The sequence below is a fragment of the Polistes dominula genome, unplaced genomic scaffold (assembly GCF_049000335.1).
Source record: "Polistes dominula isolate Pdom_NZ unplaced genomic scaffold, Pdom_raw_medaka contig_16, whole genome shotgun sequence".
Lineage (NCBI taxonomy): Eukaryota > Metazoa > Arthropoda > Insecta > Hymenoptera > Vespidae > Polistes > Polistes dominula.
The window spans coordinates 4,556-271,717 of NW_028301040.1; the positions used below are offsets into that span (position 1 = coordinate 4,556).

The window sequence follows — 267,162 nt, forward strand, 5'->3', positions numbered from 1 at the left end:
GCAACCCTGACGCAACCCTGACGCAACCCTGACGCAACCCTGACGCAACCCTGACGCAACCCTGACGCAACCCTGACGCAACCCTGACGCAACCCTGACGCAACCCTGACGCAACCCTGACGCAACCCTGACGCAACCCTGACGCAACCCTGACGCAACCCTGACGCAACCCTGACGCAACCCTGACGCAACCCTGACGCAACCCTGACGCAACCCTGACGCAACCCTGACGCAACCCTGACGCAACCCTGACGCAACCCTGACGCAACCCTGACGCAACCCTGACGCAACCCTGACGCAACCCTGACGCAACCCTGACGCAACCCTGACGCAACCCTGACGCAACCCTGACGCAACCCTGACGCAACCCTGACGCAACCCTGACGCAACCCTGACGCAACCCTGACGCAACCCTGACGCAACCCTGACGCAACCCTGACGCAACCCTGACGCAACCCTGACGCAACCCTGACGCAACCCTGACGCAACCCTGACGCAACCCTGACGCAACCCTGACGCAACCCTGACGCAACCCTGACGCAACCCTGACGCAACCCTGACGCAACCCTGACGCAACCCTGACGCAACCCTGACGCAACCCTGACGCAACCCTGACGCAACCCTGACGCAACCCTGACGCAACCCTGACGCAACCCTGACGCAACCCTGACGCAACCCTGACGCAACCCTGACGCAACCCTGACGCAACCCTGACGCAACCCTGACGCAACCCTGACGCAACCCTGACGCAACCCTGACGCAACCCTGACGCAACCCTGACGCAACCCTGACGCAACCCTGACGCAACCCTGACGCAACCCTGACGCAACCCTGACGCAACCCTGACGCAACCCTGACGCAACCCTGACGCAACCCTGACGCAACCCTGACGCAACCCTGACGCAACCCTGACGCAACCCTGACGCAACCCTGACGCAACCCTGACGCAACCCTGACGCAACCCTGACGCAACCCTGACGCAACCCTGACGCAACCCTGACGCAACCCTGACGCAACCCTGACGCAACCCTGACGCAACCCTGACGCAACCCTGACGCAACCCTGACGCAACCCTGACGCAACCCTGACGCAACCCTGACAAAACCTAAAAAAACATATACACAAACTTTTAAAATACCAAAAAAAACATACACACAAACTTTTAAAATACCCAAAAAAACATATACACAAACTTTTAAAATACCCAAAAAACATATACACAAACTCTTAAAAAACCACAAAAAAACATATACACAAACTCTTAAAAAACCCAAAAAAACATATACACAAACTCTTAAAAACCCACATAAAAACATATACACAAACTTTTAAAATACCCAAAAAAACATATACACAAACTCTGAAAAACCCCAAAAAACATATACACAAACTTTTAAAATACCCAAAAAAACATATACACAAACTTTTAAAATACCCAAAAAAACATATACACAAACTTTTAAAATACCCAAAAAAACATATACACAAACTTTTAAAATACCCAAAAAAACATATACACAAACTTTTAAAATACCCAAAAAAACATATACACAAACTCTTAAAATACCAAAAAAAACATATACACAAACTCTGAAAAAACCCAAAAAAACATTTACACAAACTTTTAAAATACCCAAAAAAACATATACACAAACTTTTAAAATACCCAAAAAAACATATACACAAACTTTTAAAATACCCAAAAAAACATATACACAAACTCTGATAAACCCAAAAAAACATATACACAAACTCTGAAAAAACCCAAAAAAACATATACACAAACTCTTAAAATACCCAAAAAAACATATACACAAACTCTTAAAAAACCCAAAAAAACATATACACAAACTTTTAAAAAACCCAAAAAAACATATACACAAACTTTTTAAATACCCAAAAAAACATATACACAAACTTTTAAAATACCCAAAAAAACATATACACAAACTCTGAAAAAACCCAAAAAAACATATACACAAACTCTTAAAATACCCAAAAAAACATATACACAAACTCTTAAAAAACCCAAAAAAACATATACACAAACTCTTAAAAACCTACAAAAAAACATATACACAAATTCTAACTACACCCAAAAAAAAACATAAACACACAAACTCCTAATAAACCCAATAAAAAAAAAAAATAAATAAATAAATTGATACACACATACTGACTTAACACTCGCGCGCGTGAATATTAAAACGCACACACACATAATGAACGGACCCTCGCGCGTGACCTTGACCTACATAATGAATGAAACTCGCGCGCGACCTTGCCCTAGATGTCCTTGACCTTCGATGACCTTGACCTGTAAAATCGGCTACAGGCACGGCCTCACGATTGATTGCCACCCCATTAACTAGAGACCAGGCCCCCTCTAATACTAGAAGACCCCCAATTTTCTTATTCTAATTCTTTACTACTACTACTACTATTATTTCATGCTTCTACTATTTCATACTTATACTACTACTACTATTTCATACTTCTACTACTACTACTACTACTATTTCAAGCTACTACTACATGCAACTACTACTACTACTACTCCTCATCCCTTTTTCCAAAGGCTGTCATTCTCAGGAGCAAGCTGAATACAACGCTCAGGCCTAAGCGTGTATTGCAACCTGCTCCTGAGCGCAGCCACAGGAGTACTCTGCTTCTGCAGAGTCGGGGTCGCACCCCGATGCGTTGAAATCCACGCGCTTTGCACCTCCCTTTATACTAAATCGGCAAGCCCAACGCTACCGAGTTCAAGACGCCATCTCGTAATTATATATGCAAATGAACTGTACAGCTGACATACATCAAGTTGTAATGGCTTCTCCCTCTTGTCAATCTCGCATGACATCCATTACTTTACTTTAAAATAACATTGCCTTTTATTTTTTTTTATTCTATGTTATTATATACACAAGTGCAAATATTCTTGTTGTTGTTGTTTAAAATCTTTTATAAACTAATGTGCAGTGGTCGTCTATTTATTGTAATATAGTCAAATCTATTATGTGCAATGATTTATTTCTTCTTAAAGTAACATAACCACCACATGTGCCAATTTTATTATTCTAACGTGATATAGCCTCTTAAAAAAATTAATAATTTTCATTATACGTTATTACACATATATGTCTACAAGTAAAGTGGTATTTTTCTTATGCTAACATATCCATACTTAGTGAAATGATTTGTGCTATTTTAATTACATATAACCTCTCTCTCAAGTGCAATGGTTTTCTATTTAACTTTTTACATAACCTTTAGTGCAATGCTTATTAAATTAACACGTTCCGTTCATTATATGTACAACTCACGTGGTTATTACATAATTATTTAATATGCTAAAAGGTTTGTGTTTATAATAAATTCAATTCTCTATTAAAATGTTCATGCATTAAAAAAAATTCCTTATACGACAAAAAACACATAAATTTGTTTCATAATTAAATTTTACAATAATTAATAATGACATATAATGTTTGATTTCATTAAAGGAAAATTTCAATGGCTTGGATGATAGGATAGGTTATAAAAAAGAAATAAAATTTGACACAAAACGTGGTAATCCAAAGTAACCTCAAGTGTGCAATGGTATACTTTGTAAGTCGACAAGTAACCTTCTTTAAAGTGCAATGGTATACTTTTCCTGTCGACCTGTCCACCTGTACAGTGCAATAATATTCTTTTTTCATTTACATAATAATAGTAAGTACAATGATATTCTTCTTAAGTTAACATAATACTAATAATAATAAGTACAATGGTTTTCTTTTGTAGATCACAAACACAAATCCAATGGCTTTCTTCTTAAGCAGATATCTAACACCAAGTTAAATGAATTTCTTCTTAAGGAAATATCAAACGTCAAGTCCAATGGTTTTTTTTTCTTCACAAGATATCAAACATCAAGTCCAATGGGTTTCTTCTTAAAGTGAATTGGTGATCACTGCAAAAAAAGAGAAGAGAATAAGAAAAGAATTATTATAAATAAAAACAATATTATTCACTTAATTATGATTGCATCACTGTAAGAAATTTTGTTAATTAAATACTTTACACTTTACTACACAATACTTTACACAAAAGTACAATGTGACAGCAGGTAGCCATCTTGAATTTGTCCTAGAGATGTGTTTTCTTTCGTCGTCTAGATGGCGATACATATTCTCTCTACCAGTCGGTAACTAAAGTAAAAATTTATGTAAACTTATACAAACATTAATTATATTATATAAATTCACGTTTTATATGACAAAAATAAATGTATTTTAAACAATATTATAATACTTACTTCTTTAAACAACATCCTATTTCCATTATAAAATACATGATGGTATTTCTACAAAAAATCACAAATGAATTCATACAAATATATACATTTTTATGCTCTTAGTCTATTCCCAATAAAATAAGTGTACATTAATAAATTTAGTACATATAGTAAGAACTGCAAACATTAGAATGTAATTAACCATTTCCTCTCTTAATTTGTGATAACTAGGAAACATTTTTTCTATCTAATATTCTTTTCATAAAATATTACTACTCTATATATGGTTTGCTTTTAATGCAAGTATAAACAGTGACATAACCACAACTGCAATGATTTTCTATTTCAGTTAACATAACTTCAAATTCAATGCTATTCTAAACTTTCTATTTCAAAAATATTTCATTAATATGCTAAAATGTATATATGTTAATAATAAATTCAATTGTCTAATAAAATATTTCTATTAAAATATTCATGCATTATAAATAAAAAAAAAAATACCTTATACGACCAAAAAAAAAATATAAGTTTCTTAACTTGTAACATTTACAATAATTAATACTTACATGTAATGGTTGATTTTATTAAAGGAAAATTAAATGGCTTGGATGATAGGATAGGTGATAAAAAAGAAATAAAATTTGACACAAAACGTGGTAATCCAAAGTAACCTAAAGTGTGCAATGGTATACTTTGTAAGTCGACAAGTAACCTTTAAAGTGCAATGGTATACTTTTCCTGTCGACCTGTCCACCTGTAGAGAGTGCAATAATATTCTTTTTACATTTACATAATAATAGTAAGTACAATGATATTCCTTTTAACTTAACATAATAATAATAATAATAATAATAATAATAATAAGTACAATGGTTTTCTTTTTTAGATCACAAACACAAATCCAATGGTTTTCTTCTTAAGCATTGATATCTTACATCAAGTCCAATGGTTTTTTTTTCTTCACAAGATATCACACATCAAGTCCAATGGTTTTTTTTCTTCACAAGACATCACACATCAAGTCCAATGGTTTTTTTTTCTTCACAAGATATCACACATCAAGTCCAATGGTTTTCTTCTTAAGCTGAATTGCCGAGCACTAATCACTAAAAAAAGAATAGAATATGAACTGAATTATTATTGTAAATAAAAACAATATTATTCACTTAATTAAAGCATCACTATTGAATTTTTGTTAATCAAATACTTAACTTTACTGCACGTGGCAGTATACAATGGCAGGTGGCCATCTTGATTGTGTCCAAGCGCGATGTATTTTCTTTCGTCTAGATGAAGAAACATTTTGTACTTGTCGGTAAGTGAATTAAATATTTCCATCATTTGATGATAACAGCATAATCTTACCAGTCGGTTCAATGAAGTAATAGCTAGTACCGCTGCTAGATGGCGATAAATATTCTCTTTACCAGTCGGTAATAAAAGACTAATTTCCTAATATACATTTTTATTAATTGATTAAAAAGTTAATAAAATTCCAATCATTTATACCATATGATAACAAAATAAATGTATTTGAATAGTTTTATAATATTTACCTCTTTACATATTTTTGTCTACATTAGTTTTTAACAATATCAGCTGCATATTCTTTTTCCATAATAATAATGAAATGAAATTCCCTGCAAAAGAAGATATTTATTAATAAATACATCAATTTTTCTTATCAGCCAATGGAAAAAAAGTAATATCTTCTATTACCGTGTGTACATAAAACTTGATAAAAAATTTTGACATGAATTGAATGTCGGAAATATAATAATGTATTTGCCACTTGTGTTATCCATATATCTTGTGATGATAACTAAGATATACATTTCTTCTCGTATTCTTTTGATAAAATATTACACTATATACATATATTATTTTCTCGCAGTGCAAGTATGATAAGAACACAGAGTGCATTAAACTGGAATTGCGTGCAGCAGAATTAAAGTGATGGTTAAAAAATCCCTCATGACTGTATGGGATATTTGGTTATGGATGGAGTCATAGGATTGCGTGGAAAGTTGAAGTGATGGTTTAAAAAACCCTCATGATCGTGTGGAGTCTCTCCTTTTGAATGGTGTCATTGCTGTGCGTGGAGAGTTGGTGTGATGGAATTGCATGTAAAGTTATTTTGCTAAGAAAAGGAACAGAAATGTTTAGATAATGCATAAAGTTAAAAGACAAAATAATCCACACATATATTTTAATAATTAGTAAAATTTCGTATAACAAAATACATATAGATGTACCTTAGTAGTAACTAGTATTTGTTAAAATAAATTGATATAATGAGAACATCCTGAATTCATCTATATATACTCGGATTTAATAAAGAAAATTATTTTCCTTTGGTTATGACGTAATACTATTGTACCACACACACCAATACATCCCATTTGTAACTATTTTCATCCAGAATTGGCAATCATTAATCACTAAAAAGAGAAGAGAATATGAAAAGAATTATTCTAAATACAAAATATTATTCTTTTGATTATGATTGCATCACTATTGCATTTCTTTAATTAAATATTTAATAGTGCACGTGGTAGTACACGACACGGCAGCCATCTTGATTTTTTCCTCAGCAATGTGTTGCCCGCGAAAATTCAAATAATAAGAAATGTTTTTTTATCATTAATCCGTAACCACAAAATTAATTATAATAATAATAATAATACTTTTATTATCTGAAACAATATTTATTTTGCAAGTGTGTTTATGTAATCTTTTAAAAATAATTCATAAATATGTCACTTTTTTTGTTTTTCAGTTAATAAAAGTCGATTACTGTAACATGAATTACTACTACTACATATAATTGTACATGCATCGAAATATTTTGTAATATAATAATTAATTTTCCATGAAATTATACTCTTATGGTCACGCAAGAGAATTGAAATATGTATGTGTATATATAGAGTATATATTAATGATGATGCTGCTGATGATGATAATGATGTAACATAAAAGACACAGTCGAGGCAAATTCCTTTCTGATTTTACATTTTCTTTGATCCAATTAATCACCCCGTTCATTTATATAAAATTATATGTCGATACAGTCGACGATAATAAGTCGCAGCACAACAGTTTATACAAGAAATCCTTTTTTGTGTATGTGCATGTGTATTATTGTGGGGTGCAAAATAGACATATAAGTGTTTAATATAATAATGTTAGTTGCAGTATTGTTGGATTCTTCTTATCAATCTTGATAATAATGAGTAGGCATTTCTAGTCAAATTATTTACCTATCCTGTTAAATGAATCAGTTTATCAATCAGTTTGATATAGGTTTGTTTTTTACAAATGCAAGATTGCAATGCTTACCTTTTGACAAATTCTTCTCTTGATTATTCTTTGTTAGTGCACCTACATTCTATTTACCATGTATTATAGAATAAAACTCTTGTTCGGATGACATAATCAATACAAATCTTCTAATCGTTAGCCGTAAGAAAATGAAATATATATCCATTGATCCAATGGTGTAATGGACACCTCTCCTTTTGAGTATAACGTTCTTGGATTGGAATTTAAAATATAGATCTGCATGCTGATCTGATCTAAAAATATTTTAAAAAGTTGTTTATATATGTACCAAAATAAGTTTGTACAGGGAGAAAATGTTTAGATAATGCATAAAGTTAAAAGACAAAATAATCCATATATTTTAATAATTAGTAGGATTTCGTATAACAAAATATATACTTTACTTACTAGTATTTGTTATAATAAAATTCATAAAAAGAACGTCTGGAATTCATCTATATTCTTGGATTTAATAAAGAAAATTATTTTTCTTAGGTTATGACGTAACACTGTCCCACAGCAATACATCCAATTTAACTATTTTCATCCAGAATTGGCGATCACTAAAGAAAGAATTTGAAACGAATTATTATAAATAAAAAATATTCCTCGCTTGATTATTGCATCACTCTAAGGATTTTTTTAATTAAATACTTTACATTGCACATAGCCGGTATTTACGGTATTCAAAGTACATTGACAGGTAGCCATCTTGATTTTATCCTAGTGATGTTTTGTCTTTTGTCTAGATGGCGAAACATATTCTACTAGTCGGTAAGACATAGTAACATTTACTTCCGCTAGATGGCAGCATCATTTTACTAGTCGGAACATTGAAGTAATATCTAGTACCGATAGATGGCGATACACATTTTACCAGTCGGTAATAAAATATAGATTACCCCACATTATGTTTATATTAATTGATTAAAAAAATAAATGCAACCTAAATCAATTTTTATATGTTAAATGTAAGTGTATTTTAATAGTATTATAATATTTACCTCTTCTTTTAAGAAATTTATTATATTTGCCTCTAAACAAATTATTGTCTAGATTATTTGTAGTCAGAGCAGGAATTCTTAGCAAAGAAGATATTAATTTATATAAATACATAAATTTTTCTTGGCAGTCGATGAAAAATAATATTTTCCATTATCGTTTAGAAAACCTGGTAAAAAAAAATTTTGTACAAGAACAGAGTTTCATAATATAATGTATTAGCCATTTGTTTTTCTAATTTGTGATAACTAGGATGCATTCCTTCTGCTAATCTTCTGATAGAATATAACTGCATATGATTTCTTCCCAATGTAAGTATAATAAGAATAGTGCATTCAAAAATCTTTCATAGTTGCAGTGTTGTTGGATTCTTCTTATCAATCTTGATAGTAATAAGTAGACACTTTCAGTTTACCTCCCCTGTTGTATGATCAATTATCAACTCCTACCCTACGAACTTTTCAGAAATACCCTACCCTACGAATAGGTATGTTATATTGTTGTATGTTCATAGTGACATCCATGAACAGACAATGTCTATGTTCAGGAGAGATCTTGGAATCGATTTAATGCAAGACTCTTTTTGATGTGTGTATTACAGTTGCACACATGCGTAGTGTTCGGAAAGTCATATAAACTGCATTGAATAAAGGAATTCTGACAGATGACAACGTGTCAGTCTGAAGGTGAATCTCGAAGAGGACACTACTCCGATCTTATAATTCAAGCTTTTAGACATCAATAATTATTCTCATCGATTAATTAACAATAATTTATGCATTTTAATACACTTATTATACAATACAGGACAATTTAACCCTCACTGTGTAGGAGCGATAAAATAATTACATTAGAATAAAAATAATGTTAAAATTAGAACGATATAAGCTTAAATTCTCTTCATTAGAAATATTATAATCATTCCACACATGCTCAACATTCGGAAAGTTATCTAAACAACATTCAATAAACGAATTTGCATAGAGGACAACGTGCCAGTCAGAAGGTGAATCTCGAAAAGGAAAATACAAAGATTAATAATTCCGAGCTTTTCGACAATGATAGACACTCCCTTTGATTAATTAACAATTATTCTTATATTCTAATAAGTTTTTTTTACAATACAGGACAAGTTAACCCTGGAAGTCAGCACTGCGTAAGAGCGATAAAATATGCAACATTAGAATGAAAAAAATGGTAAAATTAGAACGATATAAGCTTAAATTCTCTTTATTAGAAATATTATAACCGTTGCACACATGTGCAGGATTCATTCCTATAACCATATAAACAACATTGAATAAAAGAATTTTATATAGGGAACAATGTGTCAATCTGAAGGTAAATCTCGAAGAGGAAGGTACTTGCAATAAAATAAGTTAATACAATATTTAAAATAATGGAATGACTAATAAAGTGAGCAGCAAATAATATAATAGAAATAATATATATATAAGGTAAAAAACATTAAAATGTAAGAATAAACAATAAATAAGATATTAGAATTATTTTGATTTTGAAAATTAGAAAGGTTATTGTGAAATAATAAGAAATATTATTATCATGGTAGAGTGTAATAAAAGAAACAGGCAACTCGGCAAAATATTTAGTTGACGTTAGGCGTTCCTCAATGGCACACGTTCACTCGCGTAACATGATCGGGTTGGTAAACTTTTCCTTTTTCGTTCTGCACATAATAAAAGAAAGTGATTAGATTATCCTTTTTTACAAATACTATCGCGACAAAGTGCACGTAACATAAATGTCTTATTTTCTATTCTCTCTTATTTAAAAACATTTAGTGTTCATTCGTTTATCTGTAGTTAGCGGTAATGTTGGAAAATTTTTGAAAAATCCTCATTTGTAAAATGATCCAATGAATTTTTGTATATTTCGAAGGATATCATAAACGAGATCGTAGTTTAATAGTAACCTTGGTTTGATTTTCATGCTTGTCATCATAATACGAGTTACTCGAGCGAGCTATATCTTTATCGTGATTAACATTCTACATTTAGAATTTGATTATTATCTATATTCTTTATCTTGAACATTGTCCGATAACGCATTCGTATACACATTTCGCAAAACATAATACTGGTTTGAAGAGAAGATATTAAGGATTACTAAAATACTATAATATCTTACTCTGACATTTCAGTGTCAGATATTTCGTTCTCCAATTCTACTTAACTACAAATAATTATATTGTAATTAAGCATTTACGTCTAGTTTTCAAAAATAAGACAATGATCGTACATTAATTAACTAATAATATGTAATATCATTTTTAAAAAGGAAAATCGAATTTTTATGATTTAAAATAGAAGTTGAAAAATGATCTGTAAATATCTTATTTAAACATGTGAATTCTATGGATCAACAATAAGAGAAACAAAAAAAATAAATCTATCCAACGTTTAAACAAGGCTTTTTGTAATCATTTGTTATCTTTTGTTTTTGAAACGTCGGATATTTGACAAGATGTAACATAACACGTTTTTAATAAAAATGAAAGAGAACAAGAAAAAGAATAAAAAAAGAAAACAAGAAAAAAAGAAAAAAAAGAAAAAAAAGAAAAAAAGAAAAAATAAATTCTCGTCAATTTATTCGAATCGTTGATTAATTTATCGAACTTTGTAGGAATATAACAGTATCCAATCTGCGGATAAGTATGCAGTAAAGCAAATCGAATGAAATCTATAGGAGTTACGTAATTCTTGTGATTGGCATAGTAAACTCTTTCGAGTATGTGTGCGATCACACTTACGTATCATTCATTTTCTACCGATAGATGCGCATAGCATATTGAATTTAATTAGTAACGCTTTCAAATAGTAACTAGTATAAACGCGCCAAATATGTGGCGCATATGTGAATAGTTATTATATAATTCGTAAGTATTTGATTTCCGAAAAGTAACTCTCAAGAAATGATATTTATATTTATACTAATGATAAAAGAAGCTTCATTAAACTATAATAGCTAAAAATCAAAATAATATTTAACCGCAGATGTATCTGTAATGTATTTGTTATGTATTTGTAATTGAAGGTTTTTTCATCACGATTTCACTTTCAATGGCTTTGATATGCCATTGTTATACGTTATAATTAAACATCTGCAATGATTTTTTTCTATACGTTAATTTTATCTAATCAATCTATTGTCAAAATGTAGTCAAAATATTAATGACAATTTAAACTCTAAAAATGTTTCTTTTTCTCTTTTGCTATTTTTCAAGATAAGTCTGAATAAAGTCTTACTAGAAAGTCGAAGAAAAATATAATTTCATTTAAAAAGGACAGTATTCTGATTAAAGCAAAAAATATCATAAAATATTACAAAACTTAAGTTATTACACAGCACAGTTTTATACATTATAATAATAAGTATTATTCTAATATTATTAATGCATTAACGCACATTATTTAATATGTCGCACAGAGCGAAGAAGAAACTCCTACTGTTCGGTGTATGTGTCCTGTTAATCATATCTGTAATATTAGCCGTCATTATAGTATTTATTATTCAACAAGGAGGATGCGACATCAAATTCAATAGTTTTTCGGAACTCGGACAGTACAGGCAGGTAAATATCACTTAATGTTCGTTTTTCAATCGAGCAAAATATTTATTGATAGTAATAAGTGAAACGAAGATGCAAATTTCAATGTAACTGATAATAACAACGTCACTGAAAAGAGAATGGATCTTATTGCATGTCATCACGATAATCGATAATTAAAAATCGCACAAATAGGCAGCGGTATCAACAAATGGACAAGAATGTGCTCGAATAGGCGTCGGTATACTAGAGAAAAATGGAAGTGCCGTTGATGCTGCTATAGCTACTCTTCTTTGTGAAGGTGTAGCTTCATTGCATAGGTACATTTTATCAAGTTTCTTAGTTTTTTTTTCTGTCTTTTTATTTTTATTTTTATTTTTATTTTTATTTAGACATTAACATAAGCACTTTCTTATTTATATAATGAAAAGCATCACATTTTCTTATCAATTTTAAGTATGGGACTGGGTGGTGGTTTTCTGATGACAATATGGGATGCAAAAAATGGAAGGGCCGACTACTTGGATGCAAGAGAAACGGCTCCAGCCAAAGCTACAGAAAAGATGTTTAATGGAGATCCTAATTTGTCAATGTATGGTATGTACATATGTAGTATCATCTATAATCATTCTTCATTATTTTCCTTTGTTCTTTATTTTTCTTCTTCATTTTTTTCTTCACTGATATCGAATATGTACATTCGATTTATCGACATATTTATAAGATGAATTTTTATCCTCGACACAAGTATTTGTTTAAATCTCGAAGAAATTCAAACTATTTTTCTTGTTCTATTAAAAATCAAAATCCGTTATTTTATCTTAAAGAAAAAAATACCCTTTCCCATTTGTCAAAATTTATTAATCAATTATTCATTGTTAAAGGACAATCTCTTGCTTACACATAATCGATGTTTCTACAGGTGGTTTAGCGGTGGCTGTACCAGGTGAATTACGAGGATACTGGGAAGCCCATCAAAAATATGGCAAATTAAAATGGCCAGAATTATTTAAACCAACGATCGAACTATGTTTGATAGGCTCTGTTATCAATGATTATCTTCATGCCTATCTCATCAATAAAGAATCTAAAATAAAAGCAGAAAGTACATTGGCCGAGATCCTTATCGATCCAACTACTGGACGACCGTGGAAGGTAAACGTTTTATCCTAACTGATATGCACAACTAGTCACTTTATTCAAATACCATTCAAATGAATTTGGTTTCTTTTCAGGTAGGTGAAAGAATAAAGAGACCAAAATTGGCTGAGACGTTAAGACTAATAGCAAAGAATGGACCAGACGCGTTTTATAACAGCACTTTGACCGATCAAATGGTTGCTGAAATTCAATCTTTCAATGGCATCATTACCAAAGAAGATTTTCTAACTTATAGGTTCGTGCATATGAGAATAATTTCGATTAATATCAATTAATCACCATGATACTTGAAAAAAATACTCAACATATATATATATATATATTTTCTATTTTTTTCTTTTTTTCTTTTTTTTCTTTTTTTCTAATTAATCACTATTTTTACATTATTATTTTATTGAGGATTTATCAATACCGTAAAGAAATATAATCTATCAAAATAAGCAGCTAAATATTGCTCCTTTCATGACAATGAAATCATCAATTCAAAGTCCTTTTCTTCTAATTCTAAATTATTTCTCAAGTTAATGTTTCATTACAGTGTCAAATGGAGAAAACCAATCGAAATAAATATCGATAATTTAACAGTGTACACAGCACCTCCGCCCGGCTCCGGAGTGATACTTGCATTCATTATCAACGTTCTTCAAGGTATCGTACCAACAGATAATCAGAACGTCATGTGGCATCGTATAGTTGAAGCCTTCAAATGGGCTTACGCAAGAAGAACGGAGTTAGGTGACCCTGAATTTGTCGATATTGGTGAGCTACTAAGAAATTGTACAAGTTAATTTATTGACAGAATAATGGAACGTTAAATTTGTCTGAGATAAGATAGCATGACAACGATTTCTCACTTTGCTCGCTATATCAAAATGTTTGAAGGATTTATAACAATTTTTATCGACTAACAAATAGATATACATCAATTAAATCTATCAATTAAACTAATTTTTTGTAGTAAATTTAAATCCTTTTACAACAATTATAGTTTCTTCGTGTCGATTAAAGTATAACATCATATTAATATCATTCGACGTTTTCATCTTTCCCAGAAGAATTACGAGATTAATCGTTTCTTTCTAGAAAAGTTAATTGAACATAACGTAATCGTATGACTCGTTAAAATCGAGCAAACGAAAGAATTAACGAGAGAATTAACGAGAGAATTAACGAGAAAATAGACTTATCATCCTTAAAGAGTTTACACTGTACATTTATGAACAAACTTATTTATCATTTTTGTAGTTAGTTTGTTAACAAATCTTACGTCAAGCGATTATGCGAAAGCAATAAGAAATGAAATAAAAGATTACGAAACAAGTAACGATCCGAAACACTATGGTGCCGTTACGGCAACCACTACGGATTCTGGAACTGCCCACGTCTCTGTGTTAGCACCCGATGGTTCTGCGGTATCGGTTACTTCTACAATCAACCAAGTGTAAGTCTGTTAATCGATTTTAATCGATGTAATCATAAGATTTTAAATCGGTTCAAGAAGTAATAAATAATAACTCTATTCGATTTCTTTTCTCATATTATTATTATTATTATTATTATTATTATTATTATTATTATTATAGTTTCGGAGCAATGATTCGGTCGAAATCTACTGGTATAATATTCAACGACGAAATGGATGACTTTAGTTCACCTGATATAACCAACGGGTTTGGAGTTCCGCCATCACCAGCTAATTTTATTAAACCAGGCAAAAGGCCTTTAAGTTCTATGAGTCCGACGATAGTGGTAAATGTCCCTTCAAATCTTATCTTATCTCATTTAATTAAGTTAATCTCCGTTAATTATGTTAACATTAAGTTATATCGATACGTTCAATGCAAGTATTCGATAACCGTTTTCGAGAACCGTTTTCGACATTTGTAGGCAACGCTGACTTTTTTACATTTATGATTGCAAAAAGCATATAATAGTAGACGCATTCATCAATAGTGCTTATAAGTAGTAATATCAGGTTGCGTCAGAGTTGCGCGCGTGTTATGGTACTTATATTGCAAAAGTGAACGGAAAATTCGTAGAAAGAAACTTCAAGAGTTATCAGTAAAATAGTAGTAATACAGACACGATGAAATATATTCAATTCTAAGAATCATTATATTCAACGATGTAATTGCGTTGCATTCACAATGATTATGGGTTTAACTAAATATTACATATGGCTCTTTACATACTCGTTTTCAGTAATTGATCAAAATTTTCCGACAGTAGAAAATTCTCATTTTCTAGTCAAATGAGATGTATGACGATGTATATAGATAATCAAATCAGACATATATTCATATATGCCATTATTGATTATAGGTAGATAAAAACAAAGTAGCACGATTGGTGATCGGTGCCGCGGGCGGTACTAAAATTACGACTGCTGTTGCTTCCAATATAATATTAAATCTTTGGGCTGGATACAATATAAAGGAAGCGATCGATGCTTATAGAATTCATCATCAGGTAATGATATTAACTGATTATTATCAAATTACTACTGTTATTTATTGATTTTTCCATTTTTTTAATAAACACATCAAAAAAAAGTTTTGCATCACCTCGGTTCCAAGAGTTCCGGAACCGCTTTACATACAAACGAATTACGAAATAGAGATCAAGCAAACAATATTTCAGCTCTTTGTATTGCTCATGAAAACCACACATTGCATGTTGTATCATGTTGGTAGTGACATCTGCCTACATGACTAAACCTTTTGTACGGGTTTAGGCTTAGGGACATCTTAGTGGCACCTATGAACAGTCAAAGGGACTGTGTCAATGTCTCTCTATGTTCAAGAGATCTTGGAACCGAGGTGATGCAAAACGTTTTTTTTAATGTCTGTAGAACGAACATTATAAAAGATAGATTTTCATATTAAAAAACATAAGATAAAAAATACTAATAGCAGCATAATTACTAATAGTGCTTTTTTTTACATAGTTATTACCGATGACAGTTCAAACAGAAAAAGGATACTGTCCTGATATAATACAATATTTACGTGATATTAAACATAATGTAACGACATTTACGGGTATAGGAAGTGCCATTACAGCAGTAGTAAATGATACAAATGGTATAACAGCGAATTCAGATTATCGAAGACAAGGAAGTGTGGCTGGATTTTAATCTTTTTCCTTCCATTTTCGTATTATTCCCATAATTTTTGTGCAAAATTTCAAATGAATAATGCACGATTCGTATTTTTTTTTTTTTTTTTTTTTTATTAAAAACTATATACCTTGATAGTGTGACAAGATTAAAACAAATCGAATATCAAATAGATCAAAATTTATAAAACGTATTCCTGTACTAAACGCCTTCATAATTCTATTCATAAGAATAAAAACAAACTATGTGCTCAGTATTTTAATTTAGTACGTTAAATAATATTCTATGGTATTCATTAGTTGATTAACAGCTTATGTAAATTAAGAGGAAAGAAAAAATCAAGTAAATTCTATATAATAATACTTATACTGCGAATTTACACTATAAACTGTGATTTTATTCATTTCTATTATTATGTAATAAAAAAAGAAATCAGCAAATATGATTTTCAAATTTTGGATTTCTAATTGTTATTTATTTTAATTAATTAATACTAATTACTATCACTACTTTCAGAAAGTTTCGCTTCTTGTACCATTTTTCGAACATTACGTTTGATCTTTTTAGTTTTATCTAGTCCAGATTTAGATTTTCTAAATACTTCTATTGCGTGCATTTTCCTTTTCAAAGAATTTGCTTTGTCTTTTTCCCTCTGTGGTATATATTCCTTGATATTTTTGTCATTATCATTAGTAGATGTATTATACATCAACTTTTTACTTATATCCTTTGATTCAATAAGATCTATACTATCGCTTTTCTGTCTTTTATTTAGTGTTTTAGGTACTCGCTTGTTTACACGTTTTCCCATCTTTTCATTCGTATCAGTTTCATTTGTATTCAACTCTACATTATTACCATTTAAACTATTAACAGCTTTTTTAATTCTCTTACTTAAATTCATTTCAATGGACTTTGGTATTGCTTTTAATTTAAAATATGATTCTATCGTTTGTTGTTGTTTAGATTCCTCCATTCTTTTTATAACTGGCTTTATTATCTCATTAAATTTATCCTTAGTCCATCCAAATTTATGGCTCGTGTAATCCGACAATAATATCAAATTAGGTCGACCCCATGTAAACTTTTCTTTAGATTCGTCTACCGCAGGGAACATATATGCTTGTACAACAGCTTGACTTGGAAAACCTATTTTAATCATATTTCATTAAATATAATAGACTTTCAATGAAAAATAATTACGCCTAGGTATTATGTTTCCAACTTACCTTTTTCAATTTGTATATTTTTCAACTTGTTACGTAAGGATTTTTTGCTACAATCTATAGCTTTATCCCTTTGTATCCATAAACAAAAATTGATTAAACCATGTAACAAATTATCTCCTTGCGTGGGAAATGCGGCTAATATTTCAAGTGCTGTTACAGGACCAATACCAGGTATACCTGTAGTATAATCGCTTCCAACCAAAAGAGCCAATTGTATTAATTGATGACGAGTCAGTTCTAAGAAAAAATAATTTTATATGTGTGTGTGTGTGTGTATCAATACGTGCCAATACTATCACGTTTGTATGATATTACAAAATTAATATTCTAAGGTATAAATTTGTATTTCTTACTAAAATGATGTTGTATATCGCAAGATTGAAATTGTAATACTGTTTTGTTGTTATTGAAGAAGTTTTTATAAACGCATTGACCTCCAAAAAGCCAAATATCGGAGTCATCTGTGATCGTCCCATCGGTAAGATTAATCTGTTCTAAATAAGCACATTGAGCTTCTGCCTCCATTGGTGCAACAACGTAAGGTATACCGAATAAACGTAAAAGCTCCTATAATATTACATAATATTACATAATATTACATAATATTCTGTCTCACTCAATGAACCTCAATGAGAATTATAATAGACCATAAAAAATAATAGAACAAATTTTACCTGAGCCTCAATCCTAATTTGATCGGATATGTCTGTAGCTTGCCTCTCCAATTTACCCATAGTTTCCGTTAATTGAATTTGTTCATGCTCTAGATTTGCCTACATTTAGAAAATCTACCTAAGCACGAGTGTGAATATGAAACAGGATAATTACAATATATTTCTGCATTAAAACATAACTCTGTTTTAATTGACCATACCTTTAACTCTAAAAGTTCAGTCTCGTTCCTAGGCAAGATGTTTTCCTGTTTTCCTTTCGTCGTATCCTCCGATAATTTACCTTCATCACTAACAATTTTTGATTCTGCATCTATGAGAGTATTGTTATTTTGAATTTTTTTACTTTCTTCTTCATTCACAATACTTGATTGGATACTCATATGAACACGTTCTTTGTTTTTATCACTGTCAATGCTGTTTTTATCTAATGAAATTTCGTTAAAACTACAACTTTTCGATATTAATGTTCCTGAAAGTTCACTTTTGTCCTCATTCTTCGTCTTATTTTTATTTAAATCTTCAGAAACTATCTTTGAAACAGTGTGTTCTATCGATGAAGAGGTAACAGCAGATTCAGTAAAATGTGAAAATATATCTCGACTTGGCTCTTTAAATACATCAGCAAATATATCATCTTCTTCAATTTTGTCATCAGATTTAAATGTTATTTCAATATCATGTTTTTTAGTAATCTCTTTTGAATAAAGTACTGGAACATCTGGTATTTCGATAAATTCATCAGAATCTGAATCTGTCGTATGTGTATCTAACTGACGCATATTTCTTATAGGGACAGGTTGTTTCTGACACTCGACTCTCTCCTCGCATGAAATGATTTCATCATTATCTTTTATAAACTGCAAATCGCTACTACTATGCTCAATGCTTTCTGTCGTAACATTCGAAGTAGATTTCTCTGAAACTGAGTACAAAGATATATTCTTCTCCACAATTTCTTTGACATCTAATATATTGTCTTCAGTAATTTTATCTTCTTTCATTTGTTGATGTTTCATTACATTATTTGTAGTTGAATCTAATGCAGATAATGATTTGGTACTTCCACTTGAATGAGTATCAGTTATTTTTGTTTTACTCTCTTTTCTATTTTGTTCCATAAGCTGAATAATTTGTTCTTGCGTCAAACCGCTATGCTCTAACATATATGCTAAAGCAGGATTAATGTTATTTTTGCTCAAATATTTATTAGGAAACGGTAAAGATTCATTTTTTTCACTTTCTGATTCCCAATCGCTACCAAATTCATATTCATTTATATTATCAATAATAGGTACAGAATTGCTATAACTTGTTAAATTACTGTCACTATCTCCATCGCTTAGTTGAAATTTATTTAAGCTATTTTGAGTTATTGTAATACCACTGGGGCCTGCAACAGGTTCAACTTCCTCATTTATGCTCTCTTCTAAGACATCTTCCTTACTTGTTTTATCCTCAGTAGAAGTATTACGAATTAATTTATCTTTATCTAAAAAATAATCCAAAATAATCCAAAATAATTAATAATAATAGACTTATTTAATATTTCTTTAAAAAGATACTTATATATATATATATTAAGAAAATAGAGAAATTTAGAAATACGTTATTTATTAGTTAACTCAACTTACCGCTAATATAAATGACTCTAGACGTACTGTCCGATGCAATGCGGTACGCATTATCTCTATTAGTCTGAACACCCTGTTCGGTTAATAATTTTTCCAATTCCTCTAAAGTTAAAGTTTTACCTCCCATTTCTTTTTCAGCAGTTTCTAACGATTCTTGTACAAATCTACGTTTTAATAAGCGTTTCATTTGAAAAGTAGAAAATTTATTAGTTTCCTGAAATAAAAATAATGTCATAATATGAATTTACAAATTCCAAATGAACTCGAATTTTGTAAAACATGATAAAATAAAATAAAATAAAATAAAATAAAATAAAATAAAATAAAATATATATACTTCAGGCATTTCATGTAAACGTCCCCATGAACTCTGTTTTCTAGTCTCCTTAAGATCTGTAAGAATGTCATAACGCACATCAGCAGGCAGTGATTTAAACTCCGCAGTAGACAAATCTACACTGTGAATATTGCCCATCCATTTAGTTTGCTTTCTTGGACTTAATTGCATAGATGAATCTGAGTCATCACTACTTATATACTCCTTTCCATCCATATTAGTTAATTCTGGTAGTTTGAAAACATCATTTACAGATGATTTACTATAAATATGTTTTATTGTTGATATTTCAGAAGATTCAATATTTTCATCTACATTTTTCTTATTTAATGCACTTTTCACAACTGTATGCTTTATCAAGTTATTTATCAAATCTGCCCTCATCTTCTGTGCCTTACTCGTAGCAATAGATTTCTGCTTCCTGCGTGCAGCCTACAAACACAAAAGAATGAGGAGACTCTTTTCTCACTACCTGGTTCTCACGCTGTGCTAATTATCTACAGGTAATATTATAATCAAGATAGATGAACAACTTTACTACAATACGCTTCTCTTGCTACATTCTATGTTATTTCAATCTTTGCGAAAAAAAGAAAAGAAAGAGCTAATTTATTACATAAAAATATATTAATAAAATATTGATTGGCACACTGCTTTACGCTACTACTTACAATTGTAGATTTTTTAAGCATAGGGACACCCCCATCAAAGACAAATACCGGTTTGATTTTATAGTACAATAGTTTACAAATCCTATTAAATAATCCGATTAGATGGGCATTAGGTTTAGGATTACCATGACGATCTTGATATCCTTGCAACACCTGATGAATCCATATAGAGACATCTAAAAAATGGCATTAAATTTGCCATTGAAATATTACGATTACGTAATATAAAGTAATTAAGAGAGTAATGTTCAAAATATAAATATAAAAATTAATCGTTACCCACCGATAGCTAAAACTTTTCCTTCTAATGTTTCCAAAGGAACTGCTTTTCCAGTAGCTTCAATTAATCGCCATAGGCCAAGTACTCCCATGATATCAGAATACAATTTCTACTTTGTTTAGTATATATTAAATATGGAAAATTCGTAAGAAAAGATTAAAAATAATATGAATACTTTGACAATGTACTTTCTGCCATCAGCATTATCATGTCGTATCTTTATCCATAGTCTAACTTATTCTAAAAAGTTGTACTTACATTATCGTTTCCTATGAAATATTCCAATAAATGCTAAAAAATTATCATTTGTTACGATATATAATACATATATAAATATTTCTTAATTTTTATTATTTAACGATAATTAATATTAGAATGTAAAATGATTATCGTATAGACAGACTGATGTGACGAGCAGCTGATAAAAGAAAACAATACAACTAGCGCACCCTGTTAGCGATACAGGTTAAACAGCTAACAGCTTTATACAATACAATACTAATTATAAATCCATATATGACTATTGCTATATTATTCGTTATATTTTGGTTTGAAATCCTCTTTCTTCAATAAATTTATTAATATTTAGTATAAATTAATAATCCTTTTACGAGTAGTTTTTCTTTTATATAGATATTATTATTATTATTAATCTTATTTCGTATTAATAACATTATGAAAAATAGACAAAATAATGATAAAGTTATGTAAATATATTGATAAATGAAATGTATACATTTCAAGATATAATATACATGTTCATAAGTGTATGAATGTATTTGTGTATATAAAAGAGTGTAAAAGAGTTTTCCTTTTTTAACACGTTCTTTTCTCACGCTTCAGTTTTACTAGCAGCGGTTAGATGAGCGAAAAAATGGAGAGATGATCTTTCTCTTGGAACAATATTCTATTCCACAATTTGCCATCTCATATATTTATCTTACGACTAGGGCATATTATAAGAATATAAAAACACTATTCCTAATTGCATAAATATTTATTTACTAATAAAACTTATCTTATTATGTATATAGTCTAAAGTTAAGTAAGACGTATCAAACTTATTTGGATTTTCTTGATTTTTACTTTGATTTTTACATTTTTAATTGTAAAAACAATAGGAAATTATTTTTTATATCATAATGAGTACTTTGAAAGACAAGAAATTCGAAAAATTACATGAGAAGAGTACTACATTCAAAAAGAGATTGCATACGTGAGTAAAACGATAATTAAAAGAATTGTAGGAGATTAGGTCATTTAAATGACAACAACAAAAAAAAAAAATAAAAGGAAAAGAACATCCATATAATTGATATCCACTATGCTGTAAAAATATAATTGTTTTTTTCTTTTTTACTTTTCATTCGCTTACTATTACAATCTAAAATAACGTCAATTTTTTAAAAGACCGTTGTTTGAAAATAAAACAACGATCATTATTATTAATGTCATTCATATATTTTATATTTATTTGAGTATCGATAAAGAAGCGATCAGGCAACCAACCGTAGTACTATTATAAGCATTAACTTTGAGCGTTCACGCACACGTTCTATATTACGCAGCAAGTCATGGATGCGGCGACGACGACGACGACGACGACGACGACGAATGCACGCAACGTGCAACAACGCGTGCACTAACACACACATACATACATGCGGGCAGAGTATGAAACTCTTTTTCTCTCTCTCTCTCTCTCTCTCTCTCTCTCTCGGCGCAACGGTTTATATACATCGTATCGTCATCATCGCAAAAGTGGAGTGAGGTAGAGGCCACCCACTCTTTCCCACAGCAGGTTTTTCCCACGCCCCCTAGGGTAACCCCAACATCCTTTTGCGGGAGCAATTCCACGGTCGGTCGGGGAGAGAGGGGAATAGTTCGTTTCAGGTGGGGAGCAAAAAGAGGTATTGGAGGCGCTTGGATCGGACGGGCCATTGTACAATAGTAAAACAATAGAAACTACAATCCAGTGATGTAACTCTGTTGTTTCGAATAATTGCAATATTTTTTTCAACAGTTTAGTCTTGATTTTTCTTTAAAAAAAAAAAAACTCGAATTTGTATGAGAAAGAGCTTTCCATCAATATTTCAATTTAAAAGAATGAACAAAAGCTAATTATTAACTATAGGAAATATTGTTCTGATAAATAAGAAAAAACGTAAAGAAAGATAAAGTCGAAAAGTGATATTTTAGATAGCGAGGAATGACTTATTTAAAGGTACAAAACAAAATTCAAAGCAACTCGTTTACTAAAAAGAGCACCCTTTAGACTGCATTATTTAGAATACGGCCCTGCTGCAGCCACTTACGCGGCGGTAATAACTCTACGTTGTCGCGCCGAACTTAGTTACTCGATGAGTGTCGGTAGGAGCGAGCGTTTCACGCGTTCCAAATAACTAGATGCACTTTTTCACTTGCTCATCTCTAAGTTTTTGAAAGAACGCGATAAACGTTATTTATTTCTCTCGCATTGATATATTTTGTATTTATTTTTTTTATTTTTTTTGTTTTTTTTTTTATGTAAGTGTATATTTATGTACATCTTGTTTGTTCACTAAACGCGATTGGTTCTTTATACTATTAATATCATTCCAAGGAAAGAGGAAAAATCAGGTGATCATATGCTGCATTGCGTACTTTGAAAGGACATTTAAATTGGCGCGCGAATTCGCCCGGCGAATGTTTTTCGTTTACTTCGGTTGGTAGGACTGTTCGGAAAATTCGGAAAGTGAACAGGTGTTTTTTGAATGGATTAGCGTGAGAGAGAGGCGAAGAGAGAGAAAGCAAAAGAGTAGACGAAAAGGATGCGTAAAGTTTCGGTGAATGGTGAACGATCGGCGGCGAATTGAAAGAAATTTACAAATGATTGAGGCCCAAGAATATATAAATGAACAAAAATTCACATTGGGTTTACCAATAAAAATGAGGTGAGTCCTAGGAATGTAACCTCAGTTTTGTGAGCAGTGTATTCCAATAAGAAAAAGGTAAATAAACAAATGTGATACTTTCATAGGTTACAATGTAAAACCCATATGATGTTAATAAGAGAGTAAAAATATAAGGTATTTATATAAATTATGAAAAAAATGTTTAGTATTTTTTGTTCATTTTAAATTGTTACCAATAAAAAATATTGTTTCGATTTAGATAGAGAGAGAGAGAGAGTCGCTTAATTGTCTTATTTATCTATCGAGGCGGTCAGTTCGTCAGTATGTCGGTATTTGTTGTTATTACGCTCTTGTATTTCTAATTTTTTCACTCATAAGGTTCAATCATGTTACATTTTCATAACACACACGTTCTTTTTTCTCTTACTGTTTTACCTTAATTGCCTGCGTTCGTAACGTTACGATGAATTGCGCGATTTAATTGGGAGTGATTCTCTTTGAGAAATTTATATAATAACGAGCATAGAAAATCTCGTCAAAGAATAGAAGAAACTATATCTTAAGTTTTCATTTCGAAATCTTTATTCAAGAAATATTCTGTGATAGAAATAATTATGCTTTGTAATATCCGTTTAATGACGCGCAAATATGATTGCATCTATAGATGTAATGATTTTGTAATTTATTTACATCTCATGAAATATTTAAACTTATTTCTAGTTAAACTATATATATATATATATATGTATAATTCGTTTTAGTATATAAATTATGCAATAGAAAACTCGAAGATATCCTGTCAAAGTCAACCAAAGTTTTTTGCAAGTAATGCTATATAGATATGCGTTGCAATCATTTGTATAGATGTACATTGAAATTACTAAAACATTACATATTACTTTATTATTAATCTCGTTAAAATATTAGTTTTGTAGTTTTTTTTTTTTTTTTAATGTTTTGCTATAAAAGTATAAGAAATATAATCCTTTGTTATTCTAAAGAAGGAAAAAAATATGAGATATCATAAAAGTGGATAATATAATATATTGTAAAATGAACAGTTGTGATAAAGGTGTTAGATGAAAAATTTGGAAAATTTGAACAAATGTAATTTATTATTGAAATATATTTAATGAATTGTTGATGTAACAGTGAATGGTTAGTATGACCATCAGAATGAATCCATTAATTGGTAAAAGAAAAATGATCTCAGCTTGGTTCCCATGGCACGCATACATTTGCGCTTCTTCCTGTATTAAGGCAAGCAATTCTCAGTTGTTAGTTTAAAAACAAGATGTTGTAGGTTAATTACCGCTTGTGTTAGAAAAAATAAAAAAAAGCAACAATATTTCTCACGATAAAGCTTTAAAGTAAAGGAAAGTATACTTAGAAATTTAATGAAAAGAATTGATGAAAATTCATCAATAACACACTACTATTATAACACTTATTATAAAGATTAATTTGATGAAAACTTGAATTGTTTGTTGATGAATTATTCAATTATTGTTGTTGTTGTTGTTGTTATTGTTGTTCTTTTTCACAGGTAAGATCGTAGAAATGAAGAGGAGGATATAACTAGCCAGAGAAGTAAAGTATTGCAGAAAGATAATTTGGAAGGGATAAAATTAAAATTGAAATATGCCACACCAATTTGGATTGCCCACGATGGCTCATGGGATGCAGTCTCCTCCGTCGCCGACTTCAGTCATGTCGGTCTATCCTCGCTATGGCTCAGCAGGCTTGTATAGATCCGATCAACAAGAGCAGAGACTTACACGCGAAGCAATGGAACGTTATCTACGCGATCGAAGTGACATGGTGATTGTAATTCTGCATGCTAAGGTAGCACAAAAATCCTACGGTAATGAAAAGCGATTTTTCTGTCCTCCACCGTGTATTTATTTATTTGGTGATGGTTGGAGAATGCGTCAAGAACAGATGCTTCGTGAAGGTGAAAGTGAACAATCCGCACAGCTTTGCGCTTTCATTGGAATTGGCAATTCCGAACAAGATATGCAGCAACTTGATCTCAATAATGGAAAACAATATTGTGCAGCGAAAACGTTATATATTTCAGATTCTGACAAAAGGAAACATTTTATGCTCTCTGTTAAAATGTTTTATGGAAGTGGACACGACATTGGTGTATTTCATAGTAAAAGAATAAAAGTCATATCTAAACCTTCAAAGAAAAAGCAATCGTTAAAAAAATGCTGATTTATGTATTGCAAGTGGTACAAGGGTAGCACTTTTTAACCGTTTAAGATCACAAACTGTTAGCACCCGCTATCTCCATGTAGAAAATGGTAATTTCCATGCAAGTTCTACACAGTGGGGTGCATTTACGATTCACTTGTTGGATGATAATGAAAGCGAATCAGAAGAATTTCAAGTGCGTGACGGATACGTCCATTATGGTAGCACTGTTAAGTTAGTATGTTCAGTCACAGGAATGGCATTACCGCGTTTAGTAATCCGCAAGGTCGACAAGCAAATGGCCAGTCTCGAAGCAGATGATCCTGTATCGCAGCTGCATAAATGCGCCTTCTATATGAAAGATACCGATCATATGTATCTTTGTCTTTCTCAGGAACGTATAATACAATTTCAAGCAACGCCATGTCCTAAAGAAGCAAATAAGGAAATGATAAATGACGGTGCTTGTTGGACGATAATTAGTACAGATAAAGCGGAATATCAATTTTTTGAAGGTATGGGACCAGTGAGATCGCCCGTAACGCCGGTACCGCTTGTCCATAGTCTTCACTTAAATGGCGGCGGAGATGTTGCCATGCTTGAATTAACTGGTGACAATTTTACTCCTAATCTTCAAGTATGGTTTGGAGATGTAGAGGCAGAGACAATGTATAGATGTCAAGAAAGTATGTTATGTGTTGTACCTGATATATCACTCTTTAGAGGAGAATGGTTGTGGGTACGTCAGCCTACGCAAGTTCCAGTTTCTTTAGTACGAAACGATGGAATCATTTATGCAACTGGTCTAACATTTACTTATACTCCGGAACCTGGTCCACGTCCGCATTGCCCACCAGCAGATGAAATAATGAGGGCCCCACGTGCCATGCACAATCAAGCTAGTATGTCATCAGCGATAGCTGATGTACCATGGAATACACATCAACCTCCACAATCAGGTCTCTGATGTTCTCTAGATAATTATAATATTAACCAAAGTCTAAAATATAGTGATACAAATGATGATATTATTTCATTTGCATCCATTGACAATATCATTGCAACCATTGACAATAGCATTTATGTCAAGAAAATGTTAGCCATGGAAGTCAATCAAATATCTGCACGATATTTAGACAGTATAAAAATAACGTAACACTTTGTAAACACCTTGTAAAAGGTGTTCAAAATATATGTACAATGACGTGCATTATTTACATACTACTAATATATGGACATACAATATGTTGATACAAATTTACAGAGATAATAATTTATAGCAATCTTAGACTCTTAGCGTAAGAGTTGACATGATAAAAATGTGAATAATTAAATGTGAATTATGCAATAAAAAGACACGTTAACGGGTTTTAAGAGAAAGACATATGATTCAAAGCTCATAGGATAATATATATATATATTACTCAAATATAACAACAGCATAACAGGATAACAGCATAACAGCATAATTGTATATTAATATGTATATTAATATGTATATGCAATGTAACTAGTATAATTGCATATCAATAGGGAAGGAATGGTTGTGCATTTAACAGTGAATTCATTCACTTTTACTAAATCTTTAATAACTATTGTTATATTAAAAGAATATAGTTATACATAAATATTTTAGGTGCAATGTGTCTGGAAATGAGCATAAATCAATATTTTGCACATTTATAGATTCATATAAGACCGAGATCACACACACGCGCGCACACACACACACATACACACACAGAAATTTTATTATTTATTAAGTCATCCATTAAATCATGAAGCTTTGAATGAATATGAGTACGCGTGTTTGGTGCGTGTAAATCAATCTTGGCTCCATAAAGATTAAGAGACAATGTAGTTTATCTCTACTACCATGACACCTAAACAACCTTTTTCTTGGTAGATATATTTTGGTTGATATATCGATTTATTCTAATAATTGTACATTTTTAATGAAGATGTAAGTTGCTTCGATCTAAATGTTTTGATGACTTTAATGTCATCATTTCTAAACTGATACTATATGTATATTTGTATGTATTATTGATCATTTGATAGATCTTCTTCTGCAAGATGCATTGTATTTCAAAACATAGCTGCTTATCATATGTATATTGTGGAAAGAATAATTTTTTTCTACAAAAATATGGCTTCTATAATAGACGAAAGACAAAACTCTATTACCATTATTGACTATAATTAGGAATTTCTTTAATAATATATATTTTCTAAAGAAAAAGAGAACAAGCATTAGATTGAAAAGCTATACATATGAGTTTCTATGTCGCTATGTGTTGTAGAATAAATTGACATAATTGACATAATTGACATTATACCATTTTTACTTTATGTTCCAAAATGTTTCCTATTCCTAAATACTACGATGAAAATAAATACAGCGTTTAAGAAAAACAAATAGTCAACGACTATTACAATATATAGTACAGTAATATGCATAAAGACAAATTCTATTATATTTGAAAATAGTATAATCTGTACATAATAGAAATTTCTACGTTATAATTACAAAAATGTTGTTGAGTGTATTTTAATAAATAAGTCATATGTATATAATATAATTGAGCGTATAAAAATAGGTATTTATAATAATATTTATAATTATTAAAAATTATTGGGACTATTGATGGAGGTGTTAATTCATCTTCGTACCTGTAAATATATTATACTATTTTATCTTTTATATACATGAATTATCTACGGAATAAAGCATACGTACGTATGTTTTTAAACAAGTTTTTAAAATTAATAAACATTCAAAAACTAGTACTTAAGAAAATTTCATTAATCAATTAAACTTCATTCGTTTTAATTTAAGATTCAGTTGAAATAAATCTGGTTCATTAGGTTCATGTCAGGGTTGTTTTTTTCTTTTTCTTTTTCTTTTTTTCCTTTTAACCAAGTATATTTGAACGTAGTCGTCTCAAGGAGGAAATGAGATAGCATCATCTTAAGAATGTCTTCCTGAAAAGATCTATTGTGAAAGGAAAACATGTATATGTTCCATGGGAACTTACCCACGATTAACACTTGTATCGCATAATTGAAGAATACTATTGTCTTTATTATTCACAATATATAAATGTGGATTAATAGTAATTATATTCTTTAATATCATTGGACGGATACAAGTATACAAGTTTATGTAGTTTCTGATTTTCCTTTTTCGTTCTGTCTTTTTTTCTTTCTTTTTTGTTATAATTTACGAATCTCTATATCGTTAAATAAACACTTAAAAAAATTCTTTCGTAATATTTTCATATTCACAACTTACGTACAACAATATTTATTACCTTATTGTTGTTTTCAACAATTTTATGTACTATTTAAATAATAAGAAAAATGTCATTTATATCGAAATCGAATAGTATATGCTTCAGCACAAAGTTCTTTGATTATATATCTATATATATAAAGCAGATTTTAATATTTTACAAAATTCTATAAAGTCTTATTCATAAATAAATCATATACAATGCTTTTTAAGATCATTCTTTTCTATAGATATACTTTTATTCCCTTTGTATTATCAATTGTACCGTAAATTGTAAATTGAACGGTAAGAGTGAAACAAATAAATCTGGCTTTTATACTTATTTCTAATATAAAACGAATAAACTAAATAAGAGTAATTTTCTTGTATTTAAACAATATAGTGTTGACAAATTTAATACTGTAATTATAATTTAATTAGAGAAATATAAAACTTTATAATATTTATTTAAAAAGAAACAAAAAATAAATAAAAAGATGCCACATAAAAGCATAATAATGAATGTGTTCTTTGCATGATAAATAATACCACTAGAACACTATTGTATAGTAAATATAAACAGTCATAAACAACAATATTTCGATACGGTCAAATTGAGTTTGCCCTAAAATTACTTACATTTTGTTTTAAACTATAAATTTCTAATGGAAAGTGTATAGTTATTCTTCCTCTTCTCTCTCTCTCTCTCTCTCTCTCTATCTATCTACCTATCTATCTACCTATCTATCTGTCCATCTCTCTTTCTTTCTCTATTGTTATTTTCTATTACTTATATTTAAAAAATAGAAAAATGTACGAATTATTTGTTAATCGCTTTGGAGGGAACACGACACGTATACAGCTATAAATCTATTTCATTCTTATTGTACGTTGCTTATTCATATTTGTGAGCATTAATGAAATATATGACGTTAACAGATCATCCATTTTATAACCAAGTGAAGTTTCACACAAGAGTTTCGAGCCTCTTACCAAGTTTCCTATTGTCATATGAAAATAAGTATTACCAGATGACCAATTAGAGATTCTAGTAAAAGGATGTGTTATTAAGATATCCTAAAAAAGAAGTTATTTGACGTTAATTAATATGAATTTATTTTGACAGTATATTAAATATGTAATATGAACAATCTATATATTAAATTACCTTTGTTTGAGGATGTATTACGCTTACTCCATGTTTATTAATTGCAATTAAAAGTAATTCTGGATAATTTGGTTCTGTAGTTTGTTTAACTTCAAAGAATGCAGATCCAAACGTTGGCCACCGATAAACTATTTTCAAAAATGTTATTTTGCCATCCTCTGGACTCATTCCTAATAAATAATAAATGATTACATTTATTAGAATGATACTATGATAAAGACATTTTACTCGTATAAGAAAATTATACGAATTTTTGTATTTTTATTACTTACCAGCATCCTGATTATATGCAGCTATTATAGATCTTTTCCAGTCATTAGAATTTTGTATCTTTACCAAATCGCTTGGTATAAGTTCTCTTAACATTTGTCTATTTAAAATAAGTATAAAACAAATAACTGATTTATTAAATTTAATAAAATCAACAACTCATATAGACATGAGTTTAATCAAAAACTTACGGAATCGCCTGAAGTTCTTGTTTACTTTCTCCAAAACGTACTCTATATACCAATGCTGCTAATCTTGAAGCTTCTTCTTTAGTACATTTATGGTATCCTACAAATGTTCAAATAAACGTGATAATTACTATATCAAAATACTGATACTATATTAAAACATTTGAAGATATACCTCTGAGTAACTTTGGAAGTTCTTGATGAAAGTGGAATATAAGATCCGCATTTCTGTCTTTCCCAGGAACTGTATTTGTCCATAGTTTTTTCATAAAGAATACTTGATACGTGAACTGGGGTGAAGCTACAGCAGAACAGGCAGCAGATATGGACACGGATATGTATATGTATATGCATATGGATATATGAGTGTATAGTTTAACATTTAATTAAACTTAATTTAAGAGCAGCTTACCATCCCGCGATGGTCTAGCTTTTTTGATCCAGTCTGTTAAGTGGCGCACAAAATCGAAAAAGAAATCACCTTCTGGTACTGAAATGACCTTATCTGCGATTTTGACAAATAAACTAAAACCTTCTGCAGAACGTAAATTAAGTCTTTGTGCAATATTTTGACAAAAATCTTTTGCTCTTGTAGATGAATCAACCTCAAACGCCTATGCACAAGAGAAAGAAATATATGAAGAGAAATATTTGACAAATAGGTAGGTAGTAAAGTATGTTTACCTCGTCAGTATCATCTGGAAAATATACTTTATGAAATATTTGCGTTGTCTTATGTTGAATAGCTTCTACTTCCACTTGATGAGGAGCATATTTTCGTTGACCGTTACGTAAAGTTTTTTGAAGCCTTTGTAAAGAATCTTGAGATATAGGATGCCGTCTTGTGCGCAAAAATAATGTTAATTCCTGCAATTAACAATACATAGCTATGAATGAGATGCAAAGAATTAAAATAAATATGATACTACACTCGTATATCATATATTAATCGTACTTTAAGAAGACTTTGACTACAAGTAAAAAGTCCAGTAGCGAGCCACATCAACTCCCATCCCCGTTCTTCGCTAAGTCTATTACAATTGTCGGTTAATTGCTTCATTATTTGACAATAAATTTCGTCTCTTAATATTTCATTCTTTAAAGGACCATCAAAAATAAGATCAGTATATTCATTGCCTATTCGAGGTCTTTTGGTAGGCAAATCACCCATATATTTTAAAATAGCATTAAAGGCAAAACACGCTTCTTCTGCAAGTTCTTCCTTAGATATTAATTTTTTTAAAAGCGGTTGCTTTATCGGTTCTCTCGAGTGATGCCATAATTCATCTGAATGACCTCTCCTTGCGGTTGTCAAAGTTAAAGCTTTTGACATTGTTCTTTTAGGCGGAATTCTAAAACAAATCAATGGTATTATATATAAAATATGAATATTTTAATTATTTATTTATTAATATGCGAGATTCATTTTTTGCGACAAAATGTATATTATACCGAAAGTGGTCAATAGCATATTCCATAAGAGTATGAGGTTTGTCTCGAGATTCAACTCCATTTATTTGTTGAGGATACAATTTACGGCCATTTTCAGTACTACTTTCCATGCTAAACAATGCCTATATAAAAAGAAATATTTTTATATTTAAATAGTATGTGGGTGGGTGTGTGTGTGTGTGTGTGTGTGAGAGAGAGAGAGAGAGATATGATAAATTTGTACCAATATATCATTCGGGGGCTTAGTAAGAGACGGTAAAACGTAAACTGTCTCTGCAGGGAAATCTCCTTCTCGCCAGTTCTTTCGCAAATTCCGACACACCAAGTCGAATTAAGAACACTTTCGCCAGTATTGTCATCTTCCAAAATAATAAGATCTCCTTTTTGAAAATTTAAAAAGGAGGATCCTTCGCCAGGTGCTTTGTAATCTTGTACTGCTATAACATGTTTACTACGTTTTTTCAAACCTTCTAAAAAGTATACAACCAAATCACGAATATCTTCTGCGTTAGGGCTCTGAAATGTAAATTCTTCTCCTCGCACCGTCGACAAACTGAATGTCTGTGTAAACATCTTGTTCGTTCTAAAAAAAAAAAAAAAAAAAAAAACAAAAAAACAAAAAAAAACCATTTCATAAATATATAATAGTTTATGTTACGTACATCTACTATGTAGTACATACTTTTGACTAGACACGGTGGTAATTTCAGGGAAGGACAATTCCAGAAGCACTTGTTCCTGATCATCAACAACATAAACTCCGGTCCAATTGACAGCTATAATAACGTCATTCTTAGGTAAATTTGGACCAGAATTTCTATAAGCTTCATAGAAGCGAGAGAAAAGTAAAGGCCATTTGAACTTTGCATAGCCTACTATATCCTCCTTAACGCGTAAAACAGGTACATTTTCTTTTAAATAATAACTCTGTAAATATGAAAAATATTATCTTTTCTAATGTAATTTTCTTTTCGTTTTATATGTTGTATAATAAAATTGATATTTAACATTGTTATTAAACCTTTTTATACGCCTGCAGAACAAGATGTCCCCATCTATCAATGGCCTTGTCAACACTAGCTAAACAATAATCCGGTATGTAATTAGGTAATAAGGTATATAATCTTTCTGTATTCATGTCCGTATGATACTCTATATAATATTGTTGAGCCGCGATCATTGCCAAATCTTCTTCTTTGTCGCACCGATATTCACCGAATTTGACACCTCTGACTACTTGCTGATATATCAGATTAGTCGCTACTTGATCTTCCGTTGGTTCGTGCCAGGGAGCAAAGATTTCTTTCCGGAAAAACAATCTCCAGGGCGCATTTCGTTCCTGTGCACCTTGTTCTTTAGCGTATTGCTCGCATTGAGAAATGGCATCCATAACATGATCATTGCCGCTACCCAATGACGAAACTTTATCGAATAGCGCGATATAAAGGGAAAATCCAAATTGATCCCTTAATGAAATTTTATCAGATAATTGATTACATAATTCTCTAGCTGTGGTTGCTGAATCAGCGTAAAGAGTCTTGGTATTTCCGTCCATGAATGTGATGGGTAACATAATTGGTCTTTTCGATTTTGTTGCCTGGAGTTCCAACCAACTTGAAGGCTGATTTCGAGTACCATTATTGAATGTTCTCTTTAGACGTTCTTCGCAGTACGGAGCATAGCCTGGTGGCCCTTCTCTTATAAATGCACGCAGATAGTTGACAAATTTTTCAGACGGAGCGAAACAACCGACGCAAAGAGACAGTAAAATCCAGCCACGAGCGTGCGATGATTTAGAAGGATTATTCGTTAATTGTTTGCAAATTTGACAATAAATTTCATCTCTTAATTCTGCTCGGAGTATTCCATGGCCAATAATAAAATGTAATTTTTCCAAATTTGAAGTTGGTCTTGCTTCTAACCAAGATTGATAACTATCCGCCGTGTATTCATCTTCTTGCAGTCTCCTTCTAACATCCTCTCCTAATTTATTCTTCTTTTTTAAGGTCAACGATACTAATTTACGTCTAATAGATCGTGGTTTTTGCTTTAAGAATGATTCCTAGCAAATAATAAATAAAAATTGCATTACATTACATTAGCAATGTATTTTTTAGCTAATGAAACAAATCAAAAATAGTCTAAAAGTAATATATAATTCAGACATACTGGATCCATGCCCATCATCTGTGCTTCTTGGAATTCTTTACTTCTAATGAAATTACGTCCGAGTGTTGCAGTTACTTTCGACATGACAGATGTTGTGTCTCTGTCCATCGTATGAAAACGTGGCTCCGGAAGATCACCGGTAAAACGAAGTATGGTGATCCATAAAGCTTGGGCAGCCTACAGAAAAATAACATTAAATCTATAAACATTTCTTCTAGTGCATAAACGAATGTTATGTTTGTAAATATTTGTCTAATTTGTTTAACTTACCAGTTGGTCTCCTTGCGTATGCAGAGGCAGTAAAGGATGTTTCAATGGCTTCTTAGAGTACTGGTGCGTGATATTACCCTGAAAATACGTAGCTGCAAACTTTTGAAATTTAAATTCGGATAAATCTTCCTCATCTTCCGAAGCAGTTTGAACCGGACTAATAATTTCTTGCTGATCAGCTTTAGGAGCTGGAAGATCCTGAAAAAGAAAAAATAAGATGTGCATTTGGATGTGCGAGTTTAAATAAAACATAATTTATACAATCAGGCATACAATAGTACAAATAAATAACTACTAACATTGAAAACGGAAGTTTCTCTGGCTGGCGTCGGTGCTTCGCTACTTGAATCGGGTAAGAAATCAAACATCGCTTCAACTAATTTACTATCGTCAACTGGCTCGTCTTGTTTCTTCGCCGCATCGTTAATCAAATTTTTCTTAATCTCCATCCTGCGTCTATCTTCAAGTTCCATTTCTATCTCTTTTCGTTCCAATTCTTGCATTCGTTCCTACAAGATTAATTATTAAACATATCAAATAAACTATTATCTAATATAATAGAATTTCATAATATTGCATATATATATATATATTGTATTTAATGGACGCACTCGATAATTTTGTTCAGCGATTTCTTTAGCTCTTTTGTTTCCTTGATCTTTCAATTCGCGTTCTTCTTTCTTCCGCAACCTCAATGCTTCAATGTGCAATCTATATTCGTATTTAATTTTTTTGTACCTTCTTTGTGCTATCAATCTTCTCACGTGCGCTTGAATCTTAACAATTGCCCATAATTTTTTACGGTACATTTTACGTACTAAATGACCTCTGGCACGCGCTTGAAGAGCTACTATATGTCCACGCAAATGTCGAAATCTATGGGAAAGTACTCGTGATCTTATGAGAGCTTGTAATCTCATATAGCCACTTTTCATAGATTTGTAACGGTGCCGTTGAGCGTAGCCTCTCCAATACTTTTGTATTATCATTGCAGCAGCTCGCATACGTATAAATCTTCTTCTATAAACCCATCCACGTATATTTCGTTGCAATATCAAAATTTTTCGCGTCAAGACACGATCGCGTTCTTGCTCCAAAAATAAATCGTGTGCATCCTTTAAAAATACTTTAGTGTGTCCTAATTGATAATCTGATCTTCCTAGAACTACATGGCAAATTTTTGAAGTAGCAGCTCGACAATCGACCTATTATAAAAACGCTTTTAGTCTCAATTCTTATAAATATATATATATATAAATGAAATGTGTATTAACAATATGATAATATTTTGAGTTATATACTTTATGCGCAGGTGGTACACCCGATATAAGGAATCTATATCTCTCAACGAATTCATGAAAGGAATGCCTGATTGGATATCCAGCTCTACGTATTCTAATTGTTTCCATCATTCCAGAGTATCTTAATTGTCGGCAACACAATCCTCTATCGAACATCTAACAATAAGATCATTTTCAATGATTCAAACAATGATTTTCAAGTTATAATAAATAGAATATTATTTTGATCAGATGCCGCCGCCGCTGCCGGGACGTACCATAGGTTTTTTATATTCGTTAGGTTTAATACATCTTATGAAAAAAGGCTGACAGCTGCATAAAGTTTTCATAAGGGAATCTAATGACTTTTTGAACTGAGTCGACAACGTTGGCGCCCTTTTTCTAGTTTCCGAACCCATGCCAATGTCCTCGATGAAGCACGTTTGTAAAAATTTATTTGAAGATATATGAATGAGTTGTAACAAATCAGCGCTAAACGTGTCTCTATTCTTTTCGAGAAAACTTCTAGTGTCGTAGAAAACAACACCTGCGAAATGGTTCAGTCCAAATGAAGTATTGATATCCGATTTTGGTTTCAAGTAATTTCTGTGTGTCCCATGAGTCTTATGAATCTTTGCTAACATCGTTTGGTCCGTTCCCTAAAAACACGTGTGTGTGTGTTTTAAGTATTATAATTATTAAGTGATTTACAATTAATTAAAACAAGTAAAAGGTAAAAAATACGTACTTTAGGAAACTTTGATTCTTCATCGATAAGTGCCATAATATTTAATTGTTTAATAGCTATTAAATCTAATGCATCTTGATTGTCGACGAATTCTATATGCTGCCAATTAATACCTTCGTGATTATATTCTTCTTGTTCCAGCTTAAAGATATGTTGTACGAAAAATTGTTGAAGGTTTTCATTCGCATAATTAATGCAAAATTGCTCAAAGCTATTGTGATTAAAATTTTCAAAACCAAATATATCAAGAACACCAATGGCACTGCGCGAAGTATTTTTCGGTCTGTAAATAGCTTCGTTTATTTTTTTCACAATATGTATAAACAATCGCCCATATATTCCTTTAACGAAAGCGTCTCTAATATCGACCGATTGTTCCCTTGACAACGTGGAAACCTATTTAATTAAATATATATATATATTATTAATGATGTAAACAAATTGAATCTTATTTCATTGTGGCTACCGTAAAACTTACTACAGTCTCGCCGTGAGCAAATATTGTTTTTCGTGTAAGAGCATCTATCAATGATTGTACTGGAACACCCAACAAATGTGCTACTCTCTGAACATTCGTCTGTTCTGGTATTTCGGTTGCGTCTAAATTATCTACAAGTCAATTAGAAAATGATAACTACTGGCGAAACAGAGAGAAAGAGATAACATTTTCTGAAATATTAAATTCATACCTACGACGGTAGCTCTGTATTTAATGTTTCCCATATGTAACAAAGCTGCGAGGAGCTTTAGAACCTCCCATATTTCTGAATCAGTAAACAATAATACTTTCATAGCTGATCTTATATCAGCAAATTCGGCAGCATCGTCTCTCCCCTCGCACGTTATACTCCCTCCCTAAATAATAATATTATATTTAATAAATATAATCAATCAACTTACTCTTGAAGATTTACTAATAAAAGCGCAAAAGAATTGTGTGTTACTGTGTTACACACTGTGTAACAACACTGTGTGTTACTTACTCCCGTTAGATACCTGTACGACGAGGCATCTTCAAGTTCTAGCTTTTGTTTTTCTTCCTTTGACAGTCCAGCCAGCATACAATAAAAAACATGATAATTCCTTTCGTCTAAGCTTTGAGACACGATGCGGGATTTTTCCAAAAGATATTGTTCTATCTTGGCACCTTCTATCACACCATGCTCGTTAAAATGAATATCTATATATTTACCGAAACGAGAGGAGTTATCGTTTCTCACAGTTTTCGCATTACCAAAAGCTAAAATAGAATATTATTAGTATAAAATAGATTATTTTGGATGTACCTTTTATAATCTAATCTAATAATATTTATATACCTCCTACCTTCTAATATCGGATTTGCTTCTAAGATCTGTTGTTCTATCCAAGAGTGCTTGCCACTGATTGCCGCTAAATATTGTAAAATTAATTTCGTACTCTCAGTCTTTCCTGCCCCGCTTTCGCCACTGTAAAACAATATTAATGTCAATACGTTACGGCGTCTTAACGTTACGGCGCCACACGTTAGTCACACGCAAAGAGATACCTAATTACTATACATTGATCTTGACCGTATCTGTTCATGTGTGCATAACTATTATCACCGATAGCAAATATGTGAGGCGGAAGTTCTCCAATTTTGCGATCCTTGTAGAGCTTTATTTGTTCCGCGGTGTAAATAGGCAATATCTGATATGGATTTACGGCAACCAATATGGAGCCGGTGTAAGTCTGTAACAAGTTTCAAAGTTTTATCAGTTTCATATTTGTTTTGTCCTCATTTAGTTTTAGACAATTAACAAGTCGAACGATTTATTAACGTACTATGAAGGAATGTATAAAATACCAATTACTAACATAAATGAGATTCTCATTGTAACGTATCAGCAAATTTCTCAAAATGCCAGCTTCATGGAGGTCTCCTAAACTGATCATATCTTCGACACCTTGCACTGACGTGGCGTGCATAGCCTTTATTCGTCTCTCCGGAGTCAGCCATTGTTCCTGTCGAAAATAAAGGTGAAAAATACAAAAGAGTTTCTTCAACAAAAGAACCTGTGAGAAGAAGAATATATAAAAGAATAATTCTAACTCTGTGTTCACACCTTATTATCGTCGTCCTTAACTTGGATCCGTCTACCTTCTGCCGAAATCACCCGTGCTCCAATCGCAACGTCAAATTCTCTTCCCGATATCGGTTCGATCCATATGTAATCTCCCTGAAAATCAACACATCAATATACAAAAATGAACAAAGAACAATAAATTCGCTTGTTAATTTGCAAATGCCTACGCGTCCACGCCACTCATCCATTTTTTTGTCTTCTTTATAAACCTGTTTACTTGAATTAATAGTAAATATTAATTACTAAATACTAAAACTAATTCACACATGATAATGACAAGGGTGTAGAGGAAATTACGCTTATATGTTATAACGTTGAATGCAGCTATTAACTACCTTATAGCTAGAGGTAGGTAGTAGTTGTTGCTGCTGCTTCTAATTCGAAGAATTATCAATTGTGAATTATTATCATTGTTCTTGTCTTGCTAAAGAAAAAAAATAACGATAAACTCTTTATCGCTAAAGCTTTTGGTCTTTATCAAAAAGTGATCAAACACAAAGAGAGGAGAGAAAAGGGCGAAGGAAGAAGCATCATATGATAACAAGTTTGATTTAACACGATTTTTGTATCGAGCGAGTTAAGAGTTAAAGAGTTTCAACAGTTATTTATTGAAAACAAATAGAGAAAAAACATAAGATACAAATTGGAAGGTACGAATTAAAGGCACGAATCAAAGGCACGAATCAAAGGCACGTCCGGCAGACGACTCCTCGTACCGTTAGACGACAGCTAGCTAGACAGACAGCTAGATCGTTCGTGCGAACGATTCCGAGGTGGTGTTGTACAGGGCATTAGCGCGGTAGTAAAGGACCGTTAACTATGCCTAATTAACCAATCGCGCTTTTCTATAGGTATCTTTCTATATGTTTTTCAAAAAGATACAGATATTTTCTTACTTCTCCTGTTCAAAACTTTGTTTTATTTTTGTTTATATTATCTTCTCGTTTCGACGATTCATCGATTTATCATTAAGAATGGTAAACTTAAATAATAAAACAAAAGGAAGATCTTACCCGCGTAACGATGACCATCTCTTAAGTCGTGGTTGTCGGCACTCCACCTAAAGCAAGACAAATATTATCATTTCTATTTCTTTTGAATATCTATATATGCGTTATGAAGAAACTGAGTCAAACCGCGGAGTCAAACCGCGAAGCAAAAGCATCGGAAACGTAAATATAGGTTCTGTGATAAACTATAGCGACCGTCTACATTTTACTTCAAGGATCATACTAAGGATGATAATTTGATTGCGATTACGATCGTTTATTTTTCTTCTTTTTCTTCTTTTTCTTCTTTTTCTTCTTTATTTCTGTTATCTTATAACACCGAGTTGAATAAATTGTCTCATTGTCAAAAAAAAGATTGCATTAATAATCATCGAGTAAACGTGTGTGATTGGATTGACTAGTTTGGGATGTACCAAAAATGTTATAAATATGTATAACACATATGCATGTGCGTAGAGGAAAATTAAAGCTAAGAAAAGTCATTCTTGCATACGTCGACGATCTCTGCTTGATCACCGTTACACAGTGGAAGCAGCATAAACCTGTTTGTAAAAGTGGGTTAGAGTAGTTCGTGCTGCCAAGCCATACGGATCCACGCCAGGATCCACTAAGAATCCTCTCGATCTGATCGATCTTTTTCTTCTCGATGGATGTAATAGATTTCAAACGAAAATTGCGGCGGCGGTGGCGGCGGCGACGCTTATCCAAGCGTAAAAATGTAATCCCAATGGAATCGCGTTCATCACTCAATGAGGAGAAATATCACGCTCGATTCGTTTCTAAAAGAATGTTTGTTCGGTGTACGACGATGAAATGTCAATTTTAGGTTTTGATAGTTCCATAACAGTGAACGAATTTCTGTCGAACGCTGTTTTGAAAACGGGACAATGGCAACATACAAAACTCATTTGAAATCAACTATTTTATTTATGCATATAAAGAGAATTATTGTTACTGTTAGTTAAAAACTACATGGTCACGCAAACGCGTAGATGAGCTTAATGAAAAATATTATTATAAGATCGAGTGTGTTTTGTTATGTATTGTTGACTATTTCGAAGGAGATAAATATAGGAGATAAATAGGTTTGTCGAATCTTTGAATCGACATGTGCGTATTTTAATTCAATCTCTCGATTTGTCAAAAGTAGGTTAAGCGGCGACAACAGCAATCTGTGTTTACATGCCGAGCTCGAATATCCCCGTAAGACATTCAAAGTATAGGTAGTATATGTAAGTATGTCCCGTTGTTACGTTTATACTTCGCGCCTTTCCGTAAACTTTTACTGCCGGCGGCTGCGCGCTATGCTTTCTCGTCGACTACTGTCTCTTATTGTATAGAAATAAACCATAAATACGTAAATATAAATAAAAATAATCATTCAAATGTCAATAGATATTTCTAATGTAAATATTATTAAGCACATGAATTTCGATGTCGAAATATAACAAGAAGCAATATCTTGATGGTTTCATTCATCTACGTTTCTTATACATACGTTTGTTATAATAATATATTGTATTATGCATTATGTATATTACATTATTAGCGCAAAGTGCCAGAGAGTTTCACTATGAACTTGAATTAAGGAAAGTATAGGGGAGTCGCAGTCATTGACTTTGAAAGTATCTAACGAGCGAGCGAGCGAGCGGTCAGTACCGTGTGCAGGAGACTTTAACGGGCGATCAAACAACGACGCGTAACCAAAAACATACATTACGATCTCAACTACTACGTGACTTTCCAACTATGACCTTGATCGTATTTCGAGAGTACATTTGCCTTAAATACTTATCTTTATATACACATTTATATTTGATATTGAAGAATATGTCGGTCAAGAATGCACGAGCTCAATCTCAACTTCAAAAAATGATGTCTCTTTTGTAAAAAATACATAGGTGCCATCGGATATAGCCGCCGCCATTGCAATCCGCATATACATATACTACAACAACGGGTGTCGTTGAAAATATATTTATACTAATTCTTTATACGCATGGCAATTCAAAAAGAGATAAAAAGATACGCGTACGCTAAGTGTTTGCTTCTTTCTTCATGAATCATCCCTACTTTCCTCTTCTTCTGTTGTTACTCGAATAAAACCGAGATTTCGCACTTTCCACGTAAATAGAAACTATAGATCGACGAATCGGAAGACAACAACACAAGGATCGTGCATCATCGATTAATCAGTGAGTGATGTCATGCGAACAAAAAATCAAATCAAGATGTACGTTTAAACGATTATACACGTATAAAGTACGTATCGTACACTCGTAATCGCGAACACTCTATGAGAATCGGTAATTTAAATTATTGAGTTTATTTTCGTGTAATAACTGTATTCAAAACATATGCAACATACAGAAATCCGCAATCTATTATTATGTCATATAACAGAACTTTGGGAAGTCATATGACAACAATCAAAGTTTAACAGTGAATTTCAAAGAAGACGATACGTCCAATTTATACTCCATATCAATAGTTTTTAAGCAAAAATCTAATAAGCGTATATGTATAAAGTAACTCTCGAGGTAATCGATCGCCAAATGGATTTTACAAATTTGACAACAAAAACACTGATTATCTCTCTCAATCGTATTATTACGTTTCTCTTCGAGAAGAAAGAAATATTTCATTTTTGTTATTAAGACAAATTGCTTTTATAAATAATAATCAAAACCTCGAACTCTAAAGTAACGACAAAGATTTGTTTAATTCTTTTTTGAAAAATTTCCTTTTCCTTAGGAACACGATATGTGTGACAAGAGCAAATTATTCCTTTTTCACAAAAATTAACTTCCACTTGGCGTCATAAATGTTGTTCGTCATAAATCATACAAATATGCAATAAAAAACGACAGACTGAGAGAGAGAGAGAGAGAGAGAGAGAGAGAGAGCGAGAGAGCGAGAGAGAGAGGGAGAAAGAAAAAAAGGCTTGTCATACCGCCATAGATCTTCGTTCGATAATTCTCACAAGGACGCGTTAGCACGAAAGATCTAACAATAAAAAAACGTGTACGTATGTCGGAGAATGCCAACAAAGTTCAAATTTCTTATAAAAATTTACATGAAGGATGTGCAATTTGTTGTACAAGTTTTACATTGTCGCATTCAAAATGAACGAATTTGTTCGTTCCGCATCACGAACGTGGCTATTTTTTCCCTTGTACATACGTGGCGGCGAAGTATAGGAAGAAGTGAGAGCTAATGCAAGAGTAATAACAGAGATAGTTGCTTGCTTGCTTGCTTGCTTGGATAGATAGTTAATATAAAGAAAGAAAGAAAGAAAGAGAGAGACAATATTGTCTCGCGTATTGTATTTCAGTTAAGTTAATTACCTTGCGCGAGTAACGATAAGCACGGCGAAAGCAGGTCTCTCTCTCTGCTAGAAGTCGTCGGTGCGCTCCATTAAACTGCACTGCACTGCACTTAACGTGGACCGGCGCGAAACACGCTTTTCATGTCCGAAAGAACTCGATCGGCAGAACACACCAGGTATAAACGAAAGCTTAACAAACGCGCGAAAACTACTTGTTTTCGCTTATCTTTTTTTTATACGACAGGTTACAGGTGCGTCGCGAGTAGAGTGAATAGAAAAGAAAAAAGAAACTTTAAAAGTTTCTTGGATGAAGTGTGCGCGCGAAACAGGACAAAAGAGACAAGTGTGGGAAAATAGAAAGTAAATTAATAGAAAAGTTGAAAAAGTATACGTTTTACAAATGTAAAATTGATGAATATGACGACGACGACGACGACGACGAAGAAGAAGAAGATGATCCAAAGGACGGAGACAGCCGTGGCTCGTTCCGAAGGATGGGCCACGGTGCTTCTGACCGGCACGTAAAATAACGCAACCACTCTCGGCTACCTTCGGCACGGTTCGGGCGTAGCCAGGTGGAAGGCGGATTATGGAAGAGGTGGAAAAGTAGCAACGGTATGAATCGTGTATAGAAATGATAAACTAGTCAAATCTACAACATATGTCTACGAAAGGTTAAATCGTTTGTCGCAATCTTCCTCGCGCGTCCTATCTTTTATTTCTTTCTATTTATTTTTCACTCTTTGCTGAATTTTCTAAATGCATTGTTTTTTTATCTATAAACCTTGTCTTTTTACTTCATTTTTTCATTGCGTTACGGTAACTTTCGTCCGATGGAAATGATCAATTTGGAATTTCATTCGTTATTTGTCATTGACATTTTATAGAGAACGTAATGGTTCCTTTACACATCATCCTACTTTCGCGTATTTAGGAATATTAATTCTTTATAAAAGAACGATCAAGAACGTGTCTTAATCGTATATTAATGAAAAAAAAATAAACGATATTATCATTAACGTTGAAAATATATTTTTTACTTCATTTTTAATCGGTTTATACCAATTTATATACGCGATTGGATGTATACACAGATTTGTTTCATTCTTTACAGTATTATAATATACATACTGATGCATAAAGTTGATGTCAAAATACAACGATCGCATTACCAACTATGTGTATTATTATAAAGTAACACATTCATTCAACGTAATATGAAATGCGTATTTATGTAACGAGAATACTTTTGATCTGAAAAAGTTCAGGTAGTATACATTGCTTTAGTGATAATTGTCATTTTCTTAAGCGATTAATCAAATATGTTGCCTAAGGGATGCAGCAGTTAAAAAATGTTCATCAAAGAATCATATAATAAACATAGACTTAGTTAAATTATCTTACGAATGTACATATTTGTACATATGGTACTTTTAAAAGCTTCATAGGTAATACTTAATATACAGCAATTTTTTTCTTCTAAATAACATAATTACATTAGTCAATTAATAGCATTTGTTGTTATATATATACATATAACAAAAGTAGCATTTATATATATTTATATATATATATATATATAAAAAGCACTTATAATTTTTTTAATTCTTATTACATTCTTCGTTAACATACAAAATATTGATGATATCATGTAGAGATACCATTAATGACCTCGACAAAACGATTATAATTAAATGCTTTAACGTAATTTGATTGAACTTCAAAATACAATCAATTTAGAAGAAGATTAACAACAAAGACAATAATATGTCTTCTAAAAAAAGTTGTAATAATTTGTATAATAGAATAATATACTTCTTATCGTAACCATTTATACTCAAATTTCAATATGAAAGTCAATAGTCCTTATTTTAAAATTTAGTTTAATGACCATTTTTTACTTTCAGGTACGAGACAAGCATATAGATAATTGATGAATAATCAATTAGAAGAAAAATAGTATGAAAGGTTTAATGTAATGATATAACACATACATTGAATCCTTAACATACATATAACATTACATGAATCTCTAATATTAAGATTTTTATGTCATTTTGTTGACATATATATTTTGTTATTACGATTTTTGCATAACAATTTATGACACCTAGTTTTATGGAAGCACGAGAGAGAAGACTATTGTGTCTATAAAATAGTAAGTTTTAGAAACTATCATGAGTTTTGGAAGGATGTGATGCTTATTGTTTTTTCATCTTTCATGCTGAAATAAGTGAATTTATGACTACTAAATGAAAAGACGAAGGAAGGCAGACATGGTCAGAAAAGAAGTAAAAATCATTTAAACAAGAAATTATACATTGTTGCCTAATAATCATATCGGTGAAAAGCAAAGTTTTGATAAAAAGTATTAGTTATTTAAACGAACGAACATTCATTGATTGATAAAATACTCTGCATAATTTATTTTGAAACATATTTTGCTTTTCTATATATAATAATATAACATAACAATAATTAATATAACAGCCATAGTTCATAAAATGTATATATAGAATGACTAGGAGTTATTAAAATATCATAAATCTTGTGACTTTTTAAACATTATATCTCTCTGTGTGACAAATATTCATATAAAATATCAAAAATAAGAATTTTAAAATAAACATTTTAAAATATATATATATATATATATATAGATAGATAGATAGATATAGATACAATAGAAGGATACATATGCTTTACCTCCACATAAAATATATGAAATATATTTTCTAAACCGATCAACAACAAAATACGTATGATATAGCCATATTTTACAGTTTATATATTGGTAAGGTACATTGCTGGAGGATATGTACCTTGGAAAAAGAATTTGAATTAGAAAAATATTGAAGAATTAATATTAATATTAATATTAATATTAATATTAATAGTCTCACTTTCTGTCTATATTTGTCTGCCTCTCCTCCCGCTTTTCTCTTTTCCATTTCGGTTGTGCCATGTGTACCTCGGCATCATCATATTTTACCTGAGGTATTAAAGTATTGTTTCTTGAAAATAACTTTATCATTATCCCAAAAATAGATAGATCGTTTATAATTTTAGTCTTTTCTTTTCCAATTAATTGCATCGAGTCCCTCTACTTTATATGAGAAAATATATTCACATCTATTGCTGCTTGTTTTATAAATATACAAGGAATACATGAGTATTTGGTGCAAAGAAGTATCGATGACTTGAATTTTTAAAAACTATCATTACAATTCTACTTTGTGTAATTAAGTTTGCAATATTATTTCATTATTTCCATAAAGAAAAATCTACATTACACAAAGTATATGTGGTGAAATTGTAATTAGAAATAATAACATAATCACAAAAATACGCTGTGGATAGCACATTTTTGAACATGGTTTAAAGGTGATAACAGTTTTTCCGTATCATATAATTTGATTTGTTTGGAAAAAGCATATATACTTGCAAGTTCACTGAAGCAGTGCAGAAATATCCCATATTTTAATTAAGCGGTCCTGACCGATGGTCAGTAATCTTCGACGTGGAGCATCTAAATCCATTCCAATAATACTATGTTTCGCGTCGTGAAACGATGCGAGAGATGTTTGGCTATGCAAATAAATATGTATACAATACATGTATAAGAGTTAATTGCAATGGTATACTATACTATACTATACTATAGTATAGTATAGTATACTAGATAATACCTACTTGGCAGCTTTAAGTTGAATATGGCATGGATCGCACACTCGAACTTCAAACTCAAATCCCATGGATGGGATCGGTGTCCTTTGAGAGGTGCAACGAGCGCACAGAGCACGTCCGCAATGACGACAATGATGCTGTCTTAGCCCTATTTGACGCTGATCCATCATTGCTTTTATATTCCAGAAAAATGGCCTACCGCAAGCCTATACGTGATCCAAATTCTACATGTAATCTATGATCATCGCACATAATAAATTTATATTAATCAGACAAGATTAAATAATATACGAACGTACTTGACACGTGTCAGATTCAACCCAAGGTGCAGTTTCTCTCCTATTTGCAGCCATATCCCAACAAACAATTACGGCATCTTCTCCTCCGGATATTAATATACGTTCCGTGCTCGCATAACAAAGTGCTGTTACTTTGTTGCTGAAAAATAATAGTCATTATAGGCCAAAAAAAGAATAAAAATGAAATCTTATTATATTATATAACACGCGTGTTACGATAAAACTACTTAAAATAATTCACACATTGTCCTATCTTATGTATTAGAGTTACTTTAGCTTACTGATGGCCTTGAAGTTCATATGCTGTGCCTTGACGTCCTCCGATATCCCACACTATAATACTTTGATCAAAACTCCCAGAAAACAAAAGCTGCTTCTCCGAGTCCCATGCTAAAGTATGAATACTTCCAGTATGAGCTTTCAGCATAGTAATGAATGTAACACCGTTAGCATCCAATTTTAGCATTGCTATTTGTCCAGAATAATCTCCCACAAAAGCGTGTTTAGATTGCGCATCAAATCTGAATTAGTTAAGCCGATATACCGATTATTATCAATGACAAACTGCCTTTTACTGTTTTAACTGTTTTAACTGTTTTAACTGTCTTTTACTTTAAAGAGCACAGTCTCTTTGTAAAAAGGATACTGTAGAGCGGTGTACCATGCATCCGTTTGATACGATCCTAATTTCCTTCCGGTATTGGAACAATGTAATTGAAATAACTTATCACGACCTATGCTCAATACCCATTCGCAATTAGGAGCGTATATAACTCCAGAAACTCTTGCTTGATGAGCTAAATATTCACGCATACCAGTCATACGATTATAATCTTGTTCCAAAAGAAATTCCTAAAATAATGATAATAGCGTTTTAAAATATTATTAGTTCAAAAAAAAAAAAAAAGACATTCTCCTAAATCCATTTTGGATGGTATCGCATACATTTATACTTCCATTTTCAAGTCCAACAAACAATTGGCGCGTTTCTACGGAATAATGCATAGAAGTAGCACCAACAGGCATGTACTGACAAACACTTGGCCAATATTGCCCAGAGTCTCGTTTTAGCCATACTCTAACAGTTCTGCAAAAAAGCAGAATATATTTATATATATATATATATACACCTTATCTTATAAGAAAGACATTATATATATGTATATTTGAAATAATGAAGAATATTTTGTAATGCACCGAAATGAAAACGCATTGAAAAAAAGAAAAATGAGGAAATAAGAAATAGGTGAAGGTGAAGGTGAAGGTGAAGGTGAAGAATAAAATGGTGGAAAATAATAAAATAATAGGAGCGAGAGGTAATTAAATAAAGCGTATTATAATATAGGCGAGAGGGACAGATAAGTTATCATTGTGTAAAACGTCACATACCTGTCATCGCAAACGCTAATTACCCCGTCTTCCCGCGGGATGATAATAGCCGCGTTAACATCGTCGTTACATCCTTCTAATTTTGACAAAAGTACGGGCTTGCGACTGGAACTAAACTTATCATGATTCCTTCCGGTTGTAGGTTTTATTTCTGCTGCCATTTCAAAATCAAAGTAGTAACCTTAGAAATGCGAATGTCATTTGACAGTTGCCGGACTTCGACGTTATTCACAGTTTATGAATCGTCAGAAAGTTGGCTGTTGGAGGATCAAATTCGAAAGTACGCGACAGCAGAGATTCTGTCGATAGAAAATGACATTACTTTCGTAGGATAATCGATCGGTAAAGTAAATTACATTCTAATCGACGGTACGATCGGTATTCTTTCCTAGGCGGGAAAATATAAATCGAGAAATGATATATGTATCTTAGCAGCAATAAGAAAGTAAAAAATGTGAGAAATAATATTTCTCATTAAATGACTTAATTCAATGGCTTAATTCTTCGATATCAATTGTATGTCAATGATATGCAATTCTCTCAATACTCTTCCTTTTTATTCGAGAATAAATTCTTATCTTCCACCTGTTCATACATACGTGAACTAGGTGGGATTAGTTTATCGAAGAATTGCCATCATGTGCTACGATCCAACCAGAGAATACGATTTGGCATGGCGGCAAAGAACCTGTTCTGTTTAGTTCACTTCAACTTGTTGTCACAATAAGTAGTGATTATCATGACTGGTTTTTTCACTTACGTAACTTATTCCTATCAAAGTGAATATTTTCTATGAATCGTATCAGCCAGAGTCGTGGTGGAGTCATCGTGATTAAGATTTCAAACAAAATTAACGCCAAAGTTGAATAGAAATACGTGAAAAGGAGTGTAGGATATTAGAGTTTGGCAGTTGCGATTAAACACCGGCCGAACGTAAACGAACGAAACGTAAACAATCACCATGGCAAAGTACGACAGAATTACGTAATCGTAGTATTATCTAATTATAACAGAACACGACTAATTTTAATTCAATGATAAGGTCTCTTGTCGCTCGTTTTTGACATGTCGTCATAGTATGAATGGTTTTCTTTCTCTTTCTTTCTTATTTGCTCCATGTGCGTACGTGCGTGCGTGCGTGTGTGTATCTGTTGTGTTATTATTTTTCTCTGATTATGTCTCTCTTTAAATCTTTAATATTTATTAAAGAAAATGGTGACTTTAAACTCGTGTGAGTGATACACTGATACAGTGATGTAGCGATAGCTGACACTTGGTCATGGCTTTACTAATAAATAAATATTTCTTACACACACACACACACACACACACACACGCACGCGCGCGTAGTATAATGTTATATAAAAATGAACAAGTAGACAAAAACTTGCAATACTAGTTTTCTAATGAGTTTAATCATACTAACGTTTGAATCATTTTTTATTCGCAGGGAAATGATGATAGTATTCGTTTTTGACACATCAAGATGTTGTAAAGAAGAAGATGATCCTGGAGAAGCAGTTATGTACTTTCATCCGGCATGGGTATCACCTACCCAAAGACTCGCTTTAGCAGGCCAATTAATGGGTATTAATCAATTCTTAGCAACATCATTTTCTCCACCACATTCAATTTGCTTACAAGGTGGAAAATTTGTTTTTAAAAAAGTTTGGTCAATATATTTTGGTAAGTTATTACTAACTAATTAATCTTAACTTGACTTCTCGCTCTCTTTCTCTCTCTCTCAAGTATTCTTCGAATATTATTTGTCAAGTGTCAATAATCCGTAATTATATGATTTTAGGCAGTAGGAACGGACAGAAATATACATGATTGGGTTTTAGAAAGAAGAGCAAATACCTTAGAATCAATATTGACGTTTTTTCACTGCGATCTCGTCAAAATATCCGAATCTTTCAACAATGATAGAAACAAATTTACTGAAAAGCTATATCAAATGTTTGAAACTTATTTACCAATTCTTCAATACAGTGCCAATTTATTTTCTAATATCCCTGTTATTAAACTTCCAAAGGTTATATGAATTGAATCAAATCAATTTTTATGAAACAATTTGTTTTTTTTTTTTTTTTATAATAGTCTACAAAATCTCATGTATATTATTCTCATGTGTATATTTTCAATTTACAGAGTGCCAGTAATATATTTTTGGAAGCAATACAAATTTTACAGTATTGCCAAGAGACTAATGGAATAATGGGTGGTGCTCTATTTTACAATAACAAGTAAAGGAAAGAATAAAATATTATTTTCCAATAGAAATGGTAGAAATAATAATAATAATAATAATATTCTTAATATCCTTATTCTAGGGTAGTTGCTACACAATTAAGCGCAGATTTAACTAAACAAATAGTTATCATGGATCCATATAGAATAAAGGTATAGTATCGTATATGCATTTCAACATATTTACCTTAGAATATTCTAAGGTTCTAGAGTTAATTAGAATGAACTTGAATATTTGTTCATCAGGCGCCCGCAGAGAGAGTAGATACAGAATTTCATTTGCCTGTAGGAGTTCAATTGCTACGAGTATACATAAAAGAAAAACAATATACTGAATTAATGCAGGAGGCAAATAACGAACGTTACTTCAATTCTTATTTGGATTCTATGGCACAGAAATTGTCTTCTCAGAAAAAGGTATTCTATTAAATTTCAATATTTTTATTCTAATAATATATATGTTTCTATGCGACTATATTTGTAGAGCATGCGTAAGAACAGTATGAAAGAAGCACACATGTCTGGACCAAAACGCGACATGTCACGAATTTTTACGGTACCTGAAGAAGGAGAGTTAGAACCAATGCATTGTAATAATGGTACGACCAGTATTTCTTCTCTTCCTATCACTGTGTATAGTTCACCGGTGAAGTCTAAGCAAGAATATAAAATAGAACCTAATGAATATACGACAAATCCACAAACACCAAGTGTATGTTCTACACCTCTGAAAGATGTAAATAGAGTGCTACATGGATCGGCAGTTTTAATATGCAATATGAACGATAGTGCTGATATTTCGAGAGAAAAGCAAGAAGAAAAGCAAGAAGAAAAGCAAGAAGAAAAAGAAGAAAAGCAAGAAGAAAAAGAATCGAAAGAAATAATGGAAGAAAATATGGATGACATTCCAGATGTGGTCAAAGAAGCGCTTCGTTGTAAACATTTAAATAAACTAAAGAATAATCCTTCTGCCAGAAGAAAATCATGGAGAAGCAAAGATCCGATAAAAAAAGCTTAAGCACATCCGATGTAGACATTTGTTTGGATAAAATTTCATCTGACATTCCACTTAGAACGTATACATTAGGATTACCAAATTTAAATAAAAATGTGCATGTTCATTGCGACATGGATATGTTGACTAGTAAATTATTGGCAGAAAAAAACATTTTCCATACGATAACTGATCCGTGTTATCCAGTATTTCGTTCCGATGGATTACCTGTTTCGCAAGCATTATACGAACAATACATAGCTTCGCATTACGAGGAACTTCAAGATAATAGCGTAACAATAAATGATTACATAGACAATCGTTTTCTTCATTTACCCGATTCATTAGAATCATCGAATATAGCATCTACTAATGCATGCAATGAAAATGCTAGCGGAGATTTGAAGAAAGATGAAATTACTGCAATTTGCAATGCAAAAGTTGATAACAAAAGTAAACAACAAGAATTTAATAGGAAAGGTATGAGTTTACCTTTGAAACCGCTAAATATTTTGGATAGTGATGATAAATGTAAATCCGAATCTGAATGTAATAACGAATTGAATTTTTTGCAAAAAAGAAAATTAGAAGGATTACAATTAACGCCTCTTATGTCTAAATTGACCTTACTTGCCGATGAACGAACCAGTGGTTTTTGCAGCAAAGAAACAACACCTAGCGAATTTCGTGATATATTTGGATTTTCTTCTACGACAAATCAATTACTGAAACAAAAATTAGAAGCGGTAAGTAAGAAGGAAACGGATAAAGAGAATGAAAGTAAATCTGATGAAAGTGAATGCTTCGGTGCTACTAAAGATGAAAGTAATATAGTACAAATAGAATTGTTCCTATGTGGACATCAAAATATGGTATTGGTTTTATTAATGGAAAATGGGACTGCTAACAATCCAGACTTGATACATTCTCTTGTGAGTGACTAGAGAGAATTTTATATTCTTCCTTTAATTGATTTCCGTTCGTTTATTTATTCATCATATTTCATTATTTTCATTATTTTCATTATAGTGGCAGACTTGCATAAAAACACTTGGACGACTCGAATTTCAATTACAACAATGTTTAGATCCACTTCCGTCAAACGAAAATAAAGAATTATATAGTATTTTGAGCGTCGATGCAGAATGGGATACGATTAATCGTTCTGGACTTTGGGGTGTCACAGAATTAGATATCGTATCGTGTCTTCACAATAGATTCAGACAAGCCAGTAATCTTACCGACGTTATCGTTCGGTGAGTTCAATCATTTCTCTATCGATTCCTTTAGCCTTTTTTTTGTATGGTTCAATAAGAGTCATTGTTTTACATTTACATTATTACATAGGACCGAAGATGCCGTCGTTTATGGTAATCAATGTGGACAAATAGAAGTGTTTTATCAACAAGCAGTAGCTCCAAATATATCAGGGGGCCTTCCAACGCCAGCAGATCTAATGGGAACTATATCTTTGAAAGCCAAACGTAGACTTGAAAGAGACCATGGAATTGTATTACTTTAAACTTTTGTTTTTTTACTTAATTAATGATTAATCTTTATTTATTGACGTTAAATAGAACCTCTCTCTCTCTCTCTCTCTCTCTCTCTCTCTCTCTCAAATTGATTTTATTAGACATTATGAGTAAATTCATCTGTCGAGTTATTAACATATCCGAAACCTAGCTTATTCATATAAAAATTTAACGAGTGATCTGATCTATAATAATATTATCGTTACATATTCACAACTATGTACAGACCATGATATAATATTTTGTGGAGAAAAAGAAAATGAAAGGAAACAAAGGAAAATAACAAATTAACAGTAATATATCTTGCTTAAAAAAAGTACTTCAATATTTTATTGATGAAAATAATGAAAAATATTTTCGGACATATATAAACTTTAAGTAGATATTTTTTAAATGAAATTTTTATAATTCAAAGATTTGTATATATGGGTAGTTTTAGTTTCTTTTGTTTTTTAAGTAAAATTAATTTCATACTGTTTGGATAATATCATTTTCCCCATTTTCTTACTGAGATAAAAGTTTGATATCATTAACCAGCAGTATTTGATAATTAAACTGCTATGAAACATTATTTTCTCAAGTATAACACAAATACTATAGTTTTGATACATATAAATAATGTGATTTATATCCATAATTGTTAACACATTCAGTAATATAACTGTAAAAGAGAGTTTGTCGAAAATGTAACGAAAAAGAGAAGTAAATATTAAAAGTGTCCTTATATCTCAGTTTCTACAACAACAACAACAACAACAACAACAAAATCATTTATAAGTCTATCAGCTACTTTCTTAAGCTTTTATCTTTCAAACTGAAATATGTAATGTTTACATAACAACGATAACTTAACTTACTTACTTATTTACTTATTTGTCTATGTTAATAGAACTTGTAATACCATTTGAAAAACTGAATTTAATTCACTTTTACAAGTTATTTCAGTTCAGTATGTATGATTGTATGTCATTCCATATGTATACGTAACAAACAATCGTAGGAGATATATATATTGTTTAAGTAGTCGAATAATATCACTCCAGAATTACATCTAATATTCATTCATTTGTACTCGTAATTGCAATATACTCGTAAATGCATAAAATTGCTGATATATACAGAATATTCAATAATTCAAGATATTAAATAACGGTTAATATAGGAGTATATAATAAGAATGATGAATAAGATGACTTATTCTTGCGTGCTATTACTTTAGCCACTAACGATCGTGCGTGGTTGGATCGGATCGTTATCGTTATATCGTTATATCGTTATTTTAGAGAACGTAGAACATAGAGAACATATTTTATTATTTATATGGTTAGGCATGGTTAATTTGTATAACATATTTTGTATAATTTATAATTTATGTAATAGATTAGAATAATGATACATACAAAATCTAGTATAACCATGTACTTATGTTTCTTATACATATGTTTAGTTCTTTTATTCTAATTAATGTCTATTATAAATGTATAAACATGAATGTATAAGAAAGTTTGTTCTTTTATTAGAGATGCAATGTACGTAGTACCATTAGACAATTAGATAAGAAATCTTAATTAATCGTATATCTTGATGATAGGAAAATAATTGTACTTGATTAATCGTACTTGAAAAAAAACTCAATTGTAGATATTCCGAATTAAGTTGTGATCATTTCGCTAGTACTAGTCGTTAGTACTTAAAACATGCTTTTTGTAATTTTAATCGTCGCATAGTCGTCTAGTCCTTTGAATGACTTTTTATAAAATGAAATATAGTCTTGCTTGCTAAATAATCTGCATTATATCATAGATATAACCAGACATTTATAAGTTTTTGTTCATTAATGTTTTAATTTAGTCAAGCAATTGAACAATAATAATCCCAAAAAAGGTCTATTTGATAGACTCGTTTGGCGCTAAAGATGATTCAAAATTTGGCGGGATTAATGAGAGGTGTTACGTCAGAAAAAGGCGCTGCAGTCGATTGGAAAAACTAATCTCGAAGTAGCCAATCAACGAACAGCGCAAGGCTGCGCAAAATTAATGCGCAAAGGCAAAGAGAATCGCGATCTCGCCGACTGTCAGTCAGTAATGAGTAACGAATGCTCTGTCAAAATATTTTTGAGCATCGCGGTATTTTTCGCGAGCGAACCTATCAACGTAGAATAGAATAGACATACAAGTGCGTAATTTGTAATCTTTATTTCTTGGCTTAAGACTTGTTACACGCGATAAGTATGATCAAAAGCGAGCGCTTTGACATTAGAAAAGCCGCGTAATACGAGCGCATATATCGCTATAAGAAGAATACACAGTATCCTATTCTATAATAAATTTCACCTTCCTTCTTAGAGCATTCAGAAAACAGTGAGGGGAAACAGTGAGGGAAACAGTGAGGGGGAAAAAGCGATTGTTTGCATTGTTTGCATTTTTTGCTAATTATATTAGGCGAGATCTAGAGAAAGACAGAAAGGGTAAGAGGGAAAAGATCTATAGACTCTTCCTTTTTCTTTCTGGAAATTCGTCTTTTCTCTTTCTTTACACCCCCCGCCACCGACCCCTACCGCTTACCAACAGTCGGACGTAACCTCTGCGTATTCCGTTCGCGTCCTGTTTCTACGCCGTCGTCATCGTCATCGTCATCGTCATCGTCGTCGTCGTCGTCGTCCATCAAGTTTTGTCTCCAGTAGAAAAGAAAAAGGCAAAGATCGAGCATCCGTCCATCGTAATGTCGTCGATATTAAGATCGTTTATATTCCGGTCCGTGTTCATACTCACATTCTTCTATACGTTACCGTCAATGTCATCTTTGGCGTGGTGCTAAAAATATGCAACTTTAAGGGAAGAGACAAACCACACGCGTTTACCCCACATCCTGAAAGTGTAAATCGACGTAGCACGAGCTGCGTGTGAAAGGAGAAAAGGCAAGTGGCGGTGGAGGTGTAGTGGTGGTGTAGTGGTGGTGGTGGTGGCGGTGGTGGTGGTGGAGGTGGAGGTGGAGGTGGAGGAAGAAGAGAAGAAGACGGCGCTGGAGGACACCTCGTGCGTGCTCGCTCCGAGCGGGTAACCGTCGGAGTACTAACTGTTTCCTCTTTGCAACTAGAAACTATCATCGGGGAAAAATGGCGGATCTAGAGGCGGTACTGGCAGACGTCAGCTATCTGATGGCTATGGAAAAGAGCAAGTGTACACCGGCTGCCCGCGCTAGCAAGAAGATCGTTCTGCCCGATCCTAGGTATTCCCTTCGACCCAATTTCTCTTTTCAATTTTGTCTTCCTTCGCACGATTATCTCTTCCTTGTAGCTCTCTAACACATCTTCCTTTACCCCTCCTCCTTTTACTCAGTCGCTCATTCACCTACTCTCTTGTTATCTCTCTCTCTCTCTCTCTCTCTTTATATATTACACACGTATATATATACGAGTATATATGTATATATCAATTTCTCATTCCCTCTCCCTCTCTCTCTCTCTCTCTCTCTCCCGTTTCTCGTCTATTTTTTTCTTTCTCCATGCTTGCTTACTCGCTCGCTCGCTCGCTCACTCACTCACTCATCCACCCACTCACCACCCTCTTGCTCGCAGAGACTCCTCACTGATTCAGGTTAAATAGACGAATGTAGGAACCAACAATACATGGCTAAGGTATATACCCATGGATACGTCGTGATGAGAGGAATACATTAAAAAAAGATCTTTCCATTTACGTTGTTCAATATACGTACATACGTCGATAGTTAAGACTTGAGGAATACATTTTCTTGCATCCTGTTTTTGCCATTTGCATATATCTTTAATTTTCTACTTTATTCCTCCTCGCCTATTTGAAATTTTCATTTGACTATTTATATATTGAAAAGCATTATTTGATTTTTTCCTTTATCAATCCAAGTATAACAAAGTATGAAATCAAATGTAAGAATTAGCAAGCTTAATAAATGATATTGTTATATAAGGAAAATAATGTAATAATAATAATAATAATAATAATAATAATAATAATAATAATATAATGTTTGTTTCAGCGTCAGAAGTGTAATGCACAAATATCTCGAGAAGAAGAGTGAAGTGAATTTCGACAAAATATTCAATCAAATGTTAGGTGCATATAATTATTTCATTTTCTATCTTTTCATTGACTTGATTGGATCTAAAAAAGATTTAAATTTATATAAAAAATGTTCTTCTCTCTCAGGTTATCTTTTATTCAAAGACTTCTGCGACAATGTGGCGGAGGAACCAATTCCACAACTCAGGTTTTACGAAGAGGTCTTTAGATTGCTCTACAAACAAAATGAAATTAATATTATCTGCTTGCATTTTAGCCTATCCTTGTATTCAACTTTACATTCATTTTGGTATTTATATATTTTAGATTAAAGGTTATGAAAAACTCGAATGTCCAGAAGAAAGGAGAAAAACTGCCAGAGAAATCTATGATAATTTTATCATGAAAGAATTGCTTGCGCACGCGCACGTAAATATATTTCCAATAAATACTAACTATTTATTTACAAAATATTCATTCTATATATTAATTACTCTTTACATTCCTTTTGCTTTTGCAGGAATACTCAACGGATGCTGTTGCTCACGTACACAAGTATCTTATGAAAAATGAGGTTCCCATTAATCTGTTTGAGGTATGTATATATTGCTTCCAAATTAAATATCTTATATTAAATGTGCACGAGAAAAATGATATTTCATTATTATTCGAATAACAATTAAAATAACGATCACATTATTATTATTATTATTATTATTATTATTCTAGCCTTACATAGAAGAAATTTTTAATCATTTACGTGGTGAACCATTTAAAAAGTTCTTGGAAAGGTAAGTGTTGTTGTTGTTGTTGTTGTTTAGATTTCAGATTTTATTTAAGATATTTTAATTGATCTAATTGATGCGCATTTTTAGTGATAAATACACTCGTTTTTGTCAGTGGAAAAATCTGGAATTAAACATTCAGGTATAGTTCAGGTGTTTCTGTCAAATTCTGTCATTTATATTTGTAAATCAATATTGATAAATTTGATCTTAAAAAAAAAAAAAGAAAAACAAAATGTCTATTTTTGCAGCTGACAATGAACGATTTCAGCGTACATCGAATTATAGGAAGAGGCGGATTTGGTGAAGTTTATGGTTGTCGAAAAGCAGATACTGGAAAAATGTATGCTATGAAGTGCCTCGATAAAAAGCGTATTAAAATGAAACAGGGTGAAACATTGGCACTTAACGAAAGGATAATGCTCTCTCTAGTCAGTACTGGGGTAAGAATTGCTATAGGAACATACTAAGAATGTAGTAGTGAAAGACTAAGATATAGAAAGGCTATAATTTGATGATTTTCATATCTTTTAGGTGGATTGCCCATTTATAGTATGTATGACATACGCATTTCACACACCAGATAAATTGTGTTTTATATTGGATTTAATGAATGGCGGTGATTTACATTATCATTTAAGTCAACATGGTGTATTTAACGAGCTGGAAATGAAATTCTATGCAGCCGAAGTAATTCTCGGTTTGGAGCACATGCACCGCAGATATATAGTATATCGCGATTTAAAGCCAGCAAATATTCTCTTAGACGAACACGGACATGTAAGAATATCAGATTTAGGATTAGCATGTGACTTTTCGAAAAAGAAACCTCACGCAAGCGTGTAAGTATATATATATATATGTATATTACGATATAAGAGTATTATATATGGCAATTTAATGGAGCATCTTGAAACGTAATTAATAGCAATCATCTTTCAGAGGTACACATGGATATATGGCACCGGAAGTCCTTTCGAAAGGAACACCCTATGATTCCAGTGCGGACTGGTTTTCCTTTGGATGTATGCTTTATAAACTTTTGAAAGGACATAGTCCTTTCAGACAACATAAAACTAAGGACAAACATGAGATCGATCGAATGACTCTCACTATGGTGAGATCTACACTTTCGTTCAAACTTCGAATTATTTTAAATGAAATAATGTATATTTATCATTATTTCAGAATGTTGAATTACCTGAAACATTCTCAAGAGAACTGCGATCGCTTTTAGAAGGTTTACTACAAAGGGACATCAACAACAGACTTGGATGTCGTGGAGGAGGAGCAGATGAATTAAAGGCGCATCCATTTTTCAACGGGATAGATTGGCAACAGGTTTACTTGCAAAAATATACACCACCTTTAATACCACCCCGTGGGGAAGTGAATGCTGCTGATGCTTTCGACATTGGTTCCTTCGACGAGGAAGACACTAAAGGCATTAAATTAACAGATGCTGATCAAGATCTATATAAAAATTTTCCTCTTGTTATTTCTGAAAGATGGCAAGCTGAAGTAGCCGAAACAGTTTTCGAGACGATTAATAATGAAGCAGATAAGGTATGTCGTCATTGTGTCGTCATTATGTCGTCGAATTGTTCTTTTTCCTTATATGATTTGACTAAATTGCTTGCTTGCTTGCTTGCTTACTTGCTTGCTTGCTTGCTTGCAGGTGGAAAACAAGAAGAAATCGAAACAAAAGCTACGATTTGATATCGATGATGAAAAAGGTGAACATTTCTTTGCATTTCATTGCGTTATCAATTGTTCATTTTATATTTAACAATGACATTTTAATTATTATTTCAGGCTCTGATTGTATTTTACATGGATACATCAAAAAGTTGGGAGGTCCTTTTGCTAGCGCTTGGCAAACGCGCTATGCCAAGTTATATCCGAATCGATTAGAGCTGCATCCAGAATCTGCTACGAAACCTGAACTCGTCTTCTTAGATCAGGTTGATATTTCATTACAAATAGTATTATTTATATTTGTTCTACACAATTAAATCGAATTAAACAAATGTGTTGTATGGACTTTCCAGATAGAAGAAGTGGGAGCTGACCTACAGCATGTCAAAGGAGAACAATGTATCGTTGTTCGTACAAAGGATGCCAAAATTGTACTTACAAATCCTGTAAGTGAAAATAAACTTATTCAATTGAACGGATCGTTTTTTTATCCTTTAACGTATTAACAAATATTTGTCTTTATAGGACGAGATAAGTTTAAAAGAGTGGGCACTGTCGTTAAGATCGGCACACAAATGTTCGATGGAGATGCTTGGTAATATGGCAAGAAAAGCCGGCAAGATTTATGGGACTGAACGTGACGCCGTGATTCCGGCAATGCAGCGATCAACGAATGGCAACTAGCCCATTATTACTATGTGTGCATCGACATACTCCAGTCCCACTGCCCCGCAGCAACAGCAGCAGCGACTTTTTTTATACTAAGAGTAAGAGATAATGACAAAGAAGAATAACATAAGGAAAAAGAAAACAAAAAAACAGGAGAAACTAGAACGGGCACGACGTTACCTTAGAAGAGCTCGTTGTTGGATTTTCTGAAATTTCAAAATGAGACATCTTTCCCATCTCACTTTCCAATCCCTAGCCCTATTAGCCCCCCCCCCCCAACTAATGCCCCCAACTTATGCCCTCATCTCAATTCCGATATACCGTATATATATATATACGGACGATATAAATCGCGTTCGCGTTCGCGTTCCAAAAAAAGAAGTTCCCTTGTATGGCGGTTAGCATCGCACTGTATAGAGACTCTAGAAAGTAGTGTCGTTTAATAACATACAAGGGCTGAGAGTGAGTCCATACCTAGACTTGGGCGTTCTAGTTTATTTGTTCGGATGTATAGTGCACGTCATTATATTTGTACGTTAGCTCTCTATGTGCAACGTGACGTAGCAAACTAGCGACCGAAATCATCGACACGCGCAATAGCATACGAAGATTGGTGATATGATTATGATAATGATGATAATGATGATGATGGTGATGATGATGATGATGATGATGATGATGATGATGAGGGGAGGAGAGACATATAGAAAAAGTTCACGCGATAAGGAAAACAATCACGAAATGAACTTGATAATATGTTGTATCATTATTACACCACGAAAATCGTATTCTAATTACTCCTCCGCGTTGTATTGTTCATTTACTTAATTTATTTACACAATGCAGGACGGTTTTGTATTATCTCTAAGGATAACAAAAAACAAAAAACAAAAAAACAAAAAAAAAACAAGAAAACAAGAAAAACGATTTATTATTTATTATGTTATATTGTACTAAGAAAGAAAAAGAAAAGCAGAACGAGTATGTATGTACGTAGGTGTATGTGTGGTATGTATGTGTGATGCGCGATTGTATGCTAGAATGAAGAAAAAAAAAAAAAGAAAGAATATGAGTAAAAGAGAAATCGTATATTGTTGTAACTGTGTACGCTTGGGTGGATGTAAATACACGTGCATCTATCCTAGCAATAAAAGATGCCGACGAACGTAACAATGAACTTTATTTTTATATAACTTTATTTTATGATTTTATTTTGTTGATTTTGTTCTTTCCAATATCGCTCTTGATACACAGTGTATTATCGCTTGCGAATTTCTCTCAATAGAAGAGCCAACTGAGAGTCTACGTTGATCGAATCTAATCGTCTTTCGAGCATTTCAAAGTCCAGCCTTTCTAACCACATAGGAGGATCGATTTGTTTGGATGGAAGAGGACACAACAATCTCTCTGTTACCGCGCACACACCACACCAGGTTCGAAAGTTTAACGGTTCAGAAATATTTCCTAAGAAGCTGTTAAAGTGTGCTTTTTGTTCATTGCTCAGTACCATCCCAATTGCATCTTCAAGAGCTTCTTGAATATCGTTTGAACAAATATACCGACTGCCTTGTAAGTTTTCTTCGTGGAATTTGACGAAGGCTCGATTGTATATTAATTTTCTTCCAGAACTCACAAAGACGTGCCTGCTTAAATAATCCAGTACGGTGATTCCTACAAACAAGTTTCTTACATTGTATCTATTATTTGCTTCGTATCCTAATAAAACAGAGAACGAAATAATTATGCGCAAACATACCGTACAAACTTTGGCTATCCAGTATTTCAAAACGAGCAGTTTGTCGTGAAAATACACGTGGAACGTTTTTCATCAGTGGTACGGAAGTTTGGCGCGTTCCACTCAAGGCAAAGTGAGTCTCACCTTTCACTCTCAGAGCTTCTTCGAACGCAATTTTTCTCTGATATGTTTTTTCGTAAATATTATTCGGTCATATTTTCATTTCCAAATTTTCTTTCTAATCTTTTCTCTCTCTCTCTCTCTCTCTCTCTCTATCTTCGTCATGTTTTTAAAAAATAATTTACCTTCATTGAAAATTCCGCTTCGATTTTGTCGCGATTTAATTCTCTACACAAATGTTTCAGAATTTCTGCCGGTATAAAACTGAAATGCATCATCGTCTTTTCTGTCAAGGATAGTAATACTTTTTCCGAAGATATCACCGTACAAGAACCACCAGTAAGCGGATGAATTCTATGAAAAATAGTTTCATTTTATTCTTAACACAAGTATATGAAATATTTAAAAGATATTTAAAAAGATTTCTATGCAAACTAACGAAGCTCGTCTGGACTCATCATTAGTTTGCGAGATTTGTGTTTCAAGTGGTTCGAATGGATCTCGAACTTCCGTTTGTTGTCCATAAATCGAATCTCTTCTGCACTTCCTTTTACGTAATTTTTTTCCTCGCCTTCGTACGACCGTAAGTTCATCGCCGTTGTTGTCGTTAACATCGTTAACATCGTTAACATCTACAATCTTCAAAAGACGACAAATGTTTACAAACGAAATATGAATGATAAATAATTGTATGTATATATCTATATATTGCTTTACCATTTCACAGGGTTTAGCATTTAAGGAAGATGTTTGAGCAAGTGGTGGCTGCGTTGACGAAGCTATAAATCGACGTCGAGATAATGGTTTATTGCTGACGATCGGATTTTTTCTAGGAATTGGTAAAACTTCTAAAGTCAGTGCATGCCAAGTGAGAGTATCGTTGTTCTAAAGAAAACAATAAAATAGATAATCAATTGCCTGTGCGATTGGTTGGATAAAAGCAAGATAGCTTGACGAACCAGGTGGGCTTGCGAATTGGTTCTTAGATCTAAAACCAAGGTAGTGCGTTCTCGTGGATTGTATATAATTGGTGAAGGAGCATTTTGAAGAGGACGACACGACGCTGACGCTGACGCTGAAGCTGACGCTGACGCTGCCGCTGCTTGAACGCTAGCGAGAGTAGGTGCTGGTGTGGGAGGTCGAGAATCCGTCTCAGTATATTTCCGGAATAGTTCTTCCGGAACAATTAAAGTGTCGACGTTCATTTCTTTGCCAGCCAATAATCTAGCGCGAATCATTTCCATTTCTTCTGGTAATAATAGGGCTTTACCTTCGCTCGCCTACGACAGAATGAAATAAAGAAAGAACATGGCTCTAATTAGTTGTAATATATGTATATGTTTATTATAAGATATTAGAAGATTATAAGAATATCGTTAATATCGTTAATATCGTTAATATCGTTAAAATCGAATATAAATCGATATAATTGATTTCATTTACCCATGTATCCTTCGCCCGACGCACCACCTCTTTGGCTTCATTGTCTACAGGATGATTACACAAGACGGAGCAACCATAAGAATAGGGATTAAAAAGGCCAGCGTAAGGTCGAAGGGCGAAGGGTGCAGGCTTTGTAAACGCTGAAAGTTCCACATGCTGCGTGCGAAGATTATTTTCTCATGATTATATCGATCCTTTCATCTATAAGTAGTACATCTATAATAAGTACTATCTATAAGTAAATGAAATTAGGTGGCATTATTTTGAAATAATCGATATTCAACTTTTTTAATATTTATAATATTAAAAAAAGTTGAATCGTTAAAAAAGAAAAACGATGGATGAGGAGCCATCTCTTCACTCTTGTATACTATTTTGCGGTCTTTAAGGCGTTTAATCGATAAAAAATCATTGAATATCACTATTGTGGAATTTGTTTATATTAACCAGACACATTTGTAATTAAATAGAAATAATGCAACGAAATTTGTCTTCAATGATTTTTTACCTGCGGTTTGTTTCTATAAACAGGTCGAACACGTGCAGAGATAAGGCCAGTGGCACTCGCGATTCCAGGCATTTTCTTGAACGTATGTACACTGTTGTTCTGAATACTTTGCTTTGCTTGCACTTCATTATTGTACAAATAACAGGCCAGCTTTGAAAAGATCATTCGTTGCTTAGTACCACGTTGCTATGTGAATTTGATGGGTCGATCGAGTCCATGCAAGCAAGAATAGCTTTGTATACTTTGTGTGTACTTACGTGTTACCGTGTTATACGATCGAAGCTTAATGAACCTCGAAATGTCAAGTACATATTTACATTGAAATAGCATTTAAGTATAGGATAAGTATAATACTTTCTATCAATAGTAGGCACGCTTCCGATCATTTTACATAACGTTTTATTCAATCTCACAATAATACAGTAATGTAAGCTGAACAATTACTTTATTTTTCTCTTGAGAATATTCTTATATTTTATATTAGTTGATATTAAAAGTAATCCAATGACTAATTGGATAAGAAGGTAATATAGTAAATAAATAACGCGAATGTTGTTTCAAATCTCAAATGAAGATTTTATTTGAGCCGTCTATATTCTTCATAAAACGGATCTTCCAGCTTAAAACCTTTGTATTTCTTCTTATATTTCAAACCAGTGACGATATTCGAGCTGAGCGGAAAAGCTGTCTTGCCATCAAACATCGTGTCTGTATCTGAGAGAATATTATCGATTGAGTAGCTGTTTAAACGGCGCATGGTTCATGGCTCTCTCTCTCTCTCTTTATATATATATAGTTATAGAAAACATTCTAATCGTTACTACGTATTCGAAAGAAATTTGTGTTCAAATGTTATATATACTATTGTGCAATAGTAATACAATAAATACTGTATCATTTTATCGATTAAATGTTCATCTTACCTGGATGGAAACGATGATATTCGTATTGTACGTGCAAGTTCTTTGGAAGCTGCATTCTTCGCAATGTATCTAGCGGCGTGGCAACATCCACCGCATTACGATAAAATTCTTTTAGGTCCCCTATATATATACCAATCGAGGAAAAGGGAGAGTAGAAAAGATATATACTTATATAATTGTGGAAAATGTTCGTTCACTTTTGCACCTTCTTTTGCAGCTTGTTTTGCAGCTTCTTTTGCACTCGTAGTCGAGCATTGCAAAATTCAGTGGCATATGAAAACAAAAGGTACGAGGAGCATATGTACTCACCGACCGTTTCGATGATGCAAAGCAATGAATTTGGCACAGAATGTCCAAACTCTTCTGCACAGGCTGCGAAAATTTGAAAGCGCAAAAGACCACCCTCGAGCTTCGTCGTGTCATTCGTTGAAATTTCTTGGCTCGTACAGATTTTGTCAATTCGTTCGTTTACGTCGGTAGGTGGATCGTATGGCTTTATTGATCGAAGAAATCTAAAGCAGAAAAGCAGCAGATAAGCGGCGTGTTTAGATTCACTCGTTTTTCAAAGATTGCTCAATGGAATGGATCAACGAATTCCAACTAAAATAGAAATTAATTCATTATTACATTTTTGCAATAATATCTGTAATCCAACGTTACACGTTTGTGCCCATAATTAAAATCAAGGAACTATTTCGACATATTATACATATACTATGCATACAACAATTATCTTTTATATTTTTCTACAGTAAAGCAACAATTCGTTTTTGCTTGGCACAATGAAATGTCAAAGTAAATATATTATATTGTTGTAAAGTGAAGGTGGTCCCTTTACCCTTCGTAAAAACCATCTTCTATTCTAACGATTCTCTAGATCTCGGTCTCTTTTGTTACATTGCGAGAACTTTTACAGCTTGTACAGAAGACGGCATCGAGAAAGCAATTCACCCTGCTTTCTATATACTCGAGCAAACCCTTAGGCGTTCATCCTATTTGGAGAGTGGACCGTTTTCCTTGACGACAGGATTGATTTTGCATGGGATCAATTGTATTGTTATATAAATTCGAGATTATCGTCTTATTAACTATAATTAAAGTTTTATACTTAAATCGCGTGTATTTTCTATAATATGTATGTACTCTTGTGGTAAAAGAGCTAGCTCTAAAAGCGCAGCATGCTAAAACGGTCGACGATGCGATGTGTTCCCCCGTGGGCGAGGGTAGAAGGTGGTAACGATGATGTCGCACACTCGACCAAGGGAGGATCGGTACGGAGTGAAGGGAGACGGAGGAATAGGAGATCGATGTCCACCGATAGGACGCTAGTGCCCTCAAGTGCACCCTTTTGAAATACGTTACTGAAGGATACCAGTGCTGTAACATGAGAAAAATGCGTCCATCTACCTTCCCGAGCGAATCACATTTTTTTCTTTATACATTTTAGCTAAAATGAACATCCAATTGGAATCAAATTCAAATACATCGAGCAGAGATTTCTAATCGTTTGATAAGAAACGATAGGCCGATCTATTCCCTTGTAGGTATCATCATCAAATATATTTAGATGCGAAATATTTATTCAGCCTAGTTTGCTTTACGTTTGATTAGTCAAGATTCGCATAGTGTTGCGAGCGGAATATAACAAAGCAATGAGAAAGAAGGAAAGAAAGCAGGAAAAAAAAGAAGAAAGATAGAAAGGAGAGAAGGCGATAGCGATAGAGAGAGAGAGAGAGAGAGAGAGAGAGAGAGAAAGAGAAAGGAGAACGGACGTCTTCCACATACCGCGTTGACAGGTAGACGCGAGACGATTGCTACGCTACGTTTCTCGATGTCTCGCGTATTCTGTGAGAAAAAAAGGGTCAGTGCCCCTAAGCATTTTTTTTTCGAATTTTCTAAAGATCAATTTCTTTTATTTATTCGTCATTAAGATAAAATCGATGGAAATATAACAAATAAGAGCAACTTTGAAATAATCATTAGAAAAAATAAAATGAGAATATGTATAATCGAAATGACAAAATATCTGGAAAAATCGATGAACGAGGCACCGAAAGTCGCTCGGGACAGCCCTGCAAGTCGTAGACGATCGGAACACGATTTGCGCGCTCGGATAGGCTCGGCCGCTGCGCGAAAAGTGGGAGAGGACCGAAGGAGGTGGGAGAGGAGAGCAGTATGGCCGCAGCCCGTTCTCAGGCGGTTGACCAGCTGCGCGACGTAACGTGACGAAATTACGTTTCCTTCAAAAGCGATTGACCGCTTACCCTTTCGCGGAAAGAGACTTCTTAGTAGCTTCCAACTTCGGATTCTGCTTGAAGACATTTTTGGCAGGACTACTTAGCTTGCTCGCGAACCGCGCACTGTCGCGACGCGCATTCCTTGTCTGCGATCAAAAAAAAAAAAAAAAAAGAAAGTGAACGAGAAAGAATTAACAATATAAAGAATAAACAGTATAAATAAGAAAGAGGAAGGAGGAGAGGGAGAGAAAGAGAGAGAGAGTGTGTGTGTGTGTGTGCGTGTGTGTGTGTGAGAGAGAGAGAGAGAGAGTAGAAATGATAGTGACACATCGTTGGTATTTGTGCATGGTGTTGAGAACGGTCGGATTAAAATATCTGGCCGATATAAAGTGAAAATGTCGTTGGTGAAGTGTTAAAAAATAAAACTAAACACCTTATTAGAAGTTTTTCTTACTAACCGTAGAGAACGCAAATAAAGCGGATGTACTTTTGAATGAAATCCCATAAGAGGCATGCCTGATGAGCGCCGCCATATTTTTCATCGTCGATCGTCGTCGGAGAAAGAAACTTTACGAAACGAACGTAGTAGCAACCATCAGAAATATCGGGACTGATCGTGAGGGGTCGCCTCGGGCGGCTGCGCTTGTTGTTTCCCATCGTCCGCCATTTTACGGTCGCCATTGAGAAGTGAAAACCCTACTTAAATGTTCTCGAATGATAGCGATTTCGCCGTGTAATTTTCGGGCCTGAGAGCCCTGCCGCGTCGCAAAGTGTTGCTAATGAGTGTAAGCCGTGCGATGGAGAAGCCATGACGCATCCGTCGCATCAAACCAACGGCGCCAGCCTGGAGGACTGCCACACGAATTTCTTCGCACTGGTGAGTGGTGACTCCAAATCTTTCCTTAGCCGCGCATATCCGTTCTCTCATCTGCTTACAAATTTTCCCTTATTACTTTTCATTATTTCATCCTAATCGAGGTCCTGCATCTTCCTACCCGTCATCGTATCTCCTCCTCCTTCTTCTCCTCCTCCTCTCCCCTCCTCCTCCTCCTCCTCCTCCTCCTCCTCGTCCACCCATCTTCTTGTGTCTCTGTCTCTATCTCTGTTTCTTCTATCTATCTGTCTTTCTCTACGTCGCAAAGTCGCCGTTCTCAACGACTATGGATTTATAGTCTCTTGTCCGTTATTCGATCGGTCTTTTCTACTCTAAATTGTTGGCATCGCAACTGTCTAAGGATTTCAATGGGAGAACGATTATTGGTCAGGTTCTCGGCCCTGTTTTTTCTCGAGCCCTTCTTTCCTTACAGAAAAAATGGAGATGTCTTTCAGCAATTAAATCTTTCTTGTATTAACCTATATATCAAGACAAGAATTTCCCTCTGCAGTCCTCCTCGATCGAACATCGACTTCTCTCTCCCTCCCACTCGTCTGACTGTCTGTCTGTCTGTCTGTCTGTCTGTCTGCCTCTCTCTCTCTCTTTCTCTTTCTTTCTCTCTACCTACCTACCTACCTACCTATCTACCTACCTAGCTACCTACCTAGCTACCTACATACCTACCCCTACCCACCCATTTATCTCTTTTTCTCTCGTATGTTCCATCTCGTAACGCATCGCATTATTTTCTCTGTCTCTCTCTTTTTGCTCTCCCCCTCTTCCGCAATACACACGCCCTTACACATATACAACATATATACTCTAGCTCTGTTTTTCTCCATCGACAAGAGCGTGTCCTCCGTCGGAAAGAAGTGTGGTGCACTTCTTCGATACGCACGCATGAGTGCTTCTACACTCGCGTACGACAAGTATTACAGATATGCGTGTCTTCTTCGTCATTTCTACTTGTTGTGTGCTTGTCAGAACGAGAAAGAAAGACTCTGATAGTTCGTCGTTTCTTGCGATAGGATGTCATGTCATTTTCGGTTAAGTTTCGGTTGTTGTCACGTTTATCGTCGCGGTCATTCATTATTGTATAGACAGCGATGTTTAATATTATTTTACTTTGATCTTTTAGATTTTCCATGGAAAAGTGTATAAGAGTAACTGAACTTGTTATTAAATTTCATTTGTTTACTAAAAGTAAAGTAAGAAAAGGAAGAAAGACGATCGAATGTAAAGTTGATAACGTTGGAGTAGTCGCGTTAGGATCGTCTTAGAAATAAATTAAACTGTGTCAGTTCACGTTGTTCCCTCTGTGCTTCTCGAAACCCCTACGAGTTCCTCCTTCCACTCTTTCCACGCTCTGAGCCTTTTTTCCTCCAAATTTAATAGGAAGAAGGTTCGAGAGATAGATAGAAACAATGGTGTACGCATTGCTAGTGCGCGCGCGCGCGCGCTCTCGCTCGCCAAGGTAGTTACATCGATGTTCTCCTCTTCATCCTCCTCGTCCTCCTCGTCCTCCTCCTGGTTGGTCGTCGTGCGTCGTGCGTTGTGCGTCGTGCGTCGTGCGTCGTACGTCGTGCGTCGTGCCATGCATGACACCGAGGAAAAAGGACAGATGCAACACATTTTTCTTCTATTCGCAGCATTACCAAACACTACTAGATCCAACATCTTGTTTCTTTTATTCATTGTCGTTTTCTGACCTTTTTAAGAATCCCCTTGTTGTTCATTCGATCGCTGAAGAGGAAGGCTGAGGTTAGCTCACTTGTCCTTATCCTTATTCGTTTACTTCTGTCTCTGTCTATTCGCAAAAAGCGATGAACAATTTATAGAATTGCTTCATTCGTCATTCACTCAAATTCACGCGCGGCAGCCGTGTAGTTTTTAATTCTTCTTTATATACTTGAAGAAACATTGAGTGAAATTTCCTTGATAACTAGAACGTGATTTTTTTCTGAAATTTCTAATATGATCTTAAAGTTGAGGAGGAGGAGGAGGAGGAGGAGGCTTATGTTAGTTAAATTAATATAGTAGGCGATTGGGAGTAATCGCAAACGAGTGCATCGACTTGTTCTTAGTATTTATTTACTTTGTGACTTATGAACAGCATGGAAACAATTAAATAAAATTTTCGCTCCCGGATAGATTGTTTTTTATAGGATAGCACTCTTCTTGTCCATCGTGGTGGAAGTAGGAGAATTATCATTTCCAATTAATAAGTTTCTTTTCTCCCACCCATGACTACGTTAGATATATTTTGTCATTGCAGTTTGCACGCAAAGAACGATTCACATCACTGAACGATGTGAGATGTAAGCTAATGTATTTTCATTTTTATATCACGTACTCAGGAAAAATTCCTTATTGTAAGTCAGTTTAGATGATTTTTATTCGTTTGTTTAGATACTTTAACTCTGTTGTACATTATACGAAGGATCAATAAAAAAGTCAACATAAAAGAAGTAACATAACTATTCTTTAGCGGTCGTAGACGAGATCGTGCTCTGCTTTCGACTTCTAGACTTCTCCCATGGCTTTCCCTTCTAGAAGTTCCTTAACTCCTCGATCTTTCTCTTTCTAATTGTTTGCACTCTCAACTCCAAACGCGAGGAAGAACAAACCATGATGGTATATTTAATACAGTTATAAATTTAAGATACTCGTTACAAGAGTGCCATCATACATGCACTTATTAACTTTAATGACAGATTAAAGGAGAATGTCACAGTAACAGAGCGTAATATTACAGACGACGAGTATACGTATGTATGGCTTGAAATTATACAGTAAGGTTTTATATTCGATATACAAGCGCCGCGCAAAGATAAAGGTTAACTTCCTTGGTTTGCCAATATGATGATGCCCTATATACTATTTGGTCAATGAAGATTTTTCAAAAGATTTTTCAAAAGATATTGAGTACCACTGAATCGGCGGCTTGAAGAACGGTGCGCAGGCGTATTCGTTTTACCATCGTGTAAACAAATGACCGAATGCCAAGGGAAAGCGCATGCGTGGCGCTTCCCTAGCCGCCGTTTTCGAGGTTCTCAACTTTAATCGAATGTAAAACAAAATGTAGTTTACCTTTACTACGACTCACTCAATGCTACGGATATATTAGGTAATGTTTATTGTTTCTTTCCTATGCAGTATTATTCTTCTACAATATACGTTTTCTTAGAATTATTTATGCGATAAAAACAAGATTCACATATAATATATAATAAAAGATTTAATTTGTATATAATACATTAATACTAGGACCATGAATTTAGTCTATATAGTTGATGTCGTCTAGTCCATTTATTGCTCTGAAACGTGTTTCAACTCGTCGATATATTCGGTCTTTGTGAAATCGGACATTTCTGTAAGATAGAGACAGGCAGACGGTGGGAATGGCTACGGTAGGGGAATGGGGGAGAAGAGAAAAGAGAGGTTAGCGTTCGTAGGATCGCCGTCCAGTGATCTCCGAAAGAGCCAAGGAGTGGGGAGGATAGGTAGGTTCGGTGGTGGGCGCGCTCGCAAGGATGGAACGAGAGAGGGGCACATAGGGGGTTCCCCGAGTTGAACCCACGCGGGCGGCCTTGCACGTCGCCTTGCTTGTATTGATCAGCAAAGCTTGACAGGCCCGTAACGCTGCTACGGCGGGGTACTTTTCATGTTTTCGTCAATGGACGCGGCCCAATGCTACCTAGCCTAGATGCCTAGATGCTGCTTAGCCTTTTTATCCTTCTATATCGATTAGTCTGTTATAATGGCAAATAATCGATTCATTAACAATACTTTTGATTTAAAAATTACCATTTAATTGTAGAAATGACTTTGTTTGTTTGATGGTTTGTTTATTGTAGACGGACCTCTGCGGTATAAAATGGAGGAAACTCGTGTGGGGCGAAGTTGCCGGGGGTTTCGGGGGTACACCACTGGAGGATCCGGTACTGTCGAGCTTCTCGCGTTGCCTCGCGGGTGACATTCTGTGCGTGTGGCGAAGGGTCGCCGCCACGCCGGCTGCCTCTGCTGGCGGCCCGGCAACCGCTTCTGGACCCGGCCCTGGCATCTTCGAACTGGGCATTGCGCCCTCTCCAGCTCCTCCGCCACTATCTCTGACTGCAGCCAAGGAACTCTGGATTTTTTGGTACGGCGAGGAACCCGATCTTTCTGGTCTCGTCTCGCCAGAACTTATTGCCTGCGGTGAGTGCCTGTCGTTGTTCGTCCTCTGATGCATCAATGCCAATCCTCTCCTTTTAAATAGAGAATACAGAAGTCGTCATGAAGCCAATCGACTTGTATATTTCCACACAACCAACCAGTACAGATTTTATATTACAAATCATAGCCAAGTGTTATCTTCTTTATTTCTTAGCTAATGTGAAATATTATTATGTAACAATTGGCGACACCTGCTGCTGCGATATCAAAGAAAACCCTTATGCAATATGTATGAAGTTGGTTAATTGGAAATCTATCCAGAACAAGCTTAGAATACTTTCTATCAGTGTCAAGAAACAAGGTAATTCAACGTTCGTTCCTTTTTCTTTCGATCAGTGATTCATGTTCGACAACTAGAACGAGAAATCAAACAATATTATAGAAGTAGGATTTACTTTGTTCGAAAAAGTTTTATTTATTTATTTATTTATTTATTTCCATCTAAATTGATTCGCAATTATTTCAAAGTCAGGGGTTCTTTGACAAGGTTCTTGGAAGTGTTAGTATAGAGTAGCCGAAGGCGAAAAGTCCTGTAAAGAATGATGAAAAGAATGAAATAAAACGATGAAAAAATTCAATTTAGATATGTGCAAAAGCTCTTGCGGATTAAGTGACGCGACAACTACTACCTTTCGTTGTAACCTTGCAGTAGTTGTATCGTGAGGAAGGAGAAGGTAAGGTATAGAGACACACGTTGAAAGTAAGCGGTAATATCGAGCATCATCTTGCACTCTCTCGGTATGCTCCGACTCTGGGGTCGCTGAACCATGCACTTGTCTTGTAGCTTGTTGCAGCGCAACCTATAGATCCACCGTTGCGTACCGTGCGCGCGGGATTACTCGAATCGTCAAACTGTAAACCGTTAAGCCTAAAACATTGCCCCTTCCTTTTTTCCGCGATACATATGTCGCTCGTAAATTCACGAGAACGATTGGATTGTTTGAAATTGTTCAAAATCTTAAGGTATAAGGTTTTCACAGTAGAGAGGATATAGCAGTTAAACAATTTAGAGAATCGAGTAGAATCCAATAGCTAGCGTGTGTAGTATTAACAAGTAAAGGGAGTCGAGTTTGAAACCTGTCAAGCGATTTAAGTGAAAGCGACATTTACACGTTCAAGTTAGTGCGTATAACTTTGCCATAAAAAATCAATAATATCGCCTTAACGTCCTATTAAGTAAGTATTCACATTTTTCCAAATAAATAAAGAAGCTTTAAATTCAATTCATATTTTTTATATTAGCTTTACATTCAATGATAGTAAGAATAGTATCCCTGTTCTTTGTTTTTTTTTTTTTCTCTCTCTTTATTTAAATCGTACAAAGAAATGAACTGTTTGTTATTGTTTATTACAGAAAGTGAACAAGGATCATGGGAAAGTGGTTTGTCGTACGAATGCCGGTCTCTTCTTTTTAAAGCTCTTCATAATTTGATCGAGCGGTGCTTATTGTCACGTGACTTTGTTCGATTAGGAAGGTGGTTTGTGCAACCATACGATGGCTTTGAAAAACATCGTTGTAATAGGTACATGTTTACATTTTCATTGAATATAGCATTCACTTCGTTCTTCTTTGAATATTTATTTTCCTTTCTCATTTTACAGTAGCCATTTGTCATTCTCCTTCGCATTTTTTGTGCACGGAGAAAGCACCGTATGTGCGAGCGTGGATGTCCGACAGCATCCCGCAGTACGACATCTTACTAGGGCATGTTTGCAACGCACTCAAACGTCTCAATCCGGCGTTAAGGGTAAATAATAATAATAATAATAATAATAATAATAATAATAAAAAGAAGAAGAAGAAGTAGAAGAAGAAGAGAACAAATTGTAGAATTGATAGATTTGACTTAAGATTTTCTTGTCTCAGTGATCTTGGCCCCTTATGGATTGGCGGGAACTTTAACAGGCCAAGTTGGACGAATGGATAGTCAGCTTCTGGAAGAATGGAAACATTTCTATCCGATTAATAATAATAACGCGGAAACAGGATTATCACCGCTCGTGGAAGTTCTCGTTGGTGGTGTACGCATGCGTTATCCTTCATGTTATGTATTAGTTACGGATATGGACGATATACCACCGGGTGCTCCATTATCGCCACCAAATAGTCCTATTAGTTGTGAAAATTCTTTTCCCATTGAACAAGATTTTGGAGCTGCCACGGAATTACCAGAACGTGTATGGGCAGAATGTACTTTAAGTTCGCCGGCATCCGCTTCCAAGACAGAATCTTCCACAGAACTTGGAACTTGGACATTTGTTGAACCGACGCAAAAGGCTTCCTGTACTTGCTCTAAGTAAGTCAAATTATTTTTTAACATCCAACCAAGTGATTTTTCACTTATTTTTATATGTGCACTTCCATACGTACTATAATTTATAAATGAATCCTTTATAATGACAAAAACGTCTATCAATAATATGATCAATTCGAGTTTTCTTCTAATCGTGCTCTGCGCCCTATAACAGTGCAATATATGTCAATTTCAATATATATTTATTTTCAATAAATTGGATTTCTAAAAAATATATATTACTAATAGATCGATTATTATGATAACAGGACAACTGTTTTATAAAATGTGTGTGATTTTGCATATATATATATATATACATATTTGCATTCTATATTATTCTTATAATATCTATCACAGGTGCACTGTTGTTTTAAGTATATTTAGGATTTATTTGAAGCATGACTTACACTAGTAGGTTCTGTAACGTTGACGACTATGTCAGTATTATTGTGCAATGTAACACACATATAAAGTAATATTTATCGATTATTTATCGATCAATCTATAAGATTGAAGATTGAAATGTTCTCAATTCTTTACAAATCCTTTGTAAAGAGTTCGTGTTTTTATTTCATTTGGTTTGTGTATAATAAGTATCAGTAAATTACGAGTGTATGTATACTTGATAGTGTCAACGATAGAACCATTTTTTTTTTTTGCATGTTAGTGAGTATAATTTTATAAAACGTAGATCGCGCGTGGAAATGTTTGAGTGCAGATAGTAGTTTTGAATGGCTGCTTCTGCAATGTGTGCATGTAAAATAAAGCTCTTTGAAAGGGTTTAATGCAACTTTTACCTATTCAAGTAGATTTACAATTATCAAATTATATCAAATTATGCAAGTTAGCGAAATATATATGATAGATGTTTATAAATTCATTTATATACATACCTATGAGATCGTAAGAAATGATGATTCGTATAACATAACAAGCAAGATATAGCAAATATTTGTTGAAACTTGTGATATTATGGTATTATCGATTCGGCACATATAAGGTATAACTTTTTGATACGAGTTATGCTTCAGGACCCTACGGAACCAATGAGAACATAATATATCACTAAAGGAAAAAAAAAAAAACAAGATGTTAAACACATCGGTTGCAGGTATACCAACCCCGGGGGTTGGAAGGGCCTGGTCTCCTCACAGGTTCAGAGGGAGAGAGTAGATAAAGGTGGACGGAGGGTCGTACCATTTCATCGACGCTCTACCACCCAGTGGGATGCTTGCCCCTCTGTTCCTGCTAGTGCCCCCAGGTGGGTAATTTCTGCCCCGATATCAAGAAATCTATGCTGTATCATATTATCGTGCACTACCAATAATTGCAAATGGTCGAAAAAGGCCATTAATTCATCAAAACCATTAATTCATCATCCTTCAATTCACTGCTTCCACATCAGCTCTGTCATATATTATTATACCATATATATTTATATGATATATATATACATATACATATACATATATACAAATCATACAAGTAACCGAATTTAATGCATTGTAATACAATAATTCAATTTCATACGACGATTGCTTCTCTTCAGGCATGTGTGTTAATTTTAGCACTTAAGTCATAACTAATATGCTGAAACTGGATATTATCAGTACGTCGTCATCTTTTTAACAATATAGAAGAGGAAATATTTCCTGATCAAAACTCTATCATTATTTAGACAATTCGTATATTTTTTTTCTATAAAACATTACTATGGGTGTAGAAAAGAAATCAATTAGTAAGTATACTCGTAGAAAAAACTAAAATAATTCAATAGAAACCATTTTTTCTTGTACATTTGTATGTTCATTTTATATGTGGGTTATTTTTTTATATCATTTAAAAATAAATAATAAAGTTTATATTATGAAATTGGATATTATTTGCGCTTATTTCATTGTGCACCGATACGATGAAATGCATATATTATTCCATTCGTGTTGCTTTCTGTAATAATTTCATACAATTTTTATATTATATGAATTTTGTAATCTTTTCACACTTATGTGAAGTGTATTCAATTTTTGTGTATATTTGTCAAAATGTAATATACTTGCATGATTATTGATATTATATATCATCGTAATACATGTTACTAACAAAATATAAAGTTAAGCATGAATGTTTGTCATTTTATGTTTCATATAACAGTCATTCTATATCATATACATAGTAGTAATGTATAGACAATCGATCTATTAACATATTAAATTTCAGCATGCTTTAATTCATTGTTTAGTTTATAATATCTGTGCGTATAAAGAGATATATATATATAGATAGACGTATAGATATGCTATAATAATAATATCGTTAATAATTCTAACCACATAAGCATGTAAAAATAGTTCATAAACTTATTGGGAAGGAGGAAAGGATAAATGATAAGATATATCTTTAGTATATTTATAATATTGTCTCTTGTATTTAATTAAGACGTTAGATATTGTATTCGCATTAATCGTTTGATTTATTGTTCCAATAAAATAGGTCCGTATTGAGCAGAGTAGAAGCACCGAGTACACCACCAGAAGGACCACCATCTTATTCGAGAGGTCCACCCACCGGAGGAGATTGTTTACCGGTTCCATCGGTGGGATCGCCAGGATCGCCGGCACCATCTCCACTTCCAACTCCGCATTCTGAGCCTGCATCGGTTCCACCAGCGGAACCGACTATGCCTACGCTCAGTCCACAACCACCACCCAGTCACACAAACACTGCCCCTCCTTTAACTCCGTCACAAGGTCCAAAATCGGCATCTTCTGCATGTAATAACCAGGCACATAGTCCTTTACCTGGGCAAACATTAAAACGACCAATCTTAGCCTCTAGAGAATACGAAGGTGCTCTTTTAGAAGATGAACAACCTTTGTCTTGGCTTTATGATTATTCAACGCAAGAAGCTTGGCTCAGTCATCCTGTGAAACGTTTTAAAGGTTCAACGAGCGGTCCAACTAATGTTCGAAGTAACACTCTATATCCACCGATGAATTTGCAAGCTTTACAACAACCTCAAGCACCAAAATTAGAAATTAAACAGGAACCAAACGTAACAACAGTACGTGTGCCTTCTAATTGTTCTTCTTTATCCTCTTTGATTAATTATTTATAATTACAACATTTACTATGTGTTGTTGTTGTTATTGTTGTTGTTATTGTTGTTGTTGTTGTTACACGCAGAGCGATTGTATCGGAAGAAGATCGGATCCTTACGAATTTGATGCTATGGGGGAAGAGAATAATACCAACGTCGACGGATTAAGACGGCAAAGAGACGATCCACCTAAGCCAGGATCTTTATTTACTAGCGAAGGTCTTCAAGCGTCTTATAAGGATTTAGATCAAATATTCGATAATTCTGATCCTGACACTTCGAGCGATGAGACCGTAAGTTTATTCTTCCATTATATTCGAACGTTTGTTTAAGCATAAATATAAAAACATATAGTTTCAGAACTTAAATCAGCTCCAAGTCCAAACACCACCGGGTTCCAATAAATCGGGTGGCATGCACGAAGAGACAAGGATAGACGGTACAAATAAGCACAACAATCGTGGTGTAGGAGTATTACGACCCGAAGAACTCTCCAAAATGTTTCCAACGCCACCATCTTTGGAGCACAATCCGGTCGCTTCGCCGTGCCAGTTGAGCGATCCGCTTGCAGATCAAACCGATCTCTCGGTTCCGCAACGTCCACTCAGACATCTCCCGGATATTTATCCTAATATGGGATCACCGCAAGAAGAACCAATCGACGATTGGTCATTCGTGTTCAAGCCAGCTCCCATTTGCAAGATGGTTGGTTCTTCCAAATATGCCCCACTTACAAATTTGCCTAGCCAATCCCTTCCACCTGTTACACTGCCATCGCACTGCGTGTACAGACCTTCCTGGCAGTGTAGTTCGACTTCCATCAATTCGGATAAACCTCTTCCACCGTCTAGACCCGGATCTGTTCAACAACAACAACAACAGCAGCAGCAGCAACAACAACAACAACAACAACAACAGCAGCAACAGCAACAACAACAGCAACAACAACAACAGCAACAACAACAACAACAACCTTGCCCACCGAGCCCAGCGCCATTAGGCGCTCCATACCGTACGACTACTCTTCCGGGTAGGCCGCCACCACCGCCGTATGACCAACCGAGCCCAGCTACTTCCACAACATCTTCGTATTTAAATAAGAATTTAAATAGTATTGAGGCAGACACTCCGGGCCCAACTCGTGCACCGGAATCCAATTCTCTCGTAGTGAATATACTTTTGGGTGATACGGCATTAAATATTTTCCGCGATCATAATTTCGATAGTTGCAGTCTATGCGTATGCAATGCAGGTCCAAAAGTCGTTGGTAACATAAAAGGTGCCGATGCAGGTGTTTATTTAACGAACTCTTGGGGAAATGGTAGTGCTTTGATTCAAGATGACGATCAAATCAGGTGCAGCTGTGGCTTTAGTGCTGTAGTGAATAGGCGATTAGCTCATAAAGCAGGATTGTTTTATGAAGATGAGATGGAAATAACGGGAATTGCCGAAGATCCGACGGATAAAAAGAAAGGATCGCTTGGATTGGTGGCGTGTAACGGAGGTAAATCGGTCGAAGGATTAGACGTTATACCTTCTAACGTCTTGGAATTACTTCGAGAGCAATGCTTGTTGGTACAAAGTTCTGCGAGCAGTCTTTACAGAGCGGCAAGAAATTATGCCAGTACGAAAAGTTATCCTATGCACGCGCCAACGGTAAATACTCTCGAATTTAATGATGGCAACGAAGTCTCCCTCGCAGCATTGGATCAGGGAAAGATCGATACTACGCATAGTGAAAGGACTAATCGCGTTAATGGCATACACCGTTGGGTATTTCTAAGAGCTCGAGGTCCTCAGTGTAGCGGTGATATCGTTAGAATGATGAGAGCCCTGCAGCCACTTCTGCAAGATGCGGTACAGAAAAAATGTACTACCAGAATGTGGGAAGCTCCTTATACTGTAGCTGGTCCTCTTACTTGGAGACAATTTCATCGTTTGGCTGGACGTGGTACTGACGATCGTTGCGAACCACAACCGATACCCGCGCTCGTTGTAGGATACGATAGAGATTGGCTGTCATTAGCACCTTATGCTCTTGGTTATTGGGAGAAACTATTGTTGGAACCGTACGCTGGCCCGAGGGATATCGCTTACGTTGTTGTTGCGCCGGATAGCGATTGTGTAGTCAGCAAAGTCAAATCATTTTTCCGTGAACTCTCAACCACTTACGAAGTACGTACCTATCATTTATATTATTTATCTGTTCAGTATGTTTATAGAAAATGTTTATAGAACTAGGAAAGATAATCGAATTGCATCCTAAACGAATGCACGCATCTACATACACATCTCTCTTCTATTTACTTTCTAGATCTGTCGATTTGGAAGACATACGTCCATTTCAAAATTATTACGCGACGGAATTCTTCGCGTGGGTAAATCATCGGCACAAAAGTTATCGAAGCAACCGATCGATGATTGGTTCAAGTGTCTTGGTGAAAATCGAATAGGAGAATTGTTGCGATTGTATGCTCAAGTGTGTAATCATCGGCTGGCACCTTATTTGACCCAGGTTATACAAGATCGAAGTTTATTAGATCCTGGCGATGTTCAATTACCAAATAAGCAACAACAGCAGCAACAACAACAACAACAACAGCAACAGCAAACGACTACTCCTGTTACCGATACAATGCCAGCAACGCCTGATGTCATGACAACAAAGCCAGAATCAGTTGGTACGTACTCCCGCCTGCTACTTACGATTAATGACATTTATTTGAAATATTATTTGATCTTATTGTATACAGAAAGCGAAAATCCAAGAAGCGAGACTCCCTCGAATACATCGAATCCAAATTCGAATATCGGTAATACTACACCGACTCCGCAATTGTCAAGCGGAAATTCAACAACGACAATAGGACCTGACGAGGAGGAAGTCGAATCACCAGCTGTTGTTGTTTATTTAATTGAACCATTCTCTTTGGGAGGACCTGAAGATTCAGATCGTCGACGGCTCGCTATACTGGCTCTTTTACGGGCGTATTCAACTGCTGTGAATAGCATGCCTGAAAATATTAGATCTAACATAAATGTTCAGGTAATCTTGATTGAATGATGAATGTCTTTGCTTTGAATTACTTGAAATCATTACATACAGAAGAAATAAATTGTTTAAATTGTATTAAATATTAATTTTTGATGTTAATAGTTAATATCGCTGGAAAGCATAATGGAATTAGGTCGGGCAAGAGAAAGGAGAAAGAAAGAAGATGAGATGAGAGCTTTGGCTTTGAACGTGTTTCTTCAAGGACGTCGTTTGCTCAACCATAATTCCACAGTAAAGAGTCTTACCGGTTTTGGTACCGCAGCCGCCGCAGACTTATTCCTGAAAAGTAAAGATGTAAGTACACCACTCACTCTCATATTTTTATAAGTTTCGTTTAGAAACTTAAGAGAAAAATAATGAAATAATAAGGATTTTTTACTTTACAACTCCTTGACAACTCAGGAACGGAACAAAGCACCGTACCGACTGTACGCGCCAGCTTACGTATTGGCCCCTTTAAGAGCTAAAAGCGAGGCTCCGGAATCATTTGGAATTGCTGGACCAGAAGAATGTGCTGTACTGTATTTGAGTTATTGCCTCAGCGAAGATCAATCCTGGTTGTTGGCCGTGGCAACGGACGATAGAGGGGAAATATTTGAAACTGCTACCATTAACATTGACATACCTAATAGGAAACGAAGAAAACGTGCATCTGCCAGAAGAATTGGATTACAAAAACTTATGGACTTTATTCTTGGTGTGATGTCTCAAGGTGTAAGTATTTAGGCAAGATAAACTTCCTTGGTTTATACTTGATTTATACTTGTTTTATACTTTCCTTTTCCTCGTTTAGGACATATAGGATTTTGTTTCTAGGTGCAACCGTGGAGATTAGTTGTAGGTCGTGTTGGGCGTATAGGACATGGAGAATTGAAAGGTTGGAGCTGGCTACTTTCTAGAAAAGCCCTTTTAAAAGCTTCGAAACATTTGAAAGAAATATGTGGACAATGCAGTCTTTTATATCCGTCAGCAGCACCCTGTGTACTAAGCGCATGTTTAGTATCCCTAGAACCTGATTCTACTCTCAGACTAATGGCCGACCAATTTACCCCTGATGAAAGGTTTAGCCAAGCATCAGTAAACTGCCAATTATCCACACCACAAGATGTTACATGTACTCATATCCTTGTTTTTCCTACGTCGGCTACTACTCAGGTAACTGATTAGTGTCTACTTGCTTTTACACATTTTTACCGTCAATTTGAGCTTACTGTAATTACTTACTTGCTTACTTGCTTACTTACTTACTTATTGTATTGTATTTCTAGTCATCCCAGACTGCCTTTCAAGAACAACATATAAATGGACCAGAATTAGGAGACGACGAATTATTTTCTGCTTTGAATGATGACATGCCAGAAGCCATGGAAGGCATGGGAGATTTCAATGATATTTTTAATGTATGGCCCGAAGCGGGTGCAGGTGGTGGCCAAAGTCCTAGCGGAAGTCCTCATCGTCCCGAAGGATCCCCGTTAGGAGGAGACGGCGGTGGTTCTGGTTTAGGCAATCATGATGGACCAGGCAGCCCTTTTCAATGCAGTAATGCATCCAGAGTAAGTGAATTATTCTTTCATCTTTCTTTTCTTCCACCAAATTTATTAGTGTAATTTATTTCTTATTGTTTATATTCGACGTCTTTGAAATATTGTATTTTATAGGTAGCCGTTGCTGAACAATCGGAAGAAGTTGGTACGCTTTTGCAACAGCCGCTTGCTCTTGGTTATATGGTGTCTACTGCACCAACGGGACGAATGCCACCATGGTTTTGGGCAGCTTGCCCACACCTCGAGGAAGTTTGTCCAGCTTTTTTGAAAAATGCTTTACATCTGCATAGTCCCTCGATTCAGCAAAGTACTGAGGATCTCCTTCAACAGCAAAGTGCCCTCACTGCTCATCCACTTGATTCGCAATATACCACCGATGTACTCAGGTTTATATCGACAATTTTGGATAAAGCCTGAAGGCTATATAAGCAAATATATATATATATATAGCCCCTGCATTATATTTATTAGGTATATATATATATATATATATAATTTTCATTACCTTTCATTAATTCTTAGGTACGTTTTGGAAGGATATAACGCATTGTCGTGGCTCGCAATCGATGCAAACACCAAGGATCGATTATCCTGTTTACCGGTGCACGTACAGGCGCTCATGCAGCTCTACCACGCAGCGGCAGCTCTCGTCTGACCCACACCCTCGTCCTCTCCCTTTACAGTGCAGCATGTGCACCACTTCTCTCACGCACTCCTTATTATAATGTCATTTGGGGCTTTACGAGAGCAATTGGTTCTATATGGGCAATTTCTCTCATGCATTAGAAATGTAGGATATCGTTCGAATACTGAGAACGAGTTTTCGACCAGTTGTTAATCAAACCATAATATGAACAAATAATATGGCTTTGTTACAAGAAGGAATATTTAAAGAATGATGTAAAGTGTAATGCATTATAAACAAACAGCAGGTCGTAAGAAACAGCATGACAAGTCCCTTTACAATTTTCTATTCTAGCCCACAAATGAAAAATAGATTTGTAATTTATGTTTACAAATGTGATACAAAAAAAAAAAAAAAGCAAGAAAAGAAGAAAAGAAGAAAAAAAAAAGAAAAAGAAAAAGCAAACAAATTATAAATCAATGACCATGCCGTTGAGGAAAATATTTATGCGCAAAGAAAAAAATAAGAAATAACGTATGTGTTGTTTGTAAAGGAGCGTATTAATGTGAATAAAAAGCTCTAAGGGAAATAAGAAAGAGAGGATATATAAAGAAGGATCATTTGCTGCATATGCGCCTCTCTGCTGATAGATAGTTCAATTATAAATCAGAAGAATCTCTAGAATGTTATGTACCAAGTTTTTAATTGTAAATTAAATTTTGTACAAAGTTTTTATTAGTAATAACGACGAAGTAATATAAAATGATATTACGTTGTTTTTTAATTTTATATAGATAATATAAAATGGGAGGGAGAACTTCGTTTTTATAATGCCTCGTATAAGCCCCTATAAGGCGTGAGATAAAATATGACAAATATATATTATGCTCGCGCGGTATTGGGTCGCTGTTATCATGTTTCCTAGGCCCATTAGCGCAGATTTTCGATGCTGTTTGACAAATTTTATTCGAATTAGGTGACCTCATATTATACATACATTATAGTGTAAAATATTGTTTTTAAATAATTTATGAAGTGAGATATCGCCGAGATTAGATAATTTAATGAGACGGGGATAAGTCAAAAAGAAAAAGGAATGTCTGTCTGTGTGGTTTGCGCGCACGCGTGCGTGCGTGCGTGCGTGCGTGCGTGCGTGCGTGCATGCGTGCATGCGTGTATGTATGCATGGTGATTGATGCGTGAACGAAAAAGAGAGAGAGAGAGAGAGAGAGAATGCGAGAGTCTTCTTTTGCAGCTAAAAAGACAAAGAAAGAATATGGGGCTCGTTTGAGTGGAGCCATGGTGGCCAATTGCGTCAGTCGCATAGTACAAATATGACTTGTACATAGAAACCCTACTCCCTAACTAATTGGTTAATTTACTCACGCCCACACTCACACTGTATCTATAGTATTTATTACCTGGGTAGCAATTATTGGGATTATTTTATTTTTATTATTATTATTATTATTATTATTATTATTATTCTATTATTCTATTATTATTATTATTATATTACAATATATAGTTTTATGTGTATATATCTATACACACGACACACATACACAAACACGTACATACATATGCATATACATATATATATATAAATATTAAAATATGTATAATATATGTATGTATGTATGTATGTATGTATATATTTAATATGTGTTTTAAATTTATATAGCAAGCATAGTGGAAGCGTGCCTTGTTAAATGTTCTCTAATGTTCTAAAGTTTAATTATTGTACTGATATTCATAAGTTGTGTGCGCAAGTACATGTGATAACATATCGGTGACCAAAATATTACACAATCTATGAAAAATTGTATAAAAAAAATGTTTGCAAGCTTTTTTTCATATTATCTGATGTAACATGAATGATTAATGAGCTTCTAGAAAGGTGCCTATATCATCTTGAGTGAGTTATTTTGTACACAAGGATAGCGGTATCATTAAAAACAAGGTTTTATTTCTTATGGCATGTATATTCACATAAGATATACATCATCTTTCAGTTCACACATTAGATAATAATATGACAATGTTACCATGTTATGTAACAACAATATGGTACGCTTTAAACGATCCCTAAGAGTGTACCAATTTGAATAAAATTTTGGACTGAAGGATTAGCAAATTTCTGCTATGCTTGCAATATATATACCTATCCTCATTCTTATACTATGTTCAATGTATAAACAACCAAAATGTACGTGTGTATCCTGTACATGCGATTCTTCCTGTCAATCAAAAATTATAAATCAAAAATTATAATATTTTTTTAATTTAGAGTAACCTCATTGAGTTTGGAGCCTATAATTTTATATGAATTTTATTTTCCTTTCGCCGGTACACGGTTTGTTTCGCCGAACTATTACTATACGCAAAAGTAGTAGTCGTTATTATATCGTATGGATATATTTGTACACGTTGATTGTTGATGATGCACATTGGACATAGTCCAAGGCAGCAAACATAATAAAGTTGATAGTGACGAGGTTAGCGATGAGACTAGAACGCGTGAAGCACAATAGTGTGTGCGACTAGCAAGAAATAAGGATTCTCCCAGCAATCATGGTCTATTGTGGCACTAATTTGTTTAAAATTGTGCTTTTATAGAAAAGAGTTTGTATGTTACTTTGTTGACATTACTAATTTATTAATTACTCTATAGTAGTCTAGTCTCCTAAATTGTGCTCTTACCATTAACATTTTTCTATTATAAATGTATGTTTTTTGTTTTTTTTCTTTCTGTTTATTTGGTTAATAACGCCTCATCTCTATTTTAATTCATTGTGTCTGCAGCCTTCGCTTAAACAAACGGTTACACTTGATGCAACAACACACAATCACACACACACACACACACACACATACGTATTTAACCATTTACTCAACCCTTAATAGAAACAAAATACAACAAAGTAAAATAGAAAGAGACATATTAGAATTTTATTATTTGATGAATGTAGATAAAGAGCAAGGCAGCGGCGGCGACGGCGGCGACGACGACGACGACGGCGGCGTCGGCGGCGACGGCGGCATCATTGCACCTTGTACAACTAGAAATTTTAATAGAACTACAACTTCCTAATATTCAAATTACATTCGTATAAACGTGTTAATATGACGAAGTATAATTTATCACATGTTTTTTGTATTTTATATAATGTTCTATACTATTTATTCATGCTATCAACTTGTTCAAATTGATGGTTGGAACAGACTAGCAATGCATATAGAAAAAGATATATAAATGTATATACGTATCTCTTCTTCCATACTTTCTAATTTTGACAAAGTATAGACTAGTATTCGGTCAATGTAGATGGCATCTCTGGCAAAGGATTTTCCAAGCCATGGTTAATGCCATATGGTCTTAAGTGATATATTAAATATTCAAGGACGTACATCATATTCGGCGAAACATAATGAAACGATATCGCACTATCGGAACAGCAATCGAATCCATCTTTGGTATCATAATAGATGTATTTCCAGTACCAAAAATTTTTATCCACATGATTAGGTATTAAATGATGCTCTGGCACAAATGGAAAGAACCTTCCACGGCCATGCGAGTCTCTAGTATCCATCGCGCGAACGCCAATTTTTTCTAGACACTTTCCCATTTCGACATCCTCCGCACCACCGTTATCAGCACGACACTTGGTTTTGTCGGGAAGACCTTCCGTTACAAATTTACGAAGACCTTCTTTGCTAACTACGTATCCAGCACCTCCGCTCATATATCCTTGCTTTACAAAAGGTTTGAATCTACATCCAAAATACAATGGCATACTTGGGTTGTAAGATGATAGCATGTAACGGAGATTTTCAACCACAACGTACCTGGAATTGTCGATTACATAATGCGTTTAACCAAAATATCTACATATATATATTATTCTCTCTCTCTCTCTCTCCCTCTCCCTCTCTAATATTACATATTATAAATAATATTCATCACAATTGTGATATGTAGATATAATTTATAATAGGAAATATTTTTATCGAACAGAAGTAAATGAAATTTTACTAACGTGTCATCATCAGCCTTCATGAACCAATCTACTTGATCTTTGTACTTTTCATAAGCATATTTAAATGCTTCTTTGGTTTTAGCCCACAGATTATCTCTGCCTTCTTTTACTGGTAGCACTACAGTGGGTAAACTTAAATCTGAAAATAATGACAAGATAATGACAAGATAATGACAAGATAATGACAAGATAATGATAAAATAATGAAATATTATGTAAATATATTATCATTTCGTTTGATAGCAACTCTGTTTTCTTTGTTTATTTTTTCATATATTTCATTTACTTACACTTGTTGCATAAAAATGATGAATTATTGTTACAGATATGAATTATTGTTATACAATGATACATATTGAAATAAGGAAAGAACAAAAAATATAAAGTAAGAAAAATATCACTATGCTTGAAATGCTTTCATTACGTACCTTCCGCAGAACTCATAAATAAAAGAATATTACAGCGTTTTCCCCATGTGGCTTTGACATGCCGAGCCTTACTTTGATGATTTTTTGGTCCAGTCATAATCCAACAAAGGACACGAACTTTTTTAGCCAATGCTTGTGCTACCTTATCTTCTCCTTTATGAAAATCTTCATTCTCACTGTGAAATTTGACTTCTATGTCTGGTCCAACCTAATGTAACATTCCAAATATCAATGGAAGAAAAATCATGCTTTCAACATTTTCATTTCAAAGTAATACCTCTGGCTCAAGTTCTGAATAATGATGCGGGTCTCTTATCAGAGATGAACGTCCAGGAATTCGTGTAAATATATGAGATATTTCTCCAGCAGAGGAAAAAGAAGGCATGCTGTTAAAAAGCCAATGACTGTGCCAGCTGACAGAGTTATAACAAAGCGGCGTCCACTTCGTCCACCTAAACATGCCATTTTGTCATTGTTCATTTAATACGTTACATTAATTATTCATTATTATTATTATTATTATTCAAAGATGATATATTGAACAATTCCCATGGAATATTTAAGTAGGAATTAGTAATAAATAACATTAAATAATCATAATTACCATCAAAACTTGAAAATCGTTGCTGAACCATGATATTAAATGAAACAGTTGATTTTTTATTATCTTTTATTATCTTAATCAAGAGACAAGCATTCTATTCTATATATATATATTCTGCACCGCATTTGATAATATTTATTTGTTCTTCTTGTACAGTTGATTGCTTACGTATAGAAAATCATGATATTTTGCTTGCTTACAATTGTCTGGAATATTTGGTTAGCAACATTAACGATCACTGATTATTTCAATATGAAATATTCAAATTTCTTTTGCTGCTGACGAGTTTTCAGCGAAATATAATAAGATAAGTAAAAATATTGGATATATAATAATAATGGACTTGTTCGCCTTATCTTATCTATTTATAACGAGGTAATTTTTCTACATCATTTCACGCGTTTTTCTTTGGTATTCTTCACCATGTATCTTTATCGCGTCATCATTTCTACTATTTCTATTATTGACATAGTAATATATTTTTCAATAATTCGATTCCGATTCTCCTCGCTCCATATTATCATCATAATCGACAAAATAATCAAATGTCAATGTGGGTGGGAGGGAAGTAATTAGAAAATGTGATATTTTAGAAATTAATAAATGCTCAATAAAATACAGTATAGTATGTTTCAAATGTATAATTGATCGATGATTACTTATATTATCTTTCTTTTTATTTGCACTAAATAATGTGATAGTGTCATGAATAATTCTTAGAAATAATAATGATACAACAAAAGCTAAACTAAAATGATCCGATGAAAGATACAATTGTGCCTTATTGTAGCACACCATTCCATTGCTCAACTACGTCAAGTATTATCAATATACAAATAAGAATGAAGTGTAACCTACCATATATAAACATATATAAATAATATTGTAAATGAGCATTATGTGCATTGTTAATATGTTACATACAATTCCTCTTATGCAATGTAATGTTCCTCATATGCTTGTATCTTCACATACAAACAATATAAATTATACTATTCATGCATGTTTAACTTTGCAAGGTCATGCATGGACAGCTGAATGCATTTGTAAAGAGCAAATGTAAACTAAAGAGAAATATGACTCATGGCTGATTTTGCAATATGTACCGGAAACATATTTCTATATTTCTACGTGTTCACATTTATATATTTTATTCTTGCTAATTAAATTTATCATTTTTTTTGTTTGGTTTTTTTGTTTTTTTTGTTTTTTTGTTTTTAGATGGGAACAATTAAAAAAATGTATCAAAGTAGTATAGTTATCCCTAATTATTTGAAGATTACAGGATACGCATAAATAATGTGTTGTGTGTATCAAAAATATTAAACAATGTATAGATATCATTCAAATATACATACCATATTAAAATATTGACATGTTATATTAATCAATCGGTCCATAGCGATTTAATCTCATCGATCGTTTAATATCATTCACTCAGGTACACCAATTGATTTCGTATTTATAAAAATAGACATGTTTTGGTATATTTTTAATGACAGATTAAGAGTTCACCGTAATCGTTTAAATGTTTACCTCGCAGCATGGTCCTTAATGCGACGTGACAATAATAGTGAAATTAATACTGCATTCGTATGCATTTTATGCACTTTACTGCTTCCGAGTGTTGTATACATTTTATGTTTGTATTCGTATTTAAATTGTTGTTCTATATTGACTACGTAATAAAAAATATATAATCCAGTAGTGTAAATGACTATAAGAAAATCAACAAAACAAGATAACTTTAAAATTACTCTTTGCTTGTCATCGCAGCAAGCAAGTAAGCAAGTAAGCAAGTAATCAAGCAAGCAAACATCCACCGGCAACTGTTAAATCTATATCGAACATTGACAAGAGAAATGAGCGAAACAACTAGAGAGGGCTCTCTGCTCTCATTAAAAAACTATATAACCTCTCCTTCTTCCTACGTGGCAAATATGCTGGCAAATATATTTATCTTATTTATATCATATCATTCCTTTTTAACATGACAATTTTAATAAGAGAAATATTTCAATCTTGGGCAAGTATTAGAAATTTCACATCTACTTCAAAGACATTCATAATATTCGCTTGAATATTTGACTATTTACCCGCCGAATATTCAACCAATCAGCGTTCATCGTTTATTCCTCCTTTACTTGACATTTGGCACATCATCTGTCATTGATATTGTTAATGGTTCTTTTGGACAGTCGATTCTCTCTATAAACGACAAGAGTCAATGATTAATAAACGCTAACAATAAGTGAAAATGAAACTAATGCCAAAATATTTGGATCAATTGAAAATCGTTAATTATCTTTCAAATACAGTTATACGTTAACCTTGCATTATTTCATGTGGGGCTTCCTGTGTGTGAATAAATTTTTCGATTAAATTATTTTCTCTGTACTTTTTTCTAATAGATAAATGTTTAATTTGCACCATTAGAGGTTATATATATATATATATATATGTATATAACCTAATAATTAGGTTATGTATATGTATATATATATATGTATATTTATAAATGTAAAATGTATATTTTTGGAAAAAGTTTAAGTTTATTTATACTAGTCCTAGGTGAGAATTTTAAATATTTAAATAGAATGCAAATAATAAAATGATCTGAATGATAAGAATCAATTTGTTAATATAATTATTATTGTTATTGATATTATATAGCTTCGATAATAAGTGTATTAGGACAGACCGACGAATGTGCTGTAGAAACCAAATCCGAGGATCATCTCTCTGACGAGGATGCAGATAAAATGTATATAACTAAAGATAATGATGTAAGCGATCAAGAAGTTTTGGAACCAATGACAAATATGTCATTAAAAAATAGTTCTCTACATAAAACGACTAAACTCAATTGTTTAACCGATAAAATTTATGGATCGGTGGAAGTAAGACGGCTTACCACAATTACTTATTTCTTCTAGATAAATTTAAAATCCAAAATCGTAATCGTATGTAATATTATGTAATATTATTTGTAGTTAGTCAATGCGACAAGACTTATGGAATTGCTAATCTTAGAGCCTGGACCATCAAATCGAACTAGGAATGATCAAAAATGGTAGACAACAACCAGGAACATGCGTGCTAGTTTTGTTTTATGCTAGATGGTGTGTTTTTAGTAGTCAAGCAGCACCGCACTTCAATGCATTGGCAAGATTATTTCCTCACATTAAATGCGTAGCTATAGATGCGATAAGACATCAAAGGTACTTCATTAATAGATCACAATAAGAAATCTATTTCAATCTATTACACAATATTTATCCTCTAAATTGTTGCTCTTTTTTCATTTGTAGCTTCAATGCACAATACGGCATAGTAGGAGTACCAACATTGATGCTAGTACACAATGGGAAACCCATAGCTAAGTTTAATGGCACCGTTTACAAATTGGAGTTATTCGCAAGACTTATTATGCATTTTACTGTATTTTATCCGAGTAGTTTTTTGTTGGTTACATCAGCAGACTTCAGCGGTCCAGTACCTAGTACACCTTCCAATGAAACCGATTATTGTTTAGTACTATCTTGGATTTTCATTGCTGCATGCGCTTTATATTTTACATCTAAAAGCAGATGGTGGCAACAATTCATTGAATTAGTTCAAAATACATGGCGAGAAAGTAACGCGCAGCACGAGCACGTTGATTAGCTTTCTTTTATTTTTCTATTTCTTATTTATTTCCAAGCAATATGTTGTTTATCCAACTAAGAAAGTTTGACTTAAAGTAATAGTATTGTCATATTATTTGATAAGTAATAAAAATATATGTTTATTATTCTTTAAAAGCAAATAATATATATATATATATATATCTCAATTATTTTACTTTCACTGTAATATGTTTATGATTTCCTTGAAGTAAAAAGTATACATATTTCATTTATTTGTATTCATTTCCTATGGTATGTAAAAGTTAGGTTAACGATTATTTCATCAGCCAGTTTTGTGTGTGTGTGTGTGTGTGTGTCAATTAAACGCGTTTAAATAATAATGAAAATCGCTTGTAAATGTTAAATATAACGATAATGAAAATTAATCAAAAAAAAAAAAAAAAAAAAAAAATCGAGTTTCTATTTTAACCAACATAAACTTGACTTCGACGGTTACGTATTTGATTCACGTTGTATTCATAATGGCCGACTTCGAGATTCACTTATCATTTCCCTAACTTCATGATTGTTGTGTACGGCATTTGTTTGCGCTGAAGTTCGTCTCTAATGGTTTTGTTATTATCGCTAATGCCGGTTGAAAGTAGTGATTCTTCTTAGAAAACAGAATAAATACAAATAAGTGGACTTTTTACAAGAAACTTGACACATCAGGTCAGGCAAAATGACTTTGTTCGGTGTTTTTATAAATTTAGATCGTGTAAATTTTTTATCGTTTGACGTCAGGTTAGCTTCTCTGTAAAAAAAGTCTGTACAAACATTTCAATTAATTTAAGAGACATTATTCCAATATTAATTTATCAATAGATAAGTAATTATTTAAATTATCTAAATAACAGTTTACATATATGTATGTATGTATGTATGTGTGTGTATATATATATATGTAAATGTATATATAAATCTCTTGTTATATACATATATATGTATATACATATGTATATGTATATGTAAGGGAGAGAAATAAATAAAAAAAAAAACAATGGGATCATTGAATCTAATTTGCCCAATGTGCTGTGGTGAAACATTTAACGATCCACAGTCATTGAAGTACCACTTGCTCAGCATGACGGACAATTTGTATTGTCCTGGATGTTCGCAGCGTTCAGATTCGGTAATGGCCTTGATACAGCACTTGGATAGATGCGGCCAAGACTTTAATCCAAAGGAATTTGAAGATATTAAAGAAAACAAGAAGCAAGAAACTTGTAAGGAAACAGTCATAGCTTCTGAGGTCTTAATGGTATAATTTGTTTCTTTTTTCTCCATGTACTTATGTGTATTATAATATAATATATAAGATACTTATTAAGGTACTTATTTTGATTTATACTTGGCTTTAGGATACACATATTGAGCAGATTAATCAAACTTTTCTAACGACTGTAAATAATAATGATATAATGATAGTAGGAGAATCTGAAACTATACGAGTTGACGAAAATGGTGTGTAAGAATTTTTTGTATTTACATTTATTTGATTCCATTGAATGTTATTTCTAACATAAATATCAGGAGACATTAAAGTAATAGAAAAGACTGGTATGGAGAAATCAGAAGTAGATCATAATTCGTTGGACTTAAAAATGAATGAAAAATTAAATGATATCGTTGACGTTGAAAGAGATGATAAATCTTCGATGTCAAATACATTGGTAACTCCATCAACCTCTGGCACAGAAGATATATCAGAAGATAAAAATATAATAACCATTTTATCCGGTGGTTCGGAACTTTTGGATGGAGGTGGTAGTGCCTTGATAAATATGGACCATATAAATGATGTTGGGCAACTTGACGAAAGTGGATTACTTCGTGTTAAACAGGAGATCTCAGAGGTAAAAGTAGAAAAGGTATAACGCGTTTGTATTTTTTCTTTTTTTTCTTTTTTTTTCTTTTTTTTTTCTTTTTTTTCCATATTTTTGCATGTACATGCAATACACAATTGAAGTTGATCGTGTTTTTTTGTCTCCATTGATTTGGTTGTAAATCAATTTTGAACAAAATGATAATGACCAATTTTGTATCTATTCATTTCAGAGAATTTATATGCACCACAAAAATGAATCCAAAACTGGATATTTCATTAGAAAAAAAGTATCTTTAAGATAATAAGCATAAATATAACTGCATATAATAATAAATTAATTCGAAATATTGTAGTTAGTAGTTTGAAAGAATATTATCTTATTCCATAGCTAGAACCAGAAGCAGTTTATAGCTGTACAACTTGCGACATGAGCTTCAATTCCGTTTTTGAACATATTAACCAGTTTCATGATGGACAAGAAGTGTTACTCGAAATGGCAGACCAGTTGGACGATTTATCATCTGTACCCACAACTTCTGTTCTCCCAGAGGAAACTGATAATACTACTAATACGCAATCTCAAACAATGAATACACTTTATACTGAAGAATGTGTAGATAGTGAAGGAAGATTATATACTAGAAAAGTTGTTCAAGTAGAAAGATTTTGGGATAGAAATTCAATGGAAGTAGTACCACCAGTGCAATCCGCTAAGGCGCCAATGATTGAGAAATTTTTTTCCAATGTAGAAGGCGTTAAGGTACGTCATTCATACCTGTGTCACGCGAGTTTATTTGTCTTTACTTTATACACACAATATTTGGTATATCAAGGTGAGAGAGAAGAGGATAGTTCCTACGTCAGTGAAAATGTACAGATGTAATAATCAAGGTCTCGAACAATTCAATAAACTGACAAATTTTCGAGAGCACGCATGTCTTCGGGGAAATAATCGTTGTGATACTTGCGATCAAACTTTCGCAACGTCAAAAGCGTTACAACTTCATTCCAAGGTACACGAGGCTGAATCTGATTCTAATCAACGAGTATTTGTATGTCCTACGTGCGGTACGGAATTTTGTTCTCACAAAAGCTTACGATTGCATTCTCGTATGCATGCGCCGGTGAGAGCAAGACATGTCGATGCACCGGAAGGACATCGAGATGCGACCTTTACTTGTCCCGAGTGTGGTAATTTCCATTTTTACAATTACATTTTTTACACAATTTAACAACAAAAATAGTTTACGTAAAATTCAAATACTTAATATTAAGATGTAATGTTGACCTTTGTAGGTAAAACTTTATCAGAATCGTATAAAGAAGCGCACATGTCATTGCATACAGGTGAATCTGTAACTTGTACAGTTTGTAACAGAAAGTTTGACTCTGCTGATAGTTTAGCGATGCATGCCGCGGTCCACACCGAATTGAGTCAATCACATTCTCCGACTCCTCCTACGAGCGAAGTCAATGAGTCGACTGAAAATCAGAAACCCTATCAGTGCCAACACTGCGGTAGAAGATTTACTAGACCGCACGAGAAGGTAAAACACGAACGTATTCATACCGGAGAGAAGCCTCATATTTGCGAAGTATGTATACTCTCTCTCTCTCTCTCTTTCTTTTTTTGAATATACATCATATATTTGTCTGATATGAATATAAAGGAAACATGATTATTGTTGTTGTTGTTTGTTAGGTTTGTGGAAAAACTTTTCGTGTTTCATACTGTTTGACGTTACATATGAGGACACATACAGGAGTAAGACCATACGGCTGTCAACATTGCGGCAAAAGGTTTAAAGCTTCTTCTGTGTATAATCATCATTTACTTACTCACGGAGAGGAGCGTGCTTATACATGTCCTTATTGTCCAAAAACGTTTAAAACTAGAGTACAGTTAGCCGGTCATAAGAATAGTCATACCAAGCCATTTCGTTGTACGGAATGCTCGAGACCTTTCGCATCTTTGTACGCGGCAAGAGCGCACATTCAAACGCATAAGAAAGACAATAATTTAAAATTTAGTTGTAAAATCTGTGGAGCGTCTTACGGTAGAGCGTTTGCTTTAAAAGATCATTTGAAACAGCATGATCAAGATACATTGATTCTCCCGGAGCCTGCACGAGAGGAAGAAGTACGCGAAGCTGGTAATTTCTTGTTTACAGAAGAGGATATTGAAGAAAAATTAATTATTCCATCTTCTATAACTGTCGTACAATCTTCTGAGCCAGAAGATACGGATTAAAATTGTGATATCTAGTCGGTAAATTGTTCTAACTTGTAGTTTACTGTTTCGCGTTTGTTTATTTGTTTGGGAATGATGAAACGATTGGAATTTTTCTTCATTACACAATATTTAAATATCTATTCTATTCTATTCTATTCTATTCTATTCTTCTATTTTTACGAAAACGTTGTGTTATAATGTAATATAACTTATGACTTTGACTTGTGATAGCAATGTAAATGAACATTTTACTTTGCTACAAAAGCAAGTAAGCAAATATTTGAATGAAAAATATTTTTTAAAATTATCCTTTTCGATGTATAGGTTATTTTTCTATCTCGATTAAAATCTATGCCTTATCATCGAGTTTAATGGAAATTTTACATACGGCAATTAATTTCATTTCTTTTTAGATTAAATCTTATTAGAATAATCTCTTCTCGTCATTATTTCTTGGAAAGTGTTACTTATATTTCAAGATTTGTTCGGTCTTCCACATCGTTGTTTACTTTTCTGAATGAACTCATTTAGACAATAATAATAATTATATATATATATATTATATATATATTTGCATTATGTATTTTGACTCTTCTAATTCTTAGCTATGGCCTTGTAATGGATGAAGACATAGGTGAAAGCATAATTTAAAAAACTAAATCTAATTTTATATTTCAAGTGGAAATTTGTTATTGTTATTTTATAGAATACGATAATTCTGTGTACAGTGCTGGCAATGGACATATTTTCTCTACCTATTAAATATTGTCTTAACAACAATTACTAACAAGGCTATTTATTTGGAAAGGAAGTTGGAGAGAACTAAAGAATAATCCTAATAGTATTTAATCCTCGTCATTTTACGCGACATTTTTGCCTTATTCCATTTTAATATTTTGTTGTTGTTGTTGTTGTTGTTGTTGCTACTACTACAACTATCTTAAAAAACATTTCGGCAAATAACGATTGTATTGAAATATAAGCAATATTTACACGGAGATTAATCTGCGACGGACTGATTAAAATGATTAAGATGATTAAGATATAATCTAAGCAAGTACAAATCAAATTTTGCTAATTATCTTACGAGAAGAATATTTATATTTAATGTGTTCGAATAAATGCGGGAAAGGGATTATTGGATTATTGAACGTGTAGAAAAACGAAAATAAAAAAAGAAGAAAGAAATTATGTTGTTATAAATAATTGAGGTCATCGTTTTATTGATTGAGAGATAGTATTGGTATTCCTTTTAACCGATTTAACTAATGCTTGCAATTCTAGTTTGAATTTTTTATTATCTTCAGGAGGCATCTTTTCTTCCTTTTGCTAAAATATTATCACAACAATTAGAAAAACATGTAAATTATATAATTACGTAATATTATATACTTACATCAACAGGAATATGTTGGGCTCTTCTTTTCAATTTCTCTTGAATGAAAGTATCTGTGCCTTTGGTTTTTCTATAATGAGGATCTGCAGGATCGATGTTGAAATTATGTGATGTAAAAAGCGCGGAAAATCTGGCATCGTTAACATTTACTTGAAAATCATCTTCCTCGATATTTTGTACATTTTGTTTTTTCTTCAATCTTTTGCGCTTAGATTTAGACAAATTTGTATTAGCTTCAATTTTATTCATGTCAAAATGTTTCTTATTTTCATTCTCGGTTTCATCCATTAAAAGTAATTCTAATTCTTTCGAACGTTTTGTTTCTTCGTTTTCCATAAATGAAGAATCATCATCATCATCATCATCGTCGTCGTCGTTACGCGATAACCGGCCATTTTTCAGTTTATTGTTCTTCCAAATATTAACATCGGTATTATCCGAATTCGATGCATCATCGTCGCGTAATTCCATCCGTTTTTTGATTTCTTCCTTTCTAGCTTTTTGTTTGATTTTTCGTTTTGCTAAATATTTCTCGAATGGAGCTAAATCTTCTTCAGTTTTCTTTGATTTATCCTTGGCTAATTTATCTTCTTTTTCTTCCGTTCCAATGCCCCATGTAAATTCTAATTCAACATCTTTGTTTTTTTTCGCCTCTTCCTCTTCGTCCAATTGTTTCAACAAAGATTTATATTTTTCAATGGGATCATTAGGTGTATCTGAATCCTCTTGATCTTCTCTTTCACGCTTATCATTTTGTTCAATTTCATTGTCTACAATGTGAATATAAAAGTTAGATGTTATCATACATTAGATCAATATATTACACATCAATTTACCTACCTGTATCATCATCGCTAGTTCCACTAGCTAAATAAGCTTGCAAATCTTTCTCATTTATTTCATTAACTTTTCCAGAATTAAGCTTATTTGCTAATTCTTCCCTGTCTGGGTTTGTTTCGTCCCAAGTTAATTGTACTTTAGCTTGTTGCAACGCAGTAGTAACAAATTGACGTGGTTGATATTTCGAAATTTCTGGCAATTCGGTACACACTTCTCGTGGTTCCTGAAATAAAATAAAATCTTCATTTATTAAATGAATATGAAATGAATAGATGAAGAATTTGTGTTGAATACCTGATCAAAAGTCATATCATCAGGTATAAATCTCAAATCTAGTCTTGTTGCAGTGCACTCATATTCGATACCATCGCAATCGGTATAAATTTTGTTAGCAGTTTCAGCGGAATCGCATTCTAATACCGCATAATAATACTTTAATCTATTCAATTGATATTTCCTTAATTTCTCCATGTGATAACTCGAGCCTTCTTCGTTCTATATAATAACAATGAAAGAAAAATAAGGGGAAATGTTTATTCATGGTATATAAGTAATTAAACTTACGCTGTCGCTGTCGCTGTCGCTTTCGCTGTGACCTCCTTGTTCTTCTTCTTCTATTTTATCATCAACCAGTTCTACCGGTCCTTTTATTTCTTCTTCTTTCATACGTTCTAAACCAAATTCTGATGGATAGATCTACAATATTGAAAAAAGCTCAATAGAAACTTCTATTATAGAGTTGTTAATGTGCTGTTGTCAATTACTGTTAGTAGTACTTAACTACTAACTTAATTACCGTAACTGAATGGATAATACCACCGCTTGGTAAAAATGAATGAAATAGGACCATCAGATCTACGGCACGTATTCTATCCCAGTTCATATTGCAAACAGCTAATCTACGTGTTATTTCATCGGTCGTTTCTGCATCTTTATCTAATTCACCCCAACCATGTTCTATGTCTTCTATGTCTTCGTCTAAATTTCAAGATAACATATATTTGTATTTGTTCATGCAAACAATTAGGATTAAAACATATTCAAACAAAGGTAGAATATAGATATGATTAGAGTGTTACCACTGTATTCGGAAGTTTCTTCATCGGAAGAACTATCGGTTACTAAAATTCCTTCACCCCTTGCATAATTAACAGAAAGATCTTGTAATCTCTCTTTTACTTGATTAGTTAACTTTAAATGTTCATCTTTTTTTTATATTCAACTGTTTTTCATTTTCCTTCAATTCCTCATCCAAATCAATTGTACAAGACGAGCTAGCGATACATAGATTCTCGTCAATATCTTCCTTTGCCTTTGATTTTCTAGCACTTTTTTCCTTCTCAATAGTATCGTCAGATTCATCCTGCTTTATTTTATTATTAGCCTTTTTTCCACTTTTTCTTGTTTTCAATTTAATCTCGGTATCTGATTCATCTTCACTGCTACTTTCTTGATGATAGTACTTTTGAAGATTTTCCATAGAAGTTTGATTAATAGGTTTACCACGTTTATCAACCGTATATTTAATTGCAAATTTGTCATCATTAAACATACTTTGAAATCTTTTATCTATTTTAATTTTACGCTCATTTTTTGGTATCCTTTTAAATTTGGGATCCCTTGCAATATGTGCAAAACGTTTATCAACAATTGCCTCGGCCATGACGATAATAAATACTTTACAAATGTAAACAATTAAATAAGATTAATTAATAGTTTCAACTATTCCTCAATTGTTGCACAATCTACAACAAAATTAATAAACATTTAAATCTATTGTTTCATTTTAGGTTATGTTTTAATGCCTTTTAAAAACATAATGCATATGTACATACTTATCCACGTGTGTTAAATCAAAGAATAGAGATGTACATAGAATCTCCTCACAAGTCCAACAAGCACCAACGAAATTTTGAATTTTTTACATTGAAAAATTTAATTTATTATTTATTAATAACAAGTACACTATAGAACTTAACTGGTGTGGTTCCCGCATAGGGAGAAGCAGCGCTAGTGTACCACCCTATACAGTTACATTTTTGGTTCATATTTTGTTCAAAGCTGTCGCTGAAGTCGCATACTTTTCTCTTTGTAAGTAGCGAATTGGCTTAACCAATCAAAATCAAAATCACTCAATTGAATAATAAATTCGTAAGATGGCAGAGTAATCGTTGAAACGATAACGTAAGTTATCGTTTATAGAAAATTTTCTTACTTAAGGTTTTTCTGAAGTGCACGTTGTTAAAACGGTAAGAATATAATTCTTTAAATCTTAACTATTATTTCATAATATTATCTCTCTCTCATAGAATTTTTGTTTATATTAAAAAAAAATTGTATTTAACGAGACGTAATTAATGCAGCATTATTTTCCTTCCTTAATCTAAAATCTATCGAAACAAAAACGTGTTATAAAACAACTGCATCACGGCACGTTGCCAATAACACATGCTGTTAACTAAATCGTCGTAATATCTAAATTTTCAAGTTTACAGTGAATTTCTTATCCCAAAAATTCAACCTTTCTTTTTATATTCTCAACTAATAAATCATCATAAAAGAAATATTAAAATAATCAAGAGAATAATTGAGAAATAATATTTGGAAGGTATCATGTTCATAGAATTGATACAAATCGTCTAGGATTAGTAACACAAACAATTAGAGAGTATCCAATTTTATATAAAAATATTTATTGTAATCCATTGTTAGGTAAGTCACGATGCAGATCTTCGTAAAGACCCTTACGGGTAAAACCATTACCCTTGAAGTAGAGGCATCCGATACTATAGAAAATGTAAAAGCTAAAATTCAAGACAAGGAAGGAATTCCTCCTGATCAGCAAAGACTTATTTTTGCTGGTAAACAGCTGGAGGATGGTCGTACTTTGTCAGATTATAACATTCAAAAAGGTACATTCATCGCATATCATATTATATTATGTTCATATGATTTGTCATTTATGCTTTTATGCATTTATGCATTTATGCATTTATGTTATATAATAATATCTGAAATAATATCTGAAATATTATTTATCGAACAGAATCAACGCTTCATTTGGTATTGCGTCTTCGAGGTGGAGTTATCGAACCTACCCTTCGTATTCTGGCGCAGAAATATAATTGCGATAAAATGATCTGCAGGAAATGCTATGCACGTCTTCATCCACGTGCAACTAACTGCCGTAAAAAGAAATGTGGACACACTAATAACATCCGCCCAAAGAAGAAGCTAAAATAAACTATTTCCATTATTTATTCAAATCATGGAAAATTGGACATTGGAATTTCCATCTTTATCCATATTCCATTTTCTATCAATAGAACATGATTGATTAATCAATCACGAAAATGTGTATTTCTTATAACGGATTACAATAAAAACTTATCATCATAGATTCAAATGAGTAATATTTTATTTATATATTGTATAATTGATCAAAATTTATAATATAATAATTAAAATAAAACTCTCTTTAGGTACAATTACTTGCACGTACTAACTTTAATAATAATTCTTCTTGATTTGCATAACTCTTATAAAGATTCATATCGTTAGAATTTGGAATAGAACCACCAACCTATTTGAAAGAAATCATTTTTTAAAAGACAAAGTTGCCAAACATTTGACTTTATGTATAATAATTATTTACCTTTGCTCTCTTAACATACTGTTCATATATATTTATGCTTGCTTCTTTGACAAATGGTAAGGAAGTAACAGTTGGTGGTTGCGGGTTTTCTGGAAATGATGCTTGCTGCACTAGTTTTGAACGAAGTTTTGTTTGATCTATCGGATACGTTGCATTACGTCCTATTAAAACGAATCTGCAAAAGCAAACAGTCATAGTCACAGTCACAGTACACAACAGTACATTATTAAATACTAAGCGTAATAGAACAATTGAGAAAAAAACATTACCTTTTATAGAGAATAATATCATTTCTTGCTGGATATTCTGGCTGCATTCCATATACCTCTTTCATTGACGGAAACAAACATTCAAAGGACATTAATTCTGAATTATCTTTAGATGCAAATAATTGTGAGTCATTCATCTGCGGATGACTTTCATCTTCGTCGGAAGTTGAATCCTCGCTTGAACTATGTCAAATAAAATTGGTAGTATACAAATTAGGGTAGGTAGGTAGGTAGGTAGGTAGGTAGGTAGGTAGTATGAAATTTCTTCACAAAAATAATAAGTATACCTTGCACTAGACGTTGTACTGCTTGTACTACTCTGTCCAGTCATAGATGGATTCTTCATATTCAAATTTTTATTACCAGTTTCTTCTCTTCTTCTACCTGGCCTTATACGTACAGCAAATGGACTAAAACTTGTTGTAAAATGAGGCATGAAATCTCTAACTGAATGACTTATTATATATGCATATAAATCCAAAAATATAGATAATTCATAAGGCCTATGATAATCATAATAAATATCAATCATTTCTTCGTAAGTACTTTGTACTTGTATCATTTCAGAACAAGTTTTAGTTACTTCATTGAATGCATATGGTAAACATTTCAATACATTTTTATTCCACCATTGAGTAAGTAATCTTCCTTTGCGAAGATATTGACATGCAGGCTTATGGTGAAGATAATAATCTGTTAATAATTCCCATATCGATGGTTTACCTTCTTCTGGTATAAAAAGACCTAGAAAAACATGTATACTATCAGTATTTGTAATTGCAAGTCATTTGCCCAGTGAAATACTTCATTACCTAAAAATAAATTAATTGTATGTTGTTTTTCTTGATCGCTGAAAGTATTACTGTAATATCTACTCAATGTTTGCATTATATCATTTCCTTGACTAGTCCATGGTGCAGTTTTTCTAAATTTACAAATACAAATTATTATTACTACTATTATTATTATTATTATTATTATTATTATTATTATTATTATTCCTAATGACACACTATGACACGACGAATTACATGAAAATTTGTGTTTATTACCTACCTATAGGTTTTGATTCTGTGTACCAATTGAGATCCACCATACTGTAAGGCTAATGTATCGCCATGATCTTCATACAATTCTTCCAACATTCTTACACAATCAGAATCAAATTCAAGTTTAGGACTTTCCAATACTCCTAAAGCACATAACTGAAAACCTAAAGCACATTTGCCTATAGCAAATTGAGCTGTATTTGTCCGATCTAGACAGTCAACACAATTAGTTCTAATAATTCCAGTTTGTGGTATTCCCTTTCTTGCAAAATAATCCTTTACATGATCTTCTAAATATTCTGAATCATACGTCTTATTACATTCGGTTGATGGTATTTCTAAAGTGTTAGGACTTTTTAAATAATTATTATAATCTATTTTGAATGAATTATTAAGAGAATTTTTCACGTCATAAGAACTAAACGATAGTCCACAACTTGAATTTGTTTTATGAACTTTTTTAGCATTACTGTGTTGTTGCATGAATAAATTTCGTTGACTGTAATATGGATTATGCGATTGAAAAACACCCGTTTTTAAGACAGCATTGTGGGCTATATTTGCTAAACGACCCATAACATTGACTTCTTTTCTGTACAAAAATCATTTGATTATCATTTATTATTATTATATATATTTTCATTTCAATTGTATGATCATCAAATTGTAATTATTATAATTTACCGTTTGAGCATTCTGGCCATATCAAAGCTTATGTACTGAATATGGTGTTCCGGTGGTAAAAATTGATTTAAATATTTCACAGCCGTACTTAATTCTTCGCTTAATGTACTTTCGTGTTTTTTTTCTCACGTTTTTTAACAAGATTTAATATTATAATTGGCGATCCATACCTCTTAAGAAGCTTATTAAAATGTGCTCCTACAAAAGAACCAATATTTGTGTATATGTGTAACACACACACGAATAAAATAATAATTAAATCAATTTCTTACCAGCTGTTTCTACAAATGGATCAGCTAAATCACAAACGATTGTAGGCTTTGGAACCATTTTGCTAACGTCTTGGCTCCAATGGCCAGGAACTGAGCCACGCATTTGCACGAAAGAACTAAATCTTCCATTATTTAAAGAACTCACACCAGAATCATGAACTATTTGTTCAGTTTCTACTTCGTTTGCTACATCACCCTTAATATTCATATACATATAGGGGGATTCACATATATGATATATAAAATATATATAAATAGAGGAGAAGTAGAAAACTTACATCAAAATTTGCACCACGCTTTAAAAATCTAGTGCCTGCATATTTATTACTTCTTCTAGCTATTAAAGCGATATATACAGATCTCCCAAAGATGCTAACATTTGATTGTCCGATAAAACCGTGTATAACATATAAAATCCAATCTCTATGAAGATCTTTTTCCACTGGTGATAATAAATGTGAGTTCCATATGAATCGACGATTTGGATTACTGCGCACTGCATAATCAATATATTTTTCCTTTGTGCTGTCAAGGAATATAATAAGATAGATGTCGTCAAGATTTGTTCATTTGTTTTGTCTTTATTCTAAGTGTAAACTCTAATTACAAACCTATCACTTTGGTGGCAGTTTTTATGGAACGACCACATGTTAAAAAAATCTTCAGCTTCTTCTATATCATCTTCCTTTTCATTAGCATTGTTAGGTATGTCCAATTTAATGTGCTTTGGCGGTGCCATATTATATTGTAAAGTGTGCGTCAAATCATAGGAATAACTGAAGTAGAAATTACTACTTAAATCAATACCTTGAAACATCTTGACATATCTTTGTTCATCAGGATGAAAGAGACGAACAGTGTCATTGGGAATGTATATCATTGAAGTATCTTCTATTTTATATATTGTGTGATGACCAATAACTGCCACTCGACGACGTTTAGTTACAAGAATGATATAATATCCTTCCAGGAAGCGTATAAAACCTTTTACAAAAGATTTCTTCAATAAGTTAATTAATAATAAATAATATTTGTAAAAGAGAGAGAGAGAGAGAGAAATGTGAGATAAAAATATAAACATTTAATACAAATTCTCAAAAAGTTGTAAATTCTCTTATTGTAATAACAATAAATATATCATTATTTAGATTTGCTGTTAAATATCCCACACGTTGTGCATCAGAACATGCTTCATCTACCAATGATTACATCGCTGACAAAATGTCATGCGTGGATAAGTAAATAAAAAAATAGAGAGCCATGCTCGAAAAAATTATCATACATACCATGTTATATTATTATCAATTATATGTGCATAATTATGTATAATTATTCATAGTGAATCTTATCTTTATAATGTAGCAGTTGTTTCAATATTATAATACAATATAGTATTTAACAATAATTAGAACCATCATGAAAAAATGTCTATATGATTATTTTACTAGATTATTATTACAATTCATAGAAAACAATAGTATTTATAATAGTCCATTGTTTATAATTGTTGATCAAATCAAGATGATAGTAATAAAGAGAAAATATTTGTCGTTTTTTGGCTCAGAAAATAAAAACTGCAATGAGCCTTACCAAGAAGACCGAAAGCTGACACTAGCCTGGGAAAAGTATCTCTCTGCCACATATTCTTCCAGGTGAATTTAGTTTTTGTCGGTTTGTGCATCGGCTTTTCTGACCGATGCTGCTCAGACTCCTCTGACATATGTGTGCTGGATTCTTTATTATTGCTGCCTTTGTTAGCAAGCATATGTAAATAAGCTGTGTTCTTTACATTATAATTAATAATGGTTCTGATATGATATCATTATATTATACTGGTAGATCTTTTCTTTCTTTTTATAATTTTATACAATAATACTTCAATAATACTTCATAAATTGTGTCATAATAAAAGAAAACCACAAAAAAAAAAATCATGTGCAAAGCTGAGGAGCCTAAGCTGTTGCATTTATAAATGTAGTATGTAATAATATATGATGTACCTTAAGACTATCATATTTCAAATAATACTGTTTTAATGATATTGTGATAATGACTGACTCTCAATAAATGTGATTTTGTTAAAGTGTAGAAATTTGAGAAAAATATTATAAACCATACCAAATATTGACTACAGAAGCATGTACATGCAATGATGATAAACATTGTAAATTCTTAACACACCATACTAGAACCTTTATTATATTTCAAATATAAGGTAAATATTGAACGTACCAACAATACCAAAAGCTGAAACAACTCGTGCAACACCGCCAATGTTATTGCGTTGTCCTATACGTGTACGATTACCCATATCAATCATATTAACAAGATCTTGTATTTCATCTTGAGTATATTCCCTTTTATCGTCAACAACAAAAAGTTCCCTTGGTTCCATCCGATCTATTTTTAATACACGAAATCGTGTCAGCGTATTATTTGATCCCATTAAATAAAACCGCTACAATATCATTTTAAATATCAATCATTTTTGTTATTAACTCTTACAAGAGTTCAGTTGAAAATGAATGAATCATTTTACCGATTTTGTTTCATAAAGTGCAATTTTTTGTATTGATGATATTATCGGATGAAATATCATATTTGGAACAGTATTGTCATCCATTATTAATCGATTCAATGCAATCACCTGCTGCTGCTATTCATTCGTTTATCAATGATGTTTACAAGGTTAGGTTATCTTTTCATATTATCTTTATCATAAATGCAACGAAATATTTTGTTAAATATAATATCCAAATTCATTTGTCTAAAATCAATTTAATTAATTATTAACTCATTCTTTAATTATTAACATTTTACAACTAATATTATTATTTCTTCTAATCCAACATGACATTGACACTGACGTTGCCACCAGCATAGAGTGTGCTCTACTTGACTGTCATAATCCTATAGAACTTTATATGTATGTCATATATTATTTTATGTCCAGTTTTTATATTTTTTTCGTTATCATAGTAATAGGATTGATTCCAATAGGAAGAGGATAGTCAAAATAATATATTATAAGATATTTTATTATAAGATAGGAACACAATTAGTTGTAGAAATCTTCAACAGATTTTTCTGTCTATTTATTTTACTTTATATATTCAACACAACATAATTCATTCATTACATATTTTTCTATATCTCTACATAATGTTCACTTATTTAATACTTTATTTCTTTGAAAGATCATACAAAAATCTTGCTGTATCAACAGCAATGTAACATGTTAGAGCAATTGTTATGCCAAACAGTATTTTATCTTTTGTTCCTCCCATTAAGTAAACTGGTTTATGGATATCCCTCTGTACAAAAAACACAATCATTTTATATATAATTACATCAAATGAAGGTATTTTTTCATTTTAATATAAATATGTCAAGAGTTTACCTGGAAAAATTTATATTTTTCAAGAAGTTTAGGATCAACGGATGAGCTACTAGATGAAACTGAAGCAGCTGACTTAACTTCTGCTGGTTTGGTTTTCATAGTGTCCCAAATTAATGTTTGTTCTACTTTACTTAATGCACTAGGTTTCTGCAAAAATCAAATTCATTTATCAATATAGGATATAAATTACATACAAATACTAATATATAATAATGCATGATCGAGTATTATTAAGTATATCATATGTGAACATTTTGTTACGTGATCGATATTATGTCGTCTGCTAATAAATATGGCGAGTACTGTAAAACAATTGAAATATTAACATTTGAACTATAAGTAGAAAACACAGTAGAAAATATCGAATACTTTGATTGTTTTCTACTTAATGATGACGACAAATTGATAACAATTGAACAAATAATATAAATCAATAGAAAATACTTAACACCAAAAAATTGTCACCAGTAATGATGGAGCTTATTTACAAGAAAGTCAATTCTCTTATAAAATACTAAATGATCAATTATTTGAAAATGATACAAATATAAGGTAAATATATTTCAATGATTACTTACTAATGGATAATATGGTTGAAATCTTGTAGATTCTTTCAAACGTCCAGTAAACGGGTTGAACTCGTAGTAAGTCATTATTCAGTAGAGTCCAATAGTTGCGCAACCTTTTTAGTAGTAACCATTGAGTATATTCAACATAGATAGTCTTCAATAAAGTCCACAATAAAGATAGTTATAGATTAAACATTATTTTTATCTCAACATTGATTGTTATCTCTTATTCAATAGAGAATATTATACTTAATAATAATAATAATAAGAAGAAGAAAAAGTACACGCAAAAATGATTTAATTCCATTCTTGAGAAATAATTTCAAGACAGTCTATTGTCATGCTAAAAGAATTGAAATGCTAAAAGAAAACAAAGTTTTCAATTGTTTAACAATAAGTGTTATATATTGATATATTGATATATTGAAATATGTGATAAAGTTTATAATAAATATTTGTAGTTACATATATATTATAGCGACATCTATAAATTTATCATAAGAAGGTTAGTCAATGGTCAAATATGTTCATTGAATATTCTAGATTATTAAGATAGTTTTGAGATAAATTTCAAGTAGGAAAATATAATAAATTTCTAAACTATTTATTATTTCTGAATGATTAAGTGCTAATATCTGGATGTTTAAGAATTATATATCTTATATAAGGTAAAATTGTTCATATATCAATTTACCAAAATAATAATTATGAGTATTGATACTCTTTATTTCTGTACTATTGTTAAACAATTTTATTCTTGTTGTATAGAGCTGTTTTATATATTATAGTACTGTTGTATGTAAAATAGTATGAAATAGTAAAAGTATATAAGTATATATAATAACAAACTTCAATGTTATAAAACTTATCTTTTATGTTCATAAATGTAATAATCATGTAAATTAATTGCCATGATTAGAATCATCAAAACCTATAATATCTCAGTTGTTAAATATTGTACATCTATGTTGTATATCGTTGAATTTATTAATGTATATTCTTATGTTGTATTTATAATCTAATATTCTTCTTTAAAATCTTTTTAGTGTTCAGGATCTGTGAATGAACCATTGAAGAAGACCACTTCACCTGTAATAATGTATCAATGAATATTGGTAATTAATATACTTTAGGTAAACATTTTCTTTTGGTTTATTCATTCAAATGTTAAATTAATTAAAAGATAATAAGAATTATTTTCATGTGTTTTGCAATATATTTTCACAGTGTTAAATAATTCAATATTGCGATATTAGCGCCTTTGTTTTCTATATTATCGACCGAGCAACAAACAGTTGAAAACATGTCATGGCTGATCTTGTGATTCATAACAATGTATTAATTTATTTTACTTATTCTGAAGAAGTATGAGAGATACACAATCAAGATTACAAATGGTAAGAGAACAAGATACTTATATATATATATATATATATGTGATCTTATGTTAGGTACTTTGTTATATTAAAATTTATATACAAAATAATAATTATAATAATAATAATAATAATAATAATAATAATAGTAATAGTAATAAAAAATATGGTATACGCGTAATATCTATTTATTTTATATTTAGCTGTTTAATATGCGTATACTTATCAACATGTGAATTAGTTTAATTGTCTTTGCAATTGATTGTCCTATTTATATTAACATTACTAAATGATGTTATTGATCTCTGATGCTTTTGATGCTTTAGGAATCTGTTCCTAGCTTGAAACGTAACAATCGGAATATCACACTCCGTAGCACACATAGAATTTATAAGAAATGGGGAATAAAGTATCATGCAGCAGTGAGAGATGCTGTTTTTAAGTTGCACCCTATACCATATGTGCCCTTAAAAGCACCAGCTTCTTTAAAATGTGATAATGGAGAGTCTGATTTAGTATACGTATGTCAACAATGCAAAGATTGGTAAGAATTACATCTTATTTTTGAGCTATTTTATTCTATAAGTAAATATAAAGTGTAAATATGTTCTATATCTAACAAATGGATTGAATCAATTTCTTTGTGTCTTAGTTTTTGGTTTAAAAGCAGTTTCGAAGACCATAGTCAGCGACACAGTTGGATATTAGGATTTTGGTGTCAGAAATGTTTCTTAACGGTGTGCACTCATGTACCTAATAATAGTACACCATGTAATTTGTGTTTGAATATGGACAACGATAAGCGATCGTATATGAAAAAGAGAGGTATTCATAAACATCAAAAAATGGGAACTATTAGAGTCTTTTATAATCAGTGTCAATTTTTTGCACATTTGAAATTGCATAATATATCTTTAGTCAACATATGTGATATTATGTTAATGCCATTACCAAATGTGGAGGGTGATTGGACATCTAAAATGGATTTTGCTTGTGAAGCACTTTTCGAATATTGTTTCATGATAAGGGTACATATCATGGATTGGTTAAGAGCTAAAAAACTTCATCGCAATTGGTGGAAGATAGTTGAAAATAATATCGACTACGACGATAATGATAATCCTATTACAAAGATCATCAAAACGTATAATGGAAGGAATTTATTTCATTTAGATGTAGCTAAAGTAGATGCAGACTTGGTTCCTTTGAACTCATTGTACAAACTTAATCATTTCAAATCCTCTACTTCGGGACTCAGTAAAGTAGCATCAGAAACCAATGAAAAAGATAGTCATGAAAATATTAGTAATCCTGTAGTGTCGTCCAGTCGAAATACTCTTAAGGATGAAGGTAATCCTTCTACTCCTACTGATATTACCTTTGTAAATTGTGGACCTACTTATAAGTGTTATACATATGACTCATTAATAGATTATTCTTTACACCATAATAAAACGATTAATTCGAAATATGTGCATTATATGAATAAGAATAAGAATAAGAATAAGGATGTGCAATCAACGATAACGAAAAAACAAAGTAAGCAAAAAAGGTCGAAAAAAGAAAGTGTTAATCATAGTACTACTCCTGTTTCATCTTCACCTAATAAATCATCTAACATTATCGGTGAGAAAGATTTTAGTTATGTGCAAAAAGATCTTGCCCACAAATGTAGTAATAGTGGCAAATTATCCACCATTGTAATCACTACGCAGAATGGTGGTGATAATTTAATGAACAATTCAATTAGTAAGAATGCTACTAATTCGTTGCCTAATTTATCTCATAAAGGGCATCAAATCAATCAGAAATATGAAAAGCAAAAACATTTATCAACTATAAAAAATGATTTAAATTCAGCAACATTCCAAGATAAAGACACTGTTAAAATGAATGCACTTGTTAATAATAATCAAATTTCGTCTTATCTTTCGAATAATAAAATTGTATTTGTTGGTCAAGATATGGATGGGATTAAGAAAAAAGTCAATCATGTAACGGCGGTACCTTTACATATACGTAATAGTGCAATATTGGGGGACAATAAGAGTTCAGATAATTTAAAAACAATAACAGATGAGTCTAATAAAACAATATCTCCTAATCAGATTTTTCTTGAAAGTGGGAGAAGAAGATATATTTTGACGCGTACATCATCAAATGATGTGTATCAATTTAGTACGTTTACATCGCCTGATTCATCGTCAAATAATAATGAAAATGGAATAACGACGAAATTATCTTTGCTTGAAAATACATATGTTAACTTGGCCGAACAAAATGTTTCTTTGCCTACGCCATCACCATCTTCGTCGGAATTATCAAATAGTTCAAGTTGTGAAATTCAGAAAAAACAAAATACTAGCGTTTGCATACAAAAAGATACATCAGAGATATCCAGACATTACCTGAAACCGAAATTTAAACAATCTATATTGGATTTATTGAATAACGATGGATTGTGTGAAGTTTTGTCATTTCGCAGAGCCGAAAATTCAGAAATATATTTGAATATAAAAAAAGCGAAGAGTAGTAGTAAGCAATTGAACGTAGTTACAACTGTAACAATACCAAATTGTAGACAAGATATGTTGAACGAATTTCGACAATTGAATTGTAGCGAATTATTGGAACGTATTCGACATTTGCAGAATGTCCGTAAAGAAATTCTCACTGTTATGAATTTCGTAGATTACAAAGTAATAGAAGATACATTAAAATCAATTGAAAATTTACAAATAGCATTAGAGGATGCACTCGAGTCTTGTAAGAACGAATCAAAAGATGTGAAGGATGTATGGAACGATGAAGAAATATTATCGAATGATTGGGAATCAAAATGTCAACATGTTAATAATTTCAGATGCGCCACGTGCAGTAAAGTCATGAAACCCAAAACTTATATTCCGGGATTTTCTAAACCAGCTGAAAATGATATCCTATATTGTTCATGTTACAAACATTTTTGTCAACAATGTCGTAGTTATCAGGGTAACGTTACTCGATTTTTAACACATCAGAATTTTCACGGAGAAGAAAAACCATACGCATGCCCTGATTGTTTTCGCAGATTTCCTTCTTTTAGATTACTCGAAGGGCATACATGGTCTTTTTGTTTCCATATGTTAAAAAAGCGTGTTTTTTCTTGTAAAATATGTCAGATAGATGGTTTTCAAGATACGGAATCTATAGCGAGGCACTTTGCTATTATGCATAGTAGTAAAAAGATAGCATGCGAGACTTGTAATATGGTATTAGATACGTACAATGAATATAAAAGGCATCGTGACAAAATACATTCATCTATTAACGTTCAATCTCAACCAATAAGACTGATCATCTGCAAATTGGGCCAATGTATTAATCGATATGAAAAATATATGATGCACTTGGAGAAACATTATGGTGTACGAAAAATAATATGGTTGAAATGTCCTTTTTGTCCTTATTATAATCTCGAAAGCAAACAATTTATGATGCAATTTAAAATACATTTTCAAATAGTACACCTCTATCGTTTATTAGAGATTATTAAACCGGAAACATTGAAAGATATTTTACCATCTAGTCTGTATGAATGTTTATTTAAAGAAAACGAGTCAAACGAGCCAAACGAGCCAAACGAACCAAACGAGCCGTTAAGTTGTGAAAGATTGAAAAAAGTCCGAAATTCTAATGAAAGTCTATGCTCAGATACAATGGTACCTAAAATAATATATACACGAACTATTGCATCAGAAGATTTTGAACAAGTTTCGGATGATAATAACGAAGGCAATGTTTGTCCTACCATATCGAATAATAAAATCGAATCGAATTTGAAAATGTTGAATGCTAGATTAGAAAATACGGATTGTTCAATTGTTTACTTAAACACTGATAAAAAAGATAATCTACCGAAAATTTTAGATGTAAGATCAATGGCTGATGTTTTGTCAAAAGATCCAAAATGTTCGTCGGATATTGCTGCTGCTAACATGGAAATACAATCAAATGATGATAAGAGACAAAATTCATCTAAATCTATTGTAAATGATCAGTCAAAAGAAACGTGTAATTCTGCAAAGGAGGAAAGAAGAAGCATCACTAATGCAAAATCTATAACAAATGATAGTATTATTTCGGAAAAAGAAGAAGAAGCAGAAGCAGAAGCAGAAAAAGTAAATGGTGTTGTTGACAATATTGCCACCAAATTACTTGTAGTTGAGAAAATGAATAGCAGCACACTTTCTCCTTTAATAGAAACGCCTAATGAAATAAACATAAATCATCATGATGATGATGATGATGATATAAACCAAATGATACCAAAGCCACCACCTTTAATTCGAATTCCTCAGCACTTTTTCGAGAGTAGACATCAGCAAGAAGATAAAATTAAAAAATCTAATGGAAATCGTAATGTAAAAGTAAAAAGTAATGTCAAACGACGACCATGGCGAATAGCATTAAATGGTCCAACTAATTCAAAGGACGTGCATCAAGATTACATATGTCATTTGTGCGGTGAACTGATAAATACTGCTTGGCCTATTATAAGTATTCATTTTAATGTCAAACATTCGGAGGAATGTAAATTATCAGTTGTAACGCCAAGATTATTAAGAATAACTCCTGAATTTATTAATGGTGGTTATAAGGAATTGTTGAATAATAAAAAGCGTAAATCCGAAGGAACGGTAGTACCAATTTCAAAAAAAAGAAGAAGATGGAGTGCAAAGAAACAAACAGATTCAAATAATTCATTTGGTTTGGGGTTGTATGTAGAACAAGAATCCATAGAAGACGAAGAGGGTAATTTTATATGTCGAAAGTGCAATCAACGATGCGCAAACATGTCAGACTTAAGAGAACATATAGCATCCAATCATAGGATCAAAGGTAGATATTTGGTGTGTTTAGAATGCGGCGAAAACTTTGTTGTTGCACCAAGTTTGCAGATGCATTTGAAAGCTTTCCATGGAATAGAAGATCCTATTTCTTACATGAATCAAAATTCCTCATATGCGCCGGATAATATTGATGATCTTGAAAATGAAACTAAAGCGATGATAGCTAATCAATGTTACGTATGCATGGCTGTATTTGAAGATAAAGCTACCGTTGATAAACACCTCCGAGTACATGGTATGGCATTTCTTAATCGCAAGAGAATAGAAGCTCAAAATGCTTTGAAAAGTCCCGAGAAAAATGTCAAAGTTATTAACGATGAGAAGAAAAGCTTTCAAAAAGAAAGTACAAAGGAACCTACGAAACGGGATAATCCATCGAATACAATTCTTGAAAAAATAAATGTAAGTTAATCTATCACATTTCAACTAACTTCTTAATACTTTCAAATGATACATCATATACAAGTACAATAATATATTATTATTTATTATTTTAGGCTACGATAGAAGAGGCAGCCCAATGATTAAAGGCTAAACTTTTTGTAAAATAGTATGTTCATATTTTTTCTATTTCAAGGATATTATTCATAAGTTCATAATTGTAGATAATTTATTGTACATTCGTTAAAAGTATCTAGCATGTGAAGATGAAGATCTGTACAAATTCTTAAATTGTCGGCAAATAATAACTCTATCAAAGAGTTTATTATAATTGTACATTTTTAACTACTACAATGTTTTCAAACACATCTATAGATCAACTGTAAAATATGATATATTAGATATCACTTGTTATGTTAGTATAATTACTTATACGTTATATATCTCTTAGTTTTCTAGATAGATTTCTAGATATTGAACAATGTCAGTAAATATAGTCTGATTAAATCTTTACTTTGATTTACTGTATGAATCATTTCATTTAATTTATTATTTAAATAATCAATTTTTCTTATCAATAAAAAAGACATTGTGTTAAAGAGATATTAATAAAAATCTCTATTTAACATTGATAGATTTTATGAAGACATTTCTATCAAATTTCATTTTCTAATCATGGCTACTATTAATATAATTATTAATTATTTGGCATAGTTAGATAAATTGTTAATATTGCTGCTGCTGCTGCTGCTGCTGTAGTGATATTTCAAATATTGTCTTCCTTAACAATATAATTTAAAATATGATATATATCTCTATATTTGATAATTCAAGGTGCTATTATATGAAATTTAATATTGTTTTCGTTCTTCTTCTTTAATCCGTCTCTAATTAGCTTTATAGACTTTTTTTTTTTTTAGTAATTCATTAATTTACAAAGCAATACAAGAGTTAGGAAAATTATATTATATAACAAATTGGAACATTTGAAGAAATCTCTATTCACATCTCTATTTATATATAGATAAAAATAGACCCATATAATAAATAAAAATTGTTTATTAATTATTTATACGTATAATACTCTTCTTAATAATATACTTTATACACTATATGTTTAAATAATTTTATTCTTCATTTTATGTTGCTTGATACTTAATTACAAATATTCAAAATCATCAATTGTTATTTATATTATTATGTGCTTTGGCCTTAGAAAATTGACACTAGTCATGTAGCGCGAAAAGCATTGCCATCCCGATAAATAAATGATTAAAGGTATAAATAGTTGAAAGTACGAAAGTATATATCATAGAAACTTTGTGACCCCTTACCTTAGATTTACTTCTTCTAAGTAAAATGCTTAAGTAAAACAAAACAAAACAAAACAAAACAAAACAAAACAAAACAAAACAAAACAAAAACAAAAAACAAGATTCCACGTTGATGATTGAAAATAGTCAAATAGTCAAATAGTAAATAGAATATATATAGTATTTTTTTATTACTTCGCTCTTGACAATGACAGTTATTGCTTATTACAATAGTTAAAGACTTCAATGATTGACACAAAGATGTTCGAGGTACGAACTCTTTTTAATCTTTTTATATGTATGTCTTATCTTATATATATATAATGTACGCACATATACAATATACACACGTATATATTATTTATATATTTATTTTTGTATTAGATAGATATATCTTAATTATGGCATGAAAATATCAATATAATAATTCATATTTTTTGGAAAGATATATTCGCGTCGTACGTGAATACAGGTACTGGAGAAAAAGGGGCTTTAGGGCACTGAACACTTTTGATTTTGGGCCTGTAAGAGTATTTTCGGTGTTTCTTACGTGCTTCAATCAATCAATCAATCAATCAATCATTTTCCTAGTTTTTCATTCATCATTTTAGTCTTCCTAATAAATGATTTTTACTTGATTAGTGGAGATGATTTGTTAGATATCTTAGAATTAATAATAAATTTCATTGAATGACACATATCGCATTTTTTGTTTCTTTCCAGAACAATAGTTCACAACTGAACGATCTTTCATCCTAAATGATATACCTATACGAATATTTGACTACGTTCGAGATATTTAACAATACATTTATTAACACAGCAGTGGTTTTTATTCTAAACAGTAATTAATAATTGTCGAAGGTGGGAACGAGGGGGTAGGTTCATTTCAATGAACATTTACATATTAGTGAGAAATCATTTCAAAGGGGATCATCATTCATCTTCTTTGGCAGATTTTACAAAGAACGTGAAACAATTTTTTTATTTATTGTTTTACCCGATCTCGTTGGACGTATAAAAAATATGTAGCAAGAAAATATTATCTTTTCCTTTTTTATTATTGTTAGGTATTTGTTTTATATTTATTATAATCGAGAGACACACATTTGGTAAGATTTTATAATTGGAAACGTTGTCGAGAATTTGAAGATATATATAGTTAGAAATTTGCGTCCAACGTCCAACGTCCAACGTTTGTTACAACGGTCGTTAACGTCTTTTACAGTCCAGAGAAGCGAAGCATAGGATAGTTGAAGTTGTAATGAAAAATGAAGAAAAATGAAGAAAAATGAAGGAAGAAGCTTGGTCCCTCCGCGATACGGATACAAAAATCAAACACGTCGATTGATCGAGCGTACTCTTACCGGTAACCCATTTATTTTCCTTTGGCACGATGACTAAGGAACACAAACGATGAGGATTAGATGGTGGTAGATCCTTGATCGTTGTTTGACGAAGGATCTCGAAGAACCTTGTCCTTGTTGTCAAGTAGTTGTTTAGCAATGAGAATTTTAGGGCTCGTAGGTTGACAATATTCTTGTTCTTGTTGAACGGTCAACAACGTCGTGGAACCAGAACGAGAGCCATTTTTCAGGACTACGTCGTTTATCGTATTAGAGAGTTTTAAGTTTGTCGGTGTTGAAGACAATTCAGTTTCAATTGGACTGACATCACTAGAAACGTCACTTTCTCGAAAGAGTCTTTTCAAATCGTTTCCCAATTTGGCATCGTCGGGACTGATATTAGAGTCGGCCTTTATTGTTAATGTTAAACTTTCCGGTGGTTTTCTACCCCTCACACTTTTACCCAATTCGCTGAGAGGTATGCCAACTTCGTGAGTTGCCCAAACATCGCAGAGAGGACTGCAGGAGGAACCACGAGGCGTCGAAGTTGTTTTAGATCTCCTCGCATCTTCCATCGAGTGCCAACGATGAGGTCTGATCGCTGATAGTCCAGGTGTTATGGTACTTAGACTATTTGCTGGGACTATTCGATGAGGAAATCTAGGCGAACCACGAATTTTTTCTCGCGACGAACCTTCATTATTATTGCTAATTTCTGTAAATTTGATTTGAAATTGATTGGTATTCATTTAGATTGTTAATCATATTTGATTGATTGATGTATTTATTAAATGAGATTAACTCACGTGGCGGTAAAGTAAAATTCACTCTCGGTTCGCTGCTTTCCTTACGGCGTAAGCCGAAGCTTAATCTGCGGTCTTCCTCACTAGTGATACTAATTATCGGGCCAGAACCACATCGAGGATGAGACTGCCTTGAGCCTTGTGCATCCATTTGGCAGGTTGATGCGGCTTTAGCACCTGGTACTAGACCAGCTATATAACCCATGTGGACTCTCAGCGCAGACGCTACACCTAAATACGGTTATTACTCTTGATAATAACGACACCATATATAGAGTAGGATGAAAATGATAATGAATCATTTTCGGTTGGATATCGATTGACCTTACGAAGCCTATCGTAATCAATCTTGCCAGAAATATTGCTACTACAATGGTGCATAGGAACAAAAGTGCATAGGAAAATTCAATTTGCTACGATTTATTGGAGATGATAATAGTTCAACTTTGTACTATTTTCTTGAAAATAATTAGCAGGACTTACCTGTGAACGATGCCGTGGATGTTTTTCTACTACTCGGACGGCTGCCAAAAAGGCTGAAGAGCCGTTGGAAAACGCCCAAACGATTTGGTCCCTCGGTCTCTCTGCGACGATGAAGTTTGTAAATGTCGGCTAGGCTCCTTCTGGGACCATCCGGTTCCAGATCCGGTTGACTGCTAAACGCTACGGTACCGCGGCGCATGCCTAATTTCAACAAGGGGTCGGGTCAACACCAACTCCTCGAATAACCCGTATCGAGCGAGATCATCGCGCGATGCTTTCGTTCTTTAATAGCGATTTGAATTATAACGCAGGCAACGGAAGAATGCTTAGGGAATGCAACTTTCGTCAACTTTCGTCAACTTTCGTCAACTTTTGTCAACTTTCTCTCTAGTCAGGCTAAAATTCAACTAAACGTCCTTCCGTTACAAAATGTATTTATGCCAATAAAAAAGGGTGAAAGAGCGCATCGCAAAAGCGTCAAGCAAACTAAATTAAGTAGAAGAGGAAGGAGAAGAATACTTGTGTATTGTATCTTCTTTTTATTATTTTTCCTTTATTACGTTTAATTTCGTTTATAAGTTTGCACGATGCAAATTTCTAATGACTACGGATAGATGTTAGCTTTGTTGACAACAATATCAAAAGTTTCCAAAATTAATTGATCTATTAAACGACGCTTGAAAACAAAATCGAACAAAAAATCGACTTATTTGTAGAAGTAAGATTTTTCGTGGAAACGTGCAACCGACGCGTAACAGATACGATTCTTTTCACGAATATGTTTTGCTATTACTTGGAAAAATTGCTATTTGTTGACCCAGATGTCAATCGATATCTCATAGAAACAAACTTAAATGTTGTTTTTTACGATAACGTATAAGGGATGCTGCTAAACCAATTTGTAGGTTTGCCCAAGAAGCATAAATAGTGTACAAGAGAGAGAGAGAGAGGGAGAGAGAGAGAGAAATGAAGAAACTGTTGCAATTTCATGCTGTATAATGATCGAATTAATTTACAAGTGTAGTTAGAAGAAGAAGAAGAAGAGGACAAGTTCGAAAAAAGAAAGGGCAAGTGATAAGAAAAAAAAGAGATAAGCGATGAGAATGAGCATGAGTCATGCATGACGGATGTATCCGACATGTAAGAGCATCTGACATGCAAATAATACACTGCACAATTTTCTCCTTGCTACAACTTGGATGTTTGTACTCATAGAAGAGGTACGATCCCTTGAGGTAACAACGTACGACGAAATTTCTTAGATGTAGACTTTTTTGAAATATTAACGAGAGCGATATCCAAGATGATATATTAAGGAAATAACTTAGCCGGTCTTTCGTTTATTCTCTCAAGCTTCTTTTTCTTTTCTCTTCTTCCTTTTCGAACGATTTTTCACAACACTTACATTTTGACAAGTATGAACGGGTTATTCGTATTATTACAATAAAATAGACCTACGTAATGCAGCTGCTTACTTGTTTGGAGGATTTGTAAATTCCCTATTTGGATAATGTGCAATCTGTCGTTAATGTAACGAGTACGAATGATGGAAAGTGGAGCTGCCAAAAACACGGTCCCTCTTCGATTTATCATAAAAATGAGGGTCAAAGAGAGAGAGGGAGAGAGAGAACAAAAAGGAAAGAAACAAAGAAGGAAGGGACAAAAAAATATGAGAACAAAAAAATCAATAAAAAAATGTAACGTTTTTTCATGCATACTCGGACGTCCACGAGCTTGAAAAAGTCTCATTGTTTCTACTCTAAAAATTGAAACACGTTACGACGACGACGACGACGTCATCGTTTTACGGATATCTCTTCTTATGTGTCGTAACGTCAAGCAAGTGAACATAGGCTTTCGTTATAAAAGCATTACGTGCAATAAACGAAATTCCATCACCTTTCTCTGACACCTGAATGGCGGAGGAACGAACGAAGCGAGAAAGCATTAATATAAACGTTGATTCCTTCCTTCTCTGCTCGAAATGAGTCAGACTCATCGTGCAAAATATGTTTTTTTTTCTTTTGTTAATTTCTTTGTTGTTGTTGTTGTTGTTTTTTGCACGACTAAGTCCCGATAAAGATAAATTTGTTAGTATCGTTTCTTACCGGAAGGATCGGCGGACGGCCAACTGGCCCTCGGAATAACCGATGGGAGAACGCTGAGTAACAATAACGGTAAGCCACCCCCGATACTCGGATTTCGTTGTGGAATCGAAGTACTGGAAGAAGCGTGAGATGGTTCGACCGGTTCTTGGGCCAACTGCTTTTCCAATCTGGCCAACTCTAGCTCCAACTGAGCCATCTCGCGACGGTAAACTCGATTCTGCACCTCTACTCGATACTGTAGCTCTCTGCGGAATCACGTTAATTGCATCAAACGAGGCCAGGCACTGTTATTTCCTATTCCATTGATTTGCATGGAAAGAAGGGACACGTTTCGAAGAAAGGGCATCGTTTTCTTTGATCAAGCGATCAATTGATCGACATTCCTCGAGGCTTCAAATAAAGGCCAACAGAAAAAAGAGAATATGAAAACAAGAAAATATAGGAAGAAAGAAAATAAAAAGAAAGGGAGTTGGATTTTTGTTTTTTTTGTTTTGTTTATTTGCCAAATCCGATACGCTATTTTCTTTTTTCGTACGAACTCGTCGATTCGAGTTAAGTCGAATGCGATAACGTTTATTGTCTTTAAGACCAATTGTGTGTGTACTTGGCTAACGTTACAATTGATTTCTTATCGTCGCCTTAGCTACCCGTTTCCTCCTATCTAAAGGCTTTTCCATCTTTCACCAGTCTCTTCTTTAAATTCGATTTCGAGAAAAGCAAGAAATGCAAGCTCCCTTACCTTCTATCGTCCGTGACAAATCTCCTTGTGTTGCATTCGATCTTCAAGCCGAGACTCTGTACAACAGGATCAGCTCTTTCTCCAGCTAGAATGGTTGTCAATTGAGGTAGAAAGAGCAAGGCTAAAGTTGCCGTTGTCAAGGCCAGGATCAGGGCAGTGATCGTGACAAAGGCCAAGGTTGCTCGATCGGACATCAAATTTGCTAACACGACCACGATACCAGACGTTATCACTACCGAATAAACGATCATGCCAATATACTGCGAATCGTTCAAAGCTGGTATCTTCACGTGTCTGAAAAGAATTTTCTCTTATTTTTTCTCTCTCTCTGTTTTTTTTCCTTCTTTTTTTTTCAACTTTATATTTTGAGATATTTCTCGATTCGATTCGATTCGATTCGATTCGATTCGATTCGGTTACGTGAAATATCTTGTCTTTCTCTAAAAGTATGAATTCCGAGAGAGAATCCTTTATAATCTCGTTTGATTCGAATCGTACTACTAGGAGCGATTTTCTTTGTCACTCGAATCGTTCAAGGAAACTTCCTATACGTCTTCTGCATTTCCGATATACCTTCTACCTTCTATCTTCTACCTTCTACCTTCTACCCTACGATCGAATTTCTTTCCTCTATTTCCTTTCGTCTATTAGATTTTTCTAAGTCTATCACAAAACACGCCTTTTTTCTCCTACCAATCGTTCAAATATTTATTTTCCTATTTTTATTTAGAATTTTTGCTGGCCATTAAATTTGAAAATTGTCATAATCTTTTGACTCGTGACAAAAATAGCGTGTAGAAAACGTGTTGGTCTGTGTATAGATTACAGTTAGCATTTGAATTGTTTCATTAAATTTTCCATTTTCTCGGATGCATTCACAAAACGTTAATAGCAGTTTTCAACGAGGAAATATGAATTTACCTTAAAGAGGCCGAATAATATCCCATTGTTTTTATCTTTATCTATAGTGGCACACATTTCGTACAATTCTATCCCATTTGGAGTTGATACCATCGTTGAACAATGTAATTAATTAGCTAAATTGCTACGGATTATTTCTCCATAGTACGCTCGTCATTCTCTGCGAGCGATTAAATCTCCGCTCGAAATAGCGACAATTATTACATCCGGTTAATACTTAGATTCATCCTAAGTGTTTTTTAAATCAATCTATTCATACACAAAAAGTACAGAACAAGAAGAAGAAGAAGAAGAAGAAGAAGAATAAATCGAAAAATATGGATTAATTCGATCCCGACAATCTTTGTACTGAAAGCTTACCTTGTTTCCCAGGCCATGTAGACACCGACTACGAGTAACAAGCCTTTATAAACGTAAAGTGCACCCAGCCAGCCATTAGTGTGCTGTGAACGACATACCTCCACCTACGTGGAAGAAGAAGCAAAGGCAACGAGTTAATTGGTTACGGATCGTTAAAGGTAATTACGAATAGCGTTATTGCGGCTACTTTTGGGACACCACTGGAACTTGCATCTTGTTCCTTCGTAGGAAAATCATTTGAAAGATTTTGCCTACGTTTACGTTTACGTTTACGTTTACGTTTACGTTTATGTACTTTTCAGAGATTTTCCTATACCTGTGGTTGATAGATGATGCCACGATCTTGCAAATTCATTTCTATGGTTAAGTTACGCAGATGACGTTGCATTGGATCCAAGGTCACCCAGAGTGTCACCACCAGGCCGTCGATCACGAGCAGTATGCAAATTAGGCTTATCAGTTGAGTATCCTGTAGCAGCTAGGAATCATAAATTTACCTCGTCCATGAATCATAGCAGATAATATTACTTCTTGTAAGATCAAAATCGATCATTTTTATTTATTTTATTTAATTATTCTAATATGGTTCTAGTTTATCTTCAACTTTTGTAACATATGTATAATGATTGCAAGCCCAAGTTATAAAATCAATGGATGCTAACACTGATTTTATTTGCCGATAGAAAAAGAGAGAAGAGCCTTTTGTTAATTCAAAAGATAAACATTAATTGTATGAATTTTCCTCTCTTAAAACGTGTGGTTTATTCTATACATCGGATTTAATCGAATCAATCGCTTTAGAACCATCCAAGAGAAAAGGTGAAAGGAATATCTATTCTTTCCGTTTTATATTTGAATTATAAGATCATATTATTATGCATTTCAATTTCTACATGAAATTAGAAATCGACTCGAACCTTATTTTTGACGACTCCACTTCTGCTTCTTGTAAAGATCCTATGAACTCTATAGGTTTTCGTGAACATGGAACCGAAAGCCAAAGAAAATCCAGCTGATAATAGAAGAACTCTTGCCTATGAAGGAAAATATAACAATGAATTGATTGGAAATAAATGAGATGTTTGTAGAAAAGTGATGCTCACGGTGCACACGGATGGAAAATAATCATGGCTTTTGGGGAGTGTTGCATTGTCAAGTCCAAGTAGTATAACCGCACCATAAACGAGACAGCAACCAACTGCAGCCATATTATTTAGTCTGGGACTCGATAGTTTAATACTTCTGCGAGCATACATGTGTTTACTTATAATTCCATTTGTTTGTTTTCCGACGTTTACGAAACATTATAGATCTTAGAGGCTTACTTGTGTTTTCGAAAATGAAGATTAAATGCGAGAAATGCAACTGCCAGGGCAACTCCGATGCTTGCCAAGCAAGTGACCGCGAGAAAAGCTGCAGGTGCTACTGTAACCACTCTTAACCTGCATACAAAATGACACTATCGTAAAGTTGTGTTCAAATTTCATATAAAAATGTCGCGTGACTGGATGGATCGTTAGGGTTGTTGAATATTTCACGATTACGTCGATCTTCTATAAGACATATTATAAATTATAGTCAACAAACTAGAATTTCGTGGTATCTCAAGATACCAACCAACCAACCAACCAACCACGACGAAAGAGTCAACTTGAATCATGATTTATGTATACACCAAGGATAAATAGCAGTGGTATATAGGTATATTTGTATATGTAAACGTTTTGCTTGACATTTTACACGAGCACGAAGTGAGTAGGAGGATAATCTCCTGAAATTCCTCGCTCTACTTGCTATGACGACCTCTTTGCTTTCTCTCTTTTAGAGAAAGAGAGATATGCGAAGTTTAAATGCTAGTGTAGCATCGAAATTGACTCATTATACTTGGAAGAAAACTTTTCATCCGATCTCGCATGATTATTCAGAGATTATCCTCTTACTTTCCTTTCAAGAAATAGTATCCCTTTAACAAATCTTCTTCTAATCAAACAAAATGAGAATCGTTTAATTAGTTTGAAATGTTGTACTACATAACATCATCGAAAAGTGATACTACTACCGATAAATCCTACGAGCTGCAGGCGGATGTCCTCCGGGCCATCTTGTAGCAACGCATTCTGGGCAGTTCATTATTAGTTTCCCATCCTCCGGAGTGAAGATCGCTATCTTTCTACTACGATGACCTATAACAAGAAAACTTTCATTGGATCGATATCATCCTTCATACTATTTTTTATTCTAAGCATGTAGGTTAGTACTACTTGCATATAGGTAGTGCAGAGTTGAGCACATGTAACTATACCTATCACGTATACGTATATACTACTCGTGGATCAGGGCAATAACGCCAGTAACTAATCATAAATTCGTTATTGCCCGGTGTTCCATCGTTCGAAACATTATTGCGGCAATTGTGCCTCTGCTTTATAGCAACTGAAAGCCAACGATAATCGGCCATCGTAACGTGTTCTACCTTGCTATACAATTTGTTATTAGAAAATACAAGAACAGAGAAAAAAGATAGAAACAATGTCATAGGATGATATATCTCAATTGAAAAATTATTATTATCCCTTTCGGTGATTGAACGCAAAAAAATATCCATCCTATCGACAATAATCGTCGTTTCGTTTCTTTATGGCGAATTGAATCTCGTATTCTTTACGTACGAACGGACGAACGAACGGACGAACGAACGAACGAGTTGGTGCAATCATTTTAGAGGGATTCAGGTTTCATCGTTGCGATCGGATCTTGTGCTAGCCGAGCACGAATTCAAGATAATTGGTTTCGTTTCGTGCAAAGAGCTTTAGAGATGTCAAAAAGGCTAGCTAACTCGAACAGGATTTTTGAGACTTTAATTCCCTTTTCTCGTTCGATGACTTTTCCCATTCCCTTTTATTTTCTTTCATTTTCTTTTTACATTTTCTAATCCTCATACCTATGTCAGTGCTTATCTATCTGTGCTGATAGATTTCTCAGATATATATCTATGTATCTGCTGAAAAGATGACAAAATTAAAGTCGTAAAAGTGCTCGGCAATGTCCACGTCGATGAATCCTCCACCTCATCCACCTCCTCCTCCTCCTCCTCCTCCTCCTCCTTTCGCAGTAAAACTCTCCTCGAAACGATTTCGAGCGTATTATGAGATTCGAATAAATTATTGATATCTTTCGTACTTTTATATTTACTGATCATTTGATGACTTTGATTCCTGAATCGTTAGATCGTAAAACAGTAGAGGGAGAGAGAGAGAGAGAGAGAGAGAGAGAGAGAGAAAAAATTTAATAATAAAAAATATAAAAAAGATAGGCGACAAGAATCGAAGGATAAAAATAAAAATTAGAATAAATCGCCCTCCGTATTTTATGATGAATCTTTGAAAAAAATATTTAACCACACATTAAAACGATTCACTATGCATCCTGAAAAACATCTCACATTGGTATATAAACGTTCCTTCTTCTTATCTGTTCTTTATGGACCATTTTAAGAGTCCTTCGCAAACTGGGGATCATTAAACGAAATTACTTTGGGGTTTATTTGTCATCGATGTCACTTAAAAAACAAAAAAATATTTTATATCGATCATCATTGTTTCAAGAATTTTTACCGATCTCTTTTTTTTTTTTTGTTAACAAAAAAAAAAAAAAAAAAAGAAATGTAAAAAGCATGAACTTTATTCCGAAAGCATAAAAGAAAGATTTTGACTTTCATTTGTAATCATCCTTTTGTCTACACTCGATTTCATAAAATATGCTTCGATACAAAGAGTGCAAAACTTTTTTCTCAACTTGGAATTTAACTTGTTTCCTACCTCTGTTTCTTTTCCTGAACTTTCGTCGAAACTTTCTTTTTCCTTCTTTTTTCTTTTTTTTCCCCTTCTTCCTACCATAATTTGTCCAACTTTTTATTTCTATATATATATAAAAAAAAAAAAGAGAAAAGTGAATTATTTCAGAGAGGAGAAGTACATATTAAAAAAATAATAGCTACTCCCTGTCGTGACAAAATGACGTGACAAAATGACGTGACACTTTGTTACAATCAAATTGAATCATTGTAAAAGTTATTTATCCAAGCGCCTTTACTTTCGCGTCCTAGAAAGCTTTATTCGTAACATTTTTCGACTGGGTACATGGAACAGGTAATTTCCCTTGACAAACGTGTGACAGGAAAGGACTCGTGCGAACTTCTTTACATGACGTATTCAGATATGCAATAGTACGCATCCCTCTTTCTCTTTTTCTCACAACTTCTCGGTTCTATTTGAAAAAGTTTATTTCCTTTTTTTGTTCTTCTTCCCTAAGTAACATCTAACATTGTACACATTTGCTTTATATTTTTGCTGTTATACGCCTTTGTTTTTTCTTTTTCCCTTTTTCCCTTTTTCCCTTTTTCCCTTTTTTTTTTGTCATTGTTGTTGGTGCAAGCTCTTACGGTAAATAAACTTTCTAAAAAAATATCTCGACAAAGGGTTTCCCGTCAAAGTCTTGTCTTGTCTTGTCTTTTTTTTCTCTTTATAACTTTCTCCCTCTCTCTCTCTCTCTCTCTCTCTCTCTCTCTCTCTCTCTCTCTCCTCTCTATTTCTCTTTCATTAAAGAAGCGTCAGAAGATAATGTTAAAATGATTGGAATAATGAAACGTTGCTATACCAACACAAAATGCCTTCATTAATGTCTAATGAAGAGGGGAGTCAAACTTTAGTTTACTATTTTCTTATCATTTTTTGTATTCTGTGTAGTAGACTTTTTAGGTCACAAGATCAGTATTGTTACAAGATATCAACTTTCTGTCATACGATTTATCAGTATTGTCAGAAAAAATATGTCCAAACTTTGCTTTCCTTCTTTTCCTCTTTCCCTTTTATTCTTTTTTGCCTTTGGGGTTTGCGTTCTCGAAGTGTATCTCATCGGAAAGGTCCAATGACACCACCCTTCGACATGCTATTTGATGGATTATAGCCGTAGGATCGTTCGATACAATTCGACGAACGTAAGACCTCCTCAATCGGATAGGTGGAACAATTAAAAAAAAGGAACAACAGAAATATATCCAATCTCTCAGTCGAAAGACATGGTTCAAACTAAATTCCTGACCAGTTCATTACACAATAGAATTACAATAGATACAAAATAGGAATAAAAGAAAATGTTAGCAGTGTTTGTAGAACTCGTAAAGGTTAAGGCTGTTCATCCACTTGTTCATCCACTTGTTCATCCACGTCGTGAGGGTGTCGAAAATGTTGACAACGAATGAAAAGAACTCTGTCGTAATGTCACAGGAAATATCATTCTTTCTATTTTGTTTTTTTCTTTTTTTAACTTTGGATATCATCCTAAGGGAATCTTGAAAGATTTGCTGATCATCGAATCGATATTTCCTTCTCCGGTATATTTGAATATCCGGAATATTGATCTATCCGTATCAAAGTCTTGGGAGAGATAAGGATTTAAATAGGAATAGAGAAAGGTATACACGTCAGAATTTGTTGTCGAAGCTTTTAAGAGATTGTACGATTCTCCAGTAGTCCAGCTTGATTTTTCGTCGACCGAGAGAGAGAGAGAGAGAGAGAGAGAGAGAGAGAGAGAGACAATTGAGTGGAGACAAAGAAAGTAATGAATCGCGGCCTCGATTTTTCGACACGGTTTGCTGTTTCGCTCTTCTCGTTGTTCTCTTTTCTTTTCACTTGTGATCGATCGGGTTGTACCAGTAAACAAGACTATGAAATCTCGTCGAATTAATGGGCGGGCCCTTCTTTTCCATATGTCTCCAACTATTTATCGTGATATTATAGGAGATACCAAAGGACATACGTTACGTTTCTTTATCGATGGTCATACATTTTCCTAGACGTCTTTGCATGCGCAGAATGCACTTATATAGTCCCCCTACCTCCCTTCCACCTATTATTTCACCATGAATACTTGGCGTACTACCATAAGCATTCCAATGCTGTCGGGTTCACTCAAATTATGCATCGGGATTGTTTCTTACGAATAAGAGAAGACCTCTCTCTTCCTCTCTTCCTCTCTTCTTGACCTTTCGACCATTGTCGTAAATTTCATAAATATATAGTCGTGAGCACCTGCTCCTATTTTCTTTTGATTTATTTTTATCACAGATTTTGTCCACTTTCTCAAGAATAATCTTCTTCTTATAAATGTTCTTTAAACATTAATCAGTTTGAAAATGCGACAATGTTTTTGATTCCTCTCGCCGTCGCATCGTCCACTGAAATTCATTTTGTTATTTCATTATGTTATACGCGTTCGGATGTATAAAAATCCGATTATAGTCAACGTGCTCTCGTATTCGCTACGATGCATTTATCAGCGTCGAATTTAATTCGATTTCGAGACAGGAAGTAAATGGTCGTCTAAATTTGACACTAGTTTCACCGTCAATCCGTTTCTATCTTTCACGAACACACAAACATTTGAAATTCTTCGAGAGAACAGTAATATTGACCAACGCTATCTATCTTCTACCATCTCTTTTTATCTCTATCACACGAGATATCTCTTTATCTTGCCTTTTATCTTAACCTTTTATCTTGCCTATCGTTTTCCCAAGGGAACTTCTCTTTCGATTAATTATTCATCATCGCTTTGCCAATATCCAGTAGTTAGAATGCCAAGTATCTTTGGCCCCGTTCGCTTCCATCCTACGATGATCCTCCTCCTTTTTCGTTTTATAGTTCGCGATCTCCTTTATATCGGAAATGCCTTACGGCCTCTACTTTTCAACTTGTACAAATCGTTAGAGATCACCCTAACCGTCTACGTTTTCGCAAACGATTCGCAAACTTTTAGTTATTAGCTAAGATCGGAAATGAAGTTAAACAAAAATCATTCGAACTTCTTTATATAATCCAATTCTATAAATGTGAGACAAATGTTAATCAAAATGTATGTTGGTGTTAGTAAATTAAAATATCGTAATGCATATTTTATACAGAAAAATATGACTTTTATATAGAAAAATATAACGTTTCACGTTATCGGCAATTTCTTTGAAAATGAAGGAAGAACTGGTAAAGAAAGACTCATTAATTGAACCGCGGCGATAAATATTATGCGCAACTTGATCGGCTTGCTATCGGAAAAATTAATAGAGTCCAATGTTGAATTTGTTCTCGTGGTTATTTCCCTTTTTGTTATACTAAACTGATTGGATATTCATCATCGGATTTGCCTGTATTTTCAAGCTCGCTTTAGTCGATTCAATTATTTCATGCGATTTTGTTCATTTATATTTTGCTGTTGCTGCATTTTGTCACTTAGGTATCTTTCACCGATTTTAATCGAATAACGAAATTTACATCGAAATTTTATTGACGAAAGTATGTATTTCAATTGGAAAATACATTTTTTTTTATGTTCTCTGCATAATCGTATCAAAGTAAATCAATGAACTTTATTTGATTGGAAAATATGGTAATCTGCATTTTAGTTGATGACAGTTAAATGTGCAATTTCCATAATTTCCATACAAAATCGAGGTAATCGAGACTGTAAGGGGATTTTCCTAATTACGAGTTTGACGATCATTATCATTAAATATTATCATTTTTAGTTCATTATTTTCTGCGATATAAATGATCGTCGTTGAGATAACATCATTAATTTGCGACTTTTTCAAAAGATTTTTCAACAGATTTTTCTCTATCTTCAAATTTAATGATTTTTTTTTAGCATTATTTTAGGAAAGAAAAATCTAATTTACAATAAGTTACAAAACAACATGATTAATTAATAATAATAATAATAAAGGCCCTCAGAGTAATCCCTGCTTGTCGTAAGAGGCGACTAAAAGGAAAATCCAGGAAAGATGGAGAAAGAAAACAATTAGAAAACGTATAGGACTCCTTTCTGAGATTCATCATCAGGCCATGTTTTAAGGGCACAGCTTGTGGGGTACGCACATTGTGCGATTGTAGGGTGCGATTGTTGTGTAGACGAACACACCCTCGAATCAAATCTAACCATACAAACACAAAACAGCACACAACAATTCCAAGTTGTATATGTTGAAAGTGCTTCGAAGATATTACAATCATTGACCATTAACAATAAAGACGGGAAAACTGAGATAGTGTATGCAGTGGATAAACGAAATGGATGAATGTTGTTTCTATATAGCGACAAAAATAGAAACAACAATTAAATCCAGATAATGGATCCATCAACACAATGAATAGAAAACCCTATTCATACTTGATTGGGAAAAAACTCCCTATCAATCCTAAACAACCTCCCAAAACACTTACCACGGCCACTTACCAATCATGTAAATCGAGTTAATAAAAAAGAAGAATAAAATAATAATAATAATTTGTACTTTGATGTGGAGGAATAAATCGATATAGCACGAGTTAACTTTCTCATTTTCTTCGAGAAATGTTTGTTCTTTTTTTGAAGAAACTCTGATGTAAGTAGGCAACATGATCTTCTATGAAGCTTCATATGTAAGCTTTTACGACATATCGGTTATAAACGAATGTGCTTTTATCGTAACGGATATATAGCGTGAAAATCGTTGGGATGTGTACTTCACAATAGAAATCTCATAAATGGAATCATCCGAGCGTTTACGTGTCAGTTAGCCACGATATGTAGAGAGGATATCCGATTTATTATAGTATTACGCGTAGATAATTGCTGACAATTTCTACTCAGCTTTAGGCATGTATATGCGTCTCGCAACACGCGCATCACTAATTATCAATATAACACTATTTTACTCGTATGTATCATCATGAATATTAGATTATAATTAGTATTCTCTTTTATTTTCTTTTTGTAGATAAAAGTGCTTAGAATATTACATTTTTTTCATCGCAGCAGCAATGCAAGGGCATGAAAGAAAAAAAAGTGCAACACGTGGTAGTAGGTAGTTCGTAAGGAATTTTTAGGACAACGTTTAACCTTGGAATAAGCACTGCTTTCTCTCTCTCTTTTTAGTTATGTGCGTTAGCAGGGTGTAAAGGGAATGTATCAAGATTAATCTAGCGTTTTAACTTACCCTGCCTTTGGTAGAAGGCGGTGATTCCAACACGATCCGCGCCGTCAAAAGAAACCGGCCCCTAAAAGCAAAAGCGTCGTCAAAGGGAAACTCCTTTCGTTCAACTACTTTCCTTCAACTACTTTCGTTCCACTACTTTCGCGATATATCGACGTATCACCGCTAAGCTAATAAACCCTCCTCTTTTTGCTACATAGAAATGATGGATAGTGTATATTTCTCGAGGAATACATCCAACGAACTAAGCCAATGTCCTCGTACGATTGATTTTTTTCTTTGTAATTTCTCTCTTCATAGACATTCAACCATTTCTGATATGCTTACCGAAACACCGATAAAGTGTAAGATTTTAAGTTGTTCGAGCAAATATTTAGCATAAGTCTTGTTTTGATGGGTATATTTAGCCATGGTCATGTTCATTTCATTTAATTCAGTCTCAGTTTTATCCAATGCTAATGCCATTGCCCAGACAGCATCGTACGTTTGTGCAGCAAATTTGGAAGATGCTACGCCTCGTTTAGCGAGTTCCGATATAAATTCTGTGCTTGTCTGTGAAAAACATGAGATTATTTATTGTTAAATAAATAGATGATTCAGAATTTTGTTTAAACATGATTCATCAAATCGATTAGATACTTAGAAATACCAATGATATATTCCCTTTAAGGTTTGCATATTACACATTATGTGTTATAGATCGTTTTATGAAACAAATCTGTTTCTAATGTTTATGCAAATTTGATATGCTAAATATGTTTAATTGAATACATTGATAAATTTCAATGTCTATTTGGATTATTATAGAATTACTTTAATGTTACAAGTCGCTTTAATAAATGCAAATTCTGGGGAATTGAAAGCGACCAAATTTCGGAAATTGATTATCGTATGGCCAACAAATTCTTGTCTTATGGATAATCACATTATTTGAAATCATTTACTATGATTGAATAAATTAAGATTGTCAATCGTCATCTAAGATAATTTGTGTAACGATCTTCTGTCACTCCAATATTCGGTTAGACCAAGGGAATTGCAATAGTCAGCATATACGATTGTTTAAATACTATATCATGATAAGTAAAAATACATAATAAACTTTAAACAATTAGTATTAATGAATGTACATAGGTATACACAGTGTGCCCAGATAATACTGTATGATGTTATTGACCTATCTCTAAATCAACTTACACCATGTGTGCTAAATTTAACACATGTTAGCATAATTTAACAACATTATTTTCATTTGTTGGCTTTTTTAATTACTTATTGTCCACATTGAAGTTAATTAAATAGAGCGTACGAGTGAGTTGAGTTTACAGTTATTATTTCACCGTCGTCTATGTGGCTTCGTATTTTCTACCATGTAATTATTTACATTTATTTGTTTCTTAGATAAAGCTTTTCTTCCCTTTTTATTTTTCCTTTTTTTCTTCTTTTTCTTTTCTTTTTACGTCCTTGAGAAACATCGACGCACGAAGCGGAATGGTTTAAAGAAGAGAAGTGCCCGGGCTTATTCTTTTTTTCTTTTCTGAAATATTTCGGCATTGGAGAGAGAAAAGAACGACGACGACGACAATTGAAACATAGCAAAAGTCGGCCATTCGCTGCCTACGCGAAATGTTCGGCTTTTAGAAATGGGCGAAGGCACAGTTAAAATAAAAAAAAAATAAAAAAAAACGTGCCCTGTGACGCACATATTAAAAGAGCAGTCATAGTGTACGTGTGCCGTTGGCGACGCAATCATAAAATAAGACAATAGAGTTTCACGTTTTATTTGAATTTTAATGCGTCAACCGATAAATATTAAGAAATGAGTGTACTTTAAAGTAGAACTCTTACGAAATAAACGGCCTATTATTTTTGTTTCATTTCATTGAAATCTAGCTAGATTGAAGGTTTTTTTCATTCTAGTTTTCATTAGTTGATTAATATCAGAGTATGAGAAATAATTGTGGATAGATATTGGGAATGTCGGTAAGATATTGCAAGCATTCTCTTTCTCAAGTCGTGCGATGCTCGCTTGAATCAAGAATATGGGATGACAGGGAGTTCATTTCTTAGTAGCCTCGACAATGGTAAAAGCAAGAACCAGCTGCAAACTAGCTTTCTATTCTCGGGCTTATTCCCGTCTTCGCTTCCCTTCAAGAGTTTACGATTATTATGTATCCATAACAAAGAGTATACAAACCTAACCCCTCTATATTATTATACCTCTCTCTCTAACCATTTTCTTACTCACTTACTATCTACAATATAGTGTAATCCTCGTGATCGTAAGCTGAGAAAACAATGGGGTTTTAACTTTGATCGGAAGTAACCATATAAGTATACCATACCGAAGCTTGGCTAACTATAAGTGAACCTTTAGCCTTAATCGACAATTTAAGCTATTTTCAAGTTTAACAGAAGAAATAGATAAAGATTTGATTAGTTTTTCATGAAATCTTACCAAACCGGAATAGCTGACCTCTCCTTTAAGAGTATAATCATGACTTTTAACTATGATCACCCCATCTAAAGGTTGCATCAATTGAGATGTTGTACATTCCTCAGGTCCGGAGGGTATGTAATCGTTAGGCCCCTCAAACTGGTTCATGGTGTCACCTGGTAGAATCCAAGCGTAATCCCCATCGAGCATACCAAGTTTCCAAGCCTGGAAACAAAGGAAGACAATACAAAGCAATATGGATTATTAATTGTTCTACTATCTTTTATTTAACTCTCTTCAACATTTTTCTCTTGAAATTACCCGGAGTTATTTTCATAACAGCTTTGGACAGTTCTTTTAGCGAAATCCAATTTTCTTGAGTACCTGTACAGTTAACTGTACCTGTTTCCTACCTTTTCTTTTGGATGTTTTCACTTTTTCATATTTCTTGACAACTTTTTGTCTCCCTGTTCTTAAACACGTTCAAAAATTCTACTTCTCTTTCTTTTCGTTATTGCATTTATTTGACTTTAATATCCGGCAATCGGCTTTTTTCTTTTGATTAATCTTCGATGTAACATGTCACAATTGAGAAACGTAATAGAAAGATCAAGTGAAATTATTGTCTGATTGAAGAAATGGCAGACGGATTGTCGCATTATTAATGAAAATCTTGTTTGACAGTAGGACGCTATCTTCGGTATAACGAGAAATGACATCAAGAAGAAATAGAGCTACCCTACCCTCTTCCGTCTTTCTTCCATTTATTTTTGTCTTTTCTTTTAACCAACGCCGCCGACCTTTAACTACTTTTAAAAGCAACGGCAATCGATATTAAAACGTAAGTGTATTAAAAGGTACAACTTCTCGCTTCAAACTGAAATATCCCATATTGCATAAAAAAAAAGAAAAAGGGAAAACAATGTTGTACAAATGTGTAACAATTCGGAAAAATATAAACATTCAAAAGAAAAAAGATAAAAAAAGAATTAATTGGAAAAAAAGTCAATCTATTCTCGTCTCGACCAATCAAACGCGCATTACATGCACAACCATTGTGTCAAACGTTACATTTATTTTCTATTTTCTTTCTATTTTACATTCCCACATACGTTCTTCCATTCGTTATTACAAACTCTGTCGCGTTTTAATGATTTCCAAAAAAAAGAAAAAAGAAAAAAAGAGAAAAACCGAAAACTCGTTTTTTTACTTCGATCCATTAAAAGGAAAAAAGTCTCACTCTCTGGTGAAAAATAATTCGATTCGTAGCAAGTGATAGTAGTTTTAACCGAAAGCCCCGAACCAAATAGAAAGAAGTAAAATAGAAAAGAAAAAAGAGAAAAAGAAGGGGAAAAGAAGGCGAATGAAAAAATCGATAGGCGAGCATCGTTTCACGGTATCGGACTCTTCCACTTTGTCGTAAATCGGGATCTTCTTTCTTTACTTTGCACTTCAACCAAGGAAAGTAGTCAAAGTGATAACAAAAATATATAGGCCAGATTTGACAATTTCTCATTGTCGAGATTAACAGAGTTCAAATTATTCAAGAACTTCCAAGTTGAATCTTATTATATGTTATGTTATAATTCCTGACTTTTCTTCATCAGATAAAATAATATTTGCAATGTTACTTTTGATTTGATTTGATTTTATTGTTTGTTTCGATCGAAGTGTAAGTGTAAGCGTAAGTAATATCTTATTATATATCGATAACATTTTTTATTTTCATATAATTGTTATTTGTATTGTGTAATAAAATTATTCGATTGTCGCATTGATAGTAATAAAAAACCTGAATAATTAAATATAGAATGAATTATCGTCGAATGAAATTGTGCATATTTTGATCTCTCAACGGTTCTAGCTTTTTATCATTTAATTTTTTATATTGACACTCGTTTGTATTCCAATTCGATGTGATCGTAATATTGTTAGTATTGTTAGTATTGTTAGTATTAAAAAAAAAAAAAAACAACGATAAGTTATTCTTTCGAGATTGTGGACACGTCAATATGTTTTTCATCATTCTTCTTTTCGTATTATGAACAAAGAGAAAAATATGATACATTTGAAAAAGTATTCAAAAGTGTTCTCTCTCATGAATATGAGAATAATAAGGGGCTATTTAAATATTGAAAAAAACCAATGGCCGAATCGATTAGTTCGAGTGACAGGAAAACCCGTTAGAGATATTACTTAACGTAATGGCACTCGATGAACATCGACCATCTGTTTGTTGGATCGTTTTGAAGCTTGACCAAGATAAGATAGATCTAGCAAATCGATCTTTGAGATCTATATTGAAGAAATTCTATTTCATCGACTGTTTATCGCGTTCACACGGAGATGCGCACAGTTAAGTTCGTTCAGAGTTTCAAGATAGGAAGAAGATATCTCTTAAGAGAAACATCTTTATTCTACATCCCTTTCAAACGCGCGCGGAAACCATTACGTTTTTAAAGAAACTTAAAAGCACACACACTCTCTCTCTCTCTCTCTCTCACTTGTTTCAAAAGATTGTCCACTTTAAAGGAATGCAATCCTGTTTGATGGTGTGGTTTATTTTTCTCTCTCTCTCTCTCTTTTTTTAACAATTTAATGTCAGGCTTTGAAAAAGCGTATTTTTCAAAATAGATGAAATAAAATGTCGTTTTGTTAAATAATATCTAGAAGTTTGTACAAGATCTTGTCTTTCATATTAATCCTTATAGCAAAAGTTTCGTTTTTGATAACGCTTTGATAACACTTTGACAACGCTTTGAGAACTTACCTAGATGGCTGATTAAACTCGTAAAGTTCTACTGTGACAACGATACTGTGAATGTACATGTTTGTGCTAGTAGAAAATTAGTAATAAAATCTTAGAAAAAAAAACAAATCATTAATTTGACAATGTTTGCATACCCTCCCATATTAAATGCAAATGCATGTAAGTTCTATAGTAATTAGCACTTTTTTTTTTCCTTATAACTGCAGATTAAATATTTATCATCTTTTTATTAGAATATAAAAGTTACTTTTCAAGTTCGAAATAACCTAAAAGAAGATAACTTACCTGGCAAAATATATGGGGTGCTAGTTCTGGTGAGAAACTGCCGATGATGATTCGAGTATCGAGTTCCTGTAATGAAACATCAAGTTGATAGAACGTACACGTAATTATCGCGTAATTAACAAGCCGATAATGGTTATTATCGGAATCAAACGGATGATATAGAGAAAGATAGATAAATAGGAGTAGAGAAGTAGAGAGCGTGAGAACGTGAAAAAGAGTAGGAGAAGAAGGAGGAAAGGGAACTCGCGTAACGATCTGCGAGTGACATTGTTCGTCAGAACGAAAATAGTCAAGGAGACGAGAGGATCGTTACGAGTTTCTAAAGCGAGACATCATACGACCAACTAAATTTTCTTCTTTTTCTTTTTTTTCTTTTTTTTCTTTTTTTTCTTTTTTTCTTTTTTTTCTCAAATTTTCGTAGATCATTTGTTTTTTTCCCTAATATATCAACGTATTCTCGATGACAATTGTTTTTTCGTAAAGTTCGATTAAAGTGTCGCATAAACGTGAATTAATGTTGTTCTTTTGTTGCTGTTGTTTGGTTTGCACTATTTAGCAGGCAGCTGACGACGACAAAATGTCTCCTCTATTTGTTTGTTCTCTTTTTTTGGGTAATTCCTCTTTACCAAAGGAATTCTCGTTGAAACGATTCTCTCGAATCTATTCGAAAGTTTTACGAATGTAGTAGCCGATCGATAAGAAATCTTTTGTTGTTTTCTAGCTGTTTTTTACTAACCAACCTTCTCTCTAACCCCTCCTATTCGATTTTGCTTTTTATAAGGCAAAACGAATAGTCTCGGTAGTACAGACTACTAATATTATTCTTTATATTGTTGTTTATACGTTTAAACAATGGTAGCAAAGTTGGATTTAGGTGGGACTTTTTGGTTAGTTGTAAAATCGTAAAACGAAGTAAAATGCATATGAGAAGTAGGTTAATAATTCCACTTGACTTTGTACGCTAGGTTGCACTTGGCTGTTTCACACGTAGTCGCGAAAACGAGCAGCAGGGGCTGGCCAGAGGAGGAGGCCAGGAGCCTTCTCCTTCCTTCGTTCAGCGGAGAGAACGTAAGAGTAATAGCGTTCGCCTCATTTAACGCGTCGACCTAATGGTCTTTAATGTACCACCCTAATTCTTCTTCACAAATTCCGTTATACAAAAGATCATCTGGTAACTGCAGGTAGTAGTAGGTGGTATCTTGTCACGTGTGCCATTTCTTAAAACGAAAGATTGTCTGTCTCATCATCGCAACGTGCATGTGCATCCTTTTTCAATAATTCACTGATTAAAGACTTGGCTCCGCTTTCATTGAAATTTTGTCGAATAAAATAGAATTAAACTAGAGCAGCTAATTGTAAGTTTTAATTGTTACTCTTAACACTAAAGTAATTCTTACTTTTAAATTTTTCAGTTGTTCCTTGTAATCATTTTCAGCAAAGGTGATGGTTGCTCTGCACGAGATGTTGGCTTGCTCCAATTCCGTCACTAGATCGTTTATTGCCTTTAACGATATATTTGAACATTTGTACATTTTACTCTACTTATACTGTAATATAACTTTGCATGATTGAAACTATGTAATTAGACTAGGGTGACTGATTGCTTACCAGAGAGTACATATCTCCAGTTTGTGAAAGCGCGTTTACCGTATCCCAACCATAATGTTTAATCAAAGCTATCCTTGCTGAATTGTGACTGGAATCCGGAGCAACAGTTCGCAAGAACAATGGAAATTCGGTCGAATCTGAGAGTGCAGGTGCGGTCGAGCCAAAAGATACTTGAATCACGTTCCAGTAAGGTACGATCTTTGCCAAGGTTTCAGTTACCTCAGAACACGCTGTACCAAGGAGGAGAGGCATCAGCTTGTTATTTCTTCTTGAGTAGAGAGCATGGAAGAATCTGTCCACGGCTACACCAGGATCGCACTGAGACATGAAATTGGAGTAAATGAGGTAGAACCTATTATTAATATATATTAGATTAACCTACATTGAATTTATGTGTTTTCAAGGATATTCCTTGATATATTGTTTCTTTTTTTTTCTACTTCCTCAAAGATCATTTTTAAGTTTGTTGTTGTTGTTGTTGTGTAAATTTGATCATTTCGTTTCATTACATTCATTTCATCAAGACATTTATTACGAGCAAGGGAAAGAAGATTGCGATTTTTTTTTTAAATTTCTTTGTAGAATGAAAGTATCTTTGGTGAAGATAGAAGAGTTAAGAATCAATTCAGTTATCTTATATAATCTATGGTGGGATGCCATTTGAGCCATACACGAAACATAGAAAAAAGGAAAGGTTAATGTGAAACTTATTAGATCTAGTAAGGTGAGAGAAAAGCAGGTAAATCTTAAGGAGCAATTATTCAACCCGGACGAGGTGGAAACTCAGAAAAGCTTAACGGTCTTCTTGCGTGAATCCTTTCATGGTGGGTCGAGAGGGAAATAGGAACTCGCATCGAGTACTACCTACTTTAATACACAATTCGAATATTGAACCATTCTATTGTTCAAATCATCTCTCAAGTTTAGATATATTAATATAATTGATAAAGTAATACAACAAAAAGATAACAAAACAACAATTATTATACTATTTCACTTAGCCTTTTGATACTTTCTTTTTTGTTTTTTGTTTTTTGTTTGTTGCTTTAAGCCGAAAAAGCACACAAGTGGATCAGGAAATATTTTTTACATAATTTTAATGCCACTTTTAAAACGCTTTATATTTTTTTTATACCCGTTTTTTATACCCGTCTCACAACAAGAGCAACCATAAAATGAAACAACTTTATGGAAAGCTTAGTTTCACTAATTCTGCTATTTTATTTCGTCGCCGAATGTTCTTGCTCACGTAGAAGCAGTGGTTAGTATTTCTTTGTATCTGTTCGGAGTTTTAATTAATACTCTGTTGGGGAAAAAAATAATTGAATAATTAAATACAAACTATCATCTAGCAATACATTTCCAGACTATTTCCATAGGTAAGATCAAAGTTCGATGATCAATTTTACAATCGTTCAAAATAGAAACAAGATTTTTTATCGTAGAATTTAGATTGGATCAAAAGTGCATTTCGTTTTGATAAATATCGCAAAATTCATGCTTGAAGTATCGTTAATATATATGGAAATATTCATTAATTAAATAACATTCAATAATTCTCTTCTTTTTTCTATTCGAATTTCATCCCAAACCTCTATCATTGTCCAGCATTTTAAAAAGTTTTCGTTTCAGATCATAAATATTTATGATGGTCTATACATTTTAATTTTTTTTTTTTTTTTTGTATTTTCTTCAATCATTTCAAGTCTCAAGGATAAAGGATTATATTTTGTAAGTAATGGTCAGGATAACTGGAGGTCAGGAGGACTTGTAGCTTGAGACCTGTTGCGAAAGTAGTTGAAATCGAAAGTTGAATATCGATAGATAGGGAGTTTTACGTTGGTTCACATCAAAGGATTAGGATACCTTTTTTTTTTTTTTAATTAGTCTTATATCTGAAAACTGAAACTCAACGTTATTTCTATTTTCCATGAAATAACAAATTAGTTTGAATTGACGTTAACGATTTGATTAAATTGTAATCATTGGATTTGTAATTAGAAATTGTTTAAAAGGAAAAATGGTCAGAAGTTTGGCGAGTTTGTAATAGTTTATAGTCAATTTGCGTCCAGTCAAGGTTGACGTTATTACTTTGCTATAGAAGAAACGTGTTGTCGACACTTTCCAGGAAAAACTGAAAAACGTTTAGTAGATTACGAATTCTAGTCGATAAATTGTTACCAATGCAAGCAAGCAAGCAAGCAAGCAAGCAAGCTGAGAAGATAGTAAAATAAATAGAGAAAGAGAAATCACTAGAATGGAAGAAAGTTCAAATGAACTTTTTCCAATTGTCAAGGATAATCCGGAAATAAGACGTGTGACAGGACGAGAACCTTGACAGCTATGAACAATCCTTTTTACAATCCTTTTTCTCGAACTGTTTCAACGCTTTTCCGATTTTTCTAACATAATCTTTGAAAATATATACAATCCAAAGTATGGAGATTATCAGGAATGATATATTTGTTTGAGTTTTGAATCTTCCAAAATAGGTTGTAGTAAACGTTGAATGAATTTTTGAAGAAATTCTAAGATTTGTTATAAATATAATATAATAAAATATATATCAAGATGGAGTATCCGTAGTGTGGAAAAATAGGAAGACAATGATACATAGAGGGTGAAAAAGGAGAAAAGAGGATGATTGATGTGAAAATAGGACGGACGGGGGAAGGTGGAAAATGAGGAAAATTTGAAATGGATCGATCGATGCGCTGAGCCAGCAGGTGTGTACACACTGGTCTTTCGTTCATCTCTTTTTCCAAAAGGTGTTCCTGGTTCAACATTTAGCCCATTTCTTTGCCGCATCTCACTGACTTACTAATAAATCGTCAAATGCTGATGCCGCTCGGTTGTACGATAAATGCCACTTGGATAAAACATTTTTTTGCTTCATTTTGTTCAAGTTGCCCTCGTCTTTCGCTAAAGATCTTTAGAGGGAAGATTTAGGGGGAAGATTTAGGGGGAAAAGGAGATAATAATAGAACGGAAACCGAGGAGAAGAAGGAGAAAGTGACAGAGTGTATTGTATGATAGGATTGTTCACAGTGCCTATACCCAAGATAAACAACCCTAAGAGGATTTAAACAAAAATCAGGTTACGTGCATCACCAACAATTGTTGTTAATATTGAATTTTTCAATCAATCCGAAATTTCGATAACTTTCAAATTGGTTCGGTGATAAATTGAAAGATCCTATTGTTGACTTGTCAGATAATGAAGTTCACCTTTTCGAGTTTTTATTCAATTAGCACCGATTCCTAACATTCACTTAACTTCAACTTTTTCATTTGGAAAGTTTACGAAAAGAACTTTCTTCATATTTTTCTGTCTTCCTTTACTCTCTTTCATTTTGTTTTTATTTTCTCATCGATTTATCTTCAACAATATTAAAAAGGAAGTTATTTGTAAAAGAAACAAAGATAAAAGCGACAATGAAAAATGGTTGTTAATTTAATCAAGTTTATTCGATTCTGCTTCATTATCACAATGGAGTCGATGATCGACGTTTAAAGAATTCAAGAATTAAAGTGGAAGAGGAAGATAAACGATTATTGCATGAAATGTGCACAAATGTAAGCACATTGAAATTTCTGCGTGCAGATTATTTCTTTATTAGTTAAGTAATTTGCCTAGGGCTACTTATTGATCACTACGAATTGATCCATCTTATTATGTATAGTCACATCGATATTAGTATGTTGTAATATGCTACAAAAGAACAAATAATTATTATTCGTCTTGTGTTGCAATTAGAATCGTAGACACGTTGACCATCTTTCAAAATGAATAATAAAATAATATAATAAACTTCGATAATAAGATTTCAAGAAATATTTCGAATGTTTTTCTTTTATTAACTCAACTATTTGATAATTCTATCTCATATTCTTTTTCATTTATATTTAGAAAGAAATCTGAAACTTGTTGAGAAGTTAGTACGAACCCTGAATAAATCATTTGTAATATTCGCATTGGAATTATTTGTCAAGTAAATATATTTATTCTCGTTTGTCTTTTTCCCCAAGTTTGAAAATAATCATTTGATTCACAGTCGCGTAAACGTGTTTTCTAGTTCCTGAAATACGAAGGACATGTCGAACGTTGGAATGGTTAAAGGTTTTACATTGGAAGATAATTGCGAAGGGCAGATAAAACGGTGACACACACGCACGTGCGCACACACACACACACAAAGATCGAATAGAAAGCGTTGTGACCGTACGTAATTGGCTCCGATTTCTAAATTGAAGGAAATCTCGCCAATTTGAAAGAAGTTACCGTAATCACGGTAGCTTTTAACGAAATTCTAACCAGCGGTTCATAGAATACTTTCGAATTGTTGTCACGTTATACTGTAACACCTTGAAATGAATTACCAGAGAGATCCAAAACAGTAACTGCAATTTGCAACCCTTCGAGCGAACTTTGTGCATTTAATCAACGATACAACTATAAAATACAAAGTCACAAGTTACTCTTAGGAACGTAGATTGCAGCAGAATAATAAACAACAAAAAGTAAAGTTCGAAAAGTAAAGTTACCGCAATATATATTCTCTTTCCAAAATTTCTCTTTTCAGGGTGAAATTCTAGTGAAAATATTTTCATTTAGAGTTACGTGTGACAAATAATACTTTCGATTCTTTTGAACTTTTAGGAGATTTAGAAATTTCATTATCCAAAAAATCTACGATAGAATGAATAGAATATTTCTTCTACGCTGAATAAGATCAGGTAACATAAGTGCACGAATTCGAGTAGGATGAAAGTTCGATTATCCCGTAAATCTGGGCCACCGCCGCCGCCATATGCCATTTCCGAGAAGAACACGATGTGATCTCTGCTACGTGGGGAAGCTTAAGGATTTCAAGGGTTTACGTTAGCTATAACAAGAATAAGCGAGAGATAGAAAGAGCAAAGAAGAGAGGAAAGAAGAGAGGAAAGAAGAGAGGAAAGAAGAGAGATGATTCAAAATGAATCATGTCAAGAAAGGAAATCACGTTGGGACAGTTAGCAATTAATCTAAATTCTATCTATCCACAGTTAAATGTGTTACCACCTAAACTTGACCCTTCATTTTGTTTTTTTCTTCTTCTTCTTCTTCTTCTTCTTCTTTTTTTTTGTGTGATTATTTATAATCTTTAATTCGACAATAATTCTTCAAAAAGGTTCTACAGATAAAAGACAATTTCTACGACCGACTGTGATAACATTTGAATAATTTCTAAATCAGCCACCACATTCCTCATCGTCGTTCCTTCATTATTATGACTTTTCGTCTAATTAGTAAGCATACAAAGGATTCATTATTTCCTGAGCACGTCACGAATTATCTACGTAGGTGAACTTGCGTGGAAGCTACCTAATTAAATGTTAATACATCAGTTGAACTGAACTTATTGAAGCATCGATAATGATACGTGTGACGCGATACTATATAAACTATACTAGTGTAAAATAGATTTTCTACGATGACACGCGATACGATTTGCTAAAAACTAAACTACTACAACTAAAAGAAACAAAAAAGGTAAAGAAAAGATTACACAGAAAAAAGTGTAAGAACAAATGTATGTATACATTTAAATAGAAAGTACAATCTAGCTTTTGATCTCTCTCTCTCTCTCTCTCTCTTTCTCTCTCTTTTACGCGTGTTTTAAAAAAGAATACGCGCTTTAGCGTTATGTAAATATGCGCAAAACATGAAGACTCTACTACGGCTACGAGCAAGTGGAAAAGCGTTTTGTATGTCATGAAAAACCGTGTCATCGATCACGCGTTTTTTTACACACTTTTGCGAAAAAGCTGAGGGAGAGAGAGAGAGAGCTTGCAAAAGGGCCGCCGAATTCGAAGAAAAAAGTTTTCTAACAATAAGTTGGTCGTAACTCATGTTGGATTTTTTGTCATCGATAATTAAGTCGATTCGTCATTATTCAATTATTATTGAAAATAATATTTCAACGTAGAAACGTAAATGATTTTTACGAAATTATTAATAATTGGCCTTTTGTCAAGGCCAATTACGTGCGATTAATTGTCAAACTAATATCTACATTGATTTTGGTCCTTGAACGAACAAGTGCAAATTAGTTTCGGTTCGTTTTCTGGAACGGAATCGTGCTCCCACGTGCGAACGTTTTCATTTAATTAAAATATGTAGATGCGTCCGGTGAATGCACGACTTCTTTCCTTAGTCGTTAACTTTTTCTAATCGTCTTCGTATTATTTCCTTTTTGCTGGACATCAATATTAATGAAAAATACAATAAAATACAATAAAATACAATAAAATAAAAAATTAATATAAAATATATTATAGGACGTGGAGATGTTGTGTTATACCCACGGTTTCACTTGTTACCCCTTCTAACTCAATTCCAGTTTAATCGAATAATACCGAACACGCTGTGCTTTCCACGATAATTCACTTTTCGAAACAGTAACCACCCATTTCAATCTCAACGCTCGTCGAACGAAATTTTCTCTTCCTCCTCTTTCTCTTTCTAATCCTACTTTTCTTTTATTCAAGATTATTTCGTCGAATTTTCCTGAATTTCTAATCAAATTTAGAAAAGAAAGAAAGCATTTCATAAAAAAAAAAATAAAAAAAACATATCATGTGGGCAGATCACACGTGTTAGAAGTGAAACCTTCGAAAAACTAAGTTTTATGAGAATTAATACAACAGTATTGTGTAAAATAGATAGATATTGCTATCGGAACACATTTGAATATCATTTATTTACATAAAGTAATATGAAAGAATTGATAAAAGTATAGAGTAAAGGGAATTGAAAGGAAAGGTTCGTGTTATACGCAAGGCTGTGTGCACCTTTTCTACGACTATTGAAAGACACAACTCGAATTTCAATTTAGTCGCACTCGAAATACTTTCTCAATCGTATAAGGCAAAGCTTTTATGGAGTTTCGTTCGGCGGAGGATTGGTTAAATTATACAATTGCTTGCGGCATGGTTTGTAACACAACCGATGTAAACGGTTCACACATACACGTATATACATATATATACGTATATATATATATACATGGTTGCTTCGGGCAAACGCGTATAAAAGCCACGTGGTACTTCGATTACTCGTTTAATGAGGTTTTCGACAGACCTAGGGGGGTCAATGGTGCACGATTGCATCGAACTCAGGAAATGATCAGACGTACTTTTACATTTTATCGTTTTTTTTTTCATCCAAGGAAGATGAATTTGTTGGTAATTTTAAAATGAAAATTTGACCACTTTAAGGAAGAATTCTACAAGATAGAGGGAAAGATTTAATGAAATTTCTCTAAGCATCCAAATTGACTCTTATTATGAATTTGTGACGTTAAACGTCGAGGTAACTTAAGGGATGAGGAAAATTCCTTTGATCCCGCGCTTACCACCATCCTGATTTTGATGGAAGTCGTTTTATTAATAAAGCTCGTTTACGCTTCCGTGTGAGTAGTTCTATGTCATTAGTTACGTTTTCCTTCATACATACTAATTTTTAATATTATTCATTTACGATTGCTACTTTTTACAATTTAATTTTTTCACACACATTTTGTTGTTGCTGTTGTTGTTGTTGTTGTTGTTGTCAATTATTCAAAATAACCAAAATATTGCTAGTCATAGTGCTTTCGTATTACTCAAGGAGAACATTTTCCTAATCTTCGTGTTAATTTATTATTTGCAAAAAAGAAACATTTGGATTCATTAAATGGAAGAGTAAGAGATTCATTATGCGATAATTACTGTACAGAACGAGTACATACGTCATTTTATGAAGTATTATACAACTGTCGTGGATTTCTAACGAAATCATTAGTGTTACTTTTATACATTATCATATTTATTTTTCTATAGAAAAATGAAATTCTTTCTCTATGTTTGTCATTAATTATGATATTACAATTTTATAAATATTATATTATTAATATTATATCGCTCGATTAGCTTCAAAATGACATCAATTTCAATATATTACCTATATATGAGCACTTTAAAATTATAATATGTTATTATCACGCACGAACATATTTGTAATGCATAAAAGCGTAAACTAAAACGAATCTGTTATTATTATGCAAAATCATGAATACGGTTACAACGATAATGTCTGGAAATGATGGTGTTTATAGAACCAAGGGAAAATTCAAAAGGTGGATGGAATGTGGGAGTTAAAAATCTTTTAACAAGTCAATAATCGTCAATAATCGTAAAAAAGTGTTGTTGCCACGGCGGAACCCATTTCGATTGCAATTTAAAAGACATTTGTTTTTTTTTTTTTTTTTTTTTTTTCAGAATAGCAAGAGCCAGGAAACAAGGTAAAGAAAAGAAAAATTCGCTTGAGAAAAATAGAAGAAATTGTCGAGAGACCTTTGACAGGGGGTGCAACAAGTTCCGATCGGACCGAACCGAATAAAATTGACGGATAGATACTTTGTCAGATTCCGAAACTTGTCCTATGTGGAATGTTAATAGTGTCGCCAAATGAAAGTTGACTTTTATCGACGTTTTATCGACGTTTTATCGACGATTTATCGTGTGCTGCTTTTTTAATGCCATACAATATGGCATATATTTTGCTCTTTCAAATGGACATAATATAAAGCTAAAATTAATCAAAGTATCTAACTTTAATCAACGCGTTTGATTGCGTACATTCTTTCATTTTCTACGCTCAATCCAATCGATATTAGAAAATTTATATCCATTTATTGAATTATCGATTAAACTTCCACCTTGCATTTTTTTTCGTGGTCATATAAATTAAAGCAAGGTGGAAGTGAGTTATGAGATTAATCATATCACATATATTGTGTATAATCAAAATAGCTCCGTGTGTGTGCAAACTATTCGTTAATGGATAATTGTTTAGGGAATAAAGCTCGTATGAAATTTCAAGTCACGTAATTACGCTACTTGTTTTTCAATTATTATACATTTTTTTTTTGTATACAATTTCTGCTATACAAATGTATATAATGTGTACATGCACTAACTTACTTATATAAACGAAGTGAAAGGAAAGGATGGTGGTGGTTTTCGTTTCGTCAAAGGGTCTACTAGAAACTCATAGCAATGTCGAGCATTCATTGTATATGAATGAATGAATGAGCGTGCATCGTATTATTCTTCATTCTGTGCGAGACCATTGTGCAGATCTATTTCATGATCGGTCAATGCATTGTTACCAAAGAATGCATCAAATATATTATAACGTTGTTAGAAATATATATGAATTAGAGAAATCATATTGTAAGAAATATTATCGTAAAGAAAATAATTGCTAGAATTTCAATGTTATCACGACGATTTGGACAATTTATTTTCTATTAATATCTACAAAAGAAAAGAAAAGAAAAGAAAAGAAAAGAAAAGAAAAGAAATTGGAACGATTTTTCTAGCGTTGTTGTTACCTTAGTGTCGTTGTGGATGAGACGTAGGTGAAATTTTTTCAGAAAGTTCATCTCGTTGATCCGATCAACGGCCAATTTAGCAGCCTGAAATTCGGCAGGTCCTTCGGATCTTGGTTCGTGTCCTCGTGTCATCTCGAACAGTCCCAAGATCGTAACATTTATTTTCTCAAAGACACTCGTATCCGTCACAGTATCCGTCACAGTATCCTCTTCCTCTTTTATCCTCGTTACCGTTTCTTCGATATCGACGACACGTTCAACGTTCTCACGAAGAGAAGGAGCAGGAGAAGAAGGGGGATCCTTTTCGATCGCACTTGTTGACGTCAAAATAGGGAATATCGTAGATTTGATCGTAGAAACGATATCCACATTCAAAGTTACGTCTGGTGTCGTTGATGAAATTTCAGACATTTGAAAGATGTTTTCCTCCTCCTCCTCCTCCTCCTCCTCCTCTTTCATTGTGGAACTTTCGATCTCTTCCGTTTTACGTCTTAAAGGAACATCTCTACTTGGACTTTTGGGTAAATCAGGTGGTTCCATCGACGTTGCTGACTCCGTTGGTTCTTGAACGTCAATTTTTGGTGGACCGAAATGACGCCGATCAAATTTCTCCTGGTGCGGTACTACCAACGGTGGTTTATGTGTCACTTTAACGGGAAACTTTTGCGAGCCTTCAAAACCAAGAAACGGTGCATCTTCCTCCAAAACTTTACTAACATTTTGAGTAATCCATTTTACTGATGTCTCATTAAGTATCGTCGGATTAGTATCGTCATCTTTTTTCGTATCACATATGAATGTCGTATTATCACAAATAATCGTTAAAGAATTCGTGTCATTTACCACTAAAATATCTTCCCTTCGTGATGTACCTACGATCGTACGATTTTTCTTCCTTCTTTTCTGTCTTCTCCTACTCAGATCGTTTTCTTTTAATAAAAGATCATTCATGAAAATATCGTCGAATTGTCGTCGGATCAATTCATCTATCGAATCATTAACTTCCGGTTTACTGAAAATCTCCTCGACGATAGACACGTTTTTATCATTTTCTCTTGGAATTGTCCACTGTTGTTGTTGTTGTTGTTGTTGTTGTTGTTGTTCTTTTTCATTGGATTCGTCCTTTCTCGGATATAATATTTTGTCATCCTCGTTTATTACAAGTTTTTGTGTTTTTTCGCAATTGCACGGTAAAACGCTACGAAGGAAGGTCAGTCCTATTAGTAGGAAGGTTAGGAGGTGAGGAAGATGAAGGGCCTCGGAGGGAGAATTCGACAGGAGGTGACGAGAGAAATGACGGCTCGTGCGACTAAACTTCATAATCAGTCGTCGTCGTGTTTTCGACGACTCGGGTTTGCCCCTTGAATTTTCATCGTCTGCAAACAGAAACCACACCAATGGATATATTCCTTTCCCTTTGAATTGCAACAACTTAAACTACTCTGATAGCTCGACTGAATATAACTTTGGTAATCTCGTTAGAGACACTGTTTATTTTTATATCCTTTTTTATTTTTTACACTAATATTTCATCAATTATCTTGATGAAACGATCAATTAAATATCGAGAATCGGACAGAAAAAAAAAATATTGTTCTTTTAAAATATGAACAAGAAGAGCTCTCAAAGTATCGCTGTTTGTTCAGTTTGTTATTTCAAATGAATGAAGTTGAAAAGATGTTAACTTTTGGTAACAATAAGAGATCTCGGTAGTTCTTTTACTTTAGTTATATATACTATCTATATCGTATATAAATATACGATATAGCTTCGTCGAGCAATGAATTTAATGCAATGTAATGTGTTACATATATATATATTTATTTACATTACGTTATTTTCCTATATTACAAAGTTTCAAGCAACGAAGAAATGAAATTCGCATATTATGTAACAGTATCGTAAAAACGAAAAAACGAAAAAACGAAAAAACAAAAAATGAAAATTAAAGATAAAATGCATATAGACGCGGATGGTTGAGAGAAAATATTTGTGAAAAATGAACAAATAACAAACTATATATCTGCATAATAATGCTAAAATGTAATATGAAACTGCCTAGGCATATTATTCTCCTAGACAATATTACATTTGTAGAAAAAAAAGATGGGATAAAATGGAGAATGGAAAGAAGATAGAAGCAAAGAATATTATCGATTTGGAAAAGGGAACTATTTCAGCATCCTCGATCCACTTCTGAATCTTGCTATAGAGAGTTTTGAAAGGGCTCGTAACGTGACACCCTAGTTGCGGGATTTGGACAATACCTTTGATCCGCATTCTGTCGATTCGAGAGCTAGACATACAGATCCGTATTCACGCCTTCTACAATGCATAGATATATGCAACATCAAAGGACATTGTCTAGTACTAGAGAGCTACCCGTTTACAGTCCACCGTATATATTAATGTTCTGCCAAATGAGACCATTATGAAATTGTTGTGTTGAATGGTGTTGAATGCAAATATTCCTTCTTGATCGATTCGATCGATTACGATTTAGATGCTGTCATAGTTTTATTACAATGTCTTTGAAACTAGTATGGAATGGACTAGGGGACGTGACACTTCTGCTAAGGTACTTGGGGTTGACAGAGAACTCGAAGGTTCGAAGTCTCATATTAGGGCAGACCTCTCGACCGCCTGACCTACCTCACAATATCAATTCTTTTGTATTGTATCTTTGTATGGTACCCCAAAAAAGTAAGAAGAGGGGAAGATTAAATGAACGAAAGTATTGAGAAATGTGAAAACAATGAATGAATGGAGTCCCTACGAATCTGCTTGGTTTTAAATTTATATTGGCCTCGATAATATTATCGATTTTTTGGTCAACAACAATTGCCGTCATTGTTTTCTTATCGAATATACGAATGTATCGAAAAGCAGTTTGGATCGTTTCAATAAATTCCAATATTTGACATTACCCGTGAAGTTTTGGATAACACAAAAAATACCGTCATATTGTAACGTATTGAAAAAATATTTAGGACAATTTATAAAGACAAGGCACACACGAGAGTTGTACGTTTATACTGAGGGATTTAAACTGACATTTTGTGGATAATCGAAACCGATGGTACGTGGGCTTATGAATATGTTAATATTATCTGAATATTTATGTGTATAGGCTTCTCCATTTAAATATGCTATAGAATATACGTGAATTCTATCGGATTTTGTTATATTCTATGACGAATGTATATTTACATAGTCTCAACCTAGGTACAGATCATAGTTTATTATTAAATGAAATCGATTCCAAAAAATCGATTCTTTTAAACTTCTAGTTTGTTCGATACGAAGCTTGTTAATATAATATTTAGACAATTTGAAATAACGAGAATATTATTAATAACGACAGAATATTTGATGACTAACATATCACACCCTTCCTCGATACACCTCCACCACATTTTGTTTCTATGACAATTGCTCTTTCGTATCTTGAAAAGGGGGGGGGGAAACTATGCGAGAAAGGATGGAGAAAAATAATAATAATAATAATAATAATAATAACAAACAATAATAAAAAAAAAAAAAAATAAGAAAGTAGAATAGGGCACGAGACAGAGTGAAGAAAAAAGGAGGATGGTAAAATAGAATGATAGGATAAAAGGAAGGCGGGCTTAAAGGAAAAAGGAAGATGAGAAAGAGAAAACATAGAGGAAGAATTTGTTATTATCCGAGAAAGAAAAACATCTCTCACCTGGTTGATATGAAATCTTAATGATTTTTAATGAGTTTCTTTTTAATGCTTTCTTTAAAAAAAAAAAAAAAAATCATATATAGTTAGTTCTGTACTAACTAAGAAATAGTTATGAAATTATGTTGAAGAGGATGGTAGTGCGTTAGCGTACTCGTGTGGTTTTCAGCAATTAATTATGGATATGTAGAAACTTGTTCAACGTATAACGCGTGAAACGGGTATGTTACCCTTAATGTGTGATTTAATATTTCATAACTTGACAGGCTTTATGTGATTATCGTTAACTTTTCTCATGCATAGTTATAACTACACTTCCAAATCGTTATAATATGCATATGCAATAAGAAAACTATATTAAAGGGGTTAGATGCTATTGCCAATTGGATTGTAAAGTAATGAGAAAAATGTTCCACTTTCCATACGATAAAAGCAAAAAAAAAAAGTTCACCTTCGATATGAATTTGAAACGTTGCATTTATGATATACCATGCAATGAAAGAAGAGAGGGAACAAGGGAAGGAGCAGAAACGTGATATGAAAATCCATTCATCCATTCTTTTTTATCCGGTAATATTGTTTGTTACGTTGAAAACGGGACCAATCATTTGCACAATTAGTACAACAAGTAAAGTAAACTATCTTTATATGAAACAAAGAGATAAAGAGGTACAAATATAATCCGGAATTTTGTAGGAAAGCGAGATAAATGACATTTTTAAACAGATTTATAACGGATTAGAAGATTACAAGAGAAAATAATACCCATTGAAATGATAATTCAAACGGCAGATAGTGAAAATAAATCTCTCCTATCTATGTGATAATATGAAATCTTCGTGTTAGTTTAGTTACGTTGAAATAATTGTTATTAAAATAATAAACAAAACTTCATAATAACGTAAAGTACGTAGGTATAATAGGAAATTTCAAAGTTGTCCTTAGTCGTTTGTTCGAGAGAGTGAATTGTTTTTTTCCTTCTTCATGAACTTTTATCTGAAGAAAAAGTCTCGAGACGAGATTATTCAACGAGTTTATATACCGTAAATAAAAATAAATACATTTTTCAGAGTACACCCTGTCGTCTTCTATGTAAAAGATACTCGTAATAATGCAACTTCCTTCATTTTCCAACAATTGCGATGAAATCCAAAACTTGAACTATTTTTATTCTGTTTGCAAATATATGCGTGCATGCGTGTGCGTGTGCGTGTGCGTGTGCGTGTATGCGTGTGTGTGATAACAATAAAAGTAGAGAAAATGATTGTCAAATAAGTACTTTAGGCGATACTACTATTGACCAAATTTTGAATATTGCTACAATATTCAATGATTATACGTAGATAGGGGAATATTGCTCGAGATTAGATTTTTTTCTCGTGTTTTTTTTTTTTTTTTTTTTTTTTTCTTTCCAAACCTCCTACCTCTACTACTCCCAAGAAGTCTGACGGAAAATTCTTTCGGATAACTTGTGGAAAACTCGATAGGAAAGTTTTCCAGTCGCCGCCGAATCCTCTTTTCGAAGTATTCCAAATTGTTTTTAAATCTATCAAAGACCTTTGGGAAAATTCGTAGCTTTTGACCTTTTACGTTACCCTTTTTCTATATTTGTCCATAATTTCAATTGATAATTGAAATGTTTCCAAATTTGTAATTAGGCGTATTTTAATGTTGTATTGTAATCTCTTTAGTCGAATAACGGTGTTAAATACGCGATGATATATAAATATTGACACATATACGTAACGCGAGTTTGCTTTTATTTAATAATTTTTCAACAAATAAAACGTACCGTATCCTTCCTATATTAATATTACATTTCCGCTTCATTTGAAGCATTTTCTCTTTTATTTTTTTATTTTTTTATTTTTTTATTTTTTGTAGTTATTTCCTTTTTCAATTTTCAATTTCCCTCAAAGCAATTTCAATTTGATCTACGTATTCCACACGAATATAAATGACGCGTTGAAATTTCAAATTTCAATATTGAAAGGGCAATTTTTACGCGCGAAATTACGTTATAAAATGATTTTGCAATGTTCGTCGTCGTGTCCAACAGCACACGAATGTCACACACAATTCCACAGACTTTTATTTTCATCCGCATATATAGCGATAGCGCATATGTATATATATATATATTTTGTCCTTACTGTGTACAAATAATAACAACGATGAATAATGTTTTTTTCTCCAATGTTCACTCAAATATCTTACAAAATTCATATATTTTACATACTTTTCAATGATTTTCTCATTAATCGCGTAATGACCAAAACAAAAATATATATAACCTTTTTATTATTATTATTATTATAATTGGAAGTTTGCTTTTTTTTTAATTCTTGCTCTTCTCGTCGAATAATTTTCTTTTATGATGTAAGAATTATTAATCGAAGCATTGCTGAAAACAAGCAAAGCAAATGTACGTTCATTTGTAGGAAAATAAGCGCGTCGCGTGCTGGCGGTTCGCACACTGTCGTCGTTCGGTCAAACTCGACGAATCCTCCAGCACCATCACCTCCACCACCTCCACCACCACCACCACCACCAGAGAGAGAGGATAGTTTTCCTTCTTAGTCAATGCGCAGACGCCTCCCTCTTTTACTCCAAGTTAAGTCAACCACTAGGTTTTTCATTATTTTTAATAATAATAATAATAACAGAAAGTGGATTCGACAAAATATTTTCCTTAACCGCACGGTTCTACTTTTTTTCAAAAAAAAAAAAAAAAAAAAAAAGAAGAAGAGAACATTTTTATTATTTTTCTAATATTACGGATGGATCTCTTGAAGAAGAATTTCATAAATTCGTGTAAACTTTCATCGATAACCAAAAAAGAACGTACAAATTGATTTAATATATTATTTAAAATGGTCAATTAAGAGACTTTCATCAAACTTTTTCAATAATAAAATGGATATATCTTTGATGTCTGTCTGCCTGTCTGTCTGTCTGTCAGTCAGAAGAAGAAGTAATATCCTGTTTTTAATTTGCTCGTTTATCGTCTTAAGCAATAGTTAAATTTGTCGTTAGTTTAAATTGATGGAAAAAAAAGAAGAAGAAGAAGAAGAGAGCAAAAAAACAATGAGATTGTTCAAAAGTTATTTCATTAGACCGGTTTGAAACGGGTGTATCATTTAATGAGTCAAACTAACTTATGCAGCTGAGTTTAATCTTTTCAGTTTGAAATCTATTCGTAGATAACTTTTTACAAGGTTCTGCTTCTAATACGATAATAATCTACAAGTTTCTTCATCGTACAATCATCGTTTAACATTTATTTCTTTCGATACGATAAATATCGATTTCATAATAATTCATAGATTTTGTTCTTAACACAAAAATTTGATTTTCCAGTTGGAATAAAAAGAATACGCGGGACTTTGATCGTTGTCGTTTTAATTAGTACAAATATTTGTTAGAATAATCGATTCGTCCTATTTTTTTCTTTCTTTTTATTTCAAAGGACACACACAGGTCTACGAACAAGAAAACAAGAACAAATCTTCTCCTCAAATAGCCGATAGATGTAAAAATATGCAATATAATATAGGTATATAGGGCATTCCACTTTAAGATATATATATTTCATATTGTGTTTATATGTGTGCCTTCAGAAATGCATTTATACATACATATATTATAAACAGCAGGAGGAGAATAGAAAAGGTTTGTTGTTAAATCCAACGAAGCTCATCACCTGTAACAAAAAGAAAATTATAACAAAATCCGCTGCAACACGTATACACAGATGACAGATGAAAAAATTCGAAAGATTGATTAAAAATACGATATAGGAGCATAAAAATTGTCAAAATATACTGAAAAAATCCAAATTGATCCTTTTATCCTTTATATATTGTAATAGAAAGATGTGAACCTTACAAAAGTATCTTTTAATTAGCTGATTTTAACGAGACGATGACACTCCGATGTGTTCTCTCTACGAACGACGCCGTAGCATGAAATATAGGTAATATCGAGTTTGGATGGAAGGAAAGTCAAATTTTCTGAGGACTTTCGTCAGGCGTCAACGTCGAAGGATCAATAATTTCATTAAGCACAACGAACGTATCAATCGATCGTCGTCGTCGTCGTCCTCCGTTTAAATCAAATTTTCCATGAAATCCTTTTATAGAAGGACCCATCAATTAAAGTGAGAAAAAAAAAACGGTAAATAAATTTAAAAACGTTCCGAGCGGAGTACCAAAAGCTTTGCTCACTTCAAATTTGTTGTTAGAAAAAAGAAAAAGAAAAAGAAAAAGGAAAAGGAAAAAAAGGAACAAGATGTAGCTGCAACGAACGGATTGAGTTTATTTCGCATTACATTTTCCATTCCTCGCCATTTTAATAAGATTTTCTACCGAGTTATAAATCAATTTCGCTTTTACGATTTTCCGACGAAACGGTGGGGGGATGGTTGAGAGTAAAAAATAGTAAAAAAGTCCGAGAGAGAGAGGAAAGATGAAAAAAATAAATAAAACTGTAAACAATTGAAGTAAAAACTTCTTTAGAATCGGAATGATTGGAAAAAACGTCAAAGATCGATTTATATTCTTAGGTTGGTACTATATATCCAGTTGATGTTGTTCTGCGTTGCTGATCGAATTAACATCCTCGTTTGGTGGCTAGCGTAAACCGATTACCTAGGCCATCCGTAGACCACCGACGGGAACAACAGCGACAGCGACAGCGACAGCAATAGCGACAGGGACAACATCAACGAGAATGAGAATGAGAGATAGATGGTTGAAGGAAGAGTGGAACGGCAGGAGTGTGTGGTCTTTGTGCGGTGATAGCGATGAACTCTTGGAGTTACGCTCACCCAACATGCTTGCTCTTGGAAGATCATTCCAAACAACCCTAACGAGTTTCGCACCACTCGTCGTAACTTTAAGCAACTTGTTAATTATTCCTAGTCCTATATCTCGTACTGGCTAACTTTTCTTCGAGGTTGTTCGTCATGCTTTGTAGATCTTCCGGATCATTTACTGTTAGTTAAAACCCTTTGAGCGTTGAATACTCCTGGGAGAAAGCAATCCAGTTGAACAGCACGCGTCTAGCGGAAGGATACTTTTTTGTTCCTAATGTGAACTATGTTGATTGAATAAATGGAAAAAAAGAATAATAGTACTCAAAGGGTTAAGAATAGGGATTACGACGACGTATCGCGCGATCAAAGTTATTTTAAACTGTGTGTGTGTGTGTGTGTTTTTTTATGATTGGTAATTTGATTTCTAATTAACTAAGTTAAATTAGATTGTTTGGTTTTCTATTTTTTATTCTTGCCAAAAAATTCCGATTTTTATGTAATCGTTGTTTGTTTCACGTTTGGACTAAAGGAATCCACATGAATAGAAATAATAAAAATAACTAGAGTTGGTAAATAGTTGGAAAGGTGTACACAGGTGGTTTACAGTAGTTAAATCGATTTGGCGAGGCAAAGTTAGATTAATTGTTAGATTAATTTAAATTCAACGGTACGTGCTTGGAAGTTAGTGCTACCTAATTCCTAGATTGTAGACTGTAATCCTTGGACTTGGACAGACTTGAACGATAGTAGTCCATCGACCTAATAGGTCCCATTAAAATCACGAGAAATAGAATCAATGGGTTAAATTTCTTCATTCTGTCTTGAAACTTGAAACTTTATCGATCCCTTATTCTCTTACACTTAACTCGCGTTAAGTGTAATAAGAGGATGAAGTACCTTGATTGCGCGACCGCGTACAATCCTATAGCATATTTTGAAATTGTGTCAAACTCAAGATTTTCTTCAGTATTAAATGAGTAAAGCTGATTAAGAATAACGCATGTATATTCTCGAGCAGAAATGAAAGCTGATATAGGTTCTTCTTGAGTTACCAGAAATAAGAAATTAATTGGATTATAAGATATCATCTCACATTTTGACGACAATTCGTTAGAATTCAAATGTTGACAACACAGTATCACCGATGGCTAACACTTAACATTTAGTCACTTCTAAACAGCTGACGTGAATTTCCTTATAAATTTCATCAGCCCTCGTACAGACGAGTGGGGATTAGACCAAGACTAAGATACACGTATGCTTGTTGTAATTCACCAGTAGGTGTTCAAACGAGAATAGGAAATAAGACGAAGAAGAAGAAGAAGAAGAAGAAGAAGAAAAAAGGGAAGCAAAGGTTAACGGATTAATCTAGCAACCAGTGGTAAAGTCATGGTCGAGGTCATGGGATAGTTAGTTAACTTTTGCTTGTCCCTTTATCATTATGATTTATATCTCATCTAAAATCGAATGATTTATGCTCGAAATGTAATCTTCGTTTATACGATTATATTCCTTTTTGTTTGTTTGTTTTCTCTCGACTTCTCGAAATCTTGTTCTCCTAAACTTTTGACACACAGGGTGTTTTACACATTACATTTGAATATCTTTAATCGATTAGGCGATAGTTTAAAAAATGTTGAAATCCTTGAAAAGAAAGAGCATCGATTATGCAAATTCTTTGAGAAAAGATGCAAGAAAGAGTAAGAAGTTAACTTGTCGTTTATTGACAATTTCCGTTTGGCAAATTTTGACAAAGTTACTCGAGAATAGACCTTGTTAAAATATTATTTCTTTTTCCTTAGGTGGCAAACGAAGGAAGAAAACGAAATGTCCGGACTGATCAATTAGCAATACCATTTCGTCCCTTTTCTGAACCCTACAATCTTTCACTACCTTTTTTTTTTTTAACCCTACTTTATACGTTTCTCTTTTTCTGTCTTTCTAATACACACCCTCGTGCGTTCGTCTAGCGACAATTTGATTTCCCAATCCAAAAAGGCAATTCCTTCTTACAAATTTATTTGCGGTATTGGGTTGGACGTTGTGAAATAGGTTACAAGAAAGAAGCATCTCTCGAAGGGCTCGGCTGTTTTTCTCGTCAAATAAATTGAATAAAGGAATAAATGAAAAATCAGTTTGGTAATTTTTCATTGAAAAGCAAACAGAGAAAATAATCTTTGGAAATAATCGAAATATTTTGCATTATGACTATAACGACAACGAGTTAGTATATACTGATTAATTAATTGATTAAACGAATGATTATTTAAAATATTATTTTCATATTTCTTTTTAAACACATATTTATAATTGTAACGGTGAATCAATTGCATTTGTATCGCGCAGCTGGAGGTTATTATATAGGAGATTATTTGTTAAGCAAGATTTCGAATGCGTACGAATTGATAGCTCGTCAATTAAAATTAATAAGCTTCGTCGATCTCGAATGAAAATACGATGAAATAAATAAAATAGAAATAATGTAACGACATATTAAAGTCGCGTCAGACAATTTCAAGGTAGGTTGGAAAAGCAAGGACTCTATTGCGAGAGAACCAATATCCTGAACGTTTTCTCACTCACACGTAACTCGTATATACACATATTCGCCCTAACACAGATTACAAGCCTTTTTTCTAGTATCTAAACGTTGTTCCTCCTTATCCAATAACTAGAAGAGAAATTTTCGTAAGAGATTTTTCTACAAAAATGGCTTATGGCTAGAAAAAATATAACTTTATTACTTAATGAAAAATCGCATGATAATTGAAGTGATTTAAGGGAAAATAATGTTATGAATAATGTTTGAAGAGTTTTGATAGGTAATATGGTGACCGATAGGGATACACGTATTTCGTAGAAAGAGAATTTGAGAGATCCGTTGAATTATTCGTGAAACCTCATTTCGTTCTAAACAGAGAAAATGATCTAACAGATGGGTTGGCTTAGAAAGTGCCAACTATTAAATTCTATCATTGATGGTTTATTCAATTGATGTTAGAAAAGAATTGTTCATTTTGAAAATAGATCATCAGGTCGCTAGCGCTTCTCGAACTTTACTTTATACAATATTTTTCTCTTAAGAACGATTAATCTAAATTTGCATAGATAACCAATGTCCCGTGAGAGAAAGGGAGAATGTAAAAAATGGGAGGATAAAATGCACTCGTTGTAAGTCGAGATACTATCGTCGCGCAAAAGCTTCTTCTTAAACTTTTACTTTTTTCTTCTTCTTCTTCTTCTTCTTCTTTCGTCTCACGAGAGTGCAGCTTATCCTACAAACCTCGAGATTTTTTTCTTACGTTATTTATCTAGCAGATGATAACGTACATCTAGTTTATTAAAACAATTCATTTTGTTTTCTTTTTCTTTATCATATTACATTTTCAAAGTATTGATTAAAATCTCATTTTGTCAAGTTTCTCATTGTATTCGTTCGATATCATCAATTTGAAAAATCTTTCTAAATCGTATGGGGAAACGATAGAAAGTTTTCCTCTTTTTGTTATTGCTAGTTGAAGAAACGAAGCGAATTTCTAAGTTGCATACCAACTACAACAAAATATAATACACATTATTCGAGCTGGTATCTTCTTCTTCTTCTTCTTCTTCTTCTTCTTCTTCTTTTGCCGTATAGACCATGCAAGTGTATAACGTGGAAATGGTATTGTTACGACAACGATGTGCTTCCGGCAATGTTGTTGGAATTCACAATAAGAACCTACCACTATCCGGAAATAGAGAAAAAGAGAAAAAGAGAAATGCATTTATTCGAGAATAAATTAGTCAAGTTAAAAAACAAGAAGATATTCGAAGAACAATTTTCTTATCTTTTGAATATCACTTTCAATATTTACTTTACTAGTTTTATTATTTGTCGAGATAAGAGGAAACAAACTACAATATCATTTTAATTGTTATACATTTGATATTTACATTGATTATTAATCCATAATTAAAGCCAGAAATAATTTCATATCTAATGCATATCTAATACAATTTAGAAAGAACTAATTTTGAAAAAAAACGAATAATACCTTTAGCGATCACGTCATGATGACCTTTCAGAAGTAGTAAAAGTTACTTTTCAGGAAATATCCTTTGGGAAAAATTGTCGTCCCATTTATCATTCGATTTTATTTGAAAATACATTATGCAGCGCAATGTTGTTTTAAATTATTCAATCGTATATTTAACGTGACAAAACGTAGGTGTTACACTTACTATTAGATTCTTGGGAAGATAATACAAAAGCAACCTATGCTGTTGGATTAACAGATTATGTTCACAATATATCGAGGATAATCTGTTCATAGACGCAAAGGAAATTTGGTAAGGACTTTGTATTCTATACAAGTTGACCGTAACATATACATGTACGTGCTTTGAAGATGGTTCAAGAAATTCTCAAATTTGTAGATAGAAAATGATTACATTTGTGAATATTTTTAAAAAGGAGAAACCAATTTTAAGCTACCTAAATTACCTTTCCATTGAATAGAAAATGCTTTTAGATGAAAATGCTTTTGAAAGAAAAGAGGTTGGTTGTTCTATTAAAAGCGTTAACCTTAAAGATAACCAAGAATTCGCAGTGAACGTTTGAGGTGTCTTTTGATATATATATAAAGGAAAGAGTAGAAATAACTGAAGCGGTTTAAATTCCTTGAAATTTCTTTCAACAATTTCTTCAACATTCTTCAAAATGATTTGAAGAATACTCCAAGTATAATGTCTTTAACATCGACGTGGTAATTACTTCTGATTGAAGATTGAAGATTAAACTGGGACAAAGATTAAAAATGATTGTAAAATATACACTTACTTTTTACACTTTAATTGATATTCCTGTGTGTGTGTGTGTGTGTGTGTGTGTAAAAAGTCGTATAAAAAGGGACTACTTTTATTGTTAGCTTCGAAAAGTAGACAAATTTGCGGGTGTAACATATTTGAGAGAAAGACATACAAAACTTTCAAACGGAAATCATCCTCCTGACCCAGTAAGAACTCTATACTACACCGAATGAAGTGAAAAAGAAGAAGAAAAAGTCGGAATACATTAAAGAATATAACTTTGAACGTTTCTCTTGAACGGATATATAATGAAGCGAAAGAATATACGAAGGAAAAGAATAAAAGGAAAAAACGTAAGGGTATTCAAAGTTGCATATTATCTATTAGGATGCGATGATATTGACTGTCGTCCAACGCAAAGGGAACCAACCACAAGTTAAGAGAACAAAAATCTAGTCCAAAGTAGGGAAAGAAAATAACAAAGGGTTGTGAAAAGGGTGGTAGGAGACGAAATGGTTGACTGGTACTACTACTATGTGACGTCATCAATGGCAGGGGGAGGAATAGAAAGAAGCCTGTTGAAGATGCAAAGGAAGAAGGAACACTCGAGGCTTTAGCTGACATGGCTTTACGTGCCGGTATAATGGCCCTTGTCTTCGCGGTTCCAAGTTCTATTCAAGCTTGAGGCGACTCACCGGTCGCTCGCTGAACGACACCCAGCGTCGTTAAATCTGCTTAGCAAGCCTTGCCTTACTTGCCTTACGCTTCCTCATTTCTTCTTTCCTCTTTTCTCTTTTCTCTTTATCTCCCACCTTTTCTTCCCTTTCTTCTCCTTTCGATCGAAAAAAAAGACCAGAAAAAAACCCCCAAAAAAGTTGTACATCGAACATATCGAAGCTCTTTTTTTTGCTCGTAATTTAACGATTCACTCAAATGGATTTGTCAAAGTATCGCTCATTTTCTTCAACAAATATTGCAAGTATTTCTTTCCTTCTTTTTATTGTGCATTTTTGTAAGTAATCCTTACGTTTTGTCATCTTTCAATTCGTATTTTCTTATTTTCTCATATTCGTCTGACAATTACGGGATAAGAATAAGATGAAGAAATTTGTTCACAACTCCATCGGAATAGGTAGGATGAAATCTCAAAAGATTCTATTTGGGATAATCATAATAGAATTTGAAAAGTATCGCTGATTTTGTTCCCTAAGACTGCGGAGGTGTTTTTATTTATTTTCGTATTTGTTAAAAATCAGTGAAAAACGCAGGAGATACAGTGTAGAGAGAGAGAGAGAGAGAGAGAGAAAAAATAAAATCAAACTACCCAAGGGAATCGAATAATCTACGTTTCCTCTCCGGCGGTACAGTAATCCTCCGTATTTCCCTGTCGACCTTACGATTCACTCCGAGGTAACTTCAGTCAAGCTTCTCATCTACCCTATGCGCAAATCTCACACCTCCTTCTACCTATATCTTCTATCTCTCTTTCGAACGATATACAAATTGAATCGACTCGTACCTGCTACTACCCCTACTACTCATTTTTTTTTTACTCCTACGTTGTCGTTCGATTCTAATGAGATCCTTCGATGTTGAGTTATTCGCGAGAGTATCCCGAATACTGTTACTCAAATCAGAACGAGAAAAATACTATTCCCTGTTCGTTCTAAAGATGAAGGATGAAGATGAAGGATGAAGATGAAGAAGAGAGAAACCGGGAAACCCTGTGGAAGGGAACCCTGTGGAAGGGGGTTAGGGGATAAACTGAGTGAGTGACTGAATGAGAAGGGGCAAGGAGAGAACATTTGCATGTAAAAACGAAAGAATGCAAGACACGTCGGACTGAGCTCTTGTATATAGAAAGGGAAGCATGGTAAATAGGCGAGCAAGCGTAGAAACGACGTTTGACGCTGAACTCACGCTTCCGGATTATTTACGAGCTGGATGAGACCTGACTCTGTTAGCACGGTAATGTACTTTAGGCCATCTCCATTATTCAACAACGAACTTTGGATAAGAATGATCGAAAAGATCGGAAAGATCGAAAAGATCAATTCCATGAAATAAGCTGCCAATCTTTTTCTGTCTACCTCGATTACTACTAATGCATTCGTTTGTCTCTCTTATATCCTATCTTGAAAGAGAAAGAGAGAGAGAGAGAGAGAGAGAGAGCTTTGAGTAAGGTCATTTCAATATAGTTGTTTCTATCCCGGAGGAAAAGGTATTGAGTATAGCTTGGTCTGTTACGTTCGTCAAGAAACTTGGATGTTCTTGGTCTGATGGAAATTAGGTGAAATGTTAGTTCAACGTGTTAAGGAATAATGGATATAACAGAATACGCAATAGATTATTAATACGGATATCATCTATATTTGCATTAGCTCTCTCTCATCAAAAGTTATATATCGTTCAACTTATATTTCAACTTTATTAACTATTTTTATCGGAAAGCGTAACGAAGAAATAATCAAGGAATTTGTTGTTATCATTTTTTAACAAACGACATCATCTCTACTTAAAGAGTTTCAAATTATTTTCTGATAGGAATAATTATTTAAAAAAAACAAACAAACCTTATGCACTAGTATTCAATCAAAAGAATAGCAGCAGAAATGCATCCTTGTTTTTTCATGTACTGTGGAAAATCTGTATGTTATTACCGACTACAAAATATGTGTCGTCATCTAGTGGTAATAATTATTACTTCATCTTATCGACTGGTAAAACATTTATCGCCATCTAGCGGTAAAGACTATTATTTGATTTTACCGACCAATGTGTTGTTGCCATCTAATCGAAAAAAGACACGCGGTACTACTACTTATTACTTCAAATATATAATAAATATTATTTAATATTTTACTTGTGTGGGTTAGATGTAAATAAATATCAATATGAAAAAAGCAAATAAACGAAAAAGTGTTACTTTAGTATTTGATGAGGATAAAAGACGGTAAATGCAATATATGCACAATTAAATAAAAATTAGTTAAAGATTCAAATCATAATTACATATGTCTATTTTGAGGTTAACTATATTTGAAAATAATTTCAGACAATTTTTAGGAGGATTTCATAAACGAAAAGTACAACGACAGAAAAAAGCTAAAGAAGAATTCCTAAAGCAATTGAAAGAAGAAAAAAAAGAATAAAACAAGATGTAAGTTATTATTTTCTTTCAATTATATTATTGTAATTAATGTTATACTTATAATTTGAAAATGAAATAATATGTAGGTGCAATTTGTAGGCACGTGAACGATATAAAAAATTATTATCAAATCGTGACGTACCAGAACTTGAGAAATTGCTATCAGAACGAGAATTCGAAACAGAAACTCATACAGTTAGTATCTTAGAAATGGATATTGAATCATTATACGAAAAGAATAAATATATTGGAATCAACAAAGCAGTTGACAATAAGGAAGAAGAATTTGAAAAAGAGGAAGAGGAAGAGGAAGAGGAAGATGAAGAAAGTGAAGAAAAATCTACAGCAAAAACTTCTGTACGAGGAGTGAAAGGTAAAAATATTGAATCGGCAAAGGATTTAAAAAAAGCTATTAAATATGCCGCATTGAAAGAAGTGAAGAAAAGTAAAGTGTTTCAACAGAAAAATAGATTAGAACACAACAAAAATAAAAAGTTAAATATTAGGAAAAAGAAAAAACAAGAGAAAAGATTGAAAAGATGTGATGGAAAATTGAAGAGGAAAGGAAAACGCTAATTTGATAGGAAACGCTATTACGCTGTTATGTACACTTTCATGTAATTTTATAGAACAATTATTTTTAAATATTATAATTAAGCAAAAATATTTTTCATGCAGTTTTATTAAATTGTCATTTATATTCAAATATACTCTTAGATCTCTTTTGACTTTATTTTGCTTTAGCAAAAGGGCAGATATCTTTGTTAAGACAATCTTTGCATTTAGGAAAACGAGGTAAACAAATTTCTTGACCAAATCCAACGAGAAGATGATTTATTTCATTCCAAAATTCTTTAGGCAACCATTCTTCTACTTGTTTCCTAGTTTCTTCTGGTGTTTTAGTTGGTTTTTTGACCCAATTTAGTCTATTACAGATACGATGTACATGTGTATCTACCCCAATACCACTTACTTCGCCCCATGCTATTTGCATACAAATATGTGCCATCTTTGGTCCTACCCCAGGTAAATCGCACAACTCTTTTATAGTCTTTGGAATATCGCCATTGTATTTATCCAATAATATAGATGAAGTTCTTTTCAGGTAATCAGCTTTTTTCTGAAAAGTAATCATGTCTTTAGTTAAAATTCTTAATATCATTTTAGAAGAAAATAAATGTAGTCAATAAAATGTTAAACACCTTACATTGGCAAATCCAACCGGTTGTATAAGTTTGATAAGAACATCATTAGGTGTAGCCATTATAGTACTCGGTATACAACCATAAGTAACTAAACGTTTCATAGCTGCATGAGTTATTTGATCTTTAGTTTGACTACTTAACATCAATGCTATTAAACATTGATATCTATAAGTTGAATCATTAGCATCTGGATCTGCACATTTATGACAACCCATTTCGTCTACGGGTGCAGTTTTATGTTTTCGCATTTCTTGTATATTTTCTAAAATACGTTTCCAATTGGACGGTTCCCAAGCAGATGATGCATCATCTTCTGTTTCTTCATTTTTCATTATTCTATTCTCTATTATATTCTCTTTTGTATTTACTTCTACGATAGGAACTGTATCATCACTTTTAATCTGTGGCTTAACTTCATTCGATTCTTCATATTCTATTTTAATTGGTACATTTTGTTTCTTTCTAACTCTTTTCTTCTGTCCTTTTTCTGATTCTTTAATATCTTTCGATGTACGACCTTCTTCATTCATTTTCTTTTCAATTTCCTTACATTTATCGTTGTTTACATTTTTTATCTTAGATGAATGATCATTTTGTTGACTAAAATAAGGTGAATTTTGGAGTAACGTTCGACTATTCATTCGTTGACTAGATCTCAAAGATGTCGACGTTTTCAAAGCTGTCAATTTCAATTTTTTACTCATTTTATATATTATTTAATGTTAAAAATACTATACTTATCACGCACGAACACGTTTTACACCTGATAGGGAGTAATCGAGGAATGTGCCATCCCCTCCATACACGGAACTCTATGTGCATTTACGATTTATAGATGACGCTATCATAACCTTATTTCTATTCGTGTTTCAATTCAAAATACACACACGGTGAATTTAATCAGAAAAAAAAAACACTAATCAAAATGACTCAATCTAAAGAAGTAACCGAAGAATTGTTCGAATGTTATACAAAAACTGCTGAAAATATAATTATACACTTTCGTAAGTTTTAATATCTTTAAGCTATGTTTTCATGAAATTATAATACATATATTAATAAATATAGGTTAATAATTTGTAGAAGAAAGAGAACAGATAATAGATAATTTGAAAGATGTTGTACAAAAGAAGTGTGAATTAGATACTAAATTAAATATGATTCGGGAAATAAAAGATGAAATATTAGAGAAGTATGATAATAAAATAACGGATAAAAATATACCTAAAATTATGAAGGTAAATTATTACATTATATATACTTATTCTATGTAACTGGTGGTTCAAACGAACACGAATCGAAAATGTACAATCACATCTATTGTTCATATCTATTTTTCTATTTTTGAGGACAATAAGTTTCAATTGAATTTAATTGAGTACAATATACAATATACAAGGTACAAGAAATGTCATCGTGCAGAATCATCTCCTTCTCGTTTGTATTACTATCAGTTACAGAGAACATCTTGTATGTATTAAATTCAAAGTATATGAAAATTGTTCAAGTCAAAGAAAATTGTTTGATCAATACTAGGATTATGATAAAGCTGTATCTAAAATGAATGTTGATGTATCTACAAATGAAAGATTCCTGGAATTTAATAGAAAATTGCAAGCATTATTGACCGGTGAGTAAATAATACAAAACAAAAAGATAATACACACACACACACATATTATTAAAAACATTATTAAAAACATTATTTTAATGTAAACAGATGCGAATAAAAATCAGAACATTGAGGAAGATAACAGCGATGAAGAATTACAATTACAAACAGATTCCATGAATGTGATAGATCCTATTTCAAAAGTGAGGATAAAAGATCCGGTTAAAAATATTGCGTGTGGACATACTTATGATCGTCAAAATATTATGGCATTGTTAAAAGTAAATAAAAAAACAAGGTCAGTGCATGTCAGTGCAACAAATTACATAAATGTTTTTTGGTACAATTTTTTGTCAAAATAAGCAATTTTTTGTTTAGGTGTCCCATGGTTGGATGCAAGAGTACAAAGTATGTAGAAATAAAAAATCTACAAACGGATGTTGCAATGAAAGTATTTCTTCAAAGGAATCCTATTTAATATTGTGACATTAAATGATTTTCTTCAGACATGCTCAAAATATTTCGGCGGTATATTCACAAATTTATGATTAATTAAATTTCAAGGTTTTTTTCTTTTGCAATCCATACCAAATGTTTACATAAAACAGTGTGTAGGAACACGAGTTACTTATATATTATAAAACATAATAAAAAAAAAAAAAAAAAAAGAAGAAACAATTTGAAAAATGTGCTTGACAATACAATTGCATTGCATCCAGAGAGTGCTTTAAAAAAATGTTGCTAATTTTTTTTTGTTTTCTTTTTTTTAAATAATATTATATAAAATCAAGTAATTCTTAATAATACTTTGAAATAAAGTAGAGAAATGAATTTCTTTTATTTCTTTTAACATATAATTATAATAATTCGGTAATAATACTATAATATATATGTTCTTTTATATAATATATAAATTACTTAAAAAATAATTTAATAGATAAATAACTTTAATAAAAAATGTAAATAAAATAGTTAAATCGATTATGTCCAATCAGCAGATAGACAGTTTCCCTTTGTAGACATTTACTATTAGAAGTAAACTAAAAGGAAAAGGAGATAATACATGTATTAATAAGAGAAATGTGATGTCATAAGATAAATCCAGACGTTTAGCTTATCTCTCACATGATTATTCATTAAAATGACTATTTTATTATTTTTTTATTCTAAGGTAAATTTAATGCATTGGTTTATCATTTCATGAAATATCATCAATGCATTCTCCCTCCTCTTTGTACACACTTGTTCTTTATCGATAAGAATTAATGTTAAATAAACTGAAAATAAAAATAAAAGTATAATCTATCCAACACAAATAAAGTATACAAATTGTTAAAAAGATATACATATATTAATAACATTAATAAAAAAATGCATGCAAATCTTGTACATTGAAATTAATTACAATACAGTAGTGGCTTTTGAAATTATAATGATACATTTGTTTAGATTAAAAATAAAATCATATTTGAAATTATTCAAATATACAACTAATAACTAATACAATTTCGAACAATATTTTATGCGCAATAAAATCAGTAAGAATAAAACATAAAACTACAAATATAGTAAATATGAAGAGTTAACATAATAATAAGTACTTCCTTTTTCCTAAAATTATTTCTATGCGTGCTTAATTCGTTATTACACTATGAATTAGAAAACATAAAAAAAAATAACTTATCGTTTAAAAGTCAATTGTGCTATTTATTATTAACAAATAATCCAATATATTCAAATATTGTCTTTCACATTTGATTCATTTTTCAAACAATAGTAAATATATATATCTATATATATATATATAGAATAATGTGAATTTGACTGTTAGAATTCTAAGCGTTTTTTAATTTATTTCTAACGTCTGGATTCAATGCAATTAAGAAATAATTAATAGTAATGGACGGAGTAGAGGAATGTATCGGCAATAGCAACTAAATATGTATATATACTAAATATTATGAAAGATTCTAAAAATGAGATCTCACATCATTACTTGTACGACTTGTATAACTGAAAGCACTAGGCTGTGAAAATATATAGATGGTAGTATAGTCAACAAATATTGAATATGAATTTACAAATTAATGTTACTTATACAATGATTCTTATCATTGCAGGATAAAGTAATGGAGAGTTAAAAACAAGATCTTTTTTTCTTTCGTCTTTTCTCTTAGGAGAAAATTGAAGCAATTAATTTCTGATAAGTATTATCAGATTTGTAAAAGTAAAGCAATGTTCACTTCAGGTTACTTTTTTATTGCATTCAGTGTGGTGAATGAATGTACTCAACCTGGAATCTGGTTATCAGCACTATTAGGGTCAGCAACAAGCGTTGTAGAAGTATTAGAATCCAGCATTAAAGTAAGGGTTTCTTCTTCTTGATCAGAAAGTGGTGCTACTAGCGTCTCATGTATATTAGCTTCCTTTAATTTCAGCTGACTCGGCAACTCCGTAAGTACTGGCCCGTACTGCGAAGTGGAACCCACCAGCAAGTCAGTCGATGGATTCAAACCGCCCAACATCTTTCCTCATAGCAACGCGTAATTAAAATAAGAAAACGAACATACGTAACATAAAAAGATCGTGCCCGGTGAAGAAGAAAAAAAGAAGAAAAAATGACCAAAAAAAAAAACAGAAACAGAAAAGAAGAAGAGGAAGAAGAAGAAAAAAACTAAATTAAAAAGAAAGATTTTCATTGTAACAATTGTTCTTACCTGACCACTACCTCCAGTAATTCCACTCCTTGGTGATTTGTTACGTTGGAAGAATCGAAGCCATGCCCAAACAACATTCAATAATATTCCGACAAATATCATTCCTGCTCCTAATGCTACGGATCCCTTAGAAGCTCCTTCAATATTCTCCTCCACTTGAATAGTTGTACTAGTCGAAGATGATTCCTGCTTTACCTATGATCAATGTTCAAACAATTTTTCATATATATTTGTTCACCGATAAATAAGGCGTTTTTTTTTTCTTTTTTTTAATGCTGCGAAGGATACTGATCAATAAATCCTGCTATCATTCGTGTTATCTCCATACTCACCACTGGTATTACCTTATCAGTGGGAGCAATCCTTTATCACGAAGCAGCGAGGAAGGTACTCTGAGGTATGAGAATGTCATTTAAAAGACGGATGAACACGACAGAGAGAGAGAGAGAATGAAAGGAAGTGAATGATAATAATAATAATAATAAGAAGAAGAAGAAGAAGAAAAGAATAAATCTATTTGAAATAAATGTCGAAAATAATGAATTACCTCTGTCGTTCGTTGATTAATGTTGTCGGTTGAGACCAGACTCACAAGCATTGTAGTAAGTCCAACGACGAAGAAGGACAATCCAACAGACAATAATGTCCATTCTAGCCATTTTCTTGAATTAATCTTATGCCTCGATGCAATTCTCCAAAAACCACTTCTTATTCCACCAGCACTACCACCGGTACCATCACCTCCACTATCATACGTGTATCCTACCGTCGTAGGTTGATAAACAGCACCACTGTCTGGCATTTCTCCTTCTTCTTTTTCTTCTTCTCCTTCTTCTTCTCCTTCGTCTTCTTCTTTTCAAAAATGCACGATGATCACTTGTTACAGGTTTTTTTTGACGTAACCAAGCCTGACCATTTAAAAGTATCACTTGGACAAGCGATATAAAATAATACAATGACTACAATCGTAAATTGTCGAAGAACAATTTTTGATAGAATGGAAATTGATATAAAAATGATTGTGCATCTATGCGATTGCAGCACCATCGTGTATCTTAATCGATCAACTATTACTACCTCCTATTTTGTAATATCTCTATTTAATTTCCATATTTTCCATTGATTTCTGTAATATTGAACATTTTTGTCGAATTATAAAGACAATTATTTTATTAATAATATAATTATGATATAATTATAATATTTGTTCAATGATGTATGTATGACAGTAATTCATAATTACTGAATTTTAATAGAATTAATGTTATTACACATCTATCGAGTGATAAGTCAATGAAGTTGTTGATATACTTACATCGTACATTGATTGAAATTAAAGAACAATATTTGTATTATAAATGTTAGAAAAATGAATGTTGTATACTGTATAGTAATCTGAATGTAAATTCGTTGAAATAACAATCCTTAGGATGACAAAATACCGTAACCCTTGAAAAGTCTTATAATTGTATTCAATTGTTGTATTCGTCAATTATTTAAAAAAACATTTTTCTTTGTCCATTTGTATTCTTTGCTTTTTTTAATACTAATAATATTTGTTATTATTTATCATTTTGGCGATGTATTATTGATTAAATGTTATCATATGTAATAATATTTATTTATAAATGCAATATTGAACAGTATCCTGTTGAATATTACATTAATTCAAGTGAAAACATTATGGAAAAGCTGATTAATTATCTCACCCCACTACTTACATATACTGTAACCTTTACCCTGTAGAAACGAAGTAACTTCTATTCATTCATTTATTTGCGCGATAAATGTTCAAGAATTTAGTTAGCTAGATAGTTGTTAAAAGGAAGGATGGCACCAGCACTTAGTAAACATACATTGAAGTATGCATTAGCTGGATCTTTTGCAATTAGTAGTTTCATATGGTTCGTCAAAAAAAAGGAAAGAAACATGTCAAAAATAAGTAAGTAATTGTGTAATAAGATAATTGTGTCTATCATGTTTAATAATACTTTTTTTTATTTTCTTCATTGACAGAAATATTAATTGGTCTAACAACAATATACAATATATCATTAAAGAGGTAATTGTTTGAAAATGGTTAAAGATAAAAATGAAATAGCAGTAGAAATGAATTAAATATTATTTCATTCTATTAGGACAAACGTAAAGGTTCGAAGGCTCAAGTCAATGCAGTATTTTTCCGAAAATTGTTTAAACTATTGTCCATTGCTATTCCCGGAGTGATATCATCGGAATTTTTCTACATGTTGCTTATCGCTGCTTCTTTAACTGCAAGATCAATTTGCGATCTTTGGTTTATACATACAGTTACGCTTATCGAAACGTATGAATCAGCAATTTTTTAATTTATTCTTCAATTCTATCAATTCTATCAATTTTAATTTGTTTCATAATGTTGTTGTTGTTGTTGTTTTTCTTTTTTTGTTTCTAGATCAATCATCTCCATGAATGTTCCTTTATTCAAGCAACTTTTGTTGAAATTTTTCTTTGTATTACCTAGCGTGAGTATTTCAAAATATCGCTTAAATTTTGACCAATGATTTAATATATGTATGTAGATTTTAGTTCTAACTGCTTTATATGCTTCTACTGCTTTGTAATTTAACTGTTAAATTATTCATTGTATATTTAAATGTCATTTTATTTGTTTAGTTAGCAGTTGTGAACAATATTTTAAAATACAGTATAGGTGAAGTTAAGTTGAAATTACGCACAAATCTAACGCACCATTTAATGAATCATTATCTCAAGTAAGTTTTACTTCTATTTTCGGTTAATCATATCATTAATAATTAATAATTAATAATTAATAATATATATTTTGATTTGTTTTCACAGGGGCTTTACATATTATAAGATGAATAATTTAGATTCTCGAATTGCAAATCCGGATCAACTATTAACAACCGATGTAGATAAATTTTGTGAAAGTTTTACAGACTTGTACGGAAATATAATGAAGCCAATGTTTGACATTATTTTATATTCTTTCAGGATGTCCACTACTTTAGGCGGGCAAGTATGTAAATATATTATAATACTTATTTCATATATTTCCATTATTTCTGCTCTAAGTGAATACATTTACTTTTGTATTGTATTTTCATATTATTCTATACTGCATATATTAATGATAATTTAGTATAAGGAAAAATGAGCAAGTTTTTCTTTATATTCATCAATATCATACACTTAAAGAAACCGTTTCTTTTTTGTTCTTTTCAGTTATTTGATATTGTTTCTTTTTTCTGTTTTTCCCTTTTCCCTTTTTTCTGTTTCCTTTGTAGACACCATTATTGGTACTTACATATCTCATTTTCGCTGGGTCTTGTACTACCTACTTGAGAAGACCAATAACACAAATGACTGTGAAAGAACAACAATTGGAAGGTGAATATCGACATATCAATTCACGTTTAATCACCAATTCGGAAGAAATAGCATTTTATCAAGGAAACAATAGAGAAAAATTAATTCTTTTAACTAGTTTTCATAAATTGGTAAGTGAACAAACTTTTGCTAGAGATAACTTTTTATATCAACTCATGTATATTTCATATATTTTCTATATTTTCTATATTATGTTTCAGATTTCACATGTTCGCAAATTTTTGGAATACAGATGTTTCATAGGCATATTTGACAATTTTATTGGAAAATGTAAATTAATAACTAAGTAAAAAACGTACATATATTTATTATTTATTATTATTAGATAGTTGTTAAAAATGTATGGTATTTCTTTTTTTTCAGATATAGCAATATTGTTCGGTTTTGTTGCCGTTGCTATACCATTCTTTAAAAAGGATCACCCAATTCTTTCAGGCTCTTCTGAACATCGATTTAAATATTATTATACATATGGAAGAATGTTGGTTAAATTTGCAGAAGCATTGGGTGTACTCATATTATCAAGCAGAGAGATAACAAGATTAGCTGGTTTTACAGCAAGAGTTACAGAAATAAAAGATGTATTGAATGACTTGAACTCTGGAAAATATGTTAGAACAATGATCGCCGACTCGAACATTGATTCACACATTTATCCAGGTGCTGGAAAGATCATTGCAAAAGATAACGTTATACAATTCGACCGTGTTCCTCTTATAACACCAAATGGAGATATTCTTATCAAAGAATTGTCATTTGAAGTTAAATCTGGCATGAATGTGTTAGTCTGTGGTCCAAACGGTTGTGGAAAGAGTTCTTTATTCCGAATTCTTGGAGAGGTCAATTTATTCATTACTTATGTTTATTTTTATTTATTTGCTAATGCTTATATTATGTTAACAATTCTATTTCATTATTTTCATTAGTTATGGCCTGTTTGGGATGGTGTCGTTACAAAACCACCACGTGGAAAATTATTCTATATACCACAGCGTCCTTACATGACGCTAGGTACTCTAAGAGATCAAATTATTTATCCTCACACTAAAGAAGAAATGGCCAGAAGAGGACACACTAACGACGAAGATTTGTTAAATTATTTACGTATAGTGCAATTAGAATATCTTTTGGAAAGAGAAAATCAAGGAAGTCCTGACAATCAAAAATGGGATGCCGTAGCCGATTGGATGGATGTTTTGTCGGGAGGAGAAAAACAACGTATTGCGGTAAGATTAAGATTTAACATATTAAACGCCAAGCTTATTTTGTCGGAAAATGATTGTTCACAAAATATAGAATACTTTGTTGAAATATTTGATTTGATTTGATTTGATTTGATTTAGATGGCCCGATTATTTTACCACAAACCACAATTTGCAATACTTGATGAGTGCACGAGTGCCGTTAGCATTGATGTTGAGGACTCTATGTATTCTTATTGTAAAGACGCAAATATTACTTTATTTACTGTTTCTCATAGAAAATCTCTTTGGAAACATCACGAGGTAACACAAACAATTGTTTATGCATTAAACAAAATTAATTGTTAATAATAATTATCGATTTGATTACAGTACCTTTTACAAATGGATGGTAGGGGAGGATATGAATTTAAAAAGATCGATCTAGATTCAGAAGAGTTTGGATCATAAATATATTTCTATTTTATCCTTAAACAATTTAACTTGGTGAAATATACTTACACTTAATAGCAACCATAAGCATGGGGTGGTAATGAAAACAAATGAAATAATGAGCAAACGAATACATAGTTTCTTATTAAAATACTACATTTTCGTAGATTTCTTTTAGTTTCTTCAAATCTAAGAAGAAATAATGAATAGCCATAAATATTATTTCTATGTGAATAAGATGTATAATCAAAACTATTTCAAAAAATAGCTTTCATATATTTTTCTATTCGAATTTTCTATTTTGAAATGTTCATTTATAAGTATGTACATATAATACGAACACACTCTTTCTCTCTCTCTCTCTCTCTCTCTCTCTTGTTCTTCCAGTGTTTTATCAAACATTTATATATAAATACATTATTGTATATATATAGCTGAAGCTTGTATCATAATAATACATCGTTAGAAAATGATGTATATATTTGCTTTGAAATGAAGTAAATCTTATCAAATTATATTTTATTATTACAATTATTATTGTAACTAATAAATTGTGTTAACTAATGAATAATAAGAAAACCAAAGAGCTATGTATAAGTGTATATATAAATGTATATGCACAATTTTATCTCTCTACGAAATATTTGATGCGATTGAATAGTTATCATTATTTCATGTGTATATGGCTTTGTTATTAATATTTAATATATTATTATACTTTATAAGAAGGAAGGAAAGATATAAAAGGGAGAAGGAAAAATATGGAAAATAATAAAGGCATTCAAATACAAACAACAAAACTATGTACTAAGATTGTAACAATTAAGGTGAAAGGGTGGGTAATAATTTCTGAAAAAGAAATGTTTCGAAGAAATAAATAAAACAACATAAAAGAATAAAATAATAAATGTATTTGTTTATATTATAATTAGTATTACAATTCATGTATAATTATTCCGATAAAAAGAAATGGTGGTATCGATGATAACATAGAATAAAACAATAGAGCGCTGAAATTATTTAAATTTGGCGGTCAGGCATTCGAATCAGCGCCATTATTGCACAGTAGTTCGGAAAAGTTCGGTTACGTTCGGCTATTTAACAGGAGCTCTTCCAGGGTTTACTTGCTTGCTCGATGGTAGTTGCGTTTAGTTGTAGATACTTAGGGAAGGAGGACGAGTGTGTAGTGACAAGAATGAACACATGAGGTCGTCGAAAAGAGAGAGAAAAAGATAAGAACAAATAAAAGTGGGTGAGAGAAAGAAGAAAAGATAGATAGAAGGGGCGGAGAAGGAAGCAAAGGTAGTTTGCGAGCGTCTATCATCACGTATGTTCGTATTACCATTGTACATACCGGTAACAAAATAAAGACAAAAGATTAATAAGGTTAAAATATTGTTCAAATTGTGATATACTTTAGGAAATAAAAAAAAAAAAAAAAGAGAATCTCTCTGTGAACGTTCGATTATTTATCGGCGATATCGATCGAGAAATTTATTATTTTTAAATGTATATTCGTTCCCATTAGTTTACCTTTTACAATCATTAGTAAAATAAGTTTACCGATTCGACCAAATTACCTTTGCCTTCAGAGCTTCCCTCAGTGCTCCCCTCAGTGCTCCCCTCAGTGGTGCGTCTCTCCATTGGATCAAGAAAAATAAAAGATTTCGACGAATTCTTGGGAAGAAGAAGAAGAAGAAGAAGAAGTAGGGAGTAGTAGTAGAAAGAAAAGAGAAAAGAAAGAAACAGAGGTGGAGGAGGAAGAGAAAAACGCTTTAGTGGGATCGATAGATCGAGCGTAGGGGCTACACACTGCTGTGACTCGCGATCGTGGGTGTGGGTGTTGGGTACGAGTGTGCTTTCCCCGTCGCGTGTGCCTGCTTTGGTGCGTGCGTGCGTGCGGTGCGTGCGTGCGTGCTTGTATCGTGCGTGACCGTGTTTGTAGTTCAAGAGAAGAGGAAGCGACGCGTGAACACGACCACGACAACGACAACGACAACGACGACGAGAACAAGAACGAAAAAGACGAGGACGGCGACGGCAACAACAGCAACGGCAACGGCAACGGCAACGGCAACGGCAACAGCAACGGCAACAACAACGACGACTACCACTATTACTCCTACTCCAATTATTCAAGGTGGAACAAAGCGAGCAGTATCAGCTTCGAAAGGAAGAAAAAGGAAGAAAATTGTTAAAGATCTCTTCCGAAGAAGGATCTTACGTAGTTGTTGGTGCACGATTCGACAGTATGGAAGGTAGTTCCCAGCCATCAACATCGTCATCGGATATAATTATGGGAAAGGAGAAGGAGGAAGAATCTAAGATACGTAGTAGAACAACTGTTGTCGAAGAGTCCGCTGCTGTTGCTGCCGCCGCCTTGGTGACCTCCTCTCCTGCTGTCTCGTCCTCCTTCTCCCCCTCTTTAACTTCTTCCTCTTCTTCCGTCTCGTCTTCCTCACCATCCTCGCCATCCTCCACTTCTTCCTCCTCTACTTCTTCTTCATCCTCCTCTTGTCCCCCTTCTTCTTCCGCTTCTTCCTCCCCATTTGTCTTTTCCTCCGCCTCCTCAATATCTTCTTGGTTAAATTCACCTGACCCTACCTTACCCAACGAACCGGACTATCATCATCGTCCTCCTGCTGCTGCTACTGCTGTTGCTGCTTCTGCTGCTGCTGCTGCTGCTGGTCGACCCTCAAGTCTAAGGTCTAATTCTTCTTCACCGATCCCAACCACATCCCCGTCCCCGCCAGGGTGTGGCTGCGTCGTGGCTGGAGCCGTCGAACCCGACGAGATTACCATCAGCATCACCCCAACTACTGGTGGACAATTCGATCTTACAGTAGATCGGTCCGAAACCATTGAAAATCTTAAGAAGAATATTTCTAAAAGACTCAAGGTCGCTAAAGAACGCATCTGTTTATTGCACCTCGAGAGGTGAGTAATACTCATGGATGATACATGTTATAATCAAATGATTCATTATTTCTCAGAAAGTTTCAATTTCTTTCATATTTGATCAAAACTGAAAGATTAAATCAACACAACGAAGTTAGTTTACGCAATAGACTTCATGTAGTTCGAAATAGTTAGTTTGAATTTTCCCGCGTAAAAATTCACCTCGATATTCGAAAATATCGATAATATCGAAAATATCGAACGCGATTTCGCGATATTTTATTTTCCTTTATTCATTTTATTCTTATTTTCTTAACAAAGGTGTTTAGTTAAAAATAAAGAAAAATAAAAGAAGTTGTAGGCTCTATCGAATGTATTGTTATATACAGAATTATATATAAATTCAAAATACAAAATGATTTTCAATGAAAAAGAATTAAAAAATGAATGAAGAAAGGTATACAAATCCTTGGGTAGATAGAAGATCGTTCGAAACCGTAAAAGAGAGGGAGGGACGCTTTACGAAAGGAGGAAAGAAAGAGAAACCGTTGTTGACCCGTACGAGAGAATGCTCGAGCTCGCGGAATAGTCGTCACCGGTGTGTGTATGTGCTGCGCTTTCGGACGTGGTGCGGTGGTGCGGTGGTGCGGTGGTGCGGTGGTGCGGCCACGATCGAGTAGGAGAAATCTCTTTCTCAAAAGAGGAAGGAGTGTGAGAGAAATGGGAAGGGCAAAAGGGGGAATGAAAGAAAAGGAGGAAAGAAGATAGATGTATGAGGGAGTGCGTGTGCACAACACACGTTTCGTAGGCGTCGTCGCCGTCGTCGTCGCCGTCGTCGTCGTCGTCGTGGGGGCCGTCGCTCTCCATGGATCCTCCTTCAGCGTAGCGCGCGTGTATGCACAAGATACAAAGTACTACTACTACTACTACTGCACGTTATAAAGAAAGGGATGGATAGATGATAAAGGGAAGGTGTAGGGAAGGGAAGGGAAGGGAAGGGAAAGAGTTAGATAAAGAGTTAGGTAAAGATAAGAAATAACTACTAGAAATAGAAAAAGAGGGAGAGAGAGAATCGTGGTGCAGTAGGTAGAATACCTCGATAAATTGCGTTCTCTAGAGCGAAACGATGACAGCCATCTACGACGTACGTTCTCGCGCTCGCGCGCACGCACACACACACACACACACACAACATAGCGGGGTCCATTGGTGCGCGGGGAAAGAGGAAGGAAACGAGCATTGAGAGAGAGAAAGACAGCAAGCTCAGTCGCGAGGGCGACCGAGTGGAAGAATTCACGAGAGGGTAGGAGTAAGAGGAATAAAAAAAGCAAGCGGCCGGTCAGAGAACGTAGGACAGAGAGCGGTTATTCCCGTACACGGATCCATCGACGATGATGCTGTTTTTTTTTTTATTCTTTCTCTCTCTCTCTCTCTCTTCTCTTTACGTATTTTTTTTTTTTTTGAAGGTTCTCTTTTATTCCTCGCGTTTCTCTTTTCCCTAGAATTACACGTTTTCTTCTTCTTCTTCTTCTTCTTCTGATATAATAATGTTAGCAGTCGAGAATCATTAATTCTTCAATTACAAATAGATTAGAATGAAATGTTGTTTATTAACAGTTATAGGTAGGAAATAATAATAAAATATGCATCGTGTTGTTTTTAGATTTATTATTAGTTATTAAAAAACCATAGGAATGTTGAGAAGCCTGAAAAATTTTGGAATAACAGGTTGCATTCTATTGTCTTCTGTATTTGTTTTTCTACACGTCGAGCCAATTATTTGTTGTGGTTAAAAGAAAACATCAATCAGATAAAGCGTTTGTTAAAATCAATTAAATTCCTTATAAAATAGTATTGAAATTATGTGAAAAATGAAATTTGGCGCGTAACAATACCCAGAGGGGGATGATGGTGAATTGAAAATAAACGGAGCAACACATCGTACGTGATTTTTTTTCCGTGCATGTATTGGTCGCGCGCGTTCAGGGTCGCACGAGTTGGATTTCTCTCTCTCTCTCTCTCTCTTTCTTTCTTTCTTTCTTTCTTTCTTTTTCTACCTATCCTTTTCTTTCTCTTGTTGAGACGCGACTGCGTGTACGTATACGCGCGTGTGTCTTCCTCCAACTCCCTCCAAGTCCCCGTTCCAGCCCTTGGTTGTTGTTCCCCGTGTGCACGGCGACCTCGTGTGCGCATGCGCCTTATGGAGAAATGAGCTTGGACCAACGGGTCTGTCTCCTCTCTTCTCTTGGCCTTTCCCGTCTCTTTCGGTTACTTTTTGTCGTCCTTTTCTTCTTCCTTTTCTTCTTCCTTTTCTTCTTCCTTTTCTTCTTCGTATTCCTACTATTCTTCAAAGTGTTACAAAGAAATGAACAAATCTTTTTTGCCTTATCTATCGCTTCCAATTCCATGAAATTGTTTATTTACAAATAAGATATTTGATAAGATTTTTTTCAAAGAGAGAGAGAGAGAGAGAGAGAGATCACTTTTATATGAATACACACAGTACAGATTAATATTATGAATCATATAATGAACATTGCATATTAAATTGTTTTCAAAATAAAACAGGAAGGAAGACAGATAGATCTTATAGATCTGCAAAAGGTCTAGCCCAAGGTTTAGAGTTAATTTATATAGAAGTAATGAGTGGTTTTAAATCAATGATCATCGATTGTCTATTTGCGATATTATTGTTATTTTCCATTGATGTATTGGAACCTGTTATAAGTCGATATCGTATCGTTTTGTGTATAGGTAAATACCATTCGTACTTTGAACTACCAATACGTTTCTTGCTTTCCATACCTTGTTTTTTTAACATTTCTTTTATCATTGGGAACTTTGAAAGCATGAATATTTTTAATATTCTTTTATATCAATATTATCTTATGTTGTGTTGATTTAATACAAACTTTCTTCCTAGTTTAATATCTATTTAATTAGAAGGAAAAAGTTGATTTGTTTATTTATTTGGTTAAATTGTTGCTATAGATTACTGCGCGATGGAACTCTCGAGGAAAATCGTTTACAAGATGGAAGTAGGCTCACATTATTGCCGAGCGTGGAAACAGGACTATTGGTAAGTTTTCTTCGATACGTTGTGTTATATCGAGATTTACGAGAATTAATGAACCTTCATTTATAATTTATGTGCATGCAATATTAGAAATAACATAGGATCATTTGAATTCAAAGAAACGACGACGACGACGACGACGACGATGTTGATGATGATGATGATGATGATGTAAAATATTGAATTATTACTTTTTTCTTAGTTAATCGTTACTCATTTATTATGCAAAATGTCCTTCGAAGAGTATCCATGTTATTTCTATTATTTGATAATGATGAAAAAGAAAAATGACAAGATTGGATTAAATATTTGGGATAAAAAATGAGTGAGTAGTAGTTTCTTCAAACGTATATGTACAAATGAAGTTATATCGAATAAACGATAGCCGTCAACGTGAAAGAAGTCCGTTAGGTGTGCCGAGGGATGACTCTAGCCGAGTCCATTGAGGGTCTCTCTGAGCTTCGATGCGACGAGGTTTCCTTCCTTCTGCAGGTCTTCTTGTTTCTATCATCTGCCGTTCTGCTGTTGTTTCGTTTCGATCATCGATTAATTTGATCATCTCATCTTTGCCCTTTTTCTATTTCCAATTTGTTTCAAATTTATTTCGAATTTATTTCGAATTTATTTCGAATTTGTGTCTATGATACAAATATTGATAAGAAGAAAAGATAATTATAATTATACAAATGATATATATGTATTTTGTAGGCACAACGACCAGAGCAAAGCGTAATGCAAGCATTGGAGAGTTTGAACGACTCGCAGGTGAACGACTTCTTGTCTGGAAAGGCACCTCTAAATCTGACGATGCGGTTGGGCGATCACATGATGCTGATTCAACTGCAGTTATCGACGGTGAGAGTGCCTTTACCAGGTAGCAATCAAACGAACGGCAGTGGTCCCACTAGCTTGACCGTCGGTGGTGGCGGCAACGGAGGAGGAGGAGGAGGAGGAGGAGGCGGAGGAGGCGGTTGCGGGGGAGGAGGAAACAACGTCGTCGGTGGAAATGGGCCGAATCTTTCGACGAATCAAGTACCGCCCCCCTCGCTTCAAAGTAGGCGTTCAACGTTGTTGGCTGCACGTCCTACTATTGCGAGCAGCACATCATCGTCGAAACTTCAACGAGGAAGCACAGCAGCAGCACCCCGTACGTCCACCCTCGTAAGCCGTTTGGCATCGGCTTTACATGCTGCGGCGACCTGCAGCACGAGTTTATCAACAGCGACCAAAACGACAAGTTCAGTTTGTTCCAGTCGCGCTACCACTGCGTTTTCGGCAACCAACTGTTCGAGTATGTGCCAGTCTCGACTCCTCTACCATCATCATCGTTACCACAGTCATCATCACCATCATCATCACCATCATCACCACCATCACCGCCATCATTCGAGGTATAAGCCAACTTGTACCTCGTCCTGTACATCTCTCCCTCCCTGTTCATCTTTAACATCATCTCCTTCTCCTTCTCCTTCTCCTTCTTTACCTGTATCCTCCGACGTCATCTCTTCTTCTCCTTCAACCACCTGCTCCTCTACAACTACTGCCGCCGCCGCCGCCGCCGCAGCAGCCGCAACCGCTGCTGCCGCCTCCGTTGCCACTAATGCTGCCAATTCTGCTGCCAACGCTGCCGCTGCTGCTGCTGCTGCTGCTGCTGCCGCCGCCGCTGTTGCTGTTGCTACCACTACTACTACTACTACCTCATCCTCGAGCATTTCTATCGACCATTTGCAACAATCTACCTCCATCAATTACACATGCTCCGAGTCCTCTTCTTCGTCATCGTACGATGTAACGACGCCAGCAAGCAAAAAGCTTTGTACCGCTCATCACGTCCATCAGTCGTCCCTTGAAACGTCGTTGAGGAGAAACGGAGAGGATGCCATCGGTGGTGACATTAGCTCGTCGCAGACTTCACCTCTAGCCTCATCTCTCATCGACAAAGGTGCAAAGCTCGCCCTAGACACCCGAGCATTAGCCGAAGCATCTCGTAATTTGACGCAGAAATTGAAGCAGCTCTCCTCTGAGGTATTCACCTCGCGGGTCGACCTCGCAGAGGTATACATTATTACCGATGCCAGTTCTCCCTGTCTACATTTATATATTTATATTTAAAATGGTATTATACAAACATTCCTCCAATTTCAATGTCAATTTCAATTTATCATTGAATTGTAGCCAACTTTATAGAGAGCTTTGTCAAACTTTTTATGAAATGTTACTTTTAAAAAAGCATGCTTTTTAATATAGTATAATACTATTAATATATTTGATTATATTTTGAAATCTAGTAATTATCTTGATAAAGAAAGAAAGAAAGAAAGAAAAAAACAATGAGATTAATAGTTTATTTAATATATATGTTATATACAGGAAAATGCGAGACACAGGCAAGGAGCCATGATAGAAAGTATGCATCATCACGGGAAAGGTGTATATTCTGGAACTTTTAGTGGAACTATTAATCCAGCTCTTCAAGATCGACATGGTCGTCCCAAACGAGATATTAGTACTATTATTCATATCTTAAATGATTTATTATGTGCTACACCTGCGGCTACAGCAGGACACTATAGGCATCATCATAGGCATTCGAATAGTCGTCAACAATGTTCTTCTGGATCTAATGGCGTAGCAAATTCAGGAAATGCAACTTCTTCTCCTGGCGTTGGCTGCCATGATTCAAAAGGATCAGGACATTCGTTGGGTATGTATCGTTTGTGAAAAATAGTTTTTATTTGATACATGGAAATGTATATTTTATATTTTGTATTTTTGTAGAAGAATTGTCGAGAGAAAACGAAGCTACTAAATGGAAAATGCGACGTTTGCGTTTTATTATGGAACAACGTCGTAGCAAAAGGAAAGCCAGAAAAGAAGCACGTACAGCAACTCATGCTGCACAATGGTCTGCTATGACACCCGATTCTATTTCAAATCATGATACAAGTGCTACGACAGCATCTTCTACTTCCAACAACTCGAACACAGCTGAATCGCAAAACGAACCGGAATTACAGCCATGTAGTCCCGAACCAGTCGTTGCTTGAATTTATTATTATTTTTAATTATTATTATTATTATTATTATTATTATTATTATTATGATGATGATGATGATTCACACGCTCATCCTATAATATTAGTACTTTTGTTTTACATTAGATAGATTAATAAGAGACAACAAGCTTCATTGGGTATATCACATTGATTTATAATTGTAGGTGTTATTAATTAATAATACTTGATTAATTTTTCAATCGGTGCGTAATGTACATATATACCTATTAAGTTTTCTTGGCGATTCTAAAAATTGTTATTATGTAAAATATGATTTTCATAATTAACGAAACGACAAATTGAAAGAAAATTGTTACGTCGTAGACTCGTGAATCGAGATGATTATCTATTTTTTACTTTTATATATCTAGATTTGCATTTTGCTGTTGTCACGCGAAAATTATTCGATTCTTTTTCTTTTCCGTTTCTCATTTTTCTGTTTGTTTGGATAATATAATACATGTTTATTATGGTTGTTATTATTACAATTAAATTAATGAAACGGGCGATTAAAATTGAGTAAACTCTGGACTCGACTATAGTTGACAATAATTGTATTTTGCTGGATAAGTCAATGTGAAGTCACTATAAAACTCGATCATGTCAATAATAACGGTAGAACGATTGTTGTAAAAATGAAGAAAAAAATGATGTTTATTAAAGAATTTTATTGGAAAATAGGATGGCACTTCAGCTAGAATGTTTTTACATCTATAGAAATACTAAATACTTCATAGATTAAAAGAGCAAAGAAAAGAAAGAAAAATACAAATAAACAATATTACGTGTAGCAATTAATTCGGTGGTCTTGATATTTAATTCATTGCATCAAAATGTTTTCATTTGAAAAAAATATGTTAAAGAATAAAACTAAATTTGTTTAAAAGGCACCGAATTAATTGCTACACCCAATATACTATATTCACATGATTTTGATCATGACTATCAGATTTTTTGTTTCACATGATATTTATTTGATTATACTTTTACTATTGGCATACAGAGAAATTTGATATAGTAGGGAAATCAAATTTCCAATTTTAAATATAAACGATAATTATAAAAGTTGTGAGAAAAGAAATATTTCAAAAGCAATACAATATTTCAATGAAAAAAAAAAAAAAAAGAAAAAAAAAACAAATTGAATAGCAGATTTGTATCAGAAGAAAATCTAAACAAATTGTTTTTTCTACATCTAATCGCAATAATTTCTACATAGGATGTAAGGGTTCTTTTACAAATATGTTTTACCAAGAACATTCGTAATATTAATTGTTGCAATGTAATGCAAAAAAAAAAAAAGAGTGAGAAAGAAGAAAGAAAGGAGAAAAGTCGAGCCAGTCCATTCGAGTACTCAAAATGGCGTTAAAGGGTAACACTGTTCTCTAGTGTTGAAAAAAATAAGTATTTTTCCGAGCGCTAGAGTGATATTACCCCTTAATTAATTGTGCATAGTGTAGGGTGATTAGATGGAGCAATTTCTCTACTATAACAGAGTCAACTGAAGACGCGTTAATTACTCTTTCTAAGGATCATCAACACTTTGTATTATTCAGCATAGATTGAATTAATACGTGGTCCTATAGTTATAATAATAAGATGATCCTAAATGCATGGCCCTAATGCTACTTTGTTTCATTTGTTTACGTTTGTTAGGTACTAAATAGTATACCATCTAATACTAGTATATTGTGTTAGATTACTGAGAGAGAAAAAAAATGGAAAAAAAAAATTAAAAAGTTATATTATAATTATTACTATTATATTATCATTACTACATTACATTACTACTATTACTATTACTACTATTATTACTACTATTACTACTACTATTACTACACACTACTACTACTACTACTATTATTATTACCATTACTACTACTACTACTACTACTACTACACAGTTTTACATAAACTGGTTCAATACTGTATCATAAAATTATTCAACTTTATCGAGTACCAAAATAAACGAAATTGCTTGATAAGTTAAAATAATCTTTTAACTATATCATGCCTAATTAATTCGATCTTATTTAATACTTATGATTTTTTTTTCATTAGTTCAATTGTGTAAATAATTTTCTTTTTTTCTAGTTAGTATTAACAAAATAAATGTTAGTACGAAAAAGACATTTGCGTAAGTGCAGTATCGGTAATGTAGAAATTTACATATTGATTTTTTTTTTTGCAGAGAGTAGATATTATTTATTTTACTAATTAATTCATTTCGAATAAAAAGTTCATGCTAATGAATATACGATTTTTTCTTATATTTCTATTTTTTTTTTCTTAAATAGTCAAATTTAAATCGCGTAACATTGTATTAACAATGTTACATCTCCTAGCGAATATCATAAAAACTAAATGATTTATTATCAAATAACTAATGTATTTTTATAAAGAAATAACGAAAAAGTAATAGACTAAATAATATATAGCAAATAATGCGATTCTCAATGCTACTAAATGAACTTGGGAGTAGTATATATATTATTTATTAGAATTTAGATAGAATAATTGAAAATTGACACTATATTCTGATGTCTAATACCTTAGAACGCAAAATGTTTTTATCAGAATCTTCACGTTGACGTCGTCATAGGAAATATGTAATTCATTTATCATGAAATATTTTGAGATGATTGAAGAAATAGATGAAATATCAACTTTTGATATGCTATGGCAGAATTTATGAGCATGTATTTAGTTTCCTTTCAAAAATTAAAGTTTCCTTTTCAAATCTTTCATCATCATATTGAAATAACAGCATATAATTATAATAGTAATAATAATAGTAATAATAGTAATAATAGTAGTATTTATGAAATATAACAGTTTAAAATGATAAAATTAGACACATTAACGATAAATTTTACTGATACATATTAAAAAAAGGACAATATAATTTGTTGTTTGTGTTATAGAAAAAAATTAGTATCTTAATTTTAATTTCAGCCTTTATAAGTACGTATATAGTATATAGTACGTTATATACTGTTTTTTGTTCTTAACCCTTTTTATTTTATTTTCTTTTATTTTCTTTGAATTTAGCTAAAACATGAAAAATTCCATAGGAGAAAATTTCAGAAGACAATATTTTACATTTATTCAACTTCTAAGTTTTAAAGAGAATTCTTAAGTAGTATATATTATATGATTGTAGACATGATTATGCGTATGCGTATAAATATTCATTTTTAAGTAAGATAGGTTAAACTGAATTGTAAGTAAAATGTTCATATGTACTTTGCAATAACTTTTTTCCGAAAAGTGATTATTCCACTGTCTTCCAATTTTTCCACATTAAAATCAATCTTGATTATTTGGATCTTACGTTGCTGACTCTAAATAGATTATTTAATTATGTTGCGGTGGATCAGGATCATTAGGGTTCCCTCCCATCTGCCTCCTTATGGTCTCCATCAGTTCCAGATTCTCGCTCTGCATTTCCTGCGCTAATTGGAGACCCCTAAAAAGTTGCAAAGTAATTAGATTTATTTAAGAGATTTTTTTTTCTAACTACAAGAATTAGAATTGTTTAACTAACGCTTCAATCAATGCTTCCATGCGTCGTTCTCTATGTTCAACATTTGTTCTTGAAAACAAATTACTTATTATATTTTGCATAGCTGGATCTGATAATATTTGCTGTACCACACTTGTCAGAGCAGGATTATTATACATAGCGCTTAAATCTGGCAATGATCCTGGTGCTCCACCCAATCCACCCATATTACAAACACATTGTCGAGCTAATTTCTCTTCAGCTAATTGTAAATTATTTCGATGACTCTCATTATCAGGCTCCATTTCCAAAGCCTTTTGATAGCTTTCTTTGGCTTCCTTGTGCCTCTCCAAACTTGAATATGCCAAACCTAATCGTCCATATGCTTTACTATACATAGGGTCGATAGATAAAGCTGTATGGCAATCTTTAATAGCTTGATGATGATTTCCAAGTTTGCTGTGGACTGCAGCTCGGTTACAGTAATAAACCGCATTATGCGCATTCAATTCAATTGCCCTAAAAATCACATATCAATTTAATTTGTTATTACATGCAACATAGTATAAATAATCAATTATAATACAAAACATACTTGGTATAATTGTTAATAGCTTCTTCGAGTTTCTCTGCTTTGACCAAAGCATTACCCTCATTTTTATATCTTTCTGCTTCAGCTTTAGCCTCTGGTGAAGCTTCCGGTCCAAGATCTGGCTTAGCATTTTCAACAGCAGCTTTGTAAACTTCGTACAAGTTAAATTTAGCAGGTGTATCGCTTGCTTGTACGCTATAGGCTGTTTCTAAACATTGAATTGCTACTTCAAGACTTTCACGGGAATCTGCTGTAATATTTCCATCCTCCAGTTGATGGGTCAGAAACTGAACTATTGCAGCAACTAATCCTTTGACAGCCATTGCGTGTCAAAGAAATGTGTTGATCTAAAAAAAGAAAAAAGAAGCATTACAAATTTCAAGATTATTACATATATACACACACATATATATATATAACAATTATTGTGAATATAGTATAGTTAATCAAAGTCTATCTTTTTTTTATGCGATTTCATTGTCGCGCAACACCGATTACAAAAAATAATGAAGGAATTTTAATTAAATAAAAATCTGCATATAGTTATATATATATATATATGTATGTGTGTGTGTGTGTGTTATTATAATTAAGTCAATTATAAGGAATATCTTGTAACTTTAGTGAAACCTTTTCTTTTTACTAAATAACACTCTCAGATGAAAATAATACAGTATGTTTCTTGTCAAGATAATCACATTATGTAGAGGATTCTAATTAGTAAGAAAAAAATTAATATAGAAAATATGAAGAAATAGAAAGAAAAAAAATATATGGAGGGGGTAGTAGCGGTGGTAAAGGATAGAGAGAGATGAAAAGAGAGACACGTATACACCGATCTATAACTTGGAACTATTATTTGAGACGCAGTAGTTAGTCTTTAAAAAGATATTTTAATCTTTTAGATAAATATTTCATTATTAACCCGAATAGATATAATCTAAGGTACTTTCGTTTAATGTTTAATTACAAATACAAATACAGTAGTACCTTTCAGTGTCAGTTTCTTAAAATTTCGTGATGTCTCTACTAGTTCTGCTGCTACTGCCTAACTTAACCTTTTTGTCATAAAGTACCAAAGAGTGGGGGGAACAGTTAATTATTTAGAATTATTGTCAATTTAATATTTGGTGAATGTATTTCCAACAAATTCTACAAACAATTGTATAATGAATTAACGAAAATCTCAGCTTTTTTTTACAAATTTCTTATTTGTCCGTTAGAAACTGGATTGAAATGTTATATTTCTATTGGTTTAATTTATTAACCAATCGGTACGAGCGATAAAGACCAATCAATGTTCAGAGATGAGGACCAATCAGTGCTCGTTGTAGGGACTAATTATTCCCTATATTTTCCCCACATCTTTTACCGTCAGCAGATTCACCATCTGCCCGATAAGTGGGAAGAGACGTATAGAAGCAAATAAAGATTACTTTTTCGATCTTTTATAGATTATTATTACATATGCATGTATATTTTTCATAAACAATCGATTTAGCTGATGAACTCATATATACGATATTCAATAAAAGAAAACCACTATGTATATGCATTCCACGCAAAGGCATCGTTGTGGCTGATGTAAGCTCATGTACAGGGGCGTTAACGTTTATATTTTTCTTTGGAACAGATGCAACTGATTCAATTGTTTATTCCTAGGAAAAACGATCGAAAGAAATACGATTTTGATCATTTTCTTGTATTCCTATTTTGTTTTATTTTTTTTTAAATATTACTACCAATTAGTATTTTTATTTGATATCCATTATCTATAATATTAGGAAAAATATGAAAAAAAGAGAAGAAAAAGTTTGCATTTGAAGAATAATTAAAGAATTAAAATATTTTCTTTTCATATTACTTTTTTTTTGTGATAGAAAAATGCAGGTCATTCCAATGATAGCCATAGTAATATCGTTAAATGTCTAATTATACAACTTCGTCAAATATTCATAATGAGATATAAATTGTCAGCACATTTTGACAAATCATCGTGATAATCATGAAATATTAATCAATAAAAATACAGTAAAAAAGGAAAGTATGTCTATACGTAATAAATAGTACGTTCAAAATATTATTTTAAATAATTCTTCTTCATTTCTCTTTCATTTAATATGTTAACAATATGCATATTCTATGTTCACGTAATATACGAAACATAAATAATTTTTTGTAGTTTATCAAGTGACTCACAATTTGATGACTAATACTTACAAATTTATAATTTTGTACATTTTTTGAATTAACATTTCATGATATTACATTATATATACGTCTAATCGTCGTTATTATATCATGATTGTATATAATTGCATACCTCTACATAAAAAATGTATTTTTTAATATATGTGCATATAATAATATTTGAACTATTTAATTTTGTTCGATATGCTCGTTTACGTAAAATTTTAGGAAAAAGAAAAAAGACAAAAGAGAAAAAAAAGATGGAAAGAAATTAGGAATACGATAAGGTGGCATAATAAATACTAGTGTTTGCTGACGAAGTAGTTTAATGAATATTCGAATAGTCAAGCTAACATATTATTTTTTTCTTTTTACATTTGAACAATTTGTTTATTTGAAAGTAGTACTTACTTAGATACCGTGACATTTCTTTGAAGTAGACTAGCACACAGTTTGAGGATAGCTTTGTTAATATAAGGGTGAGAGAGGAGAGTACGTAAGAAAATTCGTTGGATAAAGGCCCCTTTGGCAAATTGGCAAATGTTATTTCATGTTATTAGTTAACAAATTTTTCAGTAACGGTAACCGGTAACGTACGGTAAGCCAGTATATTATTACTTTTAATCATTTAAACGCATCATTTTTTTAATATCGAATAATATTTTTGACAATAGAAATAATTTATCTTACATTTGACCAGTGCAAAGGAGTAAACTATAATTATTGGAGGATAAAATTGTGTGGTAAAATGATGAAAATGTCAAAATCATTATTATTTTGCTTGGTTGTCTGCTGCGGACTCTATAATTTATCCGATGGAGCTACAATCCCGTCAATGCTTACCAATGTCGTTAAAGGTAGATTTAATTATCTCTATCTTCTTTTTTTTTTCATATCATTTATAACTATTATTATTTAATCGCATACGGCTACTCTCTTTCCTAATCTTTTTCTTCGAAACAAAATTCATTCAGTATCTTTCACCGTCTTATCTATTCTAATACCTAATTCCTTTCTTTCTAACATCCTATTTAAAACAGATTGAAGAAGAAAAAAAAAAAGAAAACTTAAATAAGATGGAATTTGAGCTTAGCACGAGTGCTTTTTTAAAAATCAAGTCAAAAGGTTTGATATCTGAAGAAAAATCGCGTACAATTAAAATGAGCTTTAACAAAAGATTCTTTCAGGCCAAAAACAGGCACCGAACAACGACAAAAATATCACAATGAGCAGTAATAACAGCACCGAAGTTGACGGTTCTCTTCAAACGATATTGAAATCAATTTATTGGATTGGTCAAACGATTGTACATTTAATAGATCAACTTCTGTCATTGGTTATTAATATCTTAACGCCGATTATAAAATCACTGACAGGATTATTGCTCAACATTTTATATTTCGTGGCATCATTGCTCGATCAAATTGTTAATCGTGTTGGTTATCTTCTGAAAGGGTTACTTGATAATATGGGAAACCTTTCGAACTATTCCAAACCTATTTCTTTAATATCATCATTATCACCATTGCCACCACTACCATCACTAGCATCATCTTTATCATCTTTATAATTTTAATCTTGTTAAGAATTCATTTAAATATCCTTATATCGTTATCAAATATTTTCAATATGTCTACAGACGTTGGATCTTCTGGCATGACTTTATTATCAACCGTCGATGACATTCTCGGTTGTAGCTCAAAGGATTCAGATAATATACCATCTCCTACAGAAATTGCAACTAATCCTATACAATCTTTAACACAATCTCTTTGTTTTATTCTCAAAAGGGTCAGTGATCTAACCAAATCTACAAATGATTTGATGGAAAATCCCGTTTCAACATTGTTACAAACTTTATTTCCACCGATAATGGCGGTATTGAAAAGTGTGCATGATAGTAATATTGTTCCAGAACCATTGAATCTTTGGCTTCAGACTATCTTAAATCTATACGATATCAATCGTTTACTTATGAATGCTATATAAAATCTTATTGTTAATTAATATTTCTCTCTTTTTTTTCTCTTTATTTATATAAATATATTTATATATATATTTTTTTTTGTTTTGGTATCCTATAAAATATAAGGAAAATATGATTGTACGTAAAAATTTGATCTTGAGAGAGAGAGAGAGAGAGAGGGAGATTTAACACGATTATTGTTTTATGCACATCTTTCTTGAATTTGCTTTTAAAAATAAATCTTTGAGCAAAGTTTAATGCACATGCGTACATACATTTTCTATTTTATTTAATGTTAACAATATGTTATTATGAAATTTCTTGTTCATATCAGAAAAGAAAGTTACACATAATAGAGAAAACTCTAACGAAAGGATTTAGTAGAATATAAAATATGTTTAAATGGTAACTGATAAATAATGCGGGTTGAAAGTATGTATTCGTCGCAATATGAGAAATCCTCGGAAGTAAATAATACGTAAATAACATTTTGGAAAATATCTGTCTATTACAATACAGGAAGAAGACATGATTGATTTAAAAGACAGTTATCATAATCCTATTAAGATTTTTGGACGAACTATTATCATTGATTTTACTTTGAATCCTATACTTTAGTACAATCTCTAGAAATGAAACTTTCTATACGAGTAACCATCCGATTTGAGCTTAAATTATTATGAAAAAGGTTGTTACGGTGAAAACATTATTAAAGGATTATGTAACATTATAAAAGGATAATGTAGTCGGTAAACTCATCGAATTACTTTCGAAAGCATTGCCAAATTTATATAATTATGTATAATATCATTTGACTTTTTTTTGTTCTTATATACATATATATATATATATATTACATCGCGTTTAATATTTATGTATTTTAATTGGTAAGAGAAAATTAGAGTAACTTATTGGAAAGTTATTCCCACGGTATCTGTCAAACACTAGGAGATATGACAATGAAAGTACTCGTAATCATCGATCGACTTCATGTAAATTAGTTTTCGATCCAGTCATCATTTATACGATATCATTGATCCGTATAAAGGGGGTAGAGACGATGTGCAGACTGACGTGTAGACACGGACGGGCCCGACCGGAAATTGCATTTGAATCGATTCCAACTATAGCCTTTCGAAATGAAATGGGATCATCTCGAAATTTCAATCTTTTATATTTTCATTTTTAATTATTATGTACAAACATATAAAGAAATTCAAAAGAAGAAGGAAGAAAGAAGAAAGAAGAAAGAAGAAAGAAGAAGAAATTCTTGCTACTTCTTCTTATTTATTTATAAAGCTTACATATTTAAACAAGGTAACATATATTAATAAATAAATCTTGTAATATTTATTCCTTAAAAATGAATTTGTGTTGTTTCACGTGGCTTCGACGCATAGGCCACGATAATAAACGTATGTACATAGATACAATAGATACAATAGATACATATGCTTTGTACATAATAACGTTAGCATTGGTGTTGCATAAGACGAAGGACATCACGCCGGATGCGTATACTTGTAGACGAGTATAAACCTAAATGAGTAGACGTGTATATATATGCGTATTTTACAAAATAAACGATTCTGCAATAATTCTCTACCCGTTTAAATCTTCTTCTTCTTCTTCATATCACAGATAATATCGATCTTACACGTGCCACGATGACGTTTTACTACTCATTGCCAGTTCCGTTTCCTCTATTTCGAATGTCTACATCAGGATGAGAGAGAAACTTTTCTTTTTTACGTAGGGAATTGCTATGAAATACTTAAGTAACTAGAACTCAAGAAGCATAATGCGTAAAGTATAATACAATCGTCCTATTATTATTTAATGCCGTTAATGTAAATACCCTGTTAATACAAAATTATACTTTTCTGTTTCTTTTTTTTTACTAATTTACATTTATTTACTAAAAAAAAATCAAAGGGTTAGTTCATAAATAGAGAAATTCATTTTGTATTAGATAATGCTCATGTACTATGTGTTAGATAATTAAATGTATATCGTTGAAAGATTACAAACAACGTCGATGACTCATATGCATAAGTAAGTACTTACAATTAGATATATCATATACATATATGTTAAATAAAGACAGGAATGACCCGTATAACTAATATCGGAATTTACTTTCCTTGCTTTACATCATCAGCTGCATATTTCATAAATATTTATACTATTTAGATGATTCTTCTTCTTCTTCTTCTTCTTCTTCGGTTTTTCTTTTATTTGACAAATCGTTCGTATTTCTAATGGAGGATATATTTATATTTTCAAAAGCTATTGCGTAAGCAGTGATAACGATAGACGACCACTCGAGCACGTAAATGAACCTGCGGCCTCGATTCTTCGCTAAGCCTTTCTACAGATGGAAACATATATTGTTACTCTAATACTTATGGAACACATACTTTGTCTTTTTTTTCTGTTGACACCATTTTTAAGTGATTACCTTCACGGATAACCAAAATTGCAGCTGATAAAACAAATATGTATATGTATAATATGATTGTGACGTTACATTTAAGCTAATGATTATTATAATGGAAATAAATAATATATATATATTCATATTTGATTACAATGATAATACCAATGCTAAATGAAGTTTTCAGTTAAACTTATTTTTTTTTCTTTTCATACAAATTCTAATTTTAATGTATATGTCGAGGAACGTGATACTGATTTTTTTTAGTGTTTTCCAAAGTTTTATATTACAATAAAGTTATTTTTATCATTTCGAATTGTAGGTCAGACAATTGTATAAACCATGTTCAAATGGTTTTACAAATATTACTTTTTTTTTTACAAAAATATTTTCGAATATTTAAAATATATCTTTTGGTAATATATAGATGTATGTATTTTTTTTTTTTTTTTATTTTAAATTATGACGGTCGATTAATTATTAGTTGAAAACATTCATTTTGTTTTTCAATTATTTGACTTATATTAATATCTCACTGTCATAATTACCAACCCATCGTTATATATATATATGTGTATAACGATACAATATAGGAAAAAAAGACAGTAGGTATGCATTATTAAAAAAAGGGGTGACTAATTGCACAATTGCAGATGAGGTAAGAGGGGTGAGGAGGGAGAAGCCTATCGCGATCGTGTTCGTGGACCACCGAGCGCGTCCTGTGCTCGTCTTTGCAGGTACACCTTTTTTTTTCTTCTTTTTTTTTTTTTTTCTACGACAATGCACCTCGATATATAGTTTTTACCCACATCCCGTGAGGTAGGAGTCCAGTCGTGGTACGAACGCGAGAACGGAATTGTCATTCATATTTTGATTCGTCGTTGGACGATCTCAACGTGTTCTTGTATTATTTCTCTTTTTTTTTTTTTTTTTTTTTTTTTTTTAATTATTCCATTAAATATTATTATAAAATTAATTTTATAATAATATATTATAAAGAGGAATAAGGAAGGAAAAGAAGAAGAAGAATAAGGAAAATTGGTGAATGACGGGAATGGGGATGACAAAATTTCAACTGTTTGAAGAAGACGGTGTTGTTAATGATTGCTTACGGAGAATATTAATTACAAGTAGGATATAAGTAACGCCAATGAAGAAAATTATGTAACGACGAAATATTTGTTCGCGTATGAAGAACACGAAGGAAGGGACTAAGTAACAATAAACATTCTTCATTGTTTCCATAGATAATACAAATTCATTTGATAATATTTAACTTTAAAATTAAAACAAGATTAAGAAGAAAAGTTTAGTTGAAAGGATGACTGGACGTTCGCGATCTTTGATATTTCTTCTATTCCTCGTCTTCGTTGTCATCTTGTCGATCATTTGTACAGGTGTGTTGTTGCATTTTTTATCTTGTTTTTTTCTTTTTTTTCCTTTTTTTCTTTTTTTTTCTTTAAACGACGTTTACGGTTACGTCATTAATGTATTCTCGATGTTAAAACTATGTTCGCAATTCTCGAAAGATACCTTGATTTATTTTTACTTTTATTTTTTTATTTTTTTTTCTTTGTATTTTAGGATTATGCCAAAGTTGTCAAGACACAGCATGGGAAAAAGTTGATGGAGCTAGACCTGAATATACAATTTCTAAAGTTGCCCTATTCAGTGGTGAAAATGCCCATGGCATTGTTATACCTTGTTTTGAAAGGTATATTCATTAAATATTATATCATTATAATATTTCAATTTTAATGATATATTAATTACTTTGATATTGATTTTCAGGTGTAAAAGAATCAATTGCACTGCCTTCGTGATAGATATCGATAAAAGTCTCTGTTACAGTGTCGAAGTTCAAGGCGACGAATTTGTTCCAGAGTCCAATTCTATATATTATCAAGAAATTTGTATTAAAGGTATTAAGAATATTTTTCTTATTTATATATACATTTTGTATATATTATTCTTATGTTGAATGTTTTTAGTACCTAAAATTTGTAAAGACAAAAAACTGTGGCAATTGGAAAGAACATTGGGCGCCGTTTTACTCGATGTCGCTTCCGTTTGGTTACCACAAGTTATGCGAAGAAGCCGATGTTACAAGATGTGTATCGATGCAGGTAAATTTAAATTAATGATTCAAATATCAATTCTTATGTTAAACGAATTTTAATTTTCAGGTGGTGCATGTAAATCAGCTCAATTTCGTGCAACAAAAGCATTATCGATTAATAATACACTTGGAAGATGTGCCCTATCAATGGCTGAAAGAAGTATCAGACCACAGACTTACAGGGCTTCCATGTACAGAGACGAATATTTGCAACATCAGTGTCATGATATATGTGAGTATTTTATTGACCAAAAAAAAAAATATGTTCCTTGTTTTAATTGCCTATTGTTAAAACATAAATGATGTTGCAGTAAAAATGGATTATTGTTCCTACGCTGAATTCCCGAACGTAACTCTGCCATATTCCGATCTTGAATTACCTGGTGTTGATAAACAAGAGGTAAATATATCATATTATGAGATTAATATTATTTAATAATAATAATAATAAGAACATTTTTCTTGTTTTTAACACAGTGCGAAAGCAGATGCGATCTCGGCGAGGATGGTTTCATCTGTAGAAGTTATACAGTAGTATACACGTCAAATCAAAAACCAATTTGCCGATTACACTCAGAAGATACACTGAGTCTTGGTACTAGTTCACTTGAAAGCACACCTAACAGTATTTACAAGGAACGCGAACCTTGTTTAGACGGTGAGTTATTATAAACGTTAAACTTTCAGGAGATTTCATTCAATTACCAAATTATAAAATAATATGTTTTTAGTTAAAGTCAAATGCAGCGACACGATGTTAACAGTAACTTTGACTACGTTGGAACCCTTCGATGGTAGACTTTACGCCAATGGTTATGGAAATGATTGTGGTATTCAAGGGACTGGCCGAAACGTAACAATATTAACACTGCCTTTACCAAAAACCGAGGAATTAGATATGTCCAAAATTCCATGCGGTTTTACGCCAGCATTTTCAATAGACAATGAAAATCGGTTAGTATGAAGCAACGAAACATTTATAATAAATAATTGGATAACAATGATGGATTATTTTGTAGAACAAGGACGATGATATGGGCTACTATAGTCGTACAGTTCAATCCTATTATTCAAAGACTGGGCGATCAAGCTGTTAAAGTTGGATGTACTATAGGTGAACATGATATTCCAAAGCCTAGAAACATATCGGTGCAATCGAGTTTAAGTTTTGCTGATCCCAAGTGAGCACTGTTTCGAGTTCTCATTAAATGTATTACTTTGTTAACTTTTTTCCATATCCGTAATAACGTATTTAGCGCAGGAGTACCACCAATTTCAACAATTGTAATGAACGCATCATCGGAGGTTCCAGTGATAACAATGAGAATTTTAAACGAGGATCATCAGGATGCTGTTGTTACGAAACTGGGAGAAAGGCTGACTCTTAGAATTGAAATAAATCCAGCTGATGGTACGTCCTTGGTGAAGTATCCTATCTCTTCATTAATCGTTTATTTATTTGTTATCCCTTTGTTCAAAAAGTCATCAAATTAGGAATGAAATCAAATAGAATTTCAAGTATTTTAGGTCCATATGATATCATGGCTGGACATCTAGTAGCTAGTAGTGCAACAGGACATTGGTCTTATCTTCTACTTAATGAAGTTGGGTGTCCTACGGATCCAACAACATTTCCAGCCTTATCCAAAGATCCTATTGATAATCGATCACTTATTGCAACTTTTACTGCTTTCAAATTTCCCGAAAGTCAGTTGGTTCGATTCAACGTTATCGTTAAATTTTGTCTGGACATATGCGAGCCGGTAAATTAACAATTAAGCATCTAATTCAATAAAAAAAGAAAAAGTACATAAAAGTACATTGGAATTATTATTTTTCATTTTGAAGGCACATTGCGTAGGAAATCGTGTCTCTTACGGAAGAAGGAAACGAAAATCAACAATTGCCACTTCTACATCGGAGCCTTATATAACTGCTGAGGTAACTGAAATTTTCAGGAACAAAACACCAGATGAACTGCCATTACAACTGTCTATCATAGTTCAGAGTCCTGTGATATTTGCGGATCCTCTACTGTCCAGGGAAAATACCACTCCCGATACGATTCTAATAGCTGGTGGACGTAAGTTTAATCGCAATTTTATTAAACAATAGTGAATTTGTTTTTTTCTTTTTTCTTTTTCTAACATCTTTTCTTTTGTAGACTCCATCGATGGACTACTCTGCGTAGATGCTAGTTTAGTGTTAGGCTTACTCATCTTTTGGCTGATCATTCAAATCATTTTGATAGCATCTTGCCTATTGGCTATTGGACGATACAGAAGAATGGCAATAAGAGCGGAAGAAGACAGAGCTGATATATTGGCCAGACATCTTTATGGTATTCATGGGGGAAACTTTGAAATATCTCGAAGGGTCAGGTGGGCTGATACAAATAATTCTTCGATCGGTTGATTCGTTACCATCGGCTGAGGGAATCACTTTAAATCGACATATCACTCTTTTTCTTGGTTTTTTTTCTCCTTTTTTTTTCCTTTTTATATTAATAATATTGAAAATAATAATAATAATAATAATAACTTGGACATTATTTTTCTTTTTACAAAAATCGTAAATAATAATCTAATAGAAAAAAAAAACAAACAAACAAACAAATGAGAATGTATTTAATTGATAATTTTATATTTATTAATATTACCGAAGAGGTAAATTAAAAAAAGAAAAAGAAATATAATAGAAAAGATTATAAAATATATAACTATTACACTAAACAGTCTTTAATAATAGATTTACTTATCTATTTAGTAATAAATCAGTATTATCAGTTTAGGCCCATGACCAATTAACCTCTGAGCCCATCAGCACCGCAACGTCCGTATGAACTTGTTTTTATATCTGTAATTAGATCGACACTCAAATTAGTATTAGGAACTGTTCATTATTGTTTTAAAAATGTAAATATTTAATTAATTTACTTTTGCCGCAAAAAACTGCACAATTCAATCTTCCAGGATTATCATAAGTGATGTTGTCTGATCCACATACAGGATTATATTCTGAAGTGGGCTGTATTCAAAAATTACATACACGCGTGTAAAGTAATAAGTAATATTATAAAAAAAAAGTTATTTAAACAAAATATTTACCACACACGAAGAAATGCAATTTTCATAATCTGGGGATCCTGGTGTAACAGGTGCAGGTGTGGCTCGTGTCGTTGTTTCTGTAAATCCAATATTTGTAGAATCTCGAGTTGTAGTTCTTATAGGACCGTCAAAAACGAACCCATTAACTTCAGAAAAATCATCTAAATTCGAACCACTCTGAAATAAAATGTAAATAATGAAGGTAATGATTAAATACGATAGTACACGTATGAATACAAGTTACCGATTACTCACATTACTAAGATTATAATTTTATAAATATCCGTCGAAATAATATCACAGTGCAATTTGGACATTTAAAATAACATTTGTAAACTTACCTGAGGAAAGGCCATGGTGTTTGATATTACTGCAAGCACGACTACAATAATAACAAATACAAAAATAATCGTATTAATATTTAATCTTATTTAATATAATATTGAATAATATTTTAATTAATAATTACTTAAAATCGTAGAAACTCTGACACAGCTCGTCATATTGAAACGATTATAATAAATTATTATAGATCACAGAAATATCTTTATATAGGATTCGTCAAGGCTTCTCAAACAAAGTCTCTCAAGGAAGGTCGACGATCGACTATACGGAAATCGATGAAAACTTTTTACTTTTATACGTCGCACGAGTTGATGACAACTTGAAAAAGATGAATACGTGTATTCAAGAATTTTCCTCTTTCTCTTTCTCTTTCTTACTCACTCCATTTCTCACAAACACATTATTTTGTAAAAAAAAAAAAAAAATACGTGGTTTTCCCCTCTTTCTTATATTGCACGAAAAAATTTCCACTCTCCATGGGTCGATAACGCACAAACATTAATAAAAACGCAACACTTTTTATTACAATAACAATTTTATCTTCATATGTTTTTGTTAAAAGGTGTTTTTTTTCTTTTTCTGTAATTTATTCTATCCCACTTTGTTTTCCCTCTTTTCCTCTATTTATTGATAAATTTATAGATTTGGCTTATGATAGACAACGTGACTAAATTCATCGATCTTTCTCGTTTAGTTAGTAAGCCGAATGAACTTGACATTTCTAAGATTAAAAGGAATCACTATATTAATGAGAAGTCCGATCTGTAGATGGCAACGACAAGGTCAACCAGAAAATCACGTATCATGCTTGTGAAACGACCAAGGCAAAAAACATATTTAAAAAATTAATTATTAATTGATCATCGTTATTTCCAATACTGTATTTGCGTGAATGTACAAATTTCATGACGTCACTGTAATGTCAATGATTAATATTAATACTATTTATTAATCATTTTTATGCATATATTGGAATCTTCATTTCCGTAATATATTCAATGAAATAAAATTTCCAGGTTTCTTCTACGAAATTTGTTTGAACAGTTAGGATGATATTAGGATTCCATTCCTTAACAAGAAATAATTAAAAAATTATTTTCAAGAATTAGATTGATAGATACGTTTATGCTTGTACAGTCATGAATATATACAATTTCTAATTAAATAGGGGTATACTTTTTTATTAATTTATTCTTGTTATTAAAAATCATTTTTAATTACAGAACATTGATTATACTATTAAGGAAAATAACCTTGATTAATTTAATTTATTATTATCCTTCACCTTTTGATATGAAAATAACAAGAATTGCATACAATAAAACTTGCATATGTTTTGAATATATATTATATATATTTTAATAACATTAAGTTATAGCTATTCATAATAATACATTAAAAAGCATACGTACAGCAAATATATTCTTATAATATAATACATTTGTCATATATATATATATATAAAGTTTGCATTTACATTTTTTTATAAAGCAACATAGGTGCGCAACTTCTTGCCGCGACATTTTAAACGCAAAGTTTACATAAATGCATACTTCTTTCTACATATAGAACATCAAGTCACAACTTTTATGTTTATTTTTGATATATACATTGTATATTTTTATAGTTTAATATTTCAACAATATGATTGTATATTTCTTGTTCTTAGAATAGAAAAACAAATTGCTATTCGAAAAAAGACAAATATTATATTTCATATTATAAATTAAGACAAAATATATTTTACGTAAATATATGCTATTAAAGAAAATAATTTACTTGAAAGTAATCTTAAAAAATACGTAGACTTTTTACGTGGACTTGATTTTTATAGGCAAGACTTATTTTTGATAATAATTAAACTCTTAAGTCACGTAAGTACGTATGTGTCGTATCTAAAAAGTATATTTTATATTAATTATTTATGCAATAAACTTTAAATAATTCGATACAGGAGATATTTTTAATATTGTGTATATTTTGGGACTCCGGCAGTTAAAAAGGAATGATAGTTTCTTTCTTTAAAATACAATTAACTATGTTTGGTAAAACAATAGTAATATAAATAATGAATTTGTCTATATATTGTGACGAGGGAGAAGATTTTTGAAAAGAAAAATATTGTAAAGGACAAATTCCTAACATTAAAAATTACAGATTCTGTATATCATTTCTTCATCCGGTATATAGTATTCGACTATTAACTAATGTTTTATTTAAGTTTAATTAATCTGAATCTCTCTCTTCTATATATTACATAAATTGACCAGTCTTTTGCTTTGCTAAATCTGAGGCTTTTTTAGCAGCATCTTTAACTTGTTCCGCTTTGTCTTTCAATGAATGTTGCAAACCTTCAGCTAAAATTGATTTACTCGCAGTTGTATCTTCAGACTGTAAATGATTCATTCGATAAGTTAAATTAAAATATGAAACTTGTAAAAAGCATTTTCTTATATAATATATATTTACTTGACTACTGTTGTGAGTAGTTGACAATTGTGCTGCTGTTTGTGGAAACATACGTCCAAGAACGTCATTAAAACCTAATGACATTTTAACATAATTCTTTTTTAATCTGTCTTGTCCAAATGCTTCAATTGCTTTACTAAATCCAAGTACACAACTCCATATCCATGCAGATCTGTGTACTGTAGTCCATGAAGGATTTTCGTCGGATACTCGATAAACAACTTTTTCGATAACACTCTAAGCAATAACACCAAAATTATATAATACATTTGAAGAGTAACGAAAATGTATTCATCATATAATATTTATCTTTTATTTGCAAGAATTACCATTGCCTTATTATAGGTAAAATTTCTCGAATATGTTGTTAATGTCTTTGCTTCGGGATCCAATATACTTTCCTCAACTATTTTAACGGACTTTTTTTTAATTAACATTTCACCCCATTTTGGTACGCCGTTTGTTTTTGTCAGAAGACGTTTAGAGTAAAGTTTGCCTTCCTTAACTTCTCTTGATATAGTATCCTCCGATAAGACATGTGAGCTGTGAGGATTCGGATATTTCACCCAAAATCCTTGTACAACTTGTTTCCAATTAAAATAAAACGTTGTGTTGTCTTCGAAATACTTAACCATTGTTATGAAAAATGCAACCAATTGAAATATATTTTCAACAACAGTCTTCCAAGTTTTTATTGAATAATTAAGTTGTTTTTTTATAACCTGAAAGAAAATAATACAATGTAATATAAAATAATATATATTGAAAGAAATTCAATTTATATAAATAAAGAGTACTAATTTTATTATCGATATATTCGCATACTTAAAAATATCGATTTTATGAAAGACATTAGGGGAAAGGATTGAGTACGTGATCTGAGTCACGTACGATAGTTCCAACTTTGTCATTAAGACTAATTGCGGAATTATTTTTAAATCAATTTTTTTTATCAAAAATTTTCTGTCAAAATCGATACACGATAAATAATGATCGTCCGATTAAAATTATTCTTCATTGAATACATTTTTTAAACAAAATTTCCTCTTCTACACGAATGTATCATTAGAATATATCGAAATTATTATAAATGACAATTGTTTCAAATGACACATAACAAAAATATACAACAGTTGACCTAAATATTTGAACAAGCAGATGGGTAAGATAATAAAAGAAAAAAGTAGGTCAAAAGAAAAATCTAGCAATTGAAATTACATAATCTAACTCTATGAACATTAGAAGTAATATTTGTTGAAATAAAACTTAATCAAAACATTAAACGATAATTTGCAAATGTTCGTTGTAATAAAAGTATTTATTTTTTATGTCACTTTAGAAATCTCTTTCATATATAATACACGCGTAAACAACGCAAATTGATTTGAAGTCATAAAGAGAGTGAATGTTATTTTTCAATGAATATAACGATTCACTGTAGAAAATATTATGTGATGATTATTTTATTTAGATGAATAAAAGCAATTGTCACAATGTCATAAACGTATGATATTACTTAGAAAACTTACTGTAAAAGACAATTTCAGGTAAAATCGATAAACTCCAGTAAATAATCGTAAAACGTCAGTTATTCCATGATAAACATTCTCTCATAATGTATAACAGTATACAGAAGTGCACTTTGTAACTAAAGAGAACGGTATAACCGGAACAAGTAAAAGTGAAACATAACACATTCTCTTTCTTTCATAAGAAAAGGATATACTATCTACCGCGCCATCTACGTTTTTTCAAAATTTCCAAACATAATTATTAATATAAGGTAGAATATATATTACCAGGTTTATTTGAAAGATTTAATTTTATTTTTATTTTTTTAACATTCTGACTAATAAATAATTTTTATATATTTAAATTTATTTCACATTAGTTTTACGTGTGTAGTATTTTGTAGTGATACTTGAGAAAAAAACCACCAGGTGGCATTGTGCTTGTCATGTTGGTATCCCTGCTGCAGGCCGGTATTAACAGATGATTTTTTTGTTTCAATGACATTTCTACCTTATCTGAATGTATAACCTTCGAATAAGATTTATTACAATAGACAATAATTTCTGTTTAATGTGATAAACAAATGTTAAATTTAAGTGATTGCATTCGCTTATGTATATGTATTTGTAAAAAATATATATAATCATTTATTATATAATTTAATTCATCTGTAACATAAGGTAATATTAATTATTATCTATTAATAATATACATTAGGTAGTGCAAAAATTTAATATGTATTTTTAATACTGTTACATGATATTATATTTGCTTATTCTTTTTTTTTTTTTTTTGGTTTGATTCAGATGAAACGACACAAATATTAGAAAATGCTTAAGTATTGATTAAGAATGGAGATTATTCAGTCTTTATATTCCAACATAATAGATGAAAATAAGGGTGATGTGTTGAAAGAAGTTGGTATATTTTATTAAATGTAACAAATTAAAATTGTAGTAATAATATTATTACGTAAAGTAATTATTATGTTTACAGTTACTACATGCATGCGTAGATGAAATATGTGGACGTCCTGGACCGTCTTATCACAAGTTCATGAATCGAATGAATTGGAGTAAAGAAGTATACGAAGATGTTTATAAATTAATGATAATGCTTTTACGTAATCCAGCATGTTTATATTTGATGGAAGAGAAGGTATTTTAAATTATTACAAACAACTATTATACTCAGAAATTGATCCCAATACTCTTAACGTATTTCACTTACGTTTAAAAACAATTATTTTCAAATTCCATTAGCCTTATCGAAATTAATTTCACTTTTAGATGCCTCCAGAGTATCATGACCTTCCTGAATTAATTCAAAAAGATATTTTAAGTTGTTTAAAAGTTAGACAAAAACAACTGACGCATGCCTTATTAATGGAACACTCAAAGCGAAAATTACAAACTTTAGTAGACTTTGATTGGAGATTAAAAGTAATCTAATATTTTGTTCTTATATATGATTATATCTAATAAAAGAAGGATATATTGAAATTACATATATAACTTACAGCTTGTCATGGGTACGAGTAAAATGGCATCATTACGAGAACCTCTACTTCAATTAGACTTTATTGTTGAAGAGAAGGGAACAAGACGTATTATTGATGTCGAAATGAACAAGGATGAATTAGATACGATGATAACTACAATGGAAACAATAATACAATAATGTATTCTCTCGCTCGCGTTTTATACAATAAAATTATTACGTTTGAGACAAAAAAAAAACAAACAAACAAATAGAAACAAGATAATATATATTTTACATATATTTTAGAAAATCCTTTTAAAAGGTTATATATGAAGTATATATGAAAATAAAAGAAGGACGTTTGATGAGACGGGAGGGGGTCATAATGAACTTTAACATTATAGTACACTTGTTTCACAGTTTATTAGATTATAGATAAATGTAGAATAGTTTAGTTACTATCATAACTGTTGATCGAAGATACCAAAGACTGTAGTTTTGTGGTTTTTGAAGCGCCTCCGGTGTAAAAAGTGTTATATTAATATAATTTTATTATTTTAATAGTATTCAAAAACGCAAAGAACTCTCCTCTTTTTCTTTTTCTCTCGCACTCTCTCTCTCTCTCGCTCGCTCGCTCGCTCTCTCTCTCGCTCTCAATCTCTCTCTCTCTTTCTTTCTCTCTAGATTAACACGAGTTATAGTTGACTCGATGTGCCGGAAGACGCCCCAAATTTTCTATTTTAACAATCCATTTTTTGTTGTTACGCTGAGACACAGATTATTAGTCACGTTTAAACAATAAATTTTTCGAAAACGAAAATGTTCTAAAAAAACTCTCTCTCTATCTCTCTCTTTCTCTCGTTGCCGAAATATGTTCCGTTGAGAAAAAACCGACGCAATTTCGTTGTAAATATCATTATGGACAATACTATTTTGATGAAATTCCATACGAATAAGGTTTACTATACAACTTTTAATTTTAACTTTTTGCCACCTTCTCCTCCTCCCTCTATCTTTCTATTATTCCTATACCTCCTCTTCCCCTAAACATCTCTCACTTTCTTTCCTCTTTCTCTTATTCAATAATAAGTATATTGTTCAAAAAATGAATATCAACATCCTCTAACACTTGGAATTATTCTTATCAATCAAGAGCGCATAAGGAATTAAGTGCACGGATATATGCACTTGTTCGTTTTGTTTTGTTTTGCATTTGTTTGTTTGTTCGATTAGCTTTAAATGGTCTACATTCTACTGTCTTAATAAAAAAAAAAAAAGCTTTCGCATGTAAATTACACTTACAATTTTTTTTTGCATTTTTTCTTTTTTTTTAAGTTTTATTTTATTTATTTTTTTATTTCTGGGAGATCCGTATAAACGTAGAAATATTGTATGAAAAACTTGAAAAAGGTAAACGTTCCCTCTTCTTTTCTTTTCTTTTCTTTTCTTTACTTCTCTTTTTTTTGTCCTTTTTTTTGCAACTTTTTTTTCTTCTTTTTTATCCCTTTCCTATTATTATATTTTCGGGGGGCGGTAAAATTGTGCACACAACACGTTGTCTTTTTCGTTTATTATTAATATTATTATTATTATTATTATTATTAATATTATTATTATTATTGTAAGTATTAGGCGATTGACGCGACTTTTTTTTGTTGTTTAAAGTGATTATCCTAAAAATTACGAGATATAGTAGGCTTCCTGTCGTAAATTTATTTTCTCATTTTTTATTCTTTTTTTTTTATTTTTATATATTTTTTTTTAGTTAAAAAAGAGAAATATCATTTATCGAACGAACACCAAATTTATTTATTTTTTTTTTACCTTTCTTTCATTTTCTGTATTTTTTTGGGTTGTGTTTTGTGTTATTTATACACGAACGTATTTCTTGTGTCCTATACGTCTAGATTAAATATCACTTACATTGTGTTTCGATTTTAATGTATTTTGTTGTTGTTGTTGTTGCTTAAAAGTTTGTGTATTCGTATGGTGTTCGTATTGGTGGTAGTAGTGGGTGGTAGTAGTGGGTGATAGCGGTGATGGTGAATGGTTAGGGATGGTGAAAGGGGTGACAGTAGTCAAATTACGAAGGTATCGTATTATGTGCGTGTAAAAATGTTCTTTTGGTAAAATCAGTGTTTTACTTTTGTATATTTTCTTTTGTTTGTTCCTTTCTTTTAATTATATAATATATGTGTGTTTGTGAGTGAGTGTGTGTAAAATACAAGAGTAGTCATGTGAGTTATTTATTTCATTTTTTTTTAATCACCTGCGCTTATCCAAATATCATAAAAATGCGTATATAATAGAAGTGTTATAGAGTTCTTCGTTATATAATATAAAAAAGAAGAAAAAAAATAATAATTAACATTATAATCAATTGTCGAACGTACAAATACTATTTAAAGGAAAGAACGAAGATCGAAATTTACATATATATGTCTATAAAAAAAAATCAAATCAAATGATTAAAGATAAGAAAAGAGAGAAAAAAAGAAAAGACAAGAAGAATCAAAGAGGATCGCAAAAAAAAAAAAAAACGGGGGAAAAAAATACGAATAAAATTATTAAAATAATAATAAAAAAGAAAAGTTTCTGATATATATATATTTGCATATGTATATCATGTAAGAATATGTACCTCTTTCCTCTCTACAAACAAGAGAACAATTTTCTCTCGCTTTGCGAGCTTTTTTTCTTTCATTTTTCTCTCTCTTTTTTTTCCTTCTTAAACATATTTTTATTTTCGTCTTAAATCACTCATGCGATTTTTGTTGTTGCTACTGTTGTTAATGATATTAGCGTATTATTAGCATTTCGACAACTTTTGGATTATCCAAAAACCATTTTTCTTCGTTTTTCTTTTTTCCTTCTCTCTCTCATTGTTATTATCTCTTCTCATCTTAGTTGTTATTAATATTATTATTATTATAATTATTATTATTATTATATTATTATTATTATTATTAATATTAATATTATTATAGTTAATTTTTTGTTTACCAAATGCTTTATTAGAGCCTGTAGCGGCCACTTTGTTTTTTTTTCTTTTCTTTATCGTCATACAAATCACAATTAAAATTAAAGTAAAATTCGTACACCATTATTATTACTATATCATTATTATTAATATATCATCATTATTATTTAGTATTTTATTACGTTCTTTCCTTTCATTTCTTTTGTTTCATTCTTTCGTTATTTTATTTTCTTTACGTTAATTATTAGAGCGTTGAATTCTTTCGCGCACATTTACTTTTCCACGTACACTAACTTTTATTAAACTCTCAATTTGCGATTTTGTCTTTGTTCTTTTAATCTTACATGCACAACCCCCCTCTTCTCAAGTCTTAACTTTTTCAAATCAATATACCCTTACTTACCATTTGCGATATTTCATTCTCGTTTTCTCTCATAAAAATCTAATAATGTTAAATTTTAATGTTTATTACACGGGAGGGCACCAGCCATTTCGTCTTTTTTTTTTTTTTTTAATATTTTTTTTCTTTTTCGTTTCGAGTATTTTCATTAAACCGGAATAGTATACGTTAAAGAATAAGATATTATTTGTTCATTGATGACGACGACAACAATGTTAAATGTAAATGTAAATGTTCATATGATAATGCTAATGATAATAATGATATTGACGATGACAAAGATGATTGATGATGGTGATGGTGATGGTGATGATGGTGATGGTGATGATGAAGACGACAATGAAGATGACGATAATCTTTGAAAGATTTATTTTTCTTTCTCTCACATGCGCATTGTTATTTTAATTTTTTTTTTATTTATTTATCGGTAACCCTTTCTGTAATTGTTGCTATTTTTGTTTAAATTCCTACACAGGAAGGGCAATTATAATTAACAACCCCACCTGTGGCTGGGCTCAGCCCGTGGTAAAAATGAATTCAATGGATCCTTCGGTTACGAGCGACCATAAACGCTAAACGAGATAGATGCAATTTTATAATTTTATTCGTATTATTTTTCTTATTGTATCTTCTCCTTCTTCTTCTTCTTCTTCTTATTATTATTATTATTATGAACAGTTTATTTTAGAAAAGGAGTCTCATAATCTGCGCACACAAGCGAGTATAAATGGGTTTTAGGGGTAGTGGTATTATTGATAGTGGTTGGTGGTAGTGGATGTTGTTGTTCTTGTGTAATTTTTATTTTTTTTTTTGTTTGGTTTAATTTTCATAAAATCATCCAGTTTCATTCACTTATTATTCTTTCCTTTTATTATATTATACCCTTTTTAACGACCCTCGCTTTCTTCCTTTTAAATAATGCAATCGTTTAGTTCTTGTTATTTTTCTTTTTCTTTTTTTTTCTCACCCTGCCGGCTTTTGTTTTCATCATAATAATTAATAGGCCTACTATTTAAAGTCTATAATGTTCATCTTCTTCTTCATCTTACTCTTCTTCTCCTTATTATTCTTATTATTATTATTTTTGTTCTTCTTATCGCGATGCTCAGGTAACATCGTTATTCTCTTTCTACCTGTCTCTTTCTTTCTATCCTTCTTTTCTTTTTTACTATTTTATCTTGTTTATTTATTTGTTGCTTGCTTTGTTTTGTTTTGTTGTTGTTGCTCGTAACGAAAGAACGTTATTTTCTGGTTTAGTTAGTAGGAATGGTCCAAATATACATATCTATATAATATACTTTTTTGGTTTTAACGAGAGAAAAAAATTTTCTTCATCCCAAGATACAATTCGGTTAAATGGCGTTTATTCGTTCATGTTGTTTTGGTGATGTGCGTCGGCGATTATTTCCTGAAATTTAAAATAAACAGAAAAAGTAAAAAAAGAGAGAAAAAAGAAAAAAATTGAAACTTCAATTAAAATTCATTCATTCGTTCGTTGATGATCATTAATTTACATATTCATGTTGATGACGCTTACATTCGTGTTACATTCAATGGCCTCGTTAACCGCCGCTGCAACAGCTTTGTCGCTAATTTCAATTTCCTCGATGGCCTGTAACGTGAAACAAACAAAACAAAAAATACAATAACAACAATAACAATAACAATATCAATATAATATACTTTTATATTATAAAAAATAATCAGATGGCCCCCAACAATCGTCATTAAATTTCGAAAACAAAAATTCGGTATCATAAGGGAATCATCATTTTAAAAATTCTAACAAATAAAGTTTCCAAGAGAGATGTGTTCCTGTTTAGAGTCATTTACAACCACCCTCTAAGCTACGCTAAGAGTCATAGCTTTCCCATAATCATATATTCTTTCAGTCATCATCATTGATGTAGACAGCAAGCAGACTGCTTTTCTTTCTATATGTTGGAATAAAAGTGGTAGGACAGTAGGTATATTTTTCCCCAAAATCATTGTTACCTTAGTGACCGAAGCAACATCCTCAGTAATGGCGGGGGCAGATGGGGGTGAAGCAGGAACTTCGATTGGGATTGCTGGTGGTGCCACCTTAGGAGCAGCTTCTTCAATATTATTTTCTGTCGTAGCAACTTCATGAGTCACGGCTTTTTCCACAACTGGTATTTCGACTTCCGGAGCGCTCTGTAAAAGATCACGTTAGACAGACATATTTTAACGAATTATTATTCCCCAATTTCAAAGCGTTTCCTGCCAATGACCCCAAAAAACCAAACATGCTTCTTTTTATGTTTTTTTTAATTTTTTTTTTTATTATTATCATAAGATCAACTTAAGAACGTGAATCGATTCTGTCGGTGAACCCCCCATTACAAAATTGAAAGGAAAAAGTCAATAGAAAATAAGATAAAATAATAAATATATGTTTACTAATATTTCTATAATAATTTAGACTAGATATTTATTTATAATCGAATGCTTTGACGAAAAGAGAAAACTGGACAAAACAGACACAAATATAACAAACTAGACAGAATCGTTCACCATGCTTCGAGCAGTTCAAAGGACATGTGTGAACATCCCGTTTGAAAAATTCCCAGTATTGAATAATAATAATAATAATAATAATAATAATAAAAATAAAAAAAAAATAATAATAAAAATAATAATAATAAAATAAAAGAGAAAAAGTAAAAAAGAAAACTCATTGCATGCAGCATTTACAACAGGATGATGCTTCTTACGAAACGTAATTTGGATGCAATTATTACGTGAAAAGAATAATATAAAAATTCGACAATATTTACGAATAAAAATATAACGATAAATTAAAAATAGAGTAAAGAAAATATAAGAGTAAAAAAAAAGACAGAAAGAATAGCAGAAGAAAAAATAATAATAAAATAAAAAAAAATACACTTTATCGTCAACTCCAAAGGTTGCTGCTCTATCAAAGGCGCCAGTTTTCTACTGAATGATCTAAATGATTAATTAAAAAAAAAAGATCTCACGTCTATCAATGAGTTTCACTCTATTTAATATATAAATTGATCTAATATTCGAGCGAACTATACGTCATATTAAATATATTAATAATAATAGAAAATTTGTCTAATTATATGACGTGTTTCTAATAAGAAGAAACTGATTTGCTATATGCTTTCTTCAAATCTATTTAACATACACATAATAATAATAATAATAATAATCATTACCGAGCTCTACAATTAATTTGGCTCTACTCTTTTCAGCGTACTTCGAATAGATTTTGTTTTTTTTTTGTTTTTAAATGTAAAGCCAGGTTAATAATAATATATATCGTGTCAAGAAAACCAAGAGGCAAACAACGCAAGGAATTTTTTCTTGGGCAGTAATAATTTGGTGATATGGTATTAAAGGGAGGAATGAATTGTTCAAGGTGTGACAATATAAAACAGGCTTTGGATGATCAGGGGATTATCGAAGAGGAAAGAAACAAGTGATTCCTCCTCCTCAATTCATTTGTTTGTGTGTTTAACAGAATAAAGGATAAATGTTTGACGAGACCCTCAACATAGACACTTAAAGATAAGAGGGGTTGCTTTCGGACAGAGAGTGGGAGAATGATTGATCCATTGCAAGGAAGTCAAGATTTATTTGGTTAAAGCAACATGGATAAAAGGTCTATTATCATTTTGATTAGAAACAAAAGAGCACCGGGGTAAGCAAGTGAGTGAGTGAGTGAGTGAGTGAGTAAATATGAGTATAAAGGCAAGAGTTTCCTGGAGCGACGACCAAAAAATACGTAAACGTGCAAAGAAAACCCTTTATATTTATGAAGATGCAGTCGTGAGGTTTTGTCATTTTGACCCCTCCATCAAGAGAATGAGAAAATATGATTGATATTGGATATGAGAGATATTGCCGGGAAAAAGATTTCATGACACTAGGGATATATCAATGTCGATCACGAGACAATAAAAGATAGAGGGAGAAAGAGAGAGCAAGAGAGATAGAGAGGGAGAGAGAGAGAGAGAGAGAGAGTAAAAGATTGAAAGATAAAGATTTGGGGTGAGTAATAAAGAAGAAAGAATGTGATGTTTGGATAAGACTGTTATACTTGATAAGATAAGGGGAAATATTAGAGGAACAATTGGTGGTGTCATCGATATATACGTATACATATATATACATATGTATGTGTATATAAATGTATACTTATTTATCGAATATCTATACGACAAGAGACAAGAAGATATTTGTGGTGGTGCGGACCGTAACGACGAGAGATATACTTGGTAACGAGCGAGCACTGCCAAAGTGTAATTTGGCTGGCCCCAATTCATGCCAGGATGTTGTGTCGCATGTTAGTCACCTGGTGGTTCTCCTGGAAGACAGTTGAGACATCGTCGTTCAACGATCGACACGATAAGGTATCCTTCTGGTTTTCCGTCTCCGCCAGGGATTGGGTTAACCTGTCCTTCAATTCAACTTCTGAATCATTGTACGAACTGAGGCTCTGAGATAACGATTCCGTCTTCAAATCATCGGTCTGGTCGTCGTGCAACTGAGTTTGCGAGCAATCATTTGTCGTTGCTGTTGTTGTGCTAGACACGATACTGGATTGGATGATAGTACTTGGATTTGTTGGGAAAACTTCTGTTTGATTACTGGACGCGTGACTAATGTTACATTGAGGTGAGGAAGGAGGAGAAGATAATGGTGCAGGTGGTGGTGGTGGTGGCGGCATTGAGAATACTGAGCTATTTTCAATTAAAGGAGAAGAAGAATCTTCATCCTCTTTGGTAGGAAGACAAGGGGGAGGTGGAGGAGTGGAAGGTGGTGATGGTTGTAATGAACATGTTGTGATTTCTGTAACAGTACTTAAAGATGGACTCTGTCTTTCCGTGGGAACGTCTGTCGTAACTATTGTGTCTTTTTGTAAATTCGACGAGAATTCATTGGCATTTTTTGTCAAGTTCTCTAAAGATTCTTTTGATTGTACGTTATTCAATTGGTCGTTGGAAGCGACTTCGGTGATAGTAGTCGATGTTATTGAAGAAGATGATGGAGGTGGCGGTGGTGGTGGTGGATGTGGTTGTTCAGGTATAAGTTCCTCAAAGGATTCTCTTGGTTCTGACATTGGCAAAGTGACTGAACTTTCGACTTCAGCAATTTCGATTATATCTTTTTCTCCATCTGCAAGGTTCTCAATAACAGCTATTGTTTCTGTCACAAGTTGGTCATCGGGTTTCATAACGTCTTCAGGAGGAGATGGAATTTCTACTTTGACTACTTCCTCTACAAGAACATTTTCCACTAGCAAGCTTGTGTCTGATGATACTGGGCTTGTGTCGATTTTTTCTTCACTCAAAATCTCATCAACGGTATTTTCAGTTTCTACTTTAGGTGCCACAATTTCGATTATTTGGACTTCATCATCTTCTGTCTCTACTTCTTCACAAGGTATGACTACTGCTGGTTTAGCTTCTACGATATGTTCTTGATAAGTTTCTTTAGGACTTAAAACATCTTTGGACGGATTTGAATTATTAACTTTTTCCAGTATGATCACCTCGTTGCCTTCCACCTCGCATGATGGTGTGTCATCAATAAAAATCTTCTTGTCATCTTTGATGCATGTATCAATTGGATCATTCGATACTTGTTCAGGTTCAATAGGAGTATCAGAAATGTCTTCCGTCTTTAGAATATTAGTATCGTCAATTTGTAATTCCTCAGTCGTCTGGATATCTTCGACAATATTATCCGAAACATTAAATTTAGGGCTTTTAGGAATATCTTCGACAATAGTTACTACACGTTCCAAAATGTCTGTATTAGTCTTACCAGTTTTTAGTTCGGAATTAGGGTTAGTCTTATCGGGTTCCGTCAGTACAGAAACAGTCTTATCATCAGTCTTGTTAACGATACCCACAGGTTCGTCTTTTGTAAGCAATAGAGTGGAATCTACATTGGCAGGGATTATTATATTTTCGATAACTGTAGTTGTTGATTCAAGGTTTGAGAGAATTGGAGATGATTGTTCGAGTGGATCGTTGTTAGAAACGCGAGTGAGCAATGAGACTTCAGGTGCGTCTTCTAGAGGGTCTTGGTGTAATATTGGAGGTAAAGTTGGATCGACGTCAGTTGTTATAACAACGTCCTTATCTATAACAGGTTCAACAGGCAATTCTAAAGCTTTAGCAAGAGCTGTAACAGTTACGGCTGTTGCTGCTGCTGCCTGCTGAGCTTGTTGTAAGGGCGATGGTTCGATTGGAGTTGGAGGAGGACTAGATGGGAATTGGGATGGGAGATCCTCACTGGTTTTCCTCTCAATGATAGACGGCGTATCGACTGGTTGAACTTGGAAGACGGAGGCTTTGATTGAGTCTGTTAAGGACCGACCACCGTCGTCTGCTGGACTGACCTCAACTACTTTCTTTTCCCCCTCGACATTTTCGACATCTCCTTTCTTATCCTCTAGAGGAACGGGAGTAGGGGCGGAAGGAGTGGGCTCCTCTTTCTTTTCCTCGACAACTGGGCTAGTTGCTGGTGGCGTCGTTGTTGCTGCTGCTGCTGCTGCGACTGCTGTTGGTGCTTCTGTTGATTGTTCTGGTGTCGTAGCATCTGCTGGTGCTGCTGCTGGTGCCGCTGTTGTTGTCGTCGTCGCCGTCGTCGTTGTTGCTGTTGTTGACTCTTCGTTTGCCTCTACTGCCGGTGATAATGGCGTACTGCTGTTATTTTCTGACGGACTGCTTGCTTCGGATTTGTTTTCTTCCGCTGGACTGCCGCTCACAGCTCCTTGATCACAATCCTCACCGCTCTAAAACAATTCCGATAAAATTGTATTAGATAAAGGGAAATACGAATTAATATAATTTTATTTATTATTACGATAGTTCTAAAGAAAGTAGTTCGCATTTCTCCGTGTGCCAGAACATTAGGAAGGATAAACCGATAAAAAGTGAGTTAGCTTCCAAGAAAATAGAAAATCAATTGCAAACAGATCAATGCCCAAGGCAATTTGGGATATATCTTCTCTAACACGCTTGCTTTGCTGGTGAAGACTTTGGCTCGTCACCAAAAGGAGAAAAGGAACTCTATTGAAAGTTGGAATGTTGCCAGGGAATCATTCGTGTATGCTAAAAAAAGAAAGAAAGAAAGGAAAAGAGAGAGAGAGAGAGAGAGAGAGAGAGAGAGAGAGAGAGAGAGAGAGAGAGAGAGATCATTGTCCGTAACAAGTAGGAAAAATAAACTTCCGGTTAACCTACCACCTTATTCTGATGAAGTTCAAGTAAATGCTGAATGAAACGAAGAAAATATAGCAATACAAGTTGAAAAAAAAGTTTTGATGATTTCATGGCAATAGTATTTTTGCGTGTGAAAAAAGTGTATCGATTTGGAACTGTCGAAAATGGCGGACACAATATTTTTGTCGAGCTCCGTTATTTTTTTTGTCATTTCGATGTTTTACAGATCGAAATTGCGAAAGGACATTTATTCGGTTCGTCGGAGCGTGTCCGACGATAATATATTGCAACGTATAAACGAAGAGAACGGTAGAAAAGCCATGTGGTGTGTTACTTTTTGTGTCTTTCAATATATATATGTATACCCTGATGCATACGTACATATTTACCATCGGTTTAATATATGGATATGTATACGCGACTGCATGCTGATTGCATTAAATGCTTTTAACAACAAAAAAGTAGATCTGTAAAAAAATATATTATATACATATTCCAATTCGTTGTAGATTTTTTGAAAGATTTGCCAGAAGAATTTGAGTAACAGGAAATTGCATTGAGAGTAACAACAAAACAAAGATTAAAATAAATGTATAAACAAATTGAATCGACTAATTTGCGTCCTATAGTTGTTGCCGCAAGAATATTTTACTTAAAATAACGAAGTAGAAAAAAGAGAATGCGAGGAAAAAAACGAAAGACTGAACTTTCGAGTCAGCGCCGCCTTTCTTCGTTCTATTTTCGGTTTTCAAACGCATACTACTACTACTACTATTTTCTTCTACCATTAACCATTACTTCGAGCTTTTATGCTTACCTACGTGCAAGCTAACTTACATCTCGATATTATGTTCTTGAAAATGCGTTGCCATTGTTCCACTATCGTTGTCAATAATAAATCAAACAAAAAATAAAATATTCAATTAATTTGAATAATTTGTAATTACGTGACCGAATGATCCATCATTAGTTAACGTTCTAAATTTAATTTCAAGTTGACAATGATATCTCGATGGATATAGCCAGTTAAAGTACCTGTGCCAACATTTTTTGGGATCATTAATTGTTAGTTAAGAACCTGCCGTCTATGTAGATAATCGATAACACAATCCCTTTTTGTTTCTACGATTAGTTATATTAATTGCAACTGTTCAAAAGGAGTTAGTTCCTTCCATGTATATTATAAATCATAATCTTTCTTAGGACTTAATTGCGTCTAAGATGATACGAATACGATCGCATCGAATTGCGTTCAGTATGTATATGTTTTATTGCGTAGTATTGAATCGTGTTACGATGAGCTAATAATATGTTTTATAACACTTTCATATATTAAATATTATTTGTATGTATGTATTGTATTGTATGTATGTATGTATATAATTTGTCAATCATACCGCAATGTCGGCTTTCCGCCATATAAATGGGACTCCTGCCAGAAAGTAATGAGCTCCACGGGAAAGGGCACCTGCAGCTCTACATACGCCATTGGTCATACCTCGTCCTAATTTAATGACCGATTCCATCGTCGAAATACACAATTCTTTTTATTTTTATATATATATGAAAAGTGTATATATCTTTTGTTCAATCTAATTTGTTTCCTTTTTTTTTTAAATTTTATTTTTTGTCCTTCAAACACTTCTCTCTCGTTGTGTTTAACTGTCACGAATTATAAAAACTTGATCAAATAGTTATATTTTAAACAAACGATCGAGATATATAGATAAATTAAGCAATTTTAATGTCAGAACAACTGGAAAGTTGAACAGAAACTACTGTAGGAGAATACGAATTCTTACATTTACATTTAGTACGGTATTATTATCCTAGGTTATTTTCTACTTTGTACAAGATTATCCTTCAAAAGAAAAGGATTACTGTATAAGGACATGTTTTCTATTATTATTATTCATATTGAGTTTAAGAAACAAAAAATGAATAACAATAAACAATAAGAAAAAGTGACTTTTAAAATTGTACTGGAATAATAATAATAATAATAATAATAATTATTATTATGTCTTAGTTCTATTAATAGAAATACGAATCGTCGTGGTGGCTCATGGCCGAGTGAAAAATAGCATTGAAATATGAATCATTATCGTTTACTGTTAAACCCCTCTCTCTCTCTCTTTCTCTCTCATGCTACCAACTACTATTTATATAAGAAAATTAATCAAATTCGCGAATTGGAATACAACAAGAAAAATATAATATTTTTCAAATAATATATCTCGATCGATCGTTTTATTAATTTTTCGTTCACCATAAAAGATCAATGATGAAAAAATAGTTGTAATTAAAACAAAACAAAACAAAACAAAAAAAAAAACGATACACACAATATAGCAATGAGAAACACGCGTAAACCCCAAAATGAAGTATATATATATATATCACTTATATACTCTGAGAGAATGATCCGTGCAAACTGTTTGCCGATGGCGAACTACTCGGAGAAACCAGTGAGTTCACGAGGATTTATATAGAAAGCCACGACTACGACGACTACGACGACTACGACGACTACGACGACTACGACGACGACGACTACAACGACTACGATTAGAGAAGACGACGAAGAGGATCGTCCCACGTCTTCTTAGTATGAGAAAGAAATAGAAAGATAAAGAGTTCGGATGTAGAATGTCACAGGAAGAAAAAGAACAAGAAAATACAAAATTGCACTATTTTTTAAATCTTTTTCTTTATAAATATAAATTGAACGAATAGATCAAATGAAGATTGAACGATAAGTATAAATTACTATGACGAGAAATGAAAATTACGAATTGTCGAATCGAATTGGCGAATAAAAATGAAATAAATAAATATTGAAACTAATTATAGAATGAAAATAAAACGAATATATGAAATAACTACGTCGTATAAGATTGCGCGAGAAATACACAAGCAAAATATGATCGTTTTCTCGTGTCAAACTACACGGCATGCGAACGTGTACTGCTTCTTCTTGTTTATCGAAATTGAACTCAACCAAGAGAGAGAAAGAAAGAAAGAAGGAGAGAGAGAAAAAGAGAGAGAAAAAGAGAGAGAAAAAGAGAGAGGGAGAGTTACAGAGATAATAAATTTATCATTTTCATTTAAAATACTAATTTTAAATAGACAAAATAAAAAAAGATGCGATTAGAGGAGACAAACAGTAATTCCTACCACATATACATTTTAATCTTCTTATTAGTTTTATTAATTAAATCATTGGACGATATTTATAATTCCAATGTATTTACCGAGAATTATCTTGAATAAAGATAAAATAAATAATAATTATTTTGTTGTTGGAAGGAAACGCGCGCGACCCACGTTATATATTCCTTTGTTAAACCGGAATAAAAGGGACGACGACGACGACTACGACGACGACGACTACGACGACGACGACTACGACGAGTTTGGAAATTGAGAAAGATTAGAATAGAACGGGGATTAGAATAATATTAAAGAGAGAGAAAGATAGAGAATAAGAATTAGATGCATTAGAAGAGTGCAACAAACCGGTCTTCAACATTTAAACGTGGGAGGAACGTGAAACTAGGAAGAGAGAGTAGAAACGATTAGAATGAGAGAAAGAATAAAAGAATGAAAGAACGGAATAATAGAATAAAGATACAACACTACTAGTAATACCTAGCGTTGAACTAGAAACTTATAGTTAAAGCTAGCACATATGGTCTAGTAAAAAGAAAAAATTAACACCACAAAACCACCATAGGTTTCTATTCTTGGATAACCTAAAGAAAAGTTAAGGAACATGATAGTTATATAGTTTGAACAGATAAATATGATTTCAATAATAGCGATGGCTTTCAAAATCTTCAAATTTGATCAAACGGTTATTGTATTTTGATAAAATATTGTTCGCATCTTATTCACGAAAGTTTGAAAGGAAAGTTTGGTGTAAAGTAATACGAAATCTTGAATATTTTCGCAAAAGTTATTTGCATGCGAGTTAAACTAGTAACAACTACTAAGTTGTTAATGTAAAAATAGCTTATCCGCATTCAAACTCGGCACTGACCATCCTCTACCGTATTTAGTAACGAGACCTAAAGCATTCAAGGATCAAGTTTAAATGAAACGTGTTTTTTATTTGATTTATTTCTTCGTCAATTATTCATCGTATATAAAGTATATATTATTCTTTCAACTAAATAAATGTATAAATAGATTTTCTTCTCTCTCCCTCTCTAATTAAATTACAAATTAATTGATAAAAGCATAATTGGAAGGAAAAGAATTTGAGTTTAATTTTGAAGAAATAATTGAAGAATTAAAATTGATAAGGTAAATTAAAAAAAAAAAAATGTATATATATATCGCATAAAGATTGTTATATCAATTTAATAGAAATCCGTGTAGAGCTCTGCTTTGCTAAAGTAACCCAGTTTTAAGATTTAACTTCCGAATAGCATGCATGATGGCAGCATCGAGCAAGAAGTCTAACCAACTAACAACACACGACGAATTATCATCCTTACTCGATTGAGAGAGAGAGAGAGAGAGAGAGAGAGAGAGACACGAATATACAATGTTAGATTTTACTTTACCAACGGAGAAACTTTGAAATGGTATTAGAGAGATGATTAAACAGATGGGGTTCGTTGTATAATAATCTACTAAGAACTTTACATCCTATCCATCCATTTGCATTAAATCAACTAACTCTTCAAATAGAAAACTGAAAGATACTTCCAAGATATTGATAACATATGTAAAAAGACTTTTGATTGTTCTTCAAGTTAAATGGATAAATTCTGAAGTGTTTCCAATGTATGTTTTCCTCTCTTCTACCACCCTTTAAAAGTTAAAATATAAAAAGAATAATAAGCAAAAATTAGGAACAAATTTGGTGTTTGGTAGCAACTCAAAGCCATCAGTAGAAGAACCCTGGCACAAGGAGCGAATAGGGAAAGCCCTGGTAGCTTCGTCTGTCGGCATGGCAACAGCTCCGCGCGTCCCGGCGTCGGGACGCTCGATACTCCTAGACGACGACGACAACGACGACGACGAAGAAGTCAACGTCGACGACGACAACGACAACGACAACGACGATGACGCCCAAATCCAAAGAGGGCTAAAGTAATTGCACGCGACACTCATTTGTCACGCGTGCAACCGATATTATCGTATAACACGAATATACAATTTGCACGACATTTGACAATTCCTTTTTCAACAAAGTCAAAGGATAAATAGTAAATAGTTTTTCACAATTTATCAATTAAAAAATGGTAAGATAAAATAATAATTTCATTTGAAACGTTTCCCTTGATCACTTCTTACAACTATCAATTTACCGATCATAATAAAAAGAAGAAGAAGAAGAAGAAGAAAAAAATTAGACAAAAAAAGCTCTCTCCTCTTTCTTCCTCTTCAGATAATCCATTTAATCCAAACAACCTTAGGATGGCTTTTAGACACGTCCAAGAGGAAAACGTTCAACAGTTCTGGCCAGGTGCCAAGACCTATTCCTCCTCCTCTTCTATCTCGCTCTCTCTTTTTTCTTCTCTTTTTTTTCTCTCTCTTGACTACGAGAGAGTTTGAGTAGTTCGTAATTGCGTATTGTCCCTTCCTACATCCCCTCTTCTTCTTCCTCCTCACCCACATCACTCTATCTATCTCTATCTTTCTTTCTTGTTTTTTTTTTTTTTTTTTCTATTCTTTGTCTCTAACTCGAGTAGAGTGAAAACGTTGTTGAAATACGTCGATACGCATTGCCGAAATGATTTCGTTTGGTTCATTGAACTTTATCTTCCTTGTTTGATTTAGAGAAAGAAAAAGAAAAAGAAAAGAAATAAAGAAGAAAATGTAATTAAACGAAAAAGTCATTGTGCACGTCAGAACGATTTTTCAAAAAAACACAACGCGACTCTGTTACACGTATTTTTTCTTTCTATTTTTTTTTTTTTTTTTTAAGGAACATTTCACATGTCGTACATTATAACTATACAAAAAGTAACATGATTGGCTTTGAGTTGTGGAAAAAAGGAAGAAATAGTTTTTTTTTTGTGTGAGAGAGTTCGCGTCAACGCCTTTGTGTGTGTGTTGTGATTTACGAATACGGAATAGAAAAAGAGAGAACGGCAAAAAGAGAGAAAGAGAGACATCGAATGGTATCAAAAGAGATACAGTGTGGTAGAGAGAGAGAGAGAGATATAGATAGACAGCTTTTCTCACCCCTTTAAAAAGCGACAGCTTTTCATTGGATGCGACGAAGCGTACATACATTCATACATACATAGATTCCCATGGTGCGAAGAAAAAGAGAAGAGAAGCAGACAAATTCGATTTTTCCACGATGGCGGAAGATACGCCGAGAATTCCAAGAGTTTAAGGAAAAATTGACTCCCCAACGATTCTCTCTTTCTATACAAAAAATTATTAAAAAATAATGAAAAAACAAAAGAAGACAAATATTTATGTATAATAAGATTGAACTTAAATGCAAATCTTGTTAGTTGAATAAAATAAATAATGTTATGAAAGAGTGGTGGTGGTGAGGTATGATAAGACCCCTACGTATGTTAGACCGTAAAAGAAGGAGTATATTTGTCGGATAAATTTCATCGAGGCCATTAGGAACGAAATCGAAGCGAGTGGAAACTACTACTGACGATGCCTTCCTTCCGTGCCCAATGAAAACCGGTTTTTCAATGCGTCGGCACTATCATGTATATGTATATATGTATATGTATTATACGAGTATACAACTGTTGCAATGAACGAACGAAAGAATCGATTTTTCTTACGATTCGATAAAAGTTCACGTGCATGAGGTGATGGTGGGTCTCTTTGCATGTGCAATCTAAGCTGTCTTTAACGTTTACTGATTTCTACATAGAAATATGTAATAAATGTAAGTAGTAGTAGTAGTGTTGGTTTAGTGTATAGATGATTCTTTTTTTTTTTTTTTTCAATATAATAATCTAAAATACCAGGAAGATGATACGTCGTTATCTTTTATTATTCTGTTCAATGCACATGCACACACACACACACACACACAACACACACATATCCTTGTAAAAGATTACAAGTGAAAGTTTCATTTTTATATGAAAATATAGAAAGGATTGAGAATGATTTAAAATTAGCTGCTAAATTGAATTTATCGGAAATATTACAAGTTTATTGAAGTTTTATCAAAAGAAATAATAAAGGTGACTCATATGAATTGAAGTAGAGGATCATAAGAATAAGAGAAAATAGAGTTGCACCCTTGGTGGTGACACACATCCACCACCCTCTACTTGCACTCTACTAGCACGCAACAGCATGCTAATTAATAAGAGCATGCCGTGTAACTGCCCAATCACCACCACAACACTACCCTGATTCATCCCCCAATTCTCTTTTACGATAAAAGTCACAAAAGACATCGGTGGTTGGATATTATATTGGTAAGGAAATGAAGAGGGGTTGGTTGTTGCAAGGCCACACCCTTTCTTTTTCTTTACACACGTTAAAAGAAGGGTGTGAAAACAATGTGTGACGTACAATGTGTGATGTGCGTTGAGGTGCGAAAGAGGAATATATTCTGTTTCTTTCTCTTTGTCACACTTGAGAAAAATACTCAAGTACTCCTTCTTCTCCTCCTCCTCCTCCTCCTCCTCCTCGAAACCCTTCTTTTTCTTTTTCTCTCTCACACACACTCTTTCTTTGGAAAGCACTCATCTTTTAAAAGTATCTAGAAGGGTAGTAGGGTGTTGGGGTGTGTATATCGTCGTCCCAATCGCATATTTTTCACCAAGGACTTCGAAACACTTCTAACACTCCTTTTATTGCGCGATTATTCTGGGATCCTTGCCAGCCTTCTTTTTACTGAGAAGCTTCGAGGATTTCTTTCTTTCTTTCTTTCTATTTCTTTTTTTTTTTTTTCAAGATCGGGTAGAGAAGCTTACGGGAATTCTCTAAATCCGGATCAAACTGTTACGTCGAACTACGAATGGAATTCGACACGTGTTCGATACACGCTGAACAATATTTTGTATCTTTTAGCGAATACATTTTTCGAGAGTAATACTAAACGATTACTATTACAAATTTTATATTTCAAATTGTTGTATTATTTATACAACACATATATATATATATATATATATATATATACGTGGTGCCATGATAAAGTTACATAACGTTATGATAGAGTAAACAAGATTTAAGACTTAACGATGGTTTTAGGTACTTATCTCGACCTACGATACAAACTACCACCACCTACGCCCTTCTCTCCCTTTTTTCCTCCTCTATCACCGATCTTATTTATGATCGTATAAAATTCTTTCAAAGATCTCAGAGCAAAAGTTGTAAGTAATAGTAGTAGTAATAGCATTAATAGTGTTGTTGTTAGTTAGATAGAGTTATGGTAACGAGACACGTACATTATGCGTGTGTATGTGTTGTGTGTGAGGGGAAAAAATATAAACCGATTAAATGAATTTATCGTTTTATGAATAATATACGACGCGTATCTTGAATAATAAATAAATGTATTTTTTTTTTTATTTTTAGAACAAACGAGCTTGTCTTTATCCTCAAGCAAAGATAATGAAATGTAACGAAACACACTGATGGCAAATTAACTAGAACATTTTATTTATTTTATTTTTTTTTTTTATATTATATAGGGAATAATAAACACGTAAAAGAAATACTTTGAGCAGATGTGTACGTGTCAGATTAAAGGGTAGATTTATTTTGTCTTTCTTTTTCAGTTGGCTATGACTTTATAAGCCATAGGATGTAGTAAGAGGATGGGGTGGGGTGGGGAGTACTCTCTGTAAAACACTTATTCTTTCTTTTTTTTTTTTTTTTCATTTTCGAAGGGAGAGTGCAACGACGAGGACGTGTACTCAGGAATTCTCTATTACATTGGCATTGATCGTGAAATGTGCCATATGTGTGGCTATGAATGACGAGGGTTAACGAAGACCACCAATCTTTGATGGAACGAGTGTTCAAAATTAAATACGATAAGAGAGTGTGTAGAACAATAATAATCATAATAATAAATTGAACAAATTTACAATTTCAATAAGTTTATCAAATCGAATAAAAATGAACATGAAAAATGAAATAGATTAATATCTTTGACATAGATAATATTTAATTACTTTATTATCTTGTTAGCTTAAGTGTTAGAATCGATTAAAAGAAGAAGAAAAAAAAGACAATGTAAAATGTTGACGAACGTTTAAAATAAACTTTCTACTTTTCTATTTTCGTAACGCACGAACGTGACAAAACGGAAGACTAGTCCTATAGTAGTTTGCTTTTTCTCGCGGTGACGAACAATGTTGCACGTCAGGTAAGTATATATCCGGGAAGTTTGGGCCATTGAACCATGTTACTGGTTGTTAACACAATGAACGATAGAAGCTTGCAAGTAACAAGAAGACCGGTTTTGTTTGCCTCGATTATCGATTTTCTTTCTTACGTAGTCTTAATAACACTTCTGCTGCTCCTTTTTTTCTTAACAATGACTTCATAGAAAACAAACTATTATTAGATAATAATAATTAATAACAAAAAAAAACACACACACATATATATATATATATATATATAAAAGAATAAAATGTATTATTCTGAAAGATTTGCTATGCAAACTATTTGAAGGGAGTGAAAGTCTAACTGTTTGAATGTGAGCTTCGTGATATTAATGATGGCGCGAAGGTTGGCGCAATTATTTCAAAGCCTTTACGAATTGCGAAACATTCATGCTAAAGAAGCATAATCGTTCTTTCAATATATCGGAGCTGTTCGATGATTCAAGAAGATTAATATAAGCTGATTCATCAGTTTTCTTATAGAACGTTTGATACCTCGTTTTATTGTTTGTTTTTTCTAATTAAATCAACTAATTATATACTATCATTAATTAAATTATTAACATTTTCTATATAATAGAATGGAAATGATGATAATTTGAGGAAAAGGAAATACGAAATTTGATCATTTTCAATGATAGGAATAAATAGAAAATATTGAAGAAAGATATTGCAACGCAAGAGAGGTGCCATCAAGAAGAAGAAGAAGAAGAAGAAGAAGAAGAAGAAAAGGGATAATTCAACGCGACTTGCAGCCGGTTTTCCATAGCAGCCTATCACGAAACTCTTACTAGGTACGATGAACCAGAAGGATGACTCATGATTCTCCCCTTCCAATCATGATTACAATGAAGAAGAAGAAGAAGAAGAAGAAGCAAGCAAGGACATTAGTCCTGGTGATCTTGAGGTAAAAGCACCTACGCAATATCCTTTTTAAATCCACAAGGTAGAAAGAAGGAAGAGAGAAAGCAGGAGATAATAAAAAGAATATAAATAATAAGAAGAGGTGAGAGCAGCCTAGTATTACTTATTATACGTCTGCTGGCTAGGACGATTTATTGCAAAGAGTATTTCTCTTAGCATTGTCGTTCTAGAAAGTTAAGAGATTCATTATAGCTTACAGCAAATTTTACAACTTCTGTTATCAAACTATTATTTCTCTATTATATATATATATATATATATATATATATATATATATATATATATATATATATATATAGATAAATAAACACAAGAGTATATGTATGGAGTATTTAATTTATGTTATTTTCAGAGTTAATGATTTTGTTGTTTTCCTGTTAGGAGAGAGATACGACGACGACTAATAGGAAGCTAGTTTTTTGATTGTTGTTAGTGTGCTTACCTCTGGCAGCGGCTCTTCTTTCGTGACGTCTCCATTCTTAGGTGCTTCTTCACGAGCCGGCTTGCTCTTGTCCTTCTTACTGAAGCTGATCGACCTCAAAGACCACTTTTTCCTCATCTAGGAGCACAACGAGAAAGCGTCATTGTATAATACAATATACGACACATCTAATCTTTATATCATTTTTTTGTATAAGTAAAAAAAATGGCGTGGGTATTCTTGATGCTATTTCTAATGAAATGATTTTAATAGACAAGTACCCAAAATAATTATTTAGCAAGCCAACAGACTGTAAATGAAATAATAAATTTGTATATATTTATATGAATTTTTGAAATGATGATTATAATAACACACCTTCTCTTTTTTTTAGGCTCTTTGCTTTCTGGCGATGCTACAGTGTTGGGACTTGCAGCATTACCTTCTGTAGGTGTTGTTACTTCCGCACCTTCTGCTGGAGATTCACCTGACGATTCTTGCTTCGTGTCCTCTGGCTTTGCTTCTTCAGATTGTTGCTGAAAAATAATGCATCGACCAATAAGATACACAACGTAACAACAATACTAATCTCCTCCTCCTCCTCCTCCTCTTTAACTATAAATAAGAACAAACGGGGAACAAAAGATGTGAATTAACATGATTTTGCATCCTTTCAAGGATCATTTTTACATTGTAAATAATAAGATCGATGCGGAATGATTAATTAATTATTTCTCTTTGTGTTTCGTTTTTTTTGTCTCTTGAGTATACACACACACACACACACACACACATCGTTGTATGATAAAGAACTGTTACATTTTCGATATAAAATTGAACAAAATAATATGGAATTAAAGGAGAAAAGGAGAAAAGGGAAAAATGAAATAAAAGATGAAGGAATATATTCTTCGTTGGAATAATAAAGCAGCTGGTGCTCTGCTGCTGCTGCTGTGGCTTGGACGAACAACACGTCGTGCAGGATGAAACCGCGAAAATCTCAGATTACGGAGAATGGATAGTGACTCTCAACTTGATTTTTCAATAAATAAATCAATGAAGTTTCATAAGAATTTAAATATATCTATATATATATAAGGAAATGACATAGGATTATAAAATTTGATAAAAGATTCCCAGGAATAAGTTTTTCTTCTTTTCGTATGATTTTGAGGGATATAATCAAAAGAAAGTATCGTATAGAATAAAGAAGAATAAAGTTCTGGCCGGGGCAATTTTTCTTTTTTTTGTTTTTTATTTATGAGAGGGAAACAACACGCACCACGTTCATCATCGCCTTGGGCACATTATATTATGTAAATAACGAGTTATTTTCGTTCTTGGTAGACGCGGAAACGTGACAGGTCCGTCTGGGACTACGTGTCTTTTGCTATTGTGTAAGGTGTGAAATTGTACATGAAGTTGAATGAGAATAATGTTGATTGTAGAGACGTATGCTATGTAACTTTTCATATATATAAATGCAACATTATGTATCTCTATGTATGATAATATGATATATATATATGTATGTATGAATATGTGGATGCACAGTTAAACATTGTAGATACGAAGTGATGCATTTAGCAGTCTGTGTTGCACGTATTCTTTATTTCTTTTTTGTAATTTCTTAGTATATTCGTGTAATAGTCCTTTGAATGAACGTGTCACAATTCGCTTAAATAAGAAGCGCCACTTTATTACACAGCTATTTTCTTTTCTTTTTTTTCTTTTTTTTTTTGCCACGTGTGTGAAGAAAACACGAATTGAATTACGAAAAAGAAAATTAGCTACGCTTTGGCGCCACTTTGTTGCTAAGAAATTTGTTAGATTGTAGTTTTTGGTTATTGCACGATACTGCAATATCATTAAAATTGTTTGATTTTTTAATGAAATAAATATAATTAAACTTTTTGTTTCTTTTTGCTTACGAGAATCAATAACGAAGTATAATATTACTATGTTTTTAATTCGATATTATTTTACGCAATGATAGCAAACAGGAAACTGAGAAGGTCGCTTCAAGGACCACCATATTCTCGTGTTGAATTTTTTTTCATTTTGTTTAAATACACTGCTACGAATTTCAATCGGGCGAATTTTAAAACACACCTTTTCCGTTTGAGAAGCTTGAGAAATAAGTTGTGGAATGTGGCTACTTTGAAACAATATTTTGCACGTGATTCTTATTTTCGAATATTTAAACAAAATGGACAAAAAAAAAAAAGAAAAAAGGAAAATTAAAAGTCGGTTCTTTTTGTCGAAGGCAAATCTCGTGCGGATAATCGCGTTTTCGTGAGTTTCTCTCGCGTGAATATAAACGAAAAAAAAAAAAAAAAAAAAAAAAAAAAAGAATGAAGTGTCTGCGAGAAATATTTTACTAACACGAGAGAGATTCCTCGAAAAATATGATTTTATATTTTTATTAAATTTCCTATCCCCTTTTTTTACAGTTCTCCCTCTTTCTCGAAAATTTTTGACAACTTGAACGATCTCTCAATTGGTTAACTAGTTATGATCATTTTTATACACTAATCATAATGAGCGATCATTTAATCTGATCACGATCATCTGAACTATTTGTCCAACCAACCATTAAACCCAAATACATATATAAAAAGAAACAAAATAAATGGAAATAATTAAGACGATAAAATTGGATATAACATAAATCATATTTTGTAATTTCATTTAATTTTCTAATCGTTTCTCATTCTCACACCTTACTTTGAAATTTGATGAAAGCGGATAAAAAAAAAAGAAAGAAAGAAAGAAAGAAAGATGAAATGAGATATGTGTTGTAAATGTCATATTATGGGCGAAAATTGAAAGGAATTCGGGTTAGATGCGAGCTTAATTAGCGAAAGCGAACGACCAAGTCGCAAGTCTCTCAGTTTAATTAATAAAACTAGTTTTCTCATGGAATGCAATATATGTGTGTATGAGAGAGAGGAAGAGAGAGGAAGAGAGAGAGGAATATGACTCACGATCTTAAGAGTTCACGATTAAATGTTCTCCACGAATTTCTTCTATAGACATTAAAACTAAAATTTGCAATTACTTTTGTAAATAAAGTTTTTTCCTAAAAAAAAAAAAAAAAACTTAATAAAGAACAAAGTGAACATTCACAAAAAAAATAATCAAAAGGTAAATCTTATTTAAATATAAATTACGTGTCACGTTGTTTGTCCGCAATGGACTCGTATATTATAATCGCAATTGACTTAAAGACGTGTGTATCGGACTGATTGTGAATCCCCTGTGCACCCCTAGTATAATAATTATGAATTATCAAAGGAAGGAAGGAAAAAAAAATATGTAGACACATATTTTTATTTAACTTCCCACTTTTAAAAGAATAAACACATTTTACATATATCGTGTAATCTTTACGAACAAGTTTGATCGTGACTTTGAAAATTCACGGTCACCACGTAGCAGTAGTAGTAGTCATCGATGTGATAACTCTACTACAACTATACTACTATTACTACGACGACGACGTTACATCTAACGAATGAGAGAAAGAGAGAGAGAGAGAGAGAGAGAGAGAGAGAGAAAGAGATAGAGATGTAAGGTGAGGCTTGAAAAGTACATTTCATCTTGAAAATAAAGAACGAAGAAGAAGCCATAAGAAGACAGGTGGTTTGCTTAAGAGAAAGAGAACCTTCTAAACCGGCTGGTTGCACACCTGCCATTTAAATTTGTCAGATAAGAATATGTGGTTTTTCATTTTTTACATCTTTTCTATCTCTCTCTCTCTCAAAGTTGAGAGTTGTGAACCACAAAAAATGCGTTCTCTATAAATTCTAATTTTACATCTACATAATTATCTAACTGTATGGGTTAATACAATTCAATAGAAAGGGGAAAAAATGAAGGCAGAAAAAAGGTAAAACCATACTCGAATTGTATTACAAAATAATACTTAACCCGTCAATTAACAGTCAAATTATTTTTGGCTAGAGAAATATTTATAATTTTTAAAAAAATCTTAAATGGGGATTGTGGCTGGTTGCACGAAAAAAAAAACCAATAAGAGATTATTATGCCATTTTTCCATACAGTCCATATAAAACCGAGTGGTGTACGTAAAATTCCAAAATTCCCTAATGGGGATCGTGGCAGTTAATGGGTTAAACTCAATATGTTTTTTTTCCTAAGTCCGTTGACATTTATCTTTCTTCTCTATGAAGAAATTGAGTAAGTTAACCTCGTAAAAAAAAGAAAAAAGAAAAAGTAGGTAAAGTTATAATAATCATGGGAAAAGTAGTGTAGAAAAGGGGTAGGAAAGATTTATGCTCCCGTGACAGTTAGATGTGCCTCTTTAACAAACGTGTACACGTGGAGAAACGATTACGGTTAGTCGTAAAAACGAGTTACCGGTGGGTTTGCGATCTTTCCCCCTACCCTACCCTACCTTACCCTACCCTTCCGTTCTGTTCTTTCTTGACCTGTCTACTGGGTTATGTCGTTCTTTAAGTCACACCAACGGTATACGTCTATTTTTCTTTCTTTCTTTTCACATGAAATTTCGACCAATCAACGAAATAAGATCCTTTAAAGTTGACGTTTGGAAGATAAGAAAAGGGAAACGAAGAAATGAAATAAGAAATGATTTCTTCAACGGAAATGAAAGAAAGAAAGAAGAAGAAGAAGAAGATGATGAAAAATAGTAGAAAAGAGAAAGAACTCTCTCATATTCCTTTCTTCGATATTGTGTATGATAGTTGAGAACAAGTGCAAACATGATCGAGAAAATATCATCGAACTTCACGTAACAATTTTTAATATCCTTTTCTCGATTATTATTTGACTTCGGTGGTGGTATTTTATTTAATATCTCACGGTTAACCGAATTCCATTCTGTTCAAACACAAAGTTCGACTGTATCTTATTATTCGTAGAATCGAACCTAAGTCATTCGAAGTCTTAGACAAGTCGCATTTTACTTAGGTCAAGCTTGGAATAGTACGCGGAACAACAAGTAGATGACAATAGACGTGTGGTGGACGACAAATAGTACAATCTATCCTGAGTTAACATTTCGTTCGCCTGAACACCTAACTTAATTTTATATCCAAAAGTAGTCTAAAATAAATTCTATTATAATGTTAACATTAAATTTTGTTTCAATTGCAATTAAAAAAACACACACACAATTATAATTTGGTTAATTATTGTTAAGAAGGAAATGATTTATTTTAGGCTACTTTGCAAATATATTAGATTATTTGAAATTTCTTACCTTTTCCTTTTCCTTTTCCTTATCCTTCTCATTAGTATCATCCTTGTCTTTGTCTTTATCTTCGTTAACGTCGGTACGATAAGCAATGCCATTGGTCGTTGGTTTAGCATCGCTTTCCTCGATCCTTTCTAGTTTTCCATCACCAGGTGTTGCTGCATCACCAACAGCACCTTCGCTTGGGACACCTTCTTTCTTCGGCGTCGTCGTTATATCGACTGACCTTTTGCTTTGTCTGGCACCCATCTTTACTTTTCTTTAATCCTTTCGAATCGCTACTTTATATTATCCTCTTTCTTCTTCTATCTTTATCTTTTCCTTTATCAATGTTGCGCACAAGCGCTTGCTCACTTTTTACCTGTAACAAATTCAAACGTATATTTTCATTAATATTGCGTGACAAAAGAAAAAGAAAAAAACAAAGTATTTCGATTAGAATTAAAATGTGTATTTAAAAAAAAAAAAGAACGTTCACCCCTGTGACACAGTTTATTGCTCGATGAAACGAATCGAACGTGCAAGATAAGGGTTATTATTAATCGATCAAAGGGATCAAAATAGAAATCCACTTTTAATACAATGTACATTCATATTATGTTGTTTTTTAATGTAAAATACTAATATAGAAGAACATATTGCTTGCGTTATACCAAAGCTACAACTTTCGCAAATATATCCCACACCACAGCACACCATCACCATCACCATCACCATAACCACTACCAAGCAACCAGCTGAAATCTGATAGCACCATCTGTCGTACTCCACACACATTCTACGCACCGGTTTCTCGAAAGTTTCTTTCCACGGGAAAGAGAGAGAAAGAAAGAAAGAGAGAGAGAAAGAGAGACTTTCGATCCTCCTTCGGATTTAGCTGCTGCAGGTGCGCCAGAAGAAGTTACAACCGCTCGTAAACGTTCCCCACGTGCAAATCCTTTTCGTCGAGTGAATTTCAAAGAGAACCCATAAGCTTTCCTATGGTTTCTCCTCTCTCCCTCTCTTTCTACTCTTCATTCTTCCTTTCGTTCTTTCATCATTTGCATTTATAATCGATTCTTCGATATTAACATTTTATCTTTTTCTATCTCATAATTTTACGTAATATCTTGATACGAATTTTGCATTAATTGTGAATCGTTTAAATTGTGGCGAAAAAAAGCAGGTGATATTGGTTAGCTCTCTACGTAATCGAATCACTATTTGAAATCACGATTGCCAAACGAATTATTATGCGAATCGATTATTTTCGCATAAATTTTTTTTTTTTTTTATAGATAACCCCGTACGATTTTTCGCACGATTTATTTAACGCAGGTGTTGCGAATTAAATACACAAGAGAGAGAGAGAGTAGAAAGGTAATACAAGTGTGAGTGAGATTGGACACGTATTTAAATATCCCTCGTATCGTATGCGTTTTAAATCGAAAGAAATAAACGCTAATTTCTACGAGGTGGGATAATAAATTCTTACGAATCTTTCGAATAAAAGGAAAATTTAATTCAATAAATATCTACAAAAAAAAAAAAAAAAAAAAAAAATGAAAACTTTGTATCGTAGGACAATTGGTTGGAAGAAAGAAAATAGATAGAAATAATGAACACCAAGAAAAGAAAAGTTGAACAGAGCAGCCCGTTGTTTCAACAACACACGTTACTACTAATTATCGACATACGTTTAGTAGGATCGCAGTGATTCCGTTAAAACGACGTATAACCTAACGGTAACAGATATTTACCTAGAATGTTTTTTTTTTTCCTTTCTTTTTTTGCCATAGGTCGATGAAAAAGAGGATTCATTGTTCGTGAAAGAAAACCAGGAACAACAGAAACTTTGTTAGAATATCTTTCGTGCAAGAAATATCTAACTAATTTATAGAATAGAAATCAAATTATAAATGTAAAAAAAATAAGAATTTTGGAGTAATCAATCCGTGCTATGATTTAACGTTCTAAAAATAATTTTATTTTGCAATAAGAGCAACGTTATCGTATAATATACACGTGTGTGTGTTCTTTCGATCACATTTTTATTCGACGCGTCATTAAATATGGTAAATATTTATGTATGTACTTACGCACACGCAATCTAATAATAATAATCTTAACTTTATCGATAAGCCATAAAAGATTATTCTTCAATCGAGCAATTTATTTTCAGATTTGATTCAGTTTAACAAAATTTATATGTTTTTTTTATATTTATATAAATTAAATCGAATTTGAACAATTGAAACAGTTTTGATAAGAAATAGAAATTGTTTGGAATAGAGGAAAAAACATTGAATCTATGAGAAATGTGAGAAATCAAGGGAATATTTAATTCGTAAAGGTGGGAAGAACTACTCTCTCTCTCTCTCTCTCTCTCTCTCTCTACCTGTGTACAGTGTACAACTCCGTTATACTCGTTAATTGTCAGGGACGTTTCCTCGTTAGTATCAGCCGGTACTTGGATTATCGTTATGCATATGCATGCACGCGTACACAAGAGAAAAGGATGGAATGGGATGAGATGGATGCATTACTGGTTCTCACGACACAACCAGAACAAGATAGTAGAAGAAATAAGAAAAAGATGAAACTATCTTTGCATGACTCTGACACCAGTCAACACTGTTATAAAGCTTTTAATAGACGTTCGACGTCGCGACGTGTTGTGTGTTATACCCGTGTCGTCGTCCTGTACTATATACTGCATTTGTCGCTCAGTTCTCTGAATGTGCTTATTAAATCCATTCAAAGGGTTTTACAAAAAGAAATCTTTCTCTAGTCTCTTTTTTTCTCTTTGAAAAATACTTTCATAGAGAGACAACCTAACGTTACCACTACCACCACCACCAATACGCTTTTTTCTTTGATCTCTTTTTTTTTTGTTCCTCAATGATCATTATAAAACGTGTGTGTAGAAAGTAAGCTATTAGTCATCTTGAAAAAGTGAATTATGATTTAATCGAATATTTGATTTGCTACCTATACACACATATTGAATACATTATTTTTACAAACACAATTATGTATGCAAGAGGTATTACAAATTCGGTGTGTTTTATAATTAAATAAATGATGAAAATCATTTCGAATAAAATTTTGTTTAAAAATAGATTGCCTAAGATAAGATTAGAGAAAGAGAGAGAGAGAGAGAGAGTAACACACGTGTTACGTTTATAAAACGATTAATGACTATATTTCTCTGTCTTCTTCCCACGAGCTTTAAAAAGTTTCTTTCTTTTTAACTAAGAAGACATCTACTACTCTTGAGCTTCCTCGTACTTATGGCTACGGAAGGAGTTATTTTTTATCGTTCAACATATTGCAGAGAATAAGTAGAAGAGTTGAAGGGACTGGGCTTGAAGAACGCACCATGTGCGTACTTTGAAGAGGAACACGATGGAATAACATAAACATTTGTCGAAACCCTTCCTGATGCTTAATATAGAAACACCGGAGGTAGTAGGAGGACGTGATACAACATACACACAAAGAAAAATAGATTCAACAAGACTTTGTCGTCCTTTCTTTACTGAACACACACATATTTACTTTAATCACTGTTATTAAACCAAGTAAAAACATTCTAATCAAATTCTAATATTAACAAGGAAAAGATTAGATAGCACTTGATTAAATTTATAAACTCTTCTTCAATGTATTATTTATATGAATATATATATATATATATATTTGTTAAAAATATTATTAAAAAGTAGTAAGTATTTCGGTTGGAATATAGAAATGTTAGAAAAGTGAGGGGTGGTAACGAAATAGAAACACCCTGTTCTCCCCCTTCTAAGCATGAGTGCGCTCGATGGCCTGTATACGGAGAGGACGCGTGTCCCGCATGCGCGAGCAGATGCGGATTCAAGCGCACGTGCGCTCGCGCTTCGACGAAGTCGAGAAAGAAACATCGTCGCGTATGGGAAACGAAGCATACAAAAGAAAGAGAAAGAGAAAGAGAAAGAAAAAGAGAAAGAGAGCGAGAGCGGGGGATGAACACAAAACGTATAACGTACAACGTATAGAACGTTATAAGGGATTATTCCTGGCTACGTAGTGGCGCATGCACCCTTCAAGCTCGTGTAAACACCAAGCTGCTATAGCTGTTGAAAAAGGGAAATACGAGGAGTAAGAAGAAGCTTGGATGGATTAAAGGCTCGTGTAAACGAACGAACGAACGAACGAACGAACGAACGAACGAACGAACGAACGAATGAACGAACGTTACAACGAAAAAGGAAAACTTCTTATCCACGATGATGAGTATAGAGAGTAAGATTTAAGATAAAAAACAGATAAAAAAACAGATAAAACGGGGGAAAAAAGAAAAAAGAAAAAGAGAAATGTTTGGTAGAGTGCTTATGAGTTAGATGATTAAAATTTATAATACACTAAGTAATACAAAATCTCATTGAAATAATCCGTTGTTAAAAGTCTTGCTATATTTATATGTATAAGTTTTCATATGTTAATCCTTTGCACTTGTGCCAATATACATACATGCATACGTAATCTGTTTATAACAAGTATAATATCATATCATATGGAAAATTTCTAAACTTACAACAACATAGACTTTTTATTATTAAATAAAAATAATAATTATAAAACGATGTAACAACACTAGTTTGCCCGTATGGTCGTTGATACTTCGGTCAATTAAATTTCTTGTATTTTCACAAGAAAAAAGAATTCTATACAATTAATTAAGTCAAATAGATGAGGAGACATCTCTTAGAAAACTTTAGTGTCAAAGAAAAGAATGCCTATAGTGTCTAAGATTAATAGTCATTGGAATTAAGCAAAAGTAAAGAAAAGAAAAGAAAAGAAAAGGGTAGGGGAAAAAAATGATCATTAGATCTAGGAAATCATGGAGAATGATCTCAGGCACGTTATGACGTCAAAGAAGAGTAATCGTGCGTGCACGTCTTCTTACTAGTAGTAATAGTAGACTTACTAGTAAATGTAGAAGAAGAAGAAGAAGAAGAAAGGAAAGGTTCAAAGCGTTGGTAAACGTCGAGAGAAAGGCAGATGTGGGTAAGTTAACGACCCGTTATCGCGCGAGCGTTGAAGTTGCCTGCTGCTGCTGCCTCCTCCTCCTCCTCCTCCTCCTCCTCGCTAAAACTGGTTGCCTCAACACAACTCTGAGAGATCGCGGCCACCATACGAGAAACAAGAACAGAAGGAAAGAGAGATGAGAAGAAACGAGAAAAGATCAGATGAGAGGAGATGAGAGGAGAAGAGAGGAGAGGAGAAAACGATCAGTTCAGATGAGATGAGATGAGATGAGAAGAGGAGAGAGGTAAGATGAAGTAAAGTGAGGTGAAGTGAGGTGAGGTGAGGGTGAGGGTGAGGGAAAGAAAAGATGAGAGGAAAGAAACGTAGTGGGGAGAAAGGGCACCGCGCATTTTAAGAGAAGGGGGCGATGGGGGGAGAATCGCGAATCGTTGAGAGGAGAAGCCGATCGACCGAGTACGAGATACTCGGCACTCCTCTATCTTTCTCTCTCTCTCTCTCTCTCTCTCTTTCTCTCTCGCACGTTCTCCCGCAGGTGCAAGCAAAATCGAACGGCTGGCGCGGAGGCTGCGCGCTTACGCGTTTACCTGGACCACGGCTATGCACGAATTGATGATGCGTTTAAATTAGCTACTATAGCGATTTGAATTTTCACCTGCTCCTATGCGAAATGAAAATAAAACAAAAAGAAGAGTAAAAAAACAAGCAAAATCTACACCTATAATTAGTGTTTTTCGGAAGAATCCTTTTTCTATTTTTTTTTTCATTAAAAAAAGATTAATAAATTATACCTCGTGCGTGTAGGTATAACTAGTACAACAAGTTTTTAATCATACATTTGACATTATATAATTCGTTTATTAAGACGCAAATATAAATGAGGGTTATAAAAAGGTTAACGAGATAATATTTTATCGAAATTATAAATAATTTTGTATAGAAAGATTTCTGGACAATATATTTTGTTTTCTTGTCCTTTTCTAAGTATAATTTTTAATTTTTTTCTTGTCCACAAAAGTGGAAATAAAGATCAAGAAGTGTGCTGCTTATCTTTCCTCCTAACGTTAAAACAAGTTCGTTTTCGCGGAACCGCGATTATAGTACACGGTCTAGGGAAGTTTATAGAGGTAATCTAATCGTAACTTGTGTTGTATGTATGTATATAGATATATACATACATATAAACGTTGAACGTTCATCGACAAGATCGTAAAAAATAATAATTTTCCTGGAATTGGATACTTTTTCCTCGTAGCCATTTTTATTGTTCTTTAGACAATGGAAAGATTTCTCTAAAATAAAAAATATCTAAAAAGAACCTTGAAGAAAAATAACAATTATCTATATTCTTTATATCCATTGATCATATCCTAACTACTCATGACAAAATTCGATTAAATCTATTCGAAATTTAAGGAACCCTTCTTTTCTTCCTTAGAAAAATTCCAATTCTCCCACAAGGGGGAAAGGATAGGGGAAAGGATAGGGGGAAAGGATAGGGGAAAGGATAGGGGAAAGGAATCCTTTCGGTGGAATACATTGAATAAAAGTAATCTTAGTCAACGTTATTGTGCAAGCAAGCTAAATAAATTTAATCGAACGAAGAAAACTTTCTCTCTTTGCTTGGACAACAATTGTTTCCATAGAAGTCTTGACCACGTTTTTAAATGCACAGCAGGTAGAAGAGAAGACTGCTATGCAAAATCGGGACAAATAAGAAAGAAAAAAAAAAAAAAAGAAAGAAAGAGTCACACACGCATACATGGAAAGAAAAATAAAGGAGAAAGAATGAGAAACGGTAAGATAGGCACAACTAGGTAGGTTGGTTGGTAGGTAGATAGGTAGGTAGGTTGGTAGGTAGAAGCTAGGTAGGGTAGAGAAGGTAGGAAGGTAGTCAAGCAGAAGGTTAGCAAGCAGGCAGGCAGGCAGGCAGGCATGGACAGGCAAGCCTGCTGCTGCTGCTGCTGCTGCTGCTGGCCACATTATGAGAAGAGACCTCTCCTCCTCGTTCAACCAATCCAAACCTTCTTCTTCTTCTTTTTTCACTTTTTATTTTCTCCTACAATGGTACAGAATGAAAGCACAAAGAGGGTTTGCATATTTCAACTGATCTTTATCTAATCTTCTAAACTTCTACTGGCACAAATACTAAAGTATAAAGTAATTTATATGAATATGTATCTACTGCTGCTTGTAATTTGTTGTAAAAAAAAAAAAAAAAATAAATTATTTAAAACTTGAAATTATCCAAATTGTGACGAAGGAAACAAAAAAAAGAAATATATCTGAAGAATTTATTTGAAAGTATTCGAACGAATCTGGTTTCGGTCCATTCGTTGAGAGACTGAACGACGGTTGAGGTCGAAAGAACGCGGTGGTTGAACCATATACCATAAAAGGAAAAGAGGAAGAGAGAAATCAAGATGGCGTAACAGACTTGCACCCTAACGAGTGAATTTCGAAGGATACATTTTCGGCCACTGAGAAAACGTTCGAAATTAATCGTTCAAAGGTAAATCAATCCTTACGATTCGACTGAAATAATAATCACGAATTGAGAGAAGAAAAACTGGAGAAGAGAATAAGTTCAATAGTTTTCGAATGATTACAAATAAAAAACTAGAAAAAAACATGAGAACAGAAGAGAAGAGAAGAGAGAAAGAAGAAGAGAAGGGTAAGTTCCGGAGAGCTCGATGAAAAAGCTCGTGGTCCCGCGCGCAGTCCGCTATATCGATCGCTGCGCTACCCATTTTCAAAATGGCGCGGACGAGTTGCACCTACTTGCTCGTTGAAATCGCTCAACTTTCAAATTTCATAGTAAAAAAACTAATGCCTTTTTTTTATTATCATCATAATAAGATTATGTCTTAATGATCTAAGAACAAAGAAAACACGAGAACTAAACGCGATTGTGACGAAATTACTTTCGAGAGATTCTCAAGTTAAAAACTGTGTTCACAGTATTCAATTTTATCTATTCTTTTGACTCACCGTGTGGTAACGTTGGGGGGATCGTTCTTAAAAAGATTCCTCAAAGTGAAGGTCCTTAAGAATCTCCTTTTAGCAATATATTCTTCTAACTTTCCTTGTAATGGAACGTTAACACTGAATCAGCACGAACTTTCTCAAAAAGTTAATATTTTTTTTTAATATTTCCTCCTTTGTTTATCACTACGCGGGCGCGTGTGCGTGCGTGCGTGCGTGTTGGTATATATCGATGATCGGGCGTCGACTTATCGTTAGAAATTCGACGACGATGATATATCTATATATATTATCTTTCGCACAATATAATAATATTAATAATAATATATACCGTGTATATATTTCTCTCTATATATATACGTATATAACTGTAAAGCGTAGTAAATGTATCAATATACAAAGAAAGTTATAGAAAATCGTAGAAACACGATGCGTAGTCGTCGTATGGGAATACTTGGATTATGGGAGAGAGGACGAGAATGAAGAAAAATGAGGTTTCTTAGCGGGAGCGCGTTCGCGAACTTATCCACTTTGCTCGGTAACGCGCGACCGACTGCCGAGGTGAATTTGTGAGAAGACTGGCGCCGATTGGTGGGGATACGCCAAGAGAAGGGGTAGGAAGTGGCAGGGGAGGGGGTTTGGGCGCCCGGCGTCCGTAGGTCTGTTCGTCTAGCCGACACGGCGACGGTGCGCGCGTACGTCGTTGTTCACACATACACATTTACACACATTTACTACTCACTCACTTCTTGCACTCTCAACTGTCGCTTCGTGCAACCGTACTATCAACCTTTCTTCTCTTTTTCTTACTCGTACACCCTCCTCCTACTACCTGTTTATATTCCATTCCTTTTAATTCTTCCCAAAACTTTTGATCAAGTTTAATAATAATGGTTTTTTAATCATTCATTTTTATGTGTTCAATCTAATGAATGAACTTTGCACGTTTTTTTTTTTTTTTATTAGAAACTAATTAAAATGAATCTTAATGTTGTTTCACTTGTACCTCTTGAAAGAAAATGACTATAACATCGATGTGTTGGGTTCTCACTTAAAAATGAGAAAGTAAAAAAAAAGAAGCAAAAGATAAAGAGGGAGTTATTATGGGTGGGACCCTTAGTAAAGAAATTCGAAACACGCAAGGTGTTACCTAACTTTCGGTGCATTCCTTTCGTTCGCGGTCGCGGTCTCTCGGTTGTTCTCTCGCATTAGTCACTTTACTTCGGGTAAAGGCGAAAGGAGATTGTCTCTCTCGTCTTGGTTCGCAGCCTTCGATGGGATAACCTTCGATCATTTCCGCTGTGAAAAATGGGTGGCTACTTGAACATACCCAACCACAATAATAATATTTGAATATTTTCTGTTGTGTCTGTTGAAAATATTTCTAAATAATACACGCTATTATTTCTTTTTTTCGTAGAATAGAAAAGGCTATAGAACAGTATATAGATCGTATAATCATTTGCTTTCTCGATTCTAATCCATTTCTTCCATTCTGGTATTTCCATTTAGAATAAAATCAGTTCCAGGAACTGAATCGGTGTATAGACCGACGACGACCATAATCCATGCACTCTCGGTGTTATATATCGATAGATATCCAACAGGGAGTAATAGTATAAAGATTAGAGAGGAAGGGGGAGGAGGAGGAGGAGGAGGGAGGTGAAGAAGGAAGCATCGTATATATCGGAAAGAACTTTATCTTTCGATAGGAGAATTTTCTTGGTAGCCAACGCATCGTTTTTAAATTCTCTTCCTCCCAACATATCGATTCCATTGCGATGCTTGCAAAGAATATCGATGATATCGAGATATCGACTGTATTGTTTGAATACACACATCTCTTTGTGTATTGAATGCATACACGTATTATGTGTGGATGTATGTAGAAATACGTTGTTATATACGAATAAAAGAATTTCAAACGCCTAATCGATTTGGAATGCATCAATCTGATACCAATCTAGCTTGTTTGGAATCGTATTTGCCATTTTGTCATACGTACCGGAAATAGATCTATTTATTGATGACTCCAATCACGAGTAATGGTTTTAAATACGTTTTCTTTCGTTAAGGCATTAAATATTAATCATTCAGAAAAAGCACAAAATATATGAGAAAACAATAAAAGTATCTAATCTGTATCACTTATTATTCATCTAATTCAAAAGTAGAAACAATGATTAACCATTGTTTTCTATTAAAGGAAGAAAACTAAGTAAGAACGAGTAACTACTAACTAATAGAAAAGATAGCTAGTAATGTAATAGACAGGTCAGATTCTCTTATACGGCACGTTCATTACCGGAAACGGAAGCTCCACCTTAGTCATTGGATACGAAGTATGCCTATGGCATCCACCTTAGTATATAATATCAGGTAATCTACAATATATATAAAATATATAAAATAATACTAGACAAATATTATAATATGAAATAATGTTCTCTCTCGTTGAAATTAATTAGGTCATCATCCACAAAGGATGAACTTATTTGGATGCGTATACGCGTATGGGCGTGAAATATTTCTTTTGTACTATTTAATTAAATTCATTCATTGGAAAAAAATAATAATTATTATTATTATCATATAAAAAGAAAAAGTAGGTGAACGATGATTGGAACTTGAACGGTTAGAGAACACAGGAAGAAGATGTCGGCCATCCTTCTGTTCCGGTCTTTAAATTTTGGGTCGTGTACCACCACCCCTTCTTCTCTTTTCCTTAGAGAGAAACGAAAGCCCACGGAACTTCAAAGCAGTAATAAAGTCCAATATCGTATTATTCGTTTGCCGGTTCCGGTCAGGCTTATAAAATGTACGACGACCACGATGAATTATATGATTTAAGAGAGAGATAGATAGATTGATAGATGGTTAGATGGAAAAGGACCACGAACTTCAACGATGACGACGACGACGACAACTACGACGATGACAACCAAGAGAGCCGCCATTTTAATACGTTTAAACTTGCTACTTCCGAATAAAAGTTCATCAGTCGCAAAACACAAATACAACATAACGAAACCCTCTCTTTTCTCTTTCTCTTTCTCTCTCTCTCTCTCTCGCGCGCGCATGCATCCGTCGGAACTGTGGACGGCTGGCGCCCGAAATTATTTTCGTTTACGATAGTAAGAGAGAGAAAGATAAAGGATGTGTTATTTTGTTGTCTCTTTCTATCAAACGTATGGCAGTAGTAGTAACGCTTTTCGAATATTCGCACACATTCACGCTCATTGCACTTTCGATGCACAGACTATGTGTGGCGGATGCACATCCTGTAAATTTGTTAACTCGTTAATTTGTCGTTTCTTTTTTTGTTAATATATTTAATATCCCAAAATAATATTTATGAAATTTAATGGTACGATTTAGATTGGATATTTTGATAGTAGAAAAGAATAAAAAAATTAAAGGAAAAGAATTTAGAAATATATTTGATATACTATTTACGATTAAGATACGGGGATGATCTTTGTATTTTTTTATGGTGAGAAAAAAAAAAAGAAGAAAAGTTCTGAGAAACTAAACGAACGATCTTATCTTGAAAATGTTCTATCGCAAACAAGAAGATTATTATTTGAAATCGATATTCTTCAAAGTTCGTCTCTTTTTCTTCACCACTTGAGATACCTTTCTTTCAAACTATAGAAGATTTACGACTTTCAATAAACGAAAGAAATAATAATTCCACTATATACACAATTTGACGAGATACCAAACACATCTAAAAAGAAAAGAATAAATAAAATGACTGTTCTCTTTAGATAACAAAAAAATTAACTCTAGTTAATTACTTTTTTACGCAGAGACATTTTCAATATTGCGATTGTATGATAATTAAATCACTAAGGTATAAGTTAATATTAATTAATTCTCTCTCTTCCCCCGCTTTTCTTCCCAGGTCAACAAACTCAATTTGTGTTAATTAATTTCTTCGCGCAAATATGTACCAAAAAAAAAAAAAAGAAAAAAAAGAAATAAAGATAAAGAAAAAAAAGATGACTATAATTTTGCAAATAGCAAAAGAAGCGTAGGTAGTATTGTTATTAGCGGGAGATTCATTCGAAAGTGCAAGGATAAACGATTAGTCTTGTGCAAGGAACATCTTTTAAACGAAATTCTTTGAGTTTCTCTTTCATGCGAGGCACGTGCGTGAGTCGCGTAGGAACGTGAGAAACCAAGAAGAAGAGGACGAAGAAGAGGACGAAGAAGTAGAAAAAGAAGAAGAAAAAGAAGAAGAAGAAGAAGAAAGATCAAACGTAGAATCGAACAGTGATTCGAAGATCTTCGATCATTCTTTCTTTATTTGGTTCTATCGCACGTGGATTTTCAATCAATGTTATTGAACTTACAATTAGAAACGATAATAATCAAAAATATTATTCCTAATATGTAATAAATGGATATTGATTATTTAAAAAGTGTCACTAACTAGGATCAATGGATCTCAAATTTATCGAAAAAGATTTGTCGGATTGATAGATCGATCATTTCGTTCTTGTTGAACTTACAATACCTTATTTGTGTACTCGTAGAATATTATTAATAAATAAATGAATAAATTACGGCTGGTTTAGCTACAAATTCACTGTACGTACATAAAACAAGACGTATGTGGTGAATGAAGTATATATAATAAAAATCGTATGAAGGAAGTAATAAATTGTGCTTTCTCTTTCTCTCTCTTTCTTTTTGCAACACCTGAATGATAATTATGCATAATTTAAATGTCATTAATATAATAAAAGTTAGATAAATAAATCATCGAACGTACTTATCAAAGAAAATTACTGTACAATAAAATATATTAAACACATGAGGAAATAATAAATTGTGTTCTCCTTTGAGAACGCGAATAATAATAGTAAATAAATATAATTTATAATGATTATTAAATAAAAAAGACAAAATAATAATTGAACAGTAATCCGTTGTTAAGAACACCATTGAAAAGCATGAGAATAAAATTGTGGTAGAATTGAAAAGTGTTATATAGTTGTCTTCTAGTGATGAAGACAAAAAATAAAAGCAAAAAAAGGGATAGCCATAAAAATTCATTCACAAGAAGGAAGTTTTCCTCGTGCTAGACGAAAGAACGTGATCATCAAAGTCCCTAGTGTCTCGACAGGGATGTCCCCATGAAAAACGATGAGTTTGTAAGTCGACTCACGTACTTTTATTTGCTTCGTTCGTCGCGAGTGACGAAGATGGTTGCTAAAGAGGAGGAGAAGAAGAAGAAGAAGAAGAAGAAGAAGGGGAATAAGGGAACACCATGGGGGAAATGAATGGTAGGGAGGAAATCGATGAAAGACATTACTTTCGGATCGAACTAGATACGTTCGTGGAAAATACTACTACGTGCCGTTACACGTCTAACGTATTGCTAGATGATATCTGTTTGGAAGATAAAAATAAAACAAAAATGTATAATGGTAGAGTGTGTCTGTCTATTTGAGCAATTAGATATTAAAACGATTTGGTTTCGATTGTCAAATGGTAACTCCTTCTCCAATTTCGAATAGGTCTTGGTTCTAAATGATGCTTTGAAATCGGCATGATTCACTTGGTCGGAGTTACAAGTGACATTGAATGCCTCGAGAAATTACGTTTTGTCAGCTCGTTTAACCTACTCTGCATCATCATCGTCGTCGTAGTCGTAGTCGTCGTAGTCGTAGTCGTCGTCGTCGTAGTCGTTAGTACAAGATTACATGAGCACACGATTAATGGTAGCTTAAAGCTTACGTGCCAGTCGGAACAATAGAAAAGGATACGTAGTCCGATTTGTATTTCGATGCGAGTCGTCTTCTTCTTCTTCTTCTTCTTTTTCTTCTCTTTTACCATCAACTATTACAAACGTGTACATCGCAACGGTATGATAAAAGCGGAAGTGACGATTATCGCTTTTACCTAACAGGAAAACAGACACACTTTTCTTTTACCGTTCTTTGAATATCAATCACTCGCTATGCAATAATACTTATGGTGTTAATGAACCTATCTTTAACTATTCTATTATAATCGAAATGGACAAAAATATGTATATATGCAATATCAAGGATAATTATTGAAGGTTAATAATGAATGAGAAACGTGCGAAAAATATATGTTCGCTGAAGCACGAAGTAGGCTTTTAAACGGTCGTTTCCTCGACTCATGTTCGAACGATACCCCCCTTCTGTTGCTCCACGAATCGTGACTATCTTATGATCATCTCTTAATCGCCACGTCATAATCGAGAGCTTCATAGTAATTATCCTCTCCACCTTCTTCGTGTATATCATATACAACTTTACTTGTCTGAAGATAGTGAACAAAAATATAAATAAAATAAGAAAAGAAGGAGAAAGTTTCTTCTTCTTCCTGATGTCAATTTACTATGAGATAGTTCAATTCATCCTACTCTATTTTTCTCTCCAGTTCTCGTGGTAATAATAAAAAAAAGGGAGATACTTGTGAAGACTCGTCGAAGGGTTTACTTTCTTTATCCTTCGGGACCTTTCAGAAAGCAATAAACGAGTCAACCACACAAAAACGATCCAAGAATAAGCGCTCCCCTTTTCTTCCATTTATTATTTTTTTTTTTTAATATATATTTATATACACATATAAGTATTTATAAGTTTATTAAAAAAAAAAAAAAAAGAAAGAAAGAAAGAATATCGTGGAAGATTTGTAAGACAATAATTTGGCCATAATTTCATTGAAAGCAGGCCCCATGATTCGTGGTTGAATTGCAACGTTGTGTCCGAACGTGTTACCGACGGTTACCGCTTTCGTATTGATTTCACGTCGGATGATTCATGGGGTTCTCTATATTCCTATCTCTCTCGGTCTTTCACCACCCTTCTTGGCCACCCCCACAATATTCTAAGCGTGCGCGACCAACCCCCATGTCTCGAAGCTTATCCCTGTGTGGCATGAGGAAAAGGGACATTGCTAGAAGGGAGATGACGACGACGACTACGACGACTACGACGACGACTACGACGATGTTCTGTTCGAGATAGAGAAATAGCAAGGACGCAAAAAAAAAAAAAGTAAAAAAAAATAAAGGGGATCGTACACCATCCATATAATCATAATCGACTATGCTTGTGTGTGACTCATTAAAGTATTCGTGTTATATAACAATTTCCATTAAATTATAATTACATTTTTCTTTCTTTCTTTCTTGTCCATGCAAATAATTTTTATCGATTTTTTTTGTCTTCCCTTTAAAGTCAAATTAAATGTAACCAAACGAAAAATAAATATTCGAAAGGAGGAACAAAATAATTGTTCGAGCTGATGATAAAAAGATTGAAAAAGGGGGGGGGGAAATATTTGAAATGGTGTAAGATTAATCTTAGCCAAGATATACATTTCTTCTGAATCCCATGGAAATAAAAGAACCTCTTATGGGCAATAAAGAGGAAGAATAGATAGAGAAAGATTCTTTCTTGCGAATAAGACGGGAAATCTATTTTTACAATCCCGCGTGAGGTTGAAAAGTCGTTAACTCGCACGTTAACCCCTCCGATTCTTTCTTTCTTTCTTTCCCTCTTTCCCTCTTTTCCTCTTTCCTTTCTCGACTTTTCTCCGAGTATATCAGAAATAGCGAATAAAGGTATGATGGTGGTGGATGTTAGTTTCACAGTGTTTTCATGAATTTTTAACTTTAATCTGAAATTTTCATTCAAACGAAAAATAAAAACATAACACAACACACGACCATGTTCTGATAAGAAACATTTTATTAACACGAGCGTAGAATATTCTTTTTTATTAGAAAAAAATTCGAAAGAAAATGAATTTTCAATGAAGGACAATTTATTTGGAATATAAAATAAGAATGATTATCGAGTATATATAGTTAGCGTTTATTGTGCGTTAAACTTGAATTACCTTTATCAAAGGAGAAAGGACGAACACTTAGGTTTGGTTTTTGTTGTATTTTTGTGTGTGTGTGTGCAATTTCATCCCTTCCATTTTAAAGAGAGATATCTTTCGGTTTCTCCTACGCAAATACAAAAGGTATAAATAACGCCATTCGAGTAACTGAAAAACATACAACATATACTCTCCTTCTCCTTCTCCATCTCTTTTCTCTTTTCTCTCATTGGTGTCCTTGCCCGTATATTTTCTACTACGCAGAGGGAGCAATTGTGTGTTAGTGTGCATGCGCAAATCTACCAAGATAGGTCCCCTTTTACGCAAAGTTGATTGTCCGGCCTTGAATGTACAACACCAGATGTGCCCATCACCGGCATAGTAAGTCTCTCTTTTCTATTCAAGTCTTTCTACCTGTTTGCTTACTTATTTTCTATAACATCTTTCTTCATTTTTAGTTATGAAAGTATAAACAGATTTTTTTTGTTATCTTCTTTTTTTTATTTTCTTCAAAGTAACGTGTGATTTCTTTTTTCTTTTGGTAATTATATAAAACGATTCATTAGCGTTTTATTAATAACTAGGGGTGCTCCGCCACGCGTTGCTGTGGCTCACAATCAGTCTGATACGCACGCATAATAATTAATTCGCAATAAACAAATATTGCGATTATAAATTGAGACATAAACTATCGTATCTTTCAAGTTGGATGAAACTGCACAAAGTGTGCAAAATTTGATTAAAATCGGTTCAGTAGTTTACGAGTCCATTGCGGACAAACAACGTGACACGTAATTTATATATATTAAGAAGAAGAAGAAGAAGAAGATATATTGTAAATAATTTCTTATTCAAATTGATCCCTCCCAAGCATGTAAACATTTTTTTACTCGAGTTTTCTCTGGTATACTTAGAAAATAATAAAAGTTTGAATTTAGTAAGGAAGATTATACACTGAAATGTGTATCCTATCCTCCACCTTATACAGCAAAGTTTTTCTTTAAAAAATCGCCTAGAGGAAAAACATTTTTTTTTTTTTTTTTAGAAAAATATCCTCTTCTACTTCTTCTTCTTTCCAATGACTTTTCTGTTAGTAACGAGCTTTAATTTTCTATCCTTAAAAACTTAAGAAGAAAATATAATAGTGATAAGAAGAGAGGGACAACGTTTATATAGGAAAATTTATCGTAAAGATTCCACACATCCTGCCGACAGGATTTACGGCACGAACAGATATAATTTATCGAGTTATTCGAAGACGAGTATTCTTGGTAGTTAACGAGATCATAAGAATTTATGTTCCTTTAAAACATCCCTCGCGCCTACCTACCTCCCCTTACATGCATGATGATATTTCCCCGATTATTATTCCCCTGATATTGAAAAGTTTTCATACATTTGAACTATCAATAACCCCCCTTCAATTACCTCAATTATTACAATATTTATAACATAATGAATATTATAGACTAATTATGGTACTTGTACTTAACAAACGTTAACTCTACTCTCTCTCTCTCTCTCTCTTTTTGCATTTATAATAATTCGTTAGACCAAAAAATATAACTAGAGTAAAAAAAGTAAATATGTAAAAGGAATTGAAATAAATGTCGAATAAAATAGAAGAATTTGTTCAATACATTATACATAACTGGATTGAAATTAATTGAACATAATTACCGAAGGAAATAAATGTAATTAAGTATACAAATATAATAATAAAAGAATTGAGGAAAGTAGAAAACTCGACTACGCAAGTTTGACTTTGTTCCTCTTGGGAAGTGAAGCTTCGTAATTAATTTCATTAAGAAGTCTTGTTGATTTAGGTTGTATTATAAAATTAGTACCCACCGAGCACTCTATTTTACCTCTTCTCTCTCTCTCTCTCTCGAATTTATCGATTTCAAACGTTTACTTTTGAAAAACGTTCTTTCTGAGCTTCTAAAAGAGCAAATAGAAAGCAAGTGCTACGATTTATTTCAACGATAAACGTTTTTTTAACTTTTTAAATTGAAATTAATATTAAACCTTCAATACATTTCATAGATATCAAATGATAAGAAAATATCATAAATGTTGTAAATTCGAATAATAAAGATAAATGAAAATAATAATTAAAAAAAAAAAAAAAAGGCGATTTAACGGATCGATAAATGAAATCCTTCGTTTCGTTTGATATCCCCAAGTTCCGTCTATCTTTGGCTTCGGTATAACATTACGGAAAGTTGGACAGCGTGACGATGTGAAAAAGCAAACAAAGCCACAAACCAACCACCACGTGCTGGATGGAGTGAGTGTTCTCGAACCTTCCTCCTCTTCCTTCACCTTTCGATTATTACCTAACGTGTTTAATTTAACAATGTAAATCGTTTCCGTTTCCACTCATCTTTTACCAATACCTCTATACCTATATTTATTATATATGTATATATAATATATCATTAGTATAATGTAAAACTCCACACCCTGTATTTATTACACTTACGTTAAAAATAACTTTGGGTTATTTGGTTAAGTAATAATCCAAATTCCAAATACATAATAAACAATAGAAGTATATATATGTATATGTATGCATGTGTCGCGTGTATGTGTAACATAAAGATCATGAAATACATAATAACTGTCTTCTTGGTAGCAAAGTTATGGTACGATTACGTGGCAAAAGATAATTTCGATATTTTACGAGCTCATTCCGTGTGATTACGTGACACACGTTTCTACGAATAAGTAATACATACATACGTACATATATATATTTTAAAAAATGAATTGCAAGACAGATTCATTTCTTATTCTTCAATAGTTAGTTGTAGTTACTTCATTGTAGATTTAAATGTGAGATGATATTAAAAAAGAAATGATTTTAGATACAACGTTTTGATAGTATAAGACAAATAATGTTATTTGTTTGTAGATAATTCAAAATAATTTGATTCAGGGAGTACACGGTAATTTGTATCTTCTATTTCATCAGATGGGATTATGATTAGGCCGAACGAAAGAAAAACCTGTTCAGGGGTTGGGAAGATTGGTAAAATTGAACTGAAATGAGATACGTGGTCCTACTCGATCATTTCACGTTGGGTAATAGTATTAAATTAAAGTAAATTATACTTAATCCTTCGAGTACACTATCATTAATGATTATATTATTATTATTATTAATCAAATTATTACGAATAAAAAATAAAACGAAATTAATTTATCTTTTAATATAATAATTATTGAAAGAAAAAAAATAGAATGAAGAAAAAATATAATAAGGATTGAATTAAATGTTATGTGAAATAATTAGTTAGGAAGATTAGAAAAATAATAGTTTGAAAGATTAAGGAGATGGACCGAATCAATTCTCACTTAAAGTACAATGGCTTTAAGAGTAAGAAGACAGCTTAACGTAGGAATTAAAGCAGATCCTCCAAGCTTTTCTCTCTATCTTTTCACGAACAAGACACTAAACGTTGTATCCACGTTAATTCGATATTTCCTGCTAAGATCTCACTGATGTGAGATCATCTCCCTCGTACATTTCCTTTTCCTTCTTCTTCTTCTTCTTCTTCTTCTTTTTTTTCCTTTTTATATTTTTATTTTTTTACATTTAATTCAATTCTTCTAATAACACTCGTTTCAAGTGAACAATTTATTACTTTTCTAATTTTAAGAAATTACAAGATTTTTGTTGAAAGGATATATTAGTCGAATTAACCATAGCAACTAACAAACTAACTAACTATAGAAAGACTCTAAGTAATATATATATATATGTATAGAGAGAGAGAGAGAGAGAGAGAGAGAGAGTTTCTATATATGCCTGCAGGTATAAACCAAACGATATAGCAAAGATTCCAGGATAACCGGTTTCAACGACGTACATTTGTCGAAACGCCTTAATTACCAGGACCTCTTCTCGTCTTTTCGTATCTCTCATTTTTTTTTTAAATTTTTTTTTTTTGTTGCTTTCTATCTTTGCGTGTCTTACACTTCTTTAAAACTTCTCCTCGGATATAACGTGGCGCAACCCGTTGCTAAGAGTTAACTCGTCATTTTCTCAGTGATTCTCATAATAGATTTTATTTCTTTTTTTTCAAACCCACCCAACACACTGCTGCTTCTATCTCTACACGTGCAAATATTCTCACGGTTTTTTTTTTTTTTTTTTTTTTTTTAAACAACAACATTTTTGATTTGAAATTGATCGATCGAGAGAGATGGAATAAGAAATAAAAAGAGGAGGAAAAAATGTAAGAATTTTCTTTTGACGATATATAAACACAACTAGAAATTCGTTATGTATGAGCATGTACTCGCTCGTTTACCGTTTGCTCTACTGATTCTATCTAAAATTCATTAGCTCCATGGCGCATTGCGTTTCATCTCCTAAATGCAATTGGGAAAAGAGAGAGAGAGAGAGAGAGAGAGAGAGAGAGAGAGAATCAACGAAAACGTCGATACTACTACTCGTTTCAAAGTAATTGCAAATCCTATTTGGTTGTTCGAATTTTCAAAACGATCATTCAACTGTATATTTTGCTACGCTTCGAAAAATAAAAAAATAAAAAAATAAAAATTCATTCGAAAATCCAAGAGAATTTGCAAAATTATTTCACGTATTAAACGTTATTTGTATTTCTATTATTATTCTATCTAATTCAATCGCGAATATAAAATGTTCTCTTAAAAAAACAAAACATTCGAAACTTATAACTGAATAATATAAGGATTAAGTTGATAAGAAATTCCATGATAAAAAAAAAAAAAAGGGGGAAAAGAGATTTTGAAGAGATCGTAAATGTTTGAGAACATCCACCGTAAGTTGAACAAGATTAGAAGAGGGAAAGAATGATAGGTAAAATAAGACGAAGACGAAGAAGAAGAAGAAGAAGATAAAGAAAGAAAGGAAGGAAAGGGATCGATCGATCCCGTTCGATCGTCTAGACATAGGAATGAGTGTTTGTGATCGACTAGATCTTGTCGTTACACCTTCCCAACTGTTCAGATAATATACTTTGCTTTTCACCAACGACTACGATCAAGGAAACAACTACATGTATTAAGTACTTGTCTATTATATATCTACACACATCCCCACCATGTGTATAAGTACGAATGTATTCTATGTATGTGTTAAAGTATCTGTGGTGCGCAGATACATGTATGTAAGTAAATGGAATGTATCCTATATATGTGTAAAAGTATTTATGGTATGTACGCATATATATATACATGAGTATTTGTTGTATATGTCATGTATATATGGGTATGTACTAAACGAATGTGTAAATGTATTTATGGTGAATATATCTATGGTATGTGTATTCTTAAGTGTATTTACGTAAGTATTAGTGTGAATGTATGCGTGTGGCAAGTATGTGGAAGAGAAGGTTCAGCAATTCTCGTAAATCGTCTATATCTCTGTCACTCTTTTTAAGTGTGTTTAGCTTGTATATAGAAAGTAGTGTGTGTGGTATATATCTCTCTGGTTGTTCGCACACGATCGATTCTGTGGTTCATGTTAGAAAACGGTTCCGCCCTCTTCTCGACATCTACCCCACCTTATTCTTTACCTCTTTCTTTCTTTCTTCCTTTCTTTCTTTCTTCCTTTCTTTTTTTTTCCCCATTTCTGTAGCCTCCTTCAACTCGTCCCTGATTGCAAGTTTATATCTATGTCTACTATGTTTTCTATGTCTATCTCGTTTTATCTCGTTTTCTATCTTACTGTCTGTCTCATTCCCTTTCTCTCTATTCACGCTTACTACTACTCTAACTGAGAAAAGAGGATAGATTATTAACTGTGTGAGTCAGCTTAATACCAAGCAAGCACCAGCACACGTTGTGTATTATGGAATCGGTCGATGGTTGTTCAACAGCGAAAGGAAAATTCTATTCGTTCTATTTCATTTATATTTAATCAAGTAAATATAAATTATTATTCAAAGTAAATAATTTTGAAGATACAAATTGAATAATATTATATTATATTCGTTTCTTTTTCTTTTTTTGGAATGTTCGATTTTCTGAACAACCTCTAAAGACGTAGAAAAAAAAGGAAGAAAAATGATCCAACAGTTGGAATGGACTCTCTCTCTCTCAACCGATTCTGTAACAAATTCTTCCTCTCGGTGTTCTCTTTCTTTCTTTCTTTCTTTCTTTCTTTCATTTCATCCTTCTTCTTTCTAACGGACGTATCTTAACGACGTAGGTCATGGAGGCCAAAGAAACAGTCTATTATTCCGTATCTCCATGAAGGAATTACTTGGGGTACAAGGAAAAACACGACTAACATACATCTCTTGTTCAACGTCGACACAGACAGACGCGAATACAACATTCGATTATTTCTAAAAATGATTTTTCTTATACTTAGTCAACGCTAATTGTAAATAAAATAACATATATTGTTAATTATACAATTGGTTACAAAAAAATCTCATTTCTATATGTTTTATTATTTTTGAAGAGGTCAAAGCTTGACCACCCAACTTTAGGACACTAAAGATATACACTAAAAGATATCTTTTGGTTATCCTTTCTAGTACTTTTGTTTAGGTTAAGATAAGTATTTTTTTTTTTTTTCAATTTTTTTTTTACCTAAAGAGAAAGAAAAAAACGGTTAATACGTGTTCGAACATTCAAACACGAATTTCGAGTAAATTTCTCAGAAAGAGGGATTTTTAACGTGCGATAGTTGAAGATAAGAAAAGGATTAAAAGCTCAGAGATTATGAAACTGTCAAATGTTTATCTGAAATAATATATTCACGGTTTACAAACGAAAAAATCTCGAATATTCTTTTCGATCTGATACGATCCAAGATAAAAGTTTATGTTCTGTTAACGATTACAAATGCAATGTTTGATAAATGATAAAAAAAATAAAAAAAAAAGAGAAATTATATCTAAGAGTGTTCCGTGATCGAAGAAGAAATCAATTTTCTTAGCTGTAAAAGGAAAGAAAAGACAAGAAAAGAATGAGGGGAATTATCGAGAATTAGAAATTTCCCCCAAAATTGAATTCTCTTAGGATTTGATCGCAGACGAGAGATGTGAATTTAATAAATCGATCTATCGAAAGTTTAATTTCTTTCCCTTTTCCTTGCCCTTACCCTTTCCCTTTCCCTTTCCCTTTCCTCCTCCTAACTCTTATTCTCATAAGAATAAAATGAGGAAAAGGGAAACAGCATAGTCGACCGATGGATGTGCTCTTCTTCCAGAAGCCATAATTTCTCTTTAGACAAGGAAGCAAAGATGAAAAGATATGAACGCGCAGGTCTAAGGTTAACGATCGTTAAAAGGCAGAGTGGATCTGAGTGGTATTCTGGACCAGTCCTGAAATACCGTAATCGACGAGAAAAAAAATCACTGTTTTTAACTCCTATCTCTACTTCTACCGAATTTTTCTCACAGTTATTACCAGAAAGATGAAGAAGACAAGAAAAAAGAAAAGAAAAGAAAAGAAATGTATGAAAGAAAGAAAGGAAAGAAAGAAAAGACACAAATCTCGTGATATTAAGTTAAATTAAAGCGTAGTAGGTAAGAATGCAATTTGATTCGAGGACTGACGATTAAGGAAAAACAAAAAAAAAAAAAATTAATTGGAGAAAGACAGATAGAAAAAGTTGGAAGTGAAAAAGTGAAGAATAGAAACATTAAAAACCAATAGAAAACTTTCACGAAGGTGAACCAAACGAACATTAGGCGTGTCTCCTTTTCTGAACAAGCACCACCACTAGAACCACCACCACCAGCAGCACCACCACCAGCACCATTACCACCACCTCCCATAATCAACCGAGCATGTCGAAACCGGAACGCGTAGATATATATCAAACTCGATTCCCATTTAGTTTCCATAGCGTTTGAGAGAGGAGAGCCTACCGTCGTCGTCGTCGTCGCCACGATCGAATGTAGCAGCCGTGAAATGGAAATCTAGATTGTGGTTGGTTGCATAAAGGAGAGAGAGAGAGAGAGACTTTATCTTTTTCTCCTCCCCCCACCCGGTAGAGTTAATCTTGATCAATTGTTTTTCTATCTTTCGCGAAAACTATGTTGCACAAAGTGAATATTATTGCATTATCTTTCATCTCGATATCTATTATCTTTTTTCTCTATATATATATATAAATTCTATTTTCAAGAAAACAATTATAATAAAAACTTGGAATCGAAATAGGGAAGGGTTAGGGCTAGGAGTAGAAAATCGTGGGTGTTAAAGAATAGCCCTGGTTCTTTGTAGACCGATGTCGTGCTTCACGTATCTGTAACGCACGAAGCATTAAAAGCTGCTTCACGTAACCTTAACCTTAACCTCGAGCGTGGACAGGAGAGAGAGAGAGAGAGAGAGAGTCAAACTATTTTAAGATCGACCGATGAAACATCAAAGACAATTCCCCTCCTAAATATTTCTTTTTTCTTTTAATTATAATTAGTACAATGGACAGTAGATTGTAAAGAAATATTTTTAATAACGATACGTATTCGAATCAATCACAAGCAACCAAATAATAAGGAAAATATCATTTTTAGTCTCTCTCTCTCTCTAACAATGTGAAAAGTAAACGCGTAGGTTGTTGTTAAGGGCCTTGAGGACTACGGCAGACTGGAGACTAGGAACGAAGGGCTGACAGATAAGGATAGAAATATACTTCCGCTTGTTAGGGGATTATCTATCAATATCCTATCTCTGTAAGATTGAAAAGAAGGAGAGGGGGGGGCAGCAGGCAGGGTGGCAAGAATTCGAATGGGAAAATTGCTTTTAGTCCATCGTCGTCATCGTCATCCTCTTATTCCTTCATCGTATTTTCCTATACTGCCCTATCCTTCTTGGTTATACTTATTTTCTCGTAGGTTTAACCTTAACCTTGAACAACAATTCCCCTGAAGCTCCCTCTCTCTAGAAAACTATTTTGGGGTTCTACCCTAAAATACGAGGAATGAACGACAATGGTGTCAAATGAAACCTAAAGCCCCTATCCACCCCTCCCCTCCCCTCCCCTCCCCTTCTCTTCTCTTCTCCCACACCCCTCACCTCACATGTTGCAATATGTTGTGTTCCTGTACGCATCGTCGATTTCGGCAACAATTTCGATTCGATCGATGCGAAGAAAAGAAAAATCGTTGATCAAATTTTTCATCAGAATTTGAAATGAAAAGAAAAAAAAAAGAAAAATAAAATGAGTTAATTTAAAGTATGCATACAAATTACATAGGAACGAATATGACGCCATAATCACGTTGTTCATTGTGAACAGCTCGTCGTTGTCGTGTCTCGGCTCGGTTCGGTTCATTTCGTCGTATAATAAACTTTTTTAAACAACTTGCTCTCCGGCCAATTTATTCATTCGCGAGAAAGATCGAGGAAAAAAAAAATATACAAGGAAAAATAAAAATCAAAAGAACGTAACGACTCGACGTTGGCGAACGTCGTCTTTGTCGTCGTCGTCGTCGTCCTACGATCGAGCAAGGAAATATTATCTTTGTTCTTTCTTGGATTAGCGTAGGTTGCAGCACAGCAATCATTTTTACGTGCGTTAGGCGAATGACTCGTGTAAATGATTAATAAGATATCGCATGACATGAAGACGATACTTCATGTTGTTCTAATTTGTAATTAATTAGATTACAATTTGTTTCTTTATTATTAGTTTTACAGTTTCGTATGTAAAAAGATACATAAGGAAGGGAAGAAAGGAAAAGAAGACAAGGAAAAAATAATAAGGGAAGGACAGTTCTTTTTTTTTTTTTTTTTTAGTCGGTAGCTTCTTTAAACGAGAAATACCCTATCGTTATCTCCAAATAAATATTTGCCAACCCAAATGGAACGTAATAAAGTATTTGGATAAAAGCCTCCCTTTGGTCAACTGAGAGTGTATTACTATCGTCTTAAATGTGTCCCTTCTTTTCAACGGGCTACTAGATACAATGTATTCTAAGATTTATCTAAGTTTTACGGTTCAGGAAATTCCCCTCTCTCTCTCTCTCTATATATATATATATTTTATCGATGATATATTATTCCTTTAAAAAAAAAAAAAAAAAAAAAAAAAAAAAATACTCAAATATACTATGCCCCTATATCAGGGATGATAAAGTATATTTTTTCTTTGCCAGTGTTATAGGATAAATAAAAAATGTTGTTATATTTAAATGATTCATATCACATCTGGGTGGTGTGTTAGTTAAAAATAATTCAATGAAAAATTATTCTCCTAATAATAATAAAAATTGTATAAAATAAAAAAAGGAATATAAAATAACGAAGCACATGAAGGGGAGTATCTATCGATTATATCACAATTTAAGTGAAATAACCTTATGGTCGAGGGTTGAAGAACCCTTAGATAATAATCAGATATATGTTGACATTAAAAAGAAATCGGTCAGATGTTTTCAATTGTCCCTTTTTTTTTTTCTTCCGTTAGTTAATTTCCAACGTCTGACGTATATGTGTAACATGGAACGATATACTATCATAGTATTCGTTGTTTTTTCTTTTTTTCGATTGGAATAGAATAATACAGTAACACACACACACACACACACACACATGCGTGTCAAAGCCAATGCATCAGGGAAAACAAATAAGGGTCTCTGTGAAAATGTGCTTGCAGCCATTGCTTTTCCAAACGTATCGATTGTTACGACCCTTTTGCGATAAACCTAAACCGAATTATAGTAGCCATTTATTTTTTCCGTGCTTTATCATTACGTCTCTTGTTTTTTTTTTTTTTTTTTCATTTATTTAGTTTCGAAGATTAGATCTTTCCGATTAAAATCATCGAGGATCACTCTCACATTTCAACTGGTGTGTTTTTTATACTCGTAACATATATCCCTACAGAGATATAGATATTTCTAATGTGAAAACGTATAAAGATTTTCAAATTATACCTTGTACATATTAAAAAAAAACCAAATAACATAAAGTCAGAAATAATTTAATCAGTTAATAAACGTCTTATCTCTCTCTCTCTCTGTCTCTCTCTTTCATCACCATTTGCATTGGAACTTTGAAAGGATGATGATAAATACTTATCGAATTGGAAATAGGGAACGTTTTATCACTGAATAATTCAATCGGTTTGGTTGTTTTTTCTTATGCAACGAAGGAGGACGAACGAGATGGAGGTTTGAGGGGGGTTGAAGAGGTTAAGGGGTGGGTGTATGTGTGGTACTTTTAGAAAAGACAAACGATGAAACAAAAGTACTTCTCGTCCGGTCGTCGCACTTTTTCTCTCTTTCTTTAACTCTTTTCTTTTTCTTCTTCTTCTTATTCTTCTTCTTCGTCTTCAACGAAAGATATTATTGGAAAACTTCCATCGGTATCTCCCATTGTCCCGCGAGACACGTCATGGGGGATGCCTCGCATAACATCGACCCCGTTTATTTTTTTTCCCCCGCCTCTTTTTCTTTCTTTCCTTTTTACACGAGAATAAAAGGAAGAAAGAGAGAAAGAGAGAGAGAGAGAGAGGTTATACTACTCAAATAAACCGTACCCTAACGCAGGAAGTTCCTCTGTCAACAAAAAAAATATTTGTTATTGAAACTTAGTTTATTAGATTATCCGAAAAATGCTTATCACTTTTTTTTTTTACTTATATATATGCATACATACAAAAATGTATCATTTGTGCATCTATCTATATATGTATATGAAAAAAGACTATGTTTATTATAAGGGATTTTAGATATTATTTAATAATTTTCTTATTAATTGTACGCAAAAATTGAGTGCTAAGTAAACGAAGGAAATATTTCTGATGTTTGCAGATAAAATATGAGAATAAAAAAAAAGGAAAAAAAAAAGAAATAAAAAAGCAAATAAAAGGATTACCTCGTCAAAGATTCTAGTAACTCGAAGAGAGCAAAGTTAACTAGACGACGTAGAAAACGGCGCGATCGTATTAGTTACGCCAATTAACGTAATTAACTGTAATTAATTAGAGTCAAAGGAGATCCTACTACGAGTAACGAAAAAAAAAAGAGAGTGAAAGAGAGAGGGAGAGGGAGGGTGGAAGGGGGTAAGAGGAGGATACTTTACCCCCGTTGCATAGAAGGGTCAGTAGTGTAAGTAGTTTGTTCGTTGATCGCAAGACCAATGAGAACAGCCTTTCGTTCAAACGAAACTTAATTAAAATGACCAACGATGACATTTTTTTCTCCTCATCCCACCATTCCATTCCTCCTCCCTTTCTCGATCCGAATCTTCTAATTGAAGAAACATTAAATCGTCTTATTATTGTACAATTAACATTGGAATTACCGACCTATTTTGATCACATTAATTCGATCAATTTGACAAATTAATCTATTTATTTTTTCATGACAATAAATAAGCCAGAAATAAAATTTACCAAAATTTTATTTAAAAAGGACCAACTTTGGATGTTTTATTGTCTCTCTTTCTCTCTGTTTGTTGAGAAACATTCAACGTGAATTACAATTTGACACGTTCAAATTAACGATGGGAATTACTTACGCGAAAAAAAAGGAAAAGAAAGAAATAAAAGATCGTGAAAGTCACGCACACGTTTTCTATGACGAAAGTAATGACGACGACGAAATACAAGAAAAAAAAGAAACAAAAAAGAGAGAGAGAGAGAGAGAAGGTAAAAGCAAAGAAAGAGGAAGTTTCGGTTCGAAGGGCGCGGTTTAAGCTGAGCAAAGAATGCGGGGGAGAGAAACGAGTATAGTGAAGAGAAAAGAGAGTAGGGCACGGATGGTGAACAGCTGCCGTTTTGTGTGAACGTGCCCCCATAACCCCCATAGCGCCAGCACCCTAGTACAGTAAGAGAGAGAGAGAGAGAGAGAGAGAGTCTCTTTTCCTATAGAAATATTCCGTTCAGTTCTTCGTTGATCGATTCATCATCCATCCATCCATCCATCCGAACCAACCAACCAAGTATGAGTGTTAGATGTAAAGGAAACAAGACGTTCTTTCACTAAAGTCGTATACAGGGTGAACCAAAAGTTCTTAATTCATTCGAGATTGTAAATGAAATAATGATAATTTGTTGAATTCCATTAAGAGTATTTTCATGAAGTAATTTAGGTTTTTAAAATGACGTCCCGCAAGTATCTCCCATAGAGCACATGGTGTGTACGCACACAATATAATATATAGGTAACTTTTAAAAGCGTTCGAGTGATCTTGCACAGAAGGTCGATTCTGATAGGCCGAATAAAAAAAAAAAAAAGAAAAGAAAAGGAAAAAGAAAGCCAGGTGGAATCCTGCGGACTGTATCAAAAAAAGAGAAAAAATAAGGGTAAGAGGAAGAGAGAGAGAGAACCGCTTTTGATCCAAGGAATTAGCACGCCTGTCGACCCTGAGAGACGACGTTAGCCCGTGATTCGAGATTACAAGGAGGACGTTCCACGTCGTCACGGTTCGTTCGTGCCTGTATTACTATTGTGACGAGATTGTCCGTCGCGTTTTCAACAAGATCCCTGTGTATACCTTTCATATCCTTTTGGAAATGAAATCCTTCCACTGTGTATCACTTATTACGTATCTGTCACTAAAATTTCATTCAATATTTTAAACAATTTTCAAGTAATAGTTTTTAATATACTTAGTTGCATTTGTTTCTATTGAAATGAAATATTTTTGAAAATTCGTGAATAATTAGACGAAGAAGAAGAATTAATTAACTCCTTTTTAGTAGGATATAACCTAGGATATAATGTAACTTAAGCCCTGAAGCTATTCACCCTGATATTGAGTATATCAGCATGCTTATATCCTCTGGTAGCTTTATTACGTTCACTTCGAGTAGAGATAGAGAGACGGAAACGATGGGACTGAACTAATCGATGAGAGACTACTACTACTACTACTAGCTCTTTGTACTATCTAACATTACTATTACGGAAATAACATTGACCGTCAAACGTATCCGGCCATCGAATTAACCATCCCTCCCTCCTTCCTTCCTTTAGATCGTTTCAAGTGATCTGTATATTATATTACCTACCATAAGCGAACGACTATCAATTAATCTTTACGCTTTTCTTCTTTCTTCTTTTAATTATTATCATGAAATTTCGAATAAAAATACCTTTTAACACGTTCGTCGTCGTGGCACCTTATAGAGGAGACGGGGGGCATACTTCCCCGGGGGCGGCCCCGTCACCGTATACGGTGACGCTCTTCTTCTTGAAGTTATCGTATTTTTAGTTGGAAAAACTTATCACATTTCTCATTTCGAAAGAAAATTATTTTCGATAAAAAACCATAATATTCGGGTCGCATTGTTGATATTTCTACTTATCACTTCTTACGTTACGTCGAATTTTGGGCCTGGCGAGAAACTCAACCGAAACGGGCTGGACGACGAACGTGTTAAATAAATTAATAGATTTCAATTAATTACCTATGATCAATTCATTATCTTTTCAACACTCTAATATACTTGTCGGTATTACAATAATTAAAAAAAAAAAAAAGAAATGAAATAAAAGACGACAAGAGAACTAACGAACGAACGAACGAACGAGGGAAGGAAGGAAGGAAGGAAGGAAGGAACGAAAGAGGAGAGAAAATATGCAAAAAGAAACATCGGGAGAGCACCATTTCGTTTTGTTCGGCAACGGTAACATCGTAGTAACATGAGAAGATATTGTCCACTTGACAACGGAGCCACCGCTTGGAAGAAAATCACTCTTGGCGCACGTGATGTCCGATACCGGTCAGTAAGCGCATTCATAATAACGTTCCTAAACTTCATAGTGACACATTAAATGTATTTCAAATACTACTATTCAATATTTATTATTTTTTAAAAAAATAACAAAGAATCGATCATAGTTATGTAGGATGATCTTGATCAAATTCTTCCGACTGTTTGTTTGATCCTTATTTATCCTTGAAATTCCATTCTATTATAGGGGCAAAGAGAGAAAAGGGTCGGCTTTGGAAATGTTTCATAATACTTTGCCAGGTAAAAAAATGAGATTAGGATAGATCCGGAACTTTTATAAAAGAGAGAAAGAGAGAGAAGACATAAATGTAAAAAGAGATGGAAAAAAAAAGGATACGTATCGAAAGGGCTAGAACGATTTAGGGTGAACAACGTTAAAGTAAATAAAAAAATAAAAAGAATATGACAGAGAGAGAGAGAGAAATACAAATTAATGTAACAAAAATGATCCTTTTTTTTTCAGAGAAATAAAGAAAGAAGAAAAAAAGAAAGAAGAGATCCATCCGTTCTTGTCCTCTTTGGACGTTTAATTTCAGGCACAAGAGCATGCTGAGCTCGCAACATCTCTGCTGCGTTTAATAACGAGAAGAAGAAGAAGAAGGGAAGAGAGTAGGGGAATAAAGGGTTGGAGTGGGAGGTGGGGGGGGGGGGCTTGGAAAAGAAGATGGCCCGCGACCAACTCGGAACCAGTTCTCGCGCCTTAAACGGGTGGTTCTCACGGACGTTTTAGTACGAACCCTTCTACTTCTTCTTCTTCTTCTTCTTCTTCTTCTTCTTCTTCTTCTTCTTACTTATGCATATATCTTTTCTCTTCGATCTAATCGTTCTCCCTCTCTTTTTCTCTTCTTTATTTCTTCTTTTTATAATCGATTGAGAGAACCACTGGTGAAACTTTGAAATTCCTATGCGAGTTCCGATACTCACGCATATCGATGCATCTAAATATATATACGTGTGTATACGCGTGTACTCAACGTGTATAAAATATTTGTCTTTTTGTCATTTTTTTTTTTTTTTTTTCAAATATTTTAAGCCTATAGATTAAAATATAAATTAATTTAATTTTGATAAAGGATATTATTAAAAATAATAAAAGAGAATATTAAATGAATATAAAATGTTATTATGAGAATGTTAAGATTTCAAATGGTCCATTGCAAGAATTGTAGAAATGAAAAGATTTCTCCTATTTCTTTGCAATATGTTTATATATCTTGTTCGAATAATTATATTATTTATTTTCTAACGGTATTATTACTGATGAATAATTTTCTAAGAAACTATCTTTCGTATTTTTCATCTCGAAATGAAATGACCCATGATAAACGTGTTTTCATTCTTTTAAATTAAAGCAATCAATAAATTATGTTGTTAATACATTTTGTTGTTTTTATTTTACTTATAGAAATGTATGTACGCGCGTAATAAGAATTATCCGAGTTATTTTTTCTATTGAATAAAAGTAAAAATAAAAAGATACTTTCGATATCGATCTTTCGACGATAGATCGACGATAGACCGAGGATATTTTTTCGCAAGAACAAATGTACACGGGTAAAATGGAAAGAAACGTGTTCGAGTTAGCGCAACCATTTCGATGTACTTTTTCTCGGCTTACACTAGATCCCGTTAGAAGATCTTACCAAGGAGTAAGCAGTAACAGTGAACAACAGTATAATACGGTGCTAGCTCGACCGTTGAAAAGAACCAACGCAACGACAAAGCGTATCGAGTTGAGGTCGACAGCCTTTCGATTATCTCCAAAGATCTTTAACAACATCAAAACAAAGTGTAAAGAAATATATAAATAAAAAAAAAAGAAAATAATTCAACGATTACTAATTATTTCTTTTCCAATAAATATTTGACCTAAATACACGAAGAAAGAATCTTGTCCCAAATATTGTTGTTAATAAAGAATATATTGGGATTGTAATTTTTTTTTTTTTACCCACACACACGTAAATACTATATAATGGAGTTTATGGTTTAATGGAAACAATATATAGGAAACTATAAAAGTGTAATTAAAAGCTTAACGAAGAAGTTCAAGTGGTAATTAATACACGTCAGGTTGCTGTCTATGCACGATGTGTATATTTTATTTTGTTTTTCGACCACATCCTACCACGAGCCTACTACGTCTTTGTTTGGTTTTATTTTTCTTTTTTTTTTTTTTTTTTCACAACTTCCGCTCTTGGTATATCCAACGAGAGCCGATTTTGTGGCTTCCATTTGCGCAAAAGGGTACCCCACGTACTCTATTATACACAATATTTTTGTCTCATCGATTTCTTGCCGATATTTTCATCATTTCTACGATTAAAATCCACACACACACACACACACGTATATCGAAAAATTCGATCCATCGAATAACATTTTCTTCTTTTTTTTTTTAAATTTTGCTTCGAAAAAAAAGCTTTCATCAAATTGAAAAATTCTTTTTCCATTGTGTTCGACACGTGTTCCATTAAATAAATTAAATTTGATAAAATAAATTCTATCGTATAAAATTGACCTAAAAATCTTGAAATTAATTCAAATTCAGCATAAGCGTAATAATTCCAATTACTGGACTATTGAATCGAAATACTAAGACAAAAAATATATAAATAAAAAAAGGTTGGAAATATCTTAAAACACACAGAGGAGGAGGGTGCATACCTCGTGTTTCCTGAAACTGGAGATCCAACTTGGATATCAGAGAATTGAGAAGGGAAAAAAGAAAAATGATGGAAAAATACGAATCCACGGTGAAATTCTCGGCATGGTACAAAGGAATAGTGATAAAGAAAGAAGGAACGAACGAACGAACGAACGAAAGAAAGAAAGAAAGGAAGGAAGGAAAAAGATGGAGATGGTAGAAAATACGAGAGAGAATAGCACTTGAATAGGAACCGGAACTCGGTAGTCCGTGCTCGGAATTGACTACACGATTGCACACGTACGCTTGTGCATACGAATCGGATAAAAAAAGGGAACCCAGAGGCTTTGCGGGGAGAAAAAAAAGTAAAGCGCCGAGGTTATCGGCTCCTCATTGATTTCTTCTTCATCGTTGTGTCGTTGACGACGTTCTAACGTTGTGTGCTAAAGTAGTAAGAAAATTAATTTTATCTATGATCCGCGTGTTATTATTTTTTGTTTTTTTTTTTTTTTGAAATACGATACATACCATCGATACAATTGGAGTGTGTTTATACGTGTGGTTTTTTAGTGTATGACACGTTATATGTGAAATTCCAATAATTTTATACTCAAAATAATATATTTCCTCTAAATAAAATTAATCGTATTTAAATGACTGAACTATCATCAACATGTACTTTGTTTTCTTTTTATATAATGTGAAAATGATTTCTTTTTGTTTGTTATCGTTTCTAAGCACTATCTAAGCATTTCCAATTTTTCATCGGT

The 267,162-nt window shown here is 32.9% G+C and overlaps 32 protein-coding genes and 5 long non-coding RNA genes across 72 annotated transcripts; 20 read left to right on the forward strand and 17 right to left on the reverse strand.

Moving 5' to 3' along the window:
* Positions 1-3,216: 3,216 nt before the first annotated feature.
* LOC149031768 (uncharacterized) lies at positions 3,217-5,252 on the forward strand. 2 transcript variants are annotated; one of them, XR_016177331.1, is made up of 3 exons: positions 3,217-3,357; positions 3,504-3,714; positions 5,169-5,252. It is a non-coding gene; the product is annotated as an uncharacterized LOC149031768 (long non-coding RNA). The 2 variants fall into 2 exon arrangements; XR_016177330.1 differs by lacking the exon at positions 5,169-5,252 and adding an exon at positions 3,787-4,072.
* Positions 3,555-8,438, reverse strand: LOC149031769 (uncharacterized). 4 transcript variants are annotated; one of them, XR_016177329.1, is made up of 9 exons: positions 8,266-8,438; positions 8,015-8,169; positions 7,625-7,855; positions 6,002-7,550; positions 5,839-5,922; positions 5,495-5,734; positions 4,849-5,388; positions 4,301-4,348; positions 3,555-4,193 (listed from the first exon to the last, which is right to left on the reverse strand). It is a non-coding gene; the product is annotated as an uncharacterized LOC149031769 (long non-coding RNA). The 4 variants fall into 4 exon arrangements; XR_016177326.1 differs by having other exon boundaries at positions 7,625-7,860; positions 8,266-8,437; XR_016177327.1 differs by having other exon boundaries at positions 6,538-7,550; positions 7,625-7,860; positions 8,266-8,435.
* Positions 8,439-10,184: 1,746 nt separating this feature from the next.
* LOC107070795 (glutathione hydrolase 1 proenzyme) lies at positions 10,185-16,577 on the forward strand. Its single transcript, XM_015329303.2, has 11 exons — positions 10,185-10,270; positions 12,056-12,200; positions 12,372-12,496; positions 12,634-12,773; positions 13,099-13,331; positions 13,412-13,572; positions 13,876-14,096; positions 14,583-14,778; positions 14,921-15,086; positions 15,660-15,806; positions 16,285-16,577. The coding sequence occupies exons 1-11, from the start codon at positions 10,239-10,241 to the stop codon at positions 16,471-16,473; spliced, it is 1,755 nt and encodes a 584-aa protein (XP_015184789.1). The 5' UTR covers positions 10,185-10,238; the 3' UTR covers positions 16,474-16,577.
* Positions 16,548-23,383, reverse strand: mus201 (rad2 superfamily protein mus201). 2 transcript variants are annotated; one of them, XM_015329300.2, is made up of 10 exons: positions 21,536-23,383; positions 21,281-21,386; positions 20,998-21,173; positions 20,327-20,758; positions 19,990-20,203; positions 18,559-19,847; positions 18,359-18,457; positions 18,038-18,251; positions 17,685-17,921; positions 16,548-17,604 (listed from the first exon to the last, which is right to left on the reverse strand). In XM_015329300.2, the coding sequence occupies exons 2-10, from the start codon at positions 21,366-21,368 to the stop codon at positions 16,949-16,951; spliced, it is 3,405 nt and encodes a 1,134-aa protein (XP_015184786.2). In that variant the 5' UTR covers positions 21,369-21,386; positions 21,536-23,383; the 3' UTR covers positions 16,548-16,948. The 2 variants fall into 2 exon arrangements, with proteins under 2 accessions (XP_015184786.2, XP_015184787.2); XM_015329301.2 differs by having other exon boundaries at positions 21,281-21,389.
* A 968-nt stretch (positions 23,384-24,351) lies between these two features.
* On the forward strand, positions 24,352-28,701 carry Su(H) (recombining binding protein suppressor of hairless). Its single transcript, XM_089174737.1, is given in 3 exon segments — positions 24,352-25,431; positions 25,718-26,379; positions 26,381-28,701. Coding segments are annotated over 2 exon segments (1,524 nt in total). The 5' UTR covers positions 24,352-25,431; positions 25,718-25,812; the 3' UTR covers positions 27,338-28,701.
* A 733-nt stretch (positions 28,702-29,434) lies between these two features.
* ck (unconventional myosin-VIIa ck) lies at positions 29,435-43,793 on the reverse strand. Its single transcript, XM_015329213.2, is given in 29 exon segments — positions 29,435-30,721; positions 30,813-30,982; positions 31,085-31,182; positions 31,274-31,370; positions 31,446-31,571; positions 31,683-31,884; positions 31,955-32,137; positions 32,226-32,622; positions 32,723-32,844; positions 32,946-33,013; positions 33,016-33,305; positions 33,405-33,649; positions 33,744-34,784; positions 34,892-35,068; positions 35,162-35,359; positions 35,461-35,670; positions 35,773-36,366; positions 36,463-36,618; positions 36,720-37,100; positions 37,190-37,585; positions 37,668-37,798; positions 37,879-38,044; positions 38,173-38,429; positions 38,516-38,637; positions 38,718-38,902; positions 39,029-39,175; positions 39,277-39,390; positions 40,311-40,357; positions 43,655-43,793. Coding segments are annotated over 28 exon segments (6,498 nt in total). The 5' UTR covers positions 40,329-40,357; positions 43,655-43,793; the 3' UTR covers positions 29,435-30,514.
* Positions 43,674-46,038, forward strand: LOC107070747 (uncharacterized). Its single transcript, XR_001476306.2, has 2 exons — positions 43,674-43,811; positions 43,880-46,038. It is a non-coding gene; the product is annotated as an uncharacterized LOC107070747 (long non-coding RNA).
* On the reverse strand, positions 44,645-49,281 carry Wdfy2 (WD repeat and FYVE domain containing 2). The gene is made up of 7 exons (XM_089174738.1): positions 49,011-49,281; positions 48,567-48,708; positions 48,268-48,473; positions 47,903-48,142; positions 47,622-47,760; positions 47,329-47,528; positions 44,645-47,223 (listed from the first exon to the last, which is right to left on the reverse strand). Exons 1-7 carry the CDS (start codon positions 49,169-49,171, stop codon positions 47,085-47,087), a joined length of 1,227 nt encoding a protein of 408 aa, XP_089030864.1. The 5' UTR covers positions 49,172-49,281; the 3' UTR covers positions 44,645-47,084.
* A 148-nt stretch (positions 49,282-49,429) lies between these two features.
* Positions 49,430-55,200, forward strand: HPS4 (Hermansky-Pudlak syndrome 4 protein). Its single transcript, XM_015329216.2, is given in 11 exon segments — positions 49,430-49,979; positions 50,461-50,668; positions 50,670-50,696; positions 50,815-51,045; positions 51,162-51,256; positions 51,344-51,413; positions 51,507-51,677; positions 51,745-52,230; positions 52,233-53,186; positions 53,284-53,510; positions 53,602-55,200. Coding segments are annotated over 11 exon segments (2,652 nt in total). The 5' UTR covers positions 49,430-49,971; the 3' UTR covers positions 53,777-55,200.
* Positions 55,201-56,495: 1,295 nt separating this feature from the next.
* On the forward strand, positions 56,496-62,151 carry Gprk1 (G protein-coupled receptor kinase 1). Its single transcript, XM_089174736.1, has 15 exons — positions 56,496-57,014; positions 57,804-57,880; positions 57,974-58,047; positions 58,154-58,255; positions 58,347-58,421; positions 58,556-58,617; positions 58,702-58,753; positions 58,863-59,054; positions 59,146-59,453; positions 59,554-59,728; positions 59,800-60,177; positions 60,290-60,347; positions 60,427-60,575; positions 60,663-60,755; positions 60,835-62,151. Exons 1-15 carry the CDS (start codon positions 56,902-56,904, stop codon positions 60,991-60,993), a joined length of 2,067 nt encoding a protein of 688 aa, XP_089030862.1. The 5' UTR covers positions 56,496-56,901; the 3' UTR covers positions 60,994-62,151.
* On the reverse strand, positions 62,142-65,027 carry LOC107070740 (uncharacterized). The gene is made up of 8 exons (XM_015329209.2): positions 64,785-65,027; positions 64,277-64,432; positions 63,793-64,113; positions 63,551-63,718; positions 63,273-63,472; positions 63,019-63,187; positions 62,735-62,894; positions 62,142-62,649 (listed from the first exon to the last, which is right to left on the reverse strand). Exons 1-8 carry the CDS (start codon positions 64,947-64,949, stop codon positions 62,237-62,239), a joined length of 1,752 nt encoding a protein of 583 aa, XP_015184695.2. The 5' UTR covers positions 64,950-65,027; the 3' UTR covers positions 62,142-62,236.
* Positions 65,028-65,166: 139 nt separating this feature from the next.
* On the reverse strand, positions 65,167-68,543 carry mRpL50 (mitochondrial ribosomal protein L50). Its single transcript, XM_015329211.2, has 5 exons — positions 68,403-68,543; positions 67,972-68,090; positions 66,017-66,219; positions 65,708-65,827; positions 65,167-65,498 (listed from the first exon to the last, which is right to left on the reverse strand). Exons 1-5 carry the CDS (start codon positions 68,484-68,486, stop codon positions 65,362-65,364), a joined length of 663 nt encoding a protein of 220 aa, XP_015184697.1. The 5' UTR covers positions 68,487-68,543; the 3' UTR covers positions 65,167-65,361.
* Positions 68,544-68,685: 142 nt separating this feature from the next.
* Positions 68,686-84,116, forward strand: skd (mediator complex subunit skuld). Of its 6 annotated transcripts, none has more exons than XM_015329204.2 (17): positions 68,686-68,821; positions 72,676-73,015; positions 74,388-74,556; positions 74,636-74,781; positions 74,901-75,330; positions 76,442-76,591; positions 77,821-78,391; positions 78,514-78,720; positions 78,782-80,602; positions 80,742-81,108; positions 81,181-81,473; positions 81,585-81,776; positions 81,852-82,196; positions 82,299-82,637; positions 82,751-83,035; positions 83,141-83,412; positions 83,549-84,116. In XM_015329204.2, the coding sequence occupies exons 1-17, from the start codon at positions 68,753-68,755 to the stop codon at positions 83,679-83,681; spliced, it is 6,129 nt and encodes a 2,042-aa protein (XP_015184690.1). In that variant the 5' UTR covers positions 68,686-68,752; the 3' UTR covers positions 83,682-84,116. The 6 variants fall into 6 exon arrangements, with proteins under 6 accessions (XP_015184690.1, XP_015184692.1, XP_015184691.1 ...); XM_015329206.2 differs by having other exon boundaries at positions 81,885-82,196; XM_015329205.2 differs by having other exon boundaries at positions 78,788-80,602.
* A 2,267-nt stretch (positions 84,117-86,383) lies between these two features.
* On the reverse strand, positions 86,384-90,591 carry C1GalTA (Glycoprotein-N-acetylgalactosamine 3-beta-galactosyltransferase 1). The gene is given in 7 exon segments (XM_015329312.2): positions 86,384-87,503; positions 87,695-87,833; positions 88,123-88,330; positions 88,400-88,500; positions 88,503-88,574; positions 88,727-88,932; positions 90,085-90,591. Coding segments are annotated over 6 exon segments (1,095 nt in total). The 5' UTR covers positions 88,758-88,932; positions 90,085-90,591; the 3' UTR covers positions 86,384-86,959.
* Positions 90,592-90,906: 315 nt separating this feature from the next.
* On the forward strand, positions 90,907-92,557 carry bug (thioredoxin domain-containing protein bug). The gene is given in 5 exon segments (XM_015329315.2): positions 90,907-91,297; positions 91,400-91,626; positions 91,720-91,791; positions 91,793-91,947; positions 92,038-92,557. Coding segments are annotated over 5 exon segments (876 nt in total). The 5' UTR covers positions 90,907-91,230; the 3' UTR covers positions 92,393-92,557.
* Positions 92,558-92,696: 139 nt separating this feature from the next.
* Positions 92,697-97,638, forward strand: LOC107070804 (uncharacterized). 4 transcript variants are annotated; one of them, XM_089174734.1, is made up of 8 exons: positions 92,697-93,066; positions 93,455-93,655; positions 93,756-93,858; positions 93,928-94,265; positions 94,611-94,982; positions 95,056-95,413; positions 95,519-95,817; positions 95,925-97,638. In XM_089174734.1, the coding sequence occupies exons 2-8, from the start codon at positions 93,479-93,481 to the stop codon at positions 96,471-96,473; spliced, it is 2,196 nt and encodes a 731-aa protein (XP_089030860.1). In that variant the 5' UTR covers positions 92,697-93,066; positions 93,455-93,478; the 3' UTR covers positions 96,474-97,638. The 4 variants fall into 4 exon arrangements, with proteins under 4 accessions (XP_089030860.1, XP_015184804.2, XP_015184802.2 ...); XM_015329318.2 differs by having other exon boundaries at positions 93,515-93,655; XM_015329316.2 differs by having other exon boundaries at positions 92,697-93,655.
* A 5-nt stretch (positions 97,639-97,643) lies between these two features.
* On the reverse strand, positions 97,644-100,682 carry LOC107070805 (ESF1 homolog). Its single transcript, XM_015329319.2, is given in 9 exon segments — positions 97,644-97,784; positions 97,852-98,621; positions 98,692-98,914; positions 98,986-99,186; positions 99,256-99,387; positions 99,488-99,669; positions 99,771-99,901; positions 99,903-100,436; positions 100,527-100,682. Coding segments are annotated over 8 exon segments (2,208 nt in total). The 5' UTR covers positions 100,355-100,436; positions 100,527-100,682; the 3' UTR covers positions 97,644-97,667.
* A 127-nt stretch (positions 100,683-100,809) lies between these two features.
* Positions 100,810-102,091, forward strand: RpL40 (ribosomal protein L40). Its single transcript, XM_015329262.2, has 3 exons — positions 100,810-100,940; positions 101,404-101,603; positions 101,738-102,091. The coding sequence occupies exons 2-3, from the start codon at positions 101,414-101,416 to the stop codon at positions 101,932-101,934; spliced, it is 387 nt and encodes a 128-aa protein (XP_015184748.1). The 5' UTR covers positions 100,810-100,940; positions 101,404-101,413; the 3' UTR covers positions 101,935-102,091.
* On the reverse strand, positions 102,088-107,521 carry FIG4 (polyphosphoinositide phosphatase FIG4). The gene is given in 14 exon segments (XM_015329260.2): positions 102,088-102,274; positions 102,347-102,521; positions 102,616-102,798; positions 102,903-103,359; positions 103,428-103,540; positions 103,672-104,256; positions 104,349-104,472; positions 104,475-104,546; positions 104,621-104,816; positions 104,899-105,145; positions 105,232-105,604; positions 106,211-106,369; positions 106,853-107,078; positions 107,160-107,521. Coding segments are annotated over 14 exon segments (3,099 nt in total). The 5' UTR covers positions 107,244-107,521; the 3' UTR covers positions 102,088-102,169.
* A 161-nt stretch (positions 107,522-107,682) lies between these two features.
* LOC107070764 (uncharacterized) lies at positions 107,683-108,759 on the reverse strand. The gene is made up of 3 exons (XM_015329259.2): positions 108,599-108,759; positions 108,021-108,167; positions 107,683-107,934 (listed from the first exon to the last, which is right to left on the reverse strand). Exons 1-3 carry the CDS (start codon positions 108,671-108,673, stop codon positions 107,803-107,805), a joined length of 354 nt encoding a protein of 117 aa, XP_015184745.1. The 5' UTR covers positions 108,674-108,759; the 3' UTR covers positions 107,683-107,802.
* Positions 108,282-117,874, forward strand: LOC107070763 (uncharacterized). Of its 3 annotated transcripts, none has more exons than XM_015329257.2 (6): positions 108,282-108,572; positions 109,636-109,722; positions 109,817-109,986; positions 110,292-110,509; positions 110,618-115,259; positions 115,355-117,874. In XM_015329257.2, the coding sequence occupies exons 3-6, from the start codon at positions 109,957-109,959 to the stop codon at positions 115,379-115,381; spliced, it is 4,917 nt and encodes a 1,638-aa protein (XP_015184743.2). In that variant the 5' UTR covers positions 108,282-108,572; positions 109,636-109,722; positions 109,817-109,956; the 3' UTR covers positions 115,382-117,874. The 3 variants fall into 3 exon arrangements, with proteins under 3 accessions (XP_015184743.2, XP_089030867.1, XP_015184742.2); XM_089174741.1 differs by lacking the exon at positions 108,282-108,572 and adding an exon at positions 108,903-109,094; XM_015329256.2 differs by lacking the exon at positions 108,282-108,572 and adding an exon at positions 109,103-109,257.
* Positions 116,712-164,779, reverse strand: GABA-B-R3 (gamma-aminobutyric acid type B receptor subunit 3). Of its 7 annotated transcripts, XM_015329246.2 has the most exons (20): positions 164,742-164,779; positions 156,200-156,264; positions 148,856-150,231; positions 139,437-139,754; positions 139,226-139,330; positions 137,829-137,894; positions 134,795-134,998; positions 132,664-132,888; positions 132,340-132,400; positions 125,371-125,494; positions 124,637-124,753; positions 124,415-124,553; positions 124,229-124,345; positions 123,628-123,789; positions 123,312-123,415; positions 122,031-122,324; positions 121,292-121,536; positions 119,184-119,384; positions 118,704-118,931; positions 116,712-118,612 (listed from the first exon to the last, which is right to left on the reverse strand). In XM_015329246.2, exons 3-20 carry the CDS (start codon positions 150,173-150,175, stop codon positions 117,975-117,977), a joined length of 4,668 nt encoding a protein of 1,555 aa, XP_015184732.2. In that variant the 5' UTR covers positions 150,176-150,231; positions 156,200-156,264; positions 164,742-164,779; the 3' UTR covers positions 116,712-117,974. The 7 variants fall into 7 exon arrangements, with proteins under 7 accessions (XP_015184732.2, XP_015184733.2, XP_015184728.2 ...); XM_015329247.2 differs by lacking the exons at positions 156,200-156,264; positions 164,742-164,779 and adding an exon at positions 154,856-155,050; XM_015329242.2 differs by lacking the exons at positions 156,200-156,264; positions 164,742-164,779 and adding an exon at positions 154,715-155,050.
* A 175-nt stretch (positions 164,780-164,954) lies between these two features.
* vito (nucleolar protein viriato) lies at positions 164,955-166,041 on the forward strand. The gene is given in 4 exon segments (XM_015329239.2): positions 164,955-165,121; positions 165,224-165,303; positions 165,306-165,328; positions 165,419-166,041. Coding segments are annotated over 4 exon segments (639 nt in total). The 5' UTR covers positions 164,955-165,062; the 3' UTR covers positions 165,896-166,041.
* Nthl1 (Nth-like DNA glycosylase 1) lies at positions 165,921-167,228 on the reverse strand. Its single transcript, XM_015329238.2, has 2 exons — positions 166,527-167,228; positions 165,921-166,439 (listed from the first exon to the last, which is right to left on the reverse strand). The coding sequence occupies exons 1-2, from the start codon at positions 167,226-167,228 to the stop codon at positions 166,050-166,052; spliced, it is 1,092 nt and encodes a 363-aa protein (XP_015184724.1). The 3' UTR covers positions 165,921-166,049.
* A 170-nt stretch (positions 167,229-167,398) lies between these two features.
* LOC107070759 (E3 SUMO-protein ligase NSE2) lies at positions 167,399-168,698 on the forward strand. The gene is made up of 5 exons (XM_015329241.2): positions 167,399-167,528; positions 167,608-167,762; positions 168,061-168,154; positions 168,245-168,434; positions 168,515-168,698. The coding sequence occupies exons 1-5, from the start codon at positions 167,450-167,452 to the stop codon at positions 168,612-168,614; spliced, it is 618 nt and encodes a 205-aa protein (XP_015184727.2). The 5' UTR covers positions 167,399-167,449; the 3' UTR covers positions 168,615-168,698.
* Positions 168,699-168,950: 252 nt separating this feature from the next.
* On the reverse strand, positions 168,951-171,852 carry LOC107070776 (uncharacterized). 3 transcript variants are annotated; one of them, XM_015329281.2, is made up of 4 exons: positions 171,401-171,852; positions 170,854-171,048; positions 170,430-170,661; positions 168,951-169,176 (listed from the first exon to the last, which is right to left on the reverse strand). In XM_015329281.2, exons 1-4 carry the CDS (start codon positions 171,653-171,655, stop codon positions 169,166-169,168), a joined length of 693 nt encoding a protein of 230 aa, XP_015184767.1. In that variant the 5' UTR covers positions 171,656-171,852; the 3' UTR covers positions 168,951-169,165. The 3 variants fall into 3 exon arrangements, with proteins under 3 accessions (XP_015184767.1, XP_015184768.1, XP_089030876.1); XM_015329282.2 differs by having other exon boundaries at positions 170,430-170,607; positions 171,401-171,849; XM_089174750.1 differs by having other exon boundaries at positions 168,951-170,661.
* Positions 171,853-172,069: 217 nt separating this feature from the next.
* Positions 172,070-176,788, forward strand: Pmp70 (ATP binding cassette subfamily D member Pmp70). Of its 2 annotated transcripts, none has more exons than XM_015329280.2 (12): positions 172,070-172,795; positions 172,870-172,915; positions 172,992-173,179; positions 173,288-173,357; positions 173,509-173,606; positions 173,695-173,875; positions 174,144-174,356; positions 174,447-174,516; positions 174,610-175,085; positions 175,173-175,472; positions 175,590-175,751; positions 175,821-176,788. In XM_015329280.2, the coding sequence occupies exons 1-12, from the start codon at positions 172,755-172,757 to the stop codon at positions 175,896-175,898; spliced, it is 1,923 nt and encodes a 640-aa protein (XP_015184766.2). In that variant the 5' UTR covers positions 172,070-172,754; the 3' UTR covers positions 175,899-176,788. The 2 variants fall into 2 exon arrangements, with proteins under 2 accessions (XP_015184766.2, XP_089030875.1); XM_089174749.1 differs by having other exon boundaries at positions 172,674-172,799.
* Positions 176,789-176,939: 151 nt separating this feature from the next.
* Positions 176,940-186,905, forward strand: LOC107070774 (uncharacterized). 4 transcript variants are annotated; one of them, XM_089174744.1, is made up of 6 exons: positions 176,940-178,817; positions 181,770-181,857; positions 182,563-183,001; positions 183,098-183,909; positions 184,225-184,558; positions 184,633-186,905. In XM_089174744.1, exons 1-6 carry the CDS (start codon positions 178,132-178,134, stop codon positions 184,899-184,901), a joined length of 2,628 nt encoding a protein of 875 aa, XP_089030870.1. In that variant the 5' UTR covers positions 176,940-178,131; the 3' UTR covers positions 184,902-186,905. The 4 variants fall into 4 exon arrangements, with proteins under 4 accessions (XP_089030870.1, XP_089030868.1, XP_089030869.1 ...); XM_089174742.1 differs by having other exon boundaries at positions 182,563-183,909; XM_089174743.1 differs by having other exon boundaries at positions 182,563-183,879.
* Positions 185,322-190,157, reverse strand: LOC107070828 (small glutamine-rich tetratricopeptide containing protein). 4 transcript variants are annotated; one of them, XM_015329359.2, is made up of 4 exons: positions 189,998-190,157; positions 189,011-189,354; positions 188,458-188,934; positions 185,322-188,365 (listed from the first exon to the last, which is right to left on the reverse strand). In XM_015329359.2, the coding sequence occupies exons 2-4, from the start codon at positions 189,328-189,330 to the stop codon at positions 188,296-188,298; spliced, it is 867 nt and encodes a 288-aa protein (XP_015184845.1). In that variant the 5' UTR covers positions 189,331-189,354; positions 189,998-190,157; the 3' UTR covers positions 185,322-188,295. The 4 variants fall into 4 exon arrangements, with proteins under 4 accessions (XP_015184845.1, XP_015184842.1, XP_015184844.1 ...); XM_015329356.2 differs by having other exon boundaries at positions 185,322-188,379; XM_015329358.2 differs by having other exon boundaries at positions 185,322-188,379; positions 189,933-190,062.
* Positions 190,158-191,524: 1,367 nt separating this feature from the next.
* LOC107070819 (uncharacterized) lies at positions 191,525-193,421 on the forward strand. 2 transcript variants are annotated; one of them, XM_089174752.1, is made up of 3 exons: positions 191,525-191,795; positions 191,872-192,054; positions 192,837-193,421. In XM_089174752.1, the coding sequence occupies exons 2-3, from the start codon at positions 191,946-191,948 to the stop codon at positions 193,184-193,186; spliced, it is 459 nt and encodes a 152-aa protein (XP_089030878.1). In that variant the 5' UTR covers positions 191,525-191,795; positions 191,872-191,945; the 3' UTR covers positions 193,187-193,421. The 2 variants fall into 2 exon arrangements, with proteins under 2 accessions (XP_089030878.1, XP_015184827.1); XM_015329341.2 differs by having other exon boundaries at positions 191,526-191,795; positions 191,898-192,054.
* A 2,999-nt stretch (positions 193,422-196,420) lies between these two features.
* LOC107070756 (uncharacterized) lies at positions 196,421-200,259 on the forward strand. 3 transcript variants are annotated; one of them, XR_001476307.2, is made up of 14 exons: positions 196,421-196,997; positions 197,185-197,314; positions 197,392-197,522; positions 197,592-197,726; positions 197,787-197,951; positions 198,031-198,119; positions 198,197-198,377; positions 198,451-198,673; positions 198,739-198,900; positions 198,976-199,130; positions 199,247-199,482; positions 199,568-199,660; positions 199,722-199,802; positions 199,884-200,025. XR_001476307.2 is itself a non-coding variant. In XM_089174826.1 (14 exons), the coding sequence occupies exons 2-14, from the start codon at positions 196,922-196,924 to the stop codon at positions 200,132-200,134; spliced, it is 2,169 nt and encodes a 722-aa protein (XP_089030952.1). In that variant the 5' UTR covers positions 196,488-196,504; positions 196,600-196,921; the 3' UTR covers positions 200,135-200,259. The 3 variants fall into 3 exon arrangements, 2 of the variants coding, with proteins under 2 accessions (XP_015184723.1, XP_089030952.1); XM_089174826.1 differs by having other exon boundaries at positions 196,488-196,504; positions 196,600-196,997; positions 199,568-199,802; positions 199,884-200,259; XM_015329237.2 differs by having other exon boundaries at positions 199,568-199,802; positions 199,884-200,259.
* Positions 200,260-200,340: 81 nt separating this feature from the next.
* On the reverse strand, positions 200,341-202,347 carry LOC107070755 (uncharacterized). The gene is made up of 5 exons (XM_015329236.2): positions 201,296-202,347; positions 201,168-201,208; positions 200,827-201,003; positions 200,656-200,746; positions 200,341-200,575 (listed from the first exon to the last, which is right to left on the reverse strand). The coding sequence occupies exons 1-5, from the start codon at positions 201,327-201,329 to the stop codon at positions 200,523-200,525; spliced, it is 396 nt and encodes a 131-aa protein (XP_015184722.1). The 5' UTR covers positions 201,330-202,347; the 3' UTR covers positions 200,341-200,522.
* Positions 202,348-202,485: 138 nt separating this feature from the next.
* prel (preli-like) lies at positions 202,486-205,380 on the reverse strand. The gene is made up of 4 exons (XM_015329234.2): positions 205,170-205,380; positions 203,970-204,362; positions 203,641-203,877; positions 202,486-203,562 (listed from the first exon to the last, which is right to left on the reverse strand). Exons 2-4 carry the CDS (start codon positions 204,273-204,275, stop codon positions 203,425-203,427), a joined length of 681 nt encoding a protein of 226 aa, XP_015184720.1. The 5' UTR covers positions 204,276-204,362; positions 205,170-205,380; the 3' UTR covers positions 202,486-203,424.
* A 231-nt stretch (positions 205,381-205,611) lies between these two features.
* On the forward strand, positions 205,612-206,917 carry LOC107070753 (COMM domain-containing protein 8). The gene is made up of 5 exons (XM_015329233.2): positions 205,612-205,832; positions 205,959-206,069; positions 206,149-206,310; positions 206,442-206,594; positions 206,674-206,917. Exons 2-5 carry the CDS (start codon positions 206,004-206,006, stop codon positions 206,830-206,832), a joined length of 540 nt encoding a protein of 179 aa, XP_015184719.1. The 5' UTR covers positions 205,612-205,832; positions 205,959-206,003; the 3' UTR covers positions 206,833-206,917.
* A 121-nt stretch (positions 206,918-207,038) lies between these two features.
* LOC107070750 (uncharacterized) lies at positions 207,039-241,732 on the reverse strand. Of its 2 annotated transcripts, XM_089174824.1 has the most exons (8): positions 241,179-241,732; positions 233,184-233,538; positions 228,310-228,471; positions 227,957-228,073; positions 214,360-216,810; positions 212,010-212,189; positions 211,552-211,626; positions 207,039-211,422 (listed from the first exon to the last, which is right to left on the reverse strand). In XM_089174824.1, exons 2-8 carry the CDS (start codon positions 233,424-233,426, stop codon positions 211,378-211,380), a joined length of 3,273 nt encoding a protein of 1,090 aa, XP_089030950.1. In that variant the 5' UTR covers positions 233,427-233,538; positions 241,179-241,732; the 3' UTR covers positions 207,039-211,377. The 2 variants fall into 2 exon arrangements, with proteins under 2 accessions (XP_089030950.1, XP_089030949.1); XM_089174823.1 differs by lacking the exons at positions 233,184-233,538; positions 241,179-241,732 and having other exon boundaries at positions 228,314-228,455.
* LOC149031770 (uncharacterized) lies at positions 220,636-223,125 on the forward strand. The gene is made up of 2 exons (XR_016177371.1): positions 220,636-221,545; positions 222,122-223,125. It is a non-coding gene; the product is annotated as an uncharacterized LOC149031770 (long non-coding RNA).
* A 10,593-nt stretch (positions 241,733-252,325) lies between the features above and the next one.
* On the forward strand, positions 252,326-265,626 carry LOC149031771 (uncharacterized). Of its 2 annotated transcripts, XR_016177370.1 has the most exons (4): positions 252,326-256,724; positions 263,493-263,733; positions 263,933-264,124; positions 264,209-265,626. It is a non-coding gene; the product is annotated as an uncharacterized LOC149031771 (long non-coding RNA). The 2 variants fall into 2 exon arrangements; XR_016177369.1 differs by lacking the exon at positions 252,326-256,724 and having other exon boundaries at positions 259,248-263,733.
* The last annotated feature ends 1,536 nt before the right edge of the window (positions 265,627-267,162 follow it).

Bases quoted from the DNA above. Each gene is read 5' to 3' on its own strand.
- LOC107070795 (XM_015329303.2), top strand. From the start codon at position 10,239: ATGGCACACGTTCACTCGCGTAACATGATCGG. The intron at 12,201-12,371 runs GTAAATATCACT...TCGCACAAATAG, and splicing joins AACTCGGACAGTACAGGCAG to GCAGCGGTATCAACAAATGG. The intron at 12,497-12,633 runs GTACATTTTATC...ATCAATTTTAAG, and splicing joins GGTGTAGCTTCATTGCATAG to TATGGGACTGGGTGGTGGTT.
- mus201 (XM_015329300.2), bottom strand. From the start codon at position 21,368: ATGGGAGTACTTGGCCTATGGCGATTAATTGAAGCTACTGGAAAAGCA. The intron at 18,252-18,358 runs GTAAAATTTGTT...GTAATATTATAG, and splicing joins AAATTAGGATTGAGGCTCAG to GAGCTTTTACGTTTATTCGG. The intron at 17,922-18,037 runs GTAAGAAATACA...ATTTTTTCTTAG, and splicing joins CGATATACAACATCATTTTA to AACTGACTCGTCATCAATTA.
- Wdfy2 (XM_089174738.1), bottom strand. From the start codon at position 49,171: ATGGCAGCAGAAATAAAACCTACAACCGGAAGGAATCATGATAAGTTT. The intron at 48,143-48,267 runs GTATCCTTTTTA...TAACTAATTCAG, and splicing joins GCATGGTACACCGCTCTACA to ATTTGATGCGCAATCTAAAC. The intron at 47,224-47,328 runs GTAGGTATTATC...TTATTTGCATAG, and splicing joins ATTCAACTTAAAGCTGCCAA to CCAAACATCTCTCGCATCGT.
- Gprk1 (XM_089174736.1), top strand. From the start codon at position 56,902: ATGGCGGATCTAGAGGCGGTACTGGCAGACGTCAGCTATCTGATGGCT. The intron at 58,048-58,153 runs GTCTTTAGATTG...TATATATTTTAG, and splicing joins AACTCAGGTTTTACGAAGAG to ATTAAAGGTTATGAAAAACT. The intron at 58,256-58,346 runs GTAAATATATTT...TTGCTTTTGCAG, and splicing joins AATTGCTTGCGCACGCGCAC to GAATACTCAACGGATGCTGT.
- LOC107070740 (XM_015329209.2), bottom strand. From the start codon at position 64,949: ATGATCTTTTCAAAGCTGGCCTGTTATTTGTACAATAATGAAGTGCAA. The intron at 64,433-64,784 runs GTAAAAAATCAT...CTTCGCACGCAG, and splicing joins TTTATAGAAACAAACCGCAG to CATGTGGAACTTTCAGCGTT. The intron at 62,650-62,734 runs GTATGTTTGCGC...ACTTGTTTGTAG, and splicing joins GGATAGCCAAAGTTTGTACG to GAATCACCGTACTGGATTAT.
- mRpL50 (XM_015329211.2), bottom strand. From the start codon at position 68,486: ATGAAAAATATGGCGGCGCTCATCAGGCATGCCTCTTATGGGATTTCA. The intron at 68,091-68,402 runs GTTAGTAAGAAA...TTTTGATCGCAG, and splicing joins CTTTATTTGCGTTCTCTACG to ACAAGGAATGCGCGTCGCGA. The intron at 65,828-66,016 runs GTGAGTACATAT...GTATATATATAG, and splicing joins TTGCATCATCGAAACGGTCG to GGGACCTAAAAGAATTTTAT.
- skd (XM_015329204.2), top strand. From the start codon at position 68,753: ATGACGCATCCGTCGCATCAAACCAACGGCGCCAGCCTGGAGGACTGC. The intron at 81,109-81,180 runs GTACGTACTCCC...TATTGTATACAG, and splicing joins AACAAAGCCAGAATCAGTTG to AAAGCGAAAATCCAAGAAGC. The intron at 81,474-81,584 runs GTAATCTTGATT...TGATGTTAATAG, and splicing joins GATCTAACATAAATGTTCAG to TTAATATCGCTGGAAAGCAT.
- LOC107070804 (XM_015329316.2), top strand. From the start codon at position 93,395: ATGGGATCATTGAATCTAATTTGCCCAATGTGCTGTGGTGAAACATTT. The intron at 94,983-95,055 runs GTACGTCATTCA...TGGTATATCAAG, and splicing joins CCAATGTAGAAGGCGTTAAG to GTGAGAGAGAAGAGGATAGT. The intron at 95,818-95,924 runs GTATGTATACTC...GTTGTTTGTTAG, and splicing joins AGAAGCCTCATATTTGCGAA to GTTTGTGGAAAAACTTTTCG.
- RpL40 (XM_015329262.2), top strand. From the start codon at position 101,414: ATGCAGATCTTCGTAAAGACCCTTACGGGTAAAACCATTACCCTTGAA. The intron at 101,604-101,737 runs GTACATTCATCG...TTTATCGAACAG, and splicing joins AGATTATAACATTCAAAAAG to AATCAACGCTTCATTTGGTA.
- LOC107070764 (XM_015329259.2), bottom strand. From the start codon at position 108,673: ATGACTTACTACGAGTTCAACCCGTTTACTGGACGTTTGAAAGAATCT. The intron at 108,168-108,598 runs GTAAGTAATCAT...TGATTTTTGCAG, and splicing joins TTCAACCATATTATCCATTA to AAACCTAGTGCATTAAGTAA. The intron at 107,935-108,020 runs GTAAACTCTTGA...TTTTTTGTACAG, and splicing joins AAAAATATAAATTTTTCCAG to AGGGATATCCATAAACCAGT.
- LOC107070763 (XM_015329257.2), top strand. From the start codon at position 109,957: ATGAGAGATACACAATCAAGATTACAAATG. The intron at 109,987-110,291 runs GTAAGAGAACAA...TTGATGCTTTAG, and splicing joins CACAATCAAGATTACAAATG to GAATCTGTTCCTAGCTTGAA. The intron at 115,260-115,354 runs GTAAGTTAATCT...TTATTATTTTAG, and splicing joins CAATTCTTGAAAAAATAAAT to GCTACGATAGAAGAGGCAGC.
- GABA-B-R3 (XM_015329242.2), bottom strand. From the start codon at position 154,787: ATGAATTTTGTAAGATATTTGAGTGAACATTGGAGAAAAAAACATTAT. The intron at 139,331-139,436 runs GTAAGCAATCAG...ATATCGTTAAAG, and splicing joins CTGGAGATATGTACTCTCTG to GCAATAAACGATCTAGTGAC. The intron at 121,537-122,030 runs GTAAGGGAGCTT...GTGATTCCGCAG, and splicing joins TTTGTCACGGACGATAGAAG to AGAGCTACAGTATCGAGTAG.
- Nthl1 (XM_015329238.2), bottom strand. From the start codon at position 167,228: ATGAGTAAAAAATTGAAATTGACAGCTTTGAAAACGTCGACATCTTTG. The intron at 166,440-166,526 runs GTAAGGTGTTTA...ATTACTTTTCAG, and splicing joins AACCGGTTGGATTTGCCAAT to AAAAAAGCTGATTACCTGAA.
- LOC107070759 (XM_015329241.2), top strand. From the start codon at position 167,450: ATGACTCAATCTAAAGAAGTAACCGAAGAATTGTTCGAATGTTATACA. The intron at 167,529-167,607 runs GTAAGTTTTAAT...AATAATTTGTAG, and splicing joins AAATATAATTATACACTTTC to AAGAAAGAGAACAGATAATA. The intron at 168,155-168,244 runs GTGAGTAAATAA...TAATGTAAACAG, and splicing joins ATTGCAAGCATTATTGACCG to ATGCGAATAAAAATCAGAAC.
- LOC107070776 (XM_015329281.2), bottom strand. From the start codon at position 171,655: ATGCCAGACAGTGGTGCTGTTTATCAACCTACGACGGTAGGATACACG. The intron at 171,049-171,400 runs GTAATTCATTAT...CATTGATCATAG, and splicing joins TTAATCAACGAACGACAGAG to GTAAAGCAGGAATCATCTTC. The intron at 170,662-170,853 runs GTAAGAACAATT...CTATGAGGAAAG, and splicing joins TTACTGGAGGTAGTGGTCAG to ATGTTGGGCGGTTTGAATCC.
- Pmp70 (XM_089174749.1), top strand. From the start codon at position 172,684: ATGGCACCAGCACTTAGTAAACATACATTGAAGTATGCATTAGCTGGA. The intron at 173,358-173,508 runs GTGAGTATTTCA...TTATTTGTTTAG, and splicing joins TTTTCTTTGTATTACCTAGC to TTAGCAGTTGTGAACAATAT. The intron at 173,607-173,694 runs GTAAGTTTTACT...TTGTTTTCACAG, and splicing joins TTAATGAATCATTATCTCAA to GGGCTTTACATATTATAAGA.
- LOC107070774 (XM_089174742.1), top strand. From the start codon at position 178,132: ATGGAAGGTAGTTCCCAGCCATCAACATCGTCATCGGATATAATTATG. The intron at 178,818-181,769 runs GTGAGTAATACT...TTGTTGCTATAG, and splicing joins TGTTTATTGCACCTCGAGAG to ATTACTGCGCGATGGAACTC. The intron at 183,910-184,224 runs GTATACATTATT...TGTTATATACAG, and splicing joins CGCGGGTCGACCTCGCAGAG to GAAAATGCGAGACACAGGCA.
- LOC107070828 (XM_015329356.2), bottom strand. From the start codon at position 189,330: ATGGCTGTCAAAGGATTAGTTGCTGCAATAGTTCAGTTTCTGACCCAT. The intron at 188,935-189,010 runs GTATGTTTTGTA...TGTGATTTTTAG, and splicing joins GCTATTAACAATTATACCAA to GGCAATTGAATTGAATGCGC. The intron at 188,380-188,457 runs GTTAGTTAAACA...GCAACTTTTTAG, and splicing joins ATGGAAGCATTGATTGAAGC to GGGTCTCCAATTAGCGCAGG.
- LOC107070819 (XM_089174752.1), top strand. From the start codon at position 191,946: ATGATGAAAATGTCAAAATCATTATTATTTTGCTTGGTTGTCTGCTGC. The intron at 192,055-192,836 runs GTAGATTTAATT...ATATGTCTACAG, and splicing joins GCTTACCAATGTCGTTAAAG to ACGTTGGATCTTCTGGCATG.
- LOC107070756 (XM_015329237.2), top strand. From the start codon at position 196,922: ATGACTGGACGTTCGCGATCTTTGATATTTCTTCTATTCCTCGTCTTC. The intron at 197,952-198,030 runs GTGAGTATTTTA...ATGATGTTGCAG, and splicing joins ACATCAGTGTCATGATATAT to TAAAAATGGATTATTGTTCC. The intron at 199,803-199,883 runs GTAAGTTTAATC...TTTCTTTTGTAG, and splicing joins GATTCTAATAGCTGGTGGAC to ACTCCATCGATGGACTACTC.
- LOC107070755 (XM_015329236.2), bottom strand. From the start codon at position 201,329: ATGACGAGCTGTGTCAGAGTTTCTACGATTTTAA. The intron at 201,209-201,295 runs GTAATTATTAAT...TTATTATTGTAG, and splicing joins CAGAGTTTCTACGATTTTAA to TCGTGCTTGCAGTAATATCA. The intron at 200,576-200,655 runs GTAAATTAATTA...ATCTAATTACAG, and splicing joins TGCAGTTTTTTGCGGCAAAA to ATATAAAAACAAGTTCATAC.
- prel (XM_015329234.2), bottom strand. From the start codon at position 204,275: ATGGTTAAGTATTTCGAAGACAACACAACGTTTTATTTTAATTGGAAA. The intron at 203,878-203,969 runs GTAATTCTTGCA...GTTATTGCTTAG, and splicing joins TTACCTATAATAAGGCAATG to AGTGTTATCGAAAAAGTTGT. The intron at 203,563-203,640 runs GTAAATATATAT...AATCATTTACAG, and splicing joins CTACTCACAACAGTAGTCAA to TCTGAAGATACAACTGCGAG.
- LOC107070753 (XM_015329233.2), top strand. From the start codon at position 206,004: ATGGAGATTATTCAGTCTTTATATTCCAACATAATAGATGAAAATAAG. The intron at 206,311-206,441 runs GTATTTTAAATT...TTTCACTTTTAG, and splicing joins TATATTTGATGGAAGAGAAG to ATGCCTCCAGAGTATCATGA. The intron at 206,595-206,673 runs GTAATCTAATAT...TATAACTTACAG, and splicing joins ACTTTGATTGGAGATTAAAA to CTTGTCATGGGTACGAGTAA.
- LOC107070750 (XM_089174824.1), bottom strand. From the start codon at position 233,426: ATGGGTGCCAGACAAAGCAAAAGGTCAGTCGATATAACGACGACGCCG. The intron at 211,627-212,009 runs GTAACAATGATT...TTCACGTTACAG, and splicing joins ATGTTGCTTCGGTCACTAAG to GCCATCGAGGAAATTGAAAT. The intron at 211,423-211,551 runs GTAAGCGTCATC...TTTAAATTTCAG, and splicing joins CCATTGAATGTAACACGAAT to GAAATAATCGCCGACGCACA.